Genomic DNA, 253,827 nt, shown 5'->3' on the forward strand with positions numbered 1-253,827 from the left:
AAAATGCTGCTTTCGCTATTTAGCATGCATATAGTCCTGTGTTTTCAGATACACTTGGTGCAGCTCCTGGCATGCTCTTCAACACTCCTTATTGAACCAGGGCTGGTTTGATGGTAATGGTAGAATGAGGGATATGCCGGGCCATGAGGTTACTGATTACGGTGGAATAAAATTCTGTTGCTGCTGATGGGCCCAGCACCTCATGGATGCCCAGTTTTGAGCTGCTAGATGTGTTCTTAATCTATCCCATTTAGCACGGTGGTAGGGGCACAGGACACGATGAAGGGGTGTCCTCAGTGACTCAATAGTACCATGATTGGCCGAGCTGCCTGAGTCCTGAAGGACATAGCAGCCAGACTGGCTCACGGCAGTGAGAGAATAAACACGAGCCACTACCGAGCCACACTTGGTGATGGACATTGAAGTCCCCCGCCCAGAGGACATTCTGTGCCATGACGCCACAGTGCACTGGATAAGAGATTAGCGTGTAAAGATAAAGCACATGGGATTGGGGGTAAGGTATTGACTTGGATAGAGAACTGGTTGGCAGACAGGAAGCAAATTGGAATAAACGGCTATTTTTCCGAGTGGCAGGCAGTGATTAGTGGGGTACCGCAGGGATCGGTGCTAGGACCCCAGCTATTCACAATATATATTAATGATCTAGACGAGGGAACTAGATGTAATATCTCCAAGTTTGCAGAGGACACAAAGCTGGGTGGGCGTGTGTGCTGTGAGGAGGATGCCGAGAAACTCCAGTATGATTTGACAGGTTGGCTGATTGGGCAGATGCATGGCAGATGCAATATAATGTGGATAAATGCGAGGCTATCCACTTTGGTGGCAAAAACAGGAAGGCAGATTGTTATCTGAACAGCAATAGATTGGGAGAAGGGGAAGTGCATCAAGACCTGGGTGTCCTTGTGCACCAGTTGCTAAAGGTAAGCATGCAGGTGCAGCAGGCACTTAAGAAGGCAAATGCTATGTTGTCCTTCATAGCAAAAGGATTTGAGTACAGGAGCAAGGATATCTTGCTGCAGTTGTACAGGGCCTTGGCGAGACCACACCTTGAGTATTGTGTGCAATTTTGGTCGCCTTATCTGAGGAAGGATGGTCTTGCCATGGAGGGAGTGCAGCAAAGATTCACCAGATTGATACCTGGGATGGCAGGAATGATGTTGATTGGGTTGGAGTTTAGAAGAATGAGAGGGGATCTCATTGAAACTTATAAAATTCTAACAGGGCTAGACAGACTAGATGCAGGAAGGATGTTCCCGATGGCGGGGGAGTCCAGAACCAGGGGTTACAGTCTAAAGATAAGGGGTAAGCCATTTAGGACTGAGATGAGGAGGAATTTCTTCACCCAGAGAGTGGTGAACCTGTGGAATTCTCTACCACAGAAGGCAGTTGAGGCCAATTCATTAAATATATTCAAGAAGGAGTTAGATATATTTCTTAAGGCTAAAGGGATCAAGGGATATGGGGAGAAAGCAGGGCCAGGGTACTGAATTTGGATGATCAGCCATGAACTCATTAAATGGCGGAGCAGACTCGAGGGGCCGAATGGCCTACTCCTGCTGCTATCTTCTATGTTTCTATGGATGAGGAGGGAGTAAATGTTTAAGATGGTGGATGGGTGGCTGATTAAGCGGCCTGCTTTCCCCTGGATTCTGTCGAGCTTCGTGAGTATTGATGGAGCTGCAACTGTCCAGGCAAGTGGAGAATATTCCATCGCACTCCTGACTTGTGCCTTGTAGGGAGTGAAAAGGCTTTGGGGAGTCAGGAGGTGGTGAGTCACTTACGCAGACTACCCAGTGTCTGACTGGCTCTTGTAGCCACAATATTTATTTGACTGATCTAGTTAAGTTCCTGGTCAATGGTGACCCCCAGGATGTTGATGGTGGGGAATTCAACAATGGTAATGCCATTGATTGTCATGGGGTGGTGGTTAGACTCTCTCTTGTTGGAGATGGTCATTGTCTGGCACTTGTGTGGCACAAATGTTACTTGCCACTTATCATCCCCAACCTGAATGTTGTCCAGGTCGTGCTGAACACAGACTGCCTCATTATCTGATGAATTGCGAATGTAACTTGACACTGTGCAATCAGTAGCAAACATCCCCACTTCTGAAGGTCATTAACAAAGCAGCTAAGATGTTGGGCCTAGGACACTGTCCTGAGTAACTGCTGCAGCGATGACCTGGATCTGAGATGATTGGCCTCCAATAACCACAACCATCTTCCTTTGTGCTAGATATGAAACCATCCAGTGGAGAGTTTTCCCCTGATCCCCATTGATTTCAGTTTTATTAGGGCTCCTTGGTGCCACACTCGGACAAATGCTGCCTTGATGTCGAGGACAGTCACTCTCACCTCACCTCTGGAATTCAGCTCTTTTGTCCATGTTTGGACCAAGGTTGTAATGAGGTCAGGAGCCAAGAGGTCCTGGCGGAAACCAAACTGGGCATCGCTGAGGAGGTTATTTGTGAGTTAGTGCCGCTTGATAGCATTGTCGATGACAGCTTCCATCACTTTGCTGATGATGGAGAGGTGATTAATGGGGTGGTAACTGGCTGTTGGATTAGTCCAGCTTTATGTGGACTGGACATACCTGGGCAATTTACCACTTTGTCGGGTAGAAGCCAGTACTGGAACAGCTGGTCTAGAGGTGCAGCTATTTCTGGAGCAGAGGTCTTCAGCTCTGTATCGGGGATGTTGTCGGGTCCCAGAACCTTTGCTGTATCCAGTGCGCTCTACCGTTCTTGATATCATGTCAGTGAAGCGAATTGGTTGAAGGCTGGCTTCTGTGATGGTGGGACCTCAGGAGCTGTAATGCATCATCCACTTGGCACTCGTGGCTAAAGATGGTTGCGAAGGCTTCAGCCTTGTCTTTTGCACTCACGTACTGTGCTCTGCCATCGTTGAGGATGGGGATGTTCAAGGAGCCTCCTCCTCCCGTTAGTTGTTAATTGTCCATCACCATTCACGACTGGATGTGGCAGGACTGCAGAGCTTTGATCTGATCCATTGGGTGCGGATCGCTTAGCTCTGTCTATAAAATGCTGCTTTCGCTATTTAGCATGCATATAGTCCTGTGTTTTCAGATACACTTGGTGCAGCTCCTGGCATGCTCTTCAACACTGCTTATTGAACCAGGGCTGGTTTGATGGTAATGCTGGAATGAGGGATATGCCGGGCCATGAGGTTACAGATTATGGTGGAATAAAATTCTGTTGCTGCTGATGGGCCCAGCGCCTCATGGATGCCCAGTTTTGAGCTGCTAGATGTGTTCTTAATCTATCCCATTTAGCACGGTGGTAGGGGCACAGGACACGATGAAGGGGTGTCCTCAGTGACTCAATAGTACCATGATTGGCCGAGCTGCCTGAGTCCTGAAGGACATAGCAGCCAGACTGGCTCACGGCAGGTCGTGAGAGAATAAACACGAGCCACTACCGAGCCACACTTGGTGATGGACATTGAAGTCCCCCGCCCAGAGGACATTCTGTGCCATGACGCCACAGTGCGCTGGATAAGTGATTAGCGTGTAAAGTTAAAGCACATGGGATTGGGGGTAAGCTACTGACTTGGATAGAGAACTGGTTGGCAGACAGGAAGCAAAGAGTTGGAATAATCGGCTCTTTTTCCGAGTGCCAGGCAGTGACTAGTGGGGTACCGCAGGGATCGGTGCTAGGACCCCAGCTATTCACAATATATATTAATGATCTAGACGAGGGAACTAGATGTAATATCTCCAAGTTTGCAGACGACACAAAGCTGGGTGGGCATGTGTGCTGTGAGGAGGATGCCGAGAAACTCCAGTATGATTTGACAGGTTGGCTGATTGGGCAGATGCATGGCAGATGCAATATAATGTGGATAAATGTGAGGTTATCCACTTTGGTGGCAAAAACAGGAAGGCAGATTATTATCTGAACAGCAATAGATTGAGAGGAGGGGAAGTGCAACGAGACCTGGGTGTCCTTGTGCACCAGTTGCTAAAGGTAAGCATGCAGGTGCAGCAGGCACTTAGGAAGGCAAATGCTACGTTGGCCTTCATAGCAAAAGGATTTGAGTACAGGAGCAAGGATATCTTGCTGCAGTTGTACAGGGCCTTGGTGAGACCACACCTTGAGTATTGTGTGCAATTTTGGTCGCCTTATCTGAGGAAGGATGTTCTTGCCATGGAGGGAGTGCAGCGATGATTCACCAGATTGATACCTGGGATGGCAGGAATTATGTCGATTGGGCTGTAGTTTAGAAGAATGAGAGGGGATCTCATTGAAACATACAAGATTCTGAAGGGGATTGACAGGGTAGATGCGGAGAGGTTGTTTCCCCTGGCCGGTGTGTCTAGAACTAGGGGGCAAAATCTCAGGATAAGGGGCGGCCATTTAAGACTGAGATGAGGAGGAATTTCTTCACTCAGAGGGTTGTGAATCTTTGGAATTCTCTGGCCCCAGAGGGCTGTGGATGCTGAGTCTTTGAGTATATTCAAGGCGGAGATCGATAGATTTTTGGACTCTCGGGGAATCAAGGGATATGGAGATCGGGCGGGAAATTGCAGCTGAGGTCGATGATCAGCCATGATGTTATTGAACGGCGGAGCAGGCTCGAGGGGCCATATGGTCAACTCCTGCTCCTATTTCTTATTTCTTATTTTCTGCCTGAAGGTGGTTGCGAAAGATGAGGAGAGAGAAAACACAATACAAAATTTAGAGCTGACTTTAATCATTTATAAAAATGGACCAAATATAACACTAACCGTTTACATATTTTGTTCATGGACGAACAAAATGCCACCAATTAATTCTCCCCTGAGGCTAACGGAACAGACTGCTGCTGATTGGAGACAAAGAGCTCGAGACACTTTCAGAGTGAGACCTGTATGGGAGGGGAGGCGATGCCATGTGACCCAGGCAGCTCCTGGAGGGCACGGAGTTGAAAGGAACGGTGAACCCAAGGTCTCTCCCTCCTCCCGTCTTCCCTCTTCCCCTCCCTCTCCCCATTTTAGATGCTGTCTTATTACAGATGTTAAAATATGAGGGCGTTCACTGTATTTCCCACTCCATGAAAAAACAACAACGTGGGATTTTAAACATCGTTCGGAGTTACATTTCATACTTCATGTACAGATTGCTGACTTTGAGAACTACTTCAGTGTAAAAACCTGTTTCATGTAACAATTAAAAAATGGTATTTACCTACTTGTTGGTCAATGTTTTCATTTCATACTTTCATCTCATCAACTCATGTAAATAGTCGATATTTATCAACACAGATTAATGTGAGGTATTGCATTTTGGTAAGAAAAATAGGGAGGTCACATATTACTTGGAAATAACGAATCTAAATGGGGTAGAAGATCAAAGGGATCTCGGAGTACAAACACAAAAATCACTGAAAGTAGTGACACAGCTTAACAAGGCCATAACAAACGCAAGCACTGGGGTTTATTTCTGGAGGGATTGAATTGAAAAGTAGTGAAGTTATGCTAAACGTGTATCGAACCTTGGTTGGACCACACTTGGAGTACTGCGTACAATTCTGGACACCATATCATAAAAAGGAATTCGAGGCACTGAAGAAGGTGCAAAAAAGATGAGTCAAACATTAGAGCTGAAGGACAGGCGAGGGTGTGTGGCCCAAATAAGGGTTCTTTACACCAACGCACGGAGTATAAGGAATAAATTGAATGAACTGCAGGCATGAATTCAAATTGGAGGGTATGACATTGTAGCCATTACTGAGACATGGCTGCAAGATGGTCAGGACTGGGAACTAAATATACCAGGTTATAAGGTCTACAGGGAAGATAGGGAAAATGGCAGAGGGAGAGGAGTAGCCTCAGTGATTAAGGATGAAATCACTTCAATGATAAGAGAGGATTTAAAGAGAGGTAAACAGACAATGGAGACTTTATGGGTTGAATTAAGAAATAAAGGGGGAGAAATTGGGTGAGTAGTGCCACCTGTTAGCGCCTAAAGAGGCAGTCAGTGGCTGTAGCGCCACTGGCTGCGCCTCCCGCGATATTCAGCAGGGGCGCTAATGGTGGCGTTAGCCTTTTGCGCTGCGCCGCCACCGATGACGTCATCGGTGTGCGCAGCGCCCCATTCGCGTCCCGATTGTGATATTTGGTAGCGAACGTCGCTACCCGCGCCCGGTTCACGGGGCCTTGCTGGGCCGGCAGAGGCGCAAGTTAAGGTGGAGGTGCGGGGCGGCCACTTTTTTGGCGGCCGCCTGCCAGCACCTCCGTCCCCGGCCTCCTGGTCCCCCCCCCCCCCCCGCGGCATTGCCAGCTGTTTCCCGAGAGCCCGGCACTTCTCCTTGGTGCTGGGCTCTTTTGCCGGCACTCGCGATCGGGGTTCGCGCTGTTGCAGGCCCCTCCCCCTTAACAGTGGGAGGAAGGCCTGCAGTACCGCAGCGTGCCGTGCCGTAGCATGTGGCGCTGCAGCATGTAGCGCTGCGAAATTCACTTTCAGCGCCCTAAGAGGGACGCGGAGCGCCTCGAGCTGCGCCCCGTCTCCCTCTAGGGGCACTTCAACTGAATTTGCGGCGATCGCGGCGCAAATTCCAGCGCCCAGGCGAACTTTGCGCCGCTTGGGCGCCTCAGGCCAATTTCTAGGCCAAAGGATCTAAGACTGTATTGGGAGTTGTGTATAGGCCTCCTATTGCAGCTCTGAAGTGCTACATTGTATAAATGAAGAGATTAGACAAGCGTGTAGCAAAGGCAGAGTGTTTTTAATGGGGGATTTTAACTTTCATAGAGATTGGGAAAAACAGACTAGCACCTGTCAGAAAGGTAGTGAATTTCTTGAGTGTCCGGGATAGTTTCCTACAACAATATGTCCTAGAGGCAACAAGGGGGCATGTCATATTAGATTTAGTGATGAGTAATGAGCCAGATTTAGTTAACAGTCTAACTGTGCATGAACATTTATCCAATAGCGATCATAACATGATCGAGTTCAACGTAGTGTTTGAAGGGGAAAAACGCAAAACAGCTCCTAAGATTCTAGATTTAGGTAAGGCTGACCAACGGGATGTCCACAGTAAACTGGGCAAATCTGTTAATGGGTAAAACGACAGAAGATCAGTGGGAGATGTTTAAAAAAGAATTTAATGTGATACAGAACCAGTTTATACCCCTGAGGGGCAAGAGCTCTACTTGTCAATAAAACCCAGCCATGAACCACTAAAGAGGTAAAGGCCAGCATAAAACTATAAAGGGAAAGGTATACAAAAATACAAAAAATAGCACAGATCCTGGCGAATGGGAAAGATACAAAGAACAGCAAAGGGTCACACAACAGTTAGTAAGAGTTACAAAAAGGGAGTATGAAAAGAAACTTGCAAGAGATATCAAAATCAATGTGAAATTTTTTTTTACAGTTACATTAGGAAAAAGAGGGTGGTCAGGAGCAATGTTGGCCCCTTAACAACAAAGTGGTGATATTGTCAATGACAGTGGGGAAATGGCGGACATGTTGAATAATTACTTTGCGTCAGTATTTACAGTAGAGGAAGAGGACACCATGCCGGAAATCCTAAAGAAACTAATATTGAATCGGGGAAAGGGACTCAATAAAACTAACGTAAGTAAAATAACAGTAATGAAGAAAATAACGGCACAAAAGAGTGACAGGTCCCCAGGACCAGATGGTTTCCATCCCAGGGTTTTAAAGGAACTAGGAGCACATTGCAGATGCCCTAATTATAATCTTCCAATGTTCTCTAGATTCAGGAACCGTCCTTTCGTTTGGAAAATTGCGCATGTTACTCTGCATTTAAGAATGGCAAGAGAGGGAAACCAGTGAATTATAAACCAGTTAGTCTAATATCTGTTGTCGGGAAATTACTAGGGTCTATAATTAAGGATAGGGTGACAGAACACCTCGAAAATTTTCAGCTGATCAGAGGGAGCCAGCATGGATTTGTGAAAGGTACCATTAATTGGAGGGAAACTAAAATAAATCAAGGGAATGCACTTATTGAATTTAATATTAGTAATAAAATGGTAATGGAGAAAATAATGGGACCAGGATAGATAAATCACCAGGACCTGATGGTTTCCATCCCAGCGTATTAAAAGAAGTGGGGAAATTGCAGAAGCATTAGCTATAATCATTCAAACTCTTGATTTGGGAACTATGCTGTTAAACTCAAAAATTGCAAATGTCAGTCCATTATTTAAGAAGGGTGGGAGAGAGAAACCAGGTAACCACAGGCCTGTGAATTTAAAATTAATTGTGGGGACGCTACTAGAATCTCTCATTAGGGATAGAGTGACTGAGCACTTGTCCAAAAATGAGCTGATCAGAGAGAGCCAGCATGGCAAGACTTGGGTTGGAAGTTGGTTGGGAGGTCGGAGACAGTGATTGGGGATAAAGGGTTTGTACTCAGATTGGCAGAATGTGACAAGTGGATCTGTTCTGGAGCCGCAACTTTTTCCCATATTTATTAATCAATTGGATCAAGGAATAGAGCTGTATATCCAAGCTTCCAGATGACACTAAAGTCAGAGACACAGTAAGTAGTGTGGGAGCAGGAAGTTGCAAAACTATGACAGATGGACAAGTGTGAGGTCGTCCACTTTGGACCAAAGAAAACTACATTTTCCAAATGGTGAGAAACTAGGAACTGTAGAGGAGCAAAGAGATTTGGGAGTCTAACTCCACAAATCATTTAAAACTAGTCGACAGGTACAAAAAGTAATAAATAAGGCCAATGGAAATGTGGCCTTTATCTTAAGATGGCTGGATTACAAATAGGAAGAATTGTAATTTTAAAATGTGGCCATTTAGGATGAAAGTCATGAAGTACCTTTTCACACAAGGTATTAGAAATCTGGGATTCTCTCCCCAAAGGGCTGTGGATTCTAGGACAAGTGGAGCTTTTAAGGCTGAGATTGATAGATTTTAGTTGGGAAAGACTAACAAGGGACATGGGGCAAAGGTGGGTAAATAGACTTGAGGCACAGATCAGCAGTGATCTAATTACAGTAAACAATGCATGCAGGGCGGAACTAGGCCAATATCCATTAATAATCACTATCCAAAAAAGAGCCACCAAATTTTGGAATCACCTAGAAATGAGCAACCCCCAAATGCTATCACTACGACGCCCTGAAATGCCAAGAGCTGACCATAAAGAAGAATACCCTCAGTCAACTAGTCCTGGGACTCAGTGAAGTAACTACTAACACTACTAACAATAACCAGCCCCAGGACAGTGACAGCGTAACACAAAGAATTCGACCCAACACAATCGTCGCTAAGCAAAAGGAAAAATATCTGACATATTGGGCAGAAACAACAAAAACCCAAAGCAAACTCAATTGCTACTTGGCCCTAAACAGACAATACAACATAGCTGATTACCTGACCATGGTAAAGGACAGCAAACTGAGAAAAATCTTGACAATGTACAGACTTAGTGTAGCCTGGCGATCGAAAAAGGTAGACACAGGCAGACCCGGCTACCAAGAGAGGACAGGATATGCTCTCACTGCAGTCAGGGAATGGTGGAGACAGAGATGCACTTCCTCACAGCTTGTAGAAAATATCAGGGCATAAGGGAGAATTTCTACCCAAAATTTACAAAAATATGCCCGGAATTCAGAAAATTGAATGACAACCAAAAACTCCCATACCTACTAGGGGAAGAGAGAAATTGCATAACACTAGCGGCACACTATGTTACAGCTTGCCATAAACAGAGGGACAACCACTAAAGATAAGATAAGAGTATATATAAATTATATGAAAGTATATTTATACACTCAGGGATATATCTGTTTATACACTGTATGGAGAGATCTGTATTTTTGTGAACAAACATGAATGTTTTCCGATGCTTTGGCAACATAAGATGTAACTTGTCATGCCAATAAAGCGATTTGAATTGAATTGAATTGAATTGAATTGAATGGCATTGGAGGCTCGAGGGGCGGAATGGCCGACTCCTGCTCCTATCTTCCTTTCAACCTGCTTGGTTTCCGACAGGTTTTGTCAGGAGCAATAAAAATTCTTCATTCTTAATTCTGTTGCAGGGATTTCAAAAACATTGGTCATTTTCACGAAGGACTCGTGGCAGAATTCATTAAGGTCTTGGAGCAAGACAATCGATAAGAGTTCCTTTTACATCTATTTTTCCAGCTTACGTGGGTTAGTTGCCTTGTTAAAGAAAGATGAATGAAACTTTTCTGAAAGGTTCTGTTCCCGTTATAGACATCAAACAGTGAGATGTACTTAACTCTATTCTTAAACTGCTTTGACCTGCCACCAACGACATATTGGATTTAACCCTATGCATGTGGCAGTGTTGGGATTTTGAATGATTCCCCCCAGGCCCAATCTCCAGAGCCCTGTGCATGGTGACCCTGTTTATAAATACTGCCCTCTACTGGCAGTTGCCAGTTTTTGTCTCCCACCCACACTGCTGCATTGTGAGGTGGAGCTTCTTCATTCACAATTATTCAGCGACGTTAACTCCAACACTGAGATTTTCTTTCCCAATTTCTGGTTTGAAACCGATGTCCTAGGGGGCATCTTTGCTAGTGCTGCTGGGGAGAGTTTAAACTAAAATGGCAGGGGGTTGGGAACCTGTGCCGGGAGACAGAGGAAAGGGAAGCAAGGATAGAAACAAAAGACAGGGAGAAGAAAAGCAAAAGTGGAAGGCAGAGAAATCAAGGGTATAAATCAAACAGGGCCACAGTAAATAATAATTCCAAAAAGGCTAAGAGTGTTAAAAAATCAAGCCTGAAGGCTTTGTGCCTTAATGCGAGGAGCATTCGTAATAAGGTGGATGAATTAGCTGCGCAAATAGATGTAAATGGATATGATATAATTGGGATTACGGAGATATGGCTCCAGGGTGACCAAGACTGGGAATTCAACATCCAGGGGTATTCAATATTCAGGAAGGACAGGAAAAAAGGAAAAGGAGGTGGGGTAGCATTGCTGGTTAAAGTGGAGATTAACACAATAGTAAGGAAGGATATCAGCTCTGATGATGTGGAATCTGTATGGGTCGAGCTGAGAAATACCAAGGGGCAGAAAATGTTAGTGGGAGTTGTAAACAGACCCCCAAACAGTAATGCTAAGGTTGGGGATGGCATTAAACAGGAAATTAGAGACGCGTGCAATAAGGGCACAGCAGTTATCATGGGTGACTTTAATCTGCATATAGATTGGGCTAACCAAATTAGTAACAATACAGTGGAGGAGGAATTCCTGGAGTGTTTACGGGATGGTTTCCTGGACCAATATGTCGAGGAACCAACTAGAGATCAGGCCATCTTAGACTGGGTATTATTTAATGAGAAAGGATTGATTAGCAATCTTGTTGTGCGAGGCCCCTTGGGGAGGAGTGATCATAATATGATAGAATTCTTCATTAAGATGAAGAGTGAAGTAGTTGACTGAGAGACTAGGGTCCTGAATTTAAATAAAGGAAACTACGATGGTATGAGGCGCGAGATGGCTAGAATGGATTGGGGAACGTTACTTAAAGGGTTGATGGTGGATAGGCAATGGCAAACATTTAAAGATCGCATGGGTGAACTACAGAATTTCTTCATCCCTGTCTGGCATAAAAATAAAACAAAAAAGGTGGTGCAACCGTGGCTAACAAGGGAAATTAGGGATAGCATAAGATCCAAGGAGAGGACATATAAATTGGTCATAAAAAGCAGCAAACCTGAGGATTGGGAGCAGTTTAGGATTCAGCAAAGGAGGACAAAAGGATTAATTAAGAGGGGGAAATAGTATATGAGAGTAAGCTTGCAGGTAACATAAAAACTGACTGTAATAGCTTCTATAGATATGTGAAGAGAAAAAGATTGGTGAAGTCAAGCGTAGGTCCCTTGCAGTCAGAATCAGGGGAATTTATAATGGGGAACAAAGAAATGGCTGTGCAATTAAATACATACTTTGGTTCTGTCTTCACAAAGGAGGACACAAATAACCTCCCAGAGATGTTGGGGAACATAGCGTCTAATGAGAGGGAGGACCTGAATGTAATCAGTATTTGTAGGGAAATTGTGTTAGGGAAATTGCCAGGATTGAAGGCCGATAAATCTCCAGGGCCTGATAATCTACATGCTAGGGTACTTAAGGAAGTGGCCCTAGAAATAGTAGATGGATTGCTGGTCATCTTCCAAAATTCTATAGACTCTGGCACAGTTCCCATGGATTGGGGGGTAACTAATGTAACCTCACTATTTAAAAAAGGTGGCAGAGAGAAAACGTGGAATTATAGACCGGTAAGCCTGACATCGGTAGTGGGGGAAATGCTAGTGTGCATTATAAAAGGTGTAATAGCAGAGCACTTGGGAAACAGTGACAGGATCGGACAAAGTCAACATGGATTTACAAAAGGTAAATCGTACTTGACTAATCTACTGGAATTTTTTGAGGATGTAACTGGTAGAATAGATAAGGGAGAACCAGTGGATGTGGTGTATTTGGACTTTCAGAAGGCTTTCAATAAGGTCCCGCATAAGAGATTAGCAAGTAAATTTAAAGCATATGGGATTGGGGGTAAGGTACTGACTTGGATAGAGAACTGGTTGGCAGACAGGAAGCAAAGAGTTGGAATAAACAGGTCTTTTTCCGAGTGGCAGCTAGTGACTAGTTAGGTACCGCAGGGATCGGTCCTTGGACCCCAGCTGGTCACAATATATATTAATGATCTAGACGAGGGAACTAGATGTAATATCTCCAACTTTGCAGATGACACAAAGCTGGGTGGGCGTGTGTGCTGTGAGGAGGATGCAGAGAATCTCCAGTATGATTTGGACAGGTTGGGTGATTGGGCAGATGCATGGCAGATGCAGTATAATGTGGATAAATGCGAGGTTATCCACTTTGGTGGCAAAAACAGGAAGGCAGATTATTATCTGAATGGCAATAGATTGGGAGAAGGGGAAGTGCAACGAGACCTGGGTTTCCTTGTGCACCAGTCGCTGAAGGTAAGCATACAGGTGCAGCAGGCGGTTAAGAAGGAAAATGGTATGTTGGCCTTCACAGTGAGAGGATTCGAGTACAGGAGCAAGGATGTCTTGCTGCAGTTGTACAGGGCCTTGGTGAGACCACACCTTGAGTATTGTGTGCAGTTTTGGTCGCCTTATCTGAGGAAGGATGTTCTTGCCATGGAGAGAGTGCAGCGAAGATTCACCAGGTTGACACCTGGGATGGCAGGAATGACGTATGAGGAGAGATTGGGACGATTAGGCTTATATTCGCTAGAGTTTAGAAGAATGAGAGGGGATCTCATTGAAACTTATAAAATTCTGTCAGGCCTGGACAGACTAGATGCAGGAAGGATGTTCCTGATGGTCGGGGAGTCCAGAACCAGGGGTCACAGTCTAAGGATAAGGGGTAAGCCATTTAGGACTGAGATGAGGAGGAATTTCTTCACCCAGAGAGTGGTGAACCTGTGGAATTCTCTGCCACAGAAGGCAGTTGAGGCCAATTCATTAAATATATTCAAGAAGGAGTTAGATATATTTCTTAAGGTTAAAGGGATCAAGGGATATGGGGAGAAGGCAGGGACAGGGTACTGAATTTGGATGATCAGCCATGATCTTATTAAATGGCGGAGCAGGCTCGAGGGGCCGAATGGCCTACTCCTGCTCCTATCTTCTATGTTTCTATTTTCCATCTAAAGGGGCCGTTCCTGAATCAAGAGAACTTTGGAAGATTATAGTTAGGGCATCTGCAATGTGCTCACCTACTTCCTTTAAAACTCTGGGATGGAAACCATCTGGCCCTGGGGATTTCTCACTCTTTAATGCCATTATTTTCTTCATTACTGTTATTTTACTTACGTTAATTTTATCGAGTCCCTGTCCCCGATTCAATATTAGTTTCTTTGGGATTTCCAGCATGTTATTCTCTTCCTCTACTGTAAATACTGTAGAATGGAAGATTGCTGTGGTTGTTGGAGGTCAATCATCTCAGCCCCAGGACATTGCTTCAGGAGTTCCGCAGGACAGTGTCCGAGGCCCAACCACCTTCAGCTGCTTCATCAACGTCCTTCCCTCCATCATAAGTTCAGAAGTGTAGATGTTCACTGATGACTGCACAGTGTTCAGTTCCATTCGCAACTCCTCAGATAATGAAGCAGTCTAAGCCTGCATGCAGCAAGACCTGGACAACATTCAGGCTAGGGCTGATAAGTGGCAAGTAACAGTCACGCCACACAAGTGCCAGGCAATGACTATCTCCAAAAAGCGAATGTCTAACCAACTCCCCATGACATTCAATGGGATTACCATCGCCAAATCCCCCACCATCAACATCCTGGGGGTCACCATTGACTAGAAACTTAACTGGCCGAGCCACATAAATACTATGGCTACAAGAGCAGGTCAGAGGCTAGGTATTTTGTGGCGTGTGTCTCACCTCATGACTCCCCAAAGCCTTTCCACCATCTACAAGGCACAAGTCAGGAGTGTGATGGAATACTCTCCACAAGACTGAAAACTTGGCTTCTATCACCCCTGGAGGTGATTGGAGCGCTAAATCAGGTGCTACACACCTCTCTTAAGGCGCAAATGCCGAGGAGCGAGGCGCTACCTCAGAACGCTGGCGAAGCTGATGTGATGTCAGTCAGCAATGGAACACAGACACAATGGCGCCGGCCAGTTCTTAAAGGGGAGCGTCGATCTTGCTCGACATCCACACCCTGCTGATTGTAGCCTTGAATCTTGACCTGGAGAGACCTGGACATCAATTCTGCTGGAAAGAACAATGGAGAGGCCCAGGGAAAGAGCTCAGAGTGCAGCCCCCACAGTCTCTTCTAAATCGATGCAAGGAAGCTCAAATCAAAATGAACCTGCAAAGTGCAGCTCAGTACCCAAAACTCCTTCACACAGTGTTGAATCTCTCCAGAAGTTTCTCTCTCTCTCTCAGAATGCGTGGTGCAAAAATGTCACCAACAAAAAAAGGCAGGAAGCGGTCGCCTTTAAATAGCGCTCCCCTAGTCCCTTCCCGACTGCAAAATGCTCCCTTCAAACTGTTGTTGCTAGCGGCAGGCAGTAAGGCAGGGGGCGCCACTCAATATCCGGTCTGGGGCGCTACCAGGGCGTTGCACTCTCGACTGACATCACGATTTGCGGACGCAGGAGATCGTGCCAGTAGTTTTCAGCACCGCCGCAAAATGTCTGGTCAATTTCGTGAGCGGCGCAAACATCGCCGCACCCGGGCGCTAGTTGCTTTGCACCCCATTAGCGCCCTCTAATGGGAGGCACAAAGCAACCGAATTTTTCCCCCTATATAGAGTCACAACGGCACAGAAGGAGGCCATTCGGCCCATCGAGTCCGTTCCAGCTCTCTGTAGAGCAATTCAGTCAGTTCCTTTTCCGCGCTCTATCCCTGTAGCCCTGCAAGTTTATTTCCCCAGTGCCTATCCAGTCTCCCCTTGAAAACATTGATGCCTAGAAATTGGGTATAGCCCCGCTTGAGGCGTTAGAACTGGCGCTGCGCAAAGTTTATAGCCAGACGAAACTTATCGCTGCCTGGCGAGATATTGGGTTGCATCGCCCCCAAAGGGGATTGAGGCGCAAACTCAGACATTGCACGGGGCTCCTAAGGCGCAAAAGTTCAGGCGCTACCCAATATCGGCGCGGACGGGCGCAGCGCAGGTGATCTCAATTTCCGGAAACCACGAGACTTCCAGGCGCCGGCCGGCTCTTAAAGGGGTGGGTCAGTCAGCCTGAGCTGCTACACTCAACGCCCTGCAGGCCTCAGAATCGGCGCTCGCCCTTCTCTGGCGCAAGAAACTTGGTCAGGATGGAGAAGGTGAGACAGAGAGCAGAGCGCTTCAGCACTGAGGCTCTGGACCAGTTGGTGTCTGCAGTTGAGCGCCGTCGAGATGTTCTGTGTCCTGACAATGGCAAGAGGCCGAATCAAAAGGCTTACCGGCGATCTTGGAGGGAGGCTTCTCTGAGGGTCAACTCCAGCAGTATGGCGACCAGGACCCCTGTTCAGTGCAGGAAGAAATTCAACGACCTCACTCGGGTCGTTAGGGTGAGTGTTGGTTATGCAAACTTCTGATTCCCTCCATCCGCACCTAACTTCGAGGACCCTGTTGCCATGATGCCCCAATGGCCATCTGTCAGCAAGCACCCGTGGCCCTTTCTGGGCACACACATGGACATTTCACTCAAGGCCACATGTAAGGGCCCTTGCACCATGGGGGGCATGCGATGATCTCTCAAGGCCTCATGTAAGGGCTCTTGCACCATGGGGGGCATGCGATGATCTCTCAAGGCCTCATGTAAGGGCTCTTGCACCATGGGGGGCATGAGATGATCTCTCAAGGCCTCATGTAAGGGCTCTTGCACCATGGGGGGCATGCGATGATCTCTCAAGGCCTCATGTAAGGGCTCTTGCACCATGGGGGGCATGCGATGATCTCTCAAGGCCTCATGTAAGGGCTCTTGCACCATGGGGGGCATGAGATGATCTCTCAAGGCCTCATGTAAGGGCTCTTGCACCATGGGGGGCATGAGATGATCTCTCAAGGCATCATGTAAGGGCTCTTGCACCATGGGGGGCATGCGATGATCTCTCAAGGCCTCATGTAAGGGCTCTTGCACCATGGGGGGCATGAGATGATCTCTCAAGGCCTCATGTAAGGGCTCTTGCACCATGGGGGGCATGAGATGATCTCTCAAGGCCTCATGTAAGGGCTCTTGCACCATGGGGGGCATGCGATGATCTCTCAAGGCCTCATGTAAGGGCTCTTGCACCATGGGGGGCATGAGATGATCTCTCAAGGCCTCATGTAAGGGCTCTTGCACCATGGGGGGCATGAGATGATCTCTCAAGGCATCATGTAAGGGCTCTTGCACCATGGGGGGCATGAGATGATCTCTCAAGGCCTCATGTAAGGGCTCTTGCACCATGGGGTGCATGCGATGATCTCTCAAGGCCTCATGTAAGGGCTCTTGCACCATGGGGGGCATGAGATGATCTCTCAAGGCCTCATGTAAGGGCTCTTGCACCATGGGGGGCATGAGATGATCTCTCAAGGCCTCATGTAAGGGCTCTTGCACAATGGGGGGCATGAGATGATCTCTCAAGGCATCATGTTACAGAACTTCCCCTTCTTTCCCCTGCAGTCCAAGCTGGTGGCGAGGCGAAAGGACCAGAGTCGAACCGGTGGCGGACCTCCACAAGTGGTCACTCTCACGGATCTCGAGGAGAGAGTGCACCAGATTCTTGGAGGACGTCTATCTGGTCCTGTTACCACTGCAGCTGCCGACCCCATTTCCGACAGGGAGGGTAAGGCTCTCTCCTTTTTCAGCTGTTTCCTTCCACTTGGTCCCCCCGCCAGCATGCTTCCTCAGTGTGCAGCCATGTCAGAGCCTTGCCGCAATCTGGCATGCCTTTCCGCCAACCTGTCCTTTTGCTAAAGCCACTCTTCCACCTCCCTGCTTTCAGATGATGCATCACCAACTCGGGCTCAACGCCCTGAAGCTGCCAGTGCCAGTGCCTCCGGAGGCGAGGATCAGGAGGAAGCCGGACCATCCGTTCCAATCTCAGGGGAGCATACACATCTACAGACTGGGGATAGTAGTTCCCTGGAGGGGAGGGGGGGGTGCTCTGAGGATCAGCCAGTTGCCGGAACAAGTGACATGCAGCAACGCAAGGGGGGTAGGCAAGTTCGGCCACCGGCTCCCCGGAGGGCAAGGCAGGTAGTGATGACTGCTGCACAGAGTGCAGAGGAGGTGCGTCGCCTGGCTGAAATGAGCACCCAGGCCCGGCTCAGGCACACTGAGCTGATGGCTGCAGTGGGGAGGATGCCTCAGTCAATAGATACACGGGGCAACAATGGAGAGGACTCTCCAGGGCTTCGGGGCAACAATGGACAGGACTCTCCAGGGCTTCGGGGCAACAATGGAGAGGACTCTCCAGGGCTTCGGGCCAACAATGGAGAGGACTGTCCAGGGCTTCGGGGCAACAATGGACAGGACTCTCCAGGGCTTCGGGCCAACAATGGAGAGGACTGTCCAGGGCTTCGGGCCAACAATGGAGAGGACTGTCCAGGGCTTCGGGCCAACAATGGAGAGGACTGTCCAGGGCTTCGAGGCTGCTATGGAAAGGACTGTTCAGGGCCTCGGACAATCCCTGGAAAGGTCTGTCCAGGGCTTGTCCGAGGCAGTGGAGCGGTCGGCACCGGCCTTGTCCGAAGCAATGGAAAGAACTGTCCAGGGCTTCTCCGAAGCACTGGCACCTGGCTCACAGGTCCTCACTGCTGCCACGCAGTCACTTGCTGGGCTTGTCCACACCCAGATTGAGGCAACGCGAACTCTCACTGTAGCCACCCTCTCTGCATCAGCTAGGATCACCCCGGCCCTTCCAGTCCCATACAAGGCCAGGAATCAGTGGAGCATGCGATTGTGGCAGATGAGCCGAGCCGGTCCCCTCAGAGAGCCAGTGTGTCGTCCGACCATGGTGCAGGTGTCCTCTCTCGGCAGGTGACCATTCCACATGCCAGCGCTGGTACGTCTGCAGTGCAGCTGCCACCACCTGCAGGGCACACTGCTTCCAGCCATGGTCACATCAAGCATCCTGCGTCCGCACCCTCCAAGACCAGAGGTCGGCCAGGCCGTCCCTCAGGGGCTTCTGCGCTTCCACACAGTCAGCAGGCGTCCCCCAGCCTTCACCCCGCCACTGGGGTTCAATTACGTAGGAGCAGCAGGGAGGGAAGGGGCCGACCGCGAAAGAGAAGTCGTTCTCCATCAAGGGGCCAGCAGTAGAGGGAGGTGCTGAGACGTTTCTTTGGCCAAATTCAAGGACACCCTCACCTGTTGTAATTGTTGGAAATGGTTTGTTTCGTTTTGCGGCTTTCCCGAAGAGTTAACTGTTATTTTGTTAGTTATGGTTTCTGTTGCCATGACGTTGTTTTGCTGTAATGAAAGACTTTTGTGACAATAAAGAGAAGTTTAAATGTGCTATGGTGCACGTGACTAATTACAGTGATGCTGGCCTTCAGAGGCTTTCAAACATCCAAAGTGCGCAGGAGTAAAGACACTCATCATTCCGCCAGAGGGGCCTCGAAACGAGTCCTCATGAGCCTCTGACGGATGGCCCTTCCACTTTCAGGAGCCCTTCCATCTTCCTCCTCCTCCTCCTCCTTCTCCTCCTCCTCCTCCTCATCCTCATCCGCATGCTCCTCCTCCTCCATCTCCTCCTCCTCCTCCTCCTCCTCGACCACCTGCTCTGCTGGTCGTTGAGGGACAGCTGGAATTGGCTGGGTGCGTCGAATCGCCAAGTTGTGGAGCATGCAGCAGACGATGACGATGTGACCCACTTGCTCCGGCGAGTACTGCAGGGCTCCCCCCGAATGGTCAAGCCATCGGAAACGCTTTTTGAGCACACCAATAGTGTGCTCTACAATGTTCCTGGTCGCCTGATGGCTGCTGTTGAACAGCTCTTCTGCTGGGGTGGCAGACACACAGAGTGGTGTCATCAGCCATGGGCAGAGAGGATAGCCCTTGTCCCCAATAAGCCAGCCTCGTGGTCGAGCCGGCCCCTCAAAAAGGTCACAAACAGGTCTACCGCAAGATAAAGGCATCATGGCTGCTCCCTGGGAATTGGGCGTTGACTGCCATGATGATTTGGCGGTGGTCACAGACCAGCTGCACGTTGAGGGAGTGGAACCCCTTGCGGCTGCGGAAGTCCTCAGGATTCTGGAATGGCGCCCTCAAAGCCACGTGTGTACAGTCAATCACCCCCTGCACCATGGGGAAGTCCACAATAGCAGCGAAGCCCTGCGCGCGCTCCGTCTGCTTCTCCAGGGTCAGAGGGAAGGTGATGAATTGACGCCCTCGCCTATAAAGGGCAGCTGTAACTTGCCGGATGCAACAGTGGACTGCAACCTGAGAGATATTCGCAATGTCCCCAATGGCTGACTGAAAGGATCCGTTGCCATAAAAATTGAGGGCAACAGTCAGTTTAACGGCCACCGACAGAGAGGTCCTGCACCGTAGACGCGGCTGCAGATCCTCAGCAAGCAGGTGGCACAGCTCAGTAACAACGTCCCTCCCGATTCGGAGCCTTCGCACACACTGCTCCTCCGACATGTCAAGGTATGACACCTGCTGCCTAAAGACCCTCGCAGCATACCCTCGGATTGGCTGACCTCTGTAGTGTATGTAACCGTTCTACCTTTAAGAGAACTATTTTAGGTGTTGCACTACTTTATCTTGGCTGCGGTATACTGTAATGCCGGTGGTGACCACACCGGTATATAAGTGCTGTGTAATGAGTGATTGGGCAGATTCGCCCTGACCTTCGAATAGTAAAGTCCTGTTAAAGTTTACTCTTGTAGTCTGTGTAATAATTTGCAATATAACACACAGATTTTACAGTGGCGACGAGTTCGATCTTACCCTGCGGCAGCGAGACATCCGAAGCAGTTAACGAGCGTCGAGAAGAGGCATCCGCCCTCGTCGTTCTGCTGAGAGAAGACTCGAGTCTGCAGAGCAAGGAAGAAGGAAGAATTCAGACACAAAGCCTTCCATCAGCAACAGGCAGTGATCGTCCCTTCTGTCACGGTGGTGAGTGAGCCGAGCAGCCACGAGAAGCAAGTCGGCCACGTTGACTGTGAGTAGGGGGGAAATAAAAAGAAACGGAGGATAAGGGCGGTGAACTCGACCACGGTCGGGGGAAAGGAGCCGGACAGAAGTCGGGGCCAGAGACGCTGAGACTGGGGCAGCGTAGGGCACGGAAGCCGCGGTACAAGCGGGAACGCAGCCGGTGTGAGAGACCGGGCTACAAGCGGGAACGCGGCCGGTGTGAGAGACCGGGCTACAAGCGGGCTGGGAGACGCAACAGCGTCGTGAGACAGCTCGACCGCGACCGGCGAAAAAGGCCGGGCAGCTACCGAGGCCGCGAGGCGCTGCGACCGGGATCGTAAGGCGCGGGAAGAAATAAAAAAAATAATAAATAAATAAAACCGCGGAGAACTCAGCCGCAGCCGGGGGAGGAAAGGACCGGACTGCGAGAGGGCTGGGAGGCACGATTGGAAGCCGCTGAAGGAGAGACAGAGCCCGAGCGAGCGGGAGAGACAGAGCCCGAGCGAGGGGGAACGGGACCGAGCGAGGGAGACCGAGCGAGATTCCGCCCAGCGGCTGGAACTGTTCGCCGCCAACGGGTTGTACCCAGCGCCGGTTGCCCTACCGAGAAAAGGGAACAAGGAACGCACTGAAGCCGGCGCGCAGGCTGCGAACCCCGAAAGCCAGCGGTCGTCGCCCGAGAGCAAAGCTTACCCCTCCCGCCAGGGGAAGAAACACGGGAAGCCGCCAGTAGGCGGGGAAGAAGACAGGAGCGGGAAACCGCCATTTTGAAAGTGGGCGGGGAAGAAGACAAGCGCGGGAAACCGCCATTTTTGGAAAAAAAAAGTAACGAACAAATTCGTTGTTGTTTCTCAGAAAGATAGTGAAGATGCCTAAGCATGGTAACATCAACGACTTCGATTCCGAGGTGGAAGATTGGGCCACGTATGTAGAATGCATCGAGGTATATTGTGAGGCCAATAAAATAGCAGATGATGATAAAGCTCTAACCTTACTAAACTCAATGGGGGCGAAGGCATACGGGCTATTGAAGCATCTTCTATCACCAGCTAAACCGGCGGATCAGACTTTTGCTAATATTGTTGCTGTCCTGAAGGATCATTTGAACCCCACACCGCTGATGTTGGCGGAACGATTCAAATTTTATGCGAGAACGCAACGGAAAGAGGAAAGCAACGCGGAATACTTGGTTGAACTGCGTAGATTAGCGAAATACTGTCAGTTTGGGGAAAATCTGACAGAGGCATTGAGAGACAAGTTCTTGTGCGGGTTGTCAAAGGAAGGAACACAAAAGCGACTGCTAGAAGAGAACGATCTTACACTTGATAAGGCTGTCCTTATTGCAGCATCGCACGAAGCCGCAGCGAGAGGCACTGCAGAAATGCAGCTGAAGGCAGCGGTACTCAGCGTGGATCAAACGACTTCGGGTACAACGAAATGTTATCGTTGTGGGAAGACAACACACGACCAGAACCAATGCTGGTTTAAAAACCAGGAATGTAGAAAATGTGGCAAGCTTGGCCACATAGCTAAAGTATGCCGGTCAGGAAAGAAGACCAGCAACAAAAAAAAGTCACCGCAGGAAAAGTACAGCAAGGTACACAAGGTGGCTGAGAAGAGTTCGGATGAACAGAATTCGGATTCAGACCCAAACGGCCAGGAACTGGGTAGTCTGAGAATTCACAATGTAAGTAAGGAAGCTGACCTACAAACTATCTGAGTCATGCTAAAAATAGCCGGAGTCCAAGTAAAAATGGAATTGGACACAGGATCAGCCCTATCAGTCATAAATCGAAGGGATTACAACCAGCTATTCTCACATATACCCTTGAGAGATACCAAGATCGTATTGCAGACATACACGGGGCATAAAGTATACCCCATCGGAAAGATAAAAGTCAAGGTGAGAGACAAGGGCAAAGAACACCAAGGAATGGACTTATATGTACTACCTGAGGGAGGTCCACCACTTCTGGGACGGGAGTGGATCAGGGAAATAAACATGGAATGGCACTACCAAAAAGCAATAACGAGTGAGAACTCGGTGAAGACAATCAGCTCAGACTCTGAAACTGATGACGATAAGACCAGCCCAGGTGCGAAAGACAAGTCTAAAATGGACTTGCTGACTAAGGTTGGAAAAACGAAGGAGTGCATAAATGCTTATGCTTCAGAGGAGAACAAGGTTTCAGAACAGAATTCCACTGAACAACAACAACATAGTTTGACAGAGAATTCTGAGTCTGTCCAGTTTACAGACATGCACAATTCTGAGGAACACCGGGCTCGAACTCAACTCCATTTCAAATTACAACAGCAATTAGAACAATTGAGTTGCCGTCTTGAGCAAGAGATGAAAGCAATGAAAAAGTTCTTTGACACAGAGTGGGAGAATCTGGAAAGACAACAGAAGCAGCTGATGGAGAAAAGGGAGCAGGAGCACACAAACCGTCTGCGCGAGGAGGCCAAACGAATCAAAGCTGATTCGGTTTCTGAAGGTGCGTGCTCTAATCTGGTGGAGCAAGATGTTCAGCAACTGAAGGCGCTTGTTAGCAGATTGCAGGCAGAAAAGGCTGATTTGGTCACCATGAATTCCGAGCTCCTACTGAAGTTGGGTGCAGCATCACCGGACGATTCATTTGTGGAAATTCGAATGGTGGAGGCTGCGGATGATGGCGAAGTAGAAACAGCAAAGGAGCCCCAGGGCAAGGTTATAAACATCCCTGCAGCTACTGGGAAACGGATGATGTCAGAAGAGTTAATGGTCAGCCAACTCCTTCATATGCTGAGGGACAAGACTCTGAAATGGGAACAATTTGAACATGAGCTTAAATCTTCAAAGGAGAGGGGTTTGGAGCTCTCAAAAGTTATTGAAATAGCTGAGGTTGCAACACAGACTGAGAAGATGGCAGCAGAGCAACCCTTGGATGCCAAAAGTATGCTGACTCACGTCAATGTTGAACAACAGAATGCTGAAACAACTGCTCCAGTAGAGGGATTGAATAATACGATCAATCAATCTCCGAATGAAGTTGAAGTATTGAAATCACGAATGAGGTCATTAGTAAAAGACTTGCAGGAAGCCCAGAAAAAGCTGGAGGAAGCTGAACACATGAAGAAGTCTCTTCAGGAGAGATGTCTGGAATTGGAACAAAAGCTGACTAACGTCCAGCTGGGCATGGAGGAAATAAAAGACCCTCTCGCTGGCCTAGCTCAGGACGACACCGATTATTACCACGTCCTGTTGAACGACACCGAATATAACGATGACCTGTTCTGCCCAGCTTGTGGGGAAATCTTCCGAAGTGCAAAAACCCTGAAGAATCACAAAAAGCCTAAGAAACACCGGGAGATGGCGACGCTGCTAAGGCAACAGGAGAAAGAGGAGGAGGAACTGTGCATGCGGCTGGCAGCGGAGCACAGAGAGTCTCCAAGAAGCAGTAAAGGAAAAGACGAAACAGAAGAAGATGACCCATCTGAACCATTATCACCCCTACCAGATCACGCACGTGGTCCCTCCGAACGGAACCAAATCAGTTTGGAAGTAGAAAAACTTCCCAAGGTACTCAAGCTTTTAGAAGTCAGCAATGCTGGTTCAGAAGTGACGGAAGTTCAAGCTGTTAAGTCCAGTGAAGGACTATTGGATGAGTCACCCCAGCAAAGTGAACCGACTACACCACAGGGAACTGCTACACCACCGAGACGGTGTCCAGACCGAGTCAAGAAGCACAGGAGGCGCCTCCACAGAGACTGAATCTGTGAACTGTTTTCCACAGAGACTGAATCTGTGAACTGTTTTCCGCAGAGACTGAATCTGTGAACTGATTTCCGCAGAGACTACATCTGTGAACTGTTTTTACATGAAGTTGGATATATGTTATGATGTTATGTTTAATGGGGAATAAGTATGTTGTAAGCTAAAAAGGGAGGATTGTAGTGTATGTAACCGTTCTACCTTTAAGAGAACTATTGTATGTAACCGTCCACCTTTAAGAGAACTATTTTAGGTGTTGCACTACTTTATCTTGGCTGCGGTATACTGTAATACCGGTGGTGACCACACCGGTATATAAGTGCTGTGTAATGAGTGATTGGGCAGATTCGCCCTGACCTTCGAATAGTAAAGTCCTGTTAAAGTTTACTCTTGTAGTCTGTGTAATAATTTGCAATATAACACACAGATTTTACAACCTCCATTGCCCCTCCTCCTTCTGGCCAATCCCGGCCCTCTCTCCCGCCGTCTCTCTGCCCCTTCACAGTGTTCGGCCATGAGGCGGTCGCCCTCCAAAGCATCTCCCATTCCGATGCCAGTTGGTCAAAAGGCTGTTAGGTCTAGTGCTCCAACTGCTCCGGACAGGTTTGAAGGTCTCAAGTACTCTAATGCTAAATTCCAAAAACTCTGCTCCACAGTAGCTCGCCAACTCTCTCCACCAACGATCGCAATGAACAGGCCAAGTGGCTGAAGCTTCTATACTAGAGCTGTCCCCTTTAAATAGCGCCCCCCGACTCCGAGAAGGGCCTGCTAACGCTCCTTCGAACTGTCACTAATAGCGCTAGGCGTAAAGGCTCCGGGCGCCACCCAATATCCGCTCAGGCGCCCCTAAAAGGCGTTGCACATTGAAATGACGTCATGATCTGCTTGCGCTCGCGGGTGCGCGCAAACACTTAGCGCAGGCGTTAAATGTATAGTCAATATGGGAGTTGTCGCTATCTTCATTGCGCCCGCCCCAACATTGGGTAACGCCCCAATTCTCGGTCTCTTTAGGCGCTAACCGCAGGCATAAACAACCTAATTTCTAGGCCTGAGTGTCTCTGCTTCCACCTCTTCCGTCGGCAGTGAATTCCAGGTCATCACCACTTGCTGCATAAAAAAGTTTTTCTTCACGTCACCCCTGTATCTCTTGCGCAAAACCTTAAATCTGTGTCCCCTAGTCCTTGTACCATCAGCTAGTGGGAACAGCCTTTCCCCGTCTAGCCTATCCAAACCCATCATAATCTTGTACAGCTCAATCAAATCATCCCTCAACCTTCTTTGCTCTAATGAAAACAAATCCAACTTCTCCAACCTGTCCTTGTAGCTAAGATCCCCATTCACGGAACCATTCTGGTAAATTTCCTCTGCACCCTCTCAAGGGCCTTCACACCCTTCCAAAAGTGTGGTGACCAGAACTGGAAGCAATATTCCAGTTGTGCCCTAACCAGCACTTTATAAAAGTTCAGCATAACTTCTCTACTTTTGTACTCAATACCTCTATTTATGAAGCCCAAGATCCCTTGGGGGAGAAATTCGGTATCGCCCCGTTTGGGGCGCGATTATCGGCCGGGTGCAAAGTTTAGCGCCTGGCGCTAATTATCACCTCCGACTGCAAACTTGGCTTCTATCGCCCCTGGAGGTGATTGGAGCGCTAAATCAGGCGCTACACATCTCTCTTAAGGCGCTAACGCTGAGGAGCGAGGCATTAGCTCAGAGCGCTGGTGAAGCTCATGTGATGTCAGTCAGCAATGGAACACAGACACACTGGCACCGGCCAGTTCTTAAAGGGGAGGGTCGATCTTGCTCTCCATCCACACCCTGGTCATTGCAGCCTTGAATCTCGGCCTGGAGAGACCTGTACATCAAATCTGCTGGAAAGAACAATGGAGAGGCCCAGGGAAAGAGCTCAGAGTGCAGCCCCCACAGTCTCCTCTAAATCGATGCAAGTAAGGTCAAATCAAAATGAACCTGCAAAGTGCTGCTCAGTACCCAAAACTCCTTCACACAGCGCTGAATCTATCCAGAAGTCTCTCTCTCTCTCTCTCAGAATGCGTGGTGCAAAAATGTCGCCGACAAAAAAAGGCTGGAAGCGGCCGCCTTTAAATAGCGCTCCCCCAGTCCCTTCCCGACGACAAAACGCTCCCCTCAACCTGTCGTTGCTAGCGCCAGGCGGAAAGGCAGGGGGCGCCACTCAATATCTGGTCCGGGGCGTTGCACGCTCGACTGATATCATGATCTGCGGGCACAGGAGATCGTGGTGGTAGTGTTTAGTGCCGCCGCAAAATGTCTGGTCAATTTCGCGAGCGGTGCAAACATCGCCACGCCCAGGCGTTAGTTGCTTTGCGCCCCATTAGCGCCCTCTTAGGGCACTAACGGGAGGCGCTAAGCAACCGAATTCTTCCCCCATATGCTTTGTTAACCACTCTCTCAATATATCCCGCCACCTTCAGGGACCTATGCACATTAACTCCCAGGTCCCTCTGTCCCTGCACAATCTTTAAAACTGTGCCATTAAGTGTATATTGCCTCTCCCTGTTCCTTCTGCCAAAATGCATCACCTCACATTTCTCTGTATTAAATTCTATCTGCCACTTTTCTGCCCATTCTTGACACTGCGGCAGCGGCGGCGGACCTCAGTGGAGCGAGGTAGTGGCGGAGCGACTACAAGAGGCGGCGGCAGCAGGTAGGCCTCACAGCGGCAGCAGACCTAAGTGGAGCGAGGCAGCGGCGGAGTGACTACAAGATGCGGCGGCAGCAGGTAGGCCTCACAGCGGCAGCAGCGGCGGACCTCAGTGGAGCGAGGCAGCATCGGAGTGACTACAAGAGGCAGCGGCAGCAAGTAGGTTTACCAATCTCCGAGGGAGGGAGAGAGAGAAGTAAAAAGTAATCAAAGTCTGACGTCACCAGAAAGCAGGCAAGTGATTGGTTGGTGAGTATTTCTCTCTTTTTCCGAACTTAAACTCTGTGGTCTGTGGTTTAGAGGGTGTCTGTGGTGTAGCGGGGACTGTTTGTAAACCAGGGCCCTTAAGTATATCATTTAACTGTAGTGTAATTGGTGGGATTGATTTGATTTAATTTAATTTGAATTAATTAAAGGGTAAGTCAAGAATTTTTCCTCATTGATAAAACACGACTCAAATGTTTTCTTGAGACACAAAAACAAATGTGATTTGATTTATATAGTTATATAAAAAGAAAAAGGGTGGCTAAAGTAAATGTTGGTCCCTTAGAGGATGAGACCGGGAAATTAATGGTGGGAAATATGGAGATGGCAAAAACATTGAATGAATATTTTACATCAGTCTTTACAGTAGAGGACACTAAGAATATCCCAACACTGGACAAACAGGGGGCTATGGGGGGGAGGAGCTAAACACGATCAAAATCACTAAGGAAGTGGTACTCGGTAAAATAATGGGACTCAAGGCGGATAAATCACCTGGACCTGATGGCTTACATCCTAGGGTCTTGAGGGAAGTGGCGATAGGGATTGTGGATGCATTGGTAATAATTTTCCAAAATTCCCTGGACTCTGCAAAGGTCCCGGCAGACTGGTAAACTGCTAATGTAACGCCCTTATTTAAAAAGGGCAGTAGACAAAAGGCTGGAAACTATAGACCGGTTAGCCTAACATCTGTGGTAGGTAAAATATTGGAGTCCATTATTAAGGAGACAGTAACAGGACATTTGGATAATCATAATTTAATAGGACAAAGTCAGCATGGTTTTATGAAGGGGAAGTCATGTTTGACAAATTTGCTGGAGTTCTTTGAGGAAGTAACATATAGGGTGGATAAAGGGGAACCAGTGGACGTAGTGTATTTAGACTTCCAAAAGGCATTTGACAAGGTGCCACACAAAAGATTATTGCTTAAGATAAAAAATCATGGGATTGGGGGTAATATCTGGCATGGATAGAGGATTGGCTATCTAACAGAAGGCAGAGAGTTGGGATAAATGGTTCATTCTCGGACTGGCAATCAGTAACTAGTGGTGTTCCACAGGGGTCAGTGCTGGGTCCCCAACTCTTTACAATCTATATTAACGATTTGGAGGAGGGGACCGAGTGTAACATATCAAAGTTTGCAGATGATACTAAGATGGGAGGGAAAGTAGTGAGTGAGGAGGACATAAAAAACCTGCAAGGGGACATAGACAGGCTAAGTAAGTGGGCAGAGATTTGGCAGATGGAATACAATACTGGAAAGTGTGAGGTTATGCACTTTGGCAGGAAAAATCGTAGAGCAAGTTATTATCTTAATGGCAAGAAACTGGAAAGTACTGAAGTACAAAGGGATCTGGGGGTCCTGGTGCACGAAACTCAAAAGGTTAGTATGAAGGTACAGCAAGTGATTAAGGAGACCAATGGAGTTCCTGGGACTAGGGACAGGGTCACTGGCAAGGCTTGGAAGTTAAGCAGAGCACAGGCCTGGTTAGTACCTGGAGGAGTGAACCATCAGGGAAGACCAGGTGCAGAAGGTCACAGAAGGAGCCCCGAGGAGGGGCGGTTGGTGAGAAGGTCACAGAAGGAGCCCCGGGAGGGGCGGCTGGTGAGCAGGCCCGGGCGTTGGGCTGAAGATTGTCGGACAGGAGGAATAGTGGAAATGGAATGGCGGCGCGCACAGACGCAGCGGCTTTGCTTCTCCCAGGACGGTGCTATTTACGTTTAGTGTTAATGTTATTTGTACTGGACTCATGGGAGCTTGCAAGATCACATTTCGTTGTTCATGTACTTGTACAATGACAATAAAGTTGAATTATTATTATTATGGAATGTTGGCTTTCATTGCTAGGGGGATAGAATATAAAAATAGGGAGGTATTGCTTCAGTTGTACAAGGTATTGGTGAGACCGCACCTGGAATACTGAGTACAGTTTTGGTGTCCATACTTAAGAAAAGACATACTTGCTCTCGAGTCAGTACAAAGAAGGTTCACTCGGTTAATCCCGGGGATGAGGGGATGGACATATGAGGAGAGGTTGAGTAGATTGGGACTCTACTCATTGGAGTTCAGAAGAATGAGAGGCGATCTTATTGAAACATATAAGATTGTGAAGGGGTTGGACCGGGTGGATGCGGGGAGGATGTTCCCGATGATGGGTGAAACTAGAACTAGGGGGCATAGTCTTAGAATAAGGGGCTGCTCTTTCAAAACTGAGATGAGGAGGAACTACTTCACTCAGAGGGTGGTAGGTCCATGGAATATGCTGCCCCAAAAAGCTGTAGAAGCTACATCATTACATAAATTTAAAACAGAAATAGACAGTTTCCTAGAAGTGAAGGGAATTAAGGGTTACGGGGAGCGGGCAGGAATTTGGACATGAGTCTAGGTTCGGATCGGTCATGGCCCTGTGTGTAGCGGAGCGGGCCCAGGGGCCGTGTAGCCTGATCCTGCTCCTATTTCGTGTGTCTAATTCTGTTAGATTCAGGAGATGGTTCTGTGATAGTGGATTGGCGGTTAGGATCAGATCAGCCATGATCTTATTGAATGGCGGAGCAGGCTCAAGGGGCCGATTGGCGGAGCAGGCTCGAGGGGCCGATTGGCCTACTCCTGCTCCTATTTCTTATGTTCTTATCATTGTTGTGTATGTACCTTTAAGGGAATAACTGGTCTCAGACTGCATTACCGGCAGTGACCACCCCTGTATAAAAGGCCCTAGCAGGCTTCTGTAGTTTCAGTTTTCAGGTTGTCCATTCAGTAAAGACTTGTTATAATCAACTCCTGCAGTCCGTGTCTCAATTATACACGGACATAATACTGGCGACGAGTAAGAAACGAACTTACCTGCAACTCAGCAGCACCTCAGACGACGTTATTGAAGGTCGGAGCCAGAAGAAAGAAAAAAAAATAATCCAAAGAAACTCGAGAAACGGGCGTCGACCGTGGGCAACCGCCCTCCAAATCATCGAATTGAAAAATTGCAGGAGAGACTGTCGAGAGACAGGCTTGGTTCTCCAGTCTGTGGTTTCCCAGCTAATCGGGCTGGTGGCAGGTAGTGCACTGATCCTTCCTGGGTTGCGGCAGGCTAGGGCTCGATCGGGTGGCTCTGCAACGGGGCCGGGCAGCGAGTCAGGGAGCAAAGAGAGAGAGAGAGGGTGGAGCACACAGGGCGCGGCCGGTGCTTCAAAGCCGGGCAGCGTTCGGACCTAAGAAGAGGGAGGGAAGTGTCCCAGAGGATCCGCTCCATGACGGGAATGGTTCTTCAATTAACGGAGCAAATATTGAAGCGCAATAGAAAAATAAAAATACCGTGGAGAGCGGCGTTGGCAGCAGCGATCGGGGAGGCGCAAAGACCATAGGGCGTCGCCATTACAGGATAGTAAAATATATATAATCACCAGCAACAGCATTGGCAGCAGCGGCAGCGGCGGGAAAGCGCGGGAGGGGCCATCTTAACTCGGCGGGGAAGAAGGAAAAGCGCGGGAGGCACCATTTTGATCCATCGGGAACGAAGGCAAAGCGCAGGAGGCGCCATCTTAGATTTTCAAGATGCCAAAGACTGGCGATATCACTGCCTTCGATAATGCAATAGAAGACTGGACCACGTATGTGGAAAGAGTCGAGGTATATTGCGAGGCAAACGAAATAGCCGATGAGAAAAAGGCATCGGTATTGCTAAATTTAATGGGCGCAAGAACGTACGGCCTATTGCGGGACCTGATTACTCCAGCCAAACCGAAGGCGAAGAGTTTTAACGAAATTGTTGCTATCCTACAGGAACACCTAAATCCTACACCGCTGCTGATAGCAGAAAGATTTAAATTCCACAGGAGAAATCAGCATAAAAATGAGAGCAATGCTGATTACCTTACGGAACTACGCAAGCTATCAAAGCACTGCCAGTTCGGAGCAGGACTGGCAGATACCTTACGGGACAAATTTGTCTGTGGACTCCTTAGTGAAGGAACCCAGAAGAGGTTATTCTCAGAGAAAGAGCTGACGCTAGATAAGGCTTTCAGCGTGGCAGTATCATACGAAGCAGCAGCAAGGGGAGCTGCGGAAATACAACAAAAGCCACAGGAATACGGCACCCACGAAATGACACGGGGATTTGCAAAATGTTATCGCTGCGGCAGAACAAACCATGACCAGAAGGACTGCTGGTCCAAGGACAAAATATGCAGGCAATGCGGAAAGATGGGACACATTGCACGAGTTTGCAGGTCTGGGAAGAAGACCAACGACAACAAAAAGGCTACTAAGGAACCGTACAGGAAAGTACAAAAGATGATGGACAGTAGTTCCGAAGACCAGATGAGCGATAGTGAATCCGGGAACAAGAGACTAAGCTGTCTCAAACTTCACAACGTAATCGCAAAAGAGGATCACCGAACCATTTGGGTCACCCTCATGATAGCAGGGTCCCAAGTCAAAATGGAATTGGATACAGGATCAGCTCTAACCGTCATGAATCGACGAGACTACGAGCGGCTATTCTCACACATACCCTTGAGAGAGACATCCATTGTCTTGAGGACGTATACGGGGCAAAAAGTATACCCCAGAGGAAAAATAAGGGTGCCTGTCGAATACAATGGCAAGAAAATATGGAAATTGTATCTCTACATTCTGCAAGATGGTGGACCACCGTTATTGGGACGTGAATGGATCAGAAAGATAAGTTTAGACTGGCACTCCATTCAGGCACTGACGGTGGCTGGTAAAAAGGATGACGGCGTCACTCCTGGACGATTGTCAACAATCTTAGCTGATGCCAAAGAGGTATTTCAACAAGAACTGGGCACTCTTAAAGGCGTAACCGCCTCGATAAAAATAGAGGAGAACGCAATTCCCAAGTTTTTCAAAGCAAGACCGGTACCATATGCAATTCGCCCAGCCGTCGAGGCAGAGCTGGAGAATCTGGAGAAGGCAGGCGTGTTATCTAAGGTAGACTGGAGCGAGTGGGCGACACCCATCGTTCCTGTCATGAAGAAAACGTTAAACAATAAGTCTGAGGAGCCAAGGAAGGTTCGCATCTGTGGGGACTTCAAGGTGACGGTGAACCCAGTCCTTCACACAGTACAATATCCTCTTCCAAAGATAGAAGATATCTTCGCCTCACTATCTGGAGGGAAGCGTTTTACAAAAATTGACCTAGCACAAGCATATTTGCAGATGGAGGTTGAAGAATCCTCTAGGAAGTATCTCACGATAAACACTCACAAAGGTCTTTACCAGTATAATCGACTGGTATTCGGAGTAGCATCAGCTCCGGCGATATGGCAAAGAGCGATGGAACAAGTCCTGCAAGGGATTCCGGGGACTCAGTGTTACTTGGACGACATCCTAGTGACAGGTGAAGATGACAGTGAACACCTTGCCAACCTAGAGCAGGTGCTCACTTGACTACGTGAACATGGACTACGAGCCAATCACCCCAAGTGCGAGTTTTTTAAGAAACAGATATCGTATTGTGGCCACGTGATTGATGAAGAGGGGTTGCATAAGTCCCCTGACAAAATTGAAGTGGTAGTTAAGGCTCCAGTGCCTGAAAATGTGTCGCAACTGAGGTCATTCCTCGGATTGGTGAATTACTACCATAAGTTTTTGCCGAATTTGTCCACAAGTCTGCATCCACTGAACGCCCTACTACGAACGGGAGTAGCATGGAAATGGAGCGATGAATGTAAGCGGGCCTTTCAGAAGAGTAAGGACCTAATCACTTCAAGAGAAGTATTGGCTCACTACAACCCATCACTACCAATAAGACTGGCGTGTGATGCGTCTCCCTACGGCATTGGGGCGGTACTGTCACATAAATTCCTTGATGGTTCAGAGAGGCCGATAGCTTTTGCGTCACACTCGTTAACTTCAGCCGAGCGTAACTACGCCCAGATTGACAGAGAGGCCCTCAGCCTGGTGTGGGGGGTGAAGAAGTTCAATCACTACCTGCACGGTCAGAAATTTACTCTACTAACTGATCATGAACCTCTCGTCTCCATTTTCAACCCTCAGAAGGGCGTACCGATAATGACGGCACAACGGCTACAGAGGTGGTCCCTTTTCCTAGGGGCACACCAATATGACATCGAGTACAAAGGAACTAAACAGCATGGGAATGCTGATGGATTGTCGCGCCTACCATTGCCGACGGTGGAAGAAGAACTGGCAGTGGATCCAGTGGAGTTATTCCACTCGACTATAGTCGAATGTCTCCCTGTGACGAATGCAAACATAGAAAAGGAAACACGAAATGACCTGACACTCTCCTGGGTCTATGATTTAACGGTGAAAGGATGGCCAGCACATGGCGAACCACTGCTGCCAGCATTCTCGCCGAGAAGAAAACAGCTGTCAGTGTGCAGAGGAACCTTGATGTGTGGATCCAGAGTAGTAATTCCACCCAAATTGAAGGATAGAGTACTCAATGAGCTTCATGAGGGTCATCTGGGAGGGGTAAAAATGAAGAACTTAGCCAGAGTGTTTGTGTGGTGGCCGGGAATCGATAGAGAAATCGAAGAGATGACCAAGAGCTGTACAGGATGCCAGAAGGTCCAAAACGCCCCACCACAAGCCCCTCTACATCCATGGGAGTGGCCCTCATCTCCATGGCAAAGGGTGCACATTGATTTTGCTGGTCCCTTTATGGACTCGATGTTTTTAATTGCGGTGGATGCACATTCAAAGTGGCCAGAGGTAATAAAAATGTCCTCAACCACCACAGAAAAAACTATCACAGTCTTACGAACCATATTCGCCAGGAATGGGCTGCCTGAACAGATTTGCTCTGACAATGGACCACAGTTTGTGTCTGAAGAGTTCCGGAGGCTCTTAAAGAACAATGGTGTTAAGCATTACACATCCGCCCCATATCATCCAGCCACTAATGGATTGGCCGAGAGGTTTGTTCAAACATTCAAGAAGGCTATCAAGGCAATGTGTAATGAAGATATACCCTACAAGGTGGATAACTTCTTGTTTGCCGACCAGAATGCGACACATGCGGTTACCAACCAAACTCCAGCCATGATGTTCTTCAATCGAAGGCTACGATGCCGCTTGGATTTGGTTAAGCCAAACGTCAGAAGAGATGTGGAGAACAGGCAGTTTCAGAATATGAATGAAAGGCCGACCAGGAGTTTTAAGATAGGTCAAGCAGTTTTGGCCCGGGACTACCGCACAGAGAAATGGCAGCCAGGAACGATCTGTACACGGCAAGGACCTCTAATGTATACCGTGGACGTTGGAGAGAGCATTGTAAGACGCCATGCTGACCAGATTCTAGAGTCACTGGAAAACGTCAACTCCACACCACGATCTGATACACCTGGCGATGAAACCGAAGTACCAATTGCATCTACCGCAGAATCGGTGATATTGGAAGCAGACGAACCAAACAATGACATTGATCCCGACTCAACCTTGCCAGAAGAACCTAATATCCCAAAGAGGCGTTATCCAGACAGAATCAGGAAGCCTCCTCAAAGACTGAACTTATAATTGCTTAACTTCAACCAATGTATCTATGATGCGCCATCAATTACTCAAAAGACTGAGGTTAAGCGAGTAACAACCAAGCTTTTATTAACTAAAGAATGAAGGTCTAGTCTCGAGTGGTCGACCCGTCCAGAATACTAAGGGACTGGGAGGTAGTCACTTATATACCTGGAATAGTGGGAGGAGTCAGCCGAGGCATGTCCAGACCTGTACCTAGTGGAATACACATACACATACAGACAGGTATAACAGTGGTTTACCACAATCTAGCAACCGTAATTGTAATTGTAATTAGTTATTATTTAGTTGTTAAATGAATGTTATGTACTGTTTATCTAAAAGGGGAGGAATTGTTGTGTATGTACCTTTAAGGGAATAACTGGTCTCAGACTGCAGTACCGGCAGTGACCACCCCTGTATAAAAGGCCCTAGCAGGCTTCTGCAGTTTCAGTTTCCAGGTTGTCTCCATTCAGTAAAGACTTGTTATAATCAACTCCTGCAGTCGTGTCTCAATTATACACGGACATAATACTCCACACTCCTCCACACTCCTTCCCCCTCCACCACCCCTCCTCCATCCTCCTCCCCCCTCCTCCACCCCTCCTCCACCCTCCTCCACCCCCTCCCCCTCCACCATCCCTCCTCCACCATCCCTCCTCCACCCTCCTCCATAACCCCTCCTCCACCCTCCTCCCCCCTCCACTACCCCTCCTTCACCCTCCTCCACCACCCCTCCTCCACCCTCCTCCCCCCTCCACTACCCCTCCTTCACCCTCCTCCACCACCCCTCTTCCACCCTCCTCCACCCTTCCACCCCTCCTTCACCCTCCAACACCCTCCATTCTCACATCATATTAAAAGCTAGCTTTAGAATTGTTGTCAAAATCAGGAACCATTTGCAGTAAGATTTATGATCTAAAATGGCGAGACTGATTGTAGACCCAGTTAAACACATGTGGCTGCGTTTATTTTGATGTGTGAATACATGAAAGTTGTACTTTTAAACTGAAATGAGCAAAACCTGGTTAGCATACTGCAGTTTGCAGAATTTTTTTCCAGTGTTTTTACATCAGTTTCAGAAGGTATAAATTATTTTAAATAGCTAAGCCATGTTAAGTCATCAAATAACTACTGGTGGATTTAAACACTGTCTTAAATTCACAAAGATAAGTACAGATGTCAGGGAACACCATCATCTCCAAGTTCCTTTCCAAGTCACAGGCTAACCTGACTAAGACACAGATCACCACTTCATCGCCACTGGGTCAAAATCCCGGGATTCGCTGATTCCCTACCGAACACTGCAGCAACTCGCCAAGGCTTCTTCGGCAGCACCTCCCAAACCCGCGACCTCTTCCACCTAGAAGGACAAGGGCAGCAGGCGCATGGGAACACCACCACCTCCAAGTCACACACCATCCTGACTTGGAAATATATCGCCATTCCTTCATCGTCGCTGGGTCAAAATCCAGGAACTCCCTCCCTAACAGCAGTATGGGAGTACCTTCACCACACGGACTGCAGCGGTTCAAGAAGGCAGCTCACCACCACCTTCTCGAGGGCAATTAGGGATGGGCAATAAATGCTGGCCTTACCAGCGACGCCCAGATCCATAAACAAATTTTAAAAAACATCACTGTGGGAGCAGTACTGCCATAAAGACTGCAGCAGTTCAAGAAGCAGGCCAATGACCACCTTTTCAGGGCCTCACGAGCACTACACGTATTCCCAAGAACAAATATATAAGAAAAGGAGGGAGGCCTTTTGGTCCATCTAACTCATCCTTCCAGAGAAACCTACAATAGTCCTCCACCACTGCATCCAACTGCTTCTTGAATGACTCCATAGATTGTGGGTTCGAGCTCCACTCCAGCACATCGGGGTAGAGTTTCCGGGCGCGAATTGCGCTGAAAATCGCGCAAGTTTCCCAAAGTGGGGTTATGGTTCAAGCTTCCGCTCAAACCTATTTACATAATCACAAACGTAAAATCTTCCATGAACCAGCTCAATCGGGCAGTGTTTTGGAGCATAATGTTTAAAAATATTCCTTGATATATTTAAGAGCGGTAACCTGGTGCAGTTTAATACAGCTGACAATGGGTTCATCACAAAAAATACGCACTTTTAATCAGTCCACCGCCTGTGAGTTACCTGATTTTAAATAACTGAAAATGACTTTAAAAACTATACAGAACCATTGACTAGTTTCATTGGTGTACAGTAGTCAGTTTCTTAGTAAATGACATTTTTTTAATATTTAAAAGAATTGAAAGGTGCCTATTAGTGTCCTCGTGCTTAAAAAAAGGCTTAATTTTAAGAGCCTCTTCGAAGGGCCACAAACAGGCACAATTAGCGGGAACTCGCCTTGCTGACTCATTCGATCTGAGGGCGTGGCCAGTTTTGTGGGCGGGGCCAGCTTCTAACGCGATGTTTCTTAAACCAGCGCAAAAGACCGCGGAAACGGCACGTAACTTGTGCTTGAAATTCCTCGATCTTTTGCGCTGGTTTGGCCGATCTGGGGCGAAACTCTACCCCATAATCCAAGCTGACACTTCAGGGCAGTACTGAGCGAGTTTGCATTGACGGAGATTTTGTATGTTGGAGAAGTCATTAAACCAAGGCCCCCATTTGTTTGTAAAATGAAATCCCATGAAATTATTCGAAGAAGAGCAGGGGATTTCTCCCGGTGTAATGGCCAACATTCACCCTTCAACCAACACCACTGAAAACTGATTCACTGGTTCATTAATCTGGTTGTTTGTCGGACCTCGCTGTGCGTAAAGTGACAACACTTCAAAATTAATTCTTTTGCTTTGGGACATTCTCAGGACATGAAAGGCACTATATCAATTTTTGTTTTATTTATTCATTTATGGGATGTGGGTGTCGCTGGCAAGGCCAGCATTTATTGCCCATCCCTAATTGCGCTCGAGAAGGTGGTGGTGAGCCGCCTTCTTGAACCGCTGCAGTCCGTGTGATGAAGGTACTCCCACAGTGCTGTTAGGGAGGGAGTTCCAGGATTTTGACCCAGCAATGATGAAGGAACGGCGATAAACTTTCAAGTCAGGATGGTGTGTGACTTGGAGGGGAACTTGGAGGTGGTGGTGTTCCCATGCGCCTGCTGCCTTTGTCCTTCTAGGTGATAGAGGTCGCGGATTTGGGAGGTGCTGCCGAAGAAAAATGCAAGTTCTTTTGCTCTGTAGCAGAGACAGTGGCCACTCTTTAAAGTGCTTGGATGGGTGACGGTGACTCTTTGTTGGCTTTGCTTACGCCTCCATTGCTGACCTTGTTGAGGTCCAGACCTGTCTCGGAAGTTTTGACTCTGTCAGTGCAGTATAGCCAAGGCTCCTTCCACAGACAGACTAATCAATGCAGAATTTCACACCCATACCAGAATTTCTACTGTCATTCTCCCCACCCCTTGTTATACTTCCTCAAATAGTTTTTCCTGCTGTAATTAGTTTGGAGCCAGTGCTTGATGTACCAATCCCATTATCTGATCTGAATCCAAATAGTGTCAGGATACCAAGGATAGGATTCTCCTCCTCACTGGAGTATGACGGTGAGGTGGGCCGTGGAGGGACCCTGTACCCTGAGACCGCTGAATCCCCGACCCATTTTTTTGCAAGGCATTCTCCAGGGAGGGATCACCACCATGAGAGAACCTACAAATCATCAGCAACCTGAAGATGCAGTAGTGCTGCAGCACCAGAAGATGTGCCAAGGGACCTGAAGAGACAGAAGAACCAAAGGTGAAGAAACCTACCCGTCTTGTAGGCCTCAGCAGATTGAGGCCTACAAAGTTAAGTGCTGGGGCTGAACAGGAAGTAGAGGAGGCCTCTCCTAGGCCCCCCTCCCTCTATTTAGAGAAATCGGGACCTTTTTCACAGCTACCCCGAGCCTACTAACACCTTTCACCATGCAGTTCCGGGGAGCGGCAGTGATGTGCCTCAATAAATCCGAGACTCAATGTTAGCGAAACAAAACAAGGCTTTTATTGACTTAGAAGGTAACACACAGAGAATGTATCTTCCATCCAGAGGTCTGCCGTACTGGATGTGCTGCAGGCTGGGCCAGCTTACATAGGAGCCAGGTATGGGCGGAGCCCTACACACAGTACAATACAATGGAAATGAAACTGAAACCAACCACAGTCACAGGCAGAGAAATACTGATGAGTGATGAATGGAATATTTCATCACATTCACCCCTTCTATAGATTTAGTCTGTTCGGGGGTTTGATAGTCCTCTGCGACCGACGTGGCTGTTGTGGTGCCGCGGGTGTCGGCTGGGTGTCCCTGGTGGCCTCCTGGGTCTCTGCCGGGGGTGCCGCCAGGGTTGTTGAAGGGGTAGTTGGTGGGGGTACCGTTGGTCGATGTTCTTCCGGGGGTGATGAAAGAGTAGTGGGTGGGTAAGAGTTGCTGTGGTCGTTGTTGCTGCTGTTGTCGTGGTTGTTGTCGTTACCGGCTGGGGCGACGTCTTTTATGGACACGGTGTCCTCCCTTCCGTCGGCGTGCCGGACATACGCGTATTGGGGGTTGGCGTGGAGTAGGTGCACTGACTCCACGAGAGGGTCCGTCTTGTGGCCCCTCACATGCCTTCGCACGAATACCGGACCTGGGGTGGAGAGCCATGACGGCATGGATATGCCTGAGGTGGATTTCCGGGGAAAGACAAACATTCGCTCATGAGGCGTGGCATTAGTGGCAGTACACAATAGCGACCGTATCGAATGGAGCACATCTGGGAGGACTTCCTGCCAACGGGAGATAGGGAGGCCTTTGGTCCTTAGAGCTAGAGTGACTGCTTTCCATACTGTCCCGTTCTCTCGCTCCACTTGACCGTTACCCCGGGGGTTGTAGCTGGTGGTACGGCTCGTGGCGATCCCCCTGGACAGCATGTACTGGCGTAGCTCTTCACTCATGAAGGACGCCCCCCTATCCGTATGGATGTAGCTCGGCATACCGAACAGGCAGAACAGGCTGTTGAGGCATTTAATGACCGTGGCGCTGGTCATGTCTGGGCAGGGGAAGGCGAATGGGAAACGAGATTATTCGTCCACAATGTTCAGGAAGTAAACATTGCGGTCGACGGACGGGAGGGGGCCCTTGAAATCTAAGCTGAGCCGCTCAAAGGGCCGTGTAGCTTTGATTAAGTGGGCTCTATCTGGGCGGTAGAACCGAGGCTTGCACTCGGCGCAAGTGCGACAGTTCCTGGTCAGGGACCGAACTTCCTCAATCGAGTAGGGTAAGTTGCGGGACTTTATGAAGTGGAACAGCCGCGTGACCCCTGGGTGGCAGAGGTCATTGTGGAGGGTCTGTAGCCGATCCCCGGTGGCGCTGGCACACATCCCTCGTGAGAGGGCGTCGGGGGATTCGTTAAGGGCCCCTGGCCGGTAAATGATGTCATAATCGAAGGTGGAGAGCTCGATCCGCCACCTAAGAATCTTATCATTTTTAATCTTCCCCCTCTGTTTATTATTGAACATAAACGCTACCGACCGCTGGTCGGTAAGTAGGGTGAAGCGTTTGCCGGCTAGGTAGTGGCGCCAGTGGCGCACTGCCTCCACGATGGCTTGGGCCTCCTTTTCTACGGAGGAGTGTCTGATCTCGGGCCCTTGGAGGGTCCTCGAGAAGAAAGCTACGGGCCGCCCCGCCTGGTTGAGGGTGGCCGCCAAGGCAAAGTCAGACGCATCACTTTCCACTTGAAAGGGAGTGTTCTCGTCCACTGCCTGTAGCGTGGCCCGCTCAATATCCTGCTTAATGCTTTTGAAGGCAGCATGGGCCTCAGCAGAGAGCGGAAAAGAGGATGCTTTCAAGAGGGGGCGGGCTTTGTCGGAGTAGTTGGGGACCCATTGGGAATAATAAGAAAATAACCCCAGGCACCTTTTCAGGGCTTTGGGAGTGTTGGGCAGGGGCAGCTCCCGTAGGGGGCGCAATCGGTCGGGGTCTGGTCCGATTTCCCCATTCTCCACCACGCTGCCTAGTATGCAGAGGCGCGTGGTGTTGTAAACGCACTTGTCCTCGTTGTAGGTGAGGTTGAGCTTTTGTGCGGTTTTCAGGAACCTCTCGAGGTTCGAGTCGTGATCCTGCTGGTTGTGACCGCAGATGGTGACGTCGTCGAGGTAGGGGAAGGTTGCCTGCAAGTGGTGGTCATCGACCATGCGGTCCATCTCCCTCTGGAAGACCGAGACCCCATTCGTCACCCCAAAGGGGACTCTGAGGAATTGGTAGAGGCGTCCGTTCGCCTCGAAGGCGGTGTACGGGCGGTCCTCTGGTCTGACAGGGAGCTGGTGGTACGCTGACTTGAGGTCGATGGTGGAGAACACCCGGTATTGGGCGATTTGGTTCACCATTTCTGATATGCGGGGTAGCGGGTAGGCGTCTAGTTGGGTGTACCTGTTGATCGTTTGGCTATAGTCGATCACCATCCGTTTCTTCACGCTACCCCTTACCACCACCACTTGGGCGCGCCACGGGCTATTGCTGCGTTCAATAATGCGCTCTTTCAGGAGCCTGTCTACCTCGGTCGCGATAAACCGCCTGTCCTCCCAGCTGTACCTCCTGCTTTTGGTCGCTATTGGCCGGCAGTTAGGGGTAAGGTTCGCGAATAGCGAAGGCGGCTTTACCTTCAAGGTAGCCAGACCGCACACTGTGAGGGGCGGCTGGGACCCACCGTAATTGAGCGTGATGCTTTGGTGGTAGCACTGGAAATCCAGGCCCAAGATCACGCTCGCACATAGATTCTTCATGATTAATACTTTAAAATTAACGTATACAGTTCCGTTAACGGACAATTGTACCGTGCAGTAACCCATAATGGTCGATGTCTGGGTTTTATCAGCCATAGAGATGGTACCCCGAGTAGGGACCACCTTTAGGGAGAGTTGTTGTACCAGTTCAGGGTGGATAAAACTCTCCGTGCTTCCACTGTCAGTTAAACATTTAACCCTGCACCCGTTTACCTCGATGTCCACCCTTGATTTGGATAGCGGGTGCGGCCTGGTCTGGTCCACTGTGACCGATGCCACTGTAGGGCCCTGATCGAGACAAGATGGCGTCCACGCTGTCTGCTCACAAGATGGCGGACCCCGCGAGGTCGGGCAAGATGGCGTCCAAGATGGCCGCTTCCACGGCGCACACGCGGCGGTGGCGGGTTTTCCGGCGGGGTTCCCTCTGCACACCTTCCCGAAGTGCCCCTTCTTACCGCACTTAAAGCAGGTGGTGCCTTTCGCCGGGCACAGGTTTCTGGTGTGCTTCGGCTGCCCGCAGAAGTAGCAGTTGGGTCCCCGACGCGTCGCGGCTGTCGTAGGGCTTCTGGGGGGAGAGCGGGGCCCCGACGGTGTCGGGCTGCCGGGCGGGGAAGATGCCTTCCAAGATGGCGGCGCCCTTGGTGCACACGTGGCGGCGTGGACGGCGCGGGCTGAAGAGTAGGCGTCCGAGTTTCTCTGGGCCACATCCAGGGATCGTGCTGTGTCCGCAGCCTGTTTCAGGTCCAATCCCGTTTTTTCCAGCAGTCTCTGCCGGATGTAAGTGGAGCTGAGGCCTGTGATAAAGGCACCGCGAACAAGCTCGTCAGTGTACACTGCGGCTTTTACATCTTGGCACTTGCAGTCTTTGCCAAGCGTTTTCAGGGTGCCTAGGAACTCCTCCACCGATTCCCCAGGTCGCTGTGCGCGAGTAGCGAGCAGATGCCTAGCATACACCTCATTCGTAGGCTGCTGGTAATGCGCCTTTAAGATGTCGCAGGCGGCCGGGTACGTGTCGGCGTCTTGGATGAGGGGGTAAACCCGGTGGCTTACCCAATTCCGCAGAATTCCGAGTTTCATACTCGCAGCGTCCGTAGCGTCTTTGACGGCTGCGGAATTGTCCAGGAAGAATTCCATACACATAAACCAGTGTCCAAAGCGTGCCGATGCGTCCGAAGCATTCTGGTCCAAATCCAAACATTCGGGTTTCAAGAGTTGATCCATTGTGTTGAAAATTAAGTCAATAAAATTGATGTGCCTCAATAAATCCGAGACTCGATGTTAGCGAAACAAAACAAGGCTTTTATTGACTTAGAAGGTAACACACAGAGGAGAATGTATCTTCCATCCAGAGGTCTGCCGTACTGGATGTGCTGCAGGCTGGGCCAGCTTACATAGGAGCCAGGTATGGGCGGAGCCCTACACACAGTCCAATACAATGGAAGTGAAACTGAAACCAACCACAGTCACAGGCAGAGAAATACTGATGAGTGATGAATGGAATATTTCATCGCAGGCAGTAACAGGGATGGCCGCAGGAAAATCCACTGGGAACTCGAGGCCCAGGACCTGGCTCTCATTTACATGCAGCTGTTGGGAGAAGAGCATCCAGTGAGGGTCCTGGCGGAGGCAAGGGGTCGGAGCGGGAGCACAGCAAAAGGCTTTACCACCAATGTTGCCCCTTTTCTGCTGCTATCCTGGCCCATTAGGGAGGAGAAAGCAGAGGAAACCCCAATCTCAAGCCTCTAATCCCCATTATGTGCATATTGTGCACTGAATAGTGTTGAAACATGAAATGCACAGGGACTCTAACACCACGATTGGCAGCTCCTTAACCAACTGATTTTTGCAATTTGGTAGGTTAATAAGCAAGGTGTAAAATGCATGAGGATTACTGAGCTATAAATCAGTGAAGATTAGTGTCACATTCAGATGCAGAACACCATTGACTGGTTTTGGGGTTTCTGAAACAATCCAACAGCTTCATGGTCACTTTTACTGATACCAGCTTTTCATTGCCAGATTTTTAAATTGAATTCAAATTCTCGAACTGCCACTGTGGGATTTTAACTCACTTTCACTGGATTATTAAACCAGGCCTCTGGATTACTAGGCCAGTAACATAACCACTGCGCTACCATTCTCTTGGCAGGACTGGCTTTGGTACATCGGGTATTGGTTACTACTATTGAAGATCTAGTTGCCACGTGTCACCGAACTATCTCACTTTGCTCGGTGAGACAGCCACGTGTTAAGCCACAACTATTACTGCAAGCGCCTGAGCAGTACATTTGGCATAGAGGCGAAACACAGCAAATTGCTTTTAATCTTTTTTTTTTCTAAACAGCCGCCAGTTAACTGATGTTTTTATGCAGTATCTTTTTTAAAATATATTTATTGCACTGAGATTGGGATGTTTCCAAATCCTGAGCGGGTTTGCTGCAGGAACAACACCCTCATGCCACAGAATTTGGTCCGTTTTTAGTGCAGAAAGGGGCCTTGAGCTGATGCAGAATTTTAGGGACCTTGACTGTTTGCTTGGGAGCGCCTCTCTCCGAGAGCCCAGAATCCGACACACACAAGCCTGCCTAATGAAGGGTGACACCAGCAGTGTTGGAGGGAGTAGCACATCTTTGTCTTGATGTCGCCGCTCCACGGCAAAGTCCTTTGTCCTTTCCCTTCGACTTCTCAAGGATGTTAGGGCTCAAGACATTGCACATCCAGTCAAGTCAAGAGAGACAGGTCAGCATGTCCTCCAGGGTAGCAGTGGATACAGTGGCTTGAATCTATAAGTTTCTTTATGCTTAACCTTACAACTAGCACACTCATGCTCTGCCAGGGCTCTGTCCGCCCGGCCAGAGGCAGAAACCCCTGGAGTCAACCACAACTTTGGAAGGTAATTGGGAGTTGGAGTCCAATTGTGCCATTCAAGAGGTGGTAAAGAATGAGTCTGCACTTTTGAAATACCACTCGATCAGGCTGCCTGGATGTTTGAAACCATCGATTCAAGGGTCCCACAGAATTAAATGGGGCAGCTCCCAATACCTTTACTTTATGGTGGAGCCCTTTGCTCTGGATTTCTTGAAAGTCACATTATTCAACTTTTGTGGGATTTGTTTTTGCACTTCTCCCCTTTGGGCAGCTTACAAGGATGTCTGCCCAGATTTGCACAAGGGTTCCATTCATAAATGAACCTTATCGGTGGGTAGGTGGGACAGTACAACTTTCTAGTCAAGTGTTTGGAGGAACGGGTCTCTGCTGACACGAGTCTGATGGTAACGTACCTGAGGGCTGGTCTGCAGTCAGTTTGGTCACAGAGACCTGCAAGGCAGAGAGCTTGGCTTTCATGTTGCGGATCCCATCAGTAAAACGGTTTTCCTGTCCTTTTAGGAATTGTTGCATTTGTCGGATGGCAGTTAGGACCTTCTGTCTGTTCAGGCAACCCTACACAATGAAAATAGGAGTGAATTGGAGCTTAGTTCTGACATTAACCGATTTCTCTGCGGCCTTTGACACGGTTGACCACATCACCCTCCTCCAATGTCTTTCCTCCTTGGTTCCACTGTTACCGATCGAATCGTAGCCAGAGCATCTCCAGAAATAGCTTCTCTTCCCGTCCCTAAAATATTACATCTAGAGTCCTCCAAGGATCTATCCTTAGCCCCCTCCTCTTCCTCACCTATATGGTGGCCCAGGTGACATCATTCAAAGACATAGGGGTCGATTTTCATTGACCCGTGGAGTCAGGATTGGAGGCGTGCGGGGGGTTAAAGTCCCGAATTCGGGGGTCCCGACACCATCCCGCCCCCAACCCGCCTCCAATTAAGTTTCAAAGGAGGCGGATACCCGCCCCGCACTGGGACCCACCTACCCGAGGCGGGAAGGGATTAATGCCAATTAACTGCCTGTTAACAGGTAGTTAACAGGCAGTTTTTAGCCTAATCCCTATTTTAAAGCTTGAACTGTGGGATTCCCGATGGCTCCAAACCACGCCAAGTTAGAGGAGTCGGGCCGTCGGGTTGAAGGACTTGGAGGGGTCGAGATACAAACATAGAAACATAGAAGATAGGAGCAGGAGTAGGCCATTCGGCCCCTCGAGCCTGCTCCGGCCTTCAATGAGATCATGGCTGATCATCCAAATTCTGTACCCTGTCCCTGCCTTCTCCCCATATCCCTTGATCCCGTTAGCCTTAAGAAATATATCCAACTCCTTCTTGAATATATTTAATGAACTGGCCTCCACCGCCCTCTGTGGTAGAGAATTCCACAGGTTCACCACTCTCTGGGTGAAGAAATTCCTCTTCATCTCAGTCCTAAATGGCTTCCCCCTTATCCTTAGACTATGACCCCTGGTTCTGGACTCCCCGGCCATCGGGAACATCCTTCCTGCATCTAGTCTGTCCAGGCCTGACAGAATTTTATAGGTTTCGATGAGATCCCCTCTCAATCTTCTAAACTCCAGTGAGTATAAGCCCAATCGACACAATCTCTCCTCATGCGTCATTCCTGCCATCCCAGGTATCAGCCTGGTGAATCTTCGCTGCACTCCTTCCATGGCAAGAACATCCTTCCTCAGATAAGGCGACCAAAACTGCACACAATACTCAAGGTGTGGTCTCACCAAGGCCCTGTACAACTGCAGCAAGACATCCTTGTTCCTGTACTCGAATCCTCTCGCTACGAAGGCCAACATACCATTTGCCTTCTTAACCGCCTGCTGCACCTGCATGCTTACCTTCAGCGACTGGTGCACAAGAACACCCAGGTCTCTTTGCACTTCCCCTTCTCCCAATCTATTGCCATTCAAATAATAATCTGCCTTCCTGTTTTTGCAACCAGAGTGGATAACCTCACATTTATCCACATTATAATGCATTTGCCATGTTTCTGCCCGATGGTGCTGGGCTGGCCTGAGACCTGGGAGGTGAAGATGGCTTCCAAGATGGCGGCCCCCACGGCGCGCATGAGGCGGAGTGGGCCGCGTGGCCTGGGGAACAGGATTCAGAGTTCCTCTGGGCCATATCCAGCGATCGCGCTATATCTATAGCCTGTTTTAAGTCCAGTCCCTCCTTTTCAAACAGTTTCTGCCGAATATAATTTGAACTGAGGCCCGCAATAAGGGAGTCTCGAATCAGCTCCTCCGTGTACACGATGGCAGACACGGCCTTACAGTTACAGTCTCTGCCCAGTACTGTTAGGTTTAGTATAAAGTCCTCTAGTGACTCACCATGCCGCTGCGTGCGAGTAGTCAGAAGATGCCTGGCGTTCACCACGTTTATTGGCCGCACGTAGTGGGCCTTCAGCATGGTGCAGGCCTCCTCGTAGCTGGTGGCATCTTGGATGAGAGGGGAGACCCGATGGCTCACCCAGTTTCGCAGGATTCCCAGTTTCATGTCTCCGGTAGCGGTTTCGGCTGCGGCTATGGCGATGGATGAGTTTGCAATGAAAAATTCGAAGCATTGGAACCAGTGTCCGAACTGTGTGGCTGTGTCTGAGGCATGGGGGTCCAGATCCAAGCGCTCTGGTTTCAGGAGTCGATCCATCTTGGTGTTTTAGTGATTAAAATTGATATGCCATCAATGACTCAAAGACAAGGATTCAACTGAAGGCTTTTAATCACTAAGAACATAGCAGCATAGCAGGTCTTCCCACATCGGGTTCGTCTGGTAGTGAATGACTCATACAGCTCCTGAGACCTTTATATGGCAAAAGACAGGGGCGTAGCCAATACACACAATAGGAACAAAAGGGTGCGGTTCACACAATACAAGCAGGTAAAATACAAGCAGGTCTGATGAAGGCATATTTCATCACACAGGTGTACTGTCCAAGGTAGACTGGAGCGAATGGGCTACACCCATCGTCCCTGTGATGAAAAAGTCATTGAGCAGCACGCCTGGGGAACCAAGGAAGGTTCGCATCCGTGGGGACTTTAAGGTAACAGTGAACCCGTTCCTTCACACCGTACAATATCCACTTCCGCGGATTGAAGATATTTTCGCCTCGCTATCTGGAGGGAAACGCTTCACTAAGATTGATCTGGCCCAGGCATATCTGCACATGGAGGTAGAAGAAGCATCAAAAAAATACCTCACAATCAACACCCATAAAGGTCTCTACCAATACAACCGGCTGGTATTCGGGGTAGCATCAGCTCCGGCTATTTGGCAGAGGGCAATGGAACAAGTCCTGCAAGGGATCCCAGGGACCCAGTGTTATTTGGACGACATCCTGGTCACGGGCGAAAATGACAGTGATCACCTTGCCAACCTGGAGCAGGTGCTCACTAGATTGCAGGAATATGGGCTCCGAGCTAACCGCCCCAAATGCGAGTTTTTCAGAAAACAGATCTCGTATTGTGGCCACGTTATCAATAAAGAGGGGTTACATAAGTCCCCATAGAAGAATGAGGCAGTAGTCAAGGCTCCAGCACCGGAAAATGTGTCACAACTGAGGTCGTTCCTCGGGCTGGTAAACTACTACCATAAGTTCTTGCCAAATTTGTCTACAATACTACACCCACTAAACACCCTACTGCAAACTGGGGTGCCATGGAAGTGGAGTGACGAATGTAGACGAGCTTTCCAGAAGAGCAAAACACATATCACATCGAAAGAGGTATTGGCCCATTACAACCCAGCATTACCAATTCGGTTGGCATGTGATGCGTCACCCTACAGCAGTGGAGCGGTGCTGTCGCACAAATTCTCGGACGGCTCAGAGAGGCCAATAGCCTTTGCGTCACGATCACTAACCTCAGCCGAGCGTAACTACGCCCAGATTGACAGGGAGGCCCTCAGCCTAGTGTGGGGAGTGAAAAAGTTCAATCACTATCTGCACGGGCAGAGATTCACCTTGCTGACTGATCACCAGCCTCTTGTCTCCATTTTTAATCCGAAGAAGGGCGTTCCGGTGATGACTGCGCAACGACTACAAAGATGGTCACTTTTTCTAGGGGCGCACCACTATGAGATTGAATATAAGGGCACGAAACAGCATGGAAATGCTGATGGGCTATCACGCCTGCCACTGCCTACTGCGGAGGAAGCACCAGCAGTGGATCCTGTCGAAATATTCCATTCGATTATAGTTGAATACCTACCGGTAACTAACGCTTGTATCGAAAAGGAAACCCGAAATGACCCGACACTGTCTCGGGTATATGATTTGACGGTGAAGGGATGGCCAGCACATGGCGACTCACTGTTACCAGCATTCTTGACAAGGAGAGAACAGCTGTCAGTGTGCCGGGGGCCCTTGATGTGTGGATCCCGAGTGGTAATTCCACCCAAGTTAAGGGATAGAGTGCTCAATGAGCTTCATGAGGGTCATCTGGGAGGGGTAAAAATGAAAAGCCTAGCCAGGGCTTATGTGTGGTGGCCGGGAATCGATAAACAAATCGAGGACCTGACCAAGAGCTGCTCAGGATGCCAGAAATTCCAAAATGCACCACCACAGGCCCCTCTACACCCATGGGAGTGGCCCTCATCTCCATGGCAACGGGTGCATATTGATTTTGCTGGTCCATTCATGGACTCAATGTTTTTAATAGCCGTGGATGTGCACTCGAAATGGCCTGAGGTCATCAAAATGTCCTCCACCACCACGGAGAAAACTATTGCAGTCCTACGGACCATTTTTGCCAGGAATGTCTTGCCAGAACAGATTTGCTCCGACAACGGACCACAGTTTGTGTCCGAAGAGTTCCGGAGGTTCTTGAAAAAGAATGGGGTAAGGCATTACACATCCGCCCCGTATCATCCAGCCACAAATGGATTGGCTGAGAGGTTCATACAAACCTTTAAGAAGGCAATAAAGGCTATGTACAATGACAACATTCCGCTGCAGCACAAGGTGGACAATTTCCTGTTCGCCTACCGGAATGCGACACATGCAGTCACCAACCATGATGTTCTTTAACCGAAGGTTAAGATCTCGCCTGGATTTGCTCAGACCAAACGTACGAAGAGATGTTGAGAGTAAGCATTTCCAGCACATCCATGAGAAGCCAACAAGGAGCTTCAATGTAGGGCAACCAGTCTTGGCCCGCGACTACCGAACAGAAAAATGGCAGCCAGGAACGATATGCACACGGCAGGGCCCCCTAATGTACACAGTGGACGTTGGGGAGAGCATCGTGAGACGCTATGCTGACCAGATCCTAGAGTCACAGGAACAAGTCAATCCCATGCCTCGCCCATACGTACCTGGTGATGAACCCGATGTACAGGTCACATCTACCCCAGAAACAGTAGCATCGGAAGCTGATGAACCAACCGACGACAGGGGGCCAGAATCGCCTCCGCACCAAGAGCAAGACACTCGGGAAAGGCGCTATCCAGAAAGGATCAGGAAGCCTCCCCAAAGACTGAATTTATAAATAGACTATTTTCAGCTAAAGTTGCATGTTAAAAGTGTTAATTGTAATTAGTTTGATATTTAATTGTTAAATGAGTGTTATGTTACTGTTAATCTAAAAGGGGAGGAATTGTAATGTATGTACCTTTAAGGGGGGAACTACTTTCTACAACTCATGTATACTGTAGTACCGGCAGTGACCACACCTGTATATAGCACTGAGTAGGGATCTGTTGTTTCAGTTGCAGTCTGAGCCACGTTGAGTAAACACCGTTTGTACCATTCTCCGCAGTCTGTGTCTGATTATTACACGGATGTAACAGGTGTTTGCTGTTTGGGTTGGGTGGCTGGTGCCTGGGTTGGGTGTCTGCTGTCTGGGTTGGGTGGCTGCTGTCTGGGTTGGGTGATTGGTGTCTGGGTTGGGTGGTTGGTGTCTGGGTTGGTGTCTGGGTTGGGTGTCTGGGTTGGGTTGGTGTCTGGGTTACTGTCTGGGTTGGGTGTCTGGGTTACTGTCTGGATTGGATGTCTGGGTTGGGTTGGGTGTCTGGGTTACTGTTTGGGTTGGGAGTCTGGGTTGGGTTGGTGTCTGGGTTGGGTGTCTGGATTACCGTCTGGGTTGGGTGTCTGGATTACCGTCTGGGTTGGGTGTCTGGGTTGCCGTCTGGGTTACCGTCTGTGTTGGGTGTCTGGGTTGGGTGTTTGGGTTGGGTTACTGTCTGGGTTGAGTGTCTGGGATGGGTTGGTGTCTGGGTTGGGTGTCTGGGTTGGGTTGGTGTCTGGGTTGGGTGTCTGGGTTGGGTTGGTGTCTGGGTTACTGTCTGGGTTGGGTGTCTGGGTTACTGTCTGGATTGGATGTCTGGGTTGGGTTGGGTGTCTGGGTTACTGTTTGGGTTGGGAGTCTGGGTTGGGTTGGTGTCTGGGTTGGGTGTCTGGATTACCGTCTGGGTTGGGTGTCTGGATTACCGTCTGGGTTGGGTGTCTGGGTTGCCGTCTGGGTTACCGTCTGTGTTGGGTGTCTGGGTTGGGTGTTTGGGTTGGGTTACTGTCTGGGTTGAGTGTCTGGGATGGGTTGGTGTCTGGGTTGGGTGTCTGGGTTGGGTTGGTGTCTGGGTTGGGTGTCTGGGTTACTGTCTGGGTTGGGTGTCTGGATTACCGTCTGGGTTGGGTGTCTGGGTTACCGTCTGTGTTGGGTGTCTGGGTTGGGTGTTTGGGTTGGGTTACTGTCTGGGTTGAGTGTCTGGGATGGGTTGGTGTCTGGGTTGGGTGTCTGGGTTGGGTTGGTGTCTGGGTTGGGTGTCTGGGTTGGGTGTTTGGGTTGGGTTACTGTCTGGGTTGAGTGTCTGGGATGGGTTGGTGTCTGGGTTGGGTGTCTGGGATGGGTTGGTGTCTGGGTTGGGTGTCTGGGTTGGGTTGGTGGCTGGGTTGGGTGTCTGGGTTACTGTCTGGGTTGGGTGTCTGGGTTGGGTTGGTGTCTGGGTTGGGTGTCTGGGTTACTGTCTGGGTTGGGTGTCTGGGTTACTGTCTGGATTGGATGTCTGGGTTGGGTTGGGTGTCTGGGTTACTGTTTGGGTTGGGAGTCTGGGTTGGGTTGGTGTCTGGGTTGGGTGTCTGGATTACCGTCTGGGTTGGGTGTCTGGATTACCGTCTGGGTTGGGTGTCTGGGTTGTCGTCTGGGTTGGGTGTCTGGGTTACCGTCTGTGTTGGGTGTCTGGGTTGGGCGTTTGGGTTGGGTTACTGTCTGGGTTGAGTGTCTGGGATGGGTTGGTGTCTGGGTTGGGTGTCTGGGTTGGGTTGGTGTCTGGGTTGGGTGTCTGGGTTACTGCCTGGGTTGGGTGTCTGGGTTACTGTCTGGGTTGGGTGTCTGGGTGATCATGTTTACTGTGTAATCAGGGCGGGTGTTTAAGTTTGAGGATCTGAGCCATGAAGTGCCCTCCTGCCCTGGGACACATCGATACCCGAGAGTACAAGGCAGCGAACAGCATCTTCACCGAGAACAACCCATGACTGTGTGTTAGCGAGCAGCAACCGTCGTTCGATTGTGTGACCGCTTTATGGGAAGGTGTCGAGTCAAATGGAAAAGAGACTTCCAATGGCCAGGTGTTTCTGCCTCTAAACAAAGCATCGAGTCAGAGAACAGTTACAGCACAGTTGGAGTCCATTCGGCCCGTCGAACCCGTGCCGGCTCTCTGCAAGAGCACCTCAGCGAGTCCCACTCCTGCCCTTTCCCCAGAGCCCTGCAAATTTTTTCCTTCAGGCACTGATCCAATTCCCTTTTGAAAGCCACGATTGATTCTGCCTCCACCGCCCAAAAGCAACCACCGTGAATCTGATTCTAGAAACTCCAGTGATTTGTAATCCCGATGATAATATTGAGGTTTTCAGAATTCCGATTCCCAACTCTCCTTCTCTTCAATATATGCAATAATAAAGAACAATATAATTCTATGTATTTACAAATAATAGATTAAAAATCTTGTATCTATGCACTCTCGCTGTCTGCACTCGCTGTCTGCGTGCTCTCGCTGTCTGCACTCGCTGTCTGCGCGCTCTCGCTGTCTGCACTCGCTGTCTGCGCGCTCTCGCTGTCTGCGCGCTCTCGCTGTCTGCGCGCTCTCAATGTCTGCGCGTGATCACTGTCTGCGCGTGATCACTGTCAGTGCGTGCTCGCTGTCTGCGCACTGTCGCTGTAGGTGCACGCTCGCTGTCAGTGCGCGCTCGCTGTAGGTGCGCGCTTGCTGTCAGTGCGTGCTCGCTGTCTGCGCACTCTCGCTGTCGGTGCGCGCTCGCTGTCGGCGCGCGCTCGCTGTCGGCGCACTCTCGCTGTCGGTGCGCGCTCGCTGTCGGCGCGTGCTCGCTGTCGGCGCGCGCTCGCTGTCTGCGCACTCTCGCTGTCGGCGCGCGCTTGCTGTCAGTGCGCGCTCGCTGTCTGCGCACTCTCGCTGTCGGTGCGCGCTCGCTGTCGGCGCACGCTCGCTGTCGGCGCGCGCTCGCTGTCTGCGCACTCTCGCTGTCGGTGCGCGCTCGCTGTCAGTGCGCGCTCGCTGTCTGCGCACTCTCGCTGTTGGTGCGCACTCGCTGTCGGTGCACGCTCGCTGTCTGCGCACTCTCACTGCGCACTCTCGCTGTTGGTGCGCGCTTGCTGTCAGTGCGCGCTTGCTGTAGGTGCGCGCTTGCTGTCAGTGCGCGCTTGCTGTCTGCGCACTCTCGCTGTTGGTGCGCGCTTGCTGTCAGTGCGCGCTCGCTGTCTGCGCACTCTCGCTGTCTGTGTGTGCTCGCTGTCTGTGCACTCGCTGTCTGTGCGCGCTCGCTGTCTGTGCGCGCTCGCTGTCTGTGCACTGTCGCTGTCTGTGCACTTGTTGTCGGTGCACGCTCACTGTCTGTGCACTGTCGCTGTCTGTGCACTGTCGCTGTCTGTGCACTCGCTGTCGGTGCACGCTCACTGTCTGTGCACTGTCGCTGTCTCTGCGAACTCGCTGTCTGTGCACTGTCGCTGTCTGTGCACTCGCTGTCGGTGCGCTCTCACTGTCTGCGCACTGTCGCTGTCGGTGCGCGCTCGCTGTCTGTGCACTCGCTGTCTGCACTGTCGCTGTCTGCGCACTGTCGCTGTTGGTGCGCGCTCGCTGTCTGTGCACTCGCTGTCTGTGCGCTGTCGCTGTCTGCGTGCTCGCTGTCTGTTCGCTGTCGGTGCGCGCTCGCTGTCTGCGCACTGTCGCTGTCTGTGCGCGCTCTTGCTGTCTGCTCTCGCTGTCTGCGCACTGTCGCTGTCTGTGCGCGCTCTCGCTGTCTGCTCTCGCTGTCTGTGCACTCACTGTCTGCGCACTGTCGCTGTCGGTGCGCGCTCGCTGTCGGTGCGCGCTCGCTGTCTGCGCACTGCCGCTGTCGGTGCGCGCTCACTGTTGGTGCGCGCTTGCTGTCTGTGCACTCGCTGTCTACGCTCGCTGTCTGCGCGCTCTCGCTGTCTGCACACTCGCTGTCTGTGCACTCTCGCTGTCTGCGCGCTCGCTGTCTGTACGCTCTCGCTGTCTGTGCACTCACTGCACTGTTGCTGTCTGCGCGCTCGCTGTCTGCACACTCGCTGTCTGCGCGCGCTCGCTGTCTGTGCGCGCTCGCTGTTTGTGCGCGCTCGCTGTCTGTGCACTCGCTGTCGGTGCGCGCTCGCTGTCTGTGCACACTCGCTGTCTGTGCGCTCACTGTCTGCTCTCACTGTCGGTGCACGCTCGCTGTCTGCGCCCTCTCGCTGTCTGCGCACTCTCGCTGTCTGCACACTGTCGCTGTCGGTGCACGCTCGCTGTCTGCGTGCTGTTGCTGTCTGCACGCTCGCTGTCTGCGCGCGCTCGCTGTCTGCGCTCGCTGTCTGCGCACTGTCGCTGTCGGTACGCGCTCGCTGTCTGCTCTTGCTGTCTGCGCCCTCTCGCTGTCTGCTCTCGCTGTCTGCGCGCTCGCTGTCTGCGCGCTCGCTGTCTGCGCGCGCTCGCTGTCTGCGCGCTGTCGCTGTCTGCACTCACTGTCTGCGCACTGTCGCTGTCGGTACACGCTCGCTGTCTGCTCTTGCTGTCTGCGCCCTCTCGCTGTCTGCTCTCGTTGTCTGCGCCCTCTCGCTGTCGGTGCGCGCTCGCTGTCAGCTTTTTCCATTATCAATTCCTTTGTCCATCACCTCAATGGAATTGGCCTGTGTAAACGTTACAGGCTGTAATGATGCCCCTGCCAGTGGGGGTGCTCCAGTGCCCCGACTGGGGACACGAGCAGTTCACCGAATCTCTTTCCATTATAACTGTGGAGATTGGAATTTATAATTGAAAATGTCGTTACAATGGGGACTGAATTATATCTGCACTTCCGGGTCCAATTATACCCAGTCTGTACCCCACTTTGCCTGAACATGATTTTGGTCTTAATTCCCATGAAAAACAGGACAGAGACTGGAAGTATGCAATAGATACGGTGTGCGTAATATATGCAGTATATCAAACACACAGATTATACAGTGCACAATATATAAAATGGGTACTGTATGTGGTGTACTGTATACCATAGTGTACAATAACAGTATTGGTGTACAAAATATGCAGTACATTGAATGTACAATATGTACCTCATATGCTTTGTACAATATATGCAGAATTTAAAGGTTATATATTACACAGTGTATATGTCTAAAGTACAATATACATATTGTAACCACCTCCCCTTGACATTCAATGGCATAACCATCGCCGAATCCCCCACCATCAACATCCTGGGGGTCACCATTGACCAGAAACTTAACTGGACCAGCCACATAAATACAGTGGCCACAAGAGCAGGTCAGAGGCTGGGTATTCTGCGGCGAGTGTCTCACCTCCTGACTCCCCAAAGGCTTTCCACCATCTACAAGGCACAAGTAAGGAGTGTGATGGAATACTCTCCACTTGCCTGGATGAGTGCAGCTCCAACAACACTCGAGAAGCTCGACACCATCCGGGACAAAACAGCCCGCTTGATTGGCACCCCATCCACCACCTTAAACATTCACTCCCTCCACCACCGGTGCACCGTGACTGCAGTGTGGACCATCTACAAGATGCACTGCAGCAACTCGCCAAGGCTTCTGCGGCAGCACCTCCCAAACCCGCGACCTCTTCCACCTAGAAGGACAAGGGCAGCAGGAGCATGGGAACACCACCACCTCCAAGTTCCCCTCCAAGTTACACACCATCCTGACTTGGAAGTAATAACAACAGAAAATGCTGGAAAAACTCAGCAGGCCAGGCAACATTCATGGAGAGAGAAATAGAGTCAACGTTTCGGGTCGAAACCCTTCGTCAGGACTGAGAGAAAAGGCAGGAAATGAAACAAAAGGCAGTTTGAGGCTGGGTATTGGGGGTGGGGATGAAAGGAGAGACATTAAGAGATATTCAAGGTGAGACGAGATGGTAATAGGACAGGTAAAGAAACAGACAATGGCTCGAGATGAAGTGTGAAATGCGCTGACAGAGTGAGAGACAGCTGCCATGTGGGAGAGAGGGAAAAGGAAAAGGCACAAACCAACAGTGTGGATAAAAAATATAAAAATATAATAGGGGCCGAGGTTATGATCTGAAATTGTTGAACTCGATATTGAGTCCGGAAGACTGCAGAGTGCCTAATCGAAAGATGAGGCGCTGTTCCTCGAGTTTACGGTGAGCTTCCGTGGAACAATGCACGAGGCTGAGGACGGTGAGGTCTGAGTGGGAATGGAGCGGTGAATTAAAATGACAGGTGACCGGAAGCTCGGGGTCCCCCTTACGGACTGAACGGAGATGTTCCGCAAGGCGGTCACCCAATCTGCGATTGGTCTCCCCAATGTAGAGGAGACCACATCGTGAGCAGCGAATACAGTATACTAGATTGCGAGAAGTACAAGTAAATCGCTGTTTCATCTGGAAGGGGTGTTTGGGGCCCTGGACAGTGGGAAGGGGGGAGGTACAGGGGCAGGGGTTGCAGATGATACTAAGATGGGAGGGAAAGTAGTGAGTGAGGAGGACATAAAAAACCTGCAAAGGGACATAGACAGGCTAAGTAAGTGGGCAGAGATTTGGCAGATGGAATACAATACTGGAAAGTGTGAGGTTATGCACTTTGGCAGGAAAAACCATAGAGCAAGTTATTATCTTAATGGCAAGAAACTGGAAAGTACTGAAGTACAAAGGGATCTGGGGGTCCTGGTGCACGAAACTCAAAAAGTTAGTATGCAGGTGCAGCAAGTGATCAAGAAGGCCAATGGAATGTTGGCTTTTATTGCTAGGGGGTTGGAATATAAAAACAGGGAGGTATTGCTGCAGTTGTACAAGGTATTGGTGAGGCCGCACCTGGAATACTGCGTACAGTTTTGGTGTCCATACTTAAGAAAAGACATACTTGCTCTCGAGTCAGTACAAAGAAGGTTCACTCGGTTAATCCCGGGGATGAGGGGGTGGTCATATGAGGAGTGGTTGAGTAGATTGGGACTCTACTCATTGGAGTTCAGAAGAATGAGAGGCGATCTTATTGAAACATATAAGATTGTGAAGGGGCTTGATCGGGTGGATGCGGTGAGGATGTTCCCAATGATGGGTGAAACTAGAACTAGGGGGCATAATCTTAAAATAAGGGGCTGCTCATTCAAAACTGAGATGAGGAGAAACTTCTTCACTCAGAGGGTGGTAGGTTTGTGGAATTTGCTGCCCCAGAAAGCTGTGGAAGCTACATCATTAAATAAATTTAAAACAGAAATAGATAGTTTCCTAGAAGTAAAGGGAATAAAGGGTTACGGGGAGCGGGCAGGAAATTGGACATGAGTCTGGGTTCGGAATGGTCATGGCCCTGTGGGTAGTGGAGTGGGCCCAGGGGCCGTGTAGCCTTGTTCTGCTCCTACTGTGTTCTAATTCTGTTAGATTTCAGGAGATGGTTTTATTCCTGTTCCTGGCTGGGGTGGAGATCGCCTTTACAGAAGGTAAGTACTGTAGAAAATATAGGGACAGAGTGATCTCCTGGAAGAATTTCGATCGCCTAGATGGGTCGGAGAGGAATTTCCCAGATTTCTTTCTCCCAAATTGGCCATTGGGTCTTTATCTGGTTTTTCGCCTCTCCCGGGAGATCACATGGGTTCGGGTGGATGCAGAGTGATAGAAGATTTGAGGTTAGGATCAGATCAGCCATGATCTTATTGAATGGTGGAGCAGGCTCGAGGGGCCGATTGGCCTACTCCTGCTCCTATTTCTTATGTTCTTATGTTCTTATGCTCCTGCGCTTGCATGGGAAGGTGCCAGGGGAAGGGGAAGGGCTGTTTGGGGTGATAGAGGAGTGGACTAGGGTGTCTCGGAGGGAGCGGTCCCTACGGAATGCTGAAAGGGGAGGGGAGGGGAAGATGCGTTTGGTGGTGGGATCATGTTGGAGGTGACGGAAATGATGGAGGATGATCCGTTGAATGTGGAGGCTGGTGGGGTGAAAGGTGAGGAAAAGGGGATCCCTATCGTGGTTCGGGGAGGGAGGGGCAGGGGTGAGGGCAGAAGTGCGGGAGATAGAACGGACCTGGTTGAGGACCGTGTCAACCACGGTAGAGGGGAATCCTCGGTTGAGGAAAAAGGAAGACATAGCAGAAGCACTGGTGTGGAAGGTGGCATCGTCGGAGCAGATGCGGCGGAGACGGAGAAACTGGGAGAATGGAATAGAGCCCTTACTATTATGTCCATGTATGATTGAGACACGGACAGCAGGAGTTGAACAAAACAAGTCTTTACTGATTAAAGTCAATCGGGAAAACTGAAACTACAGAGGCTTACTAGCATCTTTTATACAGGGGTGGTCACTGCCGGTACTGCAGTCTGAAACCAGTTATTCTCTTAAAGGTACATACACAACAATTCCTCCCCTTTTAGATAAACAGTACATAACATTCATTTAACAACTAAATGATAACTAATTACAATCACAATTACGGTTGCTAGATACATTGGTTAAATTTAAGCAATTATAAGTTCAGTCTTTGAGGAGGCTTCCTGATTCTGTCTGGATAACGCCTCTTTGGGGTATCAGGTTCTTCTGGCAAGGTTGAGTTGGGATCAATGTCGTTGTTTGGTTCATCTGCTTCCAATATCACCGATTCTGCGGTAGCTGCAATTGGTACGTCGATTTCATTACCAGGTGTATCCGATCGTGGTGTGGAGTTGACGTTTTCCAGTGACTCTAGAATCTGGTCAGCATGGCGTCTTACAATGCTCTCTCCAACGTCCACAGTATACATGAGAGGTCCTTGCCGTGTACAAATCGTTCCTGGCTGCCATTTCTCAGTGCGGTAGTCCCGGGCCAAAACTGGTTGACCTATCTTAAAACTCCTGGTCGGCCTTTCATTCATATTCTGAAACTGCCTGTTCTCCACATCTCTTCGGACGTTTGGCTTAACCAAATCCAAGCGGCATCGTAGTCTTCGATTGAAGAACATCATGGCTGGAGTTTGGTTGGTAACCGCATGTGTCGCATTCCGGTAGGCAAACAAGAAGTTGTCCACCTTGTGTTGTAGGGGTATATCTTCATTACACATTGCCTCGATAGCCTTCTTGAATGTTTGAACAAACCTCTCGGCCAATCCATTAGTGGCTGGATGATATGGGGCAGATGTGTAATGCTTAACACCATTGTTCTTTAAGAACCTCCGGAACTCTTCAGACACAAACTGTGGTCCATTGTCAGAGCAAATCTGTTCAGGCAGCCGATTCCTGGCGAATATGGTTCGTAAAACTGTGATAGTTTTTTCCGTGGTGGTTGAGGACATTTTTATTACCTCTGGCCACTTTGAATGTGCATCCACTGCAATTAAAAACATCGAGTCCATGAAGGGACCAGCAAAATCAATGTGCACCCTTTGCCATGGAGATGAGGGCCACTCCCATGGATGTAGAGGAGCTTGTGGTGGGGCATTTTGGACCTTCTGGCATCCTGCACAGCTCTTGGTCACCTCTTCAATTTCTCTATCGATTCCCGGCCACCACACAAACGCTCTGGCTAAGTTCTTCATTTTTACCCCACCCAGATGACCCTCATGAAGCTCATTGAGCGCTCTATCCGTCAACTTAGGTGGAATTACTACTCTGAATCCACACATCAAGGTTCCTCTGCACACTGACAGCTGTTCTCTTCTCGGCGAGAATGCTGGCAGCAGTGGTTCGCCATGTGCTGGCCATCCCTTCACCGTTAAATCATAGACCCGTGATAGTGTCGGGTCATTCCATGTTTCCTTTTCTATGTTTGCATTCGTCACAGGGAGACATTCGACTATGGTCGAGTGGAATAACTCCATTGGATCCACTGCAAGGTCTTCTTCTTCCACCGTCGGCAACGGTAGACGTGACAATCCATCAGCATTCCCATGCTGTTTAGTTCCTTTGTACTCGATGTCATATTGGTGTGCCCTTAGGAAAAGGGACCACCTCTGCAGCCGTTGCGCTGTCATTATCGGTACGCCCTTCTGAGGGTTGAAAATGGAGACAAGAGGTTGATGATCGGTTAGTAGAGTAAATTTTTGACCGTGCAGGTAGTGATTGAACTTCTTCACCCCCCACACTAGGCTGAGGGCCTCTCTGTCAATCTGGGCGTAGTTACGCTCGGCAGAAGCTAACGAGCGTGACGCAAAAGCTATCGGCCTCTCTAAACCATCAAGGAATTTATGTGACAGTACCGCCCCAATGCCGTAGGGAGACGCATCACACGCCAGTCTGATCGGCAGTGCTGGGTTGTAGTGAGCCAATACTTCTCTTGAAGTGATTAAGTCCTTACTCTTCTGAAAGGCCCGCTTACAGTCATTGCTCCATTTCCATGCTACTCCCGTTCGTAGCAGGGCATTCAGTGGGTGCAGGATTGTCGACAAATTCGGCAAAAACTTATGGTAGTAATTCACCAATCCGAGGAATGACCTCAGTTGTGACACATTTTCAGGTGCTGGGGCCTTAACAACCGCTTCAATTTTGTCAGGGGACTTATGTAACCCCTCTTCATCAATCACGTGGCCACAATACTGTTAAGTCTGTGTGTCCCAGTTATGCTTATTATAAATCACTGGACACAGACCACAAGAATAACTTTTAACAGGTCTTTACTATTCGGAGGTCAGGGCTGAACTGCCCAGCAAATCCCTACACAACGTTTATATACCGGTGTGGTCACCACCGGTATTACAGTATACAGCAGCCAAGAGAAAGTAGTACATCTCTTAAGGTAGTTCTCTTAAGGTGGAACAGGTTACATACACCACAATCCTCCCTTTTTAGCTTAACAGTTATATCCCCATTTAACATAACATTATAACATATTATAGTATATATATATACAACTTCATGCAAAACAGTTCAAAGATTCAGTCTCTGAGGAGGCCTCCTGATTCGAGTTGGATAATGCCTTTCAGGGGTCTCTGATTCTCGTTGCTGGGGTGACTCATCTAGTTGATCTCTTATGGATTGGACATCATCCTCAGGTACATTCACTTCTGAGGTAGATGTTTCAGGTTCACTAACTTCTTCCACGGTTGTCTCTGCCGTAACCCTGGGTTCGACCCTTGTTCTCGATTCTACCAGTTGGTCAGCATGACGCCGTATTACATTTTCACCAATATCTACCGTGTACATCAGGGGTCCTTGTCTGGCCCGAATTGTTCCAGATTGCCATTTCTCGTTTTTATAGTCCCGGGCTAACACTGGTTGTCCTATTTCGAAGCTCCGAGTGGTCTTGTTATTTATATGCTGGAACTGTTTGTTTTCAACTTCCCTCCGCACATTTGGTTTTAACAAGTCCAACCTGGACCGCAACCTCCTGTTATAGAACATCATGGCAGGACTTTGGTTTGTCACTGCATGAGTGGCGTTTCGATATGCCAGTAGGAATTTGTCCACCTTGTGTTGTAGTGAAATCTGATCTTCGCTCATGGTCTTTATTGCTTTTTTAAACGTTTGTACAAATCTCTCAGCCAACCTGTTGTGTATGTAATATGTGTGCTACTTTGAACCTATGGACAGGACTGCACTACTTGTTGGGCGTAGTGATACGCAGTGCCACTCCTGGCCATAGGGGTATAAATAGTACTGTGGGTACTGATCCCCCTCAGTTCCCGCCTGTGGGCATGAAGTAAAGACCTACGTATAGTCCCTACCTCCAACCAGTAAAGACCTGTTTTATTGTTACTGATTAAGTCTGAGTATTAATTACTTGAACAACTCACAGATTTAACACTGGCGACGAGTCTGATTCGGACCCTGCGGCAGTCACTCCACGGCAGCTTCGTCCACAGCCAGGACGTTGCAGAGAGGTTTCCACCCTCTCCACCCCACTGGAAGACATCCTGACCTCGGAGCCTCCATCGGCGACCGTCAGCTTCTTCTCCAGCTTGGTGGGGGGTAAGCCGTTGTCTGAGCCGGGCAGCGACGCGACAGGCAGTCGACCGCGTTGGCCGCACGAACGGGGCTGGGGGAGCTGGAGGAATAGGGCGCGAGAGCCGCTTCGAGCGGGAGGCGTTTCAACAGAGCGATCGCATCTCCTGATAAGAGCCGAGAGCCGCTTCGCGATCCAGCGATCGCATCCGCTGATAAGGGCCGCACTCGGGCGATCGCGGCGAAGATAAGGGCCGCACTCAGGGGCTGAAGGGAGACGGCGTTGGGGGACGGGTGAAGACCGCCAAGCGCGGGAAAACCGCCATTTTGTGGGTGGAGGACGACGGCAAGAGTGGGAAGCCGCCATCTTGGATAGCAGTAAAAAAAAAAAAAATCTGAGAAATTGCAAATCTACAATGCCTAAACACGGGAATATTAGCACCTTTGATAGTGACCTCAAAGATTGGGCCATATATGTTGAAAGAGTAAAAAATTATTGTAAGGCCAATAAAATTCGTGACCAAGATAAAGCTCTAACATTATTAAATTTAATGGGTGCGAAGACATACGGGCAATTGAAACACCTGTTATCACCAGATGAACCGACGGATAAGACGTTCGATGAGATTGTTACTGTCCTGAAAGATCATCTAAACCCCACGCCGCTGATGCTAGCGGAACGATTTAAATTTTACGACAGAAGGCAGCTACAGCATGAAAGCAATGCTGATTATTTGCTGGAATTGCGTAAATTAGCGAAATATTGCCAGTTTGGAACGGGACTGACAGAGGCACTTCGAGACAAATTTGTGTGTGGTTTATTTAAACAGGATACACAAAAGCGACTGCTCGAGGAGAATGAGCTGACGCTTGAGAAGGCGGTCACTATGGCAGCAGCATACGAAGCCGCAGCGAGAGGCACGGCAGTAATGCAGCTACGGTCACCGGAGCTCAGTGCACACAAATTGGGTGTGAGTTCTGGCAAATGTTATCATTGTGGAAAGACAACGCATGATCAGAACCAGTGTTGGTTTAAAAACCAAGAATGTAGAACTTGTGGTAGGCTTGGACATATAGCTAGAGTATGCAGGTCAGGGAAGAAGACCAGCAACAAGAAGTCACCGCAAGGAAAATACGCAAAGGTACACAAGGTGACCGAACAGGAGTCCGATTCAGACGCTAGCAGTAATGAACTGGCTAGCTTAAGCTGTAATGAACTGGCTAGCTTAAGAGTACTCAACGCTGGTAAGGGTGCAGACCTCCAGACAATTTGGGTCACTCTTCAGATAGAAGGAGTCCAAGTAAAACTGGAATTGGACACTGGATCGGCATTGACGGTCATAAATAAGAAAGATTACGGAAAGTTATTCCAACATATTCCCCTACAGGATACGGGGATTATATTGAAAACATACACGGGGCAAAGAGTGTACCCCATCGGGAAAATAGAGGTTGCAGTGGTCCACAAGGGCGAAGACAGTCAAATAATGGACTTATATGTGATATCTGAAGGAGGTTCTCCACTACTAGGACGGGAGTGGATTAGGAAAATGAATATGGACTGGCATTTCCTACAAACAATAACGAGTGAGAACTCGGTGAAGATAGTCGGCCCAGACTCTGGAACGGATGATGGTAAGCCCAACTCAGGTGCAAAAGACAAAGTTTCAGCACAGAATTCCACTGAGCAACAACAACGTAGTTTAACTGTGGATTCTGAGTCTGGCAAGTCTACTGATGTGCCCATTTCTGAGGGACACCGGGCTCGAACTCAACTCCATTTCAAACTACAACAGCAATTAGAACAAATGCTTCGCCGTTGTGAGCAAGAGTTGAATGCAACGAAAGAGTTCTTTGATATAGAGTTGGAGAATCTGGAAAGACAACAGAAGCAGCTGATGGAGAAAATGGAGCAGGAGCACACAAAACGTCTGATGTCAGAGGAGTTAACGGTCAGCCAACTCCTGCATATGCTGAAGGACAGGACTCTGAAATGGGAAAAACTTGAACACGAACTTCAATATTCAAACGAAAGGGGTTCGGAGCTCTCAAAGGTTATTGGAAGAGCTGAGGTGGCAACACAGACTGAGATGACTGCAACAGAGCAGCCCTTGGATGCCAAAAGTACGCTGACTCACGTCAACGTAGAACAACAGACCGCTGAAACAGCTGCTCCGGTAGAGGGATTGAATAGTCCGATCAATCAATCTCCAAAAGAAGTTGAAGTAGTAAAATCTCAAATGAGGTCATTAGTAAACGACTTGCTGAAAGCCCAGAAAAAGCTGGATGAAGAGGTACGCATGAAGAAGTCTCTTCAGGAAAGATGTCTGGACTTGGAACAAAAGCTGGCTAACGCCCAGCTGGGTATGGAGGAAATAGAAGACCCTCTCGCTGGCCTAGATCAGGACGACACCGAATATTACTATGTCCTGTCCTGCCCAACTTGTAACTTCGACTCCCACCATACAGAAATCATGGAGGAGCACCGAAAGTCTACGGAACATCGGGAGAAGGTGGCTCTACTACGGAAAAAGGAGGAAGAGAAGGAGGAACTGCGCATGCAGCTGGCAGCTGACAGTGGAGCCCAGAGAGTCTCCAAGAAGCAGAAAAGGAAAAGTCGAAACAGAAGATGACCCATCTGAACCATTATTACCTCTACCAGATCACACACGTGGTCCCTCCGAACGGAGCCAATTCAGTTCGGAAGTTCAAACTGTTAAATCCATGGAAGGACTATTGAATGAGTCACTCCAGCAACGTGAACCGACTCCACCACAGAGATTGAATCTGTGAACTGTTTTCCGCAGAGACTGAATCTGTGATCTGTTTTGACATGAAGTTATCTATGTTATTCTGTTATGTAAACCTGAAGTTATATATGTATATATGTTATTACGTTATGTTAAATGGGGAGATGACTGTAAAGCTAGGAAGGGAGGAATGTTGTGTATGTAATATGTGCGCTACTTTGAACCTATGGACAGGACTGCACTACTTGTTGGGCGTAGTGATACGCAGTACCACTCCTGGCCATAGGGGTATAAATAGTACTGTGGGTACTGATCCCCCTCAGTTCCCGCCTGTGGGCATGAAGTAAAGACCTACGTATAGTCCCTACCTCCAACCAGTAAAGACCTGTTTTATTGTTACTGATTAAGTCTGAGTATTAATTACTTGAACAACTCACAGATTTAACACAACCCGTTTGTAGCCGGATGATATGGGGCAGAGGTATAATGTTTCACCCCATTCTTCTTCATGAATTTCTGGAATTCATCTGACACGAACTGCGGTCCGTTGTCTGAACATATTTGTTCTGGCAATCCATTTCTCGCAAATATCGTTCTTAACACCGCGATCGTCTTTTCCGAGGTAGTGGTAGTCATCTTAATCACTTCTGGCCATTTAGAATGTGCGTCCACCGCAATTAAAAACATGGAGTCCATGAAAGGACCAGCAAAGTCAATATGTACACGTTGCCATGGGGTTGAAGGCCATTCCCATGGATGCAGCGGTGCAATCGGAGGTGCATTTTGCACTTTTTGGCACCCTGAGCAGCTTTTCGTCAGCTCCTCTATCTGTTGGTCGATACCCGGCCACCACACATAAGCCCTAGCAAGGCTTTTCATCTTGACTCCCCCCAGATGACCTTCATGCAGTTCCTTTAGAACTCTCTCTCTTAACTTAGGAGGAATAATCACCCTTGTTCCATACATCAATGTTCCTTGACAGACGGACAGCTGTTCTCGTCTTGCTGAGAATGCCGGTAACAGTGGATCACCATGTGCTGGCCATCCCTTCACTGTCACTTCGTAGACCCTGGACAGTGTCGGGTCGTTCCTGGTTTCTCTTTCAATACTTGCATTGGTGACTGGTAAACATTCGATGATGGTCGAGTGAAATAACTCAACAGGGTCAACCGTCGGTGCCTCCTCCTCTGTAGGTAGTGGCAGGCGCGACAGCCCATCAGCATTACCATGCTGCTTTGTACCTTTGAATTCTATCTGATATTGATGTGCCCCTAGGAAAAGGGACCATCTCTGGAGTCTCTGTGCTGTCATCACCGAAACACCCTTCTTAGGGTTAAAAATGGATACCAACGGCTGGTGGTCTGTCAGAAGCGTAAACTTTTGGCCCTGCAGGTAATGATTAAACTTCTTTACTCCCCACACAAGGCTGAGAGCCTCCCTATCTATCTGAGCATAGTTGCGCTCAGCGGAGGTCAATGATCTGGATGCAAACGCAACTGGCCTCTCCTGGCCATTTGACAACTTGTGTGAGAGTACTACCCCAATACCATATGGAGAAGCATCACAAGCCAAACGAATAGGCAGCGTTGGGTTGAAGTGAGCCAACACTTCCTCTGAGGTGATCAATGCCTTGCTTTTGCGAAAGGCCCTCTTACAGTCCTCGCTCCACTCCCATGGTACTCCCTTCTGCAAAAGAGCGTTCAGCGGGTGCAGCACCGTGGATAAATTTGGCAGAAACTTATGGTAATAGTTAATCAACCCTAGGAACGACCTCAACTGGGATACATTATCCGGAGCGGGAGCCTTCACAACAGCTTCGATCTTGTCAGGAGACTTATGAAGCCCCTCCTGATCAATGACATGACCACAGTACGAGATCCGCTTCTGAAAGAACTCACATTTCTGGCGATTAACTCGAAGTCCATATTCTTTCAATCTGGTGAGCACCAGTTCCAAATTTGCAAGGTGTTCCTCGTCATCATCTCCTGTAATCAGAATATCGTCCAGGTAACATTGTGTGCCTGGAATTCCCTGTAAAACCTGCTCCATGGCCCTCTGCCAAATTGCTGGAGCCAATGCCACTCCAAAAACCAGTCTATTATACCGGTACAAGCCTCTGTGCGTGTTGATCGTGAGATACTGGCATGAGTCTTCCTCAACTTCCATCTGTAAGTACGCCTGCGCCAGGTCTATCTTGGTGAAGTGTTTCCCGCCAGACAACGAAGCGAAGATATCCTCAATCCGCGGAAGCGGATACTGCACCGTGTGAAGCACCGGATTAACAGTGATCTTGAAATCTCCACAGATGCGAACCTTCCCCGGTTCCCCCGGCTTGTTGCTCGATGAATGCTTCATGACGGGAACAATGGGTGTGGCCCACTCACTCCAGTCTACCTTAGACAGTACTCCTGAACGTTCTCGCCCTTCCAGCTCAGCTTCCACAGCAGGTCGTATCGCATAAGGTACCAGTCTGGCTTTGAAAAATTTCGGGTTTGCATGTTCTTCAACCTTGATGTTTGCCGTAATTCCTCTCAGTGTTCCCAGTCCCTGTTGGAACACCTCTTTAGCATCGTCCAATATTCTGGACAATCGTTTAGGTTTGACATCTTTTTTACCGGAATCTACCGTTAGTGCTTTTAAGGAATGCCAGTCCATATTTAGTTTCCTAATCCACTCCCGTCCCAGTAGTGGTGGACCTCCCTCAGGTAGCACATATAAGTCCATTCCTCGGCTTTCTTTGTCCTTGTGGACCACCTTTACCTCTATCTTCCCGATGGGGTATACTCTTTACCCCGTGTATGTTTTCAATACAATCTCCGTATCCCGTAGGGGAATATGTGGGAATAACCTTTTGTAATCTTGCTTATTCATGACCGTCAATGCCGATCCAGTGTCTAATTCCATCTTCACTTGGACTCCTGCTATCTGAAGTGTGACCCAGATTGTTTGGAGGTCTGCTTCATTACCAACATTGTGTACTCTTAGACTACCCAGTTCATTACTGCTGGAGTCTGAATTTGACTTCTGTTCGTTCGAACTGTTCTCTGTCACCTTGTGTACCTTTCTGTACTTTTCCTGCGGTGACTTTTTGTTGCTGGTCTTCTTTCCTGACCGGCATACTTTAGCTATGTGACCAAGCCTGCCACATTTTCTGCATTCCTGATTTTTGAACCAGCACTGGTTCTGATCGTGCGTTGTCTTTCCACAACGATAACATTTTACTGTACCCAAGACCATTTGATTGGTGCTGAGTTCCGGTGACCATAGCTGCATTTCCGCAGTGCCTCTCGCTGCGGCTTCGTGCGATGCTGCAATAGTGACAGCTTTATCAAGCGTAAGATCATTCTCCTCAAGCAGTCGCTTTTGTGTTCCTTCTTTTAACAATCCACACTCAAATTTATCTCTCAGCGCATCTGCTAGTCCTGTTCCAAACTGACAGTACTTTGTTAGCTTACGCAGTTCAATAAAAAATTCAGCGTTGCTTTCATCTTTCAGCTGCGTTCTTCTGTAAAATTTAAATCGTTCCGCTATCATCAGCGGCGTGGGGTTTAAATGATTTTTCAGGACAGTAACAATATTCGCGAAAGTCTGATCCGCCGGTTTATCTGGTGATAGAAGGTGCTTCAATAGCCCGTATGTCTTCGCACCCATTGAGCTTAATAAGGTTAGTGCTTTCTCATCATCTGGTACCTTATTTGCTTTACAATAAACTTCCATGCGTTCTACATACGTGGTCCAATCTTCGATATCGCTATCAAAGGTATTAATGTTCCCATGTTTAGGCATCCTTGCAAGTTTTTAAATTTTTCTTTTTCTCAAAATGGCGGCTTCCCGCGCTTGTCTTCTTCCCCTGCCTACTAAAATGGCGGCTTCCCACGCTTGGCGGTCTTTCCCGCGCTCGTCTTCTTCCCCCGCCGACTACAATGGCGGATTCCCGCGTTTGCCTTCTTCCCCCGCTGGCTGCAATGGCGATTACCGTGCTGCTGCCGTTCTCGCCTCCCCAGCGGTTCTCAATTCCCCGACGCTGCTTTTACTCCCCCGCAGTTCCCGTGGGCATTCACGCTTCCCCTGCTGTTGCGCCTCGCAGCCCCGCATGCAGCCCGGTCCTTTACACCGGCTGCGTTTGAGTTCTCCGCGGCTCTCGTGCCTTAAGCTGCCCCAGTCGCTGCGCCTCTCGGCCTCGATTGCAGCCCGGCCCTTTTCACCGGCCGTGGTCGAGTTCTCCGCCCTTTTTCCTCTGTTTTCCCTCCCCACTCCACAGTCAACGCGGCCGACTTTCTGCTCGTGTCGCTGATCGGCTTACCCACCACCGTGGTAGAAGGGATGATCACTGCCTGTCGCTGATGGAGGGCTTCGTGGTCAGAATTTTTCTTTTTAACCCGGGTTCTCGATGCCTCCCGTGCGATGGTGCTCAGCAGGATGATGAGGGCGGATGCCTCTTCTCGACGCCCATTCTGAGGACGAAGCTGCCTTGGATGTAAAACTGCCGCAGGGTAAGATCGGACTCGTCGCCACTGTTAAGTCTGTGTGTCCCAGTTATGCTTATTATAAATCACTGGACACAGACCACAAGAATAACTTTTAACAGGTCTTTACTATTCGGAGGTCAGGGCTGAACTGCCCAGCAAATCCCTACACAACGTTTATATACCGGTGTGGTCACCACTGGTATTACAGTATACAGCAGCCAAGAGAAAGTAGTACATCTCTTAAGGTAGTTCTCTTAAGGTGGAACAGGTTACATACACCACAAATACGATATCTGTTTCTTAAAAAACTCGCACTTGGGGCGGTTGGCTCGTAGCCCATGTTCCCGTAGTCTAGTGAGCACCTGTTCTAGGTTGTTAAGGTGTTCACTGTCATCTTCACCTGTCACAAGGATGTCGTCCAAGTAACACTGAGTCCCCGGAATCCCTTGCAGGACTTGTTCCATCGCCCTTTGCCATATCGCCGGAGCTGATGCTACTCCGAATACCAATCGATGATACTGGTAAAGACCTTTGTGAGTGTTTATCGTGAGATACTTCCTAGAGGATTCTTCAACCTCCATCTGCATATATGCTTGTGCTAGGTCAATTTTTGTAAAACGTTTCCCTCCAGACAGTGAGGCGAAGATGTCTTCTATCCTTGGAAGAGGATATTGTACTGTGTGAAGGATTGGGTTCACCGTCACCTTGAAATCCCCACAGATGCGAACCTTCCTTGGCTCCTCAGACTTATTGCTTAACGTTTTCTTCATGACAGGAACGATGGGTGTCGCCCACTCGCTCCAGTCGACCTTAGACAACACGCCTGCCTTCTCCAGATTCTCCAGCTCTGCCTCGACGGCTGGGCGAATTGCATATGGTACCGGTCTTGCTTTGAAAAACTTGGGAATTGCATTCTCTTCTATTTTTATCGAGGCGGTTACGCCTTTAAGAGTGCCCAGTTCTTGTTGAAATGCCTCTTTGGCGTTAGCTAAGATTGTTGACAATCATCCAGGAGTGATGTCTTCATCTTTTTTACCATCCACCGTCATTGCATGAAAGGAGTGCCAATCTAAGCTTATCTTCCTGATCCATTCACGTCCCAATAACAGTGGTCCACCATTTGGCAGTATGTAGAGATACAATTTCCGTATTTTCTTGCCGTTGTATTCGACAGGCACCCTTATTTTTCCTCTGGGGTATACTTTTTGCCCCGTATACGTCGTCAAGATGATGAATGTCTCTCTCAAGGGTATGTGTGAGAATAGCCGCTCATAGTCTCATCGATTCATGATGGTTAGCACTGATCCTGTATCCAATTCCATTTTAACTTGGGACCCTGCTATCATGAGGGTGACCCAAATGGTTCGGTGATCCTCTTTTGCGATTACATTGTGAAGTTTGAGACAGCTTAGTCTCCTGTTCCCGGATTCACTATCGCTCATCTGGTCTTCGGAACTACTGTCTGTCATCTTTAGTACTTTCTTGTACGGTTCCTTAGTAGCCTTTTTGTTGTCGCTGGTCTTCTTCCCAGACCTGCAAACTCGTGCAATGTGTCCCATCTTTCCGCATTCCCTGCATATTTTGTCCTTGGACCAGCAGTCCTTCTGGTCATGGTTAGTTCTGCCGCAGCGATAACATTTTGCAAATCCCCGTGTCATTTCGTGGGTGCCGTATTTGTAGTGTATGTGCCTTTAAGAGCCCCAGGTGTGCTGTAATGCCGGTAATTGCCACTCGGGCTATATAAGCCTGTATATTGTGTATATCCGTTAGAACCCCCCCCCAGACTTTGCTTAGTAAATACCTATGAACCAACTCCTGTCTTCAGTGTCTTTATCAACACACGGACACTACAGTGGCGACGAAGTGGAAACGGACTGTGGTGATTATTCTTTATGTTTAGTAAGAAGTATTGTGATTGGTTGTTTGTTTCCTGCCTTGGGATATATTTTGTAATCTCATTGGTAGTTGATGTCATGTGATTTGTGGTGGCCATCTTGAATTCAGTTCTTTCTAGCCTTTAGTTGGGACTGGGTGTCGAAGATGTGCTACAGGATTTTTAAGTTAATAAAGCCTAGATTAGAAAGGCAAATCTATTCTTTATTTCAATTTATTAACTTTATGTCAGAATGGAGCGATATCTTCAACCAGAACAATTCAATGCTGACCCTAATTCTGCAGGAGTGGATGATAAATGGAAACACTGGTATTGTACATTTAAAAACTTTTTGGGTGTGTTGGATCAAGAGTCTCTAAATAAGCTGAATATGCTGATCAACTACATTGCTCCGGATGTGTATAAGTATATTTTGGACTGTAAAACTTACGAAGTGGCTATTTCTACATTGGAAAAGATTTTTGTTAAACCAAAGAATGAGGTATTTGCACGTCACCTTCTATCTGCCCGTAGGCAGCAGGTGGGAGAATCTTTGGATACTTATTTACAAGCACTTCGGTGCCTTAGTGTTAACTGTAATTATAAGGCCGTGATGGCTGAAGAATATAAGGAAGAATCGGTACGGGATGCTTTTATTAATGGATTACTGTCTAGATCAATTCGTCAGCGGTTGTTAGAAAATAAGACTTTGGATCTTAAGAGTGCTTTTGAGCAAGCTTCTACATTGGATGTGGCTCAGAGAAGTTCGGATTCTTATGCTCTTTTTAATCGGCCTGTGACTGTGGTTTCGGCAGTTCCGGATGAAAAGGAATTATGTGGACTTAATAGGAGTGGTTTACTAGATTCTGAAACAGTTTCTACTTCAGCGGCTGTTGCCTCTAGGATTCAGAAGTGTTATTTTTGTGGGAACGTCCGGCACCCTCGTCTGAAGTGTCCTGCTCGGGAGGCTGTGTGTAGTAAATGCGGCAAGAGAGGTCATTACGCACGTGTGTGTAAATCATCAGGTTCAATTACCTCCTCTGTGACTATTCAACCTTTAGATAGGGCGTTTATTGCATCAATTTCTGCTGCATTTGCTCATGGCCTAAACAAAGCTATAGTTACGGCCCAAGTTAATGGGTTGGAAGTGAAGGCCCTTATAGATACGGGCAGTACCGAGAGTTTTATAAGTCTTCAGTTTGCAAAGGAGAAGCATTTGAAAATTTCACCTGTTTCCTATCAGGTGTGTATGGCTCAGACGACTCTCACTTCACAAGTAGCTGGTTGTTGCCTTGTGAAATTGATTCTTCTAGGTAATACGTATATTGATATACGCCTATCTGTTTTGCCTAATCTCTGTGCGGATATTTTGATTGGTCATGATGTGCTTCAGTTACACGAGTCTCTCAATCTTTCATTTGGAGGGACTAAGCCACCTTTATCTATTTGTGGATTAACCTCTTTATCCATTTCTCCATTATCACTTTTTTCCAATTTGATGCCGGATTGTAAGCCAATTGCTACCAATTCAAGAAGGTATAGCAGTCAGGATAGAGAATTTATTAATTCTGAAGTTCAACGTCTCTTATTGGAAGGAATCATTGAACCTAGTTGTTCGCCTTGGCGGGCACAGGTAGTTGTCACGACTAACGAGAGACATAAGAAACGAATGGTGATAGACTATTCCCAAACTATTAATAGGTATACTCAATTAGATGCGTACCCTTTGCCTAAGATTGATGAGCTTCTCAATAAAGTATCTCAGTATAAGGTTTTTAGCACTATTGACCTAAAGAGTGCTTATCATCAGATTCCTATTGTTAAGAAGGATCAACCATATACGGCCTTTGAGGCTGGTGGAAAGCTGTATCAGTTTTGCCGAATACCATTTGGTGTTACTAATGGTGTTGCTTGTTTTCAACGGGCAATGGATGCTTTTATAAGTGATAACTCTCTCTCTGACACCTTTTCATACTTAGATGACATCACGGTGTGTGGCAAATCAAGGGTGGAGCATGATTCTAATTTAGAAAGATTCCTTCAAGCTGCGGAAAAAGTTAGTTTAACTTTCAATAAAGAGAAGTGTACCTTTTCGACCACTGAGGTAAATCTACTGGGGTATATTATCTCGGGAAACAAGATTAAACCAGACCCAGAACGTCTGCGACCATTGATTGAATTACCCTGTCCTACTAATTCTAAGGCTTTGCAACGAGTTGTTGGACTGTTTTCTTACTATTCTAATTGGATTGCAAATTTTTCACAGAAGATCCGGCCTCTTATTCGGGTTACGACATATCCTCTATCATGGGAGGCCAGGACGTGTTTTGATAATTTTAAAAAGGATATCCTTGGAGCAGTTGTGCATTCTATTGATGAGCAGGTTCCTTTTGTGATTGAGACGGACGCTTCTGATTTTGCAATTGGGGCTACTCTGAACCAAAATGGAAGACCAGTGGCCTTTTTCTCACGTACCTTGAACAATAGTGAAAAAAGGCATTCTTCAATAGAGAAAGAGGCGTATGCAATAGTAGAAGCGCTGCGTAAATGGAGACATTATTTATCGGGGCGACATTTTACGTTGGTAACTGATCAAAAGTCTGTGTCCTTTATGTTTGATGTCAAACATTTTGGAAAGATTAAGAATGATAAAATAATGAGGTGGAGGATTGAGTTGGCATGTTACCATTTTGATATAGTTTATCGTCCGGGGAAGGATAATGTTGCTGCTGATGCGCTGTCGAGGGCTTATTGTTCTGTGATTCACGGAGATACGCTTATTAATCTTCACAATGCCTTATGCCATCCTGGGGTTACGAGGATGATACACTTCGTACGCAGTAAGAATTTGCCCTTTTCAGTTGAAGACGTCAAGCGGATGACTTCATCATGTTCTATCTGTGCTCGGTGTAAACCGAATTTCTTTAAGCCTCAACGAGCTCATCTTATAAAGGCTACTTCTCCTTTTGAACGTTTGAGCGTCGATTTTAAGGGGCCTCTTCCTTCAACTACTCAAAACCGATATATATTTACTGTTGTGGATGAGTTTTCAAGGTTCCCTTTTGCTTTTCCTTGCGCAGATGTATCAGCTGCTACAGTTATCAAATGTCTGACTCAACTTTTTGTCATCTTTGGGATGCCTGCGTATATCCAGTCGGATCAGGGAAGTTCTTTTATGTCTTCCCAGTTGAAGGAATACCTTCAGAGTCGGGGAATTTCTACTAGCAGAACTACCCCGTATAATCCCCAGGGTAATGGACAGTGCGAACGATACAATGGGGTGATCTGGAAGGCAGTTATGTTGGCTTTGACATCCCGGAACCTTAAGAATACACAGTGGGAAATGGTACTGCCTGATGCCCTGCATTCCATTAGATCATTGCTTTCAACGGCTACTAATGTGACCCCCCATGAAAGGCTCTTTAACTATCCGCGGAGATCTACTACGGGATATTCGGTACCTTCATGGCTTACTATGCAGGGACCTGTGCTGCTTCGACGCCATGTTAGATTGTCAAAATATGATCCTTTAGTGGAGGAGGTGGAGCTGTTGGAGGCAAATTCCCAATATGCTCATATTCGATTCCAAGATGGGAAAGAAAGTACCGTTTCAATTAAAGACTTGGGGCTAGATTTTCAGTTGCTTGCGCCAGCAGTTAGCGCCTTAAGAGAAGTGATTTCCGGGCGCTATGCGTGTAGCGCCCGGGCGCAGCGCAGTTTGCGCCCCGCCCCAAATTAAGTTGCCCGTTAGCGCCGGCGCAAAGTTTAGCGCCCGCCCGGATGCGCGCGCAGAAAATGACGTCACATCCTCGTGCAACGCCCTTTGGCCGCCCCGATTGCAAACTTCAGTCGGACCGCCCCATTGTGCGGCGGGCGGCCGGAGCGTTTGGAAAAAGGAACGCAACACAACCAGCGCGGGCCCCGGGGGGCGCTAATTAAAGGGAACGTCCTCTCCAGTATAAAGGCCATCCATTATTTCAGAAAACAGTCTTGTGCAACGCATTTCTGGAGACACAACAAGGAGGATAGCTAACTGGTTTCAAGCAGCAAGAGCCAGGTATTTTTGGACTCAGGCAACAGCGCTGCAAGTGGCCATTTGGAAATTAGAGTGTTTGCCAGGATTTGATGGGGGTTGCATGGGGTGCCAACGCGGAGCTGCAGCTCCATGTCCGTAGGGCTCGCAGACGCATTGTGAGAGGGGCAGCCCTGGCTAGAGGCAGAGGGGGCTACAGGCGTCGGCCACGTAGGCCTTACCCAGTCAGGCTATACCGCCAGCAGCGCTCCTACCTAAACATGAGTGCCGCGCGATGTGTTAAAAGGCTCCGATTCCGGAAGGGGGTGATTGCAGAGATCTGCCACCTGCTTCGCCGAGATCTGCGGCCAAAGCTCAGGTGCAGGACGTCTCTGTCGGTGGAAGTGAAGGTGACAGTGGCATTGAACTTCTATGCCACCGGCTCCTTCCAATACGCTGCTGGGGACATAGCAAACATCTCCCAGTACGGCGCGCATCGCTGCATCCGCCAGGTGACCGAAGCACTGTTCAGAAGGAGAAGCCAATTCATCTCCTTCCCCATGGCCCTGGAGAGCCAGCATCAGCGCGCATTGGGATTTTCCAGACTCGGGGAATTCCCCTTGGTGCAGGGCGCCATTGACTGTACGCATGTGGCTTTGCGGGCCCCTCTGGAGCATGGCGAGCAGTATCGCAACAGGAAGGGCTACCATTCTCTGAATGTGCAGCTGGTCTGTGACCACAAGCAGCGCATCATGGCAGTCAATGCCAGCTTCCCAGGCAGCAGCCACGATGCCTTTATCCTGCGGCAGAGTACTGTGCATGACATGTTCCAGGCACAGCCTCCCCCAAGAGGATGGCTACTCGGGGACAAAGGCTATCCTTTGTGCACCTGGCTCATGACCCCGCTCCGCGCGCCCAGGACCGCTGCTGAAGAGGCCTACAACGAGAGCCATCAAACCACCCGCAACATCATCGAGCTAACTATTGGGGTCCTCAAGCAGCGGTTCCGCTGCCTTGATCGCTCCGGAGGAGCTCTCCAGTATTCGCCGGACCGGGTCTCCCAATTTGTGGTGGTTTGCTGCATGCTACACAACCTGGCTATCCGCAGGACTCAGGCACTGCCACCTGACGTTGGACCAGCACCTCAGGAGGAGGAGCAGGAGGAGCATGAGGAGGAGGAGGAGGAGGAGCAGGAGTACGTTCCCAGGAGGGAGCGACCAGGGCCAAGGGCCGCACGACGCCACCTTATTACACGGTACTTCTAAGCCCCCTGTCAGGGAATGGCCAGGGGCCATGAGGGAAGATGAATGCAGCCGCTCCGCAAGCCCTCAGCCGGCGAAGCCAACAAACACTAAGAAGAACAACCATGGAGACTGCATGAATAAAGATAATTTTTTATTAAACAAAAATGAAAAGCCCTTCCCACATGAATCCCCAAAAACAATAAACGGGCCCCACAAAAAGCCCAACAAACGACTCACTCCCACAAACTGGGGAGGAGCCACTCCACCTTTATTGAAACCGGGCCTCAACGTCGGCCTAACGCAAAAAAAAAGCCCTCCAAAAGCACAACCATGGGCAAAATAAAGATGGCCACCGCCATATTAAAGGAAAGCTGGCCACACCCTCTACTGAGTGGCCCGCGAGGGCGAGACCTTGGCCAGCATTTTGCCTCCCCTGCCCTGCCTGCTGCTCCTTCGCAAGCTCTGCCCAGTGGCTGCTGCGAGGCTGGGGGAAGGCGCCTGAGGCTCAGATGCCCTTCCGCCAGATGCCGCTGGGGGGCGGCCTACACGGCGTTTGGGCCTCGAGGGGCCGTCTCCTGAGTGGCGCACCTGAGCCTGGCCACCATCAGCTGCAGCCGCTTGCCCTTGACGGCCCAGAGGGGGAATGGCGGCGACGGATGGCGCAATGTGGGCCAGCAGGCGTCTGGGATGCGCTGGCTGGTGCTGTGGTGCGGTGGCACTCGGCCGGGCCCGCACTGCAGGATCCGCAGCAATCAGCCGACGGCCGGCTTGCTGGGATGGTCCAGCGCGGCGCCTGCCCTGGCGATGCCTGCCTGAGACAGCGCGTGTGGCAGCAGTGAGTGGCCCTGTGGTCCTGGTGTGCGCGTGCATCACATCCGCCAGGGTCTTGACGGCATCAGTTAGCATGCGGCCAGTCGCGGCAGTTGCTGCCCCGAACTCGCGCACACTGGTCGCCAGCGACTCGATGGCCTCAGGCATGCGCCCCACCACGCTCATGAGCTCCGTGTGGCGCCGGTCCGAGTCGTCGGCCATCTGATCGAGCTTCCGCACCTCCTCCGAAGTGAAGGTGTCCGGACTGGAGTCGCGACTCTCCCGCTGGGGAGGAGGGGGCCGAACTAGGGGACCCTTGCCGCGTTGGTGACGGCGAGTGTGCCGAGCAGCAGCACTCCCCTCTGATCCTTCCCCCCTTTGGGGGGAAGGCCGCGGGCCACGCGCACGGCTGCTGGGTGGCTGGACGCCACTGGTCCCAGAAGCTGCATTGCCCTGCGACAGTTCCTCCAGGCACTCGTCCAGTGAGGAGGTGTCGAGCATTTCCTCCTCTCCTGCGGGACGTGACTGTTCCCCCGAAGGTCCGGCTTGCTCCTCCTCCTCCTCCTGGTTGGAGGTGCTGTCACTGGCAGCCTCAGGGTCCTGGTCGTCACCAGCTGAAAGCAGGAATGCACAAGAGTAGCTTCAGAGTGAGGAGACGGCGTCAGCGAGGGAGTTAGGACTGGTGGGATTCAGCGCATTGGTGGGACAGTGGCAAAGGAGGTAGCTCGGATGGGCCAGTGCGACGCGAGAGGGCCAAAAGGCGAGGTCCTTACCATTGCCGGGCAGTGGAGGGTCGGATACACCGCACGCTGTGGGGACAATCACACGTGCTCCCATGAGCACACACACGCGCTCCTCCAGCCGAGTGAGCTTCTGCAGCTTGGCGCGGCCACCCCTGGCACGGGCCTGGCGATTAAACGCTACTTTAGCCTGCAAGAGAAAGGACGGGCTGTAAGTGCGCAGTGAAGCCCTGATGTAGTGTGCACTGCCTCCCATGGTGGAATAGCTTGGACAGAGTGAAGCCCTGATGTAGTGTGCATTGCCTCCCATGGTGGAATAGCTTGGACAGAGTGAAGCCCTGATGTAGTGTGCACTGCCTCCCATGGTGGAATAGCTTGGACAGAGTGAAGCCCTGATGTAGTGTGCACTGCCTCCCATGGTGGAATAGCTTGGACAGAGTGAAGCCCTGATGTACTGTCCACTGCCTCCCATGGTGGAATAGCTTGGCCAAAGTGTAGAGTGCCGAATGGCCATTTGATGCTCATGACTGTCCCAATGCTGCTGGCTGAGGGCTGGCCAAAAGGACTTTCAGGTCCCTTTGCCCATCATGTCAGGTGTACATGCAAGAATGAGGAGGAGACTGGAAAGGCTACTCACCCTCACAATCCTGGTCAGATCGTTGTATTTCTTACGGCATTGTGTGTGGGTCCTGGGGGCCTCGCCGGTGAACGTCACCCTCTGGGCGATCTGCTTCCAGGCTTTGGTGTAGTCGTGGTGGGTTGGATTCCTCCCACTGTCTGGAAACAAGATCTTGCGCCTCACCTCCAGAGCTGTGACCATGATGTCCAGATCACCCTCTGAGAAGCGCAGGGCACGCTGACGGGCCTTCTCTGGCGTTGCCATGACTCCCTGGGGCTGAGCAGTAGTGTTGAGGCCTCTTTGCAAGGCTGCAGTGTGCAGGGCGTGGCAGCAGACCAATTCGTCCCTTCCCCCTTTAAGAGCTGGTCGGCACCACGGGGTCTGCTGTCAGTGCAAAAATGACCGCACCCGTGCTGCGCCCCGCCTGGGCGCTATCCCTCTGGACCGCCGGCTTAGCGCCTAAAGATAGTAGTGGAACGCCTCTTTTAGCGCTCCACCAACCTCTTAGGGCGAAGCCACTGAATTCCCGGCAACGGGGCGCTACTTTGGGGCGGGCGCTAACTTCGGGCGGGCGCTAAGGTTAGCGCCCCAAAACTGCCTATACTGAAAATCTAGCCCTTGGCTCCTTGTGGTGGCCAGCCCTCTTCTGAGGATATTAACAATAGTCATGATTCAGATAATGTGGATGCTGTTACAGATACTACGAATATTTCCAATCCGACTGCAGATAATTATACTTCTATTAGTCAGCCCTCGATGGATGTTCATGACCGTCCCAGTTTACCTCTTGATGGGATTTCTAATCCGGAAACTGTTGAAAATCGGGATATGGATAGCCTTCCTGCAGAAGATACTTCTGTGTCTCCTGGTGTGGGAGGGCAAGGAATTTCACCAAGGTTAAGAAGGTCGACACGAACAAGATATCCGGTCGACCGATTGAAAATGGACTTTTAAATTGATAGTAATGTTTTAAAATTGTTGAAATATTATATTATATTGTTTTAGTTGAGAGATATTTAATACTTATGTGCAATGTTACTATTTGTTGTTGCTCACTTAGTATTGTGTCATGTTGAATAGTTTTATTTTGTCTGTGCATAGTTTTAGTTGTAAATAATTAATTATAAATTGTAAAGGTTATTTAGGTTGGAGTATATTTTAAAAGGAGGGGTGAATGTGGTGATTATTCTTTACGTTTAGTAAGAAGTATTGTGATTGGTTGTTTGTTTCCTGCCTTGGGATATATGTTGTAATCTCATTGGTAGTTGATGTCATGTGATTTGTGGTGGCCATCTTAAATTCAGTTCTTTCCAGCCTTTAGTTGGGACTGGGTGTTGAAGATGTGCTACAGGATTTTTAAGTTAATAAAGCCTAGATTAGAAAGGCAAATCTATTCTTTATTTCACGGACTTACCTGCAATTCGGCAGCACCTCAAGGACATCGATTCCTCGGGCGTCCAGAAGACTCAAGGAAGTGAGAGAAGCCGTGGTTTCACCAGCTGGCCAAGCTGGTGGCAGGTACTCCGCTAATCCTTCCTGGGCGTCAGGCTGGGGCTCCAGCGACTGGCTCTACAGCTGAGACAGGCAGCGAAATCGGAGGCAAGCAATAACGGACTGGGAGGGAGCACTTGGGAGACGGCTGGCGCGGCAAGCAGGTCAGCATTCAGACCTGGAGAGAAACTCCGGCGGGAACGAGTCTCCAACAGTAAATAATTTTTTTTTTTTTAAACGGAAACCGCAGTAAACAGCGTTGTCATCGGCAGCAGCGGCGGGAAAGCACGGGAAGCGCCATATCTTTTCTGAAATGCCTAAGTCTGGCAATATTGATGGTTTTGATAGCGAAATAGAGGATTGGACCACATACGTGGAAAGAGTAGAGGTATATTGCACTGCAAATGGAATAGAAGATGAAAAAAAAGCTTCAGTACTTCTGAACCTAATGGGCGCAAAGGCATACGGGCTGTTACGAAATTTAATCACTCCAGCCAAACCAAAGGACAAGAATTTTAAAGAAATTGTTGATACCCTGCAGGAGCACTTAAACCCAACACCACTGCTGATAGCGGAATGATTCAAGTTCTTCAAGAGAAATCAACACAAAAATGAAAGTAACGCTGATTACCTAACCGAATTAAGAAAGCTATCAAAGTACTGCCAATTCGGGGCAGGACTTTCAGATTATCTTCGAGACAAATTCGTTTGCGGTCTCTTAAGTGAAGGAACACAAAAAAGGCTGCTTTCTGAAAAAGATTTAACATTGGACAAAGCTTTCAGTATGGCTGTATCATACAAAGCAGCAGCAAGAGGAGCTGCAGAGATACAACAAAAGACACAGGACTTCGGCACCCATGAAATGACACAGGGTTTCGAAAGATGTTATCGCTGCGGCAGATCCACCCATAACCAGCGGGACTGCTGGTTCAAGGACAAAGCATGCAGACAATGCGGAAAGATTGGACACATTGCACGGGTATGCCGATCTGGACAAAATAAATCCACAGACAGAAAAAAAAAATCAATAAAGAAAAGTACAGGAAGGTACAAATGATGTCGGACAGTAGCTCCGAAGACCAGAAGAGCGATAGCGACTTCGAAAACAAGAGACTAAGCTGTCTCAAATTACATAATGTACTTGCCAAAGATGATAACCAAACCATTTGGGTTACCCTCACGATAGCAGGGTCCCCAGTTAAAATGGAGCTAGATACAGGATCAGCTCTAACCGTAATAAATCGACGGGATTACGAGAGGCTATTTTCGCATATACCTCTAAAAGACACATCCATTATCTTAAAAACATATATGGGGCAGAAAGTATACCCCAAAGGAAAAATAAGGGTGCCTGTTGTATACAACGGCAAAGAAATACAAAAGTTGTATTTATACATTCTACAAAATGGTGGTCCACCGTTGTTGGGACGTGAATGGATCAGAAAGATACGTTTAGACTGGCACTCCATTCAGGCACTGACGGTGACCAGTGAGAAAAAAAACAATGATGACATCATACCTGAACGATTAAAAGACATCTTGGCCAACGCCAAAGAAGTGTTTCAAGAGAAACTAGGAACCTTGAAAGGCATCACTGCCTCAATAAAAGTGGAAGATGCAGCAATTCCCAAATTTTTTAAGGCAAGACCGGTGCCATACGCAATACGTCCAGCAGTCGAGGCAGAGCTGGAGAATTTGGAAAAAGCAGGCGTATTATCCAAAATAGATTGGAGCGAGTGGGCAACACCCATCGTTCCAGTCATGAAAAAAGCATTGAATAAAGATAAATCTGAAGAACAGAGAAAAATTCGCATCTGTGGAGACTTCAAGGTGACTGTAAACCCGGTCCTTCACACAGTACAGTATCCTCTTCCGAGGATAGAAGATATTTTCGCCTCACTATCCGGAGGGAAACGTTTCACCAAAATTGACTTGGCACAGGCATATCTACAGATGGAGGTTGAGGAGGCCTCTAAAAAGTATCTCACGATAAACACACACAAAGGCCTGTACCAGTACAATCGACTGGTTTTTGGAGTAGCATCAGCTCTAGCTATCTGGCAAAGAGCTATGGAGCAAGTCCTGCAAGGGATTCCGGGGACTCAATGCTACCTAGATGACATCCTTGTAACAGGAGAAAACGACAACAAGCACCTTGCCAATTTGGAGCAGGTGCTCACTAGGCTGAAAGAACGGGGCCTACGAGCGAATCGCCCCAAGTGCGAATTTTTCCAAAATCAGATATCATATTGTGGCCACATAATTAATAATGCAGGGTTGCATAAGTCACCTGAAAAAATTGAAGCGGTCATAAAAGCCCCAGCACCTGAAAATGTTTCACAATTAAGGTCGTTCCTGGGATTAATAAATTACTATCATAAATTTTTGCAGAACTTATCAACTCTTCTACACCCTCTTAATGAACTTCTACAAACAGGAGTGATTTGGAATTGGAACGAAGAGTGTAAACGTGCCTTCCATAAATGCAAAGACTTAATCACATCCGAAGAAGTTTTGGCTCATTACAACCCATCACTGCCAATCAGACTGGCGTGCGATGCATCCCCTTACGGCATAGGAGCAGTATTATCCCATAAATTCCCTGATGGCTCAAAACGGCCGATAGTTTTTGTGTCACGCTCATTAAACTCAGCTGAGCGTAACTATGCCCAAATCGACAGGTAAGCACTCAGCCTGGTATGGGGAGTGAAGAAATTCAACCATTACCTACACGGACAAAAATTTACCTTGTTGACTGACCATCAACCCCTCATCTCCATATTTAACCCTAAAAAAGGTGTTCCCATTATGACAGCGCAAAGGCTGCAGAGGTGGTCCCTTTTTCTAGGGGCACACCAATACAACATAGAATACAAAGGATCAAAACAGCATGGGAATGCTGACGGTTTATTGCGCCTACCGTTGCCAACGGTAGAAGAGGCACCTACAGTAGACCCAGTAGAGATGTTCCACTCTACCATAGTGGAATGTCTACCAGTAACAAATTCTGCCATTGAAAGGGAGACGAGAAATGACCGGACTCTCTCATGGGTCTACGATTTAACAGTGAAGGGATGGCCAGCACATGGCGAACCACTGTTGCCAGCATTCTCGCAAAGAAGAGAACAGCTGTCAGTGTGCCGAGGAACCTTGATGTGTGGATCCAGAGTGGTAATTCCACCCAAACTCCAGGATAAAGTGCTAAAGGAGCTTCACGAGGGGCATCTGGGTGGAGTGAAAATGAAGAACCTAGCTAGGGCGTTTGTATGGTGGCCAGGTATCGATGGAGACATCAAAGAAATGACCAAGAGCTGCCTAGGATGCCAGAAGGTCCAAAACGCTCCACCACAAGCCCCTCTACATCCATGGGAGTGGCCCTCATCTCCCTGGCAAAGGGTGCACATCGACTTTGCTGGTCCATTTATGGACTCAATGTTCTTAATCGCGGTTGATGCACACTCCAAGTGGCTGGAGGTAATAAAGATGTCCTCCACCACCACGGAAAAAACCATCACAGTATTAAGGACCATATTTGCCAGGAATGGGCTGCCGGAACAGATATGTTCTGATAATGGACCGCAATTTGTGTCCGAAGAATTCAGAAAGTTCTTAAAAAACAATGGGGTTAAGCACTACACGTCTGCCCCATACCATCCCGCCACCAATGGATTGGCTGAAAGGTTTGTCCAGACCTTCAAGAAGGCCATAAAGCCATGGGTAATGAAGACATAAAACTTCAGCACAAGGTGGATAACTTATTATTCGCATACAGGAATGCAACACATATGGTTACCAACCAAACTCCCGCCATGATGTTCTTCAATAGAAACCTAAGATGCCGGCTGGATTTGGTCAAGCCCAACATCAGAAGGGACGTGGAGAACCGGCAGTTTCAAGGCATGAATGAAAGGCCAACTAGAACCTTCCAGATAGGTCAACAAGTTTTGGCCCGGGACTACCGTACCGAGAAATGGCAGCCTGGAACTATCTGCACACGACTAGGACCACTGATGTATACCGTGGACATCGGAGAAAGCATAATAAGGCGCCATGCTGACCAAATCATAAAGTCATCCGAAAAGGGACAACCTACACCACAATTCTATACATCTAATGATGAAGTAGAGATACCCATATCTACCTCCGATCCGGTGATACTGGAACCCGATGAACCCGACACTGGCATTCAAGCCGAATCAGCCTTGCCAGAAGAACCTACTACACCACCAGAAACTACTACACCCCCGAGGTGTTATCCGGACCGAGTCAGGAAGCCTCCTGAAAGACTGACTTATAATTAATTAACTACAGCAATGTATATTATTTTGCTTATAACATGTAATTAATAATTACTTAAAATATGATGTACTGGTTAGCTAAAAGGGGAGGAATTGTAGTGTATGTGCCTTTAAGAGCCCCAGGTGTGCTGCAATGCCGGTAATTGCCACTCGGGCTATATAAGCCTGTATATTGTGTATATCCGTTAGAACCCCCCCCCAGACTTTGCTTAGTAAATACCTATGAACCAACTCCTGTCTTCAGTGTCTTTATCAACACACGGACACGACAGTATTCCTGTGGCTTTTGTTGAATTTCCGCAGCTCCCCTGGCTGCTGCTTCGTACGATACTGCCACGCTGAAAGCCTTATCTAGCGTCAGCTCTTTCTCTGAAAGTAACTTCTTCTGTGTTCCTTCACTCAGGAGTCCACAGACAAATTTGTCCCGTAGTGTATCTGCCAGTCCTGCTCCGAACTGGCAGTGCTTTGATAGCTTGCGTAGTTCCGTAAGGTACTCAGCATTGCTCTCATCTTTATGCTGAGTTCTCCTGTGGAATTTAAATCTTTCGGCTATCAACAGCGGTGCAGGGTTTAGGTGTTCCTGTAGGACAGCAACAATTTCGTTAAAACTCTTCGCCTTTGGTTTGGCTGGAGTAATCAGGTCCCGCAATAGGCCGTACGTTCTAGCGCCCATTAAGTTTAGCAATGCCGATGCCTTTTTCTCATCGGCTATTTCGTTTGCCTCGCAATATACCTCGACTCTTTCCACATACGTGGTCCAGTCCTCTATTGTATTATCAAAGGCAGTGATACAGCCAGTCTTCGGCATCTTGAAAATCTAAAATGGCGCCTCCCGCGCTTTGCCTTCTTCCCCGATTTAACAAAATGGCGCCTACCGCGCTTTGCCTTCTTCCCCCGCTGATTAAGATGGCGCCTCCCGCGCTTTTGCCTTCTTCCCCGCTGTTGCTAGCGCTGCTTTCCGCGGTTTCCGTTGCAACCTGCAGCTCCTCGCGGTTTCCTGCGCGTTTAATATTTCTTTTTTTTATTATTTTCCCGTCGTGGAACAACCCTGTGGGACTCTTGCCTCCCTCTTCTCGGGTCTATACGCAGCCCGGCTTCGTAGCACCGGCCGCGCCCTGTGTGCTCCACCCTCTCTCTCTCCTCTTCCCGACAACGCTGCTCGGCCCCGTTGCAAGCCACCCGCTCGAGTTCGCGAACGCCGCAGCCCAGGAAGGATCAGTGTACTACCTGCCACCAGCCCGATTAGCTGAAGCACCGTCGACAGGAACCAGGCCCCGCTTTCGACAACCTCTCCAGCAATCTTCAACTCCGCTAACTCAGGGGCGGATGCCCACGGTCGACGCCCGTTTCTACTGCTTCTTTCTTCCTTCTGGCCTCAACCTCTGCTCACTTCGCTTCAGGAATGGATCCCAGGAGGTGGTGCAGACTGTAGGTAAGTTCGTATCTGCTTGTCGCCAGTATTATGTCCGTGTATGATTGAGACACGGACAGCAGGAGTTGAACAAAACAAGTCTTTACTGAAAGGAGTCAATCGGGAAAACTGAAACTACAGAGGCTTACTAGCGCCTTTTATACAGGGGTGGTCACTGCCGGTACTGCAGTCTGAGACCAGTTATTCTCTTAAAGGTACATACACAACACTTACAGGAGGCGGGGTGGGAGTAAGTGTAGCCCAGGTAGCTGTGGGAGTCAGTGCGCTTGTAGTGAATGTTTGTCAATAACCTATCCCCAGAGATGGAGACGGAGAAGTCGAGGAAGGGAAGGGAAGAGTCGGATATGGACCATGTGAAGGTGAGGGAAGGGTAGAAATTGGAGGCAAAGTGAATGAAATTGTCTAGTTCGGGGCGAGAGCAGGAAACGGCACCAATACAGTCATCAATGTACCGGAAAAAGAGGTGAGGGAGGGGACCTGAGTAGGACTGGAACAAAGAATGTTCCACATATCCCACGAAAAGGCAGGCATAGCTAGGACCCATGCGGGTTCCCATAGCAACACCTTTAATTTGGAGGAAATGAGTGGAGTTAAAGGAGAAGTTGTTCAATGTGAGAACAAGTTCAGCCAGGCGGAGGAGGGTAGTGGTGGATGGGGACTGGTCGGGCCTCTGTTCAAGGAAGAAGCGGAGCGCCCTCAAGCCATCCTGGTGGGGGATGGAGGTGTAGAGGGATTGTACGTCCATGGTGAAAAGGAGACGGCTAGGGCCAGGAAACTGGAAACTGTTAAAGTGGCGGAGGGTGTCCGAAGAGTCGCGGATGTAGGTGGGAAGAGATTGGACAAGGGGAGAAAAGATAGAGTCAAGATAGGAAAAGATAAGTTCCGTGGGGCAAGAACAGGCTGAAACGATGGGTCTACCAGGGCTGTCCTGTTTGTGGATCTTGGGGAGGAGGTAGAAGCGGGCTGTGCGGGGTTGGGGAACTATGAGGTTGGTGGCAGCGGGGGGAAGATCTCCAGAGGAGATGAGGTCAGTGACAGTCTTGGAAACGGTGGTTTGATGTTTGCTAGTGGGGTCATGGTCCAGGCGGAGGTAGGAGGAGGTGTTGGAGAGTTGGCGTTCAGCTTCCGCACGGTAGAGGTCAGCTTGGGAATATATCGGCCAATCCTTCATCGTCACTGGGTCAGAATCCTGGAACTCCCTCCCTAACAGCACTGTGGGAGTACCTTCACCACACGGACTGCAGTGGTTCAAGGAGGCGGCTCACCACCACCTTCTCAAGGGGCAATTAGGGATGGGCAATAAATGCCGGCCTTGCCAACGATGCCCACATCCCGTAAACTAATGAGAAACCAATTCTGGACACGGCCCTTCAGGAAGGCCCAGAGAGAGGGCGGGGCCTGGAGAGGGGTGGGGCCGGAGGAGGGGGCGGGGCTCAGAGAGGAGGCCGACCCTGGAGAGGAGGCGGGGCCTGGAGAGGGGCGGGGCCTGAGGAGGGGGCGGGGCCTGCGGAGGGGTGGGGCTGGAGGAGGGGTGGGGCGGGACCAGAGAGGGGGCGGGGCCTGAGGAGGGGGCGGGGCCCTTCAGGACGTCCCAAGAGGGGGCGGGGCCAGAGAGGGGGTGGGGCCTGAGGAGGGGGCGGGGCCTGAAGAGGAGGTGGACCTGGATAGGGGCGGGGCCTACAGATTGGGCGTGTCCGTTGTCCTGAGGGGGCGGGGCCTGGACAGGGGAGGGGGCGGGGCCTGCAGATGGGGCGTGTCTGTAATCCCGAGGGGGCGGGGCCAGCCCCCTGCCCGCTGATTGGTCGTTGCGCGGCGGGGGTGAGAGGTCCTGGCGCATGCGCGGAAGTTGCGGCGGGAGCGGCGCGGTTGGAGCGAGAACTCGAGGCCCGAGGCTGCAGGCCTAGTCCCGGGAGCCGCCCCCGGAGCCGGAGCCGGAGCCGGACCCGCACCATGAAGCGGCGGCTTCCCGACTCCGAGTCCGAGTCCCAGCCCGACAGCAGCCGCCAGAGGATTGAGGAGCCCGGCCTCAACCCGGGCCTGAGAGCCGGCGCCAGGCCGCAGGAGGAGAGTGGCGAGCGGGGTAAGAGCGGGGAGACAGTGAGAGCCGGAGAGTCCGGAGCAGGAGCTCAGCCTGTCTCTGTCTTCAGTATACCCACTGACTGGGCCTCCACAGCCCTCTCTGTCTTCAGTATACCCACTGACTGGGCCCCCACCGCCCTCTCTGTCTTCAGTATACCCACTGACTGGGCCTCCACCGCCCTCTCGGTCTTCAGTATACCCACTGACTGGGCCTCCACCGCCCTCTCTGTCTTCAGTATACCCACTGACTGGGCCTCCACCGGCCCTCTCTGTCTTCAGTATACCCACTGACTGGGCCTCCACCGGCCCTCTCTGTCTTCAGTATACCCACTGACTGGGCCCCCACCGGCCCTCTCTGTCTTCAGTATACCCACTGACTGGGCCTCCACCGCCCCTCTCTGTCTTCAGTATACCCACTGACTGGGCCCCCACCGCCCTCTCTGTCTTCAGTATACCCACTGACTGGGCCCCCACCGGCCCTCTCTGTCTTCAGTATACCCACTGACTGGGCCCCCACCGCCCTCTCTGTCTTCAGTATACCCACTGACTGGGCCTCCACCGCCCTCTCTGTCTTCAGTATACCCACTGACTGGGCCTCCACCGCCCCTCTCTGTCTTCAGTATACCCACTGACTGGGCCTCCACCGCCCTCTCTGTCTTCAGTATACCCACTGACTGGGCCTCCACCGCCCCTCTCTGTCTTCAGTATACCCACTGACTGGGCCTCCACAGCCCTCTCTGTCTTCAGTATACCCACTGACTGGGCCTCCACCGCCCCTCTCTGTCTTCAGTATACCCACTGACTGGGCCCCCACCGCCCTCTCTGTCTTCAGTATACCCACTGACTGGGCCTCCACCGGCCCTCCCTGTCTTCAGTATACCCACTGACTGGGCCTCCACCGGCCCTCCCTGTCTTCAGTATACCCACTGACTGGGCCTCCACCGGCCCTCTCTGTCTTCAGTATACCCACTGACTGGGCCCCCACCGCCCTCTCTGTCTTCAGTATACCCACTGACTGGGCCTCCACAGCCCTCTCTGTCTTCAGTATACCCACTGACTGGGCCCCCACCGCCCTCTCTGTCTTCAGTATACCCACTGACTGGGCCTCCACTGCCCTCTCTGTCTTCAGTATACCCACTGACTGGGCCTCCACCGGCCCTCTCTGTCTTCAGTATACCCACTGACTGGGCCTCCACAGCCCTCTCTGTCTTCAGTATACCCACTGACTGGGCCTCCACCGGCCCTCTCTGTCTTCAGTATACCCACTGACTGGGCCTCCACCGCCCTCTCTGTCTTCAGTATACCCACTGACTGGGCCTCCACCGGCCCTCTCTGTCTTCAGTATACCCACTGACTGGGCCTCCACCGGCCCTCTCTGTCTTCAGTATACCCACTGACTGGGCCTCCACCGCCCTCTCTGTCTTCAGTATACCCACTGACTGGGCCTCCACCGCCCTCCCTGTCTTCAGTATACCCACTGACTGGGCCCCCACCGCCCTCTCTGTCTTCAGTATACCCACTGACTGGGCCTCCACCGCCCTCCCTGTCTTCAGTATACCCACTGACTGGGCCCCCACCGCCCTCTCTGTCTTCAGTATACCCACTGACTGGGCCTCCACCGCCCTCCCTGTCTTCAGTATACCCACTGACTGGGCCTCCACCGCCCTCTCTGTCTTCAGTATACCCACTGACTGGGCCTCCACCGGCCCTCCCTGTCTTCAGTATACCCACTGACTGGGCCTCCACAGCCCTCTCTGTCTTCAGTATACCCACTGACTGGGCCTCCACCGCCCCTCTCTGTCTTCAGTATACCCACTGACTGGGCCCCCACCGCCCTCTCTGTCTTCAGTATACCCACTGACTGGGCCTCCACCGGCCCTCCCTGTCTTCAGTATACCCACTGACTGGGCCTCCACCGGCCCTCCCTGTCTTCAGTATACCCACTGACTGGGCCTCCACAGCCCTCTCTGTCTTCAGTATACCCACTGACTGGGCCTCCACCGCCCCTCTCTGTCTTCAGTATACCCACTGACTGGGCCCCCACCGCCCTCTCTGTCTTCAGTATACCCACTGACTGGGCCTCCACCGGCCCTCCCTGTCTTCAGTATACCCACTGACTGGGCCTCCACCGGCCCTCCCTGTCTTCAGTATACCCACTGACTGGGCCCCCACCGCCCTCTCGGTCTTCAGTATACCCACTGACTGGGCCCCCACCGCCCCTCTCTGTCTTCAGTATACCCACTGACTGGGCCTCCACCGCCCTCCCTGTCTTCAGTATACCCACTGACTGGGCCTCCACCGGCCCTCTCTGTCTTCAGTATACCCACTGACTGGGCCCCCACCGGCCCTCTCTGTCTTCAGTATACCCACTGACTGGGCCCCCACCGCCCTCTCTGTCTTCAGTATACCCACTGACTGGGCCTCCACTGCCCTCTCTGTCTTCAGTATACCCACTGACTGGGCCTCCACCGCCCCTCTCTGTCTTCAGTATACCCACTGACTGGGCCTCCACCGCCCCTCTCTGTCTTCAGTATACCCACTGACTGGGCCTCCACCACCCTCCCTGTCTTCAGTATACCCACTGACTGGGCCTCCACCGGCCCTCTCTGTCTTCAGTATACCCACTGACTGGGCCTCCACCGCCCCTCTCTGTCTTCAGTATACCCACTGACTGGGCCTCCACCGGCCCTCCCTGTCTTCAGTATACCCACTGACTGGGCCCCCACCGCCCTCTCTGTCTTCAGTATACCCACTGACTGGGCCTCCACCGGCCCTCCCTGTCTTCAGTATACCCACTGACTGGGCCCCCACCGCCCTCCCTGTCTTCAGTATACCCACTGACTGGGCCCCCACCGCCCTCCCTGTCTTCAGTATACCCACTGACTGGGCCCCCACCGCCCTCCCTGTCTTCAGTATACCCACTGACTGGGCCTCCACCGGCCCTCTCTGTCTTCAGTATACCCACTGACTGGGCCTCCACCGCCCTCCCTGTCTTCAGTATACCCACTGACTGGGCCCCCACCGCCCTCTCTGTCTTCAGTATACCCACTGACTGGGCCTCCACTGCCCTCTCTGTCTTCAGTATACCCACTGACTGGGCCCCCACCGCCCTCTCTGTCTTCAGTATACCCACTGACTGGGCCTCCACCGCCCCTCTCTGTCTTCAGTATACCCACTGACTGGGCCTCCACCGCCCCTCTCTGTCTTCAGTATACCCACTGACTGGGCCTCCACCGCCCCTCTCTGTCTTCAGTATACCCACTGACTGGGCCTCCACCGCCCTCCCTGTCTTCAGTATACCCACTGACTGGGCCCCCACCGCCCTCTCTGTCTTCAGTATACCCACTGACTGGGCCTCCACTGCCCTCTCTGTCTTCAGTATACCCACTGACTGGGCCTCCACCGCCCCTCTCTGTCTTCAGTATACCCACTGACTGGGCCTCCACCGGCCCTCTCTGTCTTCAGTATACCCACTGACTGGGCCTCCACCGCCCTCTCTGTCTTCAGTATACCCACTGACTGGGCCTCCACCGCCCTCCCTGTCTTCAGTATACCCACTGACTGGGCCTCCACAGCCCCTCTCTGTCTTCAGTATACCCACTGATTGGGCCTCCACTGGCCCTCTCTGTCTTCAGTATACCCACTGACTGGGCCTCCACCGGCCCTCTCTGTCTTCAGTATACCCACTGACTGGGCCCCCACCGCCCTCTCTGTCTTCAGTATACCCACTGACTGGGCCTCCACCGCCCTCTCTGTCTTCAGTATACCCACTGACTGGGCCTCCACCGCCCCTCTCTGTCTTCAGTATACCCACTGACTGGGCCTCCACCGGCCCTCTCTGTCTTCAGTATACCCACTGACTGGGCCTCCACCGGCCCTCTCTGTCTTCAGTATACCCACTGACTGGGCCCCCACCGCCCTCTCTGTCTTCAGTATACCCACTGACTGGGCCTCCACCGGCCCCCTCTGTCTTCAGTATACCCACTGACTGGGCCTCCACCGCCCCTCTCTGTCTTCAGTATACCCACTGACTGGGCCCCCACCGCCCTCTCTGTCTTCAGTATACCCACTGACTGGGCCTCCACCGGCCCCCTCTGTCTTCAGTATACCCACTGACTGGGCCCCCACCGCCCTCTCTGTCTTCAGTATACCCACTGACTGGGCCTCCACCGCCCCTCTCTGTCTTCAGTATAACCACTGACTGGGCCTCCACCGGCCCTCTCTGTCTTCAGTATACCCACTGACTGGGCCTCCACCGGCCCTCTCTGTCTTCAGTATACCCACTGACTGGGCCTCCACCGGCCCTCTCTGTCTTCAGTATACCCACTGACTGGGCCTCCACCGCCCCTCTCTGTCTTCAGTATACCCACTGACTGGGCCTCCACCGCCCTCTCTGTCTTCAGTATACCCACTGACTGGGCCTCCACAGCCCCTCTCTGTCTTCAGTATACCCACTGACTGGGCCTCCACCGCCCTCTCTGTCTTCAGTATACCCACTGACTGGGCCTCCACAGCCCCCTCTGTCTTCAGTATACCCACTGACTGGGCCTCCACCGGCCCTCTCTGTCTTCAGTATACCCACTGACTGGGCCTCCACTGCCTTCTGTGGTAGAGAGTTCCACAGGTTCACCACTCTCTGGGTGAAGAAATTCCGCCTCATCTCAGTCCTAAATGGCTTTCCCCTTATCCTTAGACTATGACCCCTGGTTCTGGACTCCCCGACCATCGGGAACATCCTTCCTGCATCTAGTCTGTCCAGTCCTGTTAGAATTTTATAAGTTTCGATGAGATCCCCTCTCATTCTTCTAAACTCCAGTGAGTATAAGCCCAATCGACCCAATCTCTCTTCATACGTCATTCCTGCCATCCCAGGTATCGGTCTGGTGAATCTTCGCTGCACTCCTTCCATGGCAAGAACATCCTTCCTCAGATAAGGCGACAAAACTGCACACAATACTCAAGATGTGGTCTCACCAAGGCCCTGTACAACTGCAGCAAGACATCCTTGTTCCTGTACTCGAACCCTCTCGCTACGAAGGCCAACATACCATTTGCCTTCTTAACCGCCTGCTGTTCCTGCATGCTTACCTTCAGCGACTGGTGCACAAGGACACCCAGGTCCCTCTGAGCACCAACATTTCCCAATCTCTCACCGTTTAAAAAATACTCTGCTTTTCTATTTTTCCCACCAAAGTGGATAACTTCACATTTCTCCACATTATATTCCATTTGCCATGTTCTTGCCCACTCACTGAGCCTGTCTATATCCCCTTGAAGCCTCCTTGCATCCTCCTCACAACTTACATTCCCACCTAGCTTTGTATCATCAGCAAACTTGGATATATTACATTTGGTCCCCTCATCCAAATCATTGATGTAGATTGTGAATAGCTGAGGCCCAAGCACTGATCCTTGCGGTACTCCACTAGTTACAGCCTGCCAACCTGAAAATGACCCGTTTATTCCTCTTGCCAGATTACGCTCATATTCTGTTTTCCCAGAAAAACCCCAGGGGCCGGGTCACCGAGAATGTCCCCGGGGTCGGGTCACCGAGAATGTCCCCGGGGTCGGGTCACCGATAAACCCCCCGGGGCCGGGTCACCGAGAATGTCCCCGGGGTCGGGTCACCGATAAACCCCCGGGGCCGGGTCACCGAGAATGTCCCCGGGGCCGGGCCACCGAGAAACCCCAGGGGCCGGGTCACCGAGAATGTCCCCGTGGCCGGGTCACCGAGAAACCCCCGGGGCCGGGTCACCGAGAATGTCCCCGTGGCCGGGTCGCCGAGGATGTCCCCAGGGGCCAGGTCACCGAGAAACTCCCGGGGCCGGGTCACCGAGAATGTGCCCGTGGCCGTGTCACCGAGAAACTCCCGGGGCCGTGTCACCGAGAAACTCCCGGGACCGTGTCACCGAGAAACTCCCGGGGCCGTGTCACCGAGAAACTCCCGGGGCCGGGTCACCGAGAAACTCCCGGGGCCGGGTCACCGAGAAACTCCCGGGGCCGGGTCACCGAGAAATCCCCGGGGCCGGGTCACCGAGAAACCCCCGGGGCCGGGTCACCGAGAAACCCCCGGGGCCGGGCCACCGAGGATGTCCCCGGGTGCCGGGTCACCGAGGATGTCCCCGGGTGCCGGGTCACCGAAGATGTCCCCGGGGCCGTGTCACTGAGAAACTCCCGGGGCCCGGTCACCGAGAAACTCCCGGGGCCCGGTCACCGAGAAACTCCCGGGGCCCGGTCACCGAGAACCCCCTGGGGCCGGGTCACCGAGAAACTCCCGGGGCCCGGTCACCGAGAAACTCCCGGGGCCGGGTCTCCGAGAATGTCCCCCGGGGCCCGGTCACCGAGAAACTCCCGGGGCCGGGTCACCGAGAATGTCCCCGGGGCCGCGTCACCGAGAAACCCCCGGGGCCGGGTCACCGAGAATGTCCCCCGGGGCCCGTGTCACCGAGAATGTCCCCGGGACCGGGTCACCGAGAATGTCCCCGGAGCCGGGTCACCGAGAATGTCCCCGGGGCCGGGTCACCGAGAATGTCCCCGGGGCCCGGTCACCGAGAATGTCCCCGGGGCCCGGTCACCGAGAATGTCCCCGGGGCCCGGTCACCGAGAATGTCCCCGGGGCCCGGTCACCGAGAATGTCCCCCGGGGCCGGGTCACCGAGAAACTCCCGGGGCCGGGTCACCGAGAAACTCCCGGGGCTGGGTCACCGAGAATGTCCCCGAGGCCGGGTCACCGAGAATGTCCCCGGGTCACCGAGAATGTCCCCGGGGCCGGGTCACCGAGAATGTCCCCGGGGCCCGGTCACCGAGAATGTCCCCGGGGCCGGGTCACCGAGAAACCCCCGGGGCCGGGTCACCGAGAAACTCCCGGGGCCCGGTCACCGAGAAACACCCGCGGCCGGGTCACCGAGAAACGCCCGGTCACCGAGAATGTCCCCCGGGGCCCGGTCACCGAGAATGTCCCCGGGGCCGGGTCACCGAGAATGTCCCCCGGGGCCCGGGTCACCGAGAATGTCCCCCGGGGCCCGGTCACCGAGAATGTCCCCGGGGCCGGGTCACCGAGAATGTCCTCCGGGGCCCGGGTCACCGAGAAACCCCCGGGGCCGGGTCACCGAGAAACTCCCGGGGCCGGGTCACCGAGAAACTCCCGGGGCCGGGTCACCGAGAAACTCCCGGGGCCGGGTCACCGAGAAACTCCCGGGGCCGGGTCACCGAGAAACACCCGTGGCCGGGTCACCGAGAAACCCCCGGGGCCGGGTCACCGAGAAACTCCCGGGGCCGGGTCACCGAGAAACACCCGCGGCCGGGTCACCGAGAAACCCCCGGGGCCGGGTCACCGAGAAACCCCCGGGGCCGGGTCACCGAGAATGTCCCCGGGGCCCGGTCACCGAGAATGTCCCCGGGGCCCGGTCACCGAGAATGTCCCCGGGGCCGGGTCACCGAGAATGTCCCCCGGGGCCGGGTCACCGAGAATATCCCCGGGGCCGGGTCACCGAGAATGTCCCGGGGGCCGGGTCACCGAGAAAGTCCCCGGGGCCGGGTCACCGAGAATGTCCCCGGGGCCGGGTCACCGAGAATGTCCCCGGGGCCCGGTCACCGAGAATGTCCCCGGGGCCGGGTCACCGAGAATGTCCCCCGGGGCCGGGTCACCGAGAATGTCCCCCGGGGCCGGGTCACCGAGAATATCCCCGGGGCCGGGTCACCGAGAATGTCCCGGGGGCCGGGTCACCGAGAAAGTCCCCGGGGCCGGGTCACCGAGAATGTCCCCGGGGCCGGGTCACCGAGAATGTCCCCGGGGCCGGGTCACCGAGAATGTCCCCGGGGCCGGGTCACCGAGAATGTCCCCGGGGCCGGGTCACCGAGAATGTCCCCCGGGGCCGGGTCACCGAGAATGTCCCCGGGGCCCGGTCACCGAGAATGTCGCCCGGGGCCGGGTCACCGAGAATGTCCCCCGGGGCCGGGTCACCGAGAATGTCCCCGGGGCCCGGTCACCGAGAATGTCGCCCGGGGCCGGGTCACCGAGAATGTCCCCGGGGCCCGGTCACCGAGAATGTACCCGGGGCCGGGTCACCGAGAATCTCCCCGAGGCCCGGTCACCGAGAATGTCGCCCGGGGCCGGGTCACCGAGAATGTCCCCGGGGCCGGGTCACCGAGAATGTCCCCCGGGGCCGGGTCACCGAGAATGTCCCCCGGGGCCCGGTCACCGAGAATGTCCCCCGGGGCCGGGTCACCGAGAATGTCCCCGGGGCCGGGCCACCGAGAAACCCCCGGGGCCGGGCCACCGAGAATGTCCCTGGGGCCCGGTAACCGAGAATGTCCCCGGGGCCGGGTCACCGAGAAACTCCTGGGGCCGGGTCACCGAGAAACCCCCGGGGCCGGGCCACCGAGAATGTCCCCGGGGCCGGGTCACCGAGAATGTCCCCGGGGCCGGGTCACTGAGAATGTCCCCGGGGCCTGGTCACCGAGAATGTCCCCCGGGGCCCGGTCACCGAGAAACTCCCGGGGCCCGGTCACCGAGAAACTCCCGGGGCCCGGTCACCGAGAATGTCCCCCGGGGCCCGGTCACCGAGAAACTCCCGGGGCCGGGTCACCGAGAATGTCCCCGGGGCCGCGTCACCGAGAAACCCCCGGGGCCGGGCCACCGAGAATGTCCCCGGGGCCGGGTCACCGAGAATGTCCCCCGGGGCCGGGTCACCGAGAATGTCCCCGGGGCCCGGGTCACCGAGAATGTCCCCGGGACCGGGTCACCGAGAATGGAATGTCCCCGGGGCCCGGTCACCGAGAATGTCCCCGGGGCCGGGTCACCGAGAAACTCCCGGGGCTGGGTCACCGAGAATGTCCCCGGGGCCGGGTCACCGAGAATGTCCCCGGGTCACCGAGAATGTCCCCGGGGCCGGGTCACCGAGAATGTCCCCGGGGCCCGGTCACCGAGAATGTCCCCGGGTCACCGAGAATGTCCCCCGGGGCCGGGTCACCGAGAATGTCCCCCGGGGCCGGGTCAGTGAGAAATTCCCGGGGCCGAGTCACCGAGTCACGGAGAATGTCCCCGGGGCCGGGTCACCGAGAAATTCCCGGGGCCGAGTCACCGAGTCACGGAGAATGTCCCCGGGGCCCGGTCACGGAGAATGTCCCCGGGGCCGGGTCACCGAGAAACCCCCGGGGCCGTGTCACCGAGAAACCCCCGGGGCCGGGTCACCGAGAAACCCCCGGGGCCCGGTCACGGAGAATGTCCCCGGGGCCGGGTCACCGAGAAACCCCCGGGGCCGGGTCACCGAGAAACCCCCGGGGCCGGGTCACCGAGAAACCCCCGGGGCCAGGTCACCGAGAAACCCCCGGGGCCGGGCCACCGAGAAACCCCCGGGGCCGGGCCACCGAGAATGTCCCCGGGGCCCGGTAACCGAGAATGTCCCCGGGGCCGGGTCACCGAGAAACTCCCGGGGCCGGGTCACCGAGAATGTCCCCCGGGGCCGGGTCACCGAGAATGTCCCCGGGGCCCGGTCACCGAGAATACCCCCGGGGCCGGGTCACCGATAATGTCCCCGGGGCCGGGTCACCGAGAAACTCCCGGGGCCGGGTCACCGAGAAACTCCCGGGGCCGGGTCACCGAGAAACTCCCGGGGCCGGGTCACCGAGAACACCCCGGGGCCGGGTCACCGAGAAACTCCCGGGGCCCGGTCACCGAGAAACTCCCGGGGCCGGGTCACCGAGAATGTCCCCGGGGCCCGGTCACCGAGAATGTCCCCCGGGGCCCGGTCACCGAGAAACTCCCGGGGCCGGGTCACCGAGAATGTCCCCGGGGCCGCGTCACCGAGAAACCCCCGGGGCCGGGCCACCGAGAATGTCCCCGGGGCCGGGTCACCGAGAATGTCCCCGGGGCCGGGTCACCGAGAATGTCCCCGGGGCCTGGTCACCGAGAATGTCCCCCGGGGCCGGGTCACCGAGAATGTCCCCCGGGGCCCGGGTCACGGAGAATGTCCCCGGGACCGGGTCACCGAGAATGTCCCCGGAGCCGGGTCACCGAGAATGTCCCCGGGGCCGGGTCACCGAGAATGTCCCCGGGGCCGGGTCACCGAGAATGTCCCCGGGGCCGGGTCACCGAGAATGTCCCCCGGGGCCGGGTCACCGAGAATGTCCCCCGGGGCCGGGTCACCGAGAATGTCCCCGGGGCCCGGTCACCGAGAATGTCCCCGGGGCCGGGTCACCGAGAAACTCCCGGGGCCCGGTCACCGAGAATGTCCCCGGGGCCGTGTCACCGAGAATGTCCCCGGGTCCCGGTCACCGAGAATGTCCCCCGGGGCCCGGTCACCGAGAATGTCCCCCGGGGCCGGGTCACCGAGAATGTCCCCGGGGCCCGGTCACCGAGAATGTCCCCCGGGGCCCGGTCACCGAGAAACTCCCGGGGCCGGGTCACCGAGAATGTCCCCGGGGCCGCGTCACCGAGAATGTCCCCGGGGCCGGGTCACCGAGAATGTCCCCGGGGCCTGGTCACCGAGAATGTCCCCCGGGGCCGGGTCACCGAGAATGTCCCCGGAGCCGGGTCACCGAGAATGTCCCCGGGGCCGGGTCACCGAGAATGTCCCCGGGGCCGGGTCACCGAGAATGTCCCCGGGGCCGGGTCACCGAGAATGTCCCCCGGGGCCGGGTCACCGAGAATGTCCCCGGGGCCCGGTCACCGAGAATGTCCCCGGGGCCGGGCCACCGAGAAACTCCCGGGGCCGGGTCACCGAGAATGTCCCCGGGGCCGGGTCACCGAGAATGTCCCCGGGGCCCGGTCACCGAGAATGTCCCCAGGGCCGGGTCACCGAGAAACTCCCGGGGCCGGGTCACCGAGAATGTCCCCCGGGGCCCGGTCACCGAGAATGTCCCCGGGGCCCGGTCTCCGAGAATGTCCCCGGGGCCGGGTCACCGAGAATGTCCCCGGGGCCGGGTCACCGAGAATGTCCCCGGGGCCGGGTCACCGAGAATGTCCCCGGGGCCCGGTCACCGAGAATGTCCCCCGGGGCCGGGTCACCGAGAATGTCCCCCGGGGCCGGGTCACCGAGAATGTCCCCCGGGGCCGGGTCACCGAGAATGTCCCCCGGGGCCGGGTCACCGAGAATGTCCCCCGGGGGCCGGGTCACCGAGAATGTCCCCCGGGGCCGGGTCAGTGAGAAGCCCCCGGGGCCCGGTCACCGAGAATGTCCCCGGGGCCCGGGTCACCGAGAATGTCCCCCGGGGCCGGGTCACCGAGAATGTCCCCCGGGGCCCGGTCACCGAGAATGTCCCCGGGGCCGGGTCACCGAGAATGTCCCCGTGGCCGGGTCAGCGAGAATGTCCCCGGGGCCGGGTCACCGAGAAACCCCCGGGGACCGGTCACCGAGAAACCCCCGGGGCCGGGTCACCGAGAAACCCCCGGGGCCGGGTCACCGAGAAACCCCTGGGGCCGGTTCACCGAGAATGTCCCCCGGGGCCGGGCCACCGAGAAACCCCCGGGGCCGGGCCACCGAGAATGTCCCCGGGGCCCGGTAACCGAGAATGTCCCCGGGGCCGGGTCACCGAGAAACTCCCGGGGCCGGGTCACCGAGAATGTCCCCGGGGCCGCGTCACCGAGAAACCCCCGGGGCCGGGCCACCGAGAATGTCCCCGGGGCCGGGTCACCGAGAATGTCCCCGGGGCCGGGTCACCGAGAATGTCCCCGGGGCCTGGTCACCGAGAATGTCCCCCGGGGCCCGGTCACCGAGAAACTCCCGGGGCCCGGTCACCGAGAAACTCCCGGGGCCCGGTCACCGAGAATGTCCCCCGGGGCCCGGTCACCGAGAAACTCCCGGGGCCGGGTCACCGAGAATGTCCCCGGGGCCGCGTCACCGAGAAACCCCCGGGGCCGGGCCACCGAGAATGTCCCCGGGGCCGGGTCACCGAGAATGTCCCCGGGGCCGGGTCACCGAGAATGTCCCCGGGGCCTGGTCACCGAGAATGTCCCCCGGGGCCGGGTCACCGAGAATGTCCCCCGGGGCCCGGGTCACGGAGAATGTCCCCGGGACCGGGTCACCGAGAATGTCCCCGGAGCCGGGTCACCGAGAATGTCCCCGGGGCCGGGTCACCGAGAATGTCCCCGGGGCCGGGTCACCGAGAATGTCCCCGGGGCCGGGTCACCGAGAATGTCCCCCGGCCGGGTCACCGAGAATGTCCCCCGGGGCCGGGTCACCGAGAATGTCCCCCGGGGCCGGGTCACCGAGAATGTCCCCGGGGCCCGGTCACCGAGAATGTCCCCGGGGCCGGGTCACCGAGAAACTCCCGGGGCCCGGTCACCGAGAATGTCCCCGGGGCCGTGTCACCGAGAATGTCCCCGGGTCCCGGTCACCGAGAATGTCCCCCGGGGCCCGGTCACCGAGAATGTCCCCCGGGGCCGGGTCACCGAGAATGTCCCCGGGGCCCGGTCACCGAGAATGTCCCCCGGGGCCCGGTCACCGAGAAACTCCCGGGGCCGGGTCACCGAGAATGTCCCCGGGGCCGCGTCACCGAGAATGTCCCCGGGGCCGGGTCACCGAGAATGTCCCCGGGGCCTGGTCACCGAGAATGTCCCCCGGGGCCGGGTCACCGAGAATGTCCCCGGAGCCGGGTCACCGAGAATGTCCCCGGGGCCGGGTCACCGAGAATGTCCCCGGGGCCGGGTCACCGAGAATGTCCCCGGGGCCGGGTCACCGAGAATGTCCCCCGGGGCCGGGTCACCGAGAATGTCCCCGGGGCCCGGTCACCGAGAATGTCCCCGGGGCCGGGCCACCGAGAAACTCCCGGGGCCGGGTCACCGAGAATGTCCCCGGGGCCGGGTCACCGAGAATGTCCCCGGGGCCCGGTCACCGAGAATGTCCCCAGGGCCGGGTCACCGAGAAACTCCCGGGGCCGGGTCACCGAGAATGTCCCCCGGGGCCCGGTCACCGAGAATGTCCCCGGGACCCGGTCTCCGAGAATGTCCCCGGGGCCGGGTCACCGAGAATGTCCCCGGGGCCGGGTCACCGAGAATGTCCCCGGGGCCGGGTCACCGAGAATGTCCCCGGGGCCCGGTCACCGAGAATGTCCCCCGGGGCCGGGTCACCGAGAATGTCCCCCGGGGCCGGGTCACCGAGAATGTCCCCCGGGGCCGGGTCACCGAGAATGTCCCCCGGGGCCGGGTCACCGAGAATGTCCCCCGGGGGCCGGGTCACCGAGAATGTCCCCCGGGGCCGGGTCAGTGAGAAGCCCCCGGGGCCCGGTCACCGAGAATGTCCCCGGGGCCCGGGTCACCGAGAATGTCCCCCGGGGCCGGGTCACCGAGAATGTCCCCCGGGGCCCGGTCACCGAGAATGTCCCCGGGGCCGGGTCACCGAGAATGTCCCCGTGGCCGGGTCAGCGAGAATGTCCCCGGGGCCGGGTCACCGAGAAACCCCCGGGGACCGGTCACCGAGAAACCCCCGGGGCCGGGTCACCGAGAAACCCCCGGGGCCGGGTCACCGAGAAACCCCTGGGGCCGGTTCACCGAGAATGTCCCCCGGGGCCGGGCCACCGAGAAACCCCCGGGGCCGGGCCACCGAGAATGTCCCCGGGGCCCGGTAACCGAGAATGTCCCCGGGGCCGGGTCACCGAGAAACTCCCGGGGCCGGGTCACCGAGAATGTCCCCGGGGCCGCGTCACCGAGAAACCCCCGGGGCCGGGCCACCGAGAATGTCCCCGGGGCCGGGTCACCGAGAATGTCCCCGGGGCCGGGTCACCGAGAATGTCCCCGGGGCCTGGTCACCGAGAATGTCCCCCGGGGCCCGGTCACCGAGAAACTCCCGGGGCCCGGTCACCGAGAAACTCCCGGGGCCCGGTCACCGAGAATGTCCCCCGGGGCCCGGTCACCGAGAAACTCCCGGGGCCGGGTCACCGAGAATGTCCCCGGGGCCGCGTCACCGAGAAACCCCCGGGGCCGGGCCACCGAGAATGTCCCCGGGGCCGGGTCACCGAGAATGTCCCCCGGGGCCGGGTCACCGAGAATGTCCCCGGGGCCCGGGTCACCGAGAATGTCCCCGGGACCGGGTCACCGAGAATGTCCCCGGAGCCGGGTCACCGAGAATGTCCCCGGGGCCGGGTCACCGAGAATGTCCCCGGGGCCGGGTCACCGAGAATGTCCCCGGGGCCGGGTCACCGAGAATGTCCCCGGGGGCCGTCACCGAGAATGTCCCCGGGGCCCGGTCACCGAGAATGTCCCCGGGGCCGGGTCCTCGGGGCCGGGTCACCGAGAATGTCCCCCGGGGCCGGGTCACCGAGAATGTCCCCGAGGCCCGGTCACCGAGAATGTCGCCCGGGGCCGGTTCACCGAGAATGTCCCCGGGGCCGGGTCACCGAGAATGTCCCCCGGGGCCGGGTCACCGAGAATGTCCCCCGGGGCCCGGTCACCGAGAATGTCCCCCGGGGCCGGGTCACCGAGAATGTCCCCGGGGCCGGGCCACCGAGAAACCCCCGGGGCCGGGCCACCGAGAATGTCCCGGGGCCCGGTAACCGAGAATGTCCCCGGGGCCGGGTCACCGAGAAACTCCTGGGGCCGGGTCACCGAGAAACCCCCGGGGCCGGGCCACCGAGAATGTCCCCGGGGCCGGGTCACCGAGAAACTCCCGGGGCCGGGTCACCGAGAACCCCCTGGGGCCGGGTCACCGAGAAACTCCCGGGGCCCGGTCACCGAGAAACTCCCGGGGCCGGGTCTCTGAGAATGTCCCCCGGGGCCGGGTCACCGAGAATGTCCCCGGGGCCGCGTCACCGAGAAACCCCCGGGGCCGGGTCACCGAGAATGTCCCCCGGGGCCCGGGTCACCGAGAATGTCCCCGGGACCGGGTCACCGAGAATGTCCCCGGAGCCGGGTCACCGAGAATGTCCCCGGGGCCGGGTCACCGAGAATGTCCCCGGGGCCCGGTCACCGAGAATGTCCCCGGGGCCCGGTCACCGAGAATGTCCCCGGGGCCCGGTCACCGAGAATGTCCCCGGGGCCCGGTCACCGAGAATGTCCCCGGGGCCCGGTCACCGAGAATGTCCCCGGGGCCCGGTCACCGAGAATGTCCCCCGGGGCCGGGTCACCGAGAAACTCCCGGGGCCGGGTCACCGAGAAACTCCCGGGGCCGGGTCACCGAGAAGCTCCCGGGGTCCGGTCACCGAGAAACTCCCGGAGCCGCGTCACCGAGAAACTCCCGGGGCCGGGTCACCGAGAATGTCCCCGGGGCCGGGTCACCGAGAATGTCCCCGGGGCCGGGTCACCGAGAATCTCCCCGGGGCCGGGTCACCGAGAAACTCCCGGGGCCGGGTCACCGAGAATGTCCCCGAGGCCGGGTCACCGAGAATGTCCCCGGGTCACCGAGAATGTCCCCGGGGCCCGGTCACCGAGAATGTCCCCGGGGCCGGGTCACCGAGAAACTCCCGGGGCTGGGTCACCGAGAATGTCCCCGGGGCCGGGTCACCGAGAATGTCCCCGGGTCACCGAGAATGTCCCCGGGGCCGGGTCACCGAGAATGTCCCCGGGGCCCGGTCACCGAGAATGTCCCCGGGTCACCGAGAATGTCCCCGGGGCCGGGTCACCGAGAATGTCCCCCGGGGCCGGGTCACCGAGCATGTCCCCCGGGGCCGGGTCAGTGAGAAATTCCCGGGGCCGAGTCACCGAGTCACGGAGAATGTCCCCGGGGCCGGGTCACCGAGAAATTCCCGGGGCCGAGTCACCGAGTCACGGAGAATGTCCCCGGGGCCCGGTCACGGAGAATGTCCCCGGGGCCGGGTCACCGAGAAACCCCCGGGGCCGGGTCACCGAGAAACCCCCGGGGCCGGGTCACCGAGAAACCCCCGGGGCCCGGTCACGGAGAATGTCCCCGGGGCCGGGTCACCGAGAAACCCCCGGGGCCGGGTCACCGAGAAACCCCCGGGGCCGGGTCACCGAGAAACCCCCGGGGCCAGGTCACCGAGAAACCCCCGGGGCCGGGCCACCGAGAAACCCCCGGGGCCGGGCCACCGAGAATGTCCCCGGGGCCCGGTAACCGAGAATGTCCCCGGGGCCGGGTCACCGAGAAACTCCCGGGGCCGGGTCACCGAGAATGTCCCCGGGGCCGGGTCACCGAGAATGTCCCCGGGGCCGGGTCACCGAGAATGTCCCCGGGGCCGGGTCACCGAGAATGTCCCCCGGGGCCGGGTCACCGAGAATGTCCCCGGGGCCCGGTCACCGAGAATGTCCCCGGGGCCGGGTCACCGAGAAACTCCCGGGGCCGGGTCACCGAGAATGTCCCCGGGGCCGGGTCACCGAGAATGTCCCCGGGGCCCGGTCACCGAGAATGTCCCCAGGGCCGGGTCACCGAGAAACTCCCGGGGCCGGGTCACCGAGAATGTCCCCCGGGGCCCGGTCACCGAGAATGTCCCCGGGGCCCGGTCACCGAGAATGTCCCCGGGGCCGGGTCACCGAGAATGTCCCCGGGGCCGGGTCACCGAGAATGTCCCCGGGGCCCGGTCACCGAGAATGTCCCCCGGGGCCGGGTCACCGAGAATACCCCCGGGGCCGGGTCACCGATAATGTCCCCGGGGCCGGGTCACCGAGAAACTCCCGGGGCCGGGTCACCGAGAAACTCCCGGGGCCGGGTCACCGAGAAACTCCCGGGGCCGGGTCACCGAGAACCCCCCGGGGCCGGGTCACCGAGAAACTCCCGGGGCCCGGTCACCGAGAAACTCCCGGGGCCGGGTCACCGAGAATGTCCCCGGGGCCCGGTCACCGAGAATGTCCCCCGGGGCCCGGTCACCGAGAAACTCCCGGGGCCGGGTCACCGAGAATGTCCCCGGGGCCGCGTCACCGAGAAACCCCCGGGGCCGGGCCACCGAGAATGTCCCCGGGGCCGGGTCACCGAGAATGTCCCCGGGGCCGGGTCACCGAGAATGTCCCCGGGGCCTGGTCACCGAGAATGTCCCCCGGGGCCGGGTCACCGAGAATGTCCCCCGGGGCCCGGGTCACGGAGAATGTCCCCGGGACCGGGTCACCGAGAATGTCCCCGGAGCCGGGTCACCGAGAATGTCCCCGGGGCCGGGTCACCGAGAATGTCCCCGGGGCCGGGTCACCGAGAATGTCCCCGGGGCCGGGTCACCGAGAATGTCCCCGGGGCCGGGTCACCGAGAATGTCCCCCGGGGCCGGGTCACCGAGAATGTCCCCGGGGCCCGGTCACCGAGAATGTCCCCGGGGCCGGGTCACCGAGAAACTCCCGGGGCCCGGTCACCGAGAATGTCCCCGGGGCCGGGTCACCGAGAATGTCCCCGGGTCCCGGTCACCGAGAATGTCCCCCGGGGCCCGGTCACCGAGAATGTCCCCCGGGGCCGGGTCACCGAGAATGTCCCCGGGGCCCGGTCACCGAGAATGTCCCCCGGGGCCCGGTCACCGAGAAACTCCCGGGGCCGGGTCACCGAGAATGTCCCCGGGGCCCGGTCACCGAGAATGTCCCCCGGGGCCCGGTCACCGAGAAACTCCCGGGGCCGGGTCACCGAGAATGTCCCCGGGGCCGCGTCACCGAGAAACCCCCGGGGCCGCGTCACCGAGAAACCCCCGGGGCCGGGCCACCGAGAATGTCCCCGGGGCCGGGTCACCGAGAATGTCCCCGGGGCCGGGTCACCGAGAATGTCCCCGGGGCCTGGTCACCGAGAATGTCCCCCGGGGCCGGGTCACCGAGAATGTCCCCCGGGTCACGGAGAATGTCCCCGGGACCGGGTCACCGAGAATGTCCCCGGAGCCGGGTCACCGAGAATGTCCCCGGGGCCGGGTCACCGAGAATGTCCCCGGGGCCGGGTCACCGAGAATGTCCCCGGGGCCGGGTCACCGAGAATGTCCCCGGGGCCGGGTCACCGAGAATGTCCCCCGGGGCCGGGTCACCGAGAATGTCCCCGGGGCCCGGTCACCGAGAATGTCCCCGGGGCCGGGTCACCGAGAAACTCCCGGGGCCCGGTCACCGAGAATGTCCCCGGGGCCGGGTCACCGAGAATGTCCCCGGGTCCCGGTCACCGAGAATGTCCCCCGGGGCCCGGTCACCGAGAATGTCCCCCGGGGCCGGGTCACCGAGAATGTCCCCGGGGCCCGGTCACCGAGAATGTCCCCCGGGGCCCGGTCACCGAGAAACTCCCGGGGCCGGGTCACCGAGAATGTCCCCGGGGCCGGGCCACCGAGAATGTCCCCGGGGCCGGGTCACCGAGAATGTCCCCGGGGCCGGGTCACCGAGAATGTCCCCCGGGGCCGGGTCACCGAGAATGTCCCCCGGGGCCCGGGTCACGGAGAATGTCCCCGGGACCGGGTCACCGAGAATGTCCCCGGAGCCGGGTCACCGAGAATGTCCCCGGGGCCGGGTCACCGAGAATGTCCCCGGGGCCGGGTCACCGAGAATGTCCCCGGGGCCGGGTCACCGAGAATGTCCCCGGGGCCGGGTCACCGAGAATGTCCCCCGGGGCCGGGTCACCGAGAATGTCCCCGGGGCCCGGTCACCGAGAATGTCCCCGGGGCCGGGTCACCGAGAAACTCCCGGGGCCGGGTCACCGAGAATGTCCCCGGGGCCGGGTCACCGAGAATGTCCCCGGGGCCCGGTCACCGAGAATGTCCCCAGGGCCGGGTCACCGAGAAACTCCCGGGGCCGGGTCACCGAGAATGTCCCCCGGGGCCCGGTCACCGAGAATGTCCCCGGGGCCCGGTCACCGAGAATGTCCCCGGGGCCGGGTCACCGAGAATGTCCCCGGGGCCGGGTCACCGAGAATGTCCCCGGGGCCGGGTCACCGAGAATGTCCCCGGGGCCCGGTCACCGAGAATGTCCCCCGGGGCCGGGTCACCGAGAATGTCCCCCGGGGCCGGGTCACCGAGAATGTCCCCCGGGGCCGGGTCACCGAGAATGTCCCCCGGGGGCCGGGTCACCGAGAATGTCCCCCGGGGCCGGGTCAGTGAGAAGCCCCCGGGGCCCGGTCACCGAGAATGTCCCCGGGGCCGGGTCACCGAGAATGTCCCCGTGGCCGGGTGACCGAGAAACCCCCGGGGCCGGGTCACCGAGAAACCCCCGGGGCCGGGTCACCGAGAAACCCCCGGGGCCGGTTCACCGAGAATGTCCCCCGGGGCCGGGCCACCGAGAAACCCCCGGGGCCGGGCCACCGAGAATGTCCCCGGGGCCCGGTAACCGAGAATGTCCCCGGGGCCGGGTCACCGAGAAACTCCCGGGGCCGGGTCACCGAGAATGTCCCCGGGGCCGCGTCACCGAGAAACCCCCGGGGCCGGGCCACCGAGAATGTCCCCGGGGCCGGGTCACCGAGAATGTCCCCGGGGCCCGGTCACCGAGAATGTCCCCGGGGCCGGGTCACCGAGAATGTCCCCGGGGCCGGGTCCTCGGGGCCGGGTCACCGAGAATGTCCCCCGGGGCCCGGTCACCGAGAATGTCCCCCGGGGCCCGGTCACCGAGAATGTCCCCCGGGGCCCGGTCACCGAGAATGTCCCCGGGGCCCGGTCACCGAGAATGTCCCCCGGGGCCGGGTCACCGAGAAACTCCCGGGGCCGGGTCACCGAGAAACTCCCGGGGCCCGGTCACCGAGAATGTCCCCGGGGCCGGGTCACCGAGAATGTCCCCGGGTCCCGGTCACCGAGAATGTCCCCGGGGCCCGGTCACCGAGAATGTCCCCGGGGCTTGGACACCGAGAATGTCCCCGGGGCCCGGTCACCGAGAATGTCCCCGGGGCCCGGTCACCGAGAATCTCCCCGAGGCCGGGTCACCGAGAAACTCCCGGGGCCGGGTCACCGAGAAACTCCTGGGGCCGGGTCACCGAGAAGCTCTCGGGGTCCGGTCACCGAGAAACTCCCGGGGCCGGGTCACCGAGAAACTCCCGGGGCCGGGTCACCGAAAATGTCCCCGGGGCCGGGTCACCGAGAATCTCCCCGGGGCCGGGTCACCGAGAAACTCCCGGGGCTGGGTCACCGAGAATGTCCCCGGGGCCGGGTCACCGAGAATGTCCCCGGGTCACCGAGAATGTCCCCGGGGCCGGGTCACCGAGAATGTCCCCCGGGGCCGGGTCACCGAGAATGTCCCAGGGGGCCGGTCACCGAGAATGTCCCCCGGGGCCGGGTCACCGAGAATGTCCCCGGGGCCGGGTCACCGAGAATCTCCCCGGGGCCGGGTTACCGAGAATGTCCCCGGGGCCGGGTCACCGGGAATCTCCCCGGGGCTGGGTCACCGGGAATCTCCCCGGGGCCGGGTCACCGAGAATGTCCCCGGGGCCCGGTCACCGAGAATGTCCCCGGGGCCCGGTCACCGAGAATGTCCCCCGGGGCCCGGGTCACCGAGAATGTCCCCGGGGCCGGGTCACCGAGAATGTCCCCCGGGCCGGGTCACCGAGAATGTCCCCGGGGCCGGGTCACCGAGAATGTCCCCGGGGCCGGGTCACCGAGGATGTCCCCGGGGCCGGGTCACCGAGAATGTTCCCCGGGGCCGGGTCAGTGAGAAACCCCCGGGGCCCGGTCACCGAGAATGTCCCCGGGGCCCGGGTCACCGAGAGTGTCCCCCGGGGCCGGGTCACCGAGAATGTCCCCCGGGGTCGGGTCACCGAGAATGTCCCCGGGGCCGGGTCACCGAGAATGTCCCCCGGGGCCCGGTCACCGAGAATGTCCCCCGGGGCCGGGTCACCGAGAATGTCCCCGGGGCCTGGTCACCGAGAATGTCCCAGGGGGGCGGTCACCGAGAATGTCCCCAGGGCCGGGTCACCGAGAATGTCCCCCGGGGCCGGGTCACCGAGAATGTCCCCCGGGGCCGGGTCACCGAGAATGTCCCCCGGGGCCGGGTCACCGAGAATGTCCCCCGGGGCCGGGTCACCGAGAATGTCCCCGGGGCCGGGTCACCGAGAATGTCCCCCGGGGCCGGGTCACCGAGAATGTCCCCCGGGGCCGGGTCACCGAGAATGTCCCCCGGGGCCCGGGTCAGTGAGAACCCCCCGGGGCCCGGTCACCGAGAATGTCCCCGGGGCCGGGTCACCGAGAATCTCCTGAATGCCGGGCAGTGATCAAGAATGATAGTTAATTTTAATCGTGTCATGCAATCTGTACAGAATCAATGTATATAGCTGTGTCTCACACACTCTCTCCCTCCTTCCCTCCCCCTCTGCCTGCCCTTCCTTCCTTCCCCCTGCCCCCCACCCTCCAGGGCTGGCCAGTAGCGAGGATGAGGACAGTGACAGTGAGCCGAGCAGACCGATGTTTGGTGGAGCTTTGGGCCTCTCTCTGCCGTCGCTGCAGGGTGATCCCACTGCCGGGCTGCAGATGGACGCACCCTCCAGCAAGTACTCCATGTACAACAGTGTCTCGCAGAAGCTGATGGTAAGCTGCGCTGCGTGGGCGAGGACTGACTCTGTCTTTGCTGCAGACCGCCCCCTCACCCAGGTGCTTCAGTTGCTGGCAAGGGCAGCATTTATTGCCGTGTTGCCTTGAGGTGGTGGTGGTGGGCCTTCTTGAACCGATAGTGTCTCGCTGGGCCACTTCAGAGGGCAGTTAAGAGTCAACCACATTGGTGTGGGACTGGAGTCACATATAGGCCAGACATAAGGAATAAGAGCAGAAGGAGGCCAGACGGCCCCTCGAGCCTGCTCCAACATTCAATAAGATTATGGCTCATCATCCACCTCAACTCCACTTTCCCACCCGATCTCCATATCCCTTGATTCCCCTGGAGTTTGGAGGGGAGGGTGAACAGCCAGTTGTCGTGGTGCATATAGGTACCAACGATATAGGTAAAAAAACGGGATGAGGTCCTAAAAGCTGAATAAAGGGAGTTAGGAGGTAAATTAAAAAATAGGACCTCAAAGGTAGTAATCTCAGGATTGCTACCAGTGCCACGTGCTAGTCAGAGTAGAAATAGGAGGATATTTCAGATGAATACGTGGCTAGAGGAATGGTGCCAGGGGGAGGGATTCAAATTCCTGGGACATTGGAACCGGTTCTGGGGGAGGTGGGACCAGTTCAAACGGGACGGTTTGCACCTGGGCAGGGCTGGAACCGATGTCCTAGGGGGAGTGTTTGCAAGTGCTCTGGAGTAGGGTTTAAACTAAAATGGCAGGGGGTTGGGAACCTGAGCAGGGAGACAGAGGAAAGGGAAACCAGGATAAAAGCAAAAGATAGGAAGGAGAAAAACAAAGGTGGCAGTCAGAGAAATCAAGGGTTTAAATCAAACATGGCCACAGTAAATAATAATTCTAAAAGGTCTAAGAGCGTTAAAAAAAACAAGCCCGAAGGCCTTGTGTCTTAATGCGAGGAGCATTCGTAATAAGGTGGATGAATTAGCTGCGCAAATAGAGGTAAACGGATATGATTTGATTGGGATTACGGAAACATGGCTCCAGGGTGGCGAAGGCTGGGAACTCAACATCCAGGGATATTCAATATTCAGGAAAGATAGGCGAAAAGGAGGTGGGGTAGCATTGCTGGTTAAAGAGGGGATTAACACAATTGTAAGGAAGGATATTAGCTCTGATGATGTGGAATCTGTATGGGTAGAATTGAGAAATAACAAGGGGCAGAAAACGTTAGTGGGAGTGGTATATAGACCTCCAAACAGTAATGCGGAGGTTGGGGATGGCATTAAAAGGGAAATTCGAGACGCGTGCAATAAGAACACAGCAGTTATCATGGGTGACTTTAATCTACATATAGATTGGGCTAACCAAATTAGTAACAATACTGTGGAGGAGGAATTCCTGGAGTGTATACGGGATGGTTTCCTGGACCAATATGTCGAGGAACCAACCAGAGATCAGGCCATCTTAGACTGGGTATTATGTAATGAGAAAGGATTAATTAGCAATCTTGTTGTGCGAGGCCCCTTGGGTCGGAGCGATCATAATATGATAGAATTCTTCATTAAGATGGAGAGTGAAGTAGTTGACTCAGAGACTAGGGTCCTGAATTTAAATAAAGGAAACTACGATGATATGAGGCGCGAGTTGGGTAGGATTGATTGGGGAATGTCACTCAAAGGGTTGACGGTGGATAGGCAATGGCAAACATTCAAAGATCGCATGGATGAACTACAGAATTTATTCATCCCAGTTTGGCATAAAAATAAAACAAAAAAGGTGACTCAACCGTGGCTAACAGGGGAAATTAGGGATAGCATAAGATCCAAGGAGAGGACATATAAATTGGCCAGAAAAAGCAGTAAACCTGAGGATTGGGTGCAGTTTAGGAGTCAACAAAGGAGGACAAAGGGATTAATTAAGAAGGGAAAATAGAATATGAGAGTAAGCTTGCAGGGAACATAAAAACTGACTGTAAAAGCTTTTATAGATATGTGAAGAGAAAAAGATTGGTGAAGTCAAGCGTAGGTCCCTTGCAGTCAGAATCAGGGGAATTTATAATGGGGAACAAAGAAATGGCAGACCAATTAAATACATACTTTGGTTCTGTCTTCACAAAGGAGGATACAAATAACCTCCCAGAGATGTCGGGGAACATAGGGTCTAATGAGAGGGAGGAACTGAAAGAAATCAGTATTTGTAGGGAAATGGTGTTAGGGAAATTGACGGGATTGAAGGCCGATAAATCCCCAGGGCCTGATAATCTACATCCGAGGGTACTTAAGGAAGTGGTCCTAGAAATAGTAGATGCATTGCTGGTCATCTTCCAAAATTCTATAGACTTTGGAACAGTACCCATGGATTGGAGGGTAGCTAATGTTACCCCACTATTCAAAAAAGGTGGTAGAGAGAAAACGGGGAATTACAGACCGGTAAGCCTGACATCAGTCGTGGGGAAAATGCTAGAGTCCATTATAAAAGATGTAATAGAAGAGCACTTGGAAAACAGTGACAGGATCGGACATAGTCATCATGGATTTACAAAAGGTAAATTGTGCTTGACTAATCTACTGGAATTTTTTGAGGATGTAACTGATAAAATAGATAAGGGAGAACCAGTGGATGTGGTGTATTTGGACTTTCAGAAGGCTTTCGATAAGGCCCCGCATAAGAGATTAGCGTGTAAAGTTAAGGCACATGGGATTGGGGGTAAGGTACTGACTTGGATCGAGAACTGGTTGTCAGACAGAGAGCAAAGAGTTGGAATAAACGGGTCTTTTTCCGAGTGGCAGGCAGTGACTAGTGGGGTACCACAGGGATCGGTCCTAGGACCCCAGCTGTTCACATAGAAACATAGAAGATAGGAGCAGGAGTAGGCCATTCGGCCCTTCGAGCCTGCTCCGCCATTCAATGAGATCATGGCTGATCATCCAATTTCAGTACCCTGTCCCTGCCTTCTCCCCATATCCCTTGATCCCTTTAGCCTCAAGAAATATATCCAACTCTTTCTTGAATATATTTAATGAACTGGCCTCCACCGCCCTCTGTGGCAGAGAATTCCACAGGTTCACCACTCTCTGGGTGAAGAAATTCCTCCTCATTTCAGTCCTAAATGGCTTACCCCTTATCCTTAGACTATGACCCCTGGTTCTGGACTCCCCGACCATCAGAAACATCATCCTGCATCTAGTCTGTCCAGGCCTGACAGAATTTTATAGGTTTCGATGAGATCCCCTCTCAATCTTCTAAACTCCAGTGAGTATAAGCCCAATCGACACAATCTCTCCTCATACGTCATTCCTGCCATCCCAGGTATCAGCCTGGTGAATCTTCGCTGCACTCCCTCCATGGCAAGAACGTCCTTCCTCAAATAAGGTGACCAAAACTGCACACAATACACAAGGTGCGGTCTCACCAAGGCCCTGTACAACTGTAGCAAGACATCCTTGTTCCTGTACTCGAACCCTCTTGCTACGAAGGCCAACATACCATTTGCCTTCTTAACCGCCTGCTGCACCTGCATGCTTACCTTCAGCGACTGGTGCACAATAACACCCAGGTCTCTTTGCACTTCCCCTTCTCTCAATCTATCGCCATTCAAATAATAATCTGCCTTCCTGTTTTTGCCACCAAAGTGGATAACCTCATATTTATCCACATTATAGTGCATTTGCCATGTTTCTGCCCAATCACCCAACCTGTCCAAATCGTACTGGAGCTTCACGACATCCTCCTCACAGCATACCCTCCCACCCAGCTTTGTGTCGTCTGCAAATTTGGAGATATTACATCCAATTCCCTCGTCCAGATCATTAATATATATTGTGAACAGCTGGGGTCCTCGGACTGATCCTTGCGGTACCCCACTAGTCACTGCCTGCCATTCGGAAAACGACCCGTTTATTCCAACTCTTTGCTTTCTGTCCGCCAACCAGTTCTCTATCCAAGTCAATACCTTGCCCCCAATCCCATGTGCCTTAATTTTGCACGCTAATCTCTTATGTGGGACCTTATCGAAAGCCTTCTGAAAGTCCAAATACACCACATCCACTGGTTCTCCCTTATCTATTTTACCAGTTACATCCTCCAAAATTCCAGTTGATTAGTCAAGCATGATTTACCTTTTGTAAATCCATGTTGACTTTGTCCGATCCAGTCACTGCTTTCCAAGTGCTCTGCTATTACATCTTTTATAGTGGACTCTAGCATTTTCCCCACTACCGATGTCAGGCTTACCGGTCTATAATTCCCCGCTTTTTCTCTACCACCTTTTTTGAATAGTGGGGTAACATTAGCTACCCTCCAATCCATGGGTACCGTTCCAGAGTGTATCGAGTTCTGGAAGATGACCAGCAATGCATCTACTATCCCTAGGGCCACTTCCTTAAGTACCCTGGGATGTTGACCATCAGGCCCTGGGGATTTATCGGCCTTCAGTCCCCTCAATTTTCCTAACACCATTTCCCTACAAATACTGATTTCTTTCAGTTCCTCCCTTTCATCAGACCCTATGTTCCCCGGCATCTCTGGGAGGTTATTTGTGTCCTCCTTTGTGAAGACAGAACCAAAGTATGTATTTAGTTGGTCTGCCATTTCCTTGTTTCCCATTATAAATTCCCCTGATTCTGACTGTAAGGGACCTACGCTTGACTTCACCAATCTTTTTTTCTTCACATATCTATAAAAGCTTTCACAGCCAGTTTTTATGTGCCCTGCTAGCTTACTCTCATTCTATTTTCCCTTTCTTAATTAATCCCTTTGTCCTCCTTTGTTGACTCCTAAACTGCTCCCAATCCTCAGGATTATTGCTTTTTCTAGCCGATTTATATGTCCTCTCCTTGGATCTTATGCTATCCCTGATTTCCCTTGTTAGCCACGGTTGAGTCACCTTTTTTGTTTTATTTTTATGCCAAACTGGGATGAACAAATTCTGTAGCTCATCCATTCGGTCTTTGAATGTTTGCCATTGCCTATCCACCGTCAACCCTTTGAGTGCCATTCCCCAATCAATCCTACCCAACTCGCTCTTCAGACCATCGTAGTTTCCTTTATTTAAATTGAGGACCCTTTTCTCCTAGTCAACTACTTCATTCTCCATCTTAATGAAGAATTCGATCATATTATGATCGCTCCGACCCAAGGGGCCTCGTACAACAAGATTGCTAATTAATCCTTTCTCATTACATAATACCCAGTCTAAGATGGCCTGATCTCTGGTTGGTTCCTCGACATATTGGTCCAGGAAACCATCCCGTAAACACTCCAGGAATTCCTCCTCCACAGTATTGTTACTAATTTGGTTGGCCCAATCTATATATAGATTAAAGTCACCCATGATGACTGCTGTGCCCTTATTGCACGCTTCTTTAATTTCCCTTTTAATGCCATCCCCAACCTCCACCTTACTGTTTGGAGGTCTATATACCACTCCCACTAATGTTTTTTCCCCCTGAGTATTTCTCAATTCTACCCATACAGATTCCACATCATCAGAGCTAATATCCTTCATTAGAATTGTATTAATCCCTTCTTTAACCAGTAATGCTACCCCACCTCCCTTTCCTTTTTGCCTATCTTTCCTGAATATCGAATACCCCTGGATGTTGAGTTCCCAGTCTTGGCCATCCTTGAGCCATGTTTCCGTAATCCCAACCAAATCATATTCGTTTACCTCTATTTGCGCAGCCAATTCATCCACCTTATTACAAATGCTCCTTGCATTAAGACACAAAGCCTTCAGGCTTGTTTTTTTAATGCCCTTAGATATAAATGATCTAGCCGAGGGAACTAGATGTAATATCTCCAAATTTGCAGAAGACACAAAGCTGAGTGGGCGTGTGTGCTGTGAGGAGGATGCCGCGAAACTCCAGGATGATTTGGACAGGTTGGGTGATTGGGCAGAAGCATGGCAGATGCAATATAACGTGGATAAATGTGAGGTTATCCACTTTGGTGTCAAAAACAGGAAGGCAGATTATTATCTGAATGGCAATAGATTGGGAGAAGGGGAAGTGCAACGAGACCTGGGTGTCCTTGTGCACCAGTCGCTGAAGGTAAGCATGCAGGTGCAGCAGGCGGTTAAGAAGGGAAATGGTATGTTGGCCTTCGTAGCGAGAGTATTCGAGTACAGGAACAAGGATGTCTTGCTGCAGTTGTACAGGGCCTTGGTGAGACCACATCTTGAGTATTGTGTGCAGTTTTGGTCGCCTTATCTGAGGAAGGATGTTCTTGCCATGGTGGGAGTGCAGCGAAGATTCACCAGACTGATACCTGGGATGGCAGGAATGACATATGAGGAGAGATTGTGTCGATTGGGCTTATAGTCGCTGGAGTTTAGAAGAATGAGAGGGGATCTCATTGAAACTTATAAAATTCTAACAGGACTAGACAGACTAGATGCAGGAAGGATGTTCCCGATGGCCGGGGAGTCCAGAACCAGGGGTCACAGTCTAAGGATAAGGGATAAGCCATTTAGGACTGAGATGAGGAGGAATTTCTTCACCCAGAGAGTGGTGAACCTGTGGAATTCTCTACCACAGAAGGCAGCTGAGGCCAATTCATTAAATATATTCAAGAAGGAGTTGGATATATTTCTTGAAGGTAAAGGGATATGGAGAGAAGGCAGGGACAGGGTACTGAATTTGAATGATCAGCCATGATTTCATTGAATGGTGGAACAGGCTCGAAGGGCCGAATGGCCTACTCCTGCTCCTATCTTCTATGTTTCTATGAGTCCAAAAATCTATCGATCTCAGCCTTGAATATACTCAAAGACTGAGCATCCACAGCCCTCTGGGGCAGAGAATTCCAAAGATTCACAACCCCCTGAGTGAAGAAATTTCTCCTCATCTCAGTCTTAAATGGCCGACCTCTTATCCTGAGACTATGCCCCCTAGTCCTAGACACTCCAGCCAGGGGAAACAACCTCTCAGCATCTACCCTGTCAATCCCCCTCAGAATCTTGTATGTTTCAATGAGATCACCTCTCATTCTTCTAAACTCCAGAGAGTATCGGCCCATTCTACACAATCTCTCCTCATAGGACAGCCCTCTCATCCCAGGAATCAATCTAGTGAACCTTCGTTGCACCGCCTCTAGGGCAAGTATATCCTTCCTTAGATAAGGAGACCAGAACTGTGCCCAGTACTCCAGGTGTGGTCTCACCAAGGCCCTGTACAATTGGAGCAAGACTTCCTCACTCTTATACTCCAACCCCCTTGCAATAAAGGCCAACATGCCATTTGCCTTCCTTACTGCTTGCTGTACCTGCACGCTAGCTTTCTGTGTTTCTTGCACGAGGACATCTAAATCTCTCTGAACACCAACATTTGAAAGTTTCTCACCATTTAAAAAATATTCTGTTTTTCTATTCTTCCTACCAAAGTGAATAACCTCACATTTCCCCACATTATACTCCATCTGCCACCTTACTGCCCACTCACTCAGTCTATCTATATCCCTTTGCAGACTCGGTGTTCTCCTCACAGCTTACTGTCCCACCTAGCTTTGTATCATCAGCAAACTTGGATACATTACACTCGGTCCCTTCATCTAGGTCATTAATATAGATTGTAAATAGCTGAGGCCCCAACACTGATCCTTGCGGCACCCCACTAGTTACAGCCTGCCAACCTGAAAAAGACCCGTTTATCCCTACTCTCTGTTTTCTGTCTGTTAACCAATCCTCTATCCATGCTATTATATTACCCCCAACCCCATGAGCCCTAATCTTGTGTAATAACCTTTTCTATGGCACCTTATCGAATGCCTTTTGGAAATCCAAATATACTACATCCACTGGTTCCCCTTTATCTACTCTGCTAGTTACATCCTCAAAAAACTCTTAATAAATTTGTCAAACACGATTTCCCTTTCATAAAACCATGTTGACTCTGCCTGATCATGTTATGATTTTCTCAGTGCCCTGATATCACTTCCTTAACAATGGATTCCAGCATTTTCCCTAGTACTGACGTCGGGCTAACTGGCCTGTCGTTCCCTGTTTTCTCTCTCCCTCCTTTCTTGAATAGCGGGGTTACATTTGCGACCTTCCAATCCGCTGGGACCGTTCTAGAATCTAGGAAATTTTGGAAGATCAAAACCAATAAATCCACTCTCTCTCCAGCCACCTCTTTTAGAACCCTAGGATGTAGGCCGTCTGGTCCAGGGGATTTGTCGGCTTTTAGTCCCAGTAGTTTCTCCAGTACTTTTTCTCTACTTATATTAATTACGTTAAGTCCCTCACCCTCATTAGACCGTTGCTTCCCCACCATTTTTGGTATGCTTTTTGTGTCTTCTACTGTGAAGACAGATACAAAATATTTGTTTAATGTTTCTGCCATTTCCTTATTCCCCATAATAATTTCTCCTGTCTCAGCCTCTAAGGGACCAATGTTTACTTTTGCTACTCTTTTCCTTTTTACGTACTTGTAGAAACTCTTACAATCTGCTTTTATATTTCTTGCTAGTTTTCCCTCATTCTATTTTTTCCCTTTTTATCAGTTTTTTGGTCAACCTTTGCTGGTTTCTGAAACTCTCCCAATCCTCAGGCTTACTATTAAAGCTTCAATTTCAATCTAATGCTATCCTTAACTTCTTTAGGTAGCCACGGTTCGATCACTTTTCTCGAGTTTTTGATTCTCAATGGAATGTATTTTTGTTGAGAATGATGAAATATTTCTTTAAATGCCAGCCACTGCTTATCTACCACCATACCTTTTAATCTATTTTTCTGATCTACCTTAGCCAACCCGCCCCTCATACCTATGTAATTGGCTTGATTTAAGTTTGACTCAAATTTCGGACTTAGGCAAGTCACTCTCAAACTTAATATGAAATTCTATCATATTATGATCACTCTGTCCCAGAAGATCCTTTACTATGAGATTGCTAATTAACCTGTCTCATTACACAATACAAGGTCTAAAATAGCCTGTTCCCAGGTTGGTTCCATGACATATTGTCCCGAATGCATTTCATGAACTCGTCCTCCAGACTACCGTTGCCAATTTGATTTGTCCAGTCTATATGAAGATTAAAGTCTCCCATGATTATTGTACCTTTGTTACAAGCTCCTACTATTTCTTGATTAATATTCTGTCCAACGGTATAGCTACTATTAGGGGGCCTATATACTACTCCCACCAGTGTGTTCCGCCCCTTGTTATTCCTTATCTCCACCCACACTGATTCTACTTCCTGATCTTCCGAGCTGAGATCATTTCTCTCTACTGTTCTTATGTCATCCTTTATTATCAGGGCTACCCACCCCTCCTTTTCCATTCTGCCCTCCTACTCCAAGTTCTTCTCCAGCCGCGAGGAGATATTCTTAACCCTGGCACCGGGCAGACAACACAGCCTTCGGGACTCTCTTTAGTGGCTGTAAAGAACAGTATCTATGCCTCTGACTATACTGTCCCCTACTACTACCACCACATTCCTTCTTTCTCCCTCCACTTGGTGGCCCCCCCTGAACTACGGTGCCGTGGTCAGTTTGTCCATCCTCCCTGCAGCCCTTTTCCTCATCCACACAGGTAGCAAGTACCTTGCCTGTTGGACAAGGTCCAGGGCTGAGGCTCCTCCATCACTACACCCTGGGTCTCCATACCTTCCTGACTCGCGGTCACACCCTCCTGTCCCTGACCACTGACTAACTCTGTAGTACTGCTTAACCTGAAGGGTGTGACTACCTCCTGGAACACAGTGTCCAGGTAACTCTCCCCCTCCCTGATGCCCCACAATGTCTGCAGCTCGGACTCCAGCTCAGCAACTCTGAGCCGAAGTCCCTCAAGTTGCAGAGACTTACTGCAGACGTGGTTGCTCAGGATCGCGATGCTCTCCACAAACTCCCACATGCTGCAGTTACGACACCGCCTGCCCTGCCATTTCTAACATCGTTTTATTTATTAATTAATTAGCTAAAGCTTTTATTCAATCGATATTTTAGTTTTATTATTTGATTATTTTAATAAGTACTAGCAAGTTACAGTTTCTCAACTCTTAATTTAACCCCCTTCCCTAACTTAGCAAAAAAAAGCTGTAATAGTCACCAACCAATCATATACCTACTCTCCTCTTTATCCCTCCACCGCTCTCGCTGCTTTAATTCAGCTCCGCTCTCGGGCCGCTCTTTATCCTCTCGCCGCTGCTTTAATTCAGCTCCGCTCTCGGGCCGCTCTTTATCCTCTCACTGCTGTTTTAATTCAGGTCCGCTCTCGGGCCGCTCTTTATCCTCTCACTGCTGCTTTAATTCAGCTCCGCTCTCGGGCCGCTCTTTATCCTCTCGCCGCTGCTTTAATTCAGGTCCGCTCTCGGGCCGCTCTTTATCCTCTCGCCGCTGCTTTAATTCAGGTCCGCTCTCGGGCCGCTCTTTATCCTCTCACTGCTGCTTTAATTCAGGTCCGCTCTCGGGCCGCTCTTTATCCTCTCGCTGCTGCTTTAATTCAGGTCCGCTCTCGGGCCGCTCTTTATCCTCTCGCTGCTGTCGCTGCTTTAATACAGGTCCGCTCTCGGGCCGCTCTTTATCCTCTCACTGCTGCTTTAATTCAGGGCCGCTCTCGGGCCGCTCTTTATCCTCTCACTGCTGCTTTAATTCAGGTCCGCTCTCGGGCCGCTCTTTATCCTCTCGCTGCTGCTTTAATTCAGGTCCGCTCTCGGGCCGCTCTTTATCCTCTCGCTGCTGTCGCTGCTTTAATACAGGTCCGCTCTCGGGCCGCTCTTTATCCTCTCACTGCTGCTTTAATTCAGGTCCGCTCTCGGGCCGCTCTTTATCCTCTCGCTGCTGCTTTAATTCAGGTCCGCTCTCGGGCCGCTCTTTATCCTCTCGCTGCTGTCGCTGCTTTAATTCAGGTCCGCTCTCGGGCCGCTCTTTATCCTCTCGCTGCTGCTTTAATTCAGGTCCGCTCTCGGGCCGCTCTTTATCCTCTCGCTGCTGTCGCTGCTTTAATACAGGTCCGCTCTCGGGCCGCTCTTTATCCTCTCGCCGCTGCTTTAATACAGGTCCGCTCTCGGGCCGCTCTTTATCGTCTCGCCGCTGCTTTAATTCAGGTCCGCTCTCGGGCCGCTCTTTATCCTCTCACTGCTGCTTTAATACAGGTCCGCTCTCGGGCCGCTCTTTATCCTCTCACTGCTGCTTTAATACAGGTCCGCTCTCGGGCCGCTCTTTATCCTCTCGCCGCTGCTTTAATTCAGGTCCACTCTCGGGCCGCTCTTTATCCTCTCACTGCTGCTTTAATTCAGCTCCGCTCTCGGGCCGCTCTTTATCCTCTCACTGCTGCTTTAATTCAGCTCCGCTCTCGGGCCGCTCTTTATCCTCTCGCCGCTGCTTTAATTCAGCTCCGCTCTCGGGCCGCTCTTTATCCTCTCGCCGCTGCTTTAATTCAGCTCCGCTCTCGGGCCGCTCTTTATCCTCTCGCCGCTGCTTTAATTCAGGTCCGCTCTCGGGCCGCTCTTTATCCTCTCGCTGCTGCTTTAATTCAGGTCCGCTCTCGGGCCGCTCCTTATCCTCTCGCCGCTGCTTTAATTCAGGTCCGCTCTCGGGCCGCTCTTTATCCTCTCACTGCTGCTTTAATTCAGGTCCGCTCTCGGGCCGCTCTTTATCCTCTCGCCGCTGTCGCTGCTTTAATTCAGGTCCGCTCTCGGGCCGCTCTTTATCCTCTCGCTGCTGCTTTAATTCAGGTCCGCTCTCGGGCCGCTCTTTATCCTCTCGCTGCTGTCGCTGCTTTAATACAGGTCCGCTCTCGGGCCGCTCTTTATCCTCTCGCCGCTGCTTTAATTCAGGTCCGCTCTCGGGCCGCTCTTTATCCTCTCGCTGCTGTCGCTGCTTTAATACAGGTCCGCTCTCGGGCCGCTCTTTATCCTCTCGCTGCTGTCGCTGCTTTAATTCAGGTCCGCTCTCGGGCCGCTCTTTATCCTCTCGCTGCTGTCGCTGCTTTAATTCAGGTCCGCTCTCGGGCCGCTCTTTATCCTCTCACTGCTGCTTTAATACAGGTCCACTCTCAGGCCGCTCTTTATCCTCTCACTGCTGCTTTAATTCAGGTCCGCTCTCGGGCCGCTCTTTATCCTCTCACTGCTGCTTTAATACAGGTCCGCTCTCGGGCCGCTCTTTATCCTCTCACTGCTGCTTTAATACAGGTCCACTCTCAGGCCGCTCTTTATCCTCTCACTGCTGCTTTAATTCAGGTCCGCTCTCGGGCCGCTCTTTATCCTCTCACTGCTGCTTTAATACAGGTCCACTCTCAGGCCGCTCTTTATCCTCTCACTGCTGCTTTAATACAGGTCCGCTCTCGGGCCGCTCTTTATCCTCTCACTGCTGCTTTAATTCAGGTCCGCTCTCGGGCCGCTCTTTATCCTCTCGCCGCTGCTTTAATTCAGGTCCGCTCTCGGGCCGCTCTTTATCCTCTCGCTGCTGTCGCTGCTTTAATACAGGTCCGCTCTCGGGCCGCTCTTTATCCTCTCACTGCTGCTTTAATTCAGCTCCGCTCTCGGGCCGCTCTTTATCCTCTCACTGCTGCTTTAATACAGGTCCGCTCTCGGGCCGCTCTTTATCCTCTCGCTGCTGTCGCTGCTTTAATACAGGTCCGCTCTCGGGCCGCTCTTTATCCTCTCGCCGCTGCTTTAATTCAGGTCCGCTCTCGGGCCGCTCTTTATCCTCTCGCCGCTGCTTTAATTCAGGTCCGCTCTCGGGCCGCTCTTTATCCTCTCACTGCTGCTTTAATACAGGTCTGCTCTCGGGCCGCTCTTTATCCTCTCGCCGCTGCTTTAATTCAGGTCCGCTCTCGGGCCGCTCTTTATCCTCTCACTGCTGCTTTAATTCAGGTCCGCTCTCAGGCCGCTCTTTATCCTCGCACCGCTGCTTTAATTCAGGTCCGCTCTCGGGCCGCTCTTTATCCTCTCGCTGCTGCTTTAATTCAGGTCCGCTCTCGGGCCGCTCTTTATCCTCTCGCTGCTGCTTTAATTCAGGTCTGCTCTCGGGCCGCTCTTTATCCTCTCGCTGCTGTCGCTGCTTTAATACAGGTCCGCTCTCGGGCCGCTCTTTATCCTCTCACTGCTGCTTTAATTCAGCTCCGCTCTCGGGCCACTCTTTATCCTCTCACTGCTGCTTTAATACAGGTCCGCTCTCGGGCCGCTCTTTATCCTCTCACTGCTGCTTTAATACAGGTCCGCTCTCGGGCCGCTCTTTATCCTCTCGCCGCTGCTTTAATTCAGCTCCGCTCTCGGGCCGCTCTTTATCCTCTCACTGCTGCTTTAATACAGGTCCGCTCTCGGGCCGCTCTTTATCCTCTCGCCGCTGCTTTAATACAGGTCCGCTCTCGGGCCGCTCTTTATCCTCTCGCTGCGGCTTTAATTCAGGTCCGCTCTCAGGCCGCTCTTTATCCTCTCGCTGCTGTCGCTGCTTTAATACAGGTCCGCTCTCGGGCCGCTCTTTATCCTCTCGCCGCTGCTTTAATTCAGCTCCGCTCTCGGGCCGCTCTTTATCCTCTCGCCGCTGCTTTAATTCAGCTCCGCTCTCGGGCCGCTCTTTATCCTCTCGCCGCTGCTTTAATTCAGGTCCGCTCTCGGGCCGCTCTTTATCCTCTCGCTGCTGTCGCTGCTTTAATACAGGTCCGCTCTCGGGCCGCTCTTTATCCTCTCGCCGCTGCTTTAATTCAGGTCCGCTCTCGGGCCGCTCTTTATCCTCTCACTGCTGCTTTAATTCAGGTCCGCTCTCGGGCCGCTCTTTATCCTCTCGCCGCTGCTTTAATTCAGGTCCGCTCTCAGGCCGCTCTTTATCCTCTCGCTGCTGCTTTAATTCAGGTCCGCTCTCGGGCCGCTCTTTATCCTCTCGCCGCTGCTTTAATTCAGGTCCGCTCTCGGGCCGCTCTTTATCCTCTCGCTGCTGTCGCTGCTTTAATACAGGTCCGCTCTCGGGCCGCTCTTTATCCTCTCGCCGCTGCTTTAATTCAGGTCCGCTCTCGGGCCGCTCTTTATCCTCTCACTGCTGCTTTAATTCAGGTCCGCTCTCGGGCCGCTCTTTATCCTCTCGCTGCTGTCGCTGCTTTAATTCAGGTCCGCTCTCGGGCCGCTCTTTATCCTCTCACTGCTGTTTTAATTCAGGTCCGCTCTCGGGCCGCTCTTTATCCTCTCGCCGCTGCTTTAATTCAGGTCCGCTCTCGGGCCGCTCTTTATCCTCTCGCCGCTGTCGCTGCTTTAATTCAGGTCCGCTCTCGGGCCGCTCTTTATCCTCTCACTGCTGTTTTAATTCAGGTCCGCTCTCGGGCCGCTCTTTATCCTCTCACTGCTGTTTTAATTCAGCTCCGCTCTCGGGCCGCTCTTTATCCTCTCACTGCTGTTTTAATTCAGGTCTGCTCTCGGGCCGCTCTTTATCCTCTCGCCGCTGTCGCTGCTTTAATTCAGCTCCGCTCTCGGGCCGCTCTTTATCCTCTCACTGCTGCTTTAATTCAGGTCCGCTCTCGGGCCGCTCTTTATCCTCTCGCCGCTGTCGCTGCTTTAATTCAGCTCCGCTCTCGGGCCGCTCTTTATCCTCTCGCCGCTGCTTTAATTCAGGTCCGCTCTCGGGCCGCTCTTTATCCTCTCGCCGCTGCTTTAATTCAGGTCCGCTCTCGGGCCGCTCTTTATCCTCTCGCCACTGTCGCTGCTTTAATTCAGGTCCGCTCTCGGGCCGCTCTTTATCCTCTCGTCGCTGCTTTAATTCAGGTCCGCTCTCGGGCCGCTCTTTATCCTCTCGCCGCTGCTTTAATTCAGGTCCGCTCTCAGGCCGCTCTTTATCCTCTCGCTGCTGTCGCTGCTTTAATACAGGTCCGCTCTCGGGCCGCTCTTTATCCTCTCGCCGCTGCCGCTGCTTTAATTCAGGTCCGCTCTCGGGCCGCTCTTTATCCTCTCGCTGCTGTCGCTGCTTTAATACAGGTCCGCTCTCGGGCCGCTCTTTATCCTCTCACTGCTGTTTTAATTCAGGTCCGCTCTCGGGCCGCTCTTTATCCTCTCGCTGCTGTCGCTGCTTTAATACAGGTCCGCTCTCGGGCCGCTCTTTATCCTCTCGTCGCTGCTTTAATTCAGGTCCGCTCTCGGGCCGCTCTTTATCCTCTCGCCGCTGCTTTAATTCAGGTCCGCTCTCGGGCCGCTCTTTATCCTCTCGCCGCTGCTTTAATTCAGGTCCGCTCTCGGGCCGCTCTTTATCCTCTCGCCGCTGTCGCTGCTTTAATTCAGGTCCGCTCTCGGGCCGCTCTTTATCCTCTCACTGCTGTTTTAATTCAGGTCCGCTCTCGGGCCGCTCTTTATCCTCTCGCCGCTGCTTTAATTCAGGTCCGCTCTCGGGCCGCTCTTTATCCTCTCGCCGCTGTCGCTGCTTTAATTCAGCTCCGCTCTCGGGCCGCTCTTTATCCTCTCGCCGCTGCTTTAATTCAGGTCCGCTCTCGGGCCGCTCTTTATCCTCTCGCCGCTGCTTTAATTCAGGTCCGCTCTCGGGCCGCTCTTTATCCTCTCGCCACTGTCGCTGCTTTAATACAGGTCCGCTCTCGGGCCGCTCTTTATCCTCTCACTGCTGCTTTAATTCAGGTCCGCTCTCGGGCCGCTCTTTATCCTCTCGCCACTGTCGCTGCTTTAATACAGGTCCGCTCTCGGGCCGCTCTTTATCCTCTCACTGCTGCTTTAATTCAGGTCCGCTCTCGGGCCGCTCTTTATCCTCTCACTGCTGTTTTAATTCAGCTCCGCTCTCGGGCCGCTCTTTATCCTCTCACTGCTGTTTTAATTCAGGTCTGCTCTCGGGCCGCTCTTTATCCTCTCGCCGCTGTCGCTGCTTTAATTCAGCTCCGCTCTCGGGCCGCTCTTTATCCTCTCACTGCTGCTTTAATTCAGGTCCGCTCTCGGGCCGCTCTTTATCCTCTCGCCGCTGTCGCTGCTTTAATTCAGCTCCGCTCTCGGGCCGCTCTTTATCCTCTCGCCGCTGCTTTAATTCAGGTCCGCTCTCGGGCCGCTCTTTATCCTCTCGCCGCTGCTTTAATTCAGGTCCGCTCTCGGGCCGCTCTTTATCCTCTCGCCACTGTCGCTGCTTTAATTCAGGTCCGCTCTCGGGCCGCTCTTTATCCTCTCGTCGCTGCTTTAATTCAGGTCCGCTCTCGGGCCGCTCTTTATCCTCTCGCCGCTGCTTTAATTCAGGTCCGCTCTCAGGCCGCTCTTTATCCTCTCGCTGCTGTCGCTGCTTTAATACAGGTCCGCTCTCGGGCCGCTCTTTATCCTCTCGCCGCTGCCGCTGCTTTAATTCAGGTCCGCTCTCGGGCCGCTCTTTATCCTCTCGCTGCTGTCGCTGCTTTAATACAGGTCCGCTCTCGGGCCGCTCTTTATCCTCTCACTGCTGTTTTAATTCAGGTCCGCTCTCGGGCCGCTCTTTATCCTCTCGCTGCTGTCGCTGCTTTAATACAGGTCCGCTCTCGGGCCGCTCTTTATCCTCTCGTCGCTGCTTTAATTCAGGTCCGCTCTCGGGCCGCTCTTTATCCTCTCGCCGCTGCTTTAATTCAGGTCCGCTCTCGGGCCGCTCTTTATCCTCTCGCCGCTGCTTTAATTCAGGTCCGCTCTCGGGCCGCTCTTTATCCTCTCGCCGCTGTCGCTGCTTTAATTCAGGTCCGCTCTCGGGCCGCTCTTTATCCTCTCACTGCTGTTTTAATTCAGGTCCGCTCTCGGGCCGCTCTTTATCCTCTCGCCGCTGCTTTAATTCAGGTCCGCTCTCGGGCCGCTCTTTATCCTCTCGCCGCTGTCGCTGCTTTAATTCAGCTCCGCTCTCGGGCCGCTCTTTATCCTCTCGCCGCTGCTTTAATTCAGGTCCGCTCTCGGGCCGCTCTTTATCCTCTCGCCGCTGCTTTAATTCAGGTCCGCTCTCGGGCCGCTCTTTATCCTCTCGCCACTGTCGCTGCTTTAATACAGGTCCGCTCTCGGGCCGCTCTTTATCCTCTCACTGCTGCTTTAATTCAGGTCCGCTCTCGGGCCGCTCTTTATCCTCTCGCCACTGTCGCTGCTTTAATACAGGTCCGCTCTCGGGCCGCTCTTTATCCTCTCACTGCTGCTTTAATTCAGGTCCGCTCTCGGGCCGCTCTTTATCCTCTCGCTGCTGCCGCTGCTTTTCTCCGTCTCTCGAGGCCCGGTCTCCGTGTCAGTGGTCCGGTGATGTATCCCACGTTGTCTTGCTGTCCTGGCTGGGATTAGTGAACTCGGGGCAGACTGGGCGGGAGTCATTAGCAGCATTGGGTGCTTTTACCCGATGTGGTATGGCCGCAGTGTCTGACTGTTGTATGTGCAGACTTGGTGTGATACCCCTACCCCACACAGGCTGCGCTCAGTGCTGGGCTCTGACTAACCTTGTGTCCTCTGCTCCCAGGCCAAGATGGGTTACCGTGAAGGTGAAGGTCTGGGCAAGTTCGGACAGGGTCGGAAGGAGATCGTGGAGGCCTCCATGCAGAGAGGACGCCGGGGCTTGGGGCTGAAACTCAAAGGCTTCGATGGAGACCTCAACGTGGATTGGCAGGAGGAGACCGAGGTGAGAGCCGGAGACAGGGGGGAAACATTCTCCACACTGCAGCACATGGCCTGTGATCACAGAGTGCTGCAGCCCATTCAGCCCGGAGACCCTCGCACTCACTGTCTACAGGCGGTGGGTCAGTGAGTGAGCTGCGGTTATCACTGTCTCTACAGGCGGTGAGGGCAGTGAGTGAGCTGCGGTTATCACTGTCTCTACAGGCGGTGAGGGCAGTGAGTGAGCTGCGGTTATCACTGTCTCTACAGGCGGTGGGGTCAGTGAGTGAGCTGCGGTTATCACTGTCTCTACAGGCGGTGGGGTCAGTGAGTGAGCTGCGGTTATCACTGTCTCTACAGGCGGTGGGGTCAGTGAGTGAGCTGCGGTTATCACTGTCTCTACAGGCGGTGGGGTCAGTGAGTGAGCTGCGGTTATCACTGTCTCTACAGGCGGTGGGGTCAGTGAATGAGCTGCGGTTATCACTGTCTCTACAGGCGGTGGGGTCAGTGAGTGAGCTGCGGTTATCACTGTCTCTACAGGCGGTGGGGTCAGTGAGTGAGCTGCGGTTATCACTGTCTCTACAGGCGGTGGGGTCAGTGAGTGAGCTGCGGTTATCACTGTCTCTACAGGCGGTGGGGTCAGTGAATGAGCTGCGGTTATCACTGTCTCTACAGGCGGTGGGGTCAGTGAGTGAGCTGCGGTTATCACTGTCTCTACAGGCGGTGGGGTCAGTGAGTGAGCTGCGGTTATCACTGTCTCTACAGGCGGTGGGTCAGTGAGTGAGCTGCGGTTATCACTGTCTCTACAGGCGGTGGGGTCAGTGAGTGAGCTGCAGTTAGCACTGTCTCTACAGGCGGTGGGGTCAGTGAGTGAGCTGCGGTTATCACTGCCTACAGGCGGTGGGGTCAGTGAGTGAGCTGCGGTTATCACTGTCTACAGGCGGTGGGGTCAGTGAGTGAGCTGCGGTTATCAATTCAATTCAATTCAATTCAAATCGCTTTATTGGCATGACAAGTTACATCTTATGTTGCCAAAGCATCGGAAAACATTCATGTTTGTTCACAAAAATACAGATCTATCCATACAGTATATAAACAGATATATCCCTGAGTGTATAAATATACTTTCATATAATTTATATATACTCTTATCTTATATTTAGTGGTTGTCCCTCTGTTTATGGCAAGCTGTAACATAGTGTGCCGCTAGTGTTATGCAATTTCTCTCTTCCCCTAGTAGGTATGGGAGTTTTTGGTCGTCATTCAATTTTCTGAATTCCGGGCATATTTTTGTAAATTTTGGGTAGAAATTCTCCCTGATGCCCTGATATTTTCTACAAGCTGTGAGGAAGTGCATCTCTGTCTCCACCATTCCCTGACTGCAGTGAGAGCATATCTTGTCCTCTCTTGGTAGCCGGGTCTGCCTGTGTCTACCTTTTTCAATCGCCAGGCTATGTTCACTAAGTCTGTACATTGTCAGGATTTTTCTCAGTTTGCTGTCCTTTACCATGGTCAGGTAATCAGCTATGTTGTTGTATTGTCTGTTTAGGGCCAAGTAGCAATTGAGTTTGCTTTGGGTTTTTGTTGTTTCTGCGCAATATGTCAGATATTTTTCCTTTTGCTTAGCGACGATTGTGTTGGGTCGAATTCTTTGTATTACGCTGTCACTGTCCTGGGGCTGGTTATTGTTAGTAGTGTTAGTAGTTACTTCACTGAGTCCCAGGACTAGTTGACTGAGGGTATTCTTCTTTATGGTCAGCTCTTGGCATTTCAGGGCGCCGTAGTGATAGCATTGGGGGTTGCTCATTTGTAGGTGATTCCAAAATTTGGTGGCTCTTTTTTGGATAGTGATTATTGATGGATATTGGCCTAGTTCCGCCCTGCATGCATTGTTTACTGTTTTCCTTTGAGTCCGGAGGATACTTTTACAGAATTCTGCATGTAGGATCTCAATTGGGTGTTTGTCCCATTTTGCAAATTCTTGTGTTAGCGGTCCCCATACCTCACTGCCATAGAGTGCAATTGGTTCAATTACTGATTTGAAATTTTTTAGCCAAATGCTAATTGGGATTTCTATTTGGATTGATTTTTTAATGGCATAGAAAGCCCTTCTTGCTTTCTCTTTCAGTTCATTCACAGCCAGTTTGAAGTTTCCCGTAGAACTGATTTTTAAGCCCAAGTATGTGTAGTTTGTGGTTTGTTCAATTTTGGTTGTTCCTAGTGTGCGGTGGGTCAGTGAGTGAGCTGTGGTTATCACTGTCTCTACAGGCGGTGAGGTCAGTGAGTGAGCTGCGGTTATCACTGTCTCTACAGGCGGTGGGGTCAGTGAATGAGCTGCGGTTATCACTGTCTGTATAGGCGGTGGGGTCAGTGAGTGAGCTGCGGTTATCACTGTCTACAGGCGGTGGGTCAGTGAGTGAGCTGCGGTTATCACTGTCTCTACAGGCGGTGAGGTCAGTGAATGAGCTGCGGTTATCACTGTCTCTACAGGCGGTGGGTCAGTGAGTGAGCTGCGGTTATCACTGTCTCTACATGCGGTGGGTCAGTGAGTGAGCTGTGGTTATCACTGTCTCTACAGGCGGTGAGGTCAGTGAGTGAGCTGCGGTTATCACTGTCTACAGGCGGTGGGTCAGTGAGTGAGCTGCGGTTATCACTGTCTCTACAGGCGGTGTGTCAGTGAGTGAGCTGAGGTTATCGCTGTCTCTACAGGCGGTGGGGTCAGTGAGTGAGCTGCGGTTATCACTGTCTACAGGCGGTGGGTCAGTGAGTGAGCTGCGGTTATCACTGTCTCTACAGGTGGTGGGGTCAGTGAGTGAGCTGAGGTTATCACTGTCTACAGGCGGTGGGGTCAGTGCGTGAGCTGAGGTTATCACTGTCTCTACAGGCGGTGAGGTCAGTGAGTGAGCTGCGGTTATCACTGTCTGCAGGCGGTGGGTCAGTGAGTGAGCTGCGGTTATCACTGTCTGCAGGCGGTGGGGTCATTGAGTGAGCTGCGGTTATCAGTCTATAGGCGGTAGGTCAGTGAGTTACCTGCGGTTATCACTGTCTACAGGCGGTGGGTCAGTGAGTGAGCTGAGGTTATCACTGTCTCTATAGGCGGTGGGTCAGTGAGTGAGCTGCGGTTATCACTGTCTCTACAGGCGGTGGGGTCAGTGAGTCAGCTGCGGTTATCACTGTCCCTACAGGCGGTGGGGTCAGTGAGTCAGCTGAGGTTATCACTGTCTCTACAGGCGGTGGGTCAGTGAGTGAGCTGTGGTTATCACTGTCTACAGGCGGGTCAGTGAGTGAGCTGCGGTTATCACTGTCTCAACAGGCGGTGAGGTCAGTGAGTGAGCTGCGGCTTTCACTGTCTCTACAGGCGGTGGGGTCAGTGAGTGAGCTGAGGTTATCACTGTCTACAGGCGGTGGCGTCAGGGAGTGAGCTGCAGTTATCACTGTCTCTGCTCGTGGGGTGGGGGTGGGAAGGTGATAGTGGTTGCCTGGAGGTGTGGTTGGCGGTTGTGGAGTTGATCTGTGGAGAATGAGTGACCGTGTTGGGCCCCTTTGTAAAAGTTACTGTCTCTTTACAGCCTGGTGCCTATGAGCGGGTAGAATGGTTTCCGGAATGTTCCTTGGAGGTTCCACATGCGGCGGAGCTGCGAGATTGGCTCAACATCGGTCAGGTAGAGGAATGGTTATTAGCAGCTGCACACTCAGCACAATGATTCATTGTTGGATTTAACACTTCTCTGGGTATCTGACACTCGTCTTTTCCCCCAATCATCAGCGGAAAATGGAGATCGAGGATGAGACTGAATTCTGTGATGAGGAACTGTTGAGTGACGTCCTGCGATGTAAGGTCAGTATTGGACACTGGGAGAGGGACTGATGGGTCAGTATTGGACACTGCGAGTGGGACTGATGGGTCAGTATTGGACACTGGGAGTGGGACTGATGGGTTTGGTTGGGGGCCAGGCCTGGATGTCGCTGTGGTCTAGGTTTGGTAATGGTCCTGCAGTGTTGCTGTCTCCGGCTCATGGTGTAACATAGAAACATAGAAGATAGGAGCAGGAGTAGGCCATTCGGCCCCTCGAGCCTGCTCCGCCATTTAATGAGATCATAGCTGATCATCCAAATTTTGTCCCCTGTCCCTGCTTTCTCCCCGTATCCTTTGATCCCTTTAGCCTTAAGAAATATATCTAACTCCTTCTTGAATATATTGAATGAATTGGCCTCTACTGCCTTGTGTGGTAGAGAATTCCACGGCCGGCGGGCCCGGTTGCCAGGGTAACCGTTGACGCTCAGCAAGCTCCGGCCGAGCCAGAGAGAGACGCCGCGTCTCAGCTCCTGCTGCGCGCGCACCCTTTAGTAAGGTAGCGGCGCTGGGCTGAGGCCGGCCCCTGCAGCCTTCGAGTGGGGCCGGGAGGTACCTAGCTCGGGCGTGGGTGCGGAGGAGAAGCCGAGGCTTCGAGGCCTACCTGGAAAAACGGGGAAAGGTAGGAAAATTAATGAGATTAGGTAAGTTAATTCGTTTCTAAATCATTTTTTTTAAAAACAATATGTGTTTTAAAAGCAACGTTTTTTTTAAAGACGCAGAAAGCGGAAAAAAGAAAGGAAAAGTTTGGAATCAAGATGGCGGCGACTCACCTCGGTTCAGAACGATAAGGCCCGCCCACACACGCACCGATTGGCCCGGCCGCACGCGGCAGCAAGCCGCCGTACGATTGGTCGACCTCGAGGTCACTCTGCCGCTAATGAGCGGATAATGAGATGCTAATGAGCAGAATGTTAATGTTTTTCGGATACCGCGGGCGCGATTTTAGCCCGGCCGAAACGTAAATACGCTTAAAACCGTCTCGGAAGCGTAAGCTTTCTTTGGAGGTAACGTGCGCGTAGGTACGCCCTGTAACTTTCGAGCGCATACCCGCAAGACGCACACGCGATGACAGACAGAATGACGGATCGACCAATTTATATGTATAGACTAGCTGAAGTGCCCGGCGGTGCCGAGGCTTTTTCGAGGGCATGTTGTTGTTGGAAGAGAGAGAGAGAGCGCGACTGGGGGTGGGGGGGGAGAAGAGAGAGAGAGAGAGAGCGCGCGACTGGGGGGGAAGAGAGAGAGCGACTGGGGGGGAAGAGAGAGAGCGACTGGGGGGAAGAGAGAGAGCGACTGGGGGGAAGAGAGAGAGCGACTGGGGGGAAGAGAGAGAGCGACTGGGGGGAAGAGAGAGAGCGACTGGGGGGAAGAGAGATAGCGACTGGGGGGAAGAGAGAGAGCGGGTGGGGAAGGGAGGGCGGGGGGGAAGGGAGGGCGGGGGGGCAAGGGAGGGGGGAGGGCGGGGGGGAAGGTGCGGGGGGGAAGGGGCGGGGGGGAGGGGGGAGGGGGCGGGGGGTAAGGCGGGGGGGGAAGGGGGGCGGCGGGGGAGGGGGGGGGCGGGTAGGGGGGGGGCGGGGGGGGCCCAGGCCGAGAGCCCCGCTCTCCGAGCCCGCCCCCCCCGGCCGAGAGCCCCGCTCTCCGAGCCCCGCCACCACCCCCCCCCGGCCGAGGCCGATTGCGGCTCTGAGAGACGGCCGGCGGCCGAGTCCCGCCCCCCCCCCCGAGCGCGGAACAGAGACGCCGCGTCTCACCTGCTCCTGCTGCGCCCGCACCCTGACCCTCATGGCTGACGCCGTTGCCCTGGGTAACGTGACACGGGGGGGGGCGGGGGGGGGGAGCGTGAGGAGCTTAGCAGAAGCGCAATCACCTAGCTCGGGCCTGGCTGGGCAAGAAAGGCGCAGGCTTTGAGGCCTAAGAAAAAAACGGGGAAAGGTAGGAAAAAGAATGTTCAGGTTAGAGAAAATATTAACAAATGAGTGATTTTTTAAAAAACAATTTAATAAATTCAATTTTATTTTGGTGGAAATGTATATTTGAAAAGAAAGACGCAGAAAGCAGGAAAAAGAATGGAAGCAAGATGGTGGCGACTCACCTCGGTTCAGAACGATAAGGCCCGCCCACACACGCACCGATTGGTCGACCGTCAGGTCACCAAAGCGTAGGATTGGTCAATCGTCCCGTCACTCGACCGTAGGAGGGCCCGGCCGCACGCGGCAGCAAGCCGCCGTACGATTGGTTGACCTCGAGGTCACTCTGTCGCTAATGAGCGGATAATGAGATGCTAATGAGCGGATAATGAGATGCTAATGAGCGGAATGTTGAAGGTTTTGGGGATACCGCGGGCGCGATTTTAGCCCGGCCGAAACGTAAATACGCTTAAAACCGTCTCAGAAGCGTAAGCTTTCTTTGGAGGTAACGCGCGCGTAGGTACGCCCTGTAACTTTCGAGCGCATAGCCCGCCAGATGCACACGCGATGACAGACAGAATGACGTGATGACAGACAGATGTACCGATTTATATATATAGATGTATTGTGAACAGCTGGGGGCCGAGCACCGATCACCGATCCCTGCGGTATCCCACTAGTCACTGCCTGCCACTCGGAAAAAGACCCGTTTATTCCAACTCTTTGCTTTCTGTCTGCCATCCAGTTCTCTGTCCAAGACAGTACCATACCCCCAATCCCGTGTGCTTTAGCTTTGCACGCTAATCTCTTATGTGGGACCTTATCGAAAGCCTTCTGAAAGTCCAAATACACCACATCCACTGGTTCTCCCTTATCTATTCTGCCAGTTACATCCTCAAAAAATTCCAGTAGATTAGACAAGCATGATTTACCTTTTGTAAATCCATGTTGACTTTGTCCGATCCTGTCACTGTTTTCCAAATGCTCTGCTATTACATCTTTTATAATAGATTCTAGCATTTTCCCCACTACCGATGCCAGGCTTACTGGTCTGTAATTCCCCATTTTCCCTCTACCACCTTTTTTGAACAGTGGGGTAACATTAGCTACCCTCCAATCCATGGGTACTGTTCCAGATTCCATCGAATGTTGGAAGATGATCAGCAATGCATCTACTATTTCTAGGGCCACTTCCTTAAGTACCCTAGGATGTAGATTATCAGGCCCTGGGGATTTATCGGCCTTCAATCCCGTCAATTTCCCTACAAATACTGATTTCATTCAATTCCTCCCTTTCATCAGAGCCTATGTTCCCCGACATCTCTGGGACGTTATTTGTGTCCTCCTTTGTGAAGACAGAACCAAAGTATGTATTTAATTGGTCTGCCATTTCTTTGTTCCGCATTATAAATTCCTCTGATTCTGACTGCAAGTGACCTATGCTTGACTTCACATATCTATAAAAGCTTTTACAGTCAGTTTTTATGTTCCCTGCAAGCTTACTCTCATAATCTGTTCTCCCCCTCTTAATTAATCACTTTGTCCTCCTTTGCTGAATCCTAAACTGCTCCCAATACTCAGGTTTGCTGCTTTTTCTGGCCAATTTATATGTCCTCTCCTTGGATCTTATGCTATCCCTAATTTCCCTTGTTAGCCACGGTTGAGTCACCTTTTTTGTTTTATTTTTATGCCAAACAGGGATGAACAAATTCTGTAGTTTTTTCCTGTCCTTTCTGAATATTGAATACACCTGGGTGTTGAATTCCCAGTCTTGGTCACCCTGGAGCCATGTCTCCGTGATCCCAATTATATCATATCCGTTTACATCTATTTGCGCAGCTAATTCATCCACCTTATTACGAATGCTCCTCGCATTAAGACGCAAAGCCTTCAGGCTTGATTTTTTAACACTCTTGTCCGTTTTAGATTATTATTTACTGTGGCCCTGTTTGATTTACACCCTTGATTTCTCTGCCTTCCACTTTTGCTTTTCTCTTTCCTGTCTTTTAGAGTCATAGAGTTATACAGCACAGAAAGAGGCCCTTCGGCCCATCGTGTCTGCGCCGTCCATCAAGCCCTGTCTATTCTAATCCAATTTTCCAGCATTTGGTCCATAGCCTTGTATGCAATGGCATTTCAAGTGCTCATCCAAATGCTTCTTGAATGTTGTGAGGGTTCCTGCCTCTACCACCCTTTCAGGCAGTGAGTTCCAGATTCCAACCACCCTCTGGGTGAAAAAGTTCCTCCTCAAATCCCCTCTAAACCTCCTGCCCCTTACCTTGAACCTATGCCCCCTTGTCATTGACCCCCCTACTAAGGGGAAAAGTTCCTCTTTATCTACCCTATCTATGCCCCTCATCATTTTGTACACCTCAATCAGGTCCCCCCTCAGCCTTCTTTGCTCCAAGGAAAACAACCCCAGCCTGTTTAGTCTTTCTTCATAGCTGAGGCGCTCCATCCCAGGTAACATCCTGGTGAATCTTCTCTGCACCCTCTCCAAAGCAATCACATCCTTCCTATAGTGAGGCGACCAGAACTGCACACAGTACTCCAGCTGTGGCCTCACCAGCGTTTTGTACAGCTCCATCATAACCTCCCTGCTCTTATATTCTATGCCTCGGCTAATGAAGGCAAGTATCCCATATGCCTTTTTAACCACCTTATCTACCTGTTCCGCTGCCTTCAGGGATCTATGTACATGGACACCAAGGTCCCTCTGACCCTCTGTACTTCCTAGGGTCCTACCACTCATTGTGTATTCCCTTGCCTTATTTGTCCGTCCAAAATGCATCACCTCGCACTTTTCAGGGTTAAATTCCATTTGCCACTTTTCCGCCCATCTGACCAACCCGTTTATATCGTCCTGTAGCCTGAGGCTTTCCTCCTCGCAATTTACCACCCCACCAATTTTCGTGTCATCTGCGAACTTACTGATCATACCTTTTACATTCTCATCCAAATCATTTATGTAGATCACAAACAGCAAGGGACCCAGCACCGATCCCTGAGGTACCCCACTGGACACAGGCTTCCAGTCACAAAAGCAACCTTCGACCATCACCCTCTGCCTCCTGCCACTCAGCCAGTTTAGGATCCAACGCGCCAAGGCACCCTGGATCCCATGGGCTCTTACCTTCTTGACCAGTCTCCTATGCGGGACTTTGCCAAAAGCTTTACTGAAATCCATGTAAACCACATCCACAGCATTTCCCTCATCCACACACCTAGTCACCCCCTCGAAAAATTCAATCAGATTGGTCAGACATGATTTACCCTTGACAAAGCCATACTGACTATCCCCGATTAATCCTTGCCTCTCCAAGTGGAGACTAATTTTGTCCCTCAGAATTTTTTCCAATAATTTCCCTACCACAGATGTTAGGCTCACCGGCCTGTAATTCCCTGGTTTATCCCTGCTACCCTTCTTGAATAATGGTACTACGTTAGCTGTTCTCCAGTCCTCTGGTACATCCCCTGTGGCCAGAGAGGTTCTGAAAATTTGTGTCAGAGCCCCTGCAAGCTCCTCCTTTGCCTCACACAACAGCCTGGGATACATCTCGTCCGGGCCTGGGGATTTATCCACTTTTTGGCCTGCTAAAACCGCTAGTACCTCCTCCCTCTCGATGCTAATATGTTCAAGTATGTCACAGTCCCCTTGCCCGATTTCTATGTCTGCATCGTCTTTCTCCATAGTGAACACAGATGCAAAAAATTCATTTAAAACCCCGCCTACATCATCTGGCTCTACACACAGATTGCCACTTTGGTCCCTAATGGGCCCTACCCTTTCCCTGGTTATCCTCTTGCCCTTAATATACTTATAAAACATCTTAGGATTTTCCTTTATTTTGCTCGCCAGTGTTATTTCATGGCCCCTCCTCGCCCTCCTAATTTCTTTTTTAAGTATGCCCCTGCACTTTTTATACTCCTCTAGGGCTTCCTCCGTCTTTAGTCTTTTGCAACTGCCAAAAGCCCACCTTTTTTTCCTAATGCATTTTTGTATATCCCTTGTCATCCAAGGTTCCCTTTGCTTGTTGGTCCCACCCTTGACCGTTACAGGAACATGTTGGCGTTGTACTCTCTCTCTTTCCCTTCTGTAAGTCTCCCACTGCTTTGATGTGGATTTTCCTATAAGTAGCTGCTCCCAGTCCACTTTGGCCAGATCCTGCCTTATCATATTAAAATCGGCCTTCCCCCAATTTAGAACCCTTATTTCCGGGCCGTCTTTGTCTTTTTCCATGACCACCTTAAATCTCACCGAATTATGGTCACTGTCGCCAAAATGCTCTCCTACTGACACTTCCACAACTTGCCCGGCTACATTCCCTAGAATTAGGTCCAGTACACCGCCCCCTCTCTTGTAGGACTTTCTGCATGTTGGCTCAAAAAGCTCTCCTGGATGCACTTTAAGAATTCTGCACCCTCTAAGCCTTTCACACTCTGACTATCCCAATTAATATTGGGGAAGTTGAAATCCCCCACTATTATTACCCTATTATTTTCGCACTTCTCTGAGATTTGCCTACATATCTGTTCCTCTATCTCCCCCTGACTGTTTGGGGGCCTATAGTACACTCCCAGCAAAGTGCTTGCCCCCTTTTTGTTTTTAAGTTCTACCCATATGGCCTCATTAGAGGAACCCGCTAATATATCATCCCTCCTTACAGCAGTAATTGACTCCTTAATTAATATTGCAACACCCCCTCCCCTTTTACACCCCCCTCTGTCTCGCCTGAAGATTCTATACCCCGGAATATTGAGCTGCCAGTCCTGACCCTCCCTCAACCATGTCTCCGTGATAGCAACAATATCGTACTCCCATGTGTTCAACAACAACTTCAGTTCATCCACCTTATTTGCAAGACTCCTTGCATTAAAATAAATGCCTTCCAGCCTTGCCATATTCCCTTTTGCCTTCACATATTTGCTCTGCCTTCCCAGCTGACTTGTTTTTTCCTCCGTATTTGGCTGTAAATCACCCCCTACTATAGTTCCACTCTGTATCCCATCCCCCTGCCAAGTTAGTTTAAACTCCCCCCAGCAGTGCTAGCAAACCACCCCGCAAGGATATTGGTCCCCCTCTGGTTCAGGTGTAAACCGTCCGACTTGTACAAGTCCCACCTTTCCCAGAAGCAGACCCAGTGATCCAGGAAACTAAAGCCCTCCCTCCTGCACCATCCCTTTAGCCACGCATTCATCTGTTCTATCTTCCTATTCCTATACTCACTAGCACGTGGCACCGGGAGTAATCCAGAGATTACAACCTTTGAGGTCCTGCTCTTTAATCTTCCACCTAGCTCCCTAAATTCTTGCTGCAGGACCTCATCCCTCTTTTTACCTATGTCGTTGGTACCAATGTGGACCACGACCTCTGGCTGTTCACCCTCCCCCTCCAGAATGCCCTGCAGCCACTCAGTGACATCCTTGACCCTGGCACCAGGGAGGCAACAAACCATCCTGGATTCACGTCTACGGCCACAGAAACGCCTATCTGTTCCCCTTACTATAGAATCCCTTACCACTATTGCTCTCCCACTCTTTTTCCTCCCTTCCTGGGCAGCAGGAGCACCCCCAGTGCCAGGAAGTTGGCTGCTGCTGCCTTCCCCTGGTGAGTCATCCCCCTCAACAGTATCCAAATCGGTATACCTGTTTGAGAGGGGAATGGTCACAGGGGTCTCCTGCACTGCCTGCCTGCTTCTATTGCTCCGCCTGGTGGTCACCCATTTCCTTTCTTCCTGTGCAGCCCTTGCCTGCGGTGTGACCAACTCACTAAACGTGTTATCGACGTCCCTCTCAGCATCGTGAATGCTCAACAACCCATCCACCCGCAGCTCCAGCGCCTCAATGCGGTCTGCTAGTAGCCGCAGCTGGATGCATTTCCGGCACACGTGGTCATCAGGGGCACCGGCAGTGTCCCTGAATTCCCTTTCCTCTGTCTCCCTACACAGGTTCCCAACTCCTTGCCATTTTAGTTTAAACCCTCCCAAACAGCACTAGCAAACATTCCCTCTAGGACATCGGTTCCGGTCCCGCCCAGGTGCAAACCGTCCAGTTTGTACTTGTCCCACCTCCCCCAGAACCGGTTCCAATGTCCCAGGAATTTCAATCCCTTCCCCTTGCACCATTCCTCTCGCCAGGTATTCACCTGAAATATCCTTCTATTTCTACTCTGACTAGCACGTGGCACTGGTCGCAATCCTGAGATTACTACCTTTTTTAAAATTTACCTCCTAACTCCCTATATTCAGCTTTTAGGACCTCATCCCGTTTTTTACCTATATCGTTGGTACCTATATGCACCACGACAACTGGCTGTTCACCCTCCCCCTACAGAATGCCCTGCAGCCGCTCCGAGACATCCTTGACCCTTGCACCAGGGAGGCAACATACCATCTTGGAGTCGCGTTTGCGGCCGCAGAAACGCCTATCTATTCCCCTTACAATAGATTCCCCTATTACTATAGCTCTCCCGCTCTGTTTTCTCCCGTCCTGTGCAGCAGGACCACCCACGGTGCCAGGAAGTTGGTTGCTGCTGCCTTCCTCTGATAAGCCATCCTCCCCAACAATATCCAAAGCGGTATATCTGTTTGAGAGGGGTATGGCCACAGGGGACCCCTGCACTACCTACCTGCGCCTACTACTCTGCCTGGTGGTCACCCATTCCCTTCCTGCCTGTGCAGCCTTTACCTGCGGTGTGACCAACTGATTAAACGTGCTCCACGATGTCCTCAGCATTGCGAATGCTCCAGTATGTATCAATTCGCAGCTCCAGCGCCGCAATGCGGTCTGTCAGTAGCTGCAGCTGGATACATGTCCCGCACACATGGTCGCCAGGGACACAGGAAGTGTCCTTGATTTCCCACATAGTGCAGGAGGAGCATGCCACGGGGCCGAGCTGTGCTGCCATGACTTATCCTTTAATTAATTCAAATTAAATTAAATCAAATCAATACCACTAATTACACTACAATTAAATGAAATACTCAAGGGCCCTTGTTTACCAGCACTCCCCGCTACACAACAGAGACCCTGAAAACTATAAATCAAAAAAATAAAGTTTGAAAAGAAGCGAGAAAGAGAGAAATACCAACCAATCACTTACCTGCTTTCTGGTGACGTCACACTTCGATTACTTTTTACTTCTCGCTGCTGCCGTCGGTGTGTCTGGGACGCTCTCTCTCTCTCCCCGCTTTAACTCCTCGGTCTCAGTGCTCAGTCTCCACCCAGGGCCGCTCTCGCTGCTGCCGCCGGTGTGCCTGGGCCGCTCTCTCTCTCTCCCCGCTTTAACTCCTCGGTCTCCGTGCTCAGTCTCCACCCAGGGCCGCTCTCGCTGCTGCCGCCGGTGTGTCTGGGACGCTCTCTCTCTCTCCCCGCTTTAACTCCTCGGTCTCAGTGCTCAGTCTCCACCCAGGGCCGCTCTCGCTGCTGCCGCCGGTGTGCCTGGGCCGCTCTCTCTCTCCCTGCACTTTAACTCCTCGGTCTCAGCGCTCAGTCTCCACCCAGGGCCGCTCTCGCTGCTGCCGCCGGTGTGCCTGGGCCGCTCTCTCCCCGCTCTTTAACTCCTCGGTCTCAGCGCTCAGTCTCCACCCAGGGCCGCTCTCGCTGCTGCTGCTGCTGCTGGTGTGTCTGGGCCGCTCTCTCTCTCTCCCCGCTTTAACTCCTCGGTCTCAGCGCTCAGTCTCCACCCAGGGCCGCTCTCACTGCTGCCGGTGTGTCTGGGACGCTCTCTCTCACCCCGCTTTAACTCCTCGGTCTCCGCGCTCAGTCTCCACCCAGGGCCGCTCTCGCTGCTGCCGGTGTGCCTGGGCCGCTCTCTCTCTCCCCGCTCTTTAACTCCTCGGTCTCAGCGCTCAGTCTCCACCCAGGGCCGCTCTCGCTGCTGCCGCCGGTGTGTCTGGGACGCTCTCTCTCTCCCCGCTCTTTAACTCCTCGGTCTCAGCGCTCAGTCTCCACCCAGGGCCGCTCTCGCTGCTGCCGCCGGTGTGTCTGGGACGCTCTCTCTCTCCCCGCTCTTTAACTCCTCGGTCTCAGCGCTCAGTCTCCACCCAGGGCCGCTCTCACTGCTGCCGGTGTGTCTGGGTCGCTCTCTCTCTCACCCCGCTCTTTAACTCCTCGGTCTCAGCGCTCAGTCTCCACCCAGGGCCGCTCTTGCTGCTGCCGTCGGTGTGTCTGGGCCGCTCTCTCTCTCCCCGCTCTTTAACTCCTCGGTCTCAGCGCTCAGTCTCCACCCAGGGTCGCTCTCGCTGCTGCCGGTGTGTCTGGGCCGCTCTCTCTCTCACCCCGCTCTTTAACTCCTCGGTCTCAGTGCTCAGTCTCCACCCAGGGCTGCTCTCACTGCTGCCGTCGGTGTGTCTGGGTCGCTCTCTCTCTCTCCCCGCTCTTTAACTCCTCGGTCTCAGCGCTCAGTCTCCACCCAGGGCCGCTCTCGCTGCCGCCGGTGTGTCTGGGCCGCTCAGAGATTCTTGAACGGTCCCACTGGATTGGATGGTAGCAAATGTAACACCGCTATTTAAGGAAGAAGGTAGAGAGAGGAAACGGGGAACTACAGGCCAGTTAGCCTGACGACATCTGTCGATAAAATGCTGGACTCCATTACATAAGAACATAAGAAGTAGGAGTAGGCCATACGGCCCCTCGGGCCTGCTCCGCCATTCAATAGAATCATGGCTGATCCGAACCTAGACTCACGTCCACTTCCCTGCCCTCTCCCCGTAACCCCTAATTCCCTTATCAGCTAGGAAACTGTATCTCCGTTTTAAATTTATTTAATGTCGCAGCTTCCACAGCTCTCTGGGGTAGCAAATTCCATAAATTTACTACCCTCTGAGTGAAGAAGTTTCTCCTCATCTCAGTTTTGAAAGCGCAGCCCCTTATTCTAAGATTATGCCCCCTAGTTCTAGTCTCACCCATCAGTGGAAACATCCTCCCCGCATCCACCCGATCAAGCCCCCTCACAATCTTAAATGTTTCGCTAAGATCGCCTCTCATTCTTCTGAATTCCAATGAGTAGCGTCCCAACCTACTCAACCTTTCCTCATAAGTCAACCCCCTCATCTCTGGAATCAACCGAGTGAACCTTCTCTGAACCGCCTCGAGAGCAAGTATATCTTTTCTTAAATATGGAAACCAAAACTACGCAGTATTCCAGGTGTGGCCTCACCAGTACCCTGTATAACTGAAGCAAGACTTCCCTGCTTTTATACTCCATCCCCCTTGCAATAAAAGCCAAGATTCCATTGGCCTTCCTGATCACCTGCTGTACCTGCATACTAACCTTCTGTGTTTCATGCACCAGGACCCCCAGATCCCTTTGTACTGTAGCACTTTGCAGTTTCTTTCCATTTAGATAATAACTTGCTCTTTGATTTTTTCCGCCAAAGTGCATAACCTCACACTTTCCAACATTATATTCCATCTGCCAAATTTCTGCCCACTCACTTAGCCTGTCTATGTCCTTTTGCAGGTTTTTTATGTCCTCCTCACTCACTGCTTTCCCTCCCATCTTTGTATCGTCGGCAAACTTGGATACGTTGCACTTGGTCCCCTCCTCCAAATCGTTAATATAGATTGTAAAGAGTTGGGGTCCCAGCACTGACCCCTGCGGAACACCACTAGTTACTGATTGCCAGCCCGAGAATGAACCATTTATCCCAACTCTCTGTTTTCTGTTAGATAGCCAATCCTCCACCCATGCCAGTATATTACCCCCAATCCTGTGATTTTTTATCTTGTGCAGTAATCTTTTGTGTGGCACCTTGTCAAATGCCTTTTGGAAGTCCAAATACACCACATCCACTGGTTCCCCTTTATCCACCCTGTTTGTTACGTCCTCAAAGAATTCGAGCAAATTTGTCAAACATGACTTCCCCTTCATAAAACCATGCTGACTCTGTCCGATTAAATTATGCTTATCCAAATGTCCTGTTACTGCTTCCTTAATAATGGACTCCAACATTTTACCAACCACAGATGTTAGGCTAACTGGTCTATAGTTTCGAGCCTTTTGTCTACCTCCCTTTTTAAATAAGGGCGTTACATTAGCAGTTTTCCAATCTGCTGGGACCTTTCCTGTATCCAGGGAGTTTTGGAAAATTACCACCAATGCATCCGCAATCCCTACCACTACTTCTCTCAAGACCCTAGGATGTAAACCATCAGGTCCAGGGGATTTATCCGCCTTAAGTCCCACCGAGTACCATCTCCTTAGTGATTTTAATCGTGTTTAGCTCCTCCCCTCCATAGCCCCCTGTTTGTCCAGTGTTGGGATATTTTTAGTGTCCTCTACTGTAAAGACTGATACAAAATATTTGTTCAGCGTATTTGCCATCTCCATGTTCCCCACTACTAATTTCCCGGTCTCGTCCTCTAAGGGACCAACATTCACTTTAGCCACCCTTTTTCTTTTTATATAACTGTAGAAACTCTTGCTATCTGTTTTTATATTTTTTGCTAGTTTACTTTCATAATCTATCTTCCCTTACTTAATTAATCTTTTAGTTATTCTTTGCTGGCTTTTAAATGCTTCCCAATCTTCTATCCTCCCACTAGATTTGGCTACTTTATATGGCCTTGTTTTCAGTTGGATACTGTCCTTTATTACTTTACTTAGCCACGGATGGCTGTCTTTTACGCCCCTTTTTCCTCAGTGGAATATATTTTTCTTGAAAGTTGTGAAATATCTCCTTGAATGTACACCACTGCTCATGTACCGTCTTACACCTTAATCTATTTTCCCAGCCCACTTTAGTCAACTCTGCTCTCATACCTTCATAGTCTCCTTTATTTAAGCTTAGTACGCTGGTTTGAGATCCAACTCTCTCACCCTCCAACTAAATTTGGAATTCAACCATGTTATGGTCACTCATTCCAAGGGGATCCTTTACTAGGACATTTTTAATTAATCCTGTCTCATTACACAGGACCGGATCTAAGATTGCCTGCCCCCTGGTTGGTTCAGTAACATACTGCTCAAGGAACCCGTCCCTAATGCACTCTATGAACTCTTCCTCAAGGCTGCCCTGCCCAATTTGATTTGTCCAGTCAATATGAAAGTTAAAATCTCCCATGATTATAGCTGTTCCCTTATTACAAGTGTTAAGTCCGTGAATGATTGAGATACGGACTAGCAGGAGAGAAACAACGAGTCTTTACTGGTGAAAGGCATAAACGAAACTAACCAACAGAGGCTCTCTAGCGCCTTTTATACAGGGGTGGTCACTGCCGGTACTGCAGTCTGAGACCAGTTATTCTCTTAAAGGTACATACACAACAATTCCTCCCCTTTTAGATAAACAGTACATAACATTCATTTAACAACTAATGATAACGACTTACAATCACAATTACGGTTGCTAGATACATTGGTTAAGTTTAAGCAATTATAAGTTCAGTCTTTGAGGAGGCTTCCTGATTCTGTCTGGATAACGCCTCTTTGGAGTATCAGGTTCTTCTGGCAATGTTGAGTCGGAATCAATGTCGTTGTTTGGTTCATCTGCTTCCAATATTACCGGTTCTGCGGTAGCTGCAATTGGAACGTTGATTTCATTACCAGGTGTATCAGATCGTGGTGTGGAGTTGACGTTTTCCAGTGACTCTAGAATCTGGTCAGCATGGCATCTTACAATGCTCTCCCCAACGTCCACGGTATACATGAGAGGTCCTTGTCGTGTACAAATCGTTCCTGGCTGCCATTTCTCAGTGCGGTAGTCCCGGGCCAAAACTGGTTGACCTATCTTAAAACTCCTGGTCGGCCTTTCATTCATATTCTGAAACTGCCTGTTCTCCACATCTCTTCGGACGTTTGGCTTAACCAAATCCAAGCGGCATCGTAGTCTTCGATTGAAGAACATCATGGCTGGAGTTTGGTTGGTAACCGCATGTGTCGCATTCCGGTAGGCAAACAAGAAGTTGTCCACCTTGTGTTGTAGGGGTATATCTTCATTACACATTGCCTTGATAGCCTTCTTGAATGTTTGGACAAACCTCTCGGCCAATCCATTAGTGGCTGGATGATATGGGGCAGATGTGTAATGCTTAACACCATTGTTCTTTAAGAACCTCTGGAACTCTTCAGACACAAACTGTGGTCCATTGTCAGAGCACATCTGTTCAGGCAGCCCATTCCTGGCGAATATGGTTCGTAAAACTGCGATAGTTTTTTCCGTGGTGGTTGAGGACATTTTTATTACCTCTGGCCACTTTGAATGTGCATCCACCGCAATTAAAAACATCGAGTCCATGAAGGGACCAGCAAAATCAATGTGCACCCTTTGCCATGGAGATGAGGGCCACTCCCATGGATGCAGAGGAGCTTGTGGTGGGGCGTTTTGGACCTGGCATCCTGCACAGCTCTTGGTCATCTCTTCGATTTCTCTATCGATTCCTGGCCACCACACAAATGCTCTGGCTAAGCTCTTCATTTTTACCCCACCCAGATGACCCTCATGAAGCTCATTGAGCACTCTATCCGTCAACTTAGGTGGAATTACTACTCTGGATCCACACATCAAAGTTCCTCTGCACACTGACAGCTGTTCTCTTCTCGACGAAAATGCTGGCAGCAGTGGTTCGCCATGTGCTGGCCATCCCTTCACCGTTAAATCATAGACCCGTGATAGTGTCGGGTCATTCCATGTTTCCTTTTCTATGTTTGCATTCGTCACAGGGAGACATTCGACTATGGTCGAGTGGAATAACTCCATTGGATCCACTGCAAGGTCTTCTTCCACCGTCGGCAACGGTAGACGTGACAACCCATCAGCATTTCCATGCTGTTTAGTTCCCCTGTACTCGATGTCATATTGGTGTGCCCCTAGGAAAAGGGACCATCTCTGCAGCCGTTGTGCTCTCATTATCGGTACGCCCTTCTGAGGGTTGAAAATGGAGACAAGAGGTTGATGATCGGTTAGTAGAGTAAATTTTTGACCGTGCAGATAGTGATTGAACTTCTTCACCCCCCACACTTGGCTGAGAGCCTCTCTGTCAATCTGGGCGTAGTTACGCTCGGCAGAAGTTAACGAGCGTGACGCAAAAGCTATCGGCCTCCAAACCATCAACGAATTTATGTGACAGTACCGCCCCAATGCCGCAGGGAGACGCATCACACGCCAGCCTGATTGGCAGTGCTGGGTTGTAGTGAGCCAATACTTCCTTCGAAGTGATTAAGTCCTTACTCTTCTGAAAAGCACGTTTACAATCATCGCTTCATTTCCATGCTACCCCCGTTCGTAGCGGGGCGTTCAGTGGGTGCAGAATTGTCGACAAATTCGGCAAAAACTTATGATAGTAATTCACCAACCCGAGGAATGACCTCAGTTGTGACACATTTTCAGGCGCTGGGGCCTTAACAACCGCTTCAATTTTGTCAGGGGACTTATGTAACCCCTCTTCATCAATCACGTGGCCACAATACGATATCTGTTTCTTAAAATATTCGCACTTGGGGCGGTTGGCTCGCAGCCCATGTTCCCGTAGTCTAGTGAGCACCTGTTCTAGGTTGTTAAGGTGTTCACTGTCATCTTCACCTGTTACAAGGATGTCGTCCAAGTAACACTGGGTCCCCGGAATCCCTTGCAGGACTTGTTCCATCGCTCTTTGCCATATCGCCGGAGCCGATGCTACTCCGAATACCAATCGATGATATTGGTAAAGACTTTTGTGAGTGTTTATCGTGAGATACTTCCTAGAGGACTCTTCAACCTCCATCTGCAAATATGCTTGTGCTAGGTCAATTTTTGTAAAACGCTTCCCTCCAGACAGTGAGGCGAAGATGTATTCTATCCTTGGAAGAGGATATTGTACTGTGTGAAGGACAGGGTTCATCGTCACCTTGAAATCCCCACAGATGCGAATCTTCCTTGGCTCTCCGGACTTATTGCTTAACGTTTTTTTCATGACAGGAACGATGGGTGTCGCCCACTCACTCCAGTCGACCTTAGACAACACGCCCGCCTTCTCCAGATTCTCCAGCTCTGCCTCGACGGCTGGACGAATTGCATATGGTACCAGTCTCGCTTTGAAAAACTTGGGAACTGCATTCTCTTCTATTTTTAACGAGGCGGTTACGCCTTTAAGCGTGCCCAGTTCTTGTTGAAATACCTCTTTGGCGTTAGCTAAGATTGTTGACAATCGTCCAGGAGTGACGTCTTCATCTTTTTTACCGTCCACCGTCATTGCATGAATGGAATGCCAATCTAAGTTTATCTTCCTGCTCCATTCCCGTCCCAATAACGGTGGTCCACCATTTGGCAGTATGTAGAGATACAATTTCCGTATTTTCTTGCCATTGTAATCGACGGGCTCCCTTATTTTTCCTCTGGGGTATACTTTTTGCCCCATATACGTCGTCAAGACGATGGATGTCTCTCTCAAGGGTATGTGTGAAAATGGCCGCTCATAGTCTCGTCGATTCATGACGGTTAGCGCTGATCCTGTATCCAATTCCATTTTAACTTGGGACCCTGCTATCGTGAGGGTGACCCAAATGGTTCGGTGATCCTCTTTTGCGATTACATTGTGAAGTTTGAGACAGCTTAATCTCCTGTTCTCGGATTCACTATCGCTCATCTGGTCTTCGGAACTACTGTCCGTCATCTTTTGTACTTTCTTGTACGGTTCCTTCGTAGCCTTTTTGTTGTCGCTGGTCTTCTTCCCAGACCTACAAACTCGTGCAATGTGTCCAATCTTCCCGCATTGACTGCATATTTTGTCTTTGGACCAGCAGTCCTTCTGGTCATGGTTAGTTCTGCCGCAGCGATAACATTTTGCAAATCCCCGTATCATTTCGTGGGTGCTGTATTCCTGTGGTTTTTGTTGAATTTCTGCAGCTCCCCTGGCTGCTGCTTCATATGATACTGCCACGCTGAAAGCCCTATCTAGCGTCAGCTCTTTCTCTGAGAGTAACTTCTTCTGTGTTCCTTCACTCAGGAGTCCACAGACAAATTTGTCCCGTAGTGTATCTGCCAGTCTTGCTCCGAACTGGCAGTGCTTTGATAGCTTGCGTAGTTCCGTAAGATACTCAGCATTGCTCTCATCTTTGTGCTGAGTTCTCCTGTGGAATTTAAATCTTTCTGCTATCAACAGCGGTGCAGGGTTTAAGTGCTCCTGTAGAACAGCAACAATTTCGTTAAAACTCTTCGCCTTCGGTTTGGCTGGAGTAATCAGATCCCGCAATAGGCCGTACGTTCTAGCGCCCATTACGTTTAGCAATATTGATGCCTTTTTCCCCTCCGCTATTTTATTTGCCTCGAAATATACCTCGACTCTTTCCACATACGTGGTCCAGTCCTCTAATGTATTATCAAAAGCAGTGATACAGCCAGTCTTCGGCATCTTGCAAATCTAAAATGGCGTCTCCCGCGCTTTGCCTTCTTCCCCGATTTAACAAAATGGCGCCTCCCGCGCTTTGTCGTCTTCCCCGCTGTTGTTAGCGCTGCTTTCCACGGTTTCCTGCGCGTTAAATATTAATTCGTTTTCTTTTATTATCTTCCCGTCATGGAGCGGACCCTTTTGGACACTTCCCTCCCTCTTCTGAGGTCCGAACGCTGCCCAGCTTTGAAACACCGGCCGCACCCTGTGTGCTCCACCCTCTCTCTCTCTCCTTGCTTCCCGACTCGCTGCCCGGCCCCGTTGCAGCCCAGGAAGGATCAGAGCACGATAGCAAAATACTGCAGATGTTGGAAATCCGAAATAACAACAGAAAATGCTGGAAAAACTCAGCAAGTCAGGCAACATCCGTGGAGAGAAATTTGAGTTGACGTTTCGGGTTTGACCCTTCTTCAAAACTGGAGAGAAAAGGAACTAGATCGAAGGCAGGGCTGCGATCGGACAAAAGAATAAAAGAACCAAAAGAAGTATGAACAAGGTTGAAGAGCCAAACGGAGATCCCGTCGCAGAGAAGAGCAGAACTTCTTCAAGGTAGGCATTCCTAGAAGAGGTGTGGCAGTGAACCAAACACTAGTACGATAGCAAAATACTGCAGATGTTGGAAATCCGAAATAACAACAGAAAATGCTGGAAAAACTCAGCAAGTCAGGCAACATCCGTGGAGAGAAATTTGAGTTGACGTTTCGGGTTTGACCCTTCTTCAAAACTGGAGAATCAGAGCACTACCTGCCACCAGCCCGACTAGCTGGGAAACCACGGACCGAGGAACCCAGCCTGGCTCTGGACAATCTCTCCTGCAAGTTTTGAACTCGATGATTGACGGTCGACACCCGTTTCTCGAGTTTCAATGGCTGATTTGTTTTTTTTCTTTCTTCTGGCTCCGACCTTTAACAACGTCGTCGGAGCTGCTGCTGAGTTGCAGGTAAGTTCGTTTCTAACTCGTCGCCAGTGTTAAGTCCATGAATGATTGAGACACGGACTAGCAGGAGAGAAACAACAAGTCTTTACTGGTGAAAGGCATAAATGAAACTAACCAACAGAGGCTCTCTAGCGCCTTTTATACAGGGGTGGTCACTGCCGGTACTGCAGTCTGAGACCAGTTATTCTCTTAAAGGTACATACACAACAACAAGCCCCAACTATTTCCTGATTTATACTCCGACCAACAGAGTTGCAACTGTTTGGAGGCCTATAGACTACGCCCACTAGTGACTTTTTCCCCTTATTATTCCTTATCTCCACCCAAACTGTTTCACTATCCTGATCCTTTGACCCAATATCATTTCTCACTATTGCAGTGATTCCATCCTTTATTAACATAGCCACCCCACCTCCCTTTCCTTCCTGTCTGTCCTTCCTAATAGTCAAATACCCCTGGATGTTTAGTTCCCAGTCATGGTCACCTCGCAGCCATGTTTCTGTAATGGCCACCAGATCATACCCATGTGTAGTTATTTGTACCGTCAACTCGTCTATTTTGTTACAAATGCTGCGTGCATTCAGATAAAGAACTTTTAAATATGTTTTGTGACAATTTATTCCTGCTTTTATCCCCTTTACTACTTTACCTTTATCTTTATATAATCTGTCCCTTCCTGACACGCTCTGGTTTTTAATTTTCCCACTGCTACTTTGCTCTATTGCCTTCTCCGCTGACATTTTTATTTTTCGCTCTCTTGAAACCTCCCCCCCACTAATTAGTTTAAAGCCCTCTCTACAGCCCTAGTTATTCGATTCGCCAGGATTCTAGTCCCAGCACTGGCCAAGTGAAGTCCGTCCCAACGGAACAGCTCTCTCCTGTCCCAGTACTGGTGCCAGTGTCCCAAGAAGCAAAACCCATTTCTCCCACACCAGTCTTTGAGCCATTGTTAAGGAAGTGGTAACAGGGCACTTAGAAAATCATAATATGATCAGGCAGAGTCAACATGGTTTTATGAAAGGGAAATGGTGTTTAACAAATTTATTGGGAGTTTTTTGAGGATGTAACTAGCAGGGTAGATAAAGGGGAACCAGTGGATGTAGTATATTTGGACTTCCAAAAGGCATTCGATAAGGTGCCATAGAAAAGGTTATTACACAAGATTAGGGCTCATGGGGTTTGGGGTAATATAGTAGCATGGATAGAGGATTGGTTAACGGAAAGAAAACAGAGAGTAGGGATAAACGGATCTTTTTCAGGTTGGCAGGCTGTAACTAGTGGGGTGCCGCAAGGATCAGTGTTGGGGCCTCAGCTATTTACAATCTATATTAATGACCCAGATGAAGGGACCGAGTGCAATGTATCCAAGTTTGCTGATGATACAAAGCTAGGTGGGACAGTAAGCTGTGAGGAGAACACAGAGTCTGCAAAGGGATATAGACAGACTGAGTGAGTGGGCAGTAAGGTGGCAGATGGAGTATAATGTAGAGAAATGTGAGGTTATTCACTTTGGCCAGAAGAATAGAAAAACAGAATATTTTAAAATGGTGCAAAACTATTAAATGTTGGTGTTGAGAGAGATTTGGGTGTCCTCGTGCAAGAAACACAGAAAGCTAGCGTGCAGGTACAGCAAGCAATAAGGGCGGCAAATGGCATGTTGGCCTTTATTGTAAGGGGGTTGGAGTATAAGAGTGAGGAAGTCTTGTTACAATTGTACAGGGCCTTGGTGAGACCACACCTGGAGTACTGGGCACAGTTCTGGTCTCCTTATCTAAGGAAGGATATACTTGCCTTGGAGGCGGTGCAACGAAGGTTCACTAGATTGATTCCTGGGATGAGAGGGCTGTCCTATGAGGAGAGATTGTGTAGAATGGGCCGATACTCTCTGGAGTTTAGAAGAATGAGAGGTGATCTCATTGAAACATACAAGATTCTGAGGGGGATTGACAGGGTAGATGCTGAGAGGTTGTTTCCCCTGGCTGGAGAGTCTAGAACTAGGGGGCATAGTCTCAGGATAAGGGGTCGGCCATTTAAGACCGAGATGAGAAATTTCTTCACTCAGAGGGTTGTGAATCTTTGGAATTCTCTACCCCAGAGGGCTGTGGATGCTCAGTCGTTGAGTATATTCAAGGCTGAGATCGATAGACTTCTGGACTCTAGGGAAATCGAGGGAGATGGAGATCGGGCGGGAGTTGGAGATAAGGTCGAAGATCAGCCATGATCTCATTGAATGGCAGAGCAGACTTACAGGGGCGGTATGGCCGACTCCTGCTCCTAATTCTTATGTTGTTATGAGCTGGAGGATGTGGTCTGTGTATTGCTTGGTCTGGGTGCCTGCCCTGCGGTGTTGCTGACCCCGTGTCACGGTGTCTGCCCTGCTTGTTTTCAGAGTGTGTTTGATGAGCTGGAGGGTGAGGAGATGCGCCGCGCTCGAACCCGATCGAACCCCTTCGAGACTATCCGGGGCGTCTTCTTCCTCAACAGGTACCAGTGGTCAGAGAGGGAGGGTGTGGGGAGGGCTCTACGGTCCCGGAGAGGCTTCGGTGGCTGGGGGAGGGGGTCCCAGGGGAAGGTTCGGGTGTCCTGGGGCTGGGGTGGGGGGGGGCGGGGTGGTCGTGGACCCGGGGTGGGGGAGGCTGTCCGGAGTCGGGGTCCCAGGGGGAGGGTTCGGGTGTCCCGGGGCTGGGAGGGTCCGGAGTCGGGGTCCGGAAGGTCCCGGCTGAGGGGGTCAGGGGTTCTGGGGATGGCGGGGAGGGTCCGGAGTCAGGGGGGTGCGGTGGAGTCGTGGTCCCGGGGGAGGGTTCGGGTGTCCCGGGGCTGGGAGGGTCCGGAGTCGGGGTCCGGAAGGTCCCGGCTGAGGGGTCAGGGGTCCTGGCTGGCTGTCTAACTCTGGCCGTCCCTTGCCTTGCAGAGCTGCAATGAAAATGGCCAATATAGACCACGTCTTCGACAACATGTTCACAAACCCACGGGATGGCAGCGGGGTGAGTGTGCGCCCGTTACTACGGCAACTGCTGGTCCGCAAGTGTGAGCAATAACTGCCACCTTGCACAAGCACATTTAGAATCTGTCGTAACTCACTGGCTGCTCACACCCAGAGCCGCAACTCCCTGTCTCCCACTGACTGTAGTTTGGTGTTGTGTGTCACTCCCTGTCTCTCACTGACTGTAGTTTGGTGTTGTGTGTCACTCTCTGTCTCACACTGACTGTAGTTTGGTGCTGTGTGTCACTCCCTGTCTCTCTCTCTCACTGTAGTTTGGTGCTGTGTGTCACGCTCTGTCTCACACTGACTGTAGTTTGGTGCTGTGTGTCACTCCCTGTCTCTCACTGACTGTAGTTTGGTGCTGTGTGTCACTCCCTGTCTCTCACTGACTGTAGTTTGGTGTTGTGTGTCACTCCCTGTCTCTCTCTCTCTCTGTAGTTTGGTGCTGTGTGTCACTCCCTGTCTCAGACTGACTGTAGTTTGGTGCTGTGTGTCACGCTCTGTCTCACACTGACTGTAGTTTGGTGCTGTGTGTCACTCCCTGTCTCACACTGACTGTAGTTTGGTGCTGTGTGTCACTCCCTGTCTCACACTGACTGTAGTTTGGTGCTGTGTGTCACTCCCTGTCTCACACTGACTGTAGTTTGGTGCTGTGTGTCACTCCCTGTCTCTCACTGACTGTAGTTTGGTGCTGTGTGTCACTCCCTGTCTCTCTCTCTCTGTAGTTTGGTGCTGTGTGTCACTCCCTGTCTCACACTGACTGTAGTTTGGTGCTGTGTGTCACGCTCTGTCTCACACTGACTGTAGTTTGGTGCTGTGTGTCACTCCCTGTCTCACACTGACTGTAGTTTGGTGCTGTGTGTCACTCCCTGTCTCTCACTAACTGTAGTTTGGTGCTGTGTGTCTCTCACTGACTGTAGTTTGACAAAGTCAACATGGATTTACAAAAGGTAAATCATGCTTGACTAATCTACTGGAATTTTTTGAGGATGTAACTGGTAGAATAGATAAGGGAGAACCAGTGGCTGTGGTGTATTTGGACTTTCAGAAGGCTTTCGATAAGGTCCCGCATAAGAGACTAGCGCGCAAAGTTAAAGCACATGGGATTGGGGGTAAGTTACTGACTTGGATAGAAAACTGGTTGGCAGACAGGAAGCAAAGAGTTGGAATAAACGGGTCTTTTTCCGAGTGGAAGGCAGTGACTAGTGGGGTACCGCAGGGATCAGTGCTAGGACCCCAGTTATTCACAATATATATTAATGATCTAGACGAGGGAACCAGATGTAATATCTCCAAGTTTGCAGATGACACAAAGCTGGGTGGGCGTGTGTGCTGTGAGGAGGATGTCGAGAAACTCCAGGATGATTTGGACAGGTTGGGTGATTGGGCAGATGCATGGCAGATGCAGTATAATGTGGATAAATGCGAGGTTATCCACTTTGGTGGCAAAAACAGGAAGACAGATTATTATCTGAACGGCAATAGATTGGGAGAAGGGGAAGTGCAATGAGACCTGGGTGTCCTTGTGCACCAGTCGCTGAAGGTAAGCGTGCAGGTGCAGAAGGCGGTTAAGAAGGCAAATGGTATGTTGGCCTTCATAGCGAGAGGGTTCGAGTACAGGAACAAGGATGTCTTGCTGCAGTTGTACAGGGCCTTGGTGAGACCACACCTTGAGTATTGTGTGCAGTTTTGGTCGCCTTATCTGAGGAAGCATGTTCTTGCCGTGGAGGGAGTGCAGCGAAAATTCACCAGGCTGATACCTGGGATGGCAGGAATGACGTATGAGGAGAGATTGGGTCGATTGGGCTTGTATTCACTGGAGTTTAGAAGAATGAGAGGGGATCTCATTGAAACTTATAAAATTCTAACAGGGCCAGACAGACTAGATGCAGGAAGGATGTTCCCGATGGTGGGGGAGTCCAGAACCAGGGGTCACAGTCTAAGGATAAGGGGTAAGCCATTTAGGACAGAGATGAGGTGGAATTTTTCACCCAGAGAGTGGTGAACCTGTGGAATTCTCTACCACAGAAGGCAGTTGAGGCCAATTCATTAAATATATTCAAGAAGGAGTTAGATATATTTCTTAAGGCTAAAGGGATCAAGGGATATGGGGAGAAGGCAGGGACCGGGTACTGAATTTGGATGATCAGCCATGATCGCATTGAATGGTGGAGCAGGCTCGAGGGGCCGAATGGCCTACTCCTGCTCCTATCTTCTATGTTTCTTTTGGTGCTGTGTGTCACTCCCTGTCTCTCTCTCACTGACTGTAGTTTGGTGCTGTGTGTCACTCCCTGTCTCTCTCACTGACTGTAGTTTGGTGCTGTGTGTCACTCCCTGTCTCTCTCACTGACTGTAGTTTGGTGCTGTGTGTCACTCCCTGTCTCTCTCACTGACTGTAGTTTGGTGCTGTGTGTCACTCCCTGTCTCTCTCACACTGACTGTAGTTTGGTGCTGTGTGTCACTCCCTGTCTCTCTCACACTGACTGTAGTTTGGTGCTGTGTGTCACTCCCTGTCTCTCTCACTGACTGTAGTTTGGTGCTGTGTGTCACTCCCTGTCTCTCTCACTGACTGACTGTAGTTTGGTGCTGTGTGTCACTCCCTGTCTCTCTCACTGACTGTAGTTTGGTGCTGTGTGTCACTCCCTGTCTCTCTCACACTGACTGTAGTTTGGTGCTGTGTGTCACTCCCTGTCTCTCACACTGACTGTAGTTTGGTGCTGTGTGTCACTCCCTGTCTCTCTCACTGACTGTAGTTTGGTGCTGTGTGTCACTCCCTGTCTCTCTCACTGACTGTAGTTTGGTGCTGTGTGTCACTCCCTGTCACACAGAATCACAGAAACCCCACAGTGCAGATAGAGGCCATTTCGGCCCATCGAGCCTGCTCCGCCATTCAATGAGATTGTGGCTGATCATCCAAATTCAGTACCCTGTCCCTGCTTTCTCCCCATATCCCTTGATCTCTTTAGCCTTAAGAAATATATCCACCTCCTTCTTGAATATATTTAATGAATTGGCCTCCACTGCCTTCTGTGGGAGTGAATTCCACAGGTTCACCACTCTCTGGGTGAAGAAATTCCTCCTCATCTCTGTCCTAAATGGCTTACCCCTTATCCTTAGACTGTGACCCCTGGTTCTGGACTCCCCGACCATCGGGAACATCCTGCATCTAGTCTGTCCAGTCCTGTCAGAATTTTATACGTTTCAATGAGATCCCCTCTCGTTCTAATAAACTCCAACGAGTATCAGCCCAATCGACCCAAACTCTCCTCATATGTCATTCCTGCCATCCCAGGTATCAGCCTGGTGAATCTTCGCTGCACTCCTTCCATGGCAAGAACATCCTTCCTCAGATAAGGCGACCAAAACTGCACACAATACTCAAGGTGTGGCCTCACGAATGCCCTGTACAACTGCAGCAAGACATCCTTGTTCCTGTACTCAAACCCTCTCGCTACGAAGGCCAACATACCATTTGCCTTCTTAACCGCCTGCTGCACCTGCATGCTTACCTTCAGCGACTGGTGCACAAAGACACCCAGGTCTCGTTGCACTTCCCTTTCTTCCAATCTATTGCCATTCAGATAATAACCTGCCTTCCTGTTTTTGCCACCGAAGTGGATAACCTCGCATTTATCCACGTTATATTGCATCTGCCATGCTTCTGCCCAATCACCCAACCTGTCCAAATCACACCAACTGTAGATGGGTGCTGTGTGTCACTCCCTGTCTCACACTGACTAGTTTGGTGCTGTGTGTTACTCCATGTCTGTCGCGCTGGTTGTAGTTCAGAGTCATGTGTCTCTCATGCTCTCTCTAATTTCGAGCTGTGTGTCTCTCGCTCTCTGTAATTTCGAGCTGTGTGTGTCTCGCTCTCTAATTTCGAGCTGTGTGTCTCTCGCTCTCTGTAATTTCGAGCTGTGTGTCTCGCTCTCTCTGTAATTTCGAGCTGTGTGTCTCTCGTTCTCTCTCTAATTTCGAGCTGTGTGTCTCTCGCTCTCTGTAATTTCGAGCTGTGTGTCTCTCGCTCTCTGTAATTTCGAGCTGTGTCTCTCGCTCTCTAATTTCGAGCTGTGTGTCTCGCTCTCTCTAATTTCGAGCTGTCTGTCTCTCGCTCTCTGTAATTTCGAGCTGTGTGTCTCTCGCTCTCTGTAATTTCGAGCTGTGTGTCTCTCGCTCTCTCTAATTTCGAGCTGTGTGTCTCTCGCTCTCTGTAATTTCGAGCTGTGTGTCTCTCGCACTCTCTGTAATTTCGAGCTGTGTCTCTCGCTCTCTAATTTCGAGCTGTGTCTCTCGCTCTCTAATTTCGAGCTGTGTGTCTCTCGCTCTCTGTAATTTCGAGCTGTGTCTCTCGCTCTCTGTAATTTCGAGCTGTGTCTCTCGCTCTCTGTAATTTCGAGCTGTGTCTCTCGCTCTCTGTAATTTCGAGCTGTGTGTCTCTCGCTCTCTGTAATTTCGAGCTGTGTGTCTCTCGCTCTCTGTAATTTCGAGCTGTGTGTCTCTCGCTCTCTGTAATTTCGAGCTGTGTGTCTCTCGCTCTCTAATTTCGAGTTGTGTGTCTCGCTCTCTGTAATTTCGAGCTGTGTGTCTCTCGCTCTCTCTAATTTCGAGCTGTGTGTCTCTCGCTCTCTGTAATTTCGAGCTGTGTGTCTCTCACTCTCTGTAATTTCGAGCTGTGTGTCTCGCTCTCTGTAATTTCGAGCTGTGTCTCTCGCTCTCTGTAATTTCGAGCTGTGTGTCTCTCGCTCTCTAATTTCGAGCTGTGTGTCTCTCGCTCTCTGTAATTTCGAGCTGTCTGTCTCTCGCTCTCCGTAATTTCGAGCTGTGTGTCTCTCGCTCTCTGTAATTTCGAGCTGTGTGTCTCTCGCTCTCTGTAATTTCGAGCTGTGTGTCTCTCGCTCTCTGTAATTTCGAGCTGTGTGTCTCTCGCTCTCTAATTTCGAGCTGTGTGTCTCTCGCTCTCTGTAATTTCGAGCTGTCTGTCTCTCGCTCTCCGTAATTTCGAGCTGTGTGTCTCTCGCTCTCTGTAATTTCGAGCTGTGTCTCTCGCTCTCTGTAATTTCGAGCTGTGTCTCTCGCTCTCTCTAATTTCGAGCTGTGTGTCTCTCGCTCTCTCTAATTTCGAGCTGTGTGTCTCTTGCTCTCTGTAATTTCGAGCTGTGTGTCTCTCGCTCTCTGTAATTTCGAGCTGTGTGTCTCTCGTTCTCTGTAATTTCGAGTTGTGTGTCTCTCGCTCTCTCTAATTTCGAGCTGTGTGTCTCTCGCTCTCTGTAATTTCGAGCTGTGTGTCTCTCGCTCTCTCTAATTTCGAGCTGTGTGTCTCTCGCTCTCTGTAATTTCGAGCTGTGTGTCTCTCGCTCTGTAATTTCGAGCTGTGTGTCTCTCGCTCACTAATTTCGAGCTGTGTGTCTCTCGCTCTCTGTAATTTCGAGCTGTCTGTCTCTCGCTCTCCGTAATTTCGAGCTGTGTGTCTCTCGCTCTCTGTAATTTCGAGCTGTGTGTCTCTCGCTCTCTGTAATTTCGAGCTGTGTGTCTCTCGCTCTCTGTAATTTCGAGCTGTGTGTCTCACTCTCTGTAATTTCGAGCTGTGTGTCTCTCACTCTCTGTAATTTCGAGCTGTGTGCCTCTCGCTCTCTGTAATTTCGAGCTGTGTGTCTCTCGCTCTCTGTAATTTCGAGCTGTGTGTCTCTCGCTCTCTGTAATTTCGAGCTGTGTGTCTCTCGCTCTCTGTAATTTCGAGCTGTGTGTCTCTTGCTCTCTGTAATTTCGAGCTGTGTGTCTCTCGCTCTCTGTAATTTCGAGCTGTCTGTCTCTCACTCTCTGTAATTTCGAGCTGTGTGTCTCTCGCTCTCTGTAATTTCGAGCTGTGTGTCTCTCGCTCTCTGTAATTTCGAGCTGTGTGTCTCTCGCTCTCTGTAATTTCGAGCTGTGTGTCTCGCTCTCTGTAATTTCGAGCTGTGTGTCTCTCGCTCTCTGTAATTTCGAGCTGTGTGTCTCTCGCTCTCTGTAATTTCGAGCTGTGTGTCTCTCGCTCTCTGTAATTTCGAGCTGTGTGTCTCTCGCTCTCTGTAATTTCGAGCTGTGTGTCTCTCGCTCTCTGTAATTTCGAGCTGTGTGTCTCTCGCTCTCTGTAACTTCGAGCTGTGTCTCTCGCTCTCTGTAATTTCGAGCTGTGTGCCTCGCTCTCTGTAATTTCGAGCTGTGTCTCTCGCTCTCTAATTTCGAGCTGTGTCTCTCACTCTGCAATTTTGAGCTGTGTGTCTCTCGCTCTCTGTAATTTCGAGCTGTGTCTCTCTCGCTCTCTGTAATTTCGAGCTGTGTGTCTCTCGCTCTCTGTAATTTCGAGCTGTGTGTCTCTCGCTCTCTGTAATTTCGAGCTGTGTGTCTCTCGCTCTCTGTAATTTCGAGCTGTGTGTCTCTCGCTCTCTCTAATTTCGAGCTGTGTGTCTCTCGCTCTCTGTAATTTCGAGCTGTGTGTCTCTCGCTCTCTGTAATTTCGAGCTGTGTGTCTCGCTCTCTGTAATTTCGAGCTGTGTGTCTCTCGCTCTCTAATTTCGAGCTGTGTGTCTCTCGCTCTCTGTAATTTCGAGCTGTGTGTCTCTCGCTCTCTGTAATTTCGAGCTGTGTGCCTCGCTCTCTGTAATTTCGAGCTGTGTGTCTCTCGCTCTCTGTAATTTCGAGCTGTGTGTCTCTCACTCTGTAATTTCGAGCTGTGTGTCTCTCGCTCTCTGTAATTTCGAGCTGTGTCTCTCTCGCTCTCGGTAATTTCGAGCTGTGTGTCTCTCGCTCTCTGTAATTTCGAGCTGTGTGTCTCTCGCTCTCTGTAATTTCGAGCTGTGTATCTCTCGCTCTCTGTAATTTCGAGCTGTGTGTCTCTCGCTCTCTGTAATTTCGAGCTGTGTGTCTCTCGCTCTCTCTAATTTCGAGCTGTGTGTCTCTCGCTCTCTGTAATTTCGAGCTGTCTGTCTCTCGCTCTCTGTAATTTCGAGCTGTGTGTCTCTCGCTCTCAGTAATTTCGAGCTGTGTGTCTCTCGCTCTCTGTAATTTCGAGCTGTGTGTCTCTCGCTCTCTGTAATTTCGAGCTGTGTGTCTCGCTCTGTGTAATTTCGAGCTGTGTGTCTCTCGCTCTCTGTAATTTCGAGCTGTGTGTCTCTCGCTCTCTGTAATTTCGAGCTGTGTGTCTCGCTCTCTGTAATTTCGAGCTGTGTGTCTCTCGCTCTCTGTAATTTCGAGCTGTGCGTCTCTCGCTCTCTGTAATTTCGAGCTGTGCGTCTCTCGCTCTCTAATTTCGAGCTGTGTGTCTCTCGCTCTCTGTAATTTCGAGCTGTGTGTCTCTCGCTCTCTGTAATTTCGAGCTGTGTGTCTCTCGCTCTCTGTAATTTCGAGCTGTGTGTCTCTCGCTCTTTGTAATTTCGAGCTGTGTCTCTTGCTCTCTAATTTCGAGCTGTGTGTCTCTCGCTCTCTGTAATTTCGAGCTGTGTGTCTCTCGCTCTCTGTAATTTCGAGCTGTGTGTCTCTCGCTCTCTGTAATTTCGAGCTGTGTGTCTCTCGCTCTCTGTAATTTCGAGCTGTGTGTCTCTCGCTCTCTGTAATTTCGAGCTGTGTGTCTCTCGCTCTCTGTAATTTCGAGCTGTGTGTCTCTCGCTCTCTCTAATTTCGAGCTGTGTGTCTCTCGCTCTCTAATTTCGAGCTGTGTGTCTCTCGCTCTCTCTAATTTCGAGCTGTGTGTCTCTCGCTCTCTCTAATTTCGAGCTGTGTGTCTCTCGCTCTCTGTAATTTCGAGCTGTGTGTCTCTCGCTCTCTGTAATTTCGAGCTGTGTGTCTCTCGCTCTCTGTAATTTCGAGCTGTGTGTCTCGCTCTCTGTAATTTCGAGCTGTGTGTCTCTCGCTCTCTGTAATTTCGAGCTGTGTGTCTCTCGCTTTCTGTAATTTCGAGCTGTGTCTCTCACTCTCTGTAATTTCGAGCTGTGTGTCTCTCGCTCTCTGTAATTTCGAGCTGTGTGTCTCTCGCTCTCTGTAATTTCGAGCTGTGTGTCTCTCGCACTCTCTGTAATTTCGAGCTGTGTCTCTCGCTCTCTGTAATTCCGAGCTGTGTCTCTCGCTCTCTGTAATTTCGAGCTGTGTGTCTCTCGCTCTCTAATTTCGAGCTGTGTGTCTCTCGCTCTCTGTAATTTCGAGCTGTGTCTCTCGCTCTCTGTAATTTCGAGCTGTGTCTCTCGCTCTCTGTAATTTCGAGCTGTGTGTCTCTCGCTCTCTGTAATTTCGAGCTGTGTGTCTCTCGCTCTCTGTAATTTAGAGCTGTGTGTCTCTCGCTCTGTAATTTCGAGCTGTGTCTCTCGCTCTCTGTAATTTCGAGCTATGTGTCTCTCGCTCTCTGTAATTTCGAGCTGTGTGTCTCTCGCTCTCTAATTTCGAGCTGTGTGTCTCTCGCTCTCTCTAATTTCGAGCTGTGTGTCTCTCGCTCTCTGTAATTTCGAGCTGTGTGTCTCTCGCTCTCTAATTTCGAGCTGTGTGTCTCTCGCTCTCTGTAATTTCGAGCTGTGTCTCTCGCTCTCTAATTTCGAGCTGTGTGTCTCTCGCTCTCTGTAATTTCGAGCTGTGTCTCTCGCTCTCTGTAATTTCGAGCTGTGTGTCTCTCGCTCTCTGTAATTTCGAGCTGTGTGTCTCTCGCTCTCTGTAATTTCGAGCTGTGTGTCTCTCGCTCTCTGTAATTTCGATCTGTGTGTCTCTCGCTCTCTGTAATTTCGAGCTGTGTGTCTCTCGCTCTCTGTAATTTCGAGCTGTGTGTCTCTCGCTCTCTCTAATTTCGAGCTGTGTCTCTCTCGCTCTCTGTAATTTCGAGCTGTGTGTCTCTCGCTCTCTGTAATTTCGAGCTGTGTGTCTCTCGCTCTCTGTAATATCGAGCTGTGTGTCTCTCGCTCTCTGTAATTTCGAGCTGTGTGTCTCTCGCTCTCTGTAATTTTGAGCTGTGTGTCTCTCGCTCTCTGTAATTTCGAGCTGTGTGTCTCTCGCTCTCTGTAATTTCGAGCTGTGTGTCTCTCGCTCTCTGTAATTTCGAGCTGTGTGTCACTCGCTCTCTGTAATTTCGAGCTGTGTGTCTCTCGCTCTCTGTAATTTCGAGCTGTGTGTCTCTCGCTCTCTGTAATTTCGAGCTGTGTCTCTCGCTCTCTGTAATTTCGAGCTGTGTGTCTCTCGCTCTCTGTAATTTCGAGCTGTGTGTCTCTCGCTCTGTAATTTCGAGCTGTGTGTCACTCGCTCTCTGTAATTTCGAGCTGTGTGTCTCTCGCTCTCTGTAATTTCGAGCTGTGTCTCTCGCTCTGTAATTTCGAGCTGTGTGTCTCTCGCTCTCTGTAATTTCGAGCTGTGTCTCTCGCTCTCTAATTTCGAGCTGTGTGTCTCTCGCTCTCTGTAATTTCGAGCTGTGTCTCTCGCTCTCTGTAATTTCGAGCTGTGTGTCTCTCGCTCTCTGTAATTTCGAGCTGTGTGTCTCTCGCTCTCTGTAATTTCGAGCTGTGTGTCTCTCGCTCTCTCTAATTTCGAGCTGTGTGTCACTCGCTCTCTGTAATTTCGAGCTGTGTGTCTCTCGCTCTCTGTAATTTCGAGCTGTGTGTCTCTCGCTCTCTGTAATTTCGAGCTGTGTCTCTCGCTCTCTGTAATTTCGAGCTGTGTGTCTCTCGCTCTCTGTAATTTCGAGCTGTGTGTCTCTCGCTCTGTAATTTCGAGCTGTGTGTCACTCACTCTCTGTAATTTCGAGCTGTGTGTCTCTCGCTCTCTGTAATTTCGAGCTGTGTCTCTCGCTCTGTAATTTCGAGCTGTGTGTCTCTCGCTCTCTGTAATTTCGAGCTGTGTCTCTCGCTCTCTAATTTCGAGCTGTGTGTCTCTCGCTCTCTGTAATTTCGAGCTGTGTCTCTCGCTCTCTCTAATTTCGAGCTGTGTGTCTCTCGCTCTCTGTAATTTCGAGCTGTGTGTCTCTCGCTCTCTGTAATTTCGAGCTGTGTGTCTCTCGCTCTCTGTAATTTCGAGCTGTGTGTCTCTGTAATTTCGAGCTGTGTGTCTCTCGCTCTCTGTAATTTCGAGCTGTGTGTCTCTCGCTCTCTGTAATTTCGAGCTGTGTGTCTCTCACTGTAATTTCGAGCTGTGTGTCTCTCGCTCTCTGTAATTTCGAGCTGTGTGTCTCTCGCTCTCTGTAATTTCGAGCTGTGTGTCTCTCGCTCTCTGTAATTTCGAGCTGTGTCTCTCGCTCTCTGTAATTTCGAGCTGTGTGTCTCTCGCTCTCTGTAATTTCGAGCTGTGTGTCTCTCGCTCTCTGTAATTTCGAGCTGTGTGTCTCTCGCTCTCTGTAATTTCGAGCTGTGTGTCTCTCGCTCTCTGTAATTTCGAGCTGTGTGTCTCGCTCTCTCTAATTTCGAGCTGTGTGTCTCGCTCTCTGTAATTTCGAGCTGTCTGTCTCTCGCTCTCTGTAATTTCGAGCTGTGTGTCTCTCGCTCTCTGTAATTTCGAGCTGTGTGTCTCTCGCTCTCTGTAATTTCGAGCTGTGTGTCTCTCGCTCTCTAATTTCGAGCTGTGTGTCTCTCGCTCTCTGTAATTTCGAGCTGTGTGTCTCTCGCTCTCTGTAATTTCGAGCTGTGTGTCTCTCGCTCTCTGTAATTTCGAGCTGTGTGTCTCTCGCTCTCTGTAATTTCGAGCTGTGTGTCTCTCGCTCTCTAATTTCGAGCTGTGTGTCTCTTGCTCTCTCTAATTTCGAGCTGTGTGTCTCTCGCTCTCTGTAATTTCGAGCTGTGTGTCTCTCGCTCTCTGTAATTTCGAGCTGTGTGTCTCACTCTCTGTAATTTCGAGCTGTGTGTCTCTCGCTCTCTCTAATTTCGAGCTGTGTGTCTCTCTGTAATTTCGAGCTGTGTGTCTCTCGCTCTCTGTAATTTCGAGCTGTGTGTCTCGCTCTCTGTAATTTCGAGCTGTGTCTCGCTCTCTGTAATTTCGAGCTGTGTGTCTCTCGCTCTCTGTAATTTCGAGCTGTGTCTCTCGCTCTCTGTAATTTCGAGCTGTGTCTCTCGCTCTCTCTGTAATTTCGAGCTGTGTGTCTCTCGCTCTCTGTAATTTCGAGCTGTGTGTCTCTCGCTCTCTCTAATTTCGAGCTGTGTCTCTCGCTCTCTGTAATTTCGAGCTGTGTCTCTCGCTCTCTGTAATTTCGAGCTGTGTGTCTCTCGCTCTCTGTAATTTCGAGCTGTGTGTCTCTCGCTCTCTGTAATTTCGAGCTGTGTGTCTCTCGCTCTGTGTAATTTCGAGCTGTGTGTCTCTCGCTCTCTCTGTAATTTCGAGCTGTGTGTCTCTCGCTCTGTAATTTCGAGCTGTGTCTCTCGCTCTCTGTAATTTCGAGCTGTGTCTCTCGCTCTCTGTAATTTCGAGCTGTGTGTCTCTCGCTCTCTAATTTCGAGCTGTGTGTCTCTCGCTCTCTGTAATTTCGAGCTGTGTGTCTCTCGCACTCTGTAATTTCGAGCTGTGTGTCTCGCTCTCTGTAATTTCGAGCTGTGTGTCTCTCGCTCTTTGTAATTTCGAGCTGTGTCTCGCTCTCTGTAATTTCGAGCTGTGTGTCTCGCTCTCTGTAATTTCGAGCTGTGTCTCTCGCTCTCTGTAATTTCGAGCTGTGTGTCTCTCGCTCTCTGTAATTTCGAGCTGTGTGTCTCTCTCGCTCTGTAATTTCGAACTGTGTGTCTCTCGCTCTCTCTAATTTCGAGCTGTGTGTCTCTCACTCTCTGTAATTTCGAGCTGTGTGTCTCTCTCGCTCTGTAATTTCGAGCTGTGTGTCTCTCGCTCTCTAATTTCGAGCTGTGTGTCTCTCGCTCTCTGTAATTTCAAGCTGTGTGTCTCTCGCTCTCTGTAATTTCGAGCTGTGTCTCTCGCTCTCTGTAATTTCGAGCTGTGTGTCTCTCGCTCTCTCTAATTTCGAGCTGTGTCTCTCGCTCTCTGTAATTTCGAGCTGTGTGTCTCTCGCTCTCTGTAATTTCGAGCTGTGTGTCTCTCACTCTCTGTAATTTCGAGCTGTGTGTCTCACTCTCTGTAATTTCGAGCTGTGTCTCTCGCTCTCTGTAATTTCGAGCTGTGTGTCTCTCGCTCTCTGTAATTTCGAGCTGTCTCTCGCTCTCTCTAATTTCGAGCTGTGTGTCTCTCGCTCTCTAATTTCTAGCTGTCTGTCTCTCGCTCTCTGTAATTTCGAGCTGTGTGTCTCTCGCTCTCTGTAATTTTGAGCTGTGTCAGTTCAGTTCAGTTCAGTTCAAATGCTTTATTGGCATGAAAGTTTACAGAGAACCATATTGCCAAAGCTTACATAGCAAAAAGGTACAGTTTTCCAACATTCTGTAGGTGTCTCTCGCTCTCTGTAATTTCGAGCTGTGTGTCTCTCGCTCTCTGTAATTTCGAGCTGTGTGTCTCTCACTCTCTGTAATTTCGAGCTGTGTGTCTCTCACTCTCTAATTTCGAGCTGTGTGTCTCTCGCTCTCTGTAATTTCGAGCTGTGTGTCTCTCGCTCTCTGTAATTTCGAGCTGTGTGTCTCTCACTCTCTGTAATTTCGAGCTGTGTGTCTCTCGCTCTCTAATTTCGAGCTGTGTGTCTCTCGCTCTCTGTAATTTCGAGCTGTGTGTCTCTCGCTCTCTGTAATTTCGAGCTGTGTGTCTCTCGCTCTCTCTAATTTCGAGCTGTGTGTCTCTCACTCTCTAATTTCGAGCTGTGTGTCTCTCGCTCTCTAATTTCGAGCTGTGTGTCTCTCGCTCTCTGTAATTTCGAGCTGTGTGCCTCTCGCTCTCTAATTTCGAGCTGTGTGTCTCTCGCTCTCTCTAATTTCGAGCTGTGTGTCTCTCGCTCTCTGTAATTTCGAGCTGTGTGTCTCACTCTCTGTAATTTCGAGCTGTATGTCTCTCGCTCTCTCTAATTTCGAGCTGTGTGTCTCTCGCTCTCTGTAATTTCGAGCTGTGTGTCTCTCGCTCTCTCTAATTTCGAGCTGTGTGTCTCTCGCTCTCTGTAATTTCGAGCTGTGTGTCTCTCGCTCTCTGTAATTTCGAGCTGTGTGTCTCTCGCTCTGTGTAATTTCGAGCTGTGTGTCTCTCGCTCTCTCTGTAATTTCGAGCTGTGTGTCTCTCGCTCTCTGTAATTTCGAGCTGTGTGTCTCTCGCTCTCTGTAATTTCGAGCTGTGTCTCTCGCTCTGTAATTTCAAGTTGTGTGTCTCTCGCTCTCTGTAATTTCGAGCTGTCTGTCTCTCGCTCTCTGTAATTTCGAGCTGTGTGTCTCTCGCTCTCTGTAATTTCGAGCTGTGTGTCTCTCGCTCTCTGTAATTTCGAGCTGTGTGTCTCTCGCTCTCTGTAATTTCGAGCTGTGTGTCTCTCGCTCTGTGTAATTTTGAGCTGTGTGTCTCTCGCTCTCTGTAATTTCGAGCTGTGTGTCTCTCGCTCTCTGTAATTTCGAGCTGTGTGTCTCTCTCGCTCTGTAATTTCGAGCTGTGTGTCTCTCGCTCTCTCTAATTTCGAGCTGTGTGTCTCTCACTCTCTGTAATTTCGAGCTGTGTGTCTCTCTCGCTCTGTAATTTCGAGCTGTGTGTCTCGCTCTCTGTAATTTCGAGCTGTGTCTCGCTCTCTGTAATTTCGAGCTGTGTGTCTCTCGCTCTCTGTAATTTCGAGCTGTGTCTCTCGCTCTCTGTAATTTCGAGCTGTGTCTCTCGCTCTCTCTGTAATTTCGAGCTGTGTGTCTCTCGCTCTCTGTAATTTCGAGCTGTGTGTCTCTCGCTCTCTCTAATTTCGAGCTGTGTCTCTCGCTCTCTGTAATTTCGAGCTGTGTCTCTCGCTCTCTGTAATTTCGAGCTGTGTGTCTCTCGCTCTCTGTAATTTCGAGCTGTGTGTCTCTCGCTCTCTGTAATTTCGAGCTGTGTGTCTCTCGCTCTGTGTAATTTCGAGCTGTGTGTCTCTCGCTCTCTCTGTAATTTCGAGCTGTGTGTCTCTCGCTCTGTAATTTCGAGCTGTGTCTCTCGCTCTCTGTAATTTCGAGCTGTGTCTCTCGCTCTCTGTAATTTCGAGCTGTGTGTCTCTCGCTCTCTAATTTCGAGCTGTGTGTCTCTCGCTCTCTGTAATTTCGAGCTGTGTGTCTCTCGCACTCTGTAATTTCGAGCTGTGTGTCTCGCTCTCTGTAATTTCGAGCTGTGTGTCTCTCGCTCTTTGTAATTTCGAGCTGTGTCTCGCTCTCTGTAATTTCGAGCTGTGTGTCTCGCTCTCTGTAATTTCGAGCTGTGTCTCTCGCTCTCTGTAATTTCGAGCTGTGTGTCTCTCGCTCTCTGTAATTTCGAGCTGTGTGTCTCTCTCGCTCTGTAATTTCGAACTGTGTGTCTCTCGCTCTCTCTAATTTCGAGCTGTGTGTCTCTCACTCTCTGTAATTTCGAGCTGTGTGTCTCTCTCGCTCTGTAATTTCGAGCTGTGTGTCTCTCGCTCTCTAATTTCGAGCTGTGTGTCTCTCGCTCTCTGTAATTTCAAGCTGTGTGTCTCTCGCTCTCTGTAATTTCGAGCTGTGTCTCTCGCTCTCTGTAATTTCGAGCTGTGTGTCTCTCGCTCTCTCTAATTTCGAGCTGTGTCTCTCGCTCTCTGTAATTTCGAGCTGTGTGTCTCTCGCTCTCTGTAATTTCGAGCTGTGTGTCTCTCACTCTCTGTAATTTCGAGCTGTGTGTCTCACTCTCTGTAATTTCGAGCTGTGTCTCTCGCTCTCTGTAATTTCGAGCTGTGTGTCTCTCGCTCTCTGTAATTTCGAGCTGTCTCTCGCTCTCTCTAATTTCGAGCTGTGTGTCTCTCGCTCTCTAATTTCTAGCTGTCTGTCTCTCGCTCTCTGTAATTTCGAGCTGTGTGTCTCTCGCTCTCTGTAATTTTGAGCTGTGTCAGTTCAGTTCAGTTCAGTTCAAATGCTTTATTGGCATGAAAGTTTACAGAGAACCATATTGCCAAAGCTTACATAGCAAAAAGGTACAGTTTTCCAACATTCTGTAGGTGTCTCTCGCTCTCTGTAATTTCGAGCTGTGTGTCTCTCGCTCTCTGTAATTTCGAGCTGTGTGTCTCTCACTCTCTGTAATTTCGAGCTGTGTGTCTCTCACTCTCTAATTTCGAGCTGTGTGTCTCTCGCTCTCTGTAATTTCGAGCTGTGTGTCTCTCGCTCTCTGTAATTTCGAGCTGTGTGTCTCTCACTCTCTGTAATTTCGAGCTGTGTGTCTCTCGCTCTCTAATTTCGAGCTGTGTGTCTCTCGCTCTCTGTAATTTCGAGCTGTGTGTCTCTCGCTCTCTGTAATTTCGAGCTGTGTGTCTCTCGCTCTCTCTAATTTCGAGCTGTGTGTCTCTCACTCTCTAATTTCGAGCTGTGTGTCTCTCGCTCTCTAATTTCGAGCTGTGTGTCTCTCGCTCTCTGTAATTTCGAGCTGTGTGCCTCTCGCTCTCTAATTTCGAGCTGTGTGTCTCTCGCTCTCTCTAATTTCGAGCTGTGTGTCTCTCGCTCTCTGTAATTTCGAGCTGTGTGTCTCACTCTCTGTAATTTCGAGCTGTATGTCTCTCGCTCTCTCTAATTTCGAGCTGTGTGTCTCTCGCTCTCTGTAATTTCGAGCTGTGTGTCTCTCGCTCTCTCTAATTTCGAGCTGTGTGTCTCTCGCTCTCTGTAATTTCGAGCTGTGTGTCTCTCGCTCTCTGTAATTTCGAGCTGTGTGTCTCTCGCTCTGTGTAATTTCGAGCTGTGTGTCTCGCTCTCTCTGTAATTTCGAGCTGTGTGTCTCTCGCTCTCTGTAATTTCGAGCTGTGTGTCTCTCGCTCTCTGTAATTTCGAGCTGTGTCTCTCGCTCTGTAATTTCAAGTTGTGTGTCTCGCTCTGTAATTTCGAGCTGTCTGTCTCTCGCTCTCTGTAATTTCGAGCTGTGTGTCTCTCGCTCTCTGTAATTTCGAGCTGTGTGTCTCTCGCTCTCTGTAATTTCGAGCTGTGTGTCTCTCGCTCTCTGTAATTTCGAGCTGTGTGTCTCTCGCTCTGTGTAATTTTGAGCTGTGTGTCTCTCGCTCTCTGTAATTTTGAGCTGTGTGTCTCTCGCACTCTGTAATTTCGAGCTGTGTGTCTCTCGCTCTCTGTAATTTCGAGCTGTGTGTCTCTCGCTCTCTAATTTCGAGCTGTGTGTCTCTCGCTCTCTGTAATTTCGAGCTGTGTGTCTCTCGCTCTCTGTAATTTCGAGCTGTGTGTCTCTCGCTCTCTGTAATTTCGAGCTGTGTGTCTCTCGCTCTCTGTAATTTCGAGCTGTGTGTCTCTCTCGCTCTGTAATTTCGAGCTGTGTGTCTCTCGCTCTCTCTAATTTCGAGCTGTGTGTCTCTCACTCTCTGTAATTTCGAGCTGTGTGTCTCTCTCGCTCTGTAATTTCGAGCTGTGTGTCTCTCGCTCTCTGTAATTTCAAGCTGTGTGTCTCTCGCTCTCTGTAATTTCGAGCTGTGTCTCTCGCTCTCTGTAATTTCGAGCTGTGTGTCTCTCGCTCTCTCTAATTTCGAGCTGTGTGTCTCTCGCTCTCTGTAATTTCGAGCTGTGTGTCTCTCGCTCTCTGTAATTTCGAGCTGTGTGTCTCTCACTCTCTGTAATTTCGAGCTGTGTCTCTCGCTCTGTAATTTCGAGCTGTGTGTCTCTCGCTCTCTGTAATTTCGAGCTGTGTCTCTCGCTCTCTGTAATTTCGAGCTGTGTGTCTCTCGCTCTCTGTAATTTCGAGCTGTGTCTCTCACTCTCTAATTTCGAGCTGTGTGTCTCACTCTCTGTAATTTCAAGCTGTGTCTCTCACTCTCTGTAATTTCGAGCTGTGTGTCTCTCGCTCTCTGTAATTTCGAGCTGTGTGTCTCTCGCTCTCTAATTTCGAGCTGTGTGTCTCTCGCTCTCTGTAATTTCGAGCTGTGTGTCTCTCGCTCTCTGTAATTTCGAGCTGTGTGTCTCGCTCTCTGTAATTTCGAGCTGTGTGTCTCTCGCTCTCTGTAATTTCGAGCTGTGTGTCTCTCGCTCTCTAATTTCGAGCTGTGTGTCTCTCGCTCTCTAATTTCGAGCTGTGTGTCTCTCGCTCTCTAATTTCGAGCTGTGTGTCTCTCGCTCTCTGCAATTTCGAGCTGTGTGTCTCTCGCTCTCTGTAATTTCGAGCTGTGTCTCTCGCTCTCTGTAATTTCGAGCTGTGTGTCTCTCGCACTCTAATTTCGAGCTGTGTGTCTCTCGCTCTCTGTAATTTCGAGCTGTGTGTCTCTCGCTCTCTGTAATTTCGAGCTGTGTGTCTCTCACTCTCTGTAATTTCGAGCTGTGTGTCTCTCACTCTCTAATTTCGAGCTGTGTGTCTCTCGCTCTCTGTAATTTCGAGCTGTGTCTCTCGCTCTCTGTAATTTCGAGCTGTGTGTCTCTCACTCTCTGTAATTTCGAGCTGTGTGTCTCTCGCTCTCTAATTTCGAGCTGTGTGTCTCTCGCTCTCTGTAATTTCGAGCTGTGTGTCTCGCTCTCTGTAATTTCGAGCTGTGTCTCTCGCTCTCTAATTTCGAGCTGTGTGTCTCTCGCTCTCTGTAATTTCGAGCTGTGTGTCTCTCGCTCTCTGTAATTTCGAGCTGTGTGTCTCTCGCACTCTAATTTCGAGCTGTGTGTCTCGCTCTCTGTAATTTCGAGCTGTGTGTCTCTCGCTCTCTGTAATTTCGAGCTGTGTCTCGCTCTCTAATTTCGAGCTGTGTCTCTCGCTCTCTAATTTCGAGCTGTGTGTCTGTCGCTCTCTGTAATTTCGAGATGTGTGTCTCTCGCTCTCTGTAATTTCGAGCTGTGTGTCTCTCGCTCTCTGTAATTTCGAGCTATGTGTCTCTCGCTCTATGTAATTTCGAGCTGTGTCTCTCGCTCTCTGTAATTTCGAGCTGTGTGTCTCTCGCTCTCTGTAATTTCGAGCTGTGTGTCTCTCACTCTCTGTAATTTCGAGCTGTGTGTCTCTCGCTCTCTGTAATTTCGAGCTGTGTGTCTCTCGCTCTCTGTAATTTCGAGCTGTGTCTCTCGCTCTGTAATTTCGAGCTGTGTGTCTCTCGCTCTCTCTAATTTCGAGCTGTGTGTCTCTCGCTCTCTGTAATTTCGAGCTGTGTGTCTCGCTCTCTGTAATTTCGAGCTGTGTGTCTCTCGCTCTCTAATTTCGAGCTGTGTGTCTCTCGCTCTCTGTAATTTCGAGCTGTGTGTCTCTCGCTCTCTGTAATTTCGAGCTGTGTGTCTCTCGCTCTCTGTAATTTCGAGCTGTGTGTCTCTCGCTCTCTGTAATTTCGAGCTGTGTGTCTCTCTCGCTCTGTAATTTCGAGCTGTGTGTCTCTCGCTCTCTGTAATTTCGAGCTGTGTGTCTCTCACTCTCTGTAATTTCGAGCTGTGTGTCTCTGGCTGTCTGTAATTTCGAGCTGTGTGTCTCTCGCTCTGTAATATCGAGCTGTGTGTCTCTTGCTCTCTGTAATTTCGAGCTGTGTGTCTCTCGCACTCTGTAATTTCGAGCTGTGTGTCTCTCGCTCTCTGTAATTTCGAGCTGTGTGTCTCTCGCTCTCTGTAATTTCGAGCTGTGTGTCTCTCGCTCTCTAATTTCGAGCTGTGTGTCTCTCGCTCTCTCTAATTTCGAGCTGTGTGTTTCTCGCTCTCTGTAATTTCGAGCTGTGTGTCTCTCGCTCTCTGTAATTTCGAGCTGTGTGTCTCTCGCTCTCTCTAATTTCGAGCTGTGTGTCTCTCGCTCTCTAATTTCGAGCTGTGTGTCTCTCGCTCTCTGTAATTTCGAGCTGTGTGTCTCTCGCTCTCTGTAATTTCAAGCTGTGTGTCTCTCGCTCTAATTTCGAGCTGTGTGTCTCTCGCTCTCTAATTTCGAGCTGTGTGTCTCTCGCTCTCTGTAATTTCGAGCTGTGTCTCTCGCTCTGTAATTTCGAGCTGTGTGTCTCTCGCTCTCTCTAATTTCGAGCTGTGTGTCTCTCGCTCTCTGTAATTTCGAGCTGTGTGTCTCGCTCTCTAATTTCGAGCTGTGTGTCTCTCGCTCTCTAATTTCGAGCTGTGTGTCTCTCGCTCTCTGTAATTTCGAGCTGTGTGTCTCTCGCTCTCTGTAATTTCGAGCTGTGTGTCTCTCGCTCTCTGTAATTTCGAGCTGTGTGTCTCTCGCTCTCTGTAATTTCGAGCTGTGTGTCTCTCGCTCTGTAATTTCGAGCTGTGTGTCTCTCGCTCTCTGTAATTTCGAGCTGTGTGTCTCTCACTCTCTGTAATTTCGAGCTGTGTGTCTCTGGCTGTCTGTAATTTCGAGCTGTGTGTCTCTCGCTCTCTGTAATTTCGAGCTGTGTGTCTCTCGCTCTCTGTAATTTCGAGCTGTGTGTCTCTCGCACTGTGTAATTTCGAGCTGTGTGTCTCTCGCTCTCTGTAATTTCGAGCTGTGTGTCTCTCGCTCTCTGTAATTTCGAGCTGTGTGTCTCTCGCTCTCTAATTTCGAGCTGTGTGTCTCTCGCTCTCTCTAATTTCGAGCTGTGTGTCTCTCGCTCTCTGTAATTTCGAGCTGTGTGTCTCTCGCTCTCTAATTTCGAGCTGTGTGTCTCTCGCTCTCTCTAATTTCGAGCTGTGTGTCTCTCGCTCTCTCTAATTTCGAGCTGTGTGTCTCTCGCTCTCTGTAATTTCGAGCTGTGTGTCTCTCGCTCTCTGTAATTTCGAGCTGTGTGTCTCTCGCTCTCTGTAATTTCGAGCTGTGTGTCTCTCGCTCTCTGTAATTTCGAGCTGTGTGTCTCTCGCTCTCTGTAATTTCAAGCTGTGTGTCTCTCGCTCTCTCTAATTTCGAGCTGTGTGTCTCTCGCTCTCTAATTTCGAGCTGTGTGTCTCTCACTCTCTTTAATTTCGAGCTGTGTGTCTCTCGCTCTCTCTAATTTCGAGCTGTGTGTCTCTCGCTCTCTGTAATTTCGAGCTGTGTCTCTCGCTCTCTGTAATTTCGAGCTGTGTGTCTCTCGCTCTCTGTAATTTCGAGCTGTGTGTCTCTCGCTCTCTGGAATTTCGAGCTGTGTGTCTCTCGCTCTCTCTGTAATTTCGAGCTGTGTGTCTCTCGCTCTCTGTAATTTCGAGCTGTGTGTCTCTCGCTCTCTGTAATTTCGAGCTGTGTGTCTCTCGCTCTCTGTAATTTCGAGCTGTGTCTCTCGCTCTCTGTAATTTCGAGCTGTGTGTCTCGCTCTCTGTAATTTCGAGCTGTGTGTCTCTCTGTAATTTCGAGCTGTGTGTCTCTCGCTCTCTGTAATTTCGAGCTGTGTGTCTCTCGCACTCTGTAATTTCGAGCTGTGTCTCTCGCTCTCTGTAATTTCGAGCTGTGTGTCTCTCGCTCTTTGTAATTTCGAGCTGTGTGTCTCTCGCACTCTGTAATTTCGAGCTGTGTCTCTCGCTCTCTGTAATTTCGAGCTGTTTGTCTCTCGCTCTTTGTAATTTCGAGCTGTGTGTCTCTCGCTCTCTGTAATTTCGAGCTGTGTCTCTCGCTCACTCTAATTTCGAGCTGTGTGTCTCTCGCACTCTGTAATTTCGAGCTGTGTCTCTCGCTCTCTGTAATTTCGAGCTGTGTGTCTCTCGCTCTCTGTAATTTCGAGCTGTGTGTCTCTCGCTCTCTGTAATTTCGAGCTGTGTGTCTCTCGCTCTCTGTAATTTCGAGCTGTGTGTCTCTCGCTCTCTGTAATTTCGAGCTGTGTGTCTCTCGCTCTCTGTAATTTCGAGCTGTGTGTCTCTCGCTCTCTGTAATTTCGAGCTGTGTGTCTCTCGCTCTCTAATTTCGAGCTGTGTGTCTCTCGCTCTCTCTGCAATTTCGAGCTGTGTGTCTCTCACTCTGTAATTTCGAGCTGTGTGTCTCTCGCACTCTGTAATTTCGAGCTGTGTGTCTCTCGCTCTCTGTAATTTAAGAACATAAGAAATAGGAGCAGGAGTCGGCCAATAGGCCCCTCGAGCCTGCTCCGCCATTCAATAAGATCATGGCTGATCTGATCCTAACCGCCAATCCACTATGACAGGACTATCTCCTGAATCTAACAGCATTAGACACACGAAAACAGGAGCAGGATCAGGCTTAACGGCCCCTGGGCCCGCTCCGCTACCCACAGGCCCATGGCCTATCCGAACCTAGACTCATGTCCAAATTCCTGCCCGCTCCCCGTAACCCTTAATTCCCTTTTCTACTGGGAAACTGTCTATTTCTGTTTTAAATTTATGTAATGATGTCGCTTCGACAGCTTTTTGGGGCAGCATATTCCATGGACCTACCACCCTCTGAGTGAAGTAGTTCCTCCTCATCTCAGTTTTGAAAGAGCAGCCCCTTATTCTAAGACTATGCCCCCTAGTTCTAGTTTCACCCATCATCTGGAACATCCTCCCTGCATCCACCCGATCCAACCCCTTCACAATCTTATATGTTTCAATAAGATCGCCTCTCATTCTTCTGAACTCCAATGAGTAGAGTCCCAATCTACTCAACCTCTCCTCATATGTCCATCCCCTCATCCCCGGGATTAACCGAGTGAACCTTCTTTGTACTGACTCGAGAGCAAGTATGTCATCTCTTAAGTATGGACACCAAAACTGTATGCAGTATTCCAGGTGCGGTCTCACCAATACCTTGTACAACTGAAGCAATACCTCCCTATTTTTATATTCTATCCCCCTAGCAATGAAAGCCAACATTCCATTGGCCTTCTTAATCACTTGCTGCACCTGCATACTAACCTTTTGAGTTTCGTGCACCAGGACCCCCAGATCCCTTTGTACTTCAGTACTTTCAAGTTTCTTGCCATTAAGATAATAACTTGCTCTACGATTTTTCCTGCCAAAGTGCATAACCTCACACTTTCCAGTATTGTATTCCATCTGCCAAATCTCTGCCCACTTACTTAGCCTGTCTATGTCCCCTTGCAGGTTTTTTATGTCCTCCTCACTCACTACTTTCCCTCCCATCTTAGTATCATCTGCAAACTTTGATATGTTACACTCGGTCCCCTCCTCCAAATCGTTAATATAGATTGTAAAGAGTTGGGGACCCAGCACTGACCCCTGCGGAACACCACTAGTTACTGATTGCCATTCTGAGAATGAACCATTTATCCCAACTCTCTGCCTTCTGTTAGATAGCCAATCCTCTATCCATGCCAGAATATTACCCCCAATCCCGTGATTTTTTATCTTAAGCAATAATCTTTTGTGTGGCACCTTGTCAAATGCCTTTTGGAAGTCTAAATACACTACGTCCACTGGTTCACCTTTATCCACCCTATATGTTACTTCCTCAAAGAACTCCAGCAAATTTGTCAAACATGACTTCCCCTTCATAAAACCATGCTGACTTTGTCTTATTAAATTATGATTATCCAAATGTCCTGTTACTGTCTCCTTAATAATGGACTCCAAAATTTTACCTACCACAGATGTTAGGCTAACCGGTCTATAGTTTCCAGCCTTCTGTCTACTGCCCTTTTTAAATAAGGGTGTTACATTAGCAGTTTTCCAGTCTGCCGGGACCTTTGCTGAGTCCAGGGAGTTTTGGAAGATTATTACCAATGCATCCACAATCCCTACCGCCACTTCCCTCAAAATCCTGGGATGTAAGCCATCAGGTCCAGGTGATTTATCCGCCTTGAGTCCCATTATTTTACCAAGTACCACTTCCTTAGTGATTTTAATCGTATTTATCTCCTCCCCCCCTATAGCCCCCTGCTTGTCAAGTGTTGGGATATTCTTGGTGTCCTCTACTGTAAAGACTGATACAAAATATTCATTCAGTGTTTTTGCCATCTCCATATTTCCCACCATTAATTTCCCGGTCTCATCCTCTAAGGGACCAACATTTACTTTAGCCACCCTTTTTCTTTTTATATAACTATAAAAACTCTTACTATCTGTTTTTATATTTTTTGCTAATTTACTTTCATAATCTATCTTCCCTTTCTTAATCAATCTTTTTGTTATATTTTGCTGTCTTTTAAAGTTTTCCCAATCCTCTATCCTCCCACTAGATTTGGCTACCTTATATGCCCTTGTTTTTAGTCGAATACTATCCTTAATTTCTTTACTTAGCCACGGATGGCTGTCTTTTCTTTTACACCCTTTTTTTCTCAGTGGAATATACTTTTTTTGGAATTTGTAAAATAACTCCTTAAATGTACACCACTGGATCATGTATCGTCTTATCCTTTAACCTATTTTCCCAATCCACTTTACTCAATTCCACTCTCATACCTTCATAGTCTCCTTTATTCAAGCTTAGCACGCTTGTTTGAGATCCAACCTTCTCACCCTCTAACTGAATAAGGAATTCAACCATGTTATGGTCACTCATTCCAAGGGGATCCTTTACTAGGACATTTTTAATTAATCCTGTCTCGTTACACAGGACCAGATCTAAGGTTGCTTGCCCCCTGGTTGGTTCAGTTACATACTGCTCAAGAAACCCATCCCTAATACACTCAATGAACTCATCCTCAAGGCAGCCCTGCCCAATTTGATTCGTCCAATTTATATGATAGTTAAAATCCCCCATAATTATAGATGTTCCCTTATTACAAGCCTCAACTATTTCCTGATTGATACTCCGTCCAACCGAGTTGCGACTGTTCGGAGGCCTATATACTACACCCACTAGTGTTTTTTTCGCCTTATTATTCCTTATCTCCACCCAAACTGTTTCATTATCCTGATCCTTTGACCCAATATCATTTCTCTGTATTACAGTGATTCCTTCCTTTATTAACATAGCCACCCCACCTCCCCTTCCTTCCTGCCTGTCCTTCCTGATCGTTAAATAACCTGGTATGTTTAATTCCCAGGCATTGTCACCCTGCAGCCATGTTTCTGTAATGGCCACAAGATCATACCCATATGTAGCTATTTGTGCCATTAACTCGTCTATTTTGTTACGAATGCTACGTGCATTCAGATAGAGAACTTTCAAATATGTTTTGTGACACTTAGTTCCTGCTATTGCCCTTTTTATTACTTTACCTTTTACTCCACACCTTCTACCCCTTCCTGACACGCTCTGGTTTTTAATTTCCCCACTGCTACCTAAGTCTATGACCTTCTCTGTTGTCATTTGTATTATTTGCTCTCTAGGAACCTCCCCCCCACTAGTTAGTTTAAAGCCCTCTCTACAGCCCTAGTTATATGATCCGCCAGGACTCTAGTCCCAGCACTGGCCAAGTGAAGCCCGTCCCAACGGAACAGCTCCCTCCTGCCCCAGTACTGGTGCCAGTGTCCCAGGAAGCAAAACCCATTTCTCCCACACCAGTCTTTGAGCCACGCATTTAACTCTCTAATTTTATTTGTCCGAGCCAAATTCGCTCGTGGCTCAGGTAATAATCCAGAGATTATTACCCTTGTGGTTCTGCTTTTTAATTTGGCCCCTAGCTGCTCAAACTCACTCAGCAGAACCTCCTTCCTTGTCCTATCTATGTCGTTTGTACCAACATGGACCACGACAACTGGATCCTCCCCCTCCAAGTTTCTGTCCAGCCCAAAGGAGATGTCCTTAACCCTGGCACCGGGTAGGCAACACAGCCTACGGGACTCTCGCTCTTGGCTGCAGAGAACTCTATCTATACCCCTAATAATACTATCCCCTACCACTGCAACATTTCTATTTACTCCCCCCTCTTGAATGGCCCCCCTCTCCACGGTGCTGTGGCCAGGTTGCTCATCCTCCCTGCAGCCCCTGCTTCCGTCTCCACAGGGAGTAAGAAGCTCGAACCTGTTGGACAAGAGCAAGGGCTGCGGCTCCTCCAACACTACCTTCTGGATCCCCGTACCTGCCTCACTCGTGGTCACACCGTCCAGTCCCTGACCATGGGCTACATCTGAATTAATTAACTTCATAGGTGTGACCACCTCCTGAAACACAGAGTCCAGGAACTTCTCCCCCTCCCTGATGTGTCGCAGTATCTGAAGCTCAGACTCCAGCTCATCAACACGGAGCTGGAGATCCTGTAGCAGCAGACACTTGTCACAGATGTAATCACCGTTAGCCTCAATGGGGTCTACCGGCTCCCACATCTCGCAACAGTAACACATCATCTGCTCCATTCTATGTAATTAATTATAAAAAATTTTATTTAATTAATTGGATTTAGATTAAATCAATCCCTCTAAATTACACCAGTTTAATGGTTAACCAACTGTCTCCCTTACAGCACAGACCCTAGAAAAAAACCGCCGAATTTAAGCTTGTAATAAAAAGAAGAAATACTCACCAACCAATCCAACCAATCACTTACCTGCTTCCTGGTGACGTCACTCTTGGATTATTTTTACCTCTCTCCTCTGCTGTTCGAGCTGTGTGTCTCTCGCTCTCTGTAATTTCGAGCTGTGTGTCTCTCGCTCTCTGTAATTTCGAGCTGTGTGTCTCTCGCTCTCTGTAATTTCGAGCTGTGTGTCTCTTGCTCTCTGTAATTTCGAGCTGTGTGTCTCTCGCTCTCTAATTTCGAGCTGTGTGTCTCTCGCTCTCTCTAATTTCGAGCTGCGTGTCTCTCGCTCTGTAATTTCGAGCTGTGTGTCTCTCGCTCTCTGTAATTTCGAGCTGTGTGTCTCTCGCTCTCTAATTTCGAGCTGTGTGTCTCTCGCTCTCTGTAATTTCGAGCTGTGTCTCTCGCTCTCCCTAATTTCGAGCTGTGTGTCTCTCGCTCTCTGTAATTTCGAGCTGTGTGTCACTCGCTCTCTGTAATTTCGAGCTGTGTGTCACTCGCTCTCTGTAATTTCGAGCTGTGTGTCTCTCGCTCTCTGTAATTTCGAGCTGTGTCTCTCGCTCTCCCTAATTTCGAGCTGTGTGTCTCTCGCTCTCTGTAATTTCGAGCTGTGTGTCTCTCGCTCTCTGTAATTTTGAGCTGTGTCTCTCGCACTCTGTAATTTCGAGCTGTCTCTCGCTCTCTGTAATTTCGAGCTGTGTGTCTCTTGCTTTCTGTAATTTCGAGCTGTGTGTCTCTCGCTCTAATTTCGAGCTGTGTCTCTCGCTCTCTGTAATTTCGAGCTGTGTCTCTCGTCTCTGTAATTTCGAGCTGTGTGTCTCTCGCTCTCTGTAATTTCGAGCTGTGTGTCTCTCGCTCTCTCTAATTTCGAGCTGTGTGTCTCTCGCTCTCTCTAATTTCGAGCTGTGTGTCTCTCGCTCTCTGTAATTTCGAGCTGTGTGTCTCTCGCTCTCTGTAATTTCGAGCTGTGTGTCTCTCGCTCTCTGTAATTTCGAGCTGTGTGTCTCTCGCTCTCTGTAATTTCGAGCTGTGTGTCTCTCGCTCTCTGTAATTTCGAGCTGTGTGTCTCTCGCTCTCTGTAATTTCGAGCTGTGTGTCTCTCGCTCTCTGTAATTTCGAGCTGTGTGTCTCTCGCACTCTGTAATTTCGAGCTGTGTGTCTCTCGCTCTCTGTAATTTCGAGCTGTGTGTCTCTCGCTCTCTGTAATTTCGAGCTGTGTGTCTCTCGCTCTCTGTAATTTCGAGCTGTGTGTCTCTCGCTCTCTGTAATTTCGAGCTGTGTGTCTCTCGCTCTCTGCAATTTCGAGCTGTGTCTCTCGCTCTCTGTAATTTCGAGCTGTGTGTCTCTCGCACTCTGTAATTTCGAGCTGTGTGTCTCTCGCTCTCTGTAATTTCGAGCTGTGTGTCTCTCGCTCTCTGTAATTTCGAGCTGTGTATCTCGCTCTCTGTAATTTCGAGCTGTGTGTCTCTCGCTCTCTGTAATTTCGAGCTGTGTGTCTAGCTCTAATTTCGAGCTGTATGTCTCTCGCTCTCTGTAATTTCGAGCTGTGTGTCTCTCGCTCTCTGTAATTTCGAGCTGTGTCTCGCTCTCTGTAATTTCGAGCTGTGTGTCTCTCGCTCTCTCTAATTTCGAGCTGTGTGTCTCTCGCTCTCTGTAATTTCGAGCTGTGTGTCTCTCGCTCTCTGTAATTTCGAGCTGTGTGTCTCTCGCTCTCTGTAATTTCGAGCTGTGTGTCTCTCGCTCTCTGTAATTTCGAGCTGTGTGTCTCTCGCTCTCTGTAATTTCGAGCTGTGTGTCTCTCGCTCTCTCTAATTTCGAGCTGTGTCTCTCGCTCTCTGTAATTTCGAGCTGTGTCTCTCGCTCTCTCTAATTTCGAGCTGTGTCTCTCGCTCTCTGTAATTTCGAGCTGTGTGTCTCTCGCTCTCTCTAATTTCGAGCTGTGTCTCTCGCTCTCTGTAATTTCGAGCTGTGTGTCTCTCGCTCTCTGTAATTTCGAGCTGTGTCTCTCGCTCTCTGCAATTTCGAGCTGTGTGTCTCTCGCTCTCTGTAATTTCGAGCTGTGTCTCTCGCTCTCTGTAATTTCGAGCTGTTTGTCTCTCGCTCTCTGTAATTTCGAGCTGTGTGTCTCTCGCTCTCTGTAATTTCGAGCTGTGTGTCTCTCGCTCTCTGTAATTTCGAGCTGTGTGTCTCTCGCTCTGTAATTTCGAGCTGTGTGTCTCGCTCTCTAATTTCGAGTTGTGTGTCTCTCGCTCTCTGTAATTTCGAGCTGTGTGTCTCTCGCTCTTTGTAATTTCGAGCTGTGTGTCTCTCGCTCTCTGTAATTTCGAGCTGTGTGTCTCTCGCTCTCTGTAATTTCGAGCTGTGTGTCTCTCGCTCTCTCTAATTTCGAGCTGTGTGTCTCTCGCTCTCTGTAATTTCGAGCTCTGTCTCGCTCTCTGTAATTTCGAGCTGTGTCTCTCACTCTGTAATTTCAAGCTGTGTGTCTCTCGCTCTGTAATTTCGAGCTGTGTCTCGCTCTCTGTAATTTTGAGCTGTGTGTCTCTCGCTCTCTGTAATTTCGAGCTGTGTGTCTCTCGCTCTCTGTAATTTCGAGCTGTGTGTCTCTCGCTCTCTGTAATTTCGAGCTGTGTGTCTCTCGCTCTCTGTAATTTCGAGCTGTGTGTCTCTCACTCTCTGTAATTTCGAGCTGTGTGTCTCTCGCTCTCTGTAATTTCGAGCTGTGTGTCTCTCGCTCTCTGTAATTTCGAGCTGTGTGTCTCTCGCACTCTGTAATTTCGAGCTGTGTGTCTCTCGCTCTCTGTAATTTCGAGCTGTGTGTCTCTCGCTCTCTGTAATTTCGAGCTGTGTGTCTCTCGCTCTCTGTAATTTCGAGCTGTGTGTCTCTCGCTCTCTGTAATTTCGAGCTGTGTGTCTCTCGCTCTCTGCAATTTCGAGCTGTGTCTCTCGCTCTCTGTAATTTCGAGCTGTGTGTCTCTCGCACTCTGTAATTTCGAGCTGTGTGTCTCTCGCTCTCTGTAATTTCGAGCTGTGTGTCTCTCGCTCTCTGTAATTTCGAGCTGTGTATCTCGCTCTCTGTAATTTCGAGCTGTGTGTCTCTCGCTCTCTAATTTCGAGCTGTGTGTCTCTAGCTCTAATTTCGAGCTGTATGTCTCTCGCTCTCTGTAATTTCGAGCTGTGTGTCTCTCGCTCTCTGTAATTTCGAGCTGTGTCTCTCGCTCTCTGTAATTTCGAGCAGTGTGTCTCTCGCTCTCTCTAATTTCGAGCTGTGTGTCTCTCGCTCTCTGTAATTTCGAGCTGTGTGTCTCTCGCTCACTGTAATTTCGAGCTGTGTGTCTCTCGCTCTCTGTAATTTCGAGCTGTGTGTCTCTCGCTCTCTGTAATTTCGAGCTGTGTGTCTCTCGCTCTCTGTAATTTCGAGCTGTGTGTCTCTCGCTCTCTCTAATTTCGAGCTGTGTCTCTCGCTCTCTGTAATTTCGAGCTGTGTGTCTCTCGCTCTCTCTAATTTCGAGCTGTGTCTCTCGCTCTCTGTAATTTCGAGCTGTGTGTCTCTCGCTCTCTCTAATTTCGAGCTGTGTCTCTCGCTCTCTGTAATTTCGAGCTGTGTGTCTCTCGCTCTCTGTAATTTCGAGCTGTGTCTCTCGCTCTCTGCAATTTCGAGCTGTGTGTCTCTCGCTCTCTGTAATTTCGAGCTGTGTGTCTCTCGCTCTCTAATTTCGAGCTGTTTGTCTCTCGCTCTCTGTAATTTCGAGCTGTGTGTCTCTCGCTCTCTGTAATTTCGAGCTGTGTGTCTCTCGCTCTCTGTAATTTCGAGCTGTGTGTCTCTCGCTCTGTAATTTCGAGCTGTGTGTCTCGCTCTCTAATTTCGAGTTGTGTGTCTCTCGCTCTCTGTAATTTCGAGCTGTGTGTCTCTCGCTCTTTGTAATTTCGAGCTGTGTGTCTCTCGCTCTCTGTAATTTCGAGCTGTGTGTCTCTCGCTCTCTGTAATTTCGAGCTGTGTGTCTCTCGCTCTCTCTAATTTCGAGCTGTGTGTCTCTCGCTCTCTGTAATTTCGAGCTCTGTCTCGCTCTCTGTAATTTCGAGCTGTGTCTCTCACTCTGTAATTTCAAGCTGTGTGTCTCTCGCTCTGTAATTTCGAGCTGTGTCTCGCTCTCTGTAATTTTGAGCTGTGTGTCTCTCGCTCTCTGTAATTTCGAGCTGTGTGTCTCTCGCTCTCTGTAATTTCGAGCTGTGTGTCTCTCGCTCTCTGTAATTTCGAGCTGTGTGTCTCGCTCTCTGTAATTTCGAGCTGTGTGTCTCTCGCTCTCTGTAATTTCGAGCTGTGTCTCTCGCTCTCTGTAATTTCGAGCTGTGTGTCTCTCGCACTCTGTAATTTCGAGCTGTGTGTCTCTCGCTCCCTGTAATTTCGAGCTGTGTGTCTCTCGCTCTCTGTAATTTCGAGCTGTGTGTCTCTCGCTCTCTAATTTCGAGCTGTGTGTCTCTCGCTCTCTGTAATTTCGAGCTGTGTGTCTCTCGCTCTCTGTAATTTCGAGCTGTGTGTCTCTCGCTCTCTGTAATTTCGAGCTGTGTGTCTCTCGCTCTCTGTAATTTCGAGCTGTGTGTCTCTCGCTCTCTGTAATTTCGAGCTGTGTGTCTCTCGCTCTCTGTAATTTCGAGCTGTGTCTCTCGCTCTCTCTAATTTCGAGCTGTGTGTCTCTCGCTCTCTGTAATTTCGAGCTGTGTGTCTCTCGCTCTCTGTAATTTCGAGCTGTGTGTCTCTCTCGCTCTCTGTAATTTCGAGCTGTGTCTCTCTCTCTCTGTAATTTCGAGCTGTGTCTCTCGCTCTCTGTAATTTCGAGCTGTGTGTCTCTCGCTCTCTGTAATTTCGAGCTGTGTGTCTCTCGCTCTGTAATTTCGAGCTGTGTCTCTCGCTCTCTGTAATTTCGAGCTGTGTGTCTCTCGCTCTCTGTAATTTCGAGCTGTGTGTCTCTCGCTCTCTAATTTCGAGCTGTGTCTCGCGCTCTCTGTAATTTCGAGCTGTGTGTCTCTCTCTAATTTCGAGCTGTGTGTCTCTCGCTCTCTAATTTCGAGCTGTGTGTCTCTCGCACTCCAATTTCGAGCTGTATGTCTCTCGCTCTCTCTAATTTCGAGCTGTGTGTCTCTCGCTCTCTGTAATTTCGAGCTGTGTGTCTCTCGCTCTGTGTAATTTCGAGCTGTGTGTCTCTCGCTCTCTGTAATTTCGAGCTGTGTGTCTCTCGCTCTCTGTAATTTGGAGCTGTGTGTCTCTCGCTCTCTAATTTCGAGCTGTGTGTCTCTCGCTCTCTGTAATTTCGAGCTGTGTGTCACTCGCTCTCTGTAATTTCGAGCTGTGTGTCTCTCGCTCTCTCTAATTTCGATCTGTGTGTCTCGCTCTCTGTAATTTCGAGCTGTGTGTCTCTCGCTCTCTGTAATTTCGAGCTGTGTGTCTCGCTCTCTGGAATTTCGAGCTGTGTGTCTCTCGCTCTCTGTAATTTCGAGCTGTCTGTCTCTCGCTCTCTGTAATTTCGAGCTGTCTCTCGCTCTCCAATTTCGAGCTGTGTGTCTCTTGCTCTCTGTAATTTCGAGCTGTGTGTCTCTCGCTCTCTGTAATTTCGAGCTGTGTCTCTCGCTCTCTGTAATTTCGAGCTGTGTGTCTCTCGCTCTCTGTAATTTCGAGCTGTGTGTCTCTCGCTCTCTGTAATTTCGAGCTGTGTGTCTCTCGCTCTCTGTAATTTCGAGCTGTGTGTCTCTCGCTCTCTGTAATTTCGAGCTGCGTGTCTCTCGCTCTGTAATTTCGAGCTGCGTGTCTCTCGCTCTCTGTAATTTCGAGCTGTGTGTCTCTCGCTCTCTGTAATTTCGAGCTGTGTGTCTCTCGCTCTCTGTAATTTCGAGCTGTGTGTCTCTCGCTCTCTGTAATTTCGAGCTGTGTGTCTCTCGCTCTCTGTAATTTCGAGCTGTGTGTCTCTCGCTCTCTGTAATTTCGAGCTGTGTGTCTCGCTCTCTGTAATTTCGAGCTGTGTCTCTCGCTCTCTGTAATTTCGAGCTGTGTGTCTCTCACTCTGTAATTTCGAGCTGTGTGTCTCTCGCTCTCTGTAATTTCGAGCTGTGTGTCTCTCGCTCTCTGTAATTTCGAGCTGTGTGTCTCTCGCTCTCTGTAATTTCGAGCTGTGTGTCTCTCGCTCTGTAATTTCGAGCTGTGTGTCTCTCGCTCTGTAATTTCGAGCTGTGTGTCTCTCGCTCTCTGTAATTTCGAGCTGTGTGTCTCTCGCTCTCTGTAATTTCGAGCTGTGTGTCTCTCGCTCTCTGTAATTTCGAGCTGTGTGTCTCTCGCTCTCTCTAATTTCGAGCTGTGTCTCTCACTCTCTCTGTAATTTCGAGCTGTGTGTCTCTCGCTCTCTGTAATTTCGAGCTGTGTCTCTCGCTCTCTGTAATTTCGAGCTGTGTCTCTCGCTCTCTAATTTCGAGCTGTGTGTCTCTCGCTCTATGTAATTTCGAGCTGTGTGTCTCTCACTCTCTGTAATTTCGAGCTGTGTCTCTCGCTCTGTAATTTCGAGCTGTGTGTCTCTCGCTCTCTGTAATTTCGAGCTGTGTGTCTCTCGCTCTCTGTAATTTCGAGCTGTGTGTCACTCGCTCTCTGTAATTTCGAGCTGTGTGTCTCTCGCTCTCTAATTTCGAGCTGTGTGTCTCTCGCTCTTTGTAATTTCGAGCTGTGTGTCTGTCGCTCTCTGTAATTTCGAGCTGTGTGTCTCTCGCTCTCTGTAATTTCGAGCTGTGTGTCTCTCGCTCTCTGTAATTTCGAGCTGTGTGTCTCTCGCTCTCTGTAATTTCGAGCTGTGTGCCTCTCGCTCTCTATAATTTCGAGCTGTGTGTCTCTCGTTCTCTAATTTCGAGCTGTGTGTCTCTCGCACTCTCTGTAATTTCGAGCTGTGTGTCTCTCGCTCTCTAATTTCGAGCTGTGTGCCTCTCGCTCTCTCTAATTTCGAGCTGTGTGTCTCTCGCTCTCTGTAATTTCGAGCTGTGTCTCTCGCTCTCTGTAATTTCGAGCTGTGTGTCTCTCGCTCTCTGTAATTTCGAGCTGTGTGTCTCTCGCTCTCTGTAATTTCGAGCTGTGTCTCTCACTCTAATTTCGAGCTGTGTGTCTCTCGCTCTCTGTAATTTCGAGCTGTGTGTCTCTCGCTCTCTGTAATTTCGAGCTGTGTGTCTCTCTCGCTCTCTGTAATTTCGAGCTGTGTGTCTCTCGCTCTGTAATTTCGAGCTGTGTCTCTCGCTCTCTGTAATTTCGAGCTGTGTGTCTCTCGCTCTCTGTAATTTCGAGCTGTGTGTCTCTCGCTCTGTAATTTCGAGCTGTGTCTCTCGCTCTCTGTAATTTCGAGCTGTGTGTCTCTCGCTCTCTGTAATTTCGAGCTGTGTGTCTCTCGCTCTCTGTAATTTCGAGCTGTGTGTCTCTCGCTCTCTCTAATTTCGAGCTGTGTGTCTCTCGCTCTCTGTAATTTCGAGCTGTGTCTCTCGCTCTCTGTAATTTCGAGCTGTGTGTCTCTCGCTCTCTGTAATTTCGAGCTGTGTCTCGCGCTCTCTGTAATTTCGAGCTGTGTGTCTCTCTCTAATTTCGAGCTGTGTGTCTCTCGCTCTCTCTAATTTCGAGCTGTGTGTCTCTCGCACTCCAATTTCGAGGTGTATGTCTCTCGCTATCTGTAATTTCGAGCTGTGTGTCTCTCGCTCTCTGTAATTTCGAGCTGTGTGTCTCTCGCTCTGTGTAATTTCGAGCTGTGTGTCTCTCGCTCTCTGTAATTTCGAGCTGTGTGTCTCTCGCTCTCTGTAATTTGGAGCTGTGTGTCTCTCGCTCTCTGTAATTTCGAGCTGTGTGTCTCTCGCTCTCTGTAATTTCGAGCTGTGTGTCACTCGCTCTCTGTAATTTCGAGCTGTGTGTCTCTCGCTCTCTGTAATTTCGAGCTGTGTCTCTCGCTCTCTCTAATTTCGATCTGTGTGTCTCGCTCTCTGTAATTTCGAGCTGTGTGTCTCTCGCTCTCTGTAATTTCGAGCTGTGTGTCTCTCGCTCTCTGTAATTTCGAGCTGTGTGTCACTCCCTCTCTGTAATTTCGAGCTGTGTGTCTCTCGCTCTCTGTAATTTCGAGCTGTGTGTCTCTCGCTCTGTAATTTCGAGCTGTGTGTCTCTCGCTCTGTAATTTCGAGCTGTGTGTCTCTCGCTCTCTGTAATATCGAGCTGTGTGTCTCTCGCTCTCTGTAATTTCGAGCTGTGTGTCTCTCGCTCTCTGTAATTTCGAGCTGTGTGTCTCTCGCTCTCTGTAATTTCGAGCTGTGTGTCTCTCGCTCTGTAATTTCGAGCTGTGTGTCTCTCGCTCTCTGTAATTTCGAGCTGTGTGTCTCTCGCTCTCTCTGTAATTTCGAGTTGTGTGTCTCTCGCTCTCTGTAATTTCGAGCTGTGTGTCTCTCGCTCTCTGTAATATCGAGCTGTGTGTCTCTCGCTCTCTGTAATTTCGAGCTGTGTGTCTCTCGCTCTCTGTAATTTCGAGCTGTGTGTCTCTCGCTCTCTGTAATTTCGAGCTGTGTGTCTCTCGCTCTGTAATTTCGAGCTGTGTGTCTCTCGCTCTCTGTAATTTCGAGCTGTGTGTCTCTCGCTCTGTAATTTCGAGCTGTGTGTCTCTCGCTCTCTGTAATTTCGAGCTGTGTGTCTCTCGCTCTCTCTGTAATTTCGAGCTGTGTTTGGTGCCTTGTGTTGAATTATGCTCACTGTTCCCCAGAAGCCACTGGTTCGGGATAAGGATGGCGAGTTGCTGTACTTTGCCGATGTGTGTGCAGGTCCAGGCGGGTTCTCGGAGTACGTGCTGTGGCGGAAGCGGTGGCACGCCAAGGGCTTTGGGATGACGCTAAAAGGGCCCAACGACTTCAAAATGGAGGATTTCTTCGCAGCCTCGAGCGAGTTATTTGAGCCGTACTACGGTGAGTAAAGAACAGGGCTCGGCATCATGGCTGGGGTCGGGATCATGGCTGGAGTCGGGATCGTGGCTGGGGTCGGGGTTGGGATCGTGGTCGGGGTCGGGATCGTGGCCGGGGTCGGGGTTGCAATCGGGCCTGGGGTCGGGATCGGGATCGTGGCTGGCGTTGGTGTCAGGGTTGGGAATCGTGGTCAGGGTCGGGATCGTGGCTGGCGTCGGGGTCAGGGTTGGGAATCGTGGCTGGGGTCGGGGTCAGGATCGGGATCGTGGCTGGGGCCAGGGTCAGGGTTGGGAATCGTGGCTGGGGTCGGGGTCAGGGTCGTGATCGTGGCTGGCGTCAGGGTCGGGATCGTGGCTGGGGTCAGGGTCGGGACCATGGCTGGGGTCGGGGTCAGGGTCAGGATCGTGGCTGGGGTCAGGGTCAGGGTCAGGATCGTGGCTGGGGTCAGGGTCAGGGTCAGGATCGTGGCTGGGGTCAGGGTCAGGATCGTGGTCGGGGTCAGGGTCGGGATCATGGCTGGGGTCAGGGGTCGGGATCGTGGCTGGGGTCAGGGTTGGGATTGTGGCTGGGGTCAGGGTCGGGTCGGGGTCAGGGGTCGGGGTCGTGGCTGAGGTCGGGGTCGGGTCGGGGTCGGGATCGTGGCTGGGGTCAGGGGTCAGGGTCGGGATCGTGGCTGGGGTCGGGGTCAGGGTCGGGATCGTGGCTGGGGTCGGGGTCAGGGTCGGGACCATGGCTGGGGTCGGGGTCAGGGTCAGGATCATGGCTGGGGTCGGGGTCAGGGGTTGGGATCGTGGCTGGGGTCAGGGTCGGGACCATGGCTGGGGTCAGGGTCAGGATCGTGGCTGGGGTCGGGGTCAGGGTCAGGATCATGGCTGGGGTCGGGGTCAGGGGTTGGGATCGTGGCTGGGGTCAGGGTCGGGACCATGGCTGGGGTCAGGGGTTGGGATCGTGGCTGGGGTCAGGGTCGGGACCATGGCTGGGGTCAGGGTCAGGATCGTGGCTGGGGTCGGGGTCAGGGTCAGGATCGTGGCTGGGGTCAGGGTCAGGGTTGGGAATCGTGGCTGGGGTCGGGGTCAGGGTCGTGATCGTGGCTGGCGTCAGGGTCGGGATTGTGGCTGGGGTCAGGGGTCAGGGTCGGGATCGTGGTCGGGATCGTGGCTGGGGTCAGGGTTGGGATTGTGGCTGGGGTCGGGGTCAGGGGTCGGGATCGTGGCTGGGGTCGGGGTCAGGGGTCAGGATCGTGGCTGGGGGTCGGGTCGGGATTGTGGCTGGGGTCGGTCGGGATTGTGGCTGTGGTCGGGGTCAGAGGTCGGGTTCGTGGCTGGGGTCGGGTCGGGATTGTGGCTGGGGACAGGGTCGTGTTCGTGGCTGGGGTCGGGGTCGGGATCGTGGCTGGGGTCGGGGTCAGGGTCGCGATCATGGCTGGGGTCGGGATCTTGGCTGGCGTCAGGGTCAGGGGTCGGGATCTTGGCTGGGGTCAGGGTCGGGTCGGGATCGTGGCTGGTGTCAGGGTTGGGATCGTGGCTAGGGTCGGGGTCGGGTCGGGATTGTGGCTGGCGTCAGGGTCGGGATCGTGGCTGGGGTCGGGGTCAGGGGTCGGGATCATGGCTGGGGTCGGGGTCAGGGGTCTGGATCGTGGCTGGGGTCGGGGTCGGGTCGGGATCGTCGCTGGGGTCAGGGTCAGGGGTCGGGATCCTGGCTGGGGTCAGGGTCGGGTTCATGGCTGGGGTCAGGGTCAGAGGTCGGGTTCGTGGCTGGGGCCAGGGTCAGGGTCGGGATCGTGGCTGGGGCCAGGGTCAGGGTCGGGATCGTGGCTGGGGTCAGGGGTCGGGATCGTGGCTGGGGTCAGGGTCGGGATCGTGGCTGAGGTCAGGGTCAGGGGTCGGGATCGTGGCTGGGGTCGGGATTGTGGCTGGGGTCAGGGTCGGGATCGTGGCTGGGGTCGGGGTCGGGATTGTGGCTGGGGTCAGGGTCGGGATCGTGGCTGGGGTCGGGGTCGGGTTCGTGGCTGGGATCGGGGTCAGGGTCGGGATCATGGCTGGGGTCAGGATCAGGATCATGGCTGGGATAAGGTCTGTCTCTCCCTCTGTCTGTCTCTGTTTCTGTCTTTCTCTATCTCTGCCTCTCACTCTCTCTCTCATCCACAGGTGAGGGGGGTGTCGATGGCGATGGTGACATCACTCGGCCGGAGAATATCAGCGAATTCCGTCGCTTCGTGCTGGAGAACACGGAGCGGAAAGGCGTTCACTTCCTGATGGCGGATGGGGTAGGTGCGAGAGAGCCACGTCAAGAGCCCCCTCTACACTGTCCCATCAAACACTCCCAGGGCAGGTACAGCACGGGTTAGATACAGAGTAAAGCTCCCTCTACACTGTCCCATCAAACACTCCCAGGGCAGGTACAGCACGGGTTAGATACAGAGTAAAGCTCCCTCTACACTGTCCCATCAAACACTCCCAGGGCAGGTACAGCACAGGGTTAGATACAGAGTAAAGCTCCCTCTACACAGCAAGACCTGGATGACATTCAGGCTTGGGCTGATACGTGACAGGTAACATTCACACCACAAAAGTGCCAGGCAATGACTATCTCCAACAAGCGAAAGTCTAACCACCTTCCCATAACATTCAACGACATTACCATCGCCGAATCCCCCACCATCAACATCTTGGGGGTTACCATTGACCAGAAACTTAACTGGACCAGCCACATAAATACTGTGGCTGTAAGAGCAGGTCAGGGGCTGGGTATTCTGCTGCGAGTGTCTCACCTCCTGACTCCCCAAAGCCTTTCCACCATCCACAAGGCACAAGTCAGGAGTGTGATGGAATACTCTCCACTTGCCTGGATGAGTGCAGCTCCAACAACACTCAAGAAGCTCGACACCATCCAGGACAAAGCAGCCCGCTTGATTGGCACCCCATCCACCACCTTCAACATTCACTCCCTCCACCACCGGCGTACCGTGGCTGCAGTGTGCACCATCTACAAGATGCACTGCAGCAACTCGCCAAGGCTTCTTTGGCACCACCTCCCAAACCCACGACCTCTTCCACCTAGAAGGACATGGGCAGCAGGCGCATGGGAACACCACCACCTCCAAGTTCCCCTCCGAGTCACACACTATCCTGAATTGGAAATATGTATTCTTTCAGCACGAGTTAGATACAGAGTAAAGCTGCCTCCACACTGTCCCGTCAAACACTCCCAGGGCAGGTACAGCACGGGTTAGATACAGAGTAAAGCTCCCTCTACACTGTCCCATCAAACACTCCCAGGGCAGGTACAGCACGGGTTAGATACAGAGTAAAGCTCCCTCTGCACTGTCCCATCAAACACTCCCAGGGCAGGTACAGCACGGGTTAGATACAGAGTAAAGCTCCCTCTACACTGTCCCTTCAAACACTCCCAGGGCAGGTACAGCACGGGTTAGATACAGAGTAAAGCTCTCTCTACACTGTCCCATCAAACACTCCCAGGGCAGGTACAGCACGGGTTAGATACAGAGTAAAGCTCCCTCCACACCGTCCCATCAAACACTCCCAGGGCAGGTACAACACGGGTTAGATACAGAGTAAAGCTCTCTCTACACTGTCCCATCAAACACTCCCAGGGCAGCTACAGCACGGGTTAGATACAGAGTAAAGCTCCCTCTACACTGTCCCATCAAACACTCCCAGGGCAGGTACAGCACGGGTTAGATACAGAGTAAAGCTCCCTCTACACTGTCCCATCAAACACTCCCAGGGCAGGTACAGCACGGGATTAGATACAGAGTAAAGCTCCCTCTACACTGTCCCATCAAACACTCCCAGGGCAGGTACAGCATGGGGTTAGATACAGAGTAAAGCTCCCTCGACATTGCATGAGGGGGTATATTTCTCTGACTGTGTCCCTCTCTCTAGGGTTTCTCGGTTGCGGGGCAGGAGAACCTGCAGGAGATCCTGAGTAAGCAGCTGCTGCTGTGTCAGATCCTCGTGGGATTCAGTGTGGTCAGGACAGGTAAGGTCACTGGGACTATAGCATGTATTAAATGGGACAGGGTGTGATCGGGGAGAGCGAGGGGTTAGAGTGTGTGTTAAATGGGACAGGGTGTGATCATGGAGAGAGCGAGGGGTTAGAGTGTGTGTTAAATGGGACAAATGTAAGAAGTCACACAACACCAGGTTGTAGTCCAACAGTTTTATTTGAAATCACAAGCTTTTGGAGCGCTGCTCCTTCGTCAGAAGAATGCGTGGCTAAAGAGTTGGTGCAGGATGGAGGGCTTTAGCTTCCTGGATCACTGGGCCTGCTTCTGGGAAAGGTGGGACTTGTACAAGTCGGACGGGTTGCACCTGAACCAGAGCGGGATAAATATCCTTGCGGGGAGGTTTGCTAGCACTGTTCGGGGGGGTTTAAACTAAAATGGCAGGGGGTTGGGAACCTGAGCAGGGAGACAGAGGAAACGGAAACAGGGATAAAAGCAAAAGATAGGAAGGAGAAAAACAAAAGTGGCAATCAGAGAAATCAACGGTTTAAATCAAACGCGGCCACAGTAAATAATAATTCTAATAGGGCTAAGAGCGTTAAAAAAAAACAAGCCTGAAGGCTTTGTGTCGTAATGCGAGGAGCATTTGTAATAAGGTGGATGAATTGGCTGCGCAAATAGAGGTAAACGAATACGATTTGGTTGGGATTACAGAAACGTGGCTCAAGGATGGCCAAGACTGGGAACTCAACATCCAGGGGTATTTGATATTCAGGAAAGATAGGCAAAAAGGAAAGGGAGGTGGGGTAGCATTACTGGTTAAAGAAGGGATTAATACAATTGTAATGAAGGATATTAGCTCTGCTGATGTGGAATCTGTATGGGTAGAATTGAGAAATACTAAGGGGAAAAAAACATTAGTGGGAGTGGTATATAGACCTCCAAACAGTAAGGTGGAGGTTGGGGATGGCATTAAAAGGGAAATTAAAGAAGCGTGCAATAAGGGCACAGCAGTCATCATGGGTGACTTTAACCTACATATAGATTGGGCCAACCAAATTAGTAACAATACTGTGGAGGAGGAATTCCTGGAGTGTTTACGGGATGGTTTCCTGGACCAATATGTCGAGGAACCAACCAGAGATCAGGCCATCTTAGACTGGGTATTATGCAACGAGAAAGGATTAATTAGCAATCTTGTTGTACGAAGCCCCTTGGGTCGGAGCGATCATAATATGATCGAATTCTTCATTAAGATGGAGAATGAAGTAGTTGACTGAGACTAGGGTCCTGAATTTAAATAAAGGAAACTACGATGGTCTGAGGCGCGAGTTGGGTAGGATTGATTGGGGAATGTCGCTCAAAGGGTTGACGGTGGATAGGCAATGGCAAACATTCAAAGACCGAATGGATGAGCTACAGAATTTGTTCATCCCAGTTTGGCGTAAAAATAAAACAAAAAAGGTGACTCAACCGTGGCTAACAAGGGAAACTAGGGATAGCATAAGGTCCAAGGAGAGGACATATAAATTGGCTAGAAAAAGCAATAATCCTGAGGATTGGGAGCAGTTTAGGAGTCAACAAAGGAGGACAAAGGGATTAATTAAGAAAGGGAAAATAGAATATGAGAGTAAGCTAGCAGGGAACATAAAAACTGACTGTAAAAGCCTTTATAGATATGTGAAGAGAAAAAGATTAGTGAAGTCAAGCGTAGGTCCCTTACAGTCAGAATCGGGGGAATTTATAATGGGAAACAAGGAAATGGCAGACCAACTAAATACATACTTTGGTTCTGTCTTCACAAAGGAGGACACAAATAACCTGCCAGAGATGCCGGGGAACATAGGGTCTGATGAAAGGGAGGAACTGAAAGAAATCAGTATTTGTAGGGAAATGGTGTTAGGAAAATTGATGGGACTGAAGGCCGATAAATCCCCAGGGCCTGATGGTCTACATCCCAGGGTACTTAAGGAAGTGGCCCTAGAGATAGTAGATGCACTACTGATCATCTTCCAGAACTCGATAGACTCTGGAACGGTACCCATGGATTGGAGGGTAGCTAATGTTACCCCACTATTCAAAAAAGGTGGTAGAGAAAAAGCGGGGAATTATAGACCGGTAAGCCTGACATCGGTAGTGGGGAAAATGCTAGAGTCCATTATAAAAGATGTAATAGCAGAGCACTTGGAAAGCAGTGACAGGATCGGACAAAGTCAACATGGATTTACAAAAGGTAAATCATGCTTGACTAATCTACTGGAATTTTTTGAGGATGTAACTGGTAAAATAGATAAGGGAGAACAAGTGGATGTGGTGTATTTGGACTTTCAGAAGGCTTTCGATAAGGTCCCACACAAGAGATTAGCGTGCAAAATTAAGGCACATGGGATTGGGGGCAAGGTATTGACTTGGATAGAGAACTGGTTGGCGGACAGAAAGCAAAGAGTTGGAATAAACGGGTCGTTTTCTGAGTGGCAGGCAGTGACTAGTGGGGTACCGCAAGGATCAGTCCGAGGACCCCAGCTGTTCACAATATATATTAATGATCTGGACGAGGGAATTGGATGTAATATCGCCAAATTTGCCGACGACACAAAGCTGGGCTGGAGGGTAAGCTGCGAGGAGGATGTCGGGAAACTCCAGTACGATTTGGACAGGTTGGGTGATTGGGCAGAAACATGGCAAATGCACTATAATGTGGATAAATGTGAGGTTATCCACTTTGGTGGCAAAAACAGGAAGGCAGATTATTATTTGAATGGCAATAGATTGGGAGAAGGGGAAGTGCAAAGAGACCTGGGTGTTATTGTGCACCAGTCGCTGAAGGTAAGCATGCAGGTGCAGCAGGCGGTTAAGCAGGCAAATGGTATGTTGGCCTTCGTAGCAAGAGGGTTCGAGTACAGGAACAAGGATGTCTTGCTACAGTTGTACAGGGCCTTGGTCAGACCGCACCTTGAGTATTGTGTGCAGTTTTGGTCACCATACCTGAGGAAGGACGTTCTTGCCATGGAGGGAGTGCAGCGAAGATTCACCAGGCTGATACCTGGGATGGCAGGAATGACGTATGAGGAGAGATTGTGTCGATTGGGCTTGTACTCACTGGAGTTTAGAAGATTGAGAGGGGATCTCATCGAAACCTATAAAATTCTGTCAGGTCTGGACAGACTAGATGCAGGAAGGATGTTTCTGATGGCCGGGGAGTCCAGAACCAGGGGTCATAGTCTAAGGATAAGGGGTAAGCCATTTAGGACTGAAATGAGGAGGAATTTCTTCACCCAGAGAGTGGTGAACCTGTGGAATTCTCTGCCACAGAAGGCAGTAGAGGCCAGTTCATTAAATATATTCAAGAAAGAGTTGGATATGTTTCTTGAGGCTGAAGGGATCAAGGGATATGGGGAAAAGGCGGGGACAGGGTACTGAGTTTGGATGATCAGCCATGATCACATTGAATGGCGGAGCAGGTTCGAAGGGCCAAATGGCTTACTCCTGCTCCTATCTTCTATGTTAAATGGGACAGGGTGTGATCGGGGAGAGAGCGAGGGGTTAGAGTGTGTGTTAAATGGGACAGGGTGTCATCAGGGAGAGCGAGGGGTTAGAGTGTGTGTTAAATTGGACGGTGTGTGATCGGGGAGAGAGCGAGGGGTTAGAGTGTGTGTTAAATGGGACAGGGTGTGATCGGGGAGAGTGCGAGGGGTTAGAGTGTGTGTTAAATGGGACAGGGTGTGATCGGGGAGAGAGCGAGGGGGTTAGAGTGTGTGTTAAATGGGACAGGGTGTGATCGGGGAGAGCGAGGGGTTAGAGTGTGTGTTAAATGGGACAGGGTGTGATCGGGGAGAGCGAGGGGTTAGAGTGTGTGTTAAATGGGGCAGGGTGTGATCGGGGAGAGCGAGGGGTTAGAGTGTGTGTTAAATGGGACAGGGTGTGATCGGGGAGAGAGCGAGGGGTTGGAGTGTGTGTTAAATGGGACAGGGTGTGATCGGGGAGAGCGAGGGGTTAGAGTGTGTGTTAAATGGGACAGGGTGTGATCGTGGAGAGAGCGAGGGGTTAGAGTGTGTGATAAATGGGACAGGGTGTGATCGGGAGGAGAGCGAGGGGTTAGAGTGTGTGTTAAATGGGACAGGGTGTGATCGGGGGGAGAGCGAGGGGTTAGAGTGTGTGTTTAATGGGACAGGGTGTGATCGGGGAGAGAGCGAGGGGTTAGAGTGTGCGTTAAATGGGACAGGGTGTGATCGGGGGAGAGCGAGGGGTTAGAGTGTGTGTTAAATGGGACAGGGTGTGATCGGGGAGAGCGAGGGGTTAGAGTGTGTGTTAAATGGGACAGGGTGTGATCGGGAGGAGAGCGAGGGGTTGGAGTGTGTGTTAAATGGGACAGGGTGTGATCGTGGAGAGAGTGAGGGGTTAGAGTGTGTGTTAAATGGGACAGGATGTGATCGGGAGAGAGCGAGGGGTTAGAGTGTGTGTTAAATGGGACAGGGTGTGATCGGGGAGAGAGCGAGGGGTTAGAGTGTGTGTTAAATGGGACAGGGTGTGATCAGGAGAGAGCGAGGGGTTAGAGTGTGTGTTAAATGGGACAGGGTGTGATCGGGGGAGAGCGAGGGGTTAGAATGTGTTAAATGGGACAGGGTGTGATCGGGGAGAGCGAGGGGTTAGAGTGTGTGTTAAATGGGACGGTGTGATCGGGGAGAGCGAGGGGTTAGAATGTGTGTTAAATGGGACAGGGTGTGATCGGGGAGAGCGAGGGGTTAGAGTGTGTGTGAAATGGGACGGTGTGATCGGGGGAGAGGGAGGGGTTAGAATGTGTGTTAAATGGGACAGGGTGTGATCGGGGAGAGCGAGGGGTTAGAGTGTGTGTTAAATTGGACAGGGTGTGATCGGGGGGAGAGCGAGGGGTTAGAGTGTGTGTTAAATGGGACAGGGTGTGATCGGGGGAGAGCGAGGGGTTAGAGTGTGTGTTAAATGGGACAGGGTGTGATCGGGAGAGAGCGAGGGGTAAGAGTGTGTGTTAAATGGGACATGGTGTGATCGGGGAGAGAGCGAGCGGTTAGAGTGTGTGTTAAATGGGACAGGGTGTGATCGGGGAAAGCGAGGGGTTAGAGTGTGTGTTAAATGGGACAGGGTGTGATCGGGAGAGAGCGAGGGGTAAGAGTGTGTGTTAAATGGGACATGGTGTGATCGGGGAGAGAGCGAGCGGTTAGAGTGTGTGTTAAATGGGACAGGGTGTGATCGGGGAAAGCGAGGGGTTAGAGTGTGTGCTAAATGGGACGGTGTGATCGGGGAGAGAGCGTGGGATTAGAGAGTGTGTTAAATGGGACAGGGTGTGATCAGGGAGAGAGCGAGGGGTTAGAGAGTGTGTTAAATGGGACAGGGTGTGATCAGGGAGAGAGCGAGGGGTTAGAGTGTGTGTTAAATGGGACAGGGTGTGATCGGGGAGAGCGAGGGGTTAGAGTGTGTGTTAAATGGGATGGTGTGATCGGGGAGAGAGCGAGGGGTTATAGTTTGTGTTAAATGGGACATGGTGTGATCGGGGAGAGAGCGAGGGGTTAGAGTGTGTGTTAAATGGGACGGTGTGATCGGGGAGAGAGCGAGGGGTTAGAGTGTGTGTTAAATGGGACATGGTGTGATCGGGGAGAGAGCGAGGGGTTAGAGTGTGTGTTAAATGGGACAGGGTGTGATCGGGGAGAGCGAGGGGTTAGAATGTGTTAAATGGGACAGGGTGTGATCGGGGAGAGCGAGGGGTTAGAGTGTGTGTTAAATGGGACAGGGTGTGATCGGGGGAGAGCGAGGGGTTAGAGTGTGTGTTAAATGGGACAGGGTGTGATCGGGGAGAGAGCGAGGGGTTAGTGTGTGTTAAATGGGACAGGGTGTGATCGGGGAGAGTGAGGGGTTAGAGTGTGTGTTAAATGGGACAGGGTGTGATCGGGGAGAGCGCAAGGGGTTAGAGTGTGTGTTAAATGGGAAAGGATGTGATCGGGGAGAGCGCGAGGGGTTAGAGTGTGTGTTAAATGGGGCAGGGTGTGATCAGGGAGAGCGAGGGGTTAGAGTGTGTGTTAAATGGGACAGGGTGTGATCGGGGAGAGCGAGGGGTTAGAGTGTGTGTTAAATGGGACAGGGTGTGATCGGGGAGAGCGAGGGGTTAGAGTGTGTGTTAAATGGGACACGGTGTGATCGGGGAGAGCGAGGGGTTAGAGTGTGTGTTAAATGGGATGGTGTGATCGGGGGAGAGGGAGGGGTTAGAGTGTGTGTTAAATGGGACAGGGTGTGATCGGGGAGAGCGAGGGGTTAGAGTGTGTGTTAAATGGGACAGGGTGTGATGGGGGGAGAGCGAGGGGTTAGAGTGTGTGTTAAATGGGACATGGTGTGATCGGGGAGAGAGCGAGGGGTTATAGTGTGTGTTAAATGGGACAGGGTGTGATCGGGGAGAGCGAGGGGTTAGAGTGTGTTAAATGGGACAGGGTGTGATCGGGGAGAGAGCGAGGGGTTAGAGTGTGTGTTAAATGGGACAGGGTGTGATCGGGGGGAGAGCGAGGGGTTAGAGTGTGTGTTAAATGGGACAGGGTGTGATCGGGGAGAGCGCGAGGGGTTAGAGTGTGTGTTAAATGGGACAGGGTGTGATTGGGGAGAGCGAGGGGTTAGAGTGTGTGTTAACTGGGGCAGGGTGTGATAGGGGAGAGCGAGGGGTTAGAGTGTGTGTTAAATGGGACAGGGTGTGATCGGGGGGAGAGGGAGGGGTTAGAGTGTGTGTTAAATGGGACAGGGTGTGATTGGGGGAGAGCGAGGGGTTAGAGTGTGCTAAATGGGACAGGGTGTGATTGGGGAGAGAGAGCGAGGGGTTAGAGTGTGTGTTAAATGGGACAGGGTGTGATCGGGGGAGAGGGAGAGGTTAGAATGTGTGTTAAATGGGACAGGGTGTGATCGGGGAGAGCGAGGGGTTAGAGTGTGTGTTTAATGGGACAGGGTGTGATCGGGGAGAGAGCGGGGGGTTCGAGTGTGTGTTAAATGAGACAGGGTGTGATCGGGGGGAGAGCGAGGGGTTAGAGTGTGTGTTAAATTGGACAGGGTGTGATCGGGGGGAGAGCGAGGGGTTAGAGTGTGTGTTAAATGGGACAGGGTGTGATCGGGGGAGAGCGAGGGGTTAGAGTGTGTGTTAAATGGGACAGGGTGTGATCGGGGGAGAGCGAGGGGTTAGAGTGTGTGTTAAATGGGACGGTGTGATCGGGGAGAGAGCGAGGGGTTAGAGTGTGTGTTAAATGGGACAGTGTGTGATCGGGGAGAGAGCGAGGGGTTAGAGTGTGTGTTAAATGGGACAGGGTGTGATCGGGGAGAGCGAGGGGTTAGAGTGTGTGTTAAATGGGACAGGGTGTGATCGGGGAGAGCGAGGGGTTAGAGTGTGTGTTAAATGGGACAGGGTGTGATCGGGGAGAGAGCGAGGGGTTAGAGTGTGTGTTAAATGGGACAGGGTGTGATCGGGGAAAGCGAGGGGTTAGAGTGTGTGTTAAATGGGACAGGGTGTGATCGGGGAGAGCGAGGGGTTAGAGTGTGTGTTAAATGGGACAGGGTGTGATCGGGGAGAGCGAGGGGTTAGAGTGTGTGTTAAATGGGACAGTGTGTGATCGGGGAGAGAGCGAGGGGTTAGAGTGTGTGTTAAATGGGACAGGGTGTGATCGGGGAGAGCGAGGGGTTAGAGTGTGTGTTAAATGGGACAGGGTGTGATCGGGGAGAGCGAGGGGTTAGAGTGTGTGTTAAATGGGACAGGGTGTGATCGGGGAGAGAGCGAGGGGTTAGAGTGTGTGTTAAATGGGACGGGGTGTGATCGGGGAGAGCGAGGGGTTAGAGTGTGTGTTAAATGGGACGGTGTGATCGGGAGAGAGAGCGAGGGGTTAGAGTGTGTGTTAAATGGGACGGGTGTGATCGGGGAGAGAGCGAGGGGTTAGAGTGTGTGTTAAATGGGACAGGGTGTGATTGGCGAGAGAGCGAGGGGTTAGAGTGTGTGTTAAATGGGACAGGGTGTGATCGGGGAGAGCGAGGGGTTAGAGTGTGTGTTAAATGGGACAGGGTGTGATGGGGAGAGCGAGGGGTTAGAGTGTGTGTTAAATGGGACAGGGTGTGATCGGGGAGAGCGAGGGGTTAGAGTGTGTGTTAAATGGGACAGAGTGTGATCGGGGAGAGCGAGGGGTTAGAGTGTGTGTTTAATGGGACAGGGTGTGATCGGGGAGAGTGAGGGGTTAGAGTGTGTGTTAAATGGGACAGGGTGTGATCGTGGAGAGAGCGAGGGGTTGGAGTGTGTGTTAAATGGGACAGGGTGTGATCGGGGAGAGAGCGAGGGGTTAGAGTGTGTGTTAAATGGGACAGGGTGTGATCGGGGGGAGAGCGAGGGGTTAGAGTGTGTGTTAAATGGGACAGGCTGTGATCGGGGAAAGCGAGGGGTTAGAGTGTGTGTTAAATGGGACAGTGTGATCGGGGGAGAGCGAGGGGTTAGAGTGTGTGTTAAATGGGACAGGGTGTGATCGGGGAGAGGGAGGGGTTAGAGTGTGTTAAATGGGACAGGGTGTGATCGGGGAGAGCGAGGGGTTAGAGTGTGTGTTAAATGGGACAGGGTGTGATCGGGGAGAGAGCGAGGGGTTAGAGTGTGTTAAATGGGACAGGGTGTGATCGGGGAGAGAGCAAGGGGTTAGAGTGTGTTAAATGGGACAGGGTGTGATCGGGGAGAGCGAGGGGTTAGAGTGTGTTAAATTGGACAGGGTGTGATCGGGGGGAGAGCGAGGGGGTTAGAGTGTGTGTTAAATGGGACAGGGTGTGATCGGGGAGAGAGCGAGGGGTTAGAGTGTGTGTTAAATGGGACAGGGTGTGATCGGGGAGAGCGAGGGGTTAGAGTGTGTGTTAAATGGGACGGTGTGATCGGGGAGAGAGCGAGGGGTTAGAGTGTGTGTTAAATGGGACGGGGTGTGATCGGGGAGAGCGAGGGGTTAGAGTGTGTGTTAAATGGGACAGGGTGTGATCGGGGAGAGCGAGGGGTTAGAGTGTGTGTTAAATGGGACAGGGTGTGATCGGGGAGAGAGCGAGGGGTTAGAGTGTGTGTTAAATGGGACGGGGTGTGATCGGGGAGAGCGAGGGGTTAGAGTGTGTGTTAAATGGGACGGTGTGATCGGGAGAGAGAGCGAGGGGTTAGAGTGTGTGTTAAATGGGACGGGTGTGATCGGGGAGAGAGCGAGGGGTTAGAGTGTGTGTTAAATGGGACAGGGTGTGATTGGCGAGAGAGCGAGGGGTTAGAGTGTGTGTTAAATGGGACAGGGTGTGATCGGGGAGAGCGAGGGGTTAGAGTGTGTGTTAAATGGGACAGGGTGTGATCGGGGAGAGCGAGGGGTTAGAGTGTGTGTTAAATGGGACAGGGTGTGATCGGGGAGAGCGAGGGGTTAGAGTGTGTGTTAAATGGGACAGAGTGTGATCGGGGAGAGCGAGGGGTTAGAGTGTGTGTTTAATGGGACAGGGTGTGATCGGGGAGAGTGAGGGGTTAGAGTGTGTGTTAAATGGGACAGGGTGTGATCGTGGAGAGAGCGAGGGGTTGGAGTGTGTGTTAAATGGGACAGGGTGTGATCGGGGAGAGAGCGAGGGGTTAGAGTGTGTGTTAAATGGGACAGGGTGTGATCGGGGGGAGAGCGAGGGGTTAGAGTGTGTGTTAAATGGGACAGGGTGTGATCGGGGAAAGCGAGGGGTTAGAGTGTGTGTTAAATGGGACAGTGTGATCGGGGGAGAGCGAGGGGTTAGAGTGTGTGTTAAATGGGACAGGGTGTGATCGGGGAGAGGGAGGGGTTAGAGTGTGTTAAATGGGACAGGGTGTGATCGGGGAGAGCGAGGGGTTAGAGTGTGTGTTAAATGGGACAGGGTGTGATCGGGGAGAGAGCGAGGGGTTAGAGTGTGTTAAATGGGACAGGGTGTGATCGGGGAGAGAGCAAGGGGTTAGAGTGTGTTAAATGGGACAGGGTGTGATCGGGGAGAGCGAGGGGTTAGAGTGTGTTAAATTGGACAGGGTGTGATCGGGGGGAGAGCGAGGGGGTTAGAGTGTGTGTTAAATGGGACAGGGTGTGATCGGGGAGAGAGCGAGGGGTTAGAGTGTGTGTTAAATGGGACAGGGTGTGATCGGGGAGAGCGAGGGGTTAGAGTGTGTGTTAAATGGGACAGGGTGTGATCGGGAGAGAGCGAGGGGTTAGAGTGTGTGTTAAATGGGACAGTGTGTGATCGGGGGAGAGCGAGGGGTTAGAGTGTGTGTTAAATGGGACAGGGTGTGATCGGGAGAGAGCGAGGGGTTAGAGTGTGTGTTAAATGGGACAGGGTGTGATAGGGGAGAGCGAGGGGGTTAGAGTGTGTGTTAAATGGGACAGGGTGTGATAGGGGGAGCGAGGGGGTTAGAGTGTGTGTTAAATGGGACAGGGTGTGATCGGGGAGAGAGCGAGGGGTTAGAGTGTGTGTTAAATGGGACAGGGTGTGATCGGGGAGAGCGAGGGGTTAGAGTGTGTGTTAAATGGGACAGGGTGTGATCGGGGAGAGCGAGGGGTTAGAGTGTGTGTTAAATGGGACAGGGTGTGATCGGAGAGAGCGAGCGAGGGGTTAGAGTGTGTTAAATGGGACAGGGTGTGATCGGGGAGAGAGCGAGGGGTTAGAGTGTGTGTTAAATGGGACAGGGTGTGATCGGGGAGAGCGAGGGGTTAGAGCGTGTGTTAAATGGGACAGGGTGTGATCGGGGAGAGAGCGAGGGGTTAGAGTGTGTGTTAAATGGGACAGGGTGTGATCGGGGAGAGAGCGAGGGGTTAGAGTGTGTGTTAAATGGGACAGGGTGTGATCGGGGAGAGCGAGGGGTTAGAGTGTGTGTTAAATGGGACGGGGTGTGATCTGGAGAGAGAGCGAGGGGTTAGAGTGTGTGTTAAATGGGACAGGGTGTGATCGGGGAGAGAGCGAGGGGTTAGAGTGTGTGTTAAATGGGACAGGGTGTGATCGGGGGGAGAGCGAGGGGTTAGAGTGTGTTAAATGGGACAGGGTGTGATCGGGGAGAGAGCGAGGGGTTAGATTGTGTTAAATGGGAGAGGGTGTGATCGGGGGGAGAGCGAGGGGTTAGAGTGTGTGTTAAATGGGACAGGGTGTGATCGGCGGAGAGCGAGGGGTTAGATTGTGTGTTAAATGGGACAGGGTGTGATCGGGGAGAGCGAGGGGTTAGAGTATGTGTTAAATGGGAGAGGGTGTGATCAGGAGAGAGCGAGGGGTTAGAGTGTGTGTTAAATGGGACAGGGTGTGATCGGGGAGAGAGCGAGGGGTTAGATTGTGTTAAATGGGACAGGGTGTGATCGGGGAGAGAGCGAGGGGTTAGATTGTGTTAAATGGGACAGGGTGTGATCAGGAGAGAGCGAGGGGTTAGAGTGTGTGTTAAATGGGACAGGGTGTGATCGGGGAGAGAGCGAGGGGTTAGAGTGTGTTAAATGGGACAGGGTGTGATCGGGGAGAGCGAGGGGTTCGAGTGTGTGTTAAATGGGACAGGGTGTGATCAGGAGAGAGAGCGAGGGGTTAGAGTGTGTGTTAAATGGGACAGGGTGTGATCGGGGGGAGAGCGAGGGGTTAGAGTGTGTGTTAAATGGGACAGGGTGTGATCGGGGAGAGAGCGAGGGGTTAGATTGTGTTAAATGGGACAGGGTGTGATCAGGAGAGAGCGAGGGGTTAGAGTGTGTGTTTAATGGGACAGGGTGTGATCGGGGGGAGAGCGAGGGGTTAGAGTGTGTGTTAAATGGGACAGGGTGTGATCGGGGAGAGAGCGAGGGGTTAGATTGTGTTAAATGGGACAGGGTGTGATCAGGAGAGAGCGAGGGGTTAGAGTGTGTGTTAAATGGGACAGGGTGTGATCGGGGAGAGAGCGAGGGGTTAGATTGTGTTAAATGGGACAGGGTGTGATCAGGAGAGAGCGAGGGGTTAGAGTGTGTGTTAAATGGGACAGGGTGTGATCGGGGAGAGAGCGAGGGGTTAGAGTGTGTGTTAAATGGGACAGGGTGTGATCAGGAGAGAGCGAGGGGTTAGAGTGTGTGTTAAATGGGACAGGGTGTGATCGGGGAGAGCGAGGGGTTCGAGTGTGTGTTTAATACGACCGGGTGTGATAGGGAAGGATAGAAAGGAGGTGAGGTGGCAGTATTTATTAAGGAGAATATTACAGTGCTGGAGAGAGAGGATGTCCTGGAGGGGTGAAGTGCAGAATCTATTTGGTTCGAGTTGAGAAATAATAGAGGTGCCATTACACGACTAAACATAGAAACATAGAAGATAGGAGCAGGAGTCGGCCATTCGGCCCCTCGAGCCTGCTCCGCCATTCAATGAGATCATGGCTGATCATCCAAATTCAGTACCCTGTCCCTGCCTTCTCCCCATATCCCTTGATCCCTTTAGCCTTAAGAAATATATCCAACTCTTTCTTGAATATATTTAATGAACTGGCCTCCACCGCCTTCTGTGGCAGAGAATTCCACAGGTTCACCACTCTCTGGGTGAAGAAATTCCTCCTCATTTCAGTCCTAAATGGCTTATCCTTTATCCTTAGACTATGACCCCTGGTCTGGACTCCCCGGCTTTCGGAAACATCCTTCCTGCATCTAGTCTGTCCAGTCCTTAGAATTTTATAAGTTTCAATGAGATCCCCTCTCATTCGTCTAAACTCCAGTGAGTATAAGCCTAATCGACACAATCTCTCCTCATACGTCATTCCTGCCATCCCAGGTATCAGCCTGGTGAATCTTCACTGCACTCCTTCCATGGCAAGAACGTCCTTCCTCAGATAAGGCGACCAAAACTGCACGCAATACTCAAGGTGCGGTCTCACCAACGCCCTGTTACAACTGCAGCAAGACATCCTTGTTCCTGTACTCGAACCCTCTTGCGACGAAGGCCAACATACTATTTGCCTTCTTAAGCGCCTGCTGCACCTGCATACTTACCTTCAGCGACTGGTGCACAAGAACCCCCAGGTCTCTTTGCACTTCCCCTTCTCCCAATCTATTGCCATTCAAATAATAGTCTGCCTTCCTGTTTTTGCCACCAAAGTGGATAACCTCACATTTATCCACATTATAGTGCATTTGCCATGTTTCTGCCCAATCACCCAACCTGTCCTAATCGTACTGGAGTTTCACGACATCCTCCTCACAGCATACCCTCCCACCCAGCTTTGTGTCGTCTGCAAATTTGGAGATATTACATCCAATTCCCTCATCCAGATCATTAATATATATTGTGAACAGCTGCGGTCCTAGGACCGATCCTTGCGGTACCCCACTAGTCACTGCCTGCCACTTGGAAAACGACCCGTTTATTCCAACTCTTTGCTTTCTATCCGCCAACCAGTTCTCTATCCAAGTCAATACCTTGCCCCCAATCCCATGTGCCTTAATTTGCACGCTAATCTCTTATGCGGGACCTTATCGAAAGCCTTCTGAAAGTCCAAATACACCACATCCACTGGTTCTCCCTTATCTATTTTACCAGTTACATCCTCAAAAAATTCCAGTAGATTAGTCAAGCACGATTTACCTTTTGTAAATCCATGTTGACTTTGTCCGATCCTGTCACTGCTTTCCAAGTGCTCTGCTATTACATCTTTTATAATGGACTCCAGCATTTTCCCCACTACCGATATCAGGCTTACCGGTCTATAATTCCCCGCTTTTTCTCTTCCACCTTTTTTGAATAGTGGGGTAACAGTAGCAGAGTTCTGGAAGATGACCAGCAATGCATCTACTATTTCTAGGGCCACTTCCTTAAGCACCCTAGGATGTAGATTATCAGGCCCTGGGGATTTATCGGTCTTCAGTCCCATCAATTTCCCTAACACCATTTCTCTACAAATACTGATTTCTTTCAGTTCCACCCTTTCATCAGACCCTATGTTCCCCGACATCTCTGGGAGGTTATTTGTGTCCTCCTTTGTGAAGACAGAACCAAAATATGTATTTAGTTGGTCAGCCATTTCTTTGTTCCCCATTATAAATTCCCCTGATTCAGACTGCAAGGGACCTACGCTCGACTTCCCCAATCTTTTTCTCTTCACATATCTATAGAAGCTTTTACAGTCAGTTTTTATGTTCCCGGCAAGCTTACTCTCATATTCTATTTTCCCTTTCTTAATTAATCCCTTTGTCCTCCTTTGTTGACTCCTAAACTGCTCCCAATCCTCAGGATTATTGCTTTTTCTGGCCAATTTATATGTCCTCTCCTTGGATCTTATGCTATCCCTAATTTCCCTTGTTAGCCACGGTTGAGTCACCTTTTTTGTTTTATTTTTATGCCAAACTGGGATGAACAAATTCTGTAGTTCATCCATTCGGTCTTTGAATGTTTGCCATTGCCTATCCACCGTCAACTCTTTGAGTGACATTCCCGAATCAATCCTTCCCAACTCGCTCCTCAGACCATCGTAGTTTCCTTTATTTAAATTTAGGACCCTAGTCTCTGAGTCAACTACTTCATTCTCCATCTTAATGAAGAATTCGATCATATTATGATCGCTCTGACCCAAGGGGCCTCGTACAGCAAGATTGCTAATTAATCCTTTCTCATTACATAATACCCAGTCTAAGATGGCCTGATCTCTGGTTGGTTCCTCGACATATTGGTCTAGGAAACTATCCCGTAAACACTCCAGGAATTCCTCCTCCACAGTATTGTTACTAATTTGGTTAGCCCAATCTATATGTAGATTAAAGTCACCCATGATGACTGCTGTGCCCTTATTGCACGCTTCTTTAATTTCCCTTTTAATGCCACCCCCAACCTCCGCCTTACTGTTGGGAGGTCTATATACCACTCCCACTAACGTTTTCTGCCCCTTAGTATTTCTCAATTCTACCCATACAGATTCCACATCATCAGAGCTAATATCCTTCCTTACAATTGTATTAATCCCTTCTTTAACCAGTAATGCTACCCCACCTCCCTTTCCTTTTTGCCTATCTTTCCTGAATATCGAATACCCCTGGATGTTGAGTTCCCAGCCTTGGCCACCCTGGAGCCACGTTTCCGTAATCCCAACCAAATCGTATTCATTTACCTCTATTTGCGCAGCCAATTCATCCACCTTATTACGAATGCTCCTCGCATTAAGACACAGCCTTCAGGCTTGTTTTTTTAATGCTCTTAGACCTATTAGAATTATTATTTACTGTGGCCACGTTGGATTTAAACCGTTGATTTCTCTGAGTGCCACTTTTGTTTTTCTCCTTCCTATCTTTTGCTTTTATCCTTGTTTCCCTTTCCTCTGTCTCCCTGCTCAGGTTCCCAACCCCCTGCCATTTTAGTTTAAACCCTCCCCCACAGCACTTGCAAACACTCCCCCTAGGACATCGGTTCCAGCCCTGCCCAGGTGCAAACCGTCCGGTTTGAACAGGTCCCACCTCCCCCAGAACCGGTTCCAATGTCCCAGGAACTTGAATCCCTCCCCGTTGCACCATTCCTCTAGCCACTTATTCATCTGAAATATCCTTCTATTTCTACTCTGACTAGCACGTGGCACTGGTCGCAATCCTGAGATTACTACCTTTTGAGGTCCTATTTTTTAATTTACCTCCTAACTCCCTATATTCTGCTTTTAGGACCTCATCCCGCTTTTTACCTATAGCGTTGGTACCTATATGCACCACGATAACTGGCTGTTCACCCTCCCCTTCCAAGATGTTCTGCAGCCGCTCCGAGACATCCTTGACCCTTGCACCAGGTAGGCAACACACCATCCTGGAGTCTCGTTTGCGGCCGCAGAAACGCCTATCTATTCCCCTTACAATAGAATCCCCTATTACTATAGCTCTCCCACTCTTTCCTCCCGTGCTGTGCAGCAGAGCCACCCCTGGTGTCAGGAAGTTGGCTGCTGCTGCTTTCCTCTGATAAGCCGTCCCCCCAACAGTACTCAAAGTGGTGTATCTGTTTGAGAGGGGGATGTCTACAGGAGACCCCTGCACTACCTGCCTGCACCTAGTACTCTGCCTGTTGGTCACCCATTCCCTTTCTTCCTGTCCAACATCTACCTGCGGTGTGTCCAACTCCGTAAACGTGCTATTCACGACGTCCCGAGCATCGCAAATGCTCCAGTATGCATCCAATCGCAGCTCCAGTGCCGCAATGCGGTCTGTCAGTAGCTGCAGCTGGATGCACTTCCTGCACACGTAGTTGTCAGGGACACAGGAAGTATCCCTGAGTTCCCACATATTGCAGGAGGAGCATACTATGTGGCCGGGCTGTCCTGCCATGACTTACCCTTTAATTAATTGAATTTAAATTAAATCAATCAATCCCACTAATTACACTACAGTTAAATGGTTTACCAACAGTCCCCGCTACACCAGAGAGACCGTAGTAACTATAAACCACAGAGTTAAAGTTTAAAAAAGAGAGAAATACTCACCAACCAATCAGTTACCTGCTTCCTGGTGACGTCACACTTTGATTACTTTTTACCTCTCTCTCCCGCTGCTGAATTGGTAAGCCTCGCCTCATTGCTGCCGCTTTTAAGCTCCGCCGCGGTCCTCACTCCACACCCAGGTCCGCCGCTCTGGTCGGGCCTCGCCTCATTGCTGCCGCTTTTAAGCTCCGCCGCGGTCCTCACTCCACACCCAGGTCCGCCGCTCTGGTCGGGCCTCGCCTCGTTGCCGCCGCTTTTAAGCTCCGCCGCGGTCCTCACTCCACACCCAGGTCTGCCATTCTGGTCTATTCCACTAGGTGCATTCTGTAGGCCACCAACTAGTGGGAAGGATATAAAGGAGCAAATTTGCATGGAAATTACAGAGAGGTGAAAGAACTATAGAGTAGTGATAATGAGGGACTTCAATTATCCTAATATAGACTGGGATAGTAATAGTGTAAAGGGCAGAGATGGGGAAGAATTTCTGAAGTGTGATCTGGAGAACTTTCTTGATCAGTATGTTTCCGGCCCAATGAGGAAGGAGGCATTGTTGGATCTGGTTCTGGGGAATGAATTGCTCAAGTGGGGCAAGTGTCAGTAGGGGAACATTTAGGGAACAGTGATCACAGCAACATAAGGTTTATATATAACTATGGAAAAGGACAGGGAGCAATCTAGAGTTAAAATACTTAATTGGAGGAAGGCCAATTTCAGTGGGTTGAGAATGGATCTGACCCGGGTAAATTGGAATCAAAGATTGTCAGGCAAAACTGTAATCGAACAATGGGCTGCCTTTAAAGAGGAGATGGTTCGGGTACAGTCGAGGTACATTCCCACGAGGGGTAAAGGCAGGGCAACTAAAGTCAGAGCTCCCTGGATGACAAAAGAGATAAAGAGTAAGATGAAGCAGAAAAAGGGGGCGTAGGACAGATGTCAGGTTGAGAATACAAGTGAGAACCAGGCTGAATATAGAAAGTTCAGAGGGGAAGTGAAAAAGGAAATAAGAGGGAAAAGAGAGAGTGTGAGAATAGATTGGCAGCGAACATAAAAGGGAATCCAAACGTCTTCTATAGGCATATAAATAGTAAACGGGTAGTAAGAGGAGGGGGTGGGGCCAATTAGGGACCAAAAATTGAGTCCTATGCATGGAGGCAGAGGGTATGGCTGAGGTACTAAATGAGAACTTTGCATCTGTCTTTACCAAGGAAGAAGATGCTGCCAGTCATCGTGAAAGAGGAGGTTGAGATACTGGATGGGATAAAAATTGATAAAGAGGAGGTACTAGAAAGGCTGGCTGTACTTAAAGTAGATAAGTCACCAGGACCGGATGGGATACATCCTCGGATGCTGAGGGAAGTAATGATGGAAATTGTGGAGATACTGGCCATAATCTTCCAATCCTCCTGGGATAGGGGGTGGTGCCAGAGGACTGGAGAATTGCAAATGTTACACCATTGGCCAGTCAGTTTAACCTCGGTAGTGAGGAAGCTTTTAGAAATGATAATCAGGGACAAAATTAACAGCTACTTGGACAAGTGTGGATTAATTAAAGAAAGCCAGCAGTGATTTGTTGAAGGCAAATTGTGTTTAACCTGATTGAGTTTTTTGATGAGGTAACAGAGAGGGTTGATGAGGGTAATGCGGTTGATGTGGTGTACATGGACTTCCAAAAGTTGTTTGATAAAGTGCCACATAATAGGCTTGTCCATGGAATAAAAGGGACAGTGGCAGTATGGATCCGAAATTGGCTAAGTGACAGGAACAGAGAGTAGTGGTGAACGGTTGTTTATCAGACTGGAGGAAGGTATACAGTGGTGTTCCCCAGGGGTCGGTTCTTGCTTTTCTGGATATATATTAATGACTTAGACTTGGGTGTACAGGGCACAATTTTAAAATTTGCAGATGACAAGAAATTTGGAGGTATAGTGAACAGTGAGGAGGAGAGTGATAGACTTTAGGAAGACATAGACAGGCTGGTGAAATGGGCGGACTTTTAATGCAGAAAAGTGCGAAGTGATACATTTTGGTAGGAAGAACGAGGAGAGGCAATATAAACTAAAGGGTACAGTCCTAAAGGGGGTGCAGGAACAGAGAGACCTGGGGGTATATGTGCACAAATCGTTGAAGGTGGCAGGGCAGGTTGAGAAAGTGGTTAAAAAAGCTTACGGGATCCTGGGCTTCATAAATAGAGGAATAGAGTACAAAAGCAAGGAAGTCTAGGGATGAGGGACTTCAGTTATGTGGATAGACTGGAGAAGCTGGGGTTGTTCTCCTTAGAGCAGAGAAAGTTGAGAGGAGATTTGATCGAGGTGTACAAAATCATGAGGGGTCTGGACAGAGTAGAGAGAGAGAAACTGTTCCCATTGGCGGAAGGGTCGAGAACCAGAGGACACAGATTTAAGGTGATTGGCAAAAGAACCAAAGGCGACAGGAGGAAAAACTTTTTTATGCAGCGAGTGGTTAGGACCTGGAATGCGCTGCCTGAAAGGGTGGTGGAGGCAGACCCAATTGTGGCTTTCAAAAGGGAATTGGAAAAGTACCTGAAGGAAACCATTTGCAGGGCCACGGGGAAAGGGTGGGGGAGTGGGACCAGCTGAAGTGCTCTTGTGGTGAGCCGGCACGGGCTCAACGGGCCAAATGGCGGCCTCCTATGCTGTAACCATTCTATGATTCCAAATACCAATCGAGAATGTTGGCCACACTCAGTGGGTTGGGCAGCATCTACCTTTGAGTTTCTGAAACTGAGCACAATGCAGCTGAATTCAAAGGGAAATTGCTGATTGTGTTGGTGATTTGGTGAAGTTTTTGACCAATATTTCTGAGATAAACAGATGGCTGCTGTCTGTAATGTGTCTGTCCCTATTTTATACCTTCTCTGCTTCACTTGCAGGCGGCCATTTTGTTTGTAAGACTTTTGACCTCTTCACGCCATTCAGCGTTGGGCTCATTTACCTGCTGTATATTTGCTTTGAGCGAGTCTCGCTTTTCAAACCAGTGACGAGCCGCCCAGCCAACTCCGAACGGTGAGTCCTCGATAACTTGCACTTCGCTGCACACACCATCAGTCATGGCTTAGCGTCTGACTCACTGAGATCAAAGGGCAGCGAATGCGGTCATGGAGGTGAAAAGACAGTGTATGGGGTCACGGAGGTGAAAGGGCAATGTATGGGGTCACGGAGGTGAAAGGGCAGTGTATGGGGTCACGGAGTTGAAAGGGCAGTGTATGGGGTCACGGACGTGAAAGGGCAATGTATGGGGTCACGGAGGTGAAAGGGCAGTGTATGTGGTCACAGAGGTGAAAGGGCAATGTATGGGGTCACGGAGGTGAAAGGGCAGTGTATGAGGTCACAGAGGTGAAAGGGCAGTGTATGTGGTCACGGAGGTGAAAGGGCAGTGTCACGGAGGTGAAAGGGCAGTGTCACGGAGGTGAAAGGGCAGTGTCACGGAGGTGAAAGGGCAGTGTATGGGGTCACGGAGGTGAAAGGGCAGTGTATGTGGTCACAGGTGAAAGGGCAGTGTATGGGGTCACGGAGGTGAAAGGGCAGTGTATGGGGTCACGGAGGTGAAAGGGCAGTGTATGGGGTCACGGAGGTGAAAGGGCAGTGTATGGGGTCACAGGTGAAAGGGCAATGTATGGGGTCACAGAGGTGAAAGGGCAATGTATGGGGTCACGGAGGTGAAAGGGCAGTTTCAGTGGTCATGGAGGTGAAAGGGCAGTTTATGGGCTCCTGGGGTCAATGGGCAGTGTTCGAGGTCATGGAGGTGAAAGGGCAATGTATGGGGTCACGGAGGTGAAAGGGCAATGTATGGGGTCACGGAGGTAAAAGGGCAGTGTCGGGTCACGGAGGTAAAAGGGCAGTGTCGGGTCACGGAGGTGAAAAGGCAGTGTCGGGTCACGGAGGTGAAAAGGCAGTGTCGGGGTCACGGAGGTGAAAAGGCAGTGTCGGGGTCACGGAGGTGAAAAGGCAGTGTCGGGTCACGGAGGTGAAAAGGCAGTGTCATGAGTCACGGAGGTGAAAGGGCAGTGTCAGCGGTCTATCTCCTTGTGTATTAACCCTGTCCTCTTGCTGTCCCAGGTATTTGGTGTGCCGAGGTCTGAGGCCTGGGACGGATCCTGTTCGGGATTATCTCTTCACCGTCAATCTGAAACTGAACTCTCTGAGAAACAGCGAGCAGGATGTCAACTGTGTGGTGCCACTGGACATCATCAAATCTGACAGTGACTTCTTCGAGTACATGGTCAAATCCAACCAGCGGTAGGTTCTAGCCCCCCCACCTGCACTGTTCCCCTCTCCCCCCTCCGCCCCTCTCCCCCCGCCCTCTCCCCCTTCCCGCGCCCCTCTCCCCCATCCCCCTCCCCCCCTGCCCCGCCCCCTCTCCCCTGCCCCCTCCCTCCCCGCCCTTCCCCCCTCTCCCCCGCCCTTCCCCCCTCTCCCCTCCTCCTCCCTCCCCCCTCCCCCCTCTCTCCTCCCCCCCTCCCCCCCCCTCCCCCCCCCCCCCCCCCCCCCCCCCCCCCCCCCCAATGCGGGAATCAATAACGGGTTAATCTCTCTCTTTCAGCCATGCTGTGATACAAGTCAAGGCTCTGGCCAAAATCCACGCCTTTATCCGTGATCCGTGAGTACGCATTCTGTTTCAATTCCACTCCCATTCCGTCAGCTCTCCCCCCGCCATCGCTCCTCTACACGCTGGCCCCTTCAGCAGAGATGGGGCATGAACCCCAGCCTGTCCCGGGGTCCAGTCCCATGGGCACCAGCCAGTCTCCGATACCCGCCCCAAGTCCTCATTCTTCACCTGTCAGCTCAGGAAGAGATAATCGACGGCGGGGCGGGGGTGGGGGCGGGTCTCAGCCCATCCTCATCCTGTATTCAATCAACATCCACACACTTTCCAGCAGGGTCACTGGACCGTGATCAGGAGCAGGAACCCTGGCTGATTTCCCCTCTCTCTAACCCAGGGGTCACTGGACCGTGATCAGGAGCAGGAACCCTGGCTGATTTCCCCTCTCTCTCTAACCCAGGGGTCACTGGACCGTGATCAGGAGCAGGAACCCCGGCTGATTTCCCCTCTCTCTCTAACCCAGGGGTCACTGGACCGTGATCAGGAGCAGGAACCCTGGCTGATTTCCCCTCTCTCTAACCCAGGGCTCACTGGACAGTGATCAGGAGAAGGAACCCTGCCTGATTTCCTCTCTCTCTAACCCAGGGGTCACTGGGCAGTGATCAGGAGAAGGAACCCTGCCTGATTTCCCCTCTCTCTAACCCAGGGGTCACTGGACAGTGATCAGGAGCAGGAACCCTGGCTGATTTCTCCTCTCTCTAACCCAGGGGTCACTGGACCGTGATCAGGAGCAGGAACCCTGCCTGATTTCCCCAATCTCTAACCCAGGGGTCACTGGGCAGTGATCAGGAGCAGGAACCCTGGCTGATTTCCCCTCTCTCTAACCCAGGGGTCACTGGGCAGTGATCAGGAGCAGGACCCCGGCTGATTTCCCCTCTCTCTAACCCAGGGGTCACTGGACAGTGATCAGGAGCAGGAACCCTGGCTGATTTCCCCTCTCTCTAACCCAGGGCTCACTGGGCAGTGATCAGGAGCAGGAACCCTGGCTGATTTCCCCTCTCTCTAACCCAGGGGTCACTGGACAGTGATCAGGAGCAGGAGCCCTGGCTGATTTCCCCTCTCTCTAACCCAGGGGTCACTGGGCAGTGATCAGGAGCAGGAACCCCGGCTGATTTCCCCTCTCTCTAACCCAGGGGTCACTGGACAGTGATCAGGAGCAGGAACCCTGGCTGATTTCCCCTCTCTCTAACCCAGGGGTCACTGGGCAGTGATCAGGAGCAGGAACCCTGGCTGATTTCCTCTCTCTCTAACCCAGGGGTCACTGGGCATTGATCAGGAGCAGGAACCCTGGCTGATTTCCCCTCTCTCTAACCCAGGGGTCACTGGGCAGTGATCAGGAGCAGGAACCCGGGCTGATTTCCCCTCTCTCTAACCCAGGGGTCACTGGACAGTGATCAGGAGCAGGAACCCTGGCTGATTTCCCCTCTCTCTAACCCAGGGCTCACTGGGCAGTGATCAGGAGCAGGAACCCTGGCTGATTTCCCCTCTCTCTAACCCAGGGGTCACTGGACAGTGATCAGGAGCAGGAGCCCTGGCTGATTTCCCCTCTCTCTAACCCAGGGGTCACTGGGCAGTGATCAGGAGCAGGAACCCCGGCTGATTTCCCCTCTCTCTAACCCAGGGGTCACTGGACAGTGATCAGGAGCAGGAACCCTGGCTGATTTCCCCTCTCTCTAACCCAGGGGTCACTGGGCAGTGATCAGGAGCAGGAACCCTGGCTGATTTCCTCTCTCTCTAACCCAGGGGTCACTGGGCATTGATCAGGAGCAGGAACCCTGGCTGATTTCCCCTCTCTCTAACCCAGGGGTCACTGGGCAGTGATCAGGAGCAGGAACCCTGGCTGATTTCCCCTCTCTCTAACCCAGGGGTCACTGGACAGTGATCAGGAGCAGGAACCCGGGCTGATCTCTCCTCTCTCTAACCCAGGGGTCACTGGGCAGTGATCAGGAGCAGGAACCCCGGCTGATTTCCCCTCTCTCTAACCCAGGGGTCACTGGGCAGTGATCAGGAGCAAGAACCCTGGCTGATTTCCCCTCTCCCTAACCCAGGGGTCACTGGACAGTGATCAGGAGCAGGAACCCAGGCTGATCTCTCCTCTCTCTAACCCAGGGGTCACTGGGCAGTGATCAGGAGCAGGAACCCGGGCTGATTTCCCCACTCTCTAACCCAGGGGTCACTGGGCAGTGATCAGGAGCAGGAACCCGGGCTGATTTCCCCCAGTCTCTAGCCCAGGGGTCACTGGACAGTGATCAGGAGCAGGAACCCGGGCTGATCTCCCCACTCTCTAACCCAGGGGTCACTGGGCAGTGATCAGGAGCAGGAACCCTGGCTCATTTCCTGGTTAACGGTCATGGTGTCTGAATGTGGCAGGACTGCAGAGCTTTGATCTGATCCATTGATTATGGGATCACTTAGCCCTGTCTATAGCATGCTGCTTCCGTTGTTTAGCATGCATGTAGTCCTGTGTTGCAGCTTCCCCGGGTTGGCACCTCATTTTTAGGTGCTCCTGGCATGCTCTTCAACACTCCTTATTGAACCAGGGTTGGTCCCCTGGCTTGATGGTAATGGTAGAGCGAGGGATATGCCGGGACATGAGGTTACAGATTGTGGTGGAATACAATTCTGCTGCTTCTGATGGCCCACAGCGCCTCATGGATGCCCAGTTTTGAGCTGCTAGATCTGTTCTGAATCTATCCCATTTAGCACACAACACGATGGAGGGTGTCCTCAGTGTGAAGTCGGGACTTCGTCTCCACAATGGTCATTGCTACCGATACTGTCATGGACAGGTAGATTGGTGAGGACGAGGTCAAGTAGGTTTTTCCCTCGTGTTGGTTGTCTCACCACCTGTCGCAGGCCCAGACTGGCAGTTATGTCCTTCAGGACTCGGCCAGCTCGGTCAGTAGTGGTGCTACCGAGCCACTCTTGGTGATGGACATTGAAGTCCCCCACCCAGAGTACATTCTGTGCCCTTGCTACTCTCAGTGCTTCTTCCAAGTGGTGTTCAACATGGAGGAGTACTGATTCATCAGCTGAGGGAGGGCGGTAGGTGGTAATCAGCAGGAGGTTTCCTTGCCCATGCTTGACCTGAAGCCATGAGACTTCATGGGGTCCGGAGTCAATATTGAGGATTCCCAGGGCCACTCCTTCCCGACCGTATAACACTGTGCCACCACCCCTGGTGGGTCTGTCCTGCCGGTGGGACAGGACATACCCAGGGATGGTGAGGGAGGAGTTTGGGACATTGGCTGAAAGGTATGATTCTGAGAGTATGACTATGTCAGGCTGTTGCTTGACTAGCCTGTGGGACAGCGCTTCCAATTGTGGCACAAGTCCTGGTGAGGAGGACTTTGCAGGGTTGCCTGGGCTGAGTGTGCTGTTGTGTCCGAAGCCGGTGCCGAGCTCAATGCCGGGTGGTCTGTCCAGAGGGTGTTTCAGTCAACCACGTTGGTGTGGGACTGGAGTCACATATAGGCCCAGACCGGATATGAATGGCAGGTTTCCTTCCCTAAAGGACATTCGTGAACCAGATGGGTTTTTCCTACAAACCGACAGCTTCATGGTCACTGTTACTGATCCCAGTTTTTTATTAACAGATTTCTTAAACTGAATTTAAATTCTCAAACTGCCCGGGTGGGATTTCAGCTCTCTGGATTGTTAACCCAGTCACAGAACCATTATGCTCCTGCACCCCTTATACCCGGTTAATGGTCTTGGAATCATGTGCCCTGGGGAACCTCAGATCTGCCTCAATGCAACCCTTGTGTCTCAGTTTGAGTTTTTCTCCTCAGGAACCTGAATGAGACGCGCCAGGCTGATATCCGTAAGGAGTGCCTGAAGCTGTGGGGGGTGAGTATCACAGGGTCCGCTCGACCCTCGATTCTGCTCATCTCGCCTCTCCGCCCCGTCCCTCGCCTCTCCGCCCCGTCCCTCGCCTCTCCGCCCCGTCCCTCGCCTCTCCGCCCCGTCCCTCGCCTCTCCGCCCCGTCCCTCGCCTCTCCGCCCCGTCCCTCGCCTCTCCGCCCCGTCCCTCGCCTCTCCGCCCCGTCCCCTCGCCTCTCCGCCCCGCCCCTCGCCTCTCCGCCCCGCCCCTCGCCTCTCCGCCCCGCCCCTCGCCTCTCCGCCCCGCCCCTCGCCTCTCCGCCCCGCCCCTCGCCTCTCCGCCCCGCCCCTCGCCTCCGCCCCGCCCCTCGCCTCTCCGCCCCGCCCCTCGCCTCTCCGCCCCGCCCCTCGCCTCTCCGCCCCGCCCCTCGCCTCTCCGCCCCGCCCCTCGCCTCTCCGCCCCGCCCCTCGCCTCTCCGCCCCGCCCCTCGCCTCTCCGCCTCGCCTCTCCGCCCGCCCCTCGCCTCTCCGCCCCGTCCCTCGCCTCTCCGCCCCGCCCCTCGCCTCTCCGCCCCGCCCCTCGCCTCTCCGCCCCGCCCCTCGCCTCTCCGCCCCGCCCCTCGCCTCTCCGCCCCGCCCCTCGCCTCTCCGCCCCGCCCCTCGCCTCTCCGCCCCGCCCCTCGCCTCTCCGCCCCGCCCCTCGCCTCTCCGCCTCGCCTCTCCGCCCCGTCCCTCGCCTCTCCGCCCCGTCGCTCGCCTCTCCGCCCCGTCGCTCGCCTCTCCGCCCCGCCACTCGCCTCTCCGCCCCGCCCCTCGCCTCTCCGCCCCGTCCCTCGCCCCCTCCTCCCCCGTCCCTCGCCTCGGTCCGCGCCCTCCCCCCCCCCCCCCCCTCCCCCGACTCCTCGACCTCACCAGATCCCCCTTCCCCCACTTTCCTCCCTAGTGATGACTCTCTTCTGACTCCACAGATCCCAGACAAGGCTCGCGTGGCTCCGATCACGACCGACCCCAAGAACAAGTTCTACGAGCTGATTCAGGTGAATGCAATACATTAGGAGGGCGGCAGGGTGGTGTGACCGAGGCCCTGGCTGCTAGTTTACATCAATCCCCCTCCTGTCACTGTGTCAGGGTCATGTTTCCTGAGCTGTCTGACACTAGCCCTGTGTCAGTGTCATGGCCTCTGAGCTCTCTGACACTGGCCCTGTGTCAGGGTCATGACCTCGTGCTCTCTGACACTGGCCCTGTGTCAGGGTCATGACCCCTGAGCTCTCTGACACTTGCCCTGTGTCAGGGTCATGACCCCGTGCTCGTCTTGACGCGATCCCAGTGCCAGGGTCATGACCCCGTGCTCTCTGACACTAGCTCTGTGTCAGGGCCATGATCCAATGCGCTCGCTCCCTCTCTGATACAAGCCCTGTGACTGCTCCGATGTAATATGTTTGCTTGTGCCTTCCTGCAGGGCACCGACCCAGACACGTTCAGTTACAAACCCACCCTGCTCTCCGCACAAACCATAGAGAAGATCAGCCACGTGCTGGACTATCGATGTATGGTCGCTGGGGGAGAGCAGCAATTCCTGCTGGGCATGGGGGTAAGTAAAAGGGGCAGAATGGGGTAAGTACATGGGGGCAGAATGGGGGTAAGTACATGGGGGCAGAATGGGGGTGAGTAAAAGGGGCAGAATGGGGTGAGTACAAGGGGCCAGAATGGGGTAAGTAAAAGGGGCCAGAATGGGGGTAAGTACCTGGGGCCAGAATGGGAGTAAGTACCCGGGGCCAGAATGGGGGTAAGTACAAGGGGCCAGAATGGGGGTAAGTACAAGGGGCCAGAATGGGGGTAAGTACCTGGGGACAGAATGGGGGTAAGTACCTGGGGCCAGAATGGGGGTAAGTACAAGGGGCCAGAATGGGGGTGAGTACAAGGGGCCAGAATGGGGGTAAGTACCTGGGGCCAGAATGGGGGTGAGTACAAGGGGCCAGAATTGGGGTAAGTAAAAGGGCAGAATGGGGGTAAGTACACGGGGCAGAATGGGGGTGAGTACAAGGGGCCAGAATTGGGGTAAGTAAAAGGGGCAGAATGGGGGTAAGTACACGGGGCCAGAATGGGGGTAAGTACAAGGGGCCAGAATGGGGGTAAGTACCTGGGGCCAGAATGGGAGTAAGTACCCGGGGCCAGAATGGGGGTAAGTACACGGGGCCAGAACGGGGGTAAGTACCCGGGGCCAGAATGGGGGTAAGTACCCGGGGCCAGAATGGGGGTAAGTACCCGGGGCCAGAACGGGGGTAAGTACCCGGGGCCAGAATGGGGGTAAGTACCCGGGGCCAGAATGGGGGTAAGTATCCGGGGCCAGAATGGGGGTAAATACAAGGGGCCAGAATGGGGTAAGTACCCGGGGCCAGAATGGGGGTAAGTACAAGGGGCCAGAATGGGGGTAAGTACCCGGGGCCAGAATGGGGGTAAGTACCCGGGGCCAGAATGGGGGTAAGTACACGGGGCCAGAATGGGGGTAAGTACACGGGGCCAGAATGGGGGTAAGTACCCGGGGCCAGAATGGGGGTAAGTACACGGGGCCAGAATGGGGGTAAGTACCCGGGGCCAGAATGGGGGTAAATACAAGGGGCCAGAATGGGGGTAAGTACCCGGGGCCAGAATGGGGGTAAGTACCCGGGGCCAGAATGGGGGTAAGTACACGGGGCCAGAATGGGGGTAAGTACACGGGGCCAGAATGGGGGTAAGTACCCGGGGCCAGAATGGGGGTAAGTACCCGGGGCCAGAATGGGGGTAAGTACCCGGGGCCAGAATGGGGGTAAGTACCCGGGGCCAGAATGGGGGTAAGTACCCGGGGCCAGAATGGGGGTAAGTACACGGGGCCAGAATGGGGGTAAGTACCCGGGGCCAGAATGGGGGTAAGTACCCGGGGCCAGAATGGGGGTAAGTACCCGGGGCCAGAATGGGGGTAAGTACCCGGGGCCAGAATGGGGGTAAGTACCCGGGGCCAGAATGGGGGTAAGTACCCGGGGCCAGAATGGGGGTAAGTGTCCGGGGCCAGAATGGGGGTAAGTGTCCGGGGCCAGAATGGGGGTAAGTACCCGGGGCCAGAATGGGAGTAGGCCCGGGGCCAGAATGGGGGTAAGTACCCGGGGCCAGAATGGGGGTAAGTACCCGGGGCCAGAATGGGGGTAAGTACCCGGGGCCAGAATGGGGGTAGTACCCGGGGCCAGAATGGGGGTAAGTGTCCGGGGCCAGAATGGGGTAAGTACCCGGGGCCAGAATGGGGGTAAGTACCCGGGGCCAGAATGGGGGTAAGTACCCGGGGCCAGAATGGGGGTAAGTACCGGGGCCAGAATGGGGGTAAGTACCCGGGCCAGAATGGGGGTAAGTACCCGGGGCCAGAAGGGGGAGGGTAAAGTACCCGGGGCCAGAATGGGTGTAAGTACACGGGGCCAGAATGGGGGTAAGTACACGGGGCCAGAATGGGGGTAAGTACCCGGGGCCAGAATGGGGGTAAGTACCCGGGGCCAGAATGGGGGTAAGTACCCGGGGCCAGAATGGGGGTAAGTACCCGGGGCCAGAATGGGGTAAGTACCCGGGGCCAGAATGGGGGGTAAGTACCCGGGGCCAGAATGGGGGTAAGTACCCGGGGCCAGAATGGGGGTAAGTACCCGGGGCCAGAATGGGGGTAAGTACCCGGGGCCAGAATGGGGGTAAGTACCCGGGGCCAGAATGGGGGTAAGTACCCGGGGCCAGAATCGGGGGTAAGTACCCCGGGGCCAGAATGGGGTAAGTACCCGGGGCCAGAATGGGGGTAAGTACCCGGGGCCAGAATGGGGGTAAGTACACGGGGCCAGAATGGGGGTAAGTACCCGGGGCCAGAATGGGGGTAAGTACCCGGGGCCAGAATGGGGGTAAGTACCCGGGGCCAGAATGGGGGTAAGTACCCGGGGCCAGAATGGGGGTAAGTACCCGGGGCCAGAATGGGGGTAAGTACCCGGGGCCAGAATGGGGGTAAGTACCCGGCCAGAATTGGGGGTAAGTACCCGGGGCCAGAATGGGGGTAAGTACCCGGGGCCAGAATGGGGGTAAGTACACGGGCCAGAATGGGTAAGTACACGGGGCCAGAATGGGGGTAAGTACACGGGGCCAGAATGGGGGTAAGTACACGGGGCCAGAAATGGGGGGGTAAGTACACGGGGCCAGAATGGGGGTAAGTACACGGGGCCAGAATGGGGGTAAGTACCCGGGGCCAGAATGGGGGTAAGTACACGGGGGCAGAATGGGGGTAAATACAAGGGGCCAGAATGGGGGTAAATACACGGGCCAGAATGGGGGTAAGTACACGGGGCAGAATGGGGGTAAGTCCACAGGGGCCAGAATGGGGGGTAATACACGGGGCCAGAATGGGGGTAAATACACGGGGGCCAGAATGGGGGTAAATACACGGGGCCAGAATGGGGGTAAGTACACGGGGTCAGAATGGGGGTAAGTACACGGGCCAGAATGGGGGTAAGTACACGGGGCCAGAATGGGGGTAAGTACACGGGGGCAGAATGGGGGTAGAATGGGGGTAAGTACACGGGGCCAGAATGGGGGTAGAATGGGGGTAAGTACACAGGGCCAGAATGGGGGTAAGTACAAGGGGCCAGAATGGGGGTAAGTACACGGGGCCAGAATGGGGGTAGAATGGGGGTAAGTACACGGGGCCAGAATGGGGGTAGAATGGGGGTAAGTACACGGGGCCAGAATGGGGGTAAGTACAAGGAGCCAGAATGGGGTAAGTACACGGGGCCAGAATGGGGGTAGAATGGGGGTAAGTACACGGGGCCAGAATGGGGGGTAGAATGGGGGTAAGTACAAGGGGCCAGAATGGGGGTAAGTACATGGGGCCAGAATGGGGGTAAGTACACGGGGCCAGAATGGGGGTAAGTACACGGGGCCAGAATGGGGGTAAGTACAAGGAGCCAGAATGGGGGTAAGTACACGGGGCCAGAATGGGGGTAAGTACACGGGGCCAGAATGGGGGTAAGTACATGGGGCCAGAATGGGGGTAAGTACACGGGGCCAGAATGGGGGTAAGTACACGGGGCCAGAATGGGGGTAAGTACATGGGGCCAGAATGGGGGTAAGTACACGGGGCCAGAATGGGGGTAAGTACACGGGGCCAGAATGGGGGTAAGTACAAGGAGCCAGAATGGGGGTAAGTACCCGGGGGCAGAATGGGGGTAAGTACATGGGACCAGAATGGGGGTAAGTACAAGGGGCCAGAATGGGGGTAAGTACACGGGGCCAGAATGGGGGTAAGTACAAGGAGCCAGAATGGGGGTAAGTACAAGGGGGCAGAATGGGGGTAAGTACACGGGGGCAGAATGGGGGTAAGTACAAGGGGCCAGAATGGGGGTAAGTACAAGGGGCCAGAATGGGGGTAAGTACACGGGGCCAGAATGGGGGTAAGTACATGGGGGCAGAATGGGGGTAAGTACAAGGGCCAGAATGGGGGTAAGTACAAGTGGCAGAATGGGGGTAAGTACATGGGGGCAGAATGGGGGTAAGTACACGGGGGCAGAATGGGGGTAAGTACACGGGGGCAGAATGGGGGTAAGTACACGGGGCCAGAATGGGGGTAAGTACACGGGGCCAGAATGGGGGTAAGTACATGGGGCCAGAATGGGGGTAAGTACACGGGGCCAGAATGGGGGTAAGTACACGGGGCCAGAATGGGGGTAAGTACAAGGAGCCAGAATGGGGGTAAGTACCCGGGGGCAGAATGGGGGTAAGTACATGGGACCAGAATGGGGGTAAGTACAAGGGGCCAGAATGGGGGTAAGTACACGGGGCCAGAATGGGGGTAAGTACAAGGAGCCAGAATGGGGGTAAGTACAAGGGGGCAGAATGGGGGTAAGTACACGGGGCCAGAATGGGGGTAAGTACACGGGGGCAGAATGGGGGTAAGTACAAGGGGCCAGAATGGGGGTAAGTACAAGGGGCCAGAATGGGGGTAAGTACAAGGGGCCAGAATGGGGGTAAGTACACGGGGCCAGAATGGGGGTAAGTACATGGGGGCAGAATGGGGGTAAGTACAAGGGCCAGAATGGGGGTAAGTACAAGGGCCAGAATGGGGGTAAGTACAAGGGCCAGAATGGGGGTAAGTACACGGGGCCAGAATGGGGGTAAGTACAAGGAGCCAGAATGGGGGTAAGTACCCGGGGGCAGAATGGGGGTAAGTACACGGGGGCCAGAATGGGGGTAAGTACAAGGGGCCAGAATGGGGGTAAGTACACGGGGCCAGAATGGGGGTAAGTACAAGGAGCCAGAATGGGGGTAAGTACAAGGGGGCAGAATGGGGGTAAGTACACGGGGCCAGAATGGGGGTAAGTACACGGGGGCAGAATGGGGGTAAGTACAAGGGGCCAGAATGGGGGTAAGTACAAGGGGCCAGAATGGGGGTAAGTACAAGGGGCCAGAATGGGGGTAAGTACACGGGGCCAGAATGGGGGTAAGTACACGGGGGCAGAATGGGGGTAAGTACAAGTGGCAGAATGGGGGTAAGTACATGGGGGCAGAATGGGGGTAAGTACATGGGGGCAGAATGGGGGTAAGTACATGGGGGCAGAATGGGGGTAAGTACATGGGGGCAGAATGGGGGTAAGTACATGGGGGCAGAATGGGGGTAAGTACATGGGGGCAGAATGGGGGTAAGTACATGGGGCCAGAATGGGAGTAAAATGGGGGTAAGTACAAGGGGCCAGAATGGGGGTAAGTACATGGGGGCAGAATGGTGGTAAGAAAATAAGAATGAGAAGGAGGAAGAGGCCATATTGCCCCTTGAGCCTGCTCCGCCATTCAGTAAGATTGTGGCTGATCATCGACCTCAACTCCACTTTCCCGCCCAATCCTCCATATCCCCTCATTCCCCAGAGTCTATCGATCTCGGCCCTGAAACGACTGAGTCTCCGCAGCCCTCTGGGGTAGCAGAATTACAAAGATTCACCATCCTCTGAGTGAAGAAATTCTCCTCAGCTCAGTCCAAAATGGTCGACCCCTGATCCTGAGACTATGACCCTTACTTCTGGACCCCCTGGGGTTGCGGGCTCCCCGGGATTGCGAGCCCCCCAGACGGGAAACAGCCTCGATGGGGGGCAGAATGGCCCTTTCCAATCCAGCCCATGTATTGGGGTTTGTGTGTCTCTTGCTGTGATTGGCCCTGCCTGTACTGGAGTGTATCTGAGGTGTGTTCTGTTTTGTGCAGAAGTCCCAGATCTACCTGTGGGATGGTGGGGTGCCGACGCGTTGGAAGAAGCTCGAGAACTTCAAGACCGAGTTACCGAGAGAAACGTTGCTGTTTGTGGAAATCATACAGGAGCTTAAAGGAGAGGTGAGGAAGAGGAATTGAGGCAGAGGACGCGGTATTGGTGTGCGGAGTACAGAGAGTCAGGGTACAGAGAGCCAGGGCACAGGCTGGCCCCGAGACCCCCAGACTGGCCCCGAGACCCCCAGACTGGCCCCGAGGGCCCCCCGGACTGGCCCCGAGGGCCCCCCGGACTGGCCCCGAGGGCCCCCCGGACTGGCCCCGAGGCCCCCCCGGACTGGAGCCCGAGCCGCCCGGACTGGGATTCAGTGAGCCTTCAGTTTGCGGGTTCACTAGATGCTCTGTTCGCGGGATCAGTGCTGATTCTGATTCCACTGTCTCCTGGTTTTAGGGGAAAGCCCAGCGCCGGATCAGCTCGATCCACATCCTCGACGCCCTGATTCTCAACGGGACGGATATCAGAGATCAACACTTCAACCAGAGGTCAGTGATTGCCATTGGGGTCACAGCCAGGGTCATGGAGGCGGGGTCTGACGGGGTGATTGGTGGGGGGGTTGATCCAGAGGGTGGGAGCGATCCGGTAGGAGGCTGTGATCTGGGCGGGGGATGGATGATCCAGTGATCCCGGTGGGGGGGGGAATGGGGTAAGGATGGTTTCTAACGCTGTTCCTGTTGTATTTCAGGATCCAGATGGCGGAGAAGTTTGTGAAAGCTGTATCCAAACCAAGTCGCTCGGACATGAACCCGATCCGGTGAGAGACCAACAGAGCAACGCCCAGTGCTAGCTCACCCTCTCTCTCTGTTTGGTGCTGATTACTGACATCAATCTCTTCTATACAGGGTGAAGGAGGTTTACCGGCTGGAAGAGATGGAGAGGATATTTGTCAGGTAAGAACTAACCAGCAGACTGAAATAAGTCAGTGTTGGTCACTGCCCTCAGTCACTGTACCCCTGTACAGCGTACACAGTGAGAGTCTGTGGAACTGCACCCCAGTGAGATTCAGTATCTGTGGAACTGTACCCCAGTGAGAGTCAGTGTGTGTGGAACTGTATCCCAGTGAGAGTCAGTGTCTGTGGAACTGTACCCCAGTGAGAGTCAGTGTATGTGGAACTGTATCCCAGTGAGAGTCAGTCTCTGTGGAACTGTACCCCAGTGAGAGTCAGTGTCTGTGGAACTGTACCCCAGTGAGCGTCAGTGTCTGTGGAACTGTACCCCAGTGAGCGTCAGTGTCTGTGGAACTGTACCCCAGTGAGAGTCAGTGTCTGTGGAACTGTACCCCAGTGAGAGACAGTGTCTGTGGAACTGTCTCCCAGTGAGAGTCAGTGTCTGTGGAACTGCACCCCAGTGAGAGTCTGTGGAACTGTACCCCAGTGAGAGTCAGTGTCTGTGCAACTGTACCCCAGTGAGAGTCACTGTCTGTGGAACTGTACCCCAGTGAGAGTCAATGTCTGTGGAACTCTCTCCCAGTGAGAGTCAGTGTCTGTGGAACTGTACCCCAGTGAGAGTCAGTGTATGTGGAACTGTATCCCAGTGAGAGTCAGTCTCTGTGGAACTGTACCCCAGTGAGAGTCAGTGTCTGTGGAACTGTACCCCAGTGAGCGTCAGTGTCTGTGGAACTGTACCCCAGTGAGCGTCAGTGTCTGTGGAACTGTACCCCAGTGAGAGTCAGTGTCTGTGGAACTGTACCCCAGTGAGAGACAGTGTCTGTGGAACTGTCTCCCAGTGAGAGTCAGTGTCTGTGGAACTGCACCCCAGTGAGAGTCCTTGGAACTGTACCCCAGTGAGAGTCAGTGTCTGTGGAACTGTACCCCAGTGAGAGTCAGTGTCTGTGCAACTGTACCCCAGTGAGAGTCACTGTCTGTGGAACTGTACCCCAGTGAGAGTCAGTGTCTGTGGAACTGTACCCCAGTGAGAGTCAGTGTCTGCGGAACTGTACCCTAGTGAGAGTCAGTGTCTGCGGAACTGTACCCCAGTGAGAGTCAGTGTCTGTGGAACTGTACCCCAGTGAGAGTCAGTGTCTGTGGAACTGTACCCCAGTGAGAGTCAGTGTCTGTGGAACTGTACCCCAGTGAGAGTCAGTGTCTGTGGAACTGTACCCCAGTGAGAGTCAGTGTCTGTGGAACTGTACCCCAGTGAGTCAGTGCCTGTGGATCTGTACCCCAGTGAGAGTCAGTGTCTGTGGAACGTACCCCAGTGAGAGTCAGTGTCTGTGGAACTGTACCCCAGTGAGAGTCAGTGTCTGTGGAACTCTACCCCAGTGAGAGTCAGTGTCTGTGGAACTGTACCCCAGTGAGAGTCAGTGTCTGTGGAACTGTACCCCAGTGAGCATCAGTGTCTGTGGAACTGTACCCCAGTGAGAGTCAGTGTCTGTGGAACTGTACCCCAGTGAGCATCAGTGTCTGTGGAAATGTACCCCAGTGAGAGTCAGTGTCTGTGGAACTCTACCCCAGTGAGAGTCAGTGTCTGTGGAACTGTACCCCAGTGAGAGTCAGTGTCTGTGGAACTGTACCCCAGTGAGCATCAGTGTCTGTGGAACTGTTCCCCAGTGAGAGTCAGTGTCTGTGGAACTGTACCCCAGTGAGAGTCAGTGTCTGTGGAACTGTACCCCAGTGAGCATCAGTGTCTGTGGAACTGTACCCCAGTGAGAGTCAGTGTCTGTGGAACTGTACCCCAGTGAGAGTCAGTGTCTGTGGAACTGTACCCCAGTGAGAGTCAGTGTCTGTGGAACTGTACCCCAGTGAGAGACAGTGTCTGTGGAACTGTACCCCAGTGAGAGTCAGTGTCTGTGGAACTGTACCCCAGTGAGAGTCAGTGTCTGTGGAACTGTACCCCAGTGAGAGTCAGTGCCTGTGGAACTGTACCCCAGTGAGAGTCAGTGTTATAAGGTTCCACATGGCAGACTGGTCACAATGTTAAAAGCCCATGGGATCCAGGGAAAATGTCAAGTTGGATTCAAAACTGGCTCGGAGACAGGAAGCAGAGGGTGATGGTTGATGTGTGTTTTTGTGACTGGAAGGCTGTTTCCAGTGGGGTTCTGCGGGGCTCAGTACTAGGTCCCTTGCTTTTTGTGGTATATATCAATGATCTAGACTTGAATATAGGGGGTATGATTAAGAAGTTTGCAGATGATACTAAAATCGGCTGTGTGGTTGATACTGAAGAAGGAAGCTGTAGACTGCAGGAAGATATCAATAAATTGGTCAGGTGGGCAGAACAGTGGCAAATGGAATTCAATCTGGAGAAGTGTGAGGTAATGCATTTGGGGAGGGCTAACAAGGAAAGGGAATACACATTAAATGGTAGGACACTGAGTAGTGTAGAGGAACAAAGGGACCTTGGAGTGCATGTCCACAGATCCCTGAAGGTAGCAGGCCAGGTAGATAAGGTGGTTAAGAAGACATACGGAATGTTTGCCTTTATTAGCCATGGCATAGAATACAAGAGCAGGGGCAAGGTTTAGAGGGGATTTGAGGGGGAATTTCTTCACCCAGAGGGCTGTGGGGGTCTGGAACTCACTGCCTGAAAGGGTGGTAGAGGCAGAGACCCTAACCACATTTAAAAAGTACTTGGATGTGCCCTTGGGATGCTCTAACCTGCAGGGCTACGGACCAAGAGCTGGGAAGTGGGATTAGGCTGGATAGCTCTTTGTCGGCTGGCGCGGACACGATGGGCCGAAATGGCCTCCTTCCGTGCTGGAACTTTCTATGATAACATAAGAAATCGGAGCAGGAGTAGGCTATTCGGCCCCTCGAGCCTGCCCCGTTATTCAATGAGATCATGGCTGATCTGATCTTGGCCTGAACTCCATTTTCCCGCCCGCTCCCCATAACCCTCGACTCCCCGTAGCTCAAAAATCTGTCTATCTCCGCCTTGAATATATTCACTGACTCCGCCTCCACGGCTCTCTGGGGTAGAGAATTCCAAAGATTCACCACCCTCTGAGAGAAGAAATTCCTCCTCATCTCCGTTTTAAAAGGGTGACCCCTTATCCTGATATTGTGCCCCCTAGTTCTAGATTCCCCCACGGGGGAAACATCTTCTCTGCATCTACCCTGTCAAGCCCCCTCAGAATCTTACATATTTCAATAAGATCACCTCTCATTCTTCTAAACTCCAGTGAGTATAGGCCCAACCTGCTCAACCTTTCCTCATAAGACAACCCCTTCATCTCAGGAATCAACCTCGTGAACCTTCTCTGAACTGCTTCCAATGCAAGTATATCCCTCCTTAAATAAGGAGACCAAAACTGTACGCAGTACTCCAGGTGTGGTCTCACCAACGCCCTGTACAGTTGTAACAGGACTTCCCTACTTTTATACTCCATCCCCCTTGAAATAAAGGCCAACATTCCATTAGCCTTCCTAATTACTTGCTGTACCTGCATGCTAACTTTTTGTGATTCATGTACTAGGACCCCCAGATCACTCTGTACCTCAGCATTTTGTAATCTTTCTATATTTAAAAAATAATTTGCTTTTTTACTTTTCCTGCCAAAGAGGACAACCTCACATTTTCCCACATTATACTCCATCTGCCAAATGTTTGCCCACTCACTGAGCCTGTCTATATCCCTTTGGAGATTCTTTGTGTCCTCTTCACAACTTGCTTTCCCACCTTTCTTTGTATCATCAGCAAATTTGGCTACAGTACACTCGGTCCCTTCATCCAAGTCATTAATGTAGATTGTAAATAGTTGAGGCCCCAGCACTGATCCCTGTGGCACCCCACTAGTTACAGTTTGCCTGAAAATGACCCATTTATCCCGACTCTCTGTTTTCTGTTAGTTAGCCAATCCTCTATCCATGCTAATATATTACCCCCAACACTGTGAGCTCTTATCTTGTGCAGTAATTGTAAAGTCCGCGCCTCAATAATACACGGACTTCGGGAGAACAGTTTAACAGGTACTTTACTGAACAAGAGGTAGCTTGAAACTGAAACTACAGAAGCCTGCTAGGGCCTTTTATACAGGGGTGGTCACTGCCGGTACTGCAGTCTAAGACCAGTTATTCCCTTAAAGGGACATGCACAACAATTCCTCCCCTTTTAGATAAACAGTACATAACATTCATTTAACAACTAAATAATAACTAATTACAATTACAATTTTCTCGGTACTATATACATCAACTGGAATAGTCATTTATAAGTTCAGTCTTTGAGGAGGCTTCCTGATCCGGACTGGATAGCGCCTTTCTCGAGTATCCTGTTCTGGCGGTGGAGTCAATTCTGGCTCATTGTCATTGGTTGGTTCGTCAGCCTCCAATACCCCTGCTTCTGAGGTAGACGCAATCTGTACTTCGGGCTCATTACCAGGTGCACATGCTTGTGGTATAGGTTTGGCTTGTTCCTGTGACTCTAGAATCTGGTCAGCATGGCGTCTCACGATGCTCTCTCCAACGTCCACTGTGTACATTAGTGGTCCCTGCTGTGTGCATATCGTGCCTGGCTGCCATTTTTCTGTTCGGTAGTCGCGGGCCAAGACTGGTTGCCCTATCTTGAAGCTCCTGGTTGGCTTCTCATTTATGTGCTGGAACTGCTTATCTTCAACATCTCGTCTTATGTTTGGTTTGAGCAAATCCAAGCGACACCTTAGTCTCCGGTTGAAAAACAGTACGGCTGGAGTTTGCTTGGTTACTGCATGTGTCGCATTCCGGTAAGCAAACAGGAAGTTATCCACCTTGTGTTGCAGTGGTATGTCGTCATTATACATTGCCTTTATGGCCTTTTTAAAGGTCTGAACAAACCTCTCAGCCAATCCATTTGTGGCTGGATGATATGGGGCAGATGTGTAATGTTTCACCCCATTATTCTTCAGGAACCTCCGGAAATCCTCAGACACAAACTGTGGGCCATTGTCGGAACAGATCTGTTCTGGCAACCCATTCCTGGCGAAGATGGTCCTTAGGACTGCAATAGTTTTCTCCGTGGTGGTGGAGGACATTTTAATGACCTCTGGCCATTTCGAATGGGCATCCACAGCGATTAGAAACATTGAGTCTATAAATGGACCAGCGAAATCAATGTGTACCCGTTGCCATGGAGATGAGGGCCACTCCCATGGATGTAGCGGGGCCTGTGGTGGAGCGTTTTGGACCTTCTGGCATCCTGTGCATCTCTTGGGCATATCCTCGATTTCTTTATCGATTCCCGGCCACCACACAAACGCCCTGGCTAGGCTCTTCATTTTTACCCCTCCCAGATGACCCTCGTGAAGCTCATTGAGTACTCTATCTCTCAACTTGGGTGGAATTACCACTCGGGATCCACACATCAAGGTTCCCCGGCACACTGACAGCTGTTCCCTCCTTGGCGAAAATGCTGGCAACAGTGAGTCGCCATATGCTGGCCATCCCTTCACCGTCAAATCATAGACCCGAGAGAGTGCCGGGTCATTTCGGGTTTCCTTCTCAATACTTGCGTTTGTAACAGGCAAACATTCGACTATGGTCGCATGGAATATCTCCACCGGGTCCACAGCAGGTGCTTCTTCCGCCGTAGGCAACGGTAAGCGCGACAGCCCATCAGCGTTTCCATGTTGTTTCGTACCCTTGTACTCTATGTCGTACTGATGTGCCCCTAGAAAAGGTGACCATCTTTGCAGCCGTTGCGCCGTCATCACCGGAACGCCCTTCTTTGGGTTAAAAATTGAGACTAGGGGTTGATGATCAGTCAATAGGGTGAATTTCTGCCCGTGCAGATAGTGATTGAACTTCTTCACCCCCCACACCAGGCTGAGGGCCTCCCTGTCAATCTGGGCGTAGTTACGCTCGGCTGAGGTTAGCGAGCGCGATGCAAAGGCTATTGGCCTCTCTGAACCGTCACGGAATTTGTGTGACAGCACCGCTCCAATGCCGTAAAGTGACGCATCACATGCCAACCGAATCGGTAGTGTTGGGTTGTCGTGGGCCAATACTTCTTTTGAAGTGATTTGGCATTTACATTCCTGAAAGGCACGCTTACACTCATCACTCCATTTCCATGTTACACCAGTTTGAAGGAGGGCGTTCAGTGGGTGCAGAATTGTAGATAAATTCGGCAAGAACTTATGGTAGTAGTTCACCAACCCGAGGAACGACCTCAGTTGCGACACGTTTTCTGGTGCTGGAGCCTTGACTACAGCCTCAATCTTGTCCGGCGACTTATGCAACCCTTCCTCATCAATCATGTGGCCACAATACGAGAGTTGTCTCCTGAAGAACTCGCATTTGGGACGGTTGGCTCGTAGCCCATATTCCTGCAATCTCGTGAGCACCTGTTCCAGGTTGGCAAGGTGTTCATTGTCATTTTCGCCCGTAACCAGGATGTCGTCCAAATAACACTGGGTCCCCGGGATCCCTTGCAGGACTTGTTCCATTGCCCTCTGCCACATAGCCGGGGCCGATGCTACCCCAAATACCAGTCGATTGTACTGGTAAAGACCTTTGTGAGTGTTTTTCGTGAGGTATTTCCTAAATGCTTCTTCCACCTCCATTTGTAGATACGCTTGAGCCAGGTCAATCTTTGTAAAATGTTTCCCTCCAGATAGTGAGGCGAAAATATCTTCTATCCGCGGAAGCGGATACTGTACTGTGTGCAGGACTGGGTTCACAGTCACCTTGAAGTCCCCACAGATGCGAACCTTCCTTGGCTCCCCAGGCGTGCTGCTCAATGCTTTCTTCATTACAGGAACGATGGGTGTGGCCCACTCGCTCCAGTCCACCTTAGACAGCACCCCCGAACACTCCAGACTCTCCAGTTCAGCTTCCACAGCTGGGCGTATCGCATATGGCACCGGTCTGGCCTTGAAAAATTTTGAGGTTGCGTTATCCTCAATCTTTATGGTTGCCTTTACTCCTTTTAGAGTCCCAAGTCCTTGTTGGAACACCTCTTCCGCGTCGGATAGAATTTGTGACAGACGTCCAGGTGCGACGTCATCATCTTTTTTGTCAGTCACAGTTAGTGCCAGAATGGAATGCCAATCCAATTGTAGTCTTCGGATCCATTCACGTCCCAATAATGGTGGTCCTCCATCTCGTAGTATATACATGTATAGTTTCTGTGTTTCCTTTCCGTTATATTCAACTGGCACCCTTATTTTTCCTCTGGGGTAGACCTTTTGCCCCGTGTATGTCTTCAATACAATGGACGTGTCCTTTAAGGGTATGTGTGAGAATAGCCGCTCATAGTCTCGTCGATTCATGACAGGGCTGATCCTGTGTCCAATTCCATCTTCACTGGGGACCCTGCTATCATGAGGGTGACCCAAATGGTTCGGTGATCTTCTTTTGCAATCACGTTGTGTAACTTTAAACAACTTAGTCGCCTGCTCCCGGAGTCCTTATCACTCTCCTGATCTTCTGAACTACTATCTGTCAGTTTCTTTACTTTCCTGTACTGTTCCTTAGTAGTTCTTGTCGTGTTGGTCTTCTTTCCCGACCTGCAGACTCTTGCTATATCACAGAATCACAGAAACCCCACAGTGCAGATAGAGGCCATTTCGGCCCATCGAGCCTGCACCGACACACATCCCACCCTATCCCTGTAACCCCACGTATTTAATCCCCCTAACACTAAGGGTCAATTTATCATGGCCAATCAACCTAACCCGCACATCTTTGGACTGTGGGAGGAAACCGGAGCACCCGGAGAAAACCCACGCAAACACGGGGAGAATGTGCAAACTCCACACAGACAGTCGCCCGAGGCCGGATTCGAACCTGGGTCTCTGGCGCTGTGAGGCAATAGTGCTAATCACTATGCCACCGTGCTGCCCTATATGTCCCATCTTCCCGCATTGCCTGCATATTTTGTCTTTAAACCAGCAGTCCTTCTGCTCATGGGTTGTTCTGCCGCAGCGATAGCACTTTTCGGCTCCATACGCCATTTCGTTAGCGCTGTATTCTTGTGGTTTCTGTTGTATTTCCGCAGCTCCCCGTGCTGCTGCTTCGTAGGATACTGCCATGCTGAAAGCCTGTTCTAGCGTCAGGTCCTTTTTTGAAAGTAGTCGTTTCTGGGTTCCTTCACTCTGGAGCCCGCAGACAAACTTATCCCGTAAGGTGTCTGCCAGTCCTGCTCCGAACTGGCAGTGCTTCGATAACTTGCGTAGTTCCGTAAGATAGTCAGCATTGCTCTCATCTTTGTGCTGGTTTCTTTTATGGAACTTGAATCTTTCTGCTACCAGCAGTGGTGTAGGGCTTAGGTGTCCCTGTAAGATATGAACAATCTCCTCAAAACTTTTCTCCATTGGTTTAGCTGGGGTAATTAAATTCCGCAATAGGCCGTACGTATTCGCACCCATCAGATTGAATAATACCGACGCCCTCTCCATTGGCCACCTCATTTGCCTTGCAGTACACTTCGATTCTTTCTACATACGTGGGCCAGTCTTCTACCTTGTTGTCGAAAGCAGTGATACTGCCACTTTTCGGCATCTTGGGCGATTTAAAATGGCGCCTCCCGCGCTTTTGCTTCTTCCCCAATGGGATAAAATGGCGCCTCCCGCGCTTTTGCTTCTTCCCCTTACTGCCACGCTGCTCCTAGCGTTCTACGGGGTAATGGCGGCGACCCGCAGCTTCGGCGCGTCTCGCTTTCCTTCCCCCCCCTGTTTAGTTTCTCTCCGCTGTCCTGTTTTCGAGCACCGACCGTGCCCTGTGCGCTCCACCCTCTCTTGTTTTCTTTTCCCGGCGACGCTGCACGGCCCGATTTGTAGAGCCGCTCGATCAAGCTTGAGCCCGCCGCAGTCCGGAAGGGTCAGCGCGCTACCTGCTACCAGCACGATTCGCTGGAACCACAGTCTCTCCCGCAATTCTCCAAACACCGATGGATTCTTTGGGCGGTTGCCCTCGGTCGACGCCCGTTGCTCAGACTACGACCTTCCAGGACCTTCCTTTCAGGCGAGATCCCTGTGAGATGATGCCACACTGCAGGTGAGTTCGAACTTACTCGTCGCCACTGTAAAGTCCGCGCCTCAATAATACACGGACTTCGGGAGAACAGTTTAACAGGTACTTTACTGAACAGGAGGCAGCTTGAAACTGAAACTACAGAAGCCTGCTAGGGCCTTTTATACAGGGGTGGTCACTGCCGGTACTGCAGTCTAAGACCAGTTATTCCCTTAAAGGTACATACACAACAGTAACCTTTTATGTGGCACCTTATCGAATGCCTTCTGGAAATCCAAATATACAACATCTACTGGTTCCCCTTTATCCACCCGGCTCGTTACATCCTCAAAGAACTCCAGTAAATTTGTCAAACATGATTTTCCTTTCATAAAACCATGTTGACTCTACTTGACTGTATTATGATTTTCTAAATGTCCTGCTATCACTTCTTTAATGATGGACTCCAGCATTTTCCCAACAACAGATGTTAGGCTAACTGGTCGATCGTTGCCTGCTTTCTGCCTCCCTCCTTTCTTGAATCGGGCCGTTACATTTGTGGTTTTCCAGTCCGCTGGGACCTCTCCAGAATCCAGGGAATTTTGGAAGATTATAACCAATGCATCCACTATCTCTGCAGCCACTTCTTTTAAGACCCTAGGATGCAGGCCATCGGGTCCAGGGGACTTGTCCACCTTTAGTCCCATTAGTTTGCCGAGTACTTTCTCTCTAGTGATAGCGATTGTTTTAAGCTCCTCCCTCCCTATCGCCCCTTAATTATCTATTATTATTGGGATGCTTTGTGTCTTCCACCGTGAAGACTGATCCAAAATAATTGTTCAAAGTCTCTGCCATTTCCCTCTTTCCCATTATTAATTCTCCAGTCTCATCCTCTAAGGGACCAACGTTTACTTTAGCTACTCTCTCCCTTTTATATACCTGTCTGTTTTTATATTTTTTGCTAGTTTACTTTAATAATCTGTCTTCTCTTTTTTTTGTCATCCTTTGCTGGTTTCTAAAAATTTCCCAATCCTCTGGCCTACCACTAATCTTCACAACATTCTCTGCCTTTTCTTTCAATTTGATACCATCCTTAACTTCCTTAGTTAGCCACGGATGGTGCATCCTTCTCGTAGAGCCTTTCTTTCTCACTGGAATACGCCTTTGCTGAGATTTATGAAATATCTCCTTAAATGTCTGCCACTGCTGATCTACCGTCTTACCCGTTAATCTATTTTCCTAGTCTACTTTAGCCAACTCTGTCCTCATACCCGTGTAATTGCCTTTACTTAAGTTTAGGACACTAGTTTTAGACCCAAGTTTCTCACCCTCAAACTGAATTTGAAATTCTACCATGCTATGATCACTCTTTCCTGGGGGATCCTTTACTATGAGATCATTAATTAATCCTGTCTCATTACACATTACTAGATCTAAAATAGCCTGCTCCCTGGTTGGTTCCTCAACGTATTGCTCTTAAGAAACCATCCTGAATACACTCTATGAACTCGTCCTCAAGGCTACCCTTGCCAATTTGATTTGTCCAATCTATATGAAGATTAAAATTGCCCATGATTATCGCAGTACCTTTCTTACAAGCCCCCATTATTTCTTGATTTATACTCTGTCCTACAGTATAGCTACTGTTAGGGGGGCCTATAGACAGCTCCCACCAGTGACTTCTTTCCCTTATTATTTCTTATCTCCACCCAAACTGATTCTACATCTTGTACGATAGCAAAATACTGCAGATGCTGGAAATCTGAAATAACAACAGAAAATGCTGGAAAAACTCAGCAGGCTAGGCAACATCGGTGGAGAGAAATTAAAAGTCGACGTTTCGGGTCTAACCCTTTTTCAAAACTGGAAAGGAAATAAAATAGATCGAAGGCGGGGCTGGGAGAGAACAAAAGAGAAGTGAAGAGACATTAAGAGGTATTCAAAACCAGACGAGATGGTGATAGGACAGTGGAGACAAAAGACGGCTGAGATTAGGTGTGAAGTGTACTGGCAGGATGAGAGACAGCTGCCATGTGGGAGAGAGGAAAAAAAGGAAAGGGGGGGGAAGGGAAAACCCAAAACAAAGGGGTGGAAAACTTCACATGGTCCATCTCTGACACTTCCCTTCCCTTCCTCGACTTCTCTGTCTCCATCTCTGGGGATAGGTTATTGACCAACATTCACGACAAGCCCACAGTTTTGAAAAAGGGTTCACCCAAAACGTCGACTCTTAATTTCTCTCTACGGATGTTGCCTGGCTTGCTGAGTTTTTCCAGCATTTTCTGTTGTGATTCTACATCTTGATCTTCTGAGCCAATATCATTCCTCACCACTGCACTGATCTCATCCTTTATTAACAGAGCTATCCCACCTCCTTTTCCTTTCTGCCTATCCTTCCGAAATGTCAAATACCCCAGAATATTCAGTTCCCAGCCTTGGTCACCTTGCAACCACGTCTCTGTAATGGCTATCAGATCATACCCATTTATTTCTATTTGTGTCGTCAACTCATCTATCTTGTTAGGAATGCTGCGTGCAATCATAGAAAGTTCCAGCACGGAAGGAGGCCATTTCGGCCCATCGTGTCCGTGCCGGCCAACAAAGATCTATCCAGCCTAATCCCACTTCCCAGCTCTTGGTCCGTAGCCCTGCAGGTTACAGCATCCCAAGTGCACATCCAAGTACTTTTTAAATGTGGTTCGGGTTCCTGCCTCTACCACCCTTTCAGGCAGTGAGTTCCAGACCCCCACAACCCTCTGGGTGAAGAAATTTCCCCTCAAATCCCCTCTAAACCTTCCCCCAATTACTTTAAATCTGTGCCCCCTGGTTTTTGACTCCTCTGCTAAGGGAAACAGATCCTTTCTATCCACTTTATCTATGCCCCTCACAATTTTATACACCTCAATAAGGTCTCCCCTCAGCCTCCTCTGTTCCAAGGAAAACAGACCCAGCCTATCCAGTCTTTCCTCATAGCTAAGATTCTCTACACCCGGCAACATCCTTGTAAATCTCCTCTGTACCCTCTCTAGTGCAATCACATCTTTCCTGTAATGTGGTGATCAGAACTGCACCCAGTACTCTAGCTGAGGCCTAACTAGTGTTTTATACAGTTGAAGCATAACCCCCCTGCTCTTGTATTCTATACCACGGCTAATAAAGGCAAGCATTCCGTATGTCTTCTTAACCACCTTATCTACCTGGCCTGCTACCTTCAGGGATCTGTGGACATGCACTCCAAGGTCCCTTTGTTCCTCTACACTACTCGGTGTCCTACCATTTAATGTGTATTCCCTTTCCTTGTTAGCCCTCCCCAAATGCATTACCTCACACTTCTCCGGATTGAATTCCATTTGCCACTGTTCTGCCCACCTGACCAATTTATTGATATCTTCCTGCAGTCTACAGCTTCCTTCTTCAGTATCAACCACACAGCCGATGTTAGTATCAGCTGTAAACTTCTTAATCATACCCCCTATATTCAAGTCAAGATCGTTGATATATACCACAAAAAGCAAGGGACCGAGTACTGAGCCCTGCGGAACCCCACTGGAAACAGCCTTCCAGTCACAAAAACACCCATCAACCATTACCCTCTGCTTCCTGTCTCCGAGCCAGTTTTGAATCCAACTTGACACTTTGCCCTGGATCCCATGGGCTTTTAACTTCATGACCAGTCTGCCATGTGGAACCTTATCAAAAGCCTTGCTAAAGTCCATATACACTACATCAAACACACTACCCTCATCGACCCTCCTTGTTACCTCCTCAAAAAATTCAATCAAGTTCGTCAGACATGACCTTCCCTTAACAAATCCGTGCTGACTATCCTTGATTCAGACAAAGAGCTTAAAATTTTTTCTTTATACCATTTTTACCTACTCTGAAAGTATTTGCTGGTGGATGTTTATGTTTCTACGCTCTGTCTCCTCCTGTCACACTCTGGTTATCATTACCCCTATCGCTACCCTGCACTATTGCCTTCTCCTTTCTCTTTGACTTTCTAAGTTCCCTTTCACCTGAACCCTCCCCCCAACTATTTAGTTTACAGCCCTATCTACAGCCCTAGTTATTCGATTCGCCAGGTCACTGGTCCCAGCAGGGTTCAAGTGAAGCCCGTCACAGCAGAGCAGCTCCCTCTTACCCCAGCACTGGTGCCAGTGCCCCATGAATCAAAACCCATTTCTCCCACACCAATCCTTGAGCCACGCGTTCATCGCTCTGATCTTATTTACCCTATGCCAATTTGCTCGTGGCTCAGGTAGTAATCTAGAGATTATTACCTTTGTGGTTCTGCTTTTTAATTTGGCCCCTAGCTGCTCATACTCCCTCAGCAGAACCTCTTTCTTAGTCCTACCTCTGTCATTAGTACCTACGTGGACCACGACAACTGGATCTTTCCTCTCCAGCCCCGAGAAGATGTCCTTAACCCTGGCACCGGGCAGGCAACACAGCCTTCGGGACTCAGGCTCTCGGCTGTAGAGAACAGTATCTATCCCCCTAACAATACTGTACCCGACCACTACCACATTCCTTTTTACTACCCCAACTTGAATGGCCCCTTGTACCACGGTGCTGTGGTCAGTTTGCTCATCCTCCCTGCAGCCCCTGCTCTCGCCCACACACGGAGTAAGAACCTCGTACCGGTTGGACAAGTGCAAGGGCTGAGGCTCCTCCAATGCTAACTTTGTGGAACTGGACCCCAGTGAGTGTCAGTGTCTGTGGAACTGTACCCCAGTGAGAATCATTGTCTGTGGAACCCGTACCCCAGTGAGAGTCAGTGTCTGTGGAACTGTACCCCAGTGAGAGTCAGTGTCTGTGGAACTGTACCCCAGTGAGAGTCAGTGTCTGTGGAACTGTACCCCAGTGAGAGTCAGTGTCTGTGGAACTGTACCCCAGTGAGAGTCGGTGTCTGTGGAACTGTACCCCAGTGAGAGTCGGTGTCTGTGGAACTGTACCCCAGTGAGAGTCAGTGTCTGTGGAACTGTCCCCCAGTGAGAGTCAGTGTCTGTGGAACTGTACCCCAGTGAGAGTCAGTGTCTGTGGAACTGTACCGCAGTGGGAGTCAGTGTCTGTGGAACTGTACCCCAGTGAGAGTCAGTGCCTGTGGAACTGTACCTCAGTGAGAGTCAGTATCTGTGGAACTGTACCCCAGTGAGAGTCGGTGTCTGTGGAACTGTACCCCAGTGAGAGTCAGTGTCTGTGGAACTGTACCCCAGTGAGAGTCAGTGCCTGTGGATCTGTACCCCAGTGAGAGTCCGTGTCTGTGGAACTGTACCCCAGTGAGAGACAGTGTCTGTGGAACTGTACCCCAGTGAGAGTCAGTGTGTGTGGAACTGTACCCCAGTGAGAGTCAGTGTCTGTGGATCTGTACCCCAGTGAGAGACAGTGTCTGTGGAACTGTACCCCAGTGAGAGTCAGTGTGTGTGGAACTGTACCCCAGTGAGAGTCAGTGTCTGTGGAACTGTACCCCAGTGAGAGACAGTGTCTGTGGAACTGTACCCCAGTGAGAGCCAGTGTCTGTGGAACTGTACCCCAGTGAGAGTCAGTGCCTGTGGAACTGTACCCCAGTGAGAGACAGTGTCTGTGGAACTGTACCCCAGTGAGAGTCAGTGTCTGTGGAACTGTACCCCAGTGAGAGTCAGTGCCTGTGGAACTGTACCCCAGTGAGAGTCAGTGTCTGTGGAACTGTACCCCAGTGAGAGTCAGTGTGTGTGGATCTGTACCCCAGTGAGAGTCAGTGTCTGTGGAACAGTACCCCAGTGAGAGTCAGTGCCTGTGGAACTGTACCCCAGTGAGAGTCAGTGTGTGTGGAACTGTACCCCAGTGAGAGTCAGTGTCTGTGGAACTGTACCCCAGTGAGAGTCAGTGTCTGTGGAACTGTACCCCAGTGAGAGTCAGTGCCTGTGGAACTGTACCCCAGTGAGAGTCAGTGTGTGTGGATCTGTACCCCAGTGAGAGTCAGTGTAACGCAGGGACGTAGGGTAAGGTGGGGGCAGTGGGGGGATAGGGTTAGGTTGGGCAGGGGGTGCGGTGTGGTGTCCGAGCCGGACGTGTTGTGAGTTTCTGCTCTGTGCGTCGCTGTGTGCAGGTTGGAAATGAAGATCACCAAAGGGTCAAGTGGAATGCCGCGACTCTCCTACACGGGACGCGATGATCGACACTTCCTGCCTACCGACTTCACATTGTCAAAACCGTTAACGGTAGGCCCTCTTCACACCCCATAATAGTCACACTGTGTTCACTCTCACTGACTCACAACTTTCCCTGTAAGGTGTGTTCACACTCAGTGACTCAACTCTCCTCCTCCCCAGAGCCCTGGACCATGGGTTACAGCAAGAACTCCAAGTGGAAATATTTCTACAACACCCGATCAAAGGAATCGACGTATGAGCTGCCTCCAGACTCCATCACACCGTTCCAGTGAGTATCCGACCCGGGCCCCGGCTCAGGTCCCAGGCTTCGTACTGCGCCCGGCCTGGATACTGAGCCTCCTACTGACCCCGGCCCCGACACAGAGCCTCGTACTGTGCCCGGCCTGGATACTGAGCCTCGTACTGACCCCGGCCCCGATACTGAGCCTCGTACTGCGCCCGGCCCCGATACTGACCCTCGTACTGACCCCGGCCCCGATACTGAGCCTCGTACTGCGCTCGGCCCCGATACTGACCCTGGCCCTGATACTGAGCCTCGTACTGCGCCCGGCCCCCGATACTGAGCCTCGTACTGCGCCCGGCCCCGATACTGACCCTCGTACTGACCCCGGCCCCGATACTGAGCCTCGTACTGCGCTCGGCCCCGATACTGACCCTGGCCCTGATACTGAGCCTCGTACTGCGCCCGGCCCCGATACTGAGCCTCGTACTGCGCCCGGCCCCGATACTGAGCCTCGTATTGCGCCCGGCCCCCGATACTGACCCTGGCCCTGATACTGAGCCTCGTACTGTGCCCGGCCCCGATACTGAGCCTCGTACTGCGCCCGGCCCCGATACTGAGCCTCGTACTGAGCCTCGTACTGCGCCCGGCCCCGATACTGACCCTGGCCTTGATACTGAGCCTCGTACTGCGCCCGGCCCCGATACTGAGCCTCGTACTGCGCCCGGCCCCGATACTGAGCCTCGTACTGACCCCGGCCCTGATACTGAGCCTCGTACTGACTCCGGCCCCGATACTGAGCCTCGTACTGACCCCGGCCCCAATACTGAGCCTCGTACTGACTCCGGCCCCGATACTGAACCTCGTACTGACCCCGGCCCCAATACTGACCCCGGCCCCGATACTGACCCCCGGCCCCGATACTGACCCCAGCCCTGATACTGACCCCCGGCCCCGATACTGAGCCTTGTACTGACCCTGGCCCTGACACTGAGCCTCGCACTGACCCCGGCCCCGATACATGAGCCTCGTACTGAACCCGGCCCCCCACACGGAGCCTCGTACTGACCCCGGCCCCGACACGGAGCCTCGTACTGACCCCGGCCCCGACACGGAGCCTCGTACTGACCCCGGCCCCGACACGGAGCCTCGTACTGACCCCGGCCCCGACACGGAGCCTCGTACTGACCCCGGCCCGCGACACGGAGCCTCGTACTGACCCCGGCCCCGACACGGGGCCTCGTACTGACCCCCGGCCCCGACACGGGGCCTCGTACTGACCCCGGCCCCGACACGGAGCCTCGTACTGACCCCGGCCCCCGACACGGAGCCTCGTACTGACCCCCGGCCCCGACACGGAGCCTCGTACTGACCCCCGGCCCCGACACGGAGCCTCGTACTGACCCCGGCCCCGACACGGAGCCTCGTACTGACCCCGGCCCCGACACGGAGCCTCGTACTGACCCCGGCCCCGACACGGAGCCTCGTACTGACCCCGGCCCCGACACGGAGCCTCGTACTGACCCCGGCCCCGACACGGAGCCTCGTACTGACCCCGGCCCCGACACGGAGCCTCGTACTGACCCCGGCCCCGACACGGAGCCTCGTACTGACCCCCGGCCCCGACACGGAGCCCTCGGGGTGGGGGGTGAGTCGGGTGGGGTGGGGGTGAGTCGGGTGGGGTGGGGGGTGAGTCGGGTGGGGTGGGGGTGAGTCGGGTGGGGTGGGGGTGAGTCGGGTGGGGTGGGGGGTGGGTCGGGGGGGGGTGAGTGGGGTGGGGGTGAGTGGGGTGGGGCGGGGGTCGGGGTGAGTCGGATGGGGCGGGGGCCGGTGTGAGTCGGATGGGGCGGGGGTCGGTCGGATGGGGGTCGGGATGGGGCGGGGGGTGAGTCGGATGGGGCGGGGGTGAGTCGGATGGGGGTCGGTGTGAGTCGGATGGGGGTCGGTGTGAGTCGGATGGGGCGGGGGTGAGTCGGGATGGGGTGGGGGTGAGTCGGATGGGGCGGGGGGCCGGGGTGAGTCGGATGGGGGCGGGGGTGAGTCGGATGGGGGTCGGGGTGAGTCGGGATGGGGTGGGTGTGAGTCGGATGGGGCGGGGGTCGGGGTGAGTCGGATGGGGCGGGGGTCGGGGTGAGTCGGATGGGCGGGGTCGGGGTGAGTCGGGGGGGGTCGGGGTGAGTCGGGGGGGGGTCGGGGTGAGTCGGGGGGGGGTCGGGGTGAGTCGGGGGGGGGTCGGGGTGAGTCGGGGGGGGGGTCGGGGTGAGTCGGGGGGGGGGTCGGGGTGAGTCGGCGGGGGGTCGGGGTGAGTCGGCGGGGGTCGGGGTGAGTCGGCGGGGGTCGGGGTGAGTCGGCGGGGGTCGGGGTGAGTCGGCGGGGGTCGGGGTGAGTCGGCGGGGTCGGGTGAGTCGGCGGGGTCGGGGTGAGTCGGCGGGGGTCGGGGTGAGTCGGCGGGGGGTCGGGGTGAGTCGGCGGGGGTCGGGGTGAGTCGGCGGGGGTCGGGGTGAGTCGGCGGGGGTCGGGGTGAGTCGGCGGGGGTCGGGGTGAGTCGGCGGGGGTCGGGGTGAGTCGGCGGGGGTCGGGGTGAGTCGGCGGGGGTCGGGGTGAGTCGGCGGGGGTCGGGGTGAGTCGGCGGGGGTCGGGGTGAGTCGGCGGGGGTCGGGGTGAGTCGGCGGGGGTCGGGGTGAGTCGGCGGGGGTCGGGGTGAGTCGGCGGGGGTCGGGGTGAGTCGGCGGGGGTCGGGGTGAGTCGGCGGGGGGTCGGGGTGAGTCGGCGGGGGTCGGGGTGAGTCGGCGGGGGTCGGGTGAGTCGGCGGGGGTCGGGGTGAGTCGGCGGGGGTCGGGGTGAGTCGGCGGGGGTCGGGGTGAGTCGGCGGGGGTCGGGGTGAGTCGGCGGGGGTCGGGGTGAGTCGGCGGGGGTCGGGGTGAGTCGGCGGGGGTCGGGGTGAGTCGGCGGGGGTCGGGGTGAGTCGGCGGGGGTCGGGGTGAGTCGGCGGGGGTCGGGGTGAGTCGGCGGGGGTCGGGGTGAGTCGGCGGGGGTCGGGGTGAGTCGGCGGGGGTCGGGGTGAGTCGGCGGGGGTCGGGGTGAGTCGGCGGGGGGTCGGGGTGAGTCGGCGGGGTCGGGGTGAGTCGGCGGGGGTCGGGTGAGTCGGCGGGGGTCGGGGTGAGTCGGCGGGGGTCGGGGTGAGTCGGCGGGGGTCGGGGTGAGTCGGCGGGGGTCGGGTGAGTCGGCGGGGGTCGGGGTGAGTCGGCGGGGTCGGGGTGAGTCGGCGGGGTCGGGGTGAGTCGGCGGGGGTCGGGGTGAGTCGGCGGGGTCGGGGTGAGTCGGCGGGGGTCGGGGTGAGTCGGCGGGGGTCGGGGTGAGTCGGCGGGGGTCGGGGTGAGTCGGCGGGGGTCGGGGTGAGTCGGCGGGGGTCGGGGTGAGTCGGCGGGGGTCGGGGTGAGTCGGCGGGGGTCGGGGTGAGTCGGCGGGGGTCGGGGTGAGTCGGCGGGGGTCGGGGTGAGTCGGCGGGGGTCGGGGTGAGTCGGCGGGCGGTCGGGGTGAGTCGGCGGGGGTCGGGGTGAGTCGGCGGGGGGTCGGGGTGAGTCGGCGGGGGTCGGGGTGAGTCGGCGGGGGTCGGGGTGAGTCGGCGGGGTCGGGTGAGTCGGCGGGGTCGGGTGAGTCGGCGGGGGTCGGGTGAGTCGCGGTCGGGAGTCGGCGGGGTCGGGGTGAGTCGGCGGGGGTCGGGGTGAGTCGGCGGGGGTCGGGGTGAGTCGGCGGGGGCGGGGTGAGTCGGACGGGGGCGGGGGTGAGTCGGACGGGGGCGGGGTGGGGGTGAGTCGGACGGGGCGGGGGTGGGGTGAGTCGGACGGGGCGGGGGTGGGGGTGAGTCGGACGGGGCGGGGGTGGGGGTCGGATGGGGTGGGGGTGAGTCGGACGGGGTGGCTCGGGGTGGAGGTGATTTCTGTGGGGGTAATTCTCTCTCTCGTTGTGCAGTGTGTGTCACTTCGAGCGCCTGTTCTGGGCCTGGGTGGACGGAGTCCGTGTCCACGACTCTCAGACGCGATACAGTGCGGAGAAACTCTCCAAAGAGGACGTGCTGAACTTTATCCAGGATCATTACCAGCCCTAGTCCAGGTGTGCAGTGTGGACAGAAGGATGAGGGGCACAGACCCCACCCCGGCCCCCCCCCGCGGGACCTGGCTCGGGCTCCCCCTCTGCTGTGATGGAAGGTGGAGACTGGACATTGGGCTCTTTCAGACTCTGCCTGCTGCCCCCGGACCCACACTGCAGGCCCGCTGCTCAGCGCCCTGGGACATTTTTAACTTTGTTAGTGAATCTCGGCTCGACTTGTTTGGGCGGACTCTCTGCTCCTGGTGATCCGGGAAACCTCGGGGACTTCACAGCGGATCCAGCTGGACTCACCCCGGCTCCGACACCGAGCCTCCGCTCGCTCGTTCGGCACTTTCATTCTGTTGCCTGTGTTTTGACAATGCAGCCTCCCTCCCTCCTCCTCCTCCCTCCCTCCCTCCCTCCCTCCCTCCTCCTCCTCCCTCCCTCTCTCTCTCCCCCTCCCTCCCTCCCTCCCTCCTCCTCCCTCCCCCTCTCTCTCACCCCTCCTCCCTCCCTCCCTCCCTCCCTCCTCCTCCCTCCTCCCCTCTCTCTCCCCCTCTCTCCCTCCTCCCTCCCTCCTCCTCCCTCCCTCTCTCCCTCCTCCTCCCTCCCTCCCTCCCTCCCTCCCTCCTCCTCCCTCCCTCTCTCTCTCCCCCCTCCCTCTCTCTCTCCCCCTCCCTCCCTCCCTCCCTCCTCCTCCCTCCCTCTCTCTCTCTCCCCCTCTCTCCCTCCCTCCCTCCCTCCTCCCCCCTCTCTCCCTCCCTCCCTCCTCTCTCCCTCCCTCCCTCCTCCCTCCCTCTCTCTCTCCCCCTCTCACCCTCCCTCCCTCCTCCCTCCCTCCCTCCTCCCTCCCTCTCTCTCTCCCCCTCTCTCCCTCCCTCCCTCCCTCCTCCTCCCTCCCTCTCTCTCTCCCTCCCTCCCTCCCTCCTCCCCCTCTCTCCCTCCCTCCCTCCTCCCTCCCTCTCTCTCTCCCCCTCTCTCCTCCCTCCCTCTCTCTCTCACTCCCCCTCTCTCCCTCCCTCCCTCCCTCCCTCCTCCTCCCTCCCTCCCCCCTCTCCCTCCCCTCTCCCTCCCCCCCTCCTCCCTCTCCCCCTCCCTCTCCCTCTCCCTCTCCCTCTCCCCCTCCCTCTCCCCCTCCCTCTCCCCTCCCTCCCTCTCCTCCCTCCCTCCCTCTCCTCCTCCCTCCCTCTCCTCCTCCCTCCCTCCCTCCTCCTCCTCCCTCCCTCTCCTCCTCCCCCCTCTCCCCTCCCTCTCCCCTCTCCCCTCCCTCTCCCCTCTCCCCTCCCTCTCCCCTCCCTCTCCCCTCCCTCCCTCTCCTCTCCCTCCCTCCCGATCTCCCTCCCTCGATCTCCCTCCCTCCCTCCCTCCCTCCCTCGATCCCCCTCCTCTCTCTCCCCCTCCCCTCCCCCCTTCTCTCTCTCCCCCCCTTCTCTCTCTCTCCCCCCCTTCTCTCTCTCTCCCCCCCTTCTCTCTCTCTCCCCCCCTTCTCTCTCTCCCCCCCTTCTCTCTCTCCCCCCCTTCTCTCTCTCCTCCCTTCTCTCTCCCCCCCTCCTTCTCTCTCTCCCCCCCTTCTCTCTCTCCCCCCCTCCTTCTCTCTCTCCCCTCCTTCTCTCTCTCCCCCCTCCTTCTCTCTCTCTCCTCCCTTCTCTCTCTCCTCCCTTCTCTCTCTCCTCCCTTCTCTCTCTCCTCCCTTCTCTCTCTCCTCCCTTCTCTCTCTCCTCCCTTCTCTCTCTCCCTCCCTTCTCTCTCTCCCCCCTCCTTCTCTCTCTCCCCCCCTCCTTCTCTCTCTCCCCCCTTCTCTCTCTCTCCCCCCTCCTTCTCTCTCTCCCCTCCTCTCTCCTCCCTTCTCTCTCTCCTCCCTTCTCTCTCTCCTCCCTTCTCTCTCTCCTCCTCTCTCTCCCCCCCCTCCTTCTCTCTCTCCCCCCCTCCTTCTCTCTCTCCCCCCCTCCTTCTCTCTCCCCCCCCCTTCTCTCTCTCTCTTTCCCCCCCCCCCCCCCCCCCCCGGCCAGGAATGTAGGCTGTATCTCCTATTTATAATGTGACATCCGCCTGCCGTTCAGTAATAATGTACAATATTTCTTCAAGTTTTGTAAACACAGAATAAATATAACTTTATGTAAATGTTTATATCACTGATACCTGAACCGGAATAAAGCACCGGATCGTGACCCCTCGCCAGTCCCCCCCCCACCCCGCTCCCAGTTTAGCCCAGGACCCCGATTTCCCATCTGCAGGGGTAAATCTCAATCTAATCTTCACAAACAGTCGAGTGAAGGAATGATGAGTCTGGAACAGGCTCCTGTGGGAGACACTGGAATGAGTTGCTGGCGACCATTGCTGGAGTATTGTGTCCAATTCTGGGCCCCACACTTCAGGGAGGATGTGAAGGCCTTCGAGAGATTCCAGAAAAGATATACGAGAATGATTCCAGGGATGAGGGATTACAGTTAACTGGATAGACGGGAGAAGCTGGGGTTGTTCTCCTTGGAGCAGAGAAGGTTGAGAGCAGATTTGATAGAGATGTTCAAAATGATGAAGGGTTTAGATCGAGGAAATAAAGAGTAACTTTCCAATGGCTGAAGGGTCGATGAGCAGAAGGCACAGATTCAAGGTGATTGACAAAAGAACCAGGGGCGAAATGAGGAAGAACTGTTTCTGCAGCGAGTGGTTAGGATCTGGAATGCACTGCCTGGTGGTGGAGGCAGATTCAGTAGTCACCTTCAAAAGGGAATGGGGTAAATACTTGAAGGGGGAAAGATTGCAGGGATATAGGGAAGGAGCGGGAGTAACTGGATTGCTCATCGAAAGAGCCGGTGCAGACTCGATGGGCCGAATGGCTGTACTATTCTATGATTCTCTGAGCTGTGGAGCTCTCCCACCTCCATAGGGCCACACTGAGCAGGAAAGGCCCAGGCTCCATCCCTGGCCTGCGCAGAACTCACGGAGGGGCATCGGGGCACCCCTGGGGGCAGACAAGAGTCACCGTGGCCCCTGGTCGATCCCTGGGGTCGGACAGAGTCACCGTGGCCCCTGGTCGATCCCCGGGGTCGGACAGAGTCACCGTGGCCCCTGGTCGATCCCCGGGGTCGGAAAGAGTCACCGTGGCCCCTGGTCGATCCCCGGGGTCGGACAGAGTCACCGTGGCCCCTGGTCGATCCCCGGGGTCGGACAGAGTCACCGTGGCCCCTGGTCGATCCCCGGGGTCGGACAGAGTCACCGTGGCCCCTGGTCGATCCCCGGGGTCGGACAGAGTCACCGTGGCCCCTGGTCGATCCCCGGGGTCGGACAGAGTCACCGTGGCCCCTGGTCGATCCCCGGGGTCGGGCAGAGTCACCGTGGCCCCTGGTCGATCCCCGGGGTCGGACAGAGTCACCGTGGCCCCTGGTCGATCCCTGGGGTCGGACAGAGTCACCGTGGCCCCTGGTCGATCCCCGGGGTCGGACAGAGTCACCGTGGCCCCTGGTCGATCCCCGGGGTCGGACAGAGTCACCGTGGCCCCTGGTCGATCCCCGGGGTCGGACAGAGTCACCGTGGCCCCTGGTCGATCCCCGGGGTCGGACAGAGTCACCGTGGCCCCTGGTCGATCCCCGGGGTCGGGCAGAGTCACCGTGGCCCCTGGTCGATCCCCGGGGTCGGAAAGAGTCACCGTGGCCCCTGGTCGATCCCCGGGGTCGGACAGAGTCACCGTGGCCCCTGGTCGATCCCCGGGGTCGGACAGAGTCACCGTGGCCCCTGGTCGATCCCCGGGGTCGGACAGAGTCACCGTGGCCCCTGGTCGATCCCCGGGGTCGGACAGAGTCACCGTGGCCCCTGGTCGATCCCCGGGGTCGGACAGAGTCACCGTGGCCCCTGGTCGATCCCCGGGGTCGGACAGAGTCACCGTGGCCCCTGGTCGATCCCCGGGGTCGGACAGAGTCACCGTGGCCCCTGGTCGATCCCTGGTGGTAGGACAGCCCTGCAGGATAAGCTAAATGCCTCACCTCCGGCCTCCAATCAACCAAACCCCCGAACCAGTCTCCGCTCTCCCCTCTCCCTCCCCCTCTCCCCTCTCCCCTCTCCTCCTCTCTCTCGTCCCCTCTCCCCTCCCCTCTCCTCTCCTCTCCCCCTCCCCTTTCCCCTCCTCTCCTCTCCCCCCTCTCCCCTCTCCTCTCCCCTCCCCTCTCCTCTCTCCCCTCTCCTCCTCTCCCCTCTCCTCCTCTCTCTCGTCCCCTCTCCTCTCCCCCTCCCCTTTCCCCTCCTCTCCTCTCCCCCCTCCCCTCCCCCCTCTCCTCTCCCCTCCCCTCTCCTCTCACCTCTCCCCCTCCCCTCCTCTCCCCTCTCCTCTCTCTCGTCCCCTCCCCCTCTCCTCTCCCCTCCCCCTCTCCTCTCCCCTCCCCCTCTCCTCCCTCCCCCTCCCCTCTCCTCCCTCTCCCCCCTCCCCTCCTCTCCCCCCTCCCCTCCTCTCCCCCCTCCCCCTCCTCCTCCCCCCTCCCCCTCCCCCTCCCCTCCCCCCACAATTCACAATTCAAATCGCTTTATTGGCATGATAAGTTACATCTTATGTTGCCAAAGCATCAAAATACATTTATGGTTGAGCACATAAACGCAGTTCTATTCATAGTGTATAAACAGGTATATCCCTGAGTGTATAAATATACATTCGCCTTGTTTATATATACTCTTGTCTTAGTTTACTGGTTGTCCCTCTGTTCATGGCAAGCTGTAACATGGTGTGCCGCCAGTGTTACACAGCTTCTCTCCTCCCCCAGTAGGAATGGGAGTTTTTGGTTGTCATTCAGATTTCTGAATTCAGGGCATATTTGTGAGAATTTTTGGTAGAAATTCTCCCTGATGCCCTGATATTTTCCACAGGCTGTGAGGAAGTGCATCTCTGTCTCCACTACTCCCTGACTGCAGTGACTCTCCCCCTTCTCTCCTCTCTCCCCCTCCTCTCCTCTCTCCCCCTCCTCTCCTCTCTCCCCCTCCTCTCCCCTCTCCCCCTCCTCTCCCCTCTCCCCCTCCTCTCCCCTCTCCCCCTCCTCTCCCCTCTCCCCTCCCCCCTCCCCTCCCCCCTCCCCTCCCCTCCCCTCCCCCTCCCCTCCCCCCTCCCCTCCCCTCCTCCTCCCCCCTCCCCTCCCCTCCTCCTCCCCCCTCCCCTCCCCTCCTCCTCCCCCCTCCCCTCCCCTCCCCTCCCCCTCCCCCCTCCCCTCCTCCTCCCCCCTCCCCTCCCCTCCCCTCCTCCTCCCCCCTCCCCTCCCCTCCTCCTCCCCCCTCCCCTCCCCTCCTCCTCCCCCCTCCCCTCCCCTCCTCCTCCCCCCTCCCCTCCTCCTCCCTCTCCTCCTCCTCCCTCCCCTCCCCTCCCCTCCCCTCCTCCTCCCTCCCTCCCCTCCCCTCCCCTCCTCCTCCCTCCCCTCCCCTCCCCTCCTCCTCCCTCCCCTCCCCTCCTCCCTCTCCTCCCCTCCCCTCCTCCTCTCCTCCCCTCTCCTCTCTACCTCTCTCCAATCTTTGTCCCTGGCCTGCAGTTGCTTTCCTCTCCCAAGAGAGAGAACATTGTCTGCTTCCGTCTGCTCCTCCACTGCGGCTGCGCGGCATTACGCCGCGCTGGGCGGAACCAGACGGAGGACGCATGCGCAGCGATCTGCCAGGTGGCCGTGGAGCCAAAATGGGAAGAGTGGGAACGAGTCGAAGGAGGGAGGGAGACAGGAGGGGAGAGGAGGGAGGGAGAGAGGGGAAGGGAAGGAGGGAGGGAGAGGGGCAAGGAGGGAGAGAGGGGGAAGGAGACAGGAGGGGTTTTGTGGGCGGTCTGGTCAGTGAGCAGCAGGTAAATGGTGCTGGCACTCCTGCCTCTGACCTTGGTCGGTGGTCAGGGACACAGGGCAGCTGGAAGTCCCACTCCAGCACACAGGGCAGTGTCGTGGGACAATAGGAAATGTAGGGCCTTGTTACACAGATTGTTTTAGAACTGTATATATGTGATAAATCCAGAAAGTGGAACAAGGAACTCAAAGAGGCTGGATGTTAGAATTAACACGAGTACTTTATTAACAACTGGGAAACCCGTTTACAGACAGCCGGCATCAGCATCCTGGCATTCCACCTTGTGCTGACCTATACAGGAAGCAAACCTCTGACCTTAGTAGCAGCATTGGCTACAGCACCACCTGGTGGATAACCTTAATCATAACATCCCAGATTACGATATCCCTCCCCCCTTAAGATTTCAGTATGAATTTCTTAACAAACAACCATTCCTGAGGGTCACATAAGGAGTCTCCATTCATCATGTTCCATACTTGACGAATCTAACAGTTCAGTATCAATCTCTCTGGTGGCTTGCGAGACCTTTGTGAACGTCTAACAGTAAAGTCCCTGCTTGTTTGTGGTGAAGCCACCAGCTGCTCCTGAGCAGTGCTCAGAGTATCTGACTCTGCAACGATGGTTTCCTCTTGATGGATAGGTTCCTGTGGAATTATCTCTGTCCCTGGTGGTGGCACCACAGATGCACTTGGATAACTGGGGGCAACCCTGTCTTCAGTCATTGCATCTGGAACCTTCATTTCAATTTCCCCTTGTCTGGGGAGTATCTGATCTACATGTCTGCGTACTACCCTACCATCTCCCAACATGACCTTGTATGATACTGGTGATACTGGACCTGTCATTGAGTCTATGAAGCCAGGAATCCACTTTGGTCCATAACTGAAATTCCTGGTAAGGATCGCATCTCCTTCTCCAAAACTTCGTCTCTTTGTTCTTTTGTCATGGTTCTCTTTTTGTTTGTTTTGTCTGTTTTCCATTTTCCTTTTTAGGTCTGGGTGGACAAGTTCAAGAGTGGAGCGTAGTCTACGACCTAATAACATCTCAGCAGGAGAGAGTCCTGTGGTGGATTGAGGTGTTAATCTGTAGCTGAACAGAACCCGTGACACTTTGGCTGCTAAACTCCCTTCTGCACTTTTTTTCATCATCTCCTTAAATGTTTGTACGGCTCTCTCCACAAGTCCATTCGAGGACGGATGATATGGAGCTGAGTTCACCTGCACTATGCCATTTTTTCTCAAGAACTCTTTTGTCTCTGTACTCACAAAACAAGTGGCATTGTCACTCACCATGATCTCCGGTAGCCCTTGATTATTGAAGCTCCGACTCAGGCAGTCTATAGTAGTAGTGGCGGAAGCAGAATTTACAGGATAAACATCCATCCATTTGGAATGTGCATCAATGATTATGAAGAACATCTTCCCCATGAATGGACCCGCATAATCTAAGTGCAATCTTCTCCATGGTTTATCCGGCCACTCCCAGGGGTGGAGAGGAGCCGCTGCTGGTGCCTTCCGGTGTTCCTGACAAGTGCTGCATGTCTTGACTAGATATGGTGAACTTCCTGCCATATATGTACTTGTGGAACCTCTGTAACCCAAACATTACTGCTAACCCCTCTTTTTCTAACTGGGAATAGTTTTTTTCCGCTGGTGTTAGAGTTCGGGACATAAACCCTATTGGTCTTTCAGTTCCATCTTCCATGCAGTGTGAAAGAACTGCCCCCACCCCGTAAGGTGAAGCATCACAAGAGAGAATGATGTCGTTCTCTGCATTGTAGTGAACCAGCACATCCGACGACAGCATCAGTTTCTTGGACTGTTCAAATGAAACCCCCTGCTCCTCTCCCCACTGCCACTGTGTCTCCTTGCGCAGTAGTTTGTGAAGAGGTGCTAACACAGTTGACAAGTTTGGTAAAAACCTGTTATAATAGTTCAGCAGTCCCAGGTAAGCTTTTAACTCAGCCACATTTGTAGGAGCAGGGGCGTCCTGCAGTGCTTGTACCTTCTCCTTGAGTGGATGGAGCCCAGTGGCGTCCACTCTGTGTCCCAGGAGCACTGCCTCATTCCCCAGGAAAGTGCACTTACTCCTGCACCTGCCCTCTCCAATCTCTGTAGTACCTCTCTCTCAGAGTGCTCAGATGCTCCTGGTCGGTTCTTCCCGTCACCAGAATGTCATCCAGATAGATGGAAACATGTGGAATCCCTTGCAGTACACCTTCGATTGTTCTCTGGAAGATAGCTGGACTAGGTGAGACACCAAACGGTAAGCGGCTATATGTAAACAAGCCCTTGTGTGTATTTATGGTGACATACTTCTTTGATTCGTCATCCAGTGTAATCTGCAAGTAGGCATGACTCATATCCAACTTTGTGAATTTCTTTCCTCCAGCCAGGTTTGCAAAGAGATCCTCTGTTTTGGGAATCGGATACTGCTCTAGTTTGGACACCCGATTGACAGTCAATTTATAGTCTCCACAGAGTCTTACCGAATTGTCCGGTTTTAAAACAGGTACTATGGGAGCTGCCCATTCCGAACATTTCACCGGCTCCAGTATGTTCTCTCTCAATAGACGGTCAAGCTCAGCCTCTACCTTTGGCTTCATGGCATAAGGCACAGGTCGTTGTTTAAAAAACCTTGGCGGTGCCTCCTTGTCTACATAAATCTTAGCTGGGGGGGGCCATTAAATGTGCCAAGTTCCTCCTTGAACTCTCATGTTCACTCAACACTTCTTGCAAAGTCAACTGTTTGCCCGCATCTATTTGATGTACTGCTCCCCAGTCTAATTTAAGTTCTTTTATCCAGCCCCGACCTAACAGGTTTGGTCCGGTACCCGATACTATAACTACAGGTAGCTGTTCCACTGTGTCCCTGTGTTGCACAGTTACCTTAGCTGTACCTAATGTCGCTACTCGTTCACCTGTATATGTTTTAAGATGCAGGGAGCAAGGCTTTAACTCTGGAACTTTTTCACGGTTCCACAATTTTGAGTACTCTGCCTTGTTCATTATGGTCACGCCGCACCCTGTATCCACTTCAAAGTTCACCATAGAGTCATTTACTGTCAGTTGCAATGTGGTAGGAGCCACTTTTGGAATGTTCTCTAACATGCTATACATTATGAACATGTCCTCTTCTTCCTCAGCTTCCCCGCTGATGTGGTGTGCTCCATGTTTTTTCACTTCTCTCCCTTGGTTTTGCTGTCCTCCCCCTTTTGGTTTGGATTCCTCCACAGGTGATTTCGCCCTGCAAGCTCGTTTTATGTGTCCTTGTTTCCCACACTTGTAGCACTTTTCCTCCAGAAACCGGCATTCACTCGCCAGGTGATCACCCTTGCATCTATAACATGCCTTCACATGCTCACATTGTGGTTTCTGACGCATGTTCAACTTGTGCACAACAACCTGGCCTGCAACTTGCGTAGCATTAGCCCTTTCTGAACCCTATATTTCTTTTACATCTCGGTTCGCTCTCTCTATGGCTTGAGCAAGTTCCAATGCTTTTTCATAAGTAAGCCCAGTCTCGGATAATAATCTACGCTGCATTCGGTTGTCCATAATTCCGCAAACTAGCCTATCTCGCAGCATTTGCTTCAGGTTGTTCCCATAATTGCAATCTTGTGCTAATTTACGCAACACCCTGTTCCTTGAATTCAACTTGAACCGCTGTACAATCTCACTAGGCTTAGGGTTGAAATGTTCTTTTAGCAAAGCCACTAATTCAACAACTGACTTGTCTCCAGGCTTTTCAGGACTGAGCAGATTTTTCATCAAACTGTAGGTTTGGCTTCCCACTGAACTAAGCAGAATGGCTTTCCTTTTTCCGGCATCATTTATTTCATTTGCTTCGAAAAAATAACCCAACACTTCACAGTATTCTTCCCAGGTTTGTGCTTGAATATCAAAAGCGGAAACCATTCCTATCGTGGCAGCCATGCTCGTTTCCAGCTTGTAGCTAACTTTAGCTCGTGATTTTGTTGTTTAAACATCCTGGCAGACTTTTCTTCTTTATGCAGGGTCCTTTAGTTGCCTCGTCTCCAAATGTGATAAATCCAGAAAGTGGAACAAGGAACTCAAAGAGTCTAGATGTTAGAATTAACACGAGTACTTTATTAACAACTGGGAAACCTGTTTACAGACAGCCTGCATCAGCATCCTGGCATTCCACCTTGTGCTGACCTATACAGGAAGCAAACCTCTGACCTTAGTAGCAGCATTGGCTACAGCACCACCTGGTGGATAATCTTAATCATAACATCCCAGATTACTATTTAGTATATAAAAGATATTGCAAACCATTTATTTTGTTCAAGCTATCATGGTTAATATCTACTGCAAATATAATTAATTAGTTTGTTTAATTTTTGTCAGTTAAAGCCTAAAATGAGGTGTAACACCTGCTACATCTCATAGAGTTATACAGCACAAAAAGAGGCCCTTCGGCCTATCGTGTCCACGCCGGCCATCAAGCCCTGTCTATTCTAATCCCATTTTCCAGCACTTGGTCCATAGCCTTGTATGCTATGGCGTTTCAAGTGCTCATCTAAATGCTTCTTGAAGGTTCCTGCCTCTACCACCCTTTCAGGCAGTGAGTTCCAGATTCCAACCACCCTCTGGGTGAAAACGTTCTTCCTCAAATCCCCTCTAAACCTCCTGCCCCTCACCTTAAATCTATGCCCCCTTGTTATTGACCCCTCTACTAAGGGGAAAAGTTCCTTTCTATCCACCCTATCTATGACCCTCATAATTTTGTATACCTCAGTCAGGTCCCCCCTCAGCCTTCTCTGCTCCAAGGAAAACAACCCCAGCCTGTCCAGTCTCTCTTCATAGCTGAAGCGCTCCAGCCCAGGTAACATCCTGGTGAATCTCCTCTGCACCCTCTCTACTGCAATCACATCCTTCCTATAGTGTGGCGACCAGAACTGCACACAGTATTCCAGCTGTGGCCTAACTAGCGTTTTGTGCAGCTCCATCATAACCTCCCTGCTCTTATATTCTATGCCTCGGCTAATGAAGGCAAGTATCCCATATGCCTTTTAAACCACCTTATCTACCTGTCCTGCTGCCTTCAGGGATCTATGTACATGCACACCAAGGTCCCTCTGATCCTCTGTCCTTCCTAGGGTCCTACCATTCATTGTGTATTCCCTTGCCTTGTTAGTTCTCCCAAAATGCATCACCTCACACTTTTCAGGGTTAAATTCCATTTGCCACTGTTCTGCCCATCTAACCATCCCGTCTATATCGTCCTGTAGCCTGAGGCTTCCCTCCTCACTATTTACCACTCCACCAATTTCTGTGTCATCTGCGAACTTACTGATCATACCTCCTACATTCATATCTAAATCATTAATGTACACTACAAACAGCAAGGGACCCAGCACCGATCCCTGCGGTACACCACTGGACACAGGCTTCCAGTCACAAAAACAACCTTCGACCATCACCCTCTGCCTCCTGCCACTAAGCCAATTTTGGATCCAATGTGCCAAATTGCCCTGGATCCCATGGGCTCTTACCTTCTTTACCAGTCTCCCATGTGGGACTTTGTCAAAAGCCTTACTGAAGTCCATGTAGACTACATCAATGGCATATGTATAACTCTATGAGAGAGATATAGCAGGAATGACGTATGAAGAGAGATTGGGTCGATTGGGCTTATATTCGCTAGAGTTTAGAAGAATGAGAGGGGATCTCATTGAAACTTTAAAAATTCTAACAGGACTGGACAGACTAGATGCAGGAAGGATGTTCCCGATGGCGGGGGAGCCCAGAACCAGGGGTCACAGTGTAAAGATAAGGGGTAAGCCATTTAGGACAGAGATGAGGAATTTCTTCACCCAGAGAGTGGTGAACCTGTGGAATTCTCTACCACAGAAGGCAGTTGAGGCCAATTCATTAAATATATTCAAGAAGGAGTTGGATCTATTTCTTAGGGCTAAAGGGATCAAGGGATATGGGGAGAAAGCAGGGACCGGGTACTGAATTTG

General features: G+C 52.1%; 1 protein-coding gene across 1 annotated transcript; it reads left to right on the forward strand.

Moving 5' to 3' along the window:
• The first annotated feature begins 87,294 nt into the window (after nucleotides 1–87,294).
• cmtr1 (cap methyltransferase 1) lies at nucleotides 87,295–242,563 on the forward strand. The gene is given in 24 exon segments (XM_085998153.1): nucleotides 87,295–87,564; nucleotides 108,719–108,891; nucleotides 126,229–126,387; nucleotides 129,932–130,024; nucleotides 130,129–130,200; nucleotides 150,818–150,912; nucleotides 151,340–151,412; nucleotides 185,396–185,594; nucleotides 187,739–187,857; nucleotides 189,497–189,593; nucleotides 208,863–208,995; nucleotides 210,049–210,228; nucleotides 210,533–210,589; nucleotides 214,384–214,441; nucleotides 215,383–215,451; nucleotides 215,874–216,005; nucleotides 221,658–221,783; nucleotides 222,109–222,200; nucleotides 222,401–222,469; nucleotides 222,558–222,605; nucleotides 237,670–237,752; nucleotides 237,755–237,781; nucleotides 237,893–238,001; nucleotides 241,926–242,563. Coding segments are annotated over 24 exon segments (2,529 nt in total). The 5' UTR covers nucleotides 87,295–87,434; the 3' UTR covers nucleotides 242,062–242,563.
• The last annotated feature ends 11,264 nt before the right edge of the window (nucleotides 242,564–253,827 follow it).

The sequence above is a fragment of the Somniosus microcephalus genome, chromosome 9 (assembly GCF_052327205.1).
Source record: "Somniosus microcephalus isolate GS21.2 chromosome 9, FLI_Smic_1.0, whole genome shotgun sequence".
NCBI lineage: Eukaryota > Metazoa > Chordata > Chondrichthyes > Squaliformes > Somniosidae > Somniosus > Somniosus microcephalus.